The sequence below is a fragment of the Oncorhynchus tshawytscha genome, linkage group LG08, assembly GCF_018296145.1.
Source record: "Oncorhynchus tshawytscha isolate Ot180627B linkage group LG08, Otsh_v2.0, whole genome shotgun sequence".
NCBI lineage: Eukaryota > Metazoa > Chordata > Actinopteri > Salmoniformes > Salmonidae > Oncorhynchus > Oncorhynchus tshawytscha.
The window spans coordinates 8,382,017-8,654,482 of NC_056436.1; the positions used below are offsets into that span (position 1 = coordinate 8,382,017).

Genomic DNA, 272,466 nt, shown 5'->3' on the forward strand with positions numbered 1-272,466 from the left:
ATACAAAACTTAAGGAACACCTGCTCTTTCCATGACATTGACTGACCAGGTGAATCCAGGTGAAAGCTGTGATCCCTTATTGATGTCACTTGTTAAATCCACTTTGATCAGAGTAGATGAAGGAGAGGAGACTATTAAAAAATGGATTGTGTATGTGCGTCATTCAGAGGGTGAATTGGCAAGACAAAAGATTTGTGTCTTTGAATTGGGTATGGTAGTAGGTAACAGGCGCACAGGTTTGTGTCAAGAACTGCAACGCAGCTGGGTTTTTCAAGCTAAACCGTTTCCTGTGTGTATCAAGAATGGTCCACCACCCAAAGGACACCCAGCCAACTTGACACAACTGTGGGAAGCATCGGAGTCAACATGGGCCAGCATCCCTGTGGAACGCTTTCGACACCTTGTAGAGTCCATGCCCCCACGAATTGAAGCTGTTCTGAGGACAAAGGGAGGGGGGAACTAAACATTAGGAAGGTATTCATATACGCTGTGTACATTATAAAGAAAAACATGATATAAACAATGTCAACACTGCCATGTTGATCTGAGCCTTGCTGTTGGAAAACCACATTTAGTGTCCAACTTTCGGCTGTCGCAGATGCAACGCTTCAGACTTCACGTCTCTGTCGTCTACAGTCGGTTGCTTTAGCCTTACCACTCAAACGGATCCAATACCCGTGGTGTTGCTCATGGCAACATCATCTCACTAAGTCTACCTTTATGTCAATCTTAATGTGACCCGACAGATTCAGACGCTTGATAACCCCATTAGAAGAAGAAGAAGAAAACGTAAAAAAAAAAACATTTTGAAAACACTTTCAAAAGTTATTCATTAGTTTTATATTTGAATTTGTTATGGAGTTAAAGATAATAGTTTCAATGTGTTTTACGTTTTTCCAAACGAGTTTGTTAATTATTTTGTTTCCGTTTACTAAATCGTGTTTTCATGATTCATTGTAGTCTCAGTTTTAGTTTACTAAATAACCTATAATATATATATATAATAACCTTATAACCTGAAAGAATTGAACCAGGTGAGTGTGAACAGCCTGCCTCTCCTTCCTCACTTCTCACCTACAACAACAGCCTTTGACCTACTAGAGACAAACGCCTAACTAGTTGATCAATAAATTAGAATAGCACACTTCTCTATATATTACCATAGATCCCGGCAGATAATTCATATTTCAACACACATCCATAACCGCACATTCGGCGAGCTGGTGATCTGCGTGTAAGATTATAGCCTCGGGCTTTGAGTTAATCATTTTCCATAAAAAAGCATTTGATCTTTTAACCGGTTGCCTTCAAGAGCGTTTTACAGCAACAGTCGCGCTGCGCTGATCGTCAGATCTCAAATCAAATCAAATGTTATTTGTCACATACACATGGTTAGCAGATGTTAATGCGAGTGTAGAGAAATGCTTGTGCTTCTCGTTCCGGCAATGCAGTAATAACCAACGAGTAATCTAACCTAACAATTCCACTACTACTACTGTGGGAGTAAATGGCACATATAGGGACAGATATACTGCTATAGAGCAAGGACAGGTGTACATCAGACCACAGGCGGAGAAGGCGACACATAAGTACATAGGACAGCTGAACATACTCATGTTAGAGGGACACATAGTCTACTAGTCCTAATAAGGACAGACATACCAAAGAAGCACAACAAGCTAAACATAAGTACGAAGACCAAAGCCCATAGGATAGATAGATGGACATATTTTATTTTTAGGACATGAAGAGGTCCTGCCACCATTATAACTTGACTGAAAGCAGATATGGGCGTTATTTATTTAACCTTTATTTAACCTTTATTTAACCAGGCAAGTCAGTTAAGAACAAATTCTTATTTTCAATGACAGCCTGGGAACAGTGGGTTAACTGCCTGTTCAGGGGCAGAACGACAGATTTGTACCTTGTCAGCTGAGGGGTTTGAACTTGCAACCTTCCGGTTGATAGTCCAACACTCTAACCACTAGGCTACCCTGCCACCCCAAGCAGGACACTTAGACTGAAAGATAATGGTGGCAGATGGACTGAGGGAAGGAACTTCATTTGCATGTGGGATGGACTCCTATGTTGTATGTGTATAGGAGCTTAGGGTCTGTGGTGGTTCCGTGGACCAGCTCGGCTTCTGATATGTTTGTATTAAAAAGCCTTCATTGAATTCACAAGTTCTTGTAAGTGTTATATTTGTAAGACGATTTTACACCACACTGCCTTATACACACAAGTGTAAAGGGATAAAGAATATGTACATAAAGATATATGAATGAGTGATGGTACAGAACGGCATAGGCAAGATACAGTAGATGGTATAGAGTACAGTATATACATATGAGATCACAACGTCTATCTCAGGACCCACAAACACAGTAGTGTGACCGTTTCTTCCTGTCCCACAAAGTCAGTGAGTCAGCACACAAATGATTAGTGGGAGGATAGTGTGTTTATTACCAACGCTGCAATCATGGGACACAGTATGTTCAGCCCTCAATATTAGCAGCACTCCCACAACAATTCTCCATAGATTTGCTGTGGATTACCCAGAATTCCATAATTTTACCACTGAGTGCATTATACAACGTAAACACACCAATCTGACAGGAGGTGGCGTATTACCCCTTTTATGCCGGAATTTAACCCAATTTATTTACATTTTTACAGTGGCAGTTTATCATGTGCGCAGCGGCACGAGTACATTAATGACGACCTAGAACGCATCGACTCATTTAGGGGAGGAGTTGTGTAGCGATAGCCCACTATTACATAAATTGTTTTCAGTAGGTCAGAGTTTCACTTAGTCACCCACCTCCCCTGTCCTCAGTAGAGACTTCCCCGGACAGAGAGATCGATGAAATGGCGACCAAGAAGGCGGTTTTGTTCAACCTGTGGGGGGTCGTTGTTTCTCCCAGACCTGCAGAAGTTTTCCTCAAATTCGAAGAAACCCTCAAACTCCCCAGGTAGGAATCAAATCTTTTTTCAGCGGTGAGATATAGTGCAAACTGAATCTCATGCATTGTTCAGCGCGTACTGACGGACACTGAAACATCAGTTAGTTATGCGCATGTTCGGAATAATAAACATTTGGCTACACAACAACATAACGGTGATTTTGTTAATGAAGTTACAGTTTGACCATAGATTTGTTAGATATTACTTGTTAGATATTGCTGCACTTTCGGAACTAGAAGAACACGCATTAATACATTGCTACATTCGCAATACTATTTGCTAACCATGTGTATGTGACCAATACATTTGATATTTCACCTGGCAAGTCCGTTAAGAACACATTCTTATTTTCAATGACGGCCTATGAACAGTGGGTTAACTGCCTTGTTCAGGGGCAGAATTAAATCATTTAACCTTGTCAGCATAGGGATTCGATCTAGCAACCTTTCGGTTACTGGCCCAACGCCCTAACCCCCAAACATCACGTCATTGGATTTAGGCTAAATTGGGTGAAGAAAAGACAACTCTTAATATTGATTACTTTTTGGAAATCCAAACAGTTTTCCACGTTGATTCAACGGCATAACATTATTTACCGTTTTCTTATGACGTGTTGATTCAACCCCCCCAATGGGTAGAGACAAGGGGGTAACTTGCCCCCCTAACTTGCCCCCCCTAACATCAATGTGAAAGACTGGCGGAGAGCATGCCAAGACGCAGGAAAGCTGTGATTAAAAATCGGGGTTATTCGACCAAATATTGATTTTGATCTCTTCGTAAGTTAAAACATTAGCAGTGTTTAAAAATAAATATGAACTTATTTTCTCTGCATTATTCAAGGTCAGACAACACTGCATATTTTTGTTATTTCAAATCAAATCCAATTTTATTTGTCACATATACATGGTTAGCAGATGTTAATGCGAGTGTAGCGAAATGCTTGTGCTTCTAGTTCCGACAATGCAGTAATAACCAACAAGTAATCTAACTAACAATTCCAAAACTACTACCTTATAGGGGATAAAGAATATGTACATAAGGATATATGAATGAGTGATGGTACAGAGCGGCATAGGCAAGATACAGTAGATGGTATTGAGTACAGTATATACATATGAGATGAGTGTGTAAACAAAGTGGCATAGTTAAAGTGGCTAGTGATACATGTATTACATAAAGATGCAGTAGATGATATAGAGTACAGTATATACGTATACATATGAGATGAATAATGTAGGGTATGTAAACATTATATTAGGTAGCATTGTTTAAAGTGGCTAATGATATATTTTACATAATTTCCCATCAATTCCCATTATTAAAGTGGCTGGAGTTGAGTCAATGTGTTGGCAGCAGCCACTCAATGTTAGTGGTGGCTGTTTAACAGTCTGATGGCCTTGAGATAGAAGCTGTTTTTCACTCTCTCGGTCCCAGCTTTGATGCACCTGTACTGACCTCGCCTTCTGGATGATAGCGGGGTGAACAGGCAGTGGCTCGGGTGGTTGTTGTCCTTGATGATCTTTATGGCCTTCCTGTAACATCGGGTGGTGTAGGTGTCCTGGAGGGCAGGTAGTTTGCCCCCGGTGATGCGTTGTGCAGACCTCACTACCCTCTGGAGAGCCTTACGGTTGTGGGCGGAGCAGTTGCCGTACCAGGCGGTGATACAGCCCGCCAGGATGCTCTCGATTGTGCATCTGTAGAAGTTTGTGAGTGCTTTTGGTGACAAGCCGAATTTCTTCAGCCTCCTGAGGTTGAAGAGGCGCTGCTGCACCTTCTTCACGATGCTGTCTGTGTGGGTAGACCAATTCAGTTTGTCTGTGATGTGTATGCCGAGGAACTTAAAACTTGCTACCCTCTCCACTACTGTTCCATCGATGTGGATAGGGGGGTGTTCCCTCTGCTGTTTCCTGAAGTCCACAATCCTCTCCTTAGTTTTGTTGACGTTGAGTGTGAGGTTATTTTCCTGACACCTCACTCCGAGGGCCCTCACCTCCTCCCTGTAGGCCGTCTCGTCGTTGTTGACCAGTTGTCATTTTCTGCAAATAAATGCTCTAAATGACAACATTTTTATTAGGAATTTGGGAGAAATGTTGTCAGTAGTTTATAGAATAAAACAAAAATGTTCATTTTACCCAAACACATACCTATACATAGTAAAACTAGAGAAACTGATAATTTTGCAGTTGTCTCTTAATTTTTTCCAGAGCTGTATATATCTTCATTGTTAGACTATATCTACAACTTTTTTTTAAAATTGCAACAAGGAGATCAGCTTACCACAAAATCGTTGGTTGAAACGTGGTTGAAATATCTCCAAAAGTTGTGATGACACAGAGGAACTCTTTTGTTCAGCAAGAACAGTGACAGCCAGGGAAAGTGTTGGGAAAATAATTTGGTGACATCTTGTGGTCTTTAGGTGAATTGCAGGGGGAGGGGCAGTTACTCCAGGGGGCTAGTTACCCCCTACTACCCTACGCCACCAGTAGCCTCCTTTTACATGGACTGAATGGAAGAGAATGTGGAGTATTAAAAAAATAAAATAATAATCCATCTGAAATGGCTCTAAACTCCCAGACAGATTCTGTGTGAAATCCATCTGAAATGGCTCTAAACTTCCAGACAGATATGAGACGTTGTATACGTTGATACCTTCGATTGTAAAATTGAATATTCAGCTTAACCACTGATAAGTCAAAGCCGCAATACAGTAGTGTGGTGTATATAATATGTGTGGTGTGTAATTGAATGGTTAAATGGTTCTGTTCTGTTTTAGTGGTTTTCTGAAGAAGGTGGTGATTGACAAGCACAGCGCCATGGAACGCGCAGAGCGGGGCAAACTCACACTCTCTCAGGTGAGTTAACTTCTTATGGGCAGGTGGGACGGTAGCGTCCCACCTGGGCAACATCCGGTGAAATTGCAGAGCGCGAAATTCAAACTACAGAATTATAAATATTTAACTTTCATAAAAGCACAAGTGTAATACGTCAAAATAAAGCTTAACGTCTTGTTAATCCAGCCGCTTTGTCAGATTTCAAAAAGGCTTTACAGCGAAAGCACACCATGCAATTATCTGAGGACAGCACCCCACATACAAAAGCATGAAAAACAACCAGGTAGGTGTGCCACGAAAGTCAGAAATAGTGATATAATATATGCCTTACCTTTGATCTTCTTCTGTTGGCACTCCAAAAGGTCCCAGATACATCACAAATTGTCCTTTTGTTCGATAATATCCTTTTTTATATCCATAAAAACTCAGTATAGCCGGCGTGCTTCAGTCAATAATCCACCCAGTTTCTCTCCATCAAAATGCATACAAAATGAATCCAAAACGTTACTAATAAACTTTTCCAAACAAGTCAAACAACATCTATAATCAAACCTTAGATACCCTAATACGTAAATAAACAATAAAATTGAAGACGGAGAATCGTTATTGTCTTTACCGGAGAAAAATACCAAAGAGGGCACTCTCATCCACGCGCTTGGAAACACTACAGCCAAACAGGGAGCCACCTAGAAAAGCTACAATTTCTGGCTCAGTTTTCCAAAAACCAGGATGGAATTCTTTCTAAAGACTGTTGCCATCTAGTGGAAGATCTAGGAACTGCAATCTGGGAGGATTTCGCCTTATAATAAATGTGACAGCCATTGAAAACAGTGGTAGGCTGAAAATATATTTTTTGGGGGGGATGGTTTGTCCTCAGGGTTTCGCCTGTCATATCAGTTCTGTTATACCCACAGACATAATTGTAACAGTTTTAGACACTTTTGAGTGTTGTCTATCCAGATCTACTAATTATATGCATATCTTAGGTTCTGGGCCTGAGTAACAGGCAGTTTACTTTGGGCACGTTTTTCATCCGGACGTGAAAATACTGCCCCCTACCCAAGAGAGGTTAAAGGCACTGCATGGTCAATCCGAGGGGCCGTGCAGCATTTACGGTGATTGTAGAAGTCAGGGCATCCGTACTTCCTGCGCTTCCCAGAGCAGCGCAGAGCTGTTGTCAAGGACCTTGTTCAGGAAGTAAGTTTGTGTTGATACAGAACCTCCCGCCCTCACCTACCGTCAACCAATCATGTCAATGCAGAGCTATAAGGAGCCCTCCACATTGTTACAAAAGTTGAGGCGATCGGTGAGGCAGTATGGAGTTCAGTTTGGCCTCAGCATGACTCTGGAGGTTCCGTAATTGCATCACACCATCCATATGACGTATCCAACCACATTTACAGATATTATAGATATACATTTCCTTTTGCAGCCTACACAGACAAATAACATCACATTCAAACGACCAACATGGTCAGAACTCCGTTGCCAAGCTGTTAACTCTAAAAGTTAAAGATCTGGATTTTATTTAACTAGGCAAGTCAGTTAAGAACAAATTCTTATTTACAATGACAACCCACTCTTCCTAGACTAACTTCCTTGTTCAGGGGAAGAACGACAGATTTTTAATCTTGTCAGCTCTGGGATTTGACCTAGCAATCGTTCAGTTACAGACCCAACGCTCTAACCTCTAGGCTACATGCCACCTCAAACATTGGTTCCTCAATGACCCCTGGAACTGGTACAAACATGACACAGCAGAAATAGTTTAGTCTATGTATATTATAATCCATGGAAATGGGCCTTCTATTGAAATGTGTTCCCTCTATTGAAATGTGTTCCCTCTATTGAAATGTGTTCCCTCTATTGAAATGTGTTCCCTCTATTGAAATAGGCCTTCCATGGAAATTCTTGCATCACCTTACATGACATGTGACAACAAGTCATTGTGTGTGTGTGTGTGTGTGTGTGTGTGTGTCTACCACTGTGTAGATGATCCCAGAGCTTGATGCAGAGTGTGTGAGTGCAGCATCAGATCAGAAGGTCAGTCTTCCTGCTGGGTTCTCTGTTAAGAGCCTGTTGGAGGAACTCAGAGACTCAACCACCGTCAACAAACACATTCTGCAGACCGTAGCTACGCTCCGCAGACAAGGTAACAGACACACACACCTGACACAGAGTTCACATTGTACAGTCTAAGGTCACATGCCATGTCCCGCTTCCTTGTGTTGTCTGTCAGGGTTATTAACAGGCGTGTTGGCCAACCAGTGGGTGGATGACAGTGGGAGTGGAGATAGCTCTGGCCGGCTCCTCTCTCTGCTGGGCGGCCATTTTGATGTGGTGCTACAGTCCTGTCGTACAGGCCTCAGGGTCCCAGAGACTGACCTGTTCACCTCCGCTCTCACACAGCTGGGAGTGCCTCCGAAACAGGTATACACACACACTGGCATGTCCTTACACACACACACACACACTGCGTGCATACACACAGACACACCAAGGCCTAACAGCAGTTCTCCCAGAGAGGTAGAGGTGACCTGTATGTCTGTAAAGACTGTTCTGCTGATCTCAGCACGTATGATAACTTTTATTAAGAGTCAAATTAAAATGGCATCAATAACATTTGATCCTATTTGCAACGACATCCTGATATCAGCCAGCCACGCTCAAGGTCCTAAACGATATCTTAACCGCCATCGATAAGAAACAATACTGTGCAGCTGTATTCATTGACCTGGTCAAGGCTTTCCACTCTGTCAATCACCACATCCTCATCGGCAGACTCGATAGCCTTGGTTTCTCAAATGATTGCCTCGCCTGGTTCACCAACTACTTCTCTGATAGAGTTCAGTGTGTCAATTTGGAGGGCCTGTTGTCCGGGCTTCTGGCAGTCTCTATGGGGGTGCCACAGGGTTAAATTCTTGGACCGACTCTCTTCTCTGTATACATCAATGTATACATCTTGCTGCTGGTGAGTCTCTGATCCACCTCTATGCAGACGACACCATTCTGTCTACTTCTGGCCCTTCTTTGGACACTGCGTTAACAATCCTCCAAACAAGCTTCAATGCCATACAACTCTCCTTCCATGGCCTCCAATTGTTCTTAAATACAAGTAAAACTAAATGCATGCTCTTCAACCGATCACTGCCTGCACCTGCCTGCCTGTCCAGCATCACTACTCTGGACGGTTCTGACTTAGAATATGTGGACAACTACAAATACCTAGGTGTCTGGTTAGACTGTAAACTCTCCTTCTGGACTCACATCAAACATCTCCAATCCAGAATTAAATCTAGAATTGGCTTCCTATTTCACAACAAAGCATCCTTCACTCATGCTGCCAAACATACCCTTGTAAAACTGACTATCCTTGTCTTCGACGATGTCATTTACAAAATAGCCTCCAACACTCTACTCAGCAAATTGGATGCAGTCTATCACAGTGCCATCCGTTTTGTCACCAAAGCCCCATATACTACCCACCACTGCGACCTGCACACTGGCTGGCCCTCGCTTCATACTCGTCACCAAACCCACTGGGGTTTGGCCAAACCCACTGGCTCCAGGTCATCTACAAGACCCTGCTAGGTAAAGTCCCCCCTTATGTCAGCTCGCTGGTCACCATAGCATCACCCACCTGTAGCACGCGCTCCAGCAGGTATATCTCTCTAGTCACCCCCAAAACCAATTCTTCCTTTGGCCTCCTCTCCTTCCAGTTCTCTGCTGCCAATGACTGGAACGAACTACAGAAATCTTTGAAACTGGAAACACTTATCTCCCTCACTAGCTTTAAGCATCAACTGTCAGAGCAACTCACAGATTACTGCACCTGTACATAGCCCACCTATAATTTAGCCCAAACAACTACCTCTCCCCTACTGTATTTATTTATTTAATTTTGCTCCTTTGCACCCCATTATTTTTATTTCTACTTTGCACATTCTTCCACTGCAAATCTCCCATTCCAGTGTTTTACTTGCTATATTGTATTTACTTTGCCACCATGGCCTTTTTTTTGCCTTTACCTCCCTTATCTCACCTCATTTGCTCACATCGTATATAGACTTATTTTTCAACTGTATTATTGACTGTATGTTTGTTTATTCCACGTGTAACTCTGTGTCGTTGTATGTGTCGAACTGCTTTGCTTTATCTTGGCCAGGTCGCAATTGTAAATGAGAACTTGTTCTCAACTTGCCTACCTGGTTAAATAAATAAAAAAAAAATTTAAAAAATGTCTTGAGAGTTACAGCTTCTACCTCCCATGAAGAAGTTGTTACATTCCTAAAAACCTCCGCTTATACATATCCGTTTACACATGCCACGAGAAATCCTTATCTGACCTCCCTGTGTAGAGTTGCTCTCAGCTATTGTGTCATTAACAACAGGAAGTTATCTGTGTAACAGAGTTCAGAATTGTAAGCTCACTCCACAGATCACTTGAAATGGTGCTATCGAATTCAAATCCTTTTCTATAGCTCAACTGGTTTGTACGTTGTCAAGCGGGTGGTCACGTGGGTTTGTACGTTGTCAAGCGTTGTCAAACGGGTGGTCACGGGTGGTCACGTGGGTTTGTACGTTGTCAAGCGGGTGGTCACGTGGGTTTGTACGTTGTCAAGCGGGTGGTCACCTGGGTTTGTACGTTGTCAAGCGGGTGGTCACCTGGGTTTGTACGTTGTCAAGCGGGTGGTCACCTGTGTGTTTGTACGTTGTCAAGCGGGTGGTCACCTGTGTGTTTGTCACGTTGTCAAGCGGGTGGTCACCTGTGTGTTTGTACGTTGTCAAGCGGGTGGTCACCTGTGTGTTTGTACGTTGTCAAGCGGGTGGTCACCTGTGTGTTTGTACGTTGTCAAGCGGGTGGTCACCTGTGTTAATGGAGGCAGGGCCATTTACAGTGTGGTCAGACATTGGCGACAGTTCTCATACTTCCTTCTCTCATTATAACTAACACATTACCTGCGAGACCGATGCTGCGTTCTCGTGCTGTCAGAGTTATTGGCAGCTCCTAGTCTCCATTTGTTGTTACAACTCTGAATTCTGGGTGACGTTTCACCTTCCAAAAGATTGACAATTATAATTGTATCAATATGGAGAATGTGCCTTTATGGTACGCAAGCTAGCAATAGTAGCCAGCTTAGCAATAGTAGCCAGCTTAGCAATAGTAGCCAGCTTAGCAATAGTAGCCAGCTTAGCAATAGTAGCCAGCTTAGCAATAGTAGCCAGCTTAGCAATAGTAGCCAGCTTAGCAATAGTAGCCAGCTTAGCAATAGTAGCCAGCTTAGCAATAGTAGCCAGCTTTGGGATCCTGAGTGGCGCAGCGGTCTAAGGCACTGCATCTCAGTGCAAAATGCGTTACTACAGTCCCTGGTTCAAATCCAGGCTGTTTCACATCCGGCTGTGATTGGTAGTCCCATAGGGTGGTGCAGAATTGGCCCAGTGTTGTCCAGGCTTGGCCGGAGTAGGCTATCATTGTAAATAAATAAAAACCTGTAAGCTGACATGGCTAATTGAGTTACTCTCATCTGTGTTCCAGGTGTTGCGAGTGGACAGCTGACCTGTCAGTCTGTTTTTCAGGCTCTGTGGTTGGGTGATGACGAGGAGGGGGTGGGAGCAGCAGAGGCAGTAGGGATGACAGCTGTTCTGGTGAAGGACCTGCCGGAAGCTCTGAAACAAGTAGAGACCTTCACTGGCGTACAGGTAACACGATCACAATGATATGCAACTTTTCTTGTCCGTCACAATGTCTGTGAGAATGTGATGGTTATTTTTTCAGACTTAAAGTAAACGTGTCATCGCTGACTTCCCTGATACATTCGCCAGCTGCAGGATTCCAAACCCTTAAAAAAAAAATGAAGTCTTGTATATCAAATGTTAATGGTGATTTCAGGAATCTCCGTTCTGAGGGCTGATTAGCAGAGAGATAATATCTCTGTTTATGTCTATAATTTACATTTCCTCTGGGAATCAATCGAGTAGCCTATTATTCAATGTTGGTTTTGTTATGGAGGAGGTGTGTGTGTGTGTGTGTGTGTGTGTGTGTGTGTGTGTGTGTGTGTGTGTGTGTTCCAGGTCGTAACAGGGGAAAGCTACCCAGCCTCTTGCAACCCAGAGGAGGTGTCTCATGGATATATCACCATCAAGGTAACAACACAATGCTGTATGTAGCAGAAAGCGTATACGTGATTACACAAGGGTATTACTTTATTGAAGATCTCACTCACCTCTCTCTGTTTCTCTCTCTCTCTCTGTTTCTCTCTCTCTCTCTGTTTCTCTCTCTCTCTCTGTCTCTCTCTCTGTCTCTCTCTGTCTCTCTCTCTCTCTCTCTGTCTCTCTCTCTCTCTCTGTCTCTCTCTCTCTCTCTCTCTCTCTCTCTCTCTCTCTCTCTCTCTCTCTCTCTCTCTCTCTGTCTCTCTCTCTCTCTAGCCCAGGGTAAAGCTGCACTATGTGGAGATGGGAACGGGGCCTCCAGTCATGCTGTGTCATGGCTTCCCTGAGAGTTGGTACTCATGGAGATACCAGGTACACACACACACACATATATACTACTACTACTACTCACTCACACACCTCTCTCTCTGTCTCAGATTCCAGCTCTAGCTGATGCAGGGTTCAGAGTCTTATCTCTGGACATGAAGGGCTATGGAGAGTCTACAGCTCCACCAGGTTAGTGTGTGAGTGAACATTGTCTTTTTGTCTATAGTGAATTGAATTATGGCGGTTACATTTGAATCTAAACAATATATAATGAGTGCCTGGTACTGGGATTGAACACGGGACCTTCGGAGCCGGAGCTTGTGGCTTTACGCCCCCCCGCCGTCCACAACACCCTACTTGATGGTAATAGCACTCACCGTTGCCCCTAGTGGCCGGTTTTAGAGGCATCTCCTGACGTACTGGGGACCTGGATGAACAATACATATAACCTTGGATCTGGAGTGACCTGGCTGGAGTGACCTGGCTGGAGTAGGGTCTGGAGTGACCTGGCTGGAGTAGGGTCTGGAGTGACCTGGCTTGAGTAGGGTCTGGAGTGACCTGGCTGGAGTAGGGTCTGGAGTGACCTGGCTGGAGTAGGGTCTGGAGTAGGGTGGAATGACCACAACTTTCACATAACCATCTTTATGAGAAGTGCTGTGTGGCACCTTCCTTCCTTATTTATACCTTCTATCTTTGCTTTCTCACACTAGAGAAGTACAGTTATGTGAATGTAGACATGTACAAGGTTTACTGACAATGTCTCGCTACATGGTTTTACAGTTTTAAGTTTAGTCTGCTGTTAGTTGAACAGTTTAAAGCCTGGTTTCCCCGTCTCCCTGCTGTTAGTTGAACAGTTTAAAGACTGGTTTCCCCGTCTCCCTGCTGTTAGTTGAACAGTTTAAAGACTGGTTTCCCCGTCTCCCTGCTGTTAGTTGAACAGTAAAGCCTGGTTTCTCCATCTCCCTGCTGTTGGGGGACTGTAGTGTCAAACACAATAGGAACACCATCATTATTACAGATCAAGATTGATTTATCCAAGTTCAATAACACTCTCGCTTCCTCTTTCCTCTCCCACACGTTCTCTCTCTAGACATAGAGGAGTACTCACAGGAACAGATCTGCCAGGTAAAGGACATGTTTACATACGAACAAAACATCCTCTGTCTATCCTTGACATGATTGTAATGGTTTTCTGTATGTTCTTATCTCTGTTGTAGGATCTTGTGACTTTCATGGATAAAATGGTGAGTCCACTCACAATAATCAGCCCTGTATGTTAAACTATCAGGGTGAAGTATTAGTCGCCACATGGGGGGTGTGATGCTACAGGAAGAGTTCAACACTTCCTTTAATGCCCTCTCTCTCGCTCTGTCTCTCTGTCTCTCTCTCGCTCTTTCTCTCGCTCTCTCTCTCTGTCTCTCTCGCTCTCTCTCTCTCGCTCTGTCTCTCTCTCTCTCGCTCTGTCTCTCTCTCTCTCTCTGTCTGTCTCTCGCTCTGTCTCTCTCTGTCTGTCTCTCTCTCTCTCGCTCTTTCTCTCTCTCTCTCGCTCTTTCTCTCGCTCTTTCTCTCGCTCTCTCTCTCTCTCTCTCTCTCTCTCGCTCTGTCTCTCTCGCTCTCTCTCTCGCTCTCTCTCTCTCTCTCGCTCTGTCTCTGTCGCTCTGTCTCTCGCTCTGTCTCTCTCTCTCGCTCTTTCTCTCTCTCTCTCTCGCTCTTTCTCTCGCTCTGTCTCTCTCTCTCTCGCTCTGTCTCTGTCTGTCTCTCTCTCTCGCTCTGTCTCTGTCTGTCTCTCTCTCTCGCTCTGTCTCTGTCTGTCTCTCTCTCTCGCTCTGTCTCTCGCTCTGTCTCTCTCTCGCTCTGTCTCTCTCTCTCTCGTTCTGTCTCTCTCGCTCTCTCGTTCTGTCTCTCTCTCGCTTTGTCTCTCTCTCGCTCTGGCTCTCTCGCTCTCAGGGTATTCCCCAGGTGACTCTGGTTGGTCATGATTGGGGTGGAGCTGTGGTCTGGAACATGGCCCGGTGTCATCCAGAGAGAGTCAGGTAGACTAAAGGGGTCTACACACCTTACGCAAACGGAGTATGTGAATGTCGTTTTACGGCATAAAATGGGCATAGTCCTGCTCAAATATTTTTACGGACTACACAATTCCTTCCGCGGCGGTGGGGGCCGCGTTGAGTAGTATGAAGCTTTGTATTTTATCACCAAACTCACTGGTTGAAAATGGAACTTCTAAATGAAGGAATTTTTTTGTGTATTATTAACTACCTAAAAACAGCCACGTGATTTTTCTGTAAGCAAAAAAAGATGTCATTCTATTTTTTGCTGATACTGGGAGACGAATACATTCAAGCAGCATGTTAAACTGCGATAATGTTCGGCTTGGTTGGGTTGTGTATCGGAGGACGCATGACTTTCAACCTTCGTCTCTCCCGACCCCGTACGGGAGTTGTAGCGATGAGACAAGATAGTAGCTACTAAAAAACAATTGGATACCACGAAAAAGGGGGTAAAATTTAAATTAAATAAAAACTAACTGGGATAATGTTGTAGGTTACACTAGCAAGTATAAAAAATATTTACCAGGGCATATTCTTACATTTTATAAATGGGATTATTTCACATGGGGGGCGAGGTGGGAAACTAAAAGGCTAGTTTGCTTGCTGTATTTAGCCTGCTAGCTAGCAGGCTGCTATCGGAATAGCCTACAGACAACAGCCAGGCACCAAACGAGGTAATGTAAAGCAAACTTAAACTTGTAGCTATTATTCAATATGCAGTTGGGTTTCATTGAAATGAGCTAACAGTGGTGATGTTTTTTGACGTAATTCATATTTGGTTTTACCACAAGTGGGGCCGGCAAGGTAGCCTAGTGGTTAGAGCGTTGGACTAGTAACCATAAAGGTTGGTAGATCAAATCCCTGAGCTGACAAGGTACAAATCTGTCGTTCTGCCCCTGAACAAGGCAGTTAACCCACTGTACCTAGGCCGTCATTGAAAATAAGAATTTGTTCTTAACTGACTTGCCTGGTTAAATAAAGGTCAAATAAGTAAAAAGTGGGACGACATCAGGAAGATTAGCTAGCGTTAGCTAATGGGGATAATAAAAATAAGTTTAAAAATTACATCAAGAAAACCTCTGCTATCGCCCCCTTGTGTATGTTGCTATTGGGGGTTTAGGAACACATGGACCGGCAAGGCTATTATGTTACCCCCCCCCCAACATCTGACTCCACCCAAGAGCACACATGCATGTAGGTAGATCTACGCACGTTAAGTATGTGGAAACCTTAACACACACACACACTCCCTGAGACGGTAAAACATTAAACCAATACCTGGTGTGTCTGTGTGTGTTTGTAGAGCGGTAGCTTCTCTGAACACCCCTCTGTTCCCCGTGGACCCCTCTAAGGATCCTATGAACTTCCTGAAGACTGTGCCAATCTTTGACTACCAGCTCTACTTCCAGGACCCCGTAAGTGTGTGTGTAGAATGGAGGAGGGGAGAGGAACTTTACTCTATTGTCTCCCTACTGTACGGTACCATATTCATCCATTATGCCTCAGTACAACAGCTTTGGCAGCCAGGTCACTCGTGATACAAGTCAGTGTTCGACTTCCATCCATGTCTGAGGATGTCGGGAGATGACGTGGAAACCCACCACTAGAGGTCTGCTGTTACCTTTAAATAGGTTTCAGTTGTAGAAGGGGATGGTGGATGGGTGTAAGCATCTGACTGACTCAAAAGGTCCCAAACATTAACTTACCTTAACCATTTAGAGATAATGATTAACCTTACCTTAACCATTTAGAGATAATGATTAACCTTAAGGTCCCAAACCTTAACCCTTACCTTAACCATTTAGAGATAATGATTAACCTTACCTTAACCATTTAGAGGAGTTAATGTCCCAAACCTTAACCCTTACCTAACCATTTTTATTAACACTTAAAAAATTGATTGATTGTCCCAAACCTTAACCCTTACCTTAACCATTTAGAGATAATGATTAACCTTACCTTAACCATTTAGAGATAATGATTAACCTTAAGGTCCCAAACCTTAACCCTTACCTTAACCATTTAGAGATAATGATTAACCTTACCTTAACCATTTAGAGATAATGATTAACCTTAAGGTCCCAAACCTTAACCCTTACCTTAACCATTTAGAGATAACAACTAACCTTAACAATTTGGAGTTAATGTCTATCTTTAAACACTTAAAAAATTGATGATTGAACAACTTCGAAATTTGACGTTTGAGAAACATGGAAGAACGTCTCATTTTGACCTGAGACTGTGAAAGCTAGTTGGGTCTTGGTTCCAGTTTTTCGTAAGTACTCTTAAACTGTTGCTACTAAATGATCCTCTAATTACTCAAGTTGCTTTTGTTTACATTGTGAACATAGTCAATGTAGCTAGCGAGAGTTTGTGCTAGCTAGTAGCTTCTTGACTTTATACATCTTAGTACAATAACCAGTGGTGTGTCTAGTGGAGGCCATATGCAAAGAGTTTGTGCTAGCTAGTAGCTTCTTGACTTTATACATCTTAGTACAATAACCAGTGGTGTGTCTAGTGGAGGCCATATGCAACAAAAATCAACTTTTATTTCTCATTATTTCAATTCACAAGATAGAATGAACACGTGACACACAGCCACCGAGAATTGAACCTCTGTGATTCTTGAGCTTGGACGCTGCCATTGGACATGACTCAACATGAGTGCATAGGAGCTTTCATTGCCTTTAACGGAAGGATTTTCTCAATGGTTGAAGGCTAATGGCTATAGTATAGTAGGGTCGTAACTCCTCTACAGGGTGTAGCAGAGACCTGTCCTTATATAACTCCTCTACAGGGTGTAACAGAGACCTGTCCTCTACTAGCTGTAACAAAGACCTGTCCTTATATACCTCCTCTACAGGGTGTAACCGAGACCTGTCCTTATATACCTCCTCTACAGGGTGTAACAGAGACCTGTCCTCTACTGGCTGTAACAAAGACCTGTCCTTATATACCTCCTCTACAGGGTGTAACCGAGACCTGTCCTTATATACCTCCTCTACAGGGTGTAACAGAGAGCTGTCCTTATATACCTCCTCTACAGGGTATAACAGAGACCTTTCCTTATATACCTCCTCTAGTGGGTGTAACAGAGACCTGTCCTTATATAACTCCTCTACAGGGTGTAGCTGAGACTGAGATGGAGAAAGACCTGGCAAGGACCTTTAAGATCTTCTTCCATGGCAGTGGAGATAAGGTGACACACACACACACACACACTCTCTCTCTCGTGAATGATCTCTCTCTCTCTCGTGAATGATCTCTCTCTCGTGAATGATCTCTGTTGTGTTGTTCTCCAGGATAATGTTCCTGAGATCAACACTGCTGGAGTTTGTGCCAGAGGTGAGTCTAGAAGACAAACCAACATTCTGATTGGAGGCTTGGGGCTGAAGGGTTGACCTATGGTATTCAACTAACCAACTGACTGGATGGACAATACTGTGCTGTAAAACTTGTGCAACATCGTACATTGCTGTCAATCAATCTTCACACTGCAGACTACACTGTGTGTGTGTGTGTGTGTGTGTGTGTGTGTGTAGGTGGTCTGTTCGTAGGACTACCAGACGAGATACCCAGGAGTTCTATCCTCAGTGAGACTGCTCTGCAGTTCTACATCACTCAGTTCAAAGACAAGGGATTCAGGTACACATACACACACACACACACACAATGGCAGCAGCAGGAGGAGAGTGACAGTGTTCTGTTTTTCCAGAGGGCCGTTGAACTGGTACCGAAATGTTGTGAGCAACTGGAAATGGCTATGCTCCCGACCCAGGGCTAAGGTAGGGGTGTGTGTGTGTGATATCTTAACACAGTTACAGTATATGTTGAGGAATGATGGTGGTTTCCTGTGTTTGTGTAGCTCTTGATGCCAGCTCTCATGGTGACAGCTGGTAAAGATCCTGTCCTGCTGCCTGTCTTCTCCAAGGGAATGGAAAACATGGTGAGACCACACACACACACACACATATTTATACACACATGTATACATGTAGATGCCACGTGTGACTGTGACATCTCTATGTGTCAGATCCCGAACCTAACAAGAGGACACATCGAAGAATGTGGACACTGGACCCAGATGGAAAGGTCGGTCCCAGTGTGTGTGTGACTGTGTGTATGTGTGTGTGTGTGTGTGTGTGTGTGTCCTTGCACAGACCAATGGAGGGGAGGCTGACTGTGTGAACTCTGCAGTCAGTTCCTGTTAGTCCCCAGAATAACCTCTGATCTAAAGCCCTGCTGAGGGAGACGGGTCAGGTAGAGGTTAAAGGTCATAGCTTCACTTCTGCTCTGCAGTCTAAAGAAGTTGGTGTGTTGTTTTGTGTGGTATAAACTGTGTAAAGTGTACTGGTTGAAAGAGTTGTGTATATTGGCTGACATACTGTATTTGGTGTGTGTGTGTGTGTGTGTGTGTGTGTTCTTTTTAGGCCATCTGAGCTGAACACCATTCTGATCTCCTGGCTGAAAGACACTCACAACAACACCGGGGTTGCCATGACACCCAAGCTGTGATCAGTTACCAGGACAACATATTCCTTTGTAGTGAACTGTTGGAATCATCTGTCAATTCAGAATTATTTCTACAACTGTACGATGCCCTTTTTAAAAAAAAAATTTACGCGAAACATTTTTATCTTCTAAAGACGCACACGCTGCACAAGTACACTGTATCAACAGCCACGACACCTCCAGCATGATGTCTCAAAACGGCCCTTTTTGAGACAGTTCGTGAGAAAGTGCGACTGACCTATATTGTTGAGTGTACAAAATATAAAGGACACCTGCTCTTTCCATTTTCATTCTACACCTGCATTGCTTGCTGTTTTGGGGGTTTTAGGCTGGGTTTCTGTACAGCACTTTGTGACATCAGCTGATGTAAGAAGGGCTTTGTAAATACATTTGATTTGACAAGTGTTACTATAGAATGTCGATTATGTCATTATTACCCCAGCTTGTCTGTTTTTTTCCAGTGGTCGATTCAGACGGGATGAGTTTTTACCAAACTGCCCCTGTAATTATTTTTGATCCCCCCCGATTGGCCGTTACGACGGAAGCCTGGAGGGTCTTCTAGGTCATGAAGATATTTCAAATGTCTAGAGATCAACCAGCTCTGTCTCACAATAGTACAAGGTTTAACAGGTGCTGCACCCAGTTTGGGTAAGAACACCAGAACAAATTGAAGCTTAAAACAAAGTGCTATACAGGTACCCTACAGATGAATGATTTGTTTTGTTAAATAGCAACTTTTCTAGTGCCACACTTCTCTTTCAATAGATGAAGTGGACGATATTGTGCCAATGAATTGATCATTTGCCAAATCCGTCTGGTAACTAAATGTCTGCGTAGTTTACAGTTCATGGTTCTTATTAATATGCATTATTATTATTATTATTATTATTATTATTATTTAGTCTTTCTCTGAACTGAAGGCCATTAGCCCAATATTAGGCAATCCCTAGACATTTAAAATATCTTCACGACCTAGAAGACCCTCCAGGCTTCTGTCGTAACGGTCAATCGGGGGGGAAACAAAAATAATTACAGGGGCAGTTTGGTAAAAACTAATCCCGTCTGAATCGTCCACTGGAAAAAAACAGACAAGCTGGGGTAATAATGACACACCTGACTTTCTATAGTAACACTTGTCCCGTACGAATAGGGGTAAAGAAGGATTTTTAAGCCTTGAGACAATTGAGACATGGATTGTGTCTGTGTGTCATTCAGAAGGTGAATGGACAAGACATATAAGATTCAAGTGCCTTTTAAACGGGGTATGGTAGTAGGTGCCAGGCGCAACGGTTTGTGTCAAGAACTGCGAGAGTGGAGGAAGAGGAGAGGGAAGAGGAGAGAGTGGAGGAAGAGGAGAGAGTGGAGGAGGAGGAGAGAGTGGAGGGAGGAGGAGGAGAGGGAAGAGGAGAGAGTGGAGGAAGAGGAGAGAGTGGGGGAAGAGTGGAGGAGAGAGAGGAGGGGGGAAGAGGAGAGAGTGGGGGAAGAGGAGAGAGTGGGGGAAGAGGAGAGAGAGTGGAGGAGAGAGTGGGAGGAGAGGGGGGGAAGAGGAGAGAGAGTGGGGGAAGAGGAGAGCATGGAGTGGAGGAAGAGGGAAGAGTGGGGGGAAGAGAGGAGAGAGTGGAGGAAGAGAGTGTGTTATCATCAAACAGCTTCCCTCTGTAATGCTGTACACACATTCACACTATAGGAGAAAGCACTTCGGAGATTAAATTACTTTTCTAAGTAAATGCTTTCCTTCAATATACCGCGCCTTTTCATTCCCCAGAACACAAGCACAAAGAGCAGATACATATTTTCGCCATCGATTCATGTCCCACATCACCTTAACAACAATATGAGATCGAATTCAGGGCTCTACTCAATCTGCATCGTGGAAGTACAGCGTGAAGGCAATGTTCCCACGTTAGTGGAGACTGCATTCACGGTAAACGCTGCATGTGTCAGCACATTCACAAATGACCTTTCCATTTCTGTAACGCTTTGGCAGTACAGATTGAATGGTGCCCACGTCCCTTACACTGAAGTAACCCCCCCCCCCTTCTCTCTCGCTCTCTCTGAGACACACAGAATAATGGGAAAGTGTTTTACTGTATTTTATTGATGTGTATATATATATATATATATATATATATAAAAACAGTGTTCAATGTAACCCTAAATGTAAAAACTCAGAAATATAATTGACCCTATATCAGCATCCTACACTGAGTTACATTTAAAAAATGTACTGTTATGATTCTCCTTGTTGTACCTCGTTAGTAGATATCTAGAGGGAATTAAACTGTAGACTGTGTTCCAATCTAGAACACAGCCACGGTCGTCGTCATGGTTACAACTTCTTCTTCTCAAACGGTTTCTTCCAGGTGGGCAGGATCTGGGCGTAGACCTTTTCAATCTGTAACCAATGACAACAGATCTTCTCAATCTACAACCAATCACATCCGACATTGTTGCACATCATACCCCCCTTCCCCTTCAAAAGACACACACGCACTCACCATCCCTACCCTTACCTGGGTGGACTTCTTGAGTCCGTATCTGAAGAGCGTGGCCTGGTGTTCAGAGTTATGAAACAGGATGTCGAAGGTGACGTCTCTACCTATCATGTCGTCTATAGCAGGTTTCACCAGAGAGTAGAAGTCCCTGGGAGGATGGACCTTATCCAGCAAGTTCCTCACCTGCATACATTCACACAGAGGAGCTATAACCTCACCTACACACACAGTAAATATTTTATTACTATAGTTTGCATCTGAGTGAGTGTGTTACCTTGTATTTCCGTCCCACTAGCTCCACTGGGTCCAGTTTGACCTCTGACTTCAGGGCTCGACCAAATAACAGCAGCTTCGTCTCCGAGTCTACACACATAGTCGGTCAGTAGAGCATAACAAGTGTGTGTGTACACGTTTTACGATACTTGTGATTACTTTAAAAAATATATATATATTTAACCTTTATTTAATGACAATGACAGGCTAGGAACAGTGGGTTAACTGCCTTGTTCAGCGGCAGAACAACAGGTTTTTACCTTGTCAGCTTTGGGATTCGATCGGGCAACCTTTCGGTTACTGGCCCAACGCTCCAACCATTAGGCTACCTGCCGCCCAGGTAGCCTAATGGTTAGACTTGAAGTCCTCACAAAAATAGTTAACCAAATGAAATTCAGAAAAGTGAGGACATTTTGACGGTTCTCACTTGTAAAAAGGCCAATTTAGGCTTCGGGGTTATGGTATCAAATGTTGGTCCCCAAAAAGTCCTCACAAGTATAGTAAAACGAAAACAAATGCAAATTGTTGTCGACATGGAAACAGGTTGTCTGAATTCAATAAAGTTTTGCGTCTACTTTCCCCTAACCTAAACACTGCCCGCAGATTCTGAAACAGGTGTGTACGTTACCACCGTAGTTGTCTTCCAGATTAGACGATGTTTATGAATTCGTGGGCATTGTAGCATATTTAGGGTCCTCATTTATAAACCGTTACTTGACGTGAGAATGTGCTTGCCACCCCACAAACCTGCGATCCATGCGTACGCACATCTGGTAGCAGTTGAAATATTGTATTGCGTTGCTGGAAAGTATGTCGTGCAAATGGGGGATATGATGTAAAGTTTACGTTGTTATATGCTATGTCGGGAATAAGTTGAAATGTCTCAGGTGAACATAATTTCATTTATGATACATAATACATAGGCTATTTTCATAACCATTACAGAAGAAATTAAATTATTTAACACATTTTCTGGTCATGACGGTTCATATTCCAGAATAAGCTTTAGCCCAAAACAAATTCAGGCTGGTCACCCATGACACAAGTCAGTATTCCATCCATGTGTGAGGATATCGGGAGATGACGTGGAAACCGGCCACTAGGGGACGCTGTTACTTCACGTAGGTTTCAACGTTGTGGACGGCGATAAACATCTGCCTCTGAATCTAAAGGTTGCGTGTTTGAATCCTGTTATAGAAAGTTGTTTCGACCCTTACCTTAACCATTCAGAGTTAATGCCGAAACCTTAAGAATTCGGAGTAAATGTCTAAACTTAAACTTTTGGAACAACTTCTACATTTGGCATTTGAGAAACATGAATGAACGTCTAATTCTGACAAGAGTTTGAAGAACAAATTACTGGTTGCATCATTGCCTGGTATGGCAACTGCTCGGCCGCCGACCACAAGGCACTACAGAGGGTAGTGTGTATGGCCCAGGACATCACTGGAGCCAAGCTTCCTGCCATCCAGGAACTCTATACCAGGGTGTCAGAGGAAGGCCCTAAAAATTGTCAAAGACTCCAGCCACCCTAGTCATAGACTGTTCTCTCTGCTACTGCATGGCAAGCGGTACCGGAGCGCCAAGTCTAGGTCCATGAGGCTTCTAAACAGATTCTACCACCAAGCCATAAGGCTCATGAACATCTAATCAAATGGCTACCAAGACTATTTGCATTGCCCCCCCCCTTTTTACACCACTGCTACTCTCTGTTGTTATCTTCTATGCATAGTCACTTTAATAACTCTACCTACATGTAAATAACCGGTGCCCCCACACATTGACTCTGTACCGGTACCCTCCTGTATATAGCCTGGCTATTGTTATTTTACTGCTGCTTTTATTTCTTATTCTCATCCATATATAGAGATTTGTTTAACTGCATTGCTGTTTAAGGGTTTGTAAGTTTCACTGTAAGGTTCACTGTAAGTTTCACTGTAACTGTTCTATTCATGTGACTAATACATTTTGATTTGCACATGCGAGTCATTGCAACATTTGTAGAATTGCACGGAAATAGCTTTAAACCTGCACAACTTTTCCCCAACCAATGTCAAAATGTGTAGAATTGTCGGAAATAGCTTTAAACCTGCACAACTTTTCCCCAACCAATGTCAAAATGTGTAGAATTGTAGGAAATAGCTTTAAACCTGCACAACTTTTCCCCAACCAATGTCAAAATGTGTAGAATTGTAGGAAATAGCTTTAAACCTGCACAACTTTTCCCCAACCAATGTCAAAATGTGTAGAATTGTAGGAAATAGCTGTAAAACTTCAACAACAACAAAACAAGTTCTGTAAAGCAAACTGTTTTGTTTACCTTTGTTAACAAAATATATAACAGATCCCTCTGTATGTATTTAATAATTTTTCATCCCAGTGCTGAGTTGATGTGTCGTGCCTAACCTGTGTTTGTAGATCAGTGAATGAAGCTACAACAACCAAAGAGATAATGGCTGGGAGGGGGGGCTCACTAAAACTCAAACCCTGGTTAAGGCCCTGTGTGTGTGTGTGTGTGTGTGTGTGTGTGTGTGTGTGTGTGTGTGTGTGTGTGTGGGGACACAGACCTCTGCAGGTAAGATGTGCTACGTAGGGCACTCCATCCCTCTCTCCGTAATAAATTCCAAAATGGGAGAAGTATTTATTCAGAGGAAACTCCAGGATGTCTCCTGGGAACGGCTTCGGATGGGAACTCCCCTACAAGGCAGAGAGAAACTGGAACTGAGACATGGTTACACACACACACACACACACACTTCCCCAAACTCAGAACCAAAACCCCACTACAGTTCCTGTGTTGATATAAAGTGCTAGTTGCTACAGATTGGTCAATCCTAGCTCAATAACCAATAATGTAGCTGCAAGCAGCAATGAACGGGGTTCACAGGATGACAGAAAGGACACGAGAGCAGTTGGATAACAAAGCAAGGACTATCCTGTAGTAACTATCTTCCTTTATGTGCAATCAGTGAAAGCATTACCATGTTTATCTCTCAGTAACACAAGGACGAAGTTTGGTCTTGGATACAGCAGGTAATCATTCTTAGGGCTCCATTTGAACAAACCTAACACAATGGTAAATCGTACCACTGGAGCTAGGGCTATAGGTCCGGGTGTGTGTTCGAAATATTGTTTTGCTATTTTCACTGTGGGCATTATCAGCGCAATAGCTGGAGGTGGCACGAAAGGGCTGTGTTTTGATAAATATATTATAGGTGTGACGAGGGCTTGGCCACTCATTGGCCAATCAACACGCTGCATGCCGTTGTCTCAAGTTCTGTAGGTTATTAGCAGTATTTGCCCTGTCATCAACCTGGGGGCCAAGGAATATATTCTACCTAGTCCATTGTGGATTGATACAGTTTGGTTGATACAGTTGTTTAAATAAGATAGGCTACAGTAATGAGTAATAGCAACAGTAAAAAATAAGATCATCCATTGTCTGCTCTACACATTTGGAGTGTTGACAGCCAACATTGTTGCAATTGGCTTAAAATCTCTGTTTAAGACGAGACAGACTTCATGACCAAAATGATCCTATTTAGACTTTGCAGTACATTTTTACACTAGAATAAAAGTTTGTTGACTCACATCAATGCCACAACATGCCGTTTTTAAAATGAGAAGTGGATTTTTTAAAATCTAACATTCATTTTCATGAGAGTCCACTTGATTGATAGTTATATATCTAATATTTCATGGTGCCAATGACATCTATAGCGCCGCCAACTGGTCTAAGGTTGAAGTGACTTTATATTCACACAGTTTCTCAGGGCGTAAGGTTTACATACCAAATGTTATGGTCCCATGTCCATCGGTTCAATCCTTATAGCCCTGTTTGTGATATGGTGCCATCTAGTGGTGTAGCGTGGCCCACTTTGAATGCAACAACAATCATTCTCAAATCGAGTCAATCTGATTCACGGTTCATGAGAAAACGATATCTAAAAAGTGTTTTTAGCATTAGCATATTGGCAAAAGTACATATGTGGTTCATAATGAGAAAATTATTGCAGATGAGCATTAAAAGTTGCATATGCTAATAATTAGTTGCTAATAGTTTCCTTATGAATACCACATTCATTGAGGTTCTTCTAAGGGACGTCCATGATAGCGATGACGCGTTTCAAGTTCATAGGCCAGTGGTTTAAATGGACTTGTAAAATCTCATTTGTGATTTGTCAATAACTCTGCCATCTTTAGACCAATGAGTCATTTGGTCCTATGGTTCATGAGGAACATTTCCAGTATTTTTGTCTGCATAATAACGTATTTGCTAGCATCTACTGGTATAGTATAATAACGTAGTAGCATCTACTGGTATAGTGTTATAGTGGTATAGTATAATAACGTAGTAGCATCTACTGGTATAGTGTTATAGTGGTATAGTATAATAACGTAGTAGCATCTACTGGTATAGTGTTATAGTGGTATAGTATAATAACGTAGTAGCATCTACTGGTATAGTGACAAGATAATATAACAATATGATTAAGTATAATCCTACCAGGTAGTAATGACAAGATAATATAACAATGTGATTAAGTATAATCCTACCAGGTAGTAATGACAAGATAATATAACAATATGATTAAGTAGAATCCTACCAGCCCCATGGGTGTTGGTGTTTCTCTTCTGTGTGCTTTGAAACTCCAGTCACAGACACACACTTTAGAGAGACACTGAGAAATGCATAGATGATCTGAGAGTCTCTACTATCTTAATAATAATCTCAGTCATGTTTTGCATAAGGGACCGTGATATGACCCCTCTTCAGTCAGGAAACACCTGTTGACACAGCCACACACACCCTCAAATATAGAGAAAGATATCAGATGGATTACAAGCATTACACCGAAACCACTCCTATTACAAGCATAAACTCTCAAAGGGTTCACAGTTGACTGTCTTTATTTCAGGTTTGGAGAGATGTATAAGGCAAGGTGTGCAGACAGAACATTACAGTGGCCCTGTCCATTCTCTGAGTAGCCTTGCACTCAGCTGTGAAACATTGTTGAAATAATGATTAAGAAAATAACTCAAATATAAACCTTTAAATTTGTACACTTTTACAATTCGGGTTCATTGCAGTTAATAATAAAAAATATTAGTCACACAAAACCTGATTGTGAAATGGGCTGCAATCCAATCAAAACAATTTTAAACATAGAATCCACTGAATTAAAAACAGAATGTTACCATTCGAAAACAAGATCAATCTTTAATGGCACGCCCACATGCCCTTTAATGGCACGCCCACATGCCCTTTAATGGCACGCCCACATGCCCTTTAATGGCACGCCCACATGCCCTTTAATGGCACGCCCACATGCCCTTTAATGCCCAAGGTAAAGGTCAGTGCAGCATTCACATGCAGTACGATGGCTCATGTAGCTCCGCCTCTAGAGGCACCTGAGATAAGCCCCACCCCTCTGAGGCCTGAGCACAGAGGAAGGGGGTCACTAGTGTAATAAACACACACCCCCTCCCCCCCGACTACACCTCTCCCTGGCTATGGTTCCCTGTCTCTTGAACCCAGTGTTGGTCTGTGGTATGTGGTGGTGTGTGTTTCTCCGTTTTCTCCTCTGTGGTCCAGCCCCCGCTGTCTGCTGCTGTAGTGTCCTGGTGTGTGTGTTTGTCCCAGCTGTCTGCTGTAGTGTCCTGGTGTGTGTGTTTGTCCCAGCTGTCTGCTGTAGTGTCCTGGTGTGTGTGTTTGTCCCAGCTGTCTGCTGTAGTGTCCTGGTGTGTGTGTTTGTCCCAGCTGTCGGTGTTGTGTCCGTGTTTCCTCTGATGGCGTTTGTAGTTGTCCCAGTGTCCCGTAGTGTAGTCACACTCAGCACAGCCATACGGCTTCTCCCCCGTGTGTCTCAGCATGTGTCTCTTCAGGTTCATACTCTGGTTACAGCTGTAGCCACACACAGAGCAGTGGAACGGCTTGGCTCCAGAGTGAATCCTCTCATGGCGCCTCAGGTTGGCCAGGTTCCCGCAGGCGTACGAGCACTGGGGACAGCGGTAGGGCTTCTCCCCCGTGTGGACCCGGAGGTGGCGTTTCAGGTTGTCCAGGTGGGCCGAGGCGTAAGGGCACTGAGGGCAGCGGTGGGGCTTCTCCCCGCTGTGGGTGTGGGCGTGTCTGGCCAGGTGGTTGGGGTAGAGGGAGAGGAAGGGGCAGAGAGGGCAGCGATACAGCTTACTGGCCCCTGACTGGAGTGTGTCAGTGGGGCTGGGGGACCCTGGTTTCTTGGAGATGAGAGACTCAGAACATTTATTACACACCTGCCCTCCGCCCTCCTCCTCCGTCTCTCCTCCTTCTCCCTCCAGGTTGAGGCCACAGGAGCGACAGCAGAGGGGGAAGAGGAGGTCAGGGAGGGGAGCGGAGGGGGGGAGACGGGGGGAGGAGGGAGAGGCTACCCCCTCTCGGTTCTGGAGGAAATCAGAGTCCTCCCTCATACACACTGTCAGGTCTGACACCATGGCATCTGAAACAAGTTTACAAGCAGATGGCTGTAGGCACAGCTGTAGGCACACATGGCTGTACACACACACACATGGCTGTAGGCAGCACAATGGCTGTAGGCAGCACATGGCTGTAGGCAGCACGATTAACACACAACTGGGGGTGTGACAGACCGTTCAAGTAGGGGGACCTTTGTCACCTACTAAGGAAATGGCCTCTATGACAGCATTTTAGGCAGTTAAATGTAACAAAAATCATTATTTATAAAAAGCAATATATTAATATGGTTTTTGAACACTACAATTTGTTTACAAGCATGATGGCTGTAGGCAGCACGATGGCTGTACGCAGCACGATGGCTGTACACAGCATGATGGCTGTAGGCAGAACGATGGCTGTACGCAGCATGATGGCTGTACGCAGCATGATGGCTGTAGGCAGCATGATGGCTGTAGGCAGAACGATGGCTGTAGGCAGAACGATGGCTGTAGGCAGCACGATGGCTGTAGGCAGCACGATGGCTGTAGGCAGCACGATGGCTGTAGGCAGCATGAAGGCTGTAGGCAGCATGAAGGCTGTACGCAGCCTGAAGGCTGTACGCAGCATGATGGCTGTACGCAGCATGATGGCTGTAGGCAGCATGATGGCTGTAGGCAGCATGATGGCTGTACGCAGCATGATGGCTGTACGCAGCATGATGGCTGTAGGCAGCATGATGGCTGTAGGCAGCATGATGGCTGTACGCAGCACGATGGCTGTACGCAGCATGATGGCTGTACGCAGCATGATGGCTGTACGCAGCATGATGGCTGTAGGCAGCATGATGGCTGTAGGCAAAAATCACATGATTGCATCCAACCGGTATTTATAACCTCACAACTGGTAAATTCCCACCTTCCATATGGTTACAAACACAGCATCAGGGTGTGAACTTGAGGCACGACATAACAATCCTGTCACAACAGACAACGCCAAGAACATTTTTGGAATGGCGTTTCAAAACCGAACCGTAACCCCAAAACTGCAACACATACGGACCGTGGGTTTGGTGAACCGGAGAGACACCCGTCAACAGCGGAGAAATGTACGTGCGTAGCGAAGCCTATGCCAACGTCGTCATGACAATCCATAATAAACAGTTGTATTTGTTTGATATGTAGTCCCTGGGAGTTGTTGTTGTGAGTGAGTTCCCTTTGACTCACCTTAAATGTACCTGTGCTAAACTGTTGTTGCTTTGATAAACCTTAGCTTTACAGGTCACCTACATTTAGTCTACTTGGTATAGGGAAGATCATAATTTTTTAAAATTCTAAATCGAACCACACAAGTTATCCACTTATTTTTAAAGCAGGAGTCAAACTCATTCCCACGGAGGGCCGGGTGTCTGTGGGGTTTCGCTCCTCCCTTGACCTTGATTGATTACATGGAGGTCACTAATCAGTGAGTCTTCGCCTGATTGTCTTGGTCTTAATTGAAAGGGAGAACAACAAAAAAACATCTGCAAACACTCGGCCCTCCGTGGAATGAGTTTGATACCCGATTTAAAAGCAGTGCTCCCCGCGCAGACGTGTAAAATATATACTTGCTTTTGACTCCATAGACGTGTAAAATATATACTTGCTTATGACTCCATAGACGCTTACTGTTCTCTCATTTGCATTCTATTTCCAGCGTGAACATGTTCGTTCAAGTGCTTAAACAATTATTATTATTTTTTAAAATTTGAATTAGGCGTTGCAGCCCGACACACAACCCAGAGATCTTAAGTTCAATAACCAGCCAACCAAACAGAGCTTATTCCTCTTTTCTAACAGTTTCAGGAAGTTAACCAACACTTCTCCTTTCACTCTGAGCTGTGTGCTACAGGACATACTGTTCTCAGTAAAACTATCCTCTAACATATAACTCCCAGTTTGAGTGAGGATCATTGGTGCTGGTTGGGTAAATATGTTGAACAGGTGTGTGTAATGCATATATATATATATATATATAGTACAAATTAAAAGTTTGGACACCTACTCATTCAAGGGTTTTTCTTTATTTTTTACATTGTAGAATAATAGTGAAGTTATCAAAACTATGAAATAACACATATGGAATCATGTAGTAACCAAAAAAGTGTTAAACAAATCAAATCTATATTATTTGAGATTCTTCAACGAGCCACCCTTTGCCCTGAAGACTGCTTTGCACACTCTTTGAATTATCTTAACCAGCTTCATGAGGTAGTCACCTGGAATACATTTCAATTAACAAGTGTGCCTTGTTAAAAGTTAATTGGGGGAATTTCTTTCCTTCTTAATGTGTTTGAGCCAATCAGTTGTGTTGTGACAAGTTAGGGGTGGTATACAGAAGATAGCCCTATTTGGTAAAAGACCAAGTCCATATTATGGCAAAAACAGGTCAAATAAGCAAAGAGAAACTACAGTCCATCATTACTTTAAGACATGAAGGTCAGTCAATCTGGAAAATGTCAAAAACTTTTAGAGCTTCTTCAAGTGCAGTCGCAAAAACCATCAAGCGCTATGATGAGATTGGCTCCCATGAGGACCGCCACAGGAAAGGAAGCCCCAGAGTTACCTCTGCTGCAGATGATAAGTTCATTAGAGTTACCAGCCTCAGAAATTTCAGCCCAAATAAATGATTCACAGAGTAACAGACACATCTCAACATCAACTGTTCAGAGTAGACTGTGTGAATCAGGCCTCCATGGTGGAATTTCTGCAAAGAAACCACTACTAAAGGACACCAATAAGAAGAAGAGAGTTGCTTGGGCCAAGAAACACGAGCAATGGACATTAGACAGGTGAAAATCTGTTCTTTGGTCTGATGAGTCCAAATTTGAGATTTTTGGTTCCAACCGCCGTGTCTTTGTGAGATGCGGTGTGGGTGAACGGATGATCTCTGCATGTGTGGTTCCCACCATGAAGCATGGAGGAAGAGGTGTGGGGGTGCTTTGCTGGTGACACTGTTGGTAATTTATTTAGAATTTAAGGCACACTTTAACCAGCATGGCTACCCCAGCATTCTGCAGTGATACGCCATCCCATCTGGTTTGTGCTTAGTGGGACTATAATTTATTATTCCACAGGACAATGACAAAACACACTTCCAGGCTGTGTAAGGGTTATTTGACCAAGAAGGAATGGTTCATCAGATGACCTGACCTCCACAATCACCCAACTTCAACCCGATTGAGATGGTTTGGGATGAGTTGGACCTCAGAGTGAAGGGAAAGCAGCCAACAAGTGCTCAGGATATGTGGGAACTCCTTCAAGACTGTTGGAAAAGCATTCCAGGTGAAGCTGGTTCAGAGAATGCCAAGAGTGTGCAAAGCTGTCATCAAAGGGTGGCTGGCTTTGAAGAATCTAAAATATATTAGGATGTGTTTGACACTTCTTTGGTTACTACATGATTCCATATGTGTTATTTCATACTTTTGTTGTCTTCACTATTATTCTACAATGCAGAAAATAGTGAAAATAAAGAAAAACCCTTGAATGAGTAGGTGTGTCCAAATGTTTGACTTGTTGTAAAGGTGACATGTACATATATACACTACAAACTGAACAAAAATATAAACACAACATGTAAAGTGTTGGTCCCATAATCTGAAATAAAAGATCGCAGACATTTTCCATACGCACAAAAAGGCTTATTTCTCAAAAACGTAGTACAACATATGTGTTTATACCTGCGGGATCGTCTGAGACCAGCCACCCGGACAGCTGATGAAACTGAGGAGTATTTCTGTCTGTAATTAAGCCACTTTGTTGGGAGAAAATAATTGTGATTGGCTGAGCCTGGCTCCCCTGTGGCCTTCCAGGTCAACCCAAGGCTGCTCCCCTGCCCAATCAGGTGAAATCCATAGACTAGGACACCTCTTCAAATGAGTCTATTCAGCTATTTCAGCCACACTCGATACTGACAGGTGTATAAACTCAAACACACAGCCATGCAATCTCCATTGTCAGTAGAATGGCCTTACTGAAGAGCTCAGTCAATTTAAAATGTGGCACCGTCATAGGATGCCACCTTTCCAACAAGTCAGTTCCTCAAATTTCTGCCCTGCTAGTGCTGCCCCGGTCAACTGCAAGTGCTGTTACATATTAACGCTACAGTATACAATGACATTCTAGACTATTCTGTGCTTCCAACTTTGTGGCAAAAGCTTGGGGAAAGCCTCCTGTTTCAGCATGACAATGCACCTGTACACAAAGCAAGTTCCATACAGAAATGGTTTGTCGATATCAGTGTGGAAGAACTTGACTGGCCTGCACAGAGCCCTGACCTCAACCCCATCGAACACCTTTGGGATGAATTGGAACGCCGACTACGAGCCAGGCCTAATCGCCCAACATCAGTGCCCAACCTGCTCTTGTGGCTGAATGGAAGCAAGTCCCTGCAGCAATGTTCCAACATCTAGTGGAAAAGCCTTCCCAGAAGAGTGGAGGCTGTTATAGCAGCAATGTTCCAACATCTAGTGGAAAGCCTTCCCAGAAGAGTGGAGGCTGTTATAGCAGCAATGTTCCATCATCTAGTGGAAAGCCTTCCCAGAAGAGTGGAGGCTGTTATAGCAGCAATGTTCCAACATCTAGTGGAAAGCCTTCCCAGAAGAGTGGAGGCTGTTATAGCAGCAATGTTCCATCATCTAGTGGAAAGCCTTCCCAGAAGAGTGGAGGCTGTTATAGCAGCAACGTTCCAACATCTAGTGGAAAGCCTTCCCAGAAGAGTGGAGGCTGATATAGCAGCAATGTTCCAACATCTAGTGGAAAGCCTTCCCAGAAGAGTGGAGGCTGTTATAGCAGCAACGTTCCAACATCTAGTGGAAAGCCTTCCCAGAAGAGTGGAGGCTGTTATTGCAGCAAAGGGGGGGGACCAACTCCATATTAACGCCTAGGATTTTGGAAAGAGATGTTCGATGAGCAAGTGTCCACATACTTTTGGTCAAAGCAACTTACAGTCGTGCGTGTATACATTTCACATATGGGTGGACCTGGGAATCGAACCCACAACCCTGGTGCTGCAAGGGCCTTGCTCTACCAACTGAGTCATACGGGACCCGTGTGTGTTTGTACATGCCTGATTGTGTGCTCTTAACTTCAGCCTTTCCTCGGCGTGTGTGTTTTCGTCTGCTGCGTCTCTTCAGTGTGTGCGCGCGTTGCGCCCGGGGTTCCTGGCTGTGCGAGCGCTGGTGCCTCCGCAGGTTCCCCAGGGAACTACAGGCATAGCTGCAGGCGTTGCAGAGGTAGGGCTTCTCCCCGGTGTGTGTGCGTGTGTGTCTCTGCAGGTTGACCCTCTGTGTAGAGGCGTAGGGGCAGTGGGGACAGCGGTAGGGCTTCTCTCCATCATGGGTTCTCATGTGGCGTTTGAGATGGTTGGAGTAGCGAGAGGAGAAACTACACAGAGAGCATGTGTACAGCTTCATACAGACTTCTTCATCACCCGCCTTACTCCTCTTCCTCTTCCTGTCTTGCACCGCATGGGATTGGACAGCTGTGGTTGACTCCTCCCCTTGTGAGGTGTCCTCCAAGGCTGTGTGCGATTCTGATTGGACGTCCTCCTCACAGGTCGTGCAGTAGAGTCCCACCCCCAAGTGTAGTCCCGCCCCTAGGTCAAGGTCGGCCCCAATCAGTTGACCACACCCCTTACAGGAGAGGAATGCTGGGAAGGTGGAGTCATCCGGAGCTGGAAGGCTGGAGCTTTCATCACTCAGAGAGAACACCGTCATGGCTGGGAGAGGAGATACAACAGCATTTAGTCAAGGACTCAGAAATCCATGTGTGTGTGTGTGTGTGTGTCTCTAACCTGTGTCTCTGTCCAGCCCCATGATCTCCGTGTCTCCAAACTCACAGAGCTCTCCACTAAGCAGGAAGTCACTGTCCAGAACCAGGCATCCTGGATTACAATCCACACCGTCTACTATATCACACACAAACACACACAAACACACCCAAACACAGCATCATTACACTACACACCGTCTACTGCAACACACATCATCACACTACAATGTCTACTATAATACACATCATCACACTACACTGTCTACTATAATACACATCATCATCATCACACTACACTGTCTACTGTAATACATCATCATCGTTACACTTAGTGGTGCAACGGATCACAAAACTCACGATTCGGATCACAGTTTTGAGTCGCGGATCGGATCATTTTCGGATCAGCAAAATAAAAAAAAGGTGGACAAATAACTTTGCTTTCCATTTATTACCTAAAGCAAGGAACTTTCCAATGTTGAAATAAAATCTTAAAGCAAAAATATTCAATACTCAATTGTTAAATTAAAGTGCAATATGAGGCATGATACATTCTTCCTTATAACAATTAGTGAATTTAAAAAAAATGTGCCTTGTGTCCACGTCATCAAACAAAACAAGTAAAGTAAAGAAAGCAAAGCAGACCTGAGCTTGAAACTTCAAATTCTTGTAAATAAAAATTAAAAATTAAAAAAAAGATGAGGTTGTCTACATTGTCTGGGGAGAGGGTAGACCTCTTGGCAGTCCCCTGCCGTGGAGAACACCCTCTCGCTAGGAACTGAAGTGCCAGGCACAGCCAGGTAGCATCTTGTCGTCATGGTAATGTGAGGGTATTTACACTCAGTGCTTTTCCACCATGCCAGTGGAATGCTGCTCGCTGCCTTGTAGGGTGTCACCTCCTCTTTGATGGTGTTGGCAAACGTCTTGTCTGTGTCCTTGCTCGCAAAGGTCTCCCCCGAAAAACTCCTCCATGGCTGAATTATTTTGTGGAGGAGATGCCTCAGAGTCTGCTCCTGTTGCTCTGTGGCTTGACCCTGCAGAAAAAATGACTTGATCTATTAAACTAACTAATTATTTATTATACTATAAATGTGGCAATAACATTTAATAAGCCATTATGAATCCAAATCAAAAAAGTATTATTCTAATAGCAATAGACTAAGATTAGACTGCAGTATATTTATTATGTAAGACATTCACTCTTATTTTAAAAATGTTTACCTCTTCAGTGGCCACAATCTCAGTGGTGAGATCGCTGTATGCCCTCCGGGTGTAAGGCAGGGTCTAGGTGAGACAGGGACTTGAACCTTGGATCCAGTGCAGTAGATCTATGAAGGTAGTCCTGTACATTAGGGGGGGATCTGGGGTTCAGGTCCTCTCTAATGGCAGCCGTGACATCTCTAGTGATGGTGCCGTCTTCCTCACTTGGGGCCATGGATTGTAGAATCCTTGTTTTCAGAGGTAGGATCATGGACACAGACGGTGCAGTTTCAGTGCTCAGTAGGTTTGTAACCGTTTTGAGGGGTTTGACCACCTGGAGGACCTCCTCTGCCACTTCCACGTCATCATCAGACAACGTGACGACGTCTTTATGTTTTTCCAGGGTCTTGTCTGTCAGTGCAGAGTATACAGCTGCCTGCTGCTCAAGATGGCGCTCCAACATGTCATAAGTGGAGTTCCATGTTGTTGTGACGTGGTGTATGAGCTTGTGGGTCGGTAGCTGGAACATTTCCTGCTTGGTCTTAAGCACATGAGCGGCTGTTGTTCTTCGGCGGAAAAAGGAAACCACCTTCCTGATCCTCCCAAGGTGTCGGTCCATCTAGTTCACTGAGATTCCCCTTTAGGATCCTAAATTGATCAAATGTGCAAAGCAAGCTATCTGCTGCCCCAGTCCAGCCTCTACCACTGCATTTACTTGGTTCTTGGCATTATCTGTGGTGATTGGGATATTTCTATTGGGCTTCTCTAGCTTCCCCTCTGCTACTGCACCCAGCCGTACCTACGCCAGAGTTGTGCCCGTGTGACTCTCATAAAGGGGGCGTGTCTGTAGCACCGGACTTCACATCTCCCACTCCTCTGTGGTGTAGTGAACAGTCACAGTCATGTAGCTTTCTGTTACCCTGTAGGTCCACTCCTCTGTGGTGTAGTGAACAGTCACAGTCACGTAGCTTTCTGTTACCTGGAGGTCCACTCCTCTGTGGTGTAGTGAGCAGTCACAGTCACATAGCTTTCTGTTACCTGGAGGTCCACTCCTCTGTGGTGTAGTGAGCAGTCACAGTCACATAGCTTTCTGTTACCCTGGAGGTCCACTCCTCTGTGGTGTAGTGAGCAGTCAGTCACATAGCTTTCTGTTACCCTGGAGGTCCACTCCTCTGTGGTGTAGTGAGCAGTCAGTCACGTAGCTTTCTGTTACCCTGGAGGTCCACTCCTCTGTGGTGTAGTGAACAGTCACAGTCACGTAGCTTTCCGTTACCCTGGAGGTCCACTCCTCTGTGGTGTAGTGAGCAGTCAGTCACGTAGCTTTCTGTTACCCTGGAGGTCCACTCCTCTGTGGTGTAGTGAACAGTCAGTCACGTAGCTTTCCGTTACCCTGGAGGTCCACTCCTCTGTGATGTAGTGAGCAGTCAGTCACGTAGCTTTCTGTTACCCTGGAGGTCCACCCGTCTGTGGTGTAGTGAACAGTCAGTCACGTAGCTTTCCGTTACCCTGGAGGTCCACTCCTCTGTGATGTAGTGAGCAGTCAGTCACGTAGCTTTCTGTTACCCTGGAGGTCCACTCCTCTGTGATGTAGTGAGCAGTCAGTCACGTAGCTTTCTGTTACCCTGGAGGTCCACCCGTCTGTGGTGAGGGCAACAGAGGATGCCTTGGATAATTCGGCGACAATTTTGATATTTTTCCTGTTCATAAAGACCTGGCATGATCTTCATAGTGAAGTGGATGCACCAGGGGATTTCATAGCACGACTCAAGCACTTTCACCATATTTTTAAACCCTTTGTTTTCCACAACAGAGTCTGCGGAGATAAACATCCCAATAGATTTGGTGATGACTTTAGTCCGGTCTGACTCTGCAGCAAAGGGCTTAAATGTCGCGGTGAGAAGTTGTTGTCTCTTGGCTGAGTTGGCTCCCGTCACTGACACACCGGGGTGATGACGCTTTAAATGTGTGGCCATGTTCCATGTATTTCCATGATCATATGGCTTTCTTGTGGCACCTACACGCCGTAATGGTGTTGTCCACCACCCTTCTTCCGTCATCATATTTGACCGGGAAGCCAAAATGCTCCCATACATGAGACTTACATGAAGCGGGAGGCTTTTCCAGGTCGTCAGCTCCTCACTGCCCTTATTTCTTCTTTGCAACCCGAGCCTCCAGGATCGATTCGTTGGGATTAAACATGCCCCGTTCACGTGAATAGTACAAACAACTGCTTTAAAAAAATAAATCAAATCAACCTTCAGGCTTCAGAGTAAAACACAGCACACATTTGTCTTGTCTTTATCATATCACTGCAACTCTGCAATTATTACTTTCAAAAGTAACAGTGGCAGTAAATTTTACAGTGTATTTTACACTATGATGGTTAAACTTTGCAATTGATCAGCGGTTCACATGCGTGCCGAACCGTGGGGGGTGATCCATATGGATCACGGATCAACTACGGTCCATAACACCACTAGTTACACTACACTGTCCACTGCAATACACACACACACAGGAGAGGGCAGAGGGGGAGGAGAAAGAGATGGAGAGAGAGAGGTAGGGAAGGACAGCAGGAGAGTGAAGAGGGAGATAGAGGAGGGAGGAAAGGAGGTGGGGGAGGGAGGAAATGGGGAGGGATTGGGAGTGGAGGGAGAGAGAGAGAAAGAGAGAGGGAGATAGGGAAAGAGAGAGATCGGAGAGAGAGGGAGGAGGTCAGGTAGGGGTGAGCCTGTAGAGGAAGTGGAGACAAGAAGTATTTGAGAAGGAAGAGAGGAAGTCCAGGATGAGATGAAACACAGAAAAACAGGATGAGAAACACACATCCGTGAGAGGAAAGAGGATGACGACACCGGGTGACCCAACATATAAATCATGACACACACAGGAGAGCAACAACAAAAAATAAGTCTGTTCAGTTGTGTAAACTGGTGGGGGTTTAGCAACTGTGTACACCTCAACTCACTCACTAAATGACCTAATCCTGTATCAAAGTTAGATATAAATATAATGTTACTATCCAAACCCAAGACTTCAAATAGTACGAAAGACAGATGTGATTTATTAAGGTTACAGTTGATCTAGTTACCATCCATGAGCCAGGGATCAGTCCTGTAGTATGTACACATAGCAACATATCTCTGACATTGAAAGATGTAACCAAGACTCAAAGGACATCCAGCTAGTTAGCTTTGGGATAACTCCTTCACTACCCAGTCGATAGTATGACTAGTAGCTAGCTAGGCTACTACACTTGACTTACATTTCACGGGCTGTGGGTTCGACTGTTTTCTCCTCGGCATTCTTCCTCTTCTTTGTCTGCCTCGCTGTCCTGTCCGTCAGCCAGTCGCTGTTCCCGCTGTGGTCTGGTCTGGTGTCTCAGTCAGCACGTCAATCCCCTTACTCTGTCATCTTCCTCTTCCTCTTCCTCCAACGGACAAAAGCAGAAGTATCAGTGCCATCGATCAAACACACGAGTTAGCTAGCTAAATATGTGCGGGGAACTGGCTGGCTTAGTTTGCCATTCTAAATCGTTAGTCAAACCGAGAACATCACCAGCTAGGTAACTCTACTAAAACACATTGAGCAATAGGAGAGAAATTGGGCAGATGAAAGCTAATCCTCTAACGTTACCTAGCTAGCTAACGTTACATATAGCTCAACTATCTAGCGTTCAGTATTTAGGAGAAAATCAAATAGTAAATTACGTCAATACGTTTGATGAAATGCAAAGGCTACATAGATATCAACTTAAGTTGTCGTTTAGAAAAACAAATACAACCTCTTACTAACTTCCTCGAAGGTCCATTGTGTACATACAGCAATTTCCTGGAGCATGACGTCAGAGTCCGTCTAAACTACTTCCGGATCTTGGGGCTTGTAGTTTTTAAAATGTAGTCAGCTAACTTTGTACTGTTGCAATTATCACATCCACACACTACAGACAAACAAACGTTGACTTTTTTTTAAAGAAAAAAATAAAATGTTTTTTTTTTTCATTAGCCTCTCTGTTTAATACTGATTTAAAGTTTAAGCTAATTGTGCGCGCAAATACGTCCTAATACAGCACATATCCTATCCTCTGCGGGTTACAGAGATCATTCAGTGGCATCATTTGTAAAAAATATAAAAAAATCTGTATTTACCTGATACTGTGTTTGACCACAAGGGGGCATCACTGGTCGGGAGATTGTTTGTTGTTGCTCCTGATAGATGAGAGCAACTAGGACTGGAAATTCGGATATTCGTAATATAATGTTATAGGTTACTGATAGAGGAGCAGCATGGAAACAGCTTTTAAGAATCACAGGAGATGAAGTTGTTTTCCTTTGACTGCCTATGGAACATATGCGCTGCTCCTCCTAATCCATTTATGCGTTTATACAAAGCAAATCAAATTATTTTTGTCACACATGCCGAATACAACAGGTGTTAATGTGAAATGCTTACTTTACAAGCCCTTAACCAACAATGCAGTTCAAGAAATAGAGTTAAGAAAATATTTACTAAATAAACTAAAGTAAAAAATTAAATTAAAAGTAACACAATAAAATTACGTAACAATAACGAGGCTATATACATGGAGGTACCGGTACCGAGTCAATGTGTGGGGGTACAGGTTAGTCGAGGTAAATTGTACATGTAGGTAGGGATAAAGTGACTATACATAGATAATAAACAGCGAGTTGTAGCAGTGTTAAAAACAATGTAATAGTCCGGTGGCCATTTGATTAGATGGTCAGTAGTCTTTTGGCTTGGGGTTAAAAGCTGTTTTTATTTTTTTATTTTTTTATTTCACCTTTATTTAACCAGGTAGGCTAGTTGAGAACAAGTTCTCATTTGCAACTGCGACCTGGCCAAGATAAAGCATAGCAGTGTGAACAGACAACACAGAGTTACACATGGAGTAAACAATTAACAAGTCAATAACACAGTAGAAAAAAAGGGGAGTCTATATACATTGTGTGCAAAAGGCATGAGGAGGTAGGCGAATAATTACAATTTTGCAGATTAACACTGGAGTGATAAATGATCAGATGGACATGTACAGGTAGAGATATTGGTGTGCAAAAGAGCAGAAAAGTAAATAAATATAAACAGTATGGGGATGAGGTAGGTCAATTGGGTGGGCTATTTACCGATGGACTATGTACAGCTGCAGCGATCGGTTAGCTGCTCAGATAGCAGATGTTTGAAGCTGGTGAGGGAGATAAAAGTCTCCAACTTCAGCAATTTTTGCAATTCGTTCCAGTCACAGGCAGCAGAGAACTGGAACGAAAGGCGGCCAAATGAGGTGTTGGCTTTAGGGATGATCCGTGAGATACACCTGCTGGAGCGCGTGCTACGGGTCGGTGTTGCCATCATGACCAGTGAACTCAGATAAGGCGGAGCTTTACCTAGCATGGACTTGTAGATGACCTGGAGCCAGTGGGTCTGGCGACGAATATGTAGCGAGGGCCAGCCGACTAGAGCATACAGGTCGCAGTGGTGAGTGGTATAAGGTGCTTTAGTAACAAAACGGATGGCACTGTGATAAACTGCATCCAGTTTGCTGAGTAGAGTATTGGAAGCTATTTTGTAGATGACATCGCCGAAGTCGAGGATCGGTAGGATAGTCCGTTTTATTAGGGTAAGTTTGGCGGCGTGAGTGAAGGAGGCTTTGTTGCGGAATAGAAAGCCGACTCTAGATTTGATTTTAGATTGGAGATGTTTGATATGAGTCTGGAAGGAGAGTTTACAGTCTAGCCAGACACCTAGGTACTTATAAATGTCCACATATTCTAGGTAGGAACCATCCAGGGTGGTGATGCTAGTCGGGCGTGCGGGTGCAGGCAGCGAACGGTTGAAAAGCATGCATTTGGTTTTACTAGCGTTTTAAGAGCAGTTGGAGGCCACGGAAGGAGTGTTGTATGGCATTGAAGCTCATTTGGGGGTTAGATAGCACAGTGTCCAAGGAAGGGCCAGAAGCATACAGAATGGTGTCATCAATGATCACATACCTTACCTGCCCCCCATGACCCACTTCAATTTGCTTACCGCCCCAATAGATCCACAGACGATGCAAACGGATACTGCCCTGTCTCATCTGGACAAGAGGAATACCTATGTAAGAATGCTGTTCATTGACTACACCTCTGCATTCAACACCATAGTTCCCTCTAAGCTCATCATTAAGCTCAGGATGCAGGGTCTGAACCAAGCCCTGTGCAACTGGGTCCTGGTCTTCCTGACGGGCTGGGCTGGTCTTCCTGACGGGCTGGGCTGGTCTTCCTGAAGGGCCGCCCCCAGGTGAAACCTCCACTTCGCTCATCCTCAACACAGGGGCCCCACAAGGGTGAGTGCTCAGTCCCCTCCTGTACTTCCTGTTCACCCATGACTGCGTGGCCACGCATGGCTCCATCTCAGTCATCAAGTTTGCAGACGACACAACAGTAGTAGGCCTGATTAACAACAATGACGAGACAGCCTACAGTGAGGAAGTCAGGGTGAGTGCGATGCTTGTAAATAACCTCTTACTCAACGTCAACACAACAAAACAGCTGATCGTGGACTTCAGGAAACAGCAGAGGGAGTAACCCATATCCGCATCAAAGGGGCAGCAGTGGAGAAGGTGGAAAGCTTCAGCTTCGTTGGCGTGCACATTACTGACAACCTGAAATGGTCCACCCACACAGTGTGATGAAGAAGGCGCAACAGTGCCTCTTCAACCTCAGGAGGATGAAGACATTTGGCTTGGCACCTAAAACCGCAGGGCTCTCCAAAGGGTGGTGCGGTCTGCCCAACGCATCACCGGGGGCAAACTACCTGCCCTCTAGGACACCTACAGCACCCAATATCACAAGAAAGACATAAAGATCATCAAGGACAACAACCACCCGAGCCACTGCCTGTTCACCCCGTTATCATCCAGAAGGACAGGTGCATCAAAGCTGGGACCGAGAGACTGAAACACAGCTTCTATCTCAAGGCCATCAGGCTGTTACATAGCCATCACTAGCACATTAGAGGCTGCTGACCTATATACATAGACTTGAAATTACTGGCCACTTTAATAATGGAACACCAGTCACTTTAATAATGTTTGCATATTTTGCATTACTCATCTCATATGTATATACTGTATTATATTCTACTGTATTTTAGTCTATCACGCTCCAACATTGCTTGTCCAAATATTTAGATATTCTTAATTCTATTCCTTTACTTTAGATTTGTGTGTATTGTGTATATTGTTGTGAAATTGTTAGATATTACAGTTAGATATTAGTGCACTGTTGTGGCTAGAAACACAAGCATTTCGCTATACCCGCAATAACGTCTGCTAAACATGTGTATGTGACCAATAATATTTGATTTGATTTGAAATATGTAGGTCCTGGGTGGCAGGAAGCTTGGCCCCTATGATGTTTTGGGCCGTACGCACTACCCTCTGTAGCGTCTTACGGTCAAATGACGAGCTCTTGCCATACTAGGAGGTGATGCAACTGTTCAGGACGCTCATGAAAGGTGCAGCTGTCTAACTTTTTGAGAATCTGGGGACCCATGCCAAATCTTGTCAGTCTCCTGAGCCGGAAAAGTTGTTGTTTTGCCCACTTCTCGACTGTCTTGGTGTGTTTGCACCACGATTGTTTGTTGGTGATGTCGACACCAAGGAACGAGAAACTTTCGACCAGCTCCATTACAGCCCTCGTTGATGTTAAAAGGAGGCCTGTTCGGCCCTTCTTTTCCTGTAGTCCACGATCATCTCCTTTGTCTTGCTCACATTGAGGGAGAGGTTGTTGCCCTGGCACCACACGGCCAGGTCTCTGACCTCCTCCCTATAGGCTGTCTCATTGTTGTCGGTCATCAGGCCTACCACTGTTGTGTCATCAGCAAACTTAATGATGGTGTTGGAGTCGTGCTTGGCTACGCAGTCGTGGGTGAACAGGGAGTACAGGAGGGAACTAAGCACGCAACCCTGAGGGGCCTCCGTGTTAAGGATCAGCGTTGTGGATGTGTTGTTACCATCAGGAAGTCCAGCATCCAGTTGCAGAGGGAGGTGTTAGTCCCAGGGTCATTAGCTTAGTGATGAGCTTTGAGGGCACTATGGTGTTGAACGCAAACTCCAAGTAGGCTGTCATGTGCCTTTTACTAAGGAGTGGCTTCCGTCTGGCCACTCTACTATAAAGTCCTAATTGGTGGAGTGCTGCAGAGATGGTTGTCCTGGTAGGTTCTCTCATCTCCACAGAGGAACTCTAGAGCTCTGTCAGAGTGACCATTGGTTTCTTGTTCACCTCCCTGAGCAATGCCCTTCTCCCCCGATTGCTCAGTTTGGCCGGGCTGCCTGCTCTAGGAAGAGTCTTGGTGGTTCCAAACTTCTTCCATTTAAGAATGATGGAGGCCACTGTGTTCTTGGGGACCTTCAATACTGCAGAAAAGTTTTGGTACTCTTCCCAAGATCTCTGCTGCCACACAATCTTGTCTTGGAGCTCTACCGACAATTCCTTCGACCTCATAGCTTGGTTTTTCCTCTGACATGCACTGTCAACTGTAGGACCTTATATAGACAGGTGTGTGCCTTTCCAAATCGTGTCCAATCAATTGAATTTACCACAGGTGGACTCCAATCAAATTGTAGAAAACATCACGGATGAGATGCAACTGAGCTCAATTTCGAGTCTGATAGCAAAGGGTCTGAATACTTACGTAAGGTATTTCTGTTTTTTATTTTTAATACATTTGCAAACGTTTCTATTTTCTTTGTCATTCTGGGGTATTGTGTAGATTTCTGATGATTTTTTTGTACTTAATACATTTTAGAATAAGGATTTAACCATACAAAATGTGGGAAAAAGTCAAGGGATCTGAATACCTTCCGAAGGCACTGTAGGTGTTCCTTTTGTCCGGGTGGGAATGGGCAGTGTGGAGTGTGAGTGGGATTGCGTGATCTGTGGATCTGTTGGGGTGGTATGTGAATTGGAATGGGTCTAGGGTTTCTGGGATGATGGTGTTGATGTGAGCCATAAACAGCCTTTCAAAGCACTTCATGGCTACTGACGTGAGTGCTACGGGGCGGTAGTCATTTAGACAGGTTACCCTTGCATTCTTGGGCACAGGGACTATGGTGGTCTGCTTGAAACATGTATGTATTACAGACTCGGTCAGGGAGAGGTTGAAAATGTCAGTGAAGACACTTGCCAGTTGGTCTGCCCATGCTCTGAGTACACACCCTGGTAATCCATATCAGGCACAGCGGCCTTGTGAATGTTGACCTGTTTAAAGGTCTTGCTCACATTGGCTACTGAGAGCGTGATCACACAGTCGTCCGGAACAGCTGGTGCTCTCCAAGTGAGCATAATAGGCATTTAGCTAATCTGGTAGGCTCGCGACACTGGGCAGCTCGCGGCTGGGTTTCCCTTTGTATTCCGTAATAGTTTGCAAGCCCTGACACATACGACGAGCATCGAGCATACGACGAGAATTCAATCTTAGTCCTGTATTGACACTTTGCCTGTTTGATGGTTAGTCTGAGGGCATAGCAGGATTTCTTAGAGTGTCCAGATTAGTGTCCTGCTCCTTGAATGCGGCAGCTCGAACCTTTAGCCCTGTGCGAATGTTGCCTGTAATCCATGGCTTCTGGTTGGGATATGTACGTACGGTCACTGTGGAGATGACGTCATCTATGCATTTATTGATGAAGCCGGTGACTGAGATGGTTTACTCCACAGTGGCTTTGGATGGATCCTGGAACATTTGGATGGCTTTGGATGAATCCTAGAACTAGGCAAGTCAGTTAAGAACAAATTCTTATTTTCAATGACGGCCTAGGAACAGTGGGTTAACTGCCTGTTCAGGGGCAGAACGTCCTTATCAGTGGACGTCCCTCAGGTAACTTCTGCCTAACTCTCCGTCTATGCTTCTGCTATTGCATCACATTTTTAAAAAAAAATGTTTTTAACCTTTATTTAACTAGGCAAGTCAGTTAAGAACAAATTCTTATTTTCAATGACGGCCTAGGAACAGTGGGTTAACTGCCTGTTCAGGGGCAGAACGACAGATTTGTACCTTGTCAGCTCGGGGGGTTGAACTTGCAACCTTCCGGTTACTAGTCCAACACTCTAACCACTAGGCTACACTGCCACCCCATTTAATTCTAAAAGAATTGTAAACATTAAAAAAAATCTAAAGCTTTAATTAATATGTAACTTTTTGGGCTACCAACCAAATTCACATAGAATGTGCGTTATAGATCTGTCATTCTCATTGAAAACTAGTCTAAGATGTGGTAGATTTGTTCTATGTGAAAACAGTAGAAAATACAATATCGTTGGTTCTGGAACATAAAATACACAGTGGTTTACCTGGCACAATGATTCTCTACACTATGACTACTTGTTTTGTCACATAAACTGAAATTAGTCAAACTATTTGTCACGCCCTGGCCATAGAGAGGCTTTTTATTCTCTTTTTTTGGTTAGGCCAGGGTGTGACTAGGGTGGGCATTCTATGTTACTTTTTCTGTGTTTTTGGCCAGGTATGGTTCTCAATCAGGGACAGCTGTCCGTCGTTGTCTCTGATTGAGAACCATACTTAGGTAGCTCTTGCCCACATGGGTTTTGTGGGTAGCTGTTTTCTGTTTTGTGTATTTGCACCTTGCAGAACTGTTCGTTTGTTGTTTTTTTGTTCAAGTGTTTGTATTTATTAAACGTATTATGAATACTTACCCACGCTGCACCTTGGTCCTTTTCTCCTTCTCCTTCTCCTTCTACCACGCTGCACCTTGGTCCTCTTCTCCTTCTCCTTCTACCACGCTGCACCTTGGTCCTCTTCTCCTTCTCCTTCTCCATCTCCTTCTACCACGCTGCACCTTGGTCCTCTTCTCCTTCTCCTTCTCCTTCTACCACGCTGCACCTTGGTCCTCTTCTCCTTCTCCTTCTCCTTCTCCTTCTACCACGCTGCACCTTGGTCCTTTTCTCCTTCTCCTTCTCCTTCTACCACGCTGCACCTTGGTCCTCTTCTCCTTCTCCTTCTACCACGCTGCACCTTGGTCCTCTTCTCCTTCTCCTTCTACCACGCTGCACCTTGGTCCTCTTCTCCTTCTCCTTCTACCACGCTGCACATTGGTCCTCTTCTCCTTCTCCTTCTACCACGCTGCACCTTGGTCCTCTTCTCCTTCTCCTTCTACCACGCTGCACCTTGGTCCTCTTCTCCTTCTCCTTCTACCACGCTGCACCTTGGTCCTCTTCTCCTTCTCCTTCTACCACGCTGCACCTTGGTCCTCTTCTCCTTCTCCTTCTACCACGCTGCACCTTGGTCCCTTTCTCCTTCTTCCGACGACATTCGTTACACTATTAGAATTTCAGTTACCAGAAAACAGTGGACCAATTTCTATATTTTGCACCTTTAAATGAAAACAGAAATATATTGTAAAGTCCAAAAATAACTTTACACGCCTGGGAGGCAGCCTGGTTCCAAAACTAATGTAATCACTTTTCACCATTGCAAATACATTTGCAGTGAGAGTTCAAGACCATACCCACAGTCTGTCAACTCAGACCAGAGACTAGACATTTTCTCATTTGGGAAAAAGTCTGTGGTTGTCAATTCGTTAGTAGGCAAAAAGAAGACGGCCCTCCCCTCCTTGATAGCCTCCTTTGGGAGGAGCAAGCACAAGTGTATCCTACCGCAGAAGAGTTTTGTTATCTGCCTCACCCACTGGCGTGATGGACAGCATCCGCAGACGTTTCTAGTTTCACATTTGTCTCCAGTGATTATCAGGTAAAATACAGCACCAGTCAAAAGTTTGGACACACCTACTCATTACAGGGGTTTTCTTTATTTTTTTTACCATTTTATACATTGTAGAATATTAGTGAAGACAGCAACACTATGAAATAACACATATGGAATCATGTAGTAAACAAAAAAGTGTGAAACAAATCAAAATATATTTTATATTTGAGTTTCTTCAAAGTAGCAACCTTTTGCCTTGATAACAGCTTTGCACACACTTGGCATTCTCTCAACCAGCTTCATGAAGTAGTCACCTGGAATACAATTAACAGGTGAGCCTTGTTAAAAGTTAATGTCTAATTTCTTTCCTTCTTAATGCGTTTGAGCCAATCAGTTGTGTTGTAACAACGTAGTGGTGGTATACAGAAGATAGCCCTATTTGGTAAAAGACCATATTATGGCAAGAACAGCTCAAATAAGCAAAGAGAAATGACAGTCCGTCATTACTTTAAGATATGAAGGTCAGTCAAAATAGAAAATGTCAAAGTGCAGTCGCAAAAACCATCAAGCACTATGATGAAACTGACTCATGAGGACCCACACAGGAAAGGAAGACCCAGTATCAAGCCACAAGGCGAGATCCAAATATAGATACAGGAGGCAGATGGTTGAAGTCTTACAATTTTTATTAATCCAAAGGGGTAGGTAAGAGAATGTTCGTGTATAGGCAAAACATTTTTTTTTTTTTAAACACGTCAGAGTCCAGGAGGTACAGAGTGGCAGACAGGCTCGTGGTCAAGGCAGGCAGAATGGTCAGGCAGGCGGGTACAAAGTCCAGAAACAGGCAAGGGTCAAACTGTGAGGACTAGAAAGGGAGAATGCAAACAGCAGGAGAATGGGAAAATCACTGTTTGACTTGGAAACATACAAGACAAACTGGCACAGAGAGACAGGAAACACAGGGATAAATACACTGGAGAAAATAAGCGACACCTGGAGTGTGTGGAGGCAATCACAAGGACAGGTGAAACAGATCAGGGCGAGACACCCAGAGTTACCTCTGCTGCAGACGATAAGTTCATTAGAGTTAACTGCACCTCCTTCAAGGCTGTTGGAAAAACATTCCAGGTGAAGCTGGTTGAGAGAATGCCAAGAGTGTGCAAAGCTGTCTCCAAGTCTAAGGGTGGCTACTTTGAAGAATCTCAAGTATAAAATCACTTTTTTGGTTATCCTGTTTGGGATAGGGGGCAGCATTTTCACATTCGGATGAAAAACGTGCCCAGAGTAAACTGCCTGCTACTCAGGCCCAGATGCTAATATATGCATATTATTATTAGTATTGGATAGAAAACACTCTGAAGTTTCTACAACTTTTTGAATGATGTCTGTGAGTATAATAGAACTCATATGGCAGCGAAAACCTGAGAAATCCAACCAGGAAGTGGGATTTTTTCAACTCGAATACACAGTGTCTATGGGGTCATATTGCACTTCCTAAGGCTTCCACTAGATGTCAACCGTCTTTAGAACCTTGTTTGATGCTTTTACTGTGAAGGTGGGGGGAATGGGAGCTGAATGAGTCAGAGGTCTGCCAGAGTGACATGAGCTGGTCACGCGCGCTCACGTGACAGCAACCTGTGTTCCATCGCATTTCTACAGACAAAGGAATTCTCCGGTTGAAAGATTATTGAAGATTTATGATAAAAACATCCAAAAGATTGATTCTATGCTTTGTTTAACATGTTTCTACGCACTGTAATATGACTTTTCGCCCGAACTTTCGTCTGGACTTGCACGCGCGTTGTGAGTTTGGATTGTGTACTAAATGCGCAAAAAAAAGGAGGTATTTGGACATAAATTATGGACTTTGTCGAACAAATCAAACATTTATTGTGGAACTGGGATTCCTGGGACTGCATTCTGATGAAGATCATCAAAGGTAAGTGAATAGTTATAAAGCTATTTCTGACTTCTGTTGACTCCACAACATGGCGGATATCTGTTTGGCTTATCTTGTTGTCTGAGCACTGTACTCAGATTATTACATGGTGTGCTGTTTCCGTAAAGTTTTCTTGAAATCTGACACAGCGGTTGCATTAAGGAGAAGTATATCTATAATTCTGTGCATAATACTTTTATCTCTTATCAAAGTTTATGATGAGTATTTCTGTAAATTGATGTGGCTCTCTGAAAATTCGCCGGATGTTTTCGAGGCACAACATTACTGACCATAAAGCATCAATGTAAACTGAGATTTTTGGATATAAATATGAACTTTATCGAACAAAACATACATCTATTGTGTAACATGAAGTCTTATGAGTGTCATCTGACGAAGATCATCAAAGGTTAGTGATTCATTGTATCTCTATTTCTGCGTTTTTGTGACGACTCCCTTTGGCTGGAAAATGGCTGTATGGGTTTTTGTGACTAGGCTTTGACCTAACATAATCATATGGTGTGCTTTTGCTGTAAAGCCTTTTTGAAGTCAAGCTTTAATTTGGTGTATTGCACTGAATGTTTGAAAGTTAAAATTTCTAAAACATATTTTTTGAATTTGGCTCTGCCAGGAAACAGCAGATGTTGGAACAGCCTAACAAGATTTATTACATGATTCCATATGGATTTCATAGTTGTGATGTCTTAAATTTTATACTGTCACGTTCTGACCATCACAGTCAAACTTTGTTTTGTCTTTATTTAGTATGGTCAGGGCAGTTGTGAAGCAGTCTGTTTGTTTTTCTATGTTGGGGTTTGTGTCAGGGGCTGAAGTATGGTTCTCAATCAGAGGCAGGTGTCGTTAGTTGTCTCTGATTGAGAATCATCCTGTCGGGCCTTTTCCACCTGTGTTTGGTGGGTGTTTATTTCCTGTTTAGTGTTTTGTCTTCCGTGTAAGTGGCTCTGTTTCCAGAGGGTAGTGAGGTCTGCACAACGCATCACCGGGGGCATTTCACGTTTATTGTTTTGTATTTCGTAGTGTTCAGTTAATGTATTAAAATAAACCTGGACCCTACCTGCGTTTTGGTCCTCTGATCCTTCTCACTACCCTTCTCAGAGGAGGACAAGGTTTAAAGATACAATGTAGAAAATAGTAAAAATGAAGAAAAACCCTTGAATGTGTGCCAAACTTTTGACTGGTACAGTATATTATTTTTCTCAAAATTGCATTTTATTTGGAGGTACATAAAGCAGTCATGTTTTTATAAAACATGTCATATTAAAATAACTACTGCAATTGACAGAGACAAAAGCCACCAACTAATCAAATTTTATTTGTCACATACACATGGTTAGCAGATGTTAATGCCACTTTAAGAAATGCTTGTGCTTCTAGTTCCAAAATGAGTAAAATATATCAGTAATCTAACTTTAAACAATTTCAAAATACTGTCTTATACATACAAGCCTAGGGGGATTATTATGTACATAAATATATATGATATACTGGTACTCTATATCATCTACTGCATCTTTATGTAATACATGTATCACTAGCCAGTTTAACTATGCCACTTTGTTTACATACTCATCTCATATGTATATACTGTATTCATATACCAACTGTATCTTGCCTATGCTGTTCTGTACCATCACTCATTCATATATCTGTATGTGAGATGAATTCTTTATGTAAACTTATATTATAAGCATTGTTTTGGAATTGTTAGTTATATTTTACTTTTTGGTTATTTATTAAAGTGGCAGTTGAGTCAGAACTAAAAGCACAAGCCACTCAATGTTAGTGGTGGCTGTTTAACAGTCTGATGGCCTTGAGATAGAGACAAATAAAATTTGATTTGATTTGATTTGATTTACAGCTTGGAATCGAACCAGGGTCAATAATACCTGTTTATTTCCAGTAAAGCTATTACATCACCTGTCTCTCCCTCTGCCCTCCCTGGATAAATATGGTAATGAGGTCAGCAGCCTCTGCCCCTCCCTCTGCCCTCCCTTCTCTGGATAACTATTAACACATAAAGCCACTATAAAGTGCTGCTCACATGGACACAGCTACAACCCTTCAACAGGTACATGGGTGAATTAGTACCTTCTCTCTGAACTAAATGTGATAACTGTTGTTCTGCTGTTTTTAATAAAGAACATGTCTAAGTGTGTTTTCGATGTTTTCCATAACTTGAGTTGACCTTAATCTGTTTTGTCTTGGATAGAGGACATCAGTCAGCCATCTACAATCTAGAGGACATCAGCCAGCCATCTACAATCTACAGGACAATAACCAGCCATCCACAATCTCTGTAAGTGTATTCTACTTGACTTATATCTAATGTTATCTTTACTGCTTATTAACATGGTTGATTTTATATAATTAGGACCTTTGTAACCCTCCATGAGCTCCTTGAACAGAATAAGTAAACACTGAGTATACAAAACATTAAGAATACCTTAATACAGGTTACCCACGTTTCTCTCAGAACAGCCTCAGTTCGTCAGGTCATGAACTCTAATAGGTGTCGAAAGCGTTCCACAGGGATGCTGGCCCATGTTGACTCCAATGCTCCCACAGTTGTGTCAAGTTGGCTGGATGTCCTTTGGGTGGTGGACCATTCTAGATACACACAGGAAACTGTTGAGCATGAAACACCCAGCAGCGTTGCAGTTCTTGACACAAACCAGTGCGCCTGGCAGCTACTACCCTACCCTGTTCAAAGACACTTCAATAATTTGTCCTGCCCCGTTCACCCTCTGAATGGAACACATACACAATCCATGTATCAAGGCTTAAAAATCCTTCTTTAACCTGTCTCTTCCCCTTCATCTACACTGATTGAAGCAGATTTCTTATCAATAAGGGATCATAGCTTTCACCTGGGTACACCTGGTCAGTCAGTCTATGTCCTTGAAAGAGCATAACAGACTATTATGAAAGTGTTCATATTTTTTTGTCCACTCATTGTGTATTATATATATATATATAAATAGTGTATTAATGTGTGTTTCAGGTGTGTGTGTGTGTGTATATATAGTGTGTTCCTGTGTGTTTCAGCTGTGTGTGTATATAGTGTGTTCCTGTGTGTGTATATAGTGTGTTTCAACTGTGTGTGTATATAGTGTGTTTCAGATGTGTGTGTATATAGTGTGTTTCAGATGTGTGTGTATATAGTGTGTTCCTGTGTGTTTCAGCTGTGTGTGTACATAGTGTGTTTCAGATGTGTGTGTATATAGTGTGTTTCAGATGTGTGTGTATATAGTGTGTTTCAGATGTGTGTGTATATAGTGTGTTTCAGATGTGTGTGTATATAGTGTGTTTCAGATGTGTGTGTATATAGTGTGTTTCAGGTGTGTGTGTGTGTGTGTATATATAGTGTGTTCCTGTGTGTTTCAGATGTGTGTGTGTATATATAGTGTGTTCCTGTGTGTTTCAGCTGTGTGTGTACATAGTGTGTTCCTGTGTGTGTATATAGTGTGTTCCTGTGTGTGTATATAGTGTTTCAGATGTGTGTGTATATAGTGTGTTTCAGGTGTGTGTGTGTATATATAGTGTGTTCCTGTGTGTTTCAGCTGTGTGTGTACATAGTGTGTTCCTGTGTGTGTACATAGTGTGTTCCTGTGTGTGTACATAGTGTGTGTTTCATATAGTGTGTTTCAGATGTGTGTATATAGTGTGTTTCAGGTGTGTGTGTGTGTGTATATAGTGTGTTCCTGTGTGTTTCAGCTGTGTGTGTTTATATAGTGTGTTTCAGATGCGTGTGTGTGTGTGTGTGTGTATATAGTGTGTTTCAGGTGTGTGTGTGTGTGTGTATATAGTGTGTTCCTGTGTGTTTCAGCTGTGTGTGTACATAGTGTGTTTCAGATGTGTGTGTGTATATATAGTGTGTACATAGTGTGTTTCAGCTGTGTGTACATAGTGTGTTTCAGATGTGTGTGTGTATATATAGTGTGTTTCAGATGCGTGTATATATAGTGTGTTCCTGTGTGTTTCAGCTGTGTGTGTACATAGTGTGTTTCAGATGTGTGTGTGTATATACAGTGTGTTCCTGTGTGTTTCAGCTGTGTGTAACTATGAGGGGAATTGTCCTTCTCTTTCTGCTGTCTCTCTGGCCTGGAGGCAACGTGGATGCTATCAATCAAGAGGTCTTGGCTAATGTGGTACAAGAGATGAGAAGGTGGGTGTTTCTCTGTTCTTTCATAATCTATGAACTCCTAAAATACTTTTAGACATAATTATTAGCCATTATAAGAAATAAAACATTTTTGGGGGAACATTTGAAGTTTATATTCCTCTTAACATTCATTCGATATTTTTATTCTGTCCTGACTGTTTGATCGACCGATTAAAACACTGGTTCAAACCGTGAACCCCTGTTATTGTAATGGTGAGAGGTTAGCATGTCTTGGGGGTATGATATGAAATGCTAACCTCCCCTGTTATTGTAATGGTGAGAGGTTAGCATGTCTTGGGGGTATGATATGAAATGCTAACCTCCCCTGTTATTGTAATGGTGAGAGGTTAGCATGTCTTGGGGGTATGATATGAAATGCTAACCTCCCCTGTTATTGTAATGGTGAGAGGTTAGCATGTCTTGGGGGTATGATATGAAATGCTAACCTCCCCTGTTATTGTAATGGTGAGAGGTTAGCATGTCTTGGGGGTATGATATGAAATGCTAACCTCCCCTGTTATTGTAATGGTGAGAGGTTTAGCAAACAAACGCTTAGCCTAAATTAAGCCCCTGGACTGCAGACAAGATAAGATGCTGGTATAGACTGTATTGTTAGTAAAGACTGTATTGCTAATATAGACTCTATTGCTAATATAGACTGTATTGCTAATATAGACTATAGACTGTATTGCTAGTATAGACTGTATTGTTAGTAAAGACTATATTGCTAATATAGACTGTATTGCTAATATAGACTGTATTGCTAATATAGACTGTATTGCTAGTATAGACTGTATTGCTAGTATAGACTGTATTGTTAGTATAGACTATATTGCTAATATAGACTGTATTGCTAATATAGACTGTATTGCTTGTATAGACTGTATTGTTGGTAAAGACTATATTGCTAATATGGACTGTATTGCTAATATAGACTGTATTGCTAATATAGACTGTATTGCTAGTATAGACTATTACTAATATTGACTGTATTGTTAGTATAGACTGTATTGTTAGTATAGACTGTATTGTTAGTATAGACTGTATTGCTAGTATAGACTGTATTGCTAATATAGACTGTATTGTCAGTATAGACTGTATTGTTAGTATAGACTATATTGCTAATATAGACTGTATTGTCAGTATAGACTGTATTGTCAGTATAGACTGTATTGTTAGTATAGACTATATTGCTAATATAGACTCTTGCTAATATAGACTGTATTGTTAGTATAGACTGTTGTTAGTATAGACTATATTGCTAATATAGACTGTATTGCCCTCTGTAATTATTATGGAGTCACTTTTATTGTAAATAAGAATACAATAGAATATGTCTTGGGTGTATGATATGAAATGCTAACTTCCCTGTTATTGTAATGGTGAGAGGTTAGCATGTCTTGGGGGTAAGATATAAAATGCTAAACTCCCCCTGTTATTGTAATGGTGAGAGTTTAGCATGTCTTGGGGTAAGATATAAAATGCTAACGTCCCCTGTTATTGTAATGATGAGAGGTTAGCATGTCTTGGGGGTATGATATAAAATGCTAACGTCCCCTGTTATTGTAATGGTGAGAGGTTAGCATGTCTTGGGGGTATGATATGAAATGCTAACCTCCCCTGTTATTGTAATGGTGAGATGTTAGCATGTCTTGGGGGTATGATATGAAATGCTAACTTTTTAATGTATTTTTTTATTTATTGTAATGGTGAGAGGTTAGCATGGGGGGGTTATGAATAAGGATGAGTAACTTTCCCACTCATCATTATTCACGATTAATTAACATTATCCGTAATGGTAGCATCCACATGGATGTAGAAGTGTTAAGAGACATATTCTAATCTTTTATGCAATTAAAGTGACTCCAAAATGATTTCTATTGGGCACAAAATAATCTGAAACACAACCTAAATAAACAGCATATGCAGCCAACAAGTGTAATAAAAAGTCACAAGCTTGATGTAATCATTGAGTGCTAGGAACATGGGACCAAATACTAAACATTGGACTACTTTAAGAGGTCTGAGATAGTGCCTTCCGTAATTATTGGGACAGTGACACATTGTTTGTTGTTTTGGCTCTGTACTCCAGAACTTTGGATTTGAAATGATACAATGAATGACTATGAGGTTAACTTTGTCCATGAGATGGAGGTGATCATTTATGCAAAAGTAACAGTGCACATATTCACTGTCAATGTTTCTGATCCTCTGTGTTCTGTCTCTTCTGTCTCCTGTCTGTTTATAATGTTTCTGATCCTCTGTGTTCTGTCTCCTGTCTGTTTAGAATGTTTCTGATCCTCTGTGTTCTGTCTCCTGTCTGTTTATAATGTTTCTGATCCTCTGTGTTCTGTCTCCTGTCTGTTTATAATGTTTCTGATCCTCTGTGTTCTGTCTCTTCTGTCTCCTGTCTGTTTAGAATGTTTCTGATCCTCTGTGTTCTGTCTCCTGTCTGTTTATAATGTTTCTGATCCTCTGTGTTCTGTCTCCTGTCTGTTTATAATGTTTCTGATCCTCTGTGTTCTGTCTCTTCTGTCTCCTGTCTGTTTAGAATGTTTCTGATCCTCTGTGTTCTGTCTCCTGTCTGTTTATAATGTTTCTGATCCTCTGTGTTCTGTCTCCTGTCTGTTTAGAATGTTTCTGATCCTCTGTGTTCTGTCTCTTCTGTCTCCTGTCTGTTTAGAATGTTTCTGATCCTCTGTGTTCTGTCTCTTCTGTCTCCTGTCTGTTTATAATGTTTCTGATCCTCTGTGTTCTGTCTCCTGTCTGTTTAGAATGTTTCTGATCCTCTGTATTCTGTCTCCTGTCTGTTTAGAATGTTTCTGATCCTCTGTGTTCTGTCTCCTGTCTGTTTAGAATGTTTCTGATCCTCTGTGTTCTGTCTCCTGTCTGTTTAGAATGTTTCTGATCCTCTGTGTTCTGTCTCTTCTGTCTCCTGTCTGTTTATAATGTTACTGATCCTCTGTGTTCTGTCTCTTCTGTCTCCTGTCTGTTTATAATGTTTCTGATCCTGTGTTCTGTCTCTTCTGTCTCCTGTTGTTGTTCAGGTTCGGCCTGGAGAACCGCCAGTATGCCATGGCTGTCTTACTCACCCAACAGCAGTGCACCCAAAATGGAGCAATCTTTGATGTAGGCGTGCAACCTCAGGTTGTCCAGAAGAGACTACAGGATTATAGTGTCTACATAGGAGACCGGCTCATCGCAGCCATACCTGACACCTACCATGCTGAGTACCTTCTCTTGGGGCATGATAAAACCAACCCCAGCAGAATGCAGACTCTGTTAACAGCAGCAAAGCCCAATGACTGCATCGTCTTCTTCTCCAACTACTCTCCCTGCCTGGAGAGATGCAACGTCCCTAATGGAGCAACCAGCATTCTGCCCTTCATGACCGTCTTCAACGGCAGGAACGCCAACCAGATGGCCTTTGTCTTCTCCTCGGTTTGGGACCCTTCAAGGCACCATACAGGAGTGACCAAACCGACTAAGCAGCAGGTGTTTGAGTCCTTCCAGAGAATAGAAATATACCTCCCTTTATATCGTTGTGTCAGATTCAAGGAACAAAACACATGTTACCGTTGTGTCACTGCCAACACAAATCCTGAGACCAATGACTGTCTGTATGGATACTAATAGTGTACACTGTCTCAATGGTGGAAATATAGAAATGTATATTTTCTTTCTCTCTCTCTGTCCATCCCCCTCTCTCTGTCCATCTCTCTCTCTGTCCATCTCTCTCTCTGTCCATCTCTCTCTCTGTCCATCTCTCTCTCTGTCCATCCCCTCTCTCTGTCCATCTCTCTCTCTGTCCATCCCCCTCTCTCTGTCCATCTCTCTCTCTGTCCATCCCCCTCTCTCTGTCCATCCACCTCTCTGTCCATCTCTCTCTCTGTCCATCCATCTCTCTCTGTCCATCCCCCTCTCTCTGTCCATCCCTCTCTGTCCATCTCTCTCTCTACACAGTTCATTAAAGTTCACCATAGCAGCAACACTACTGTCTCCATCATTACTGTTGTTGGTATTTCTGTCTTTATTAGGTTTTATTACACTGACATAAACACTGCATGACAGAAAGACCATGTCCTTCCTGTTTCCCTGCATCTTCTGAGAACAAAAAGGTTGAACGTAGAGGACTATAAACAGTCTTGTAAATGTTGTTGAAAACACTTGAAATGTGGTGAGACTGATAGAGTTAAGACTTGGACCCACAGATACAAACACATAACATTATGACAATAACCGAAGGAGATATCAACACACATGTAGCTGTGTAATATATAGTCCTTAACATAAACAAACACACGCCCTAATGAACATGTACTAGGTTTTTCCAAGAGAGTTCTGGTCAGTCATCCTCTCAGCGGTGTCCGTTCCCCCTCAAGCAGACACCAGGACGGCTAATCTGGGACAGAGTAGGAGGCAGTTCAGTTTGGCCACGCAATTCATCCAAAAGTGAAAATGCTGCCCCCTATCCCAATCAAGTTAAGGAACTTCACTGGACTCTATGTAAACTGGAAACCATATATCCTGAAGCTGCATTTATTGTAGTTGGGGATTTTAACAAAGCAAATGTGAGAACAAGGCTACCTAAATTCTACCAGCATATTTCTGCACTATGCGCAGGGGTAATACACTCGATCACTGCTACGCTAACTTCTGTAATGCGTTATGACATTATGACAATAACCAAAGGAGATGTCAACACACTCTAACTTCCCCAATGCGTTATGACATTATGACATTAACCAAAGGAGATGTCAACACACTCTAACTTCCCCAATGCGTTATGACATTATGACATTAACCAAAGGAGATATCAACACACTCTAACTTCCCCAATGCGTTATGACATTATGACATTAACCAAAGGAGATATCAACACACTCTAACTTCCCCAATGCGTTATGACATTATGACATTAACCAAAGGAGATGTCAACACACTCTAACTTCCCCAATGCGTTATGACATTATGACATTAACCAAAGGAGATATCAACACACTCTAACTTGCGCGTTATGACATTAATGACATTAATTTCACACATTTAGACATTATGACAAAACCAAAGGAGATTAAACACTAAACAAGTAATGTTATGGATGACATGTAACAAAGGAGATATCAACACACTCTAACTTCCCCAATGCGTGGACAAAACCAAAAGACAAAACAAATGGAAAATGACAAGGTGACATTAACCAAAGGATGGTCAAACACTCTAACTTCCCCAATGCGTTATGACATTATGACAATAACCAAAGGAGATGTCAACACACTCTAACTTCCCCAATGCGATGACAATGACATTAACCAAATGGGAGATATCAACACACTCTAAGTCCCCAATGACAATGACATTATGACATTAACCAAAGGAGATATCAACACACTCATTTCCCACAATAGCTGTGTAATATATATTCCTTAAAACTATTCATATTCTCCTAACTATATTTATATGATTGATTCTGAGTCTACAGACTCTATATCGTTATATAAGAACACATTCTGTCAGTTCAGGGACTTTTAACTCTTGTCCTGGAGTGAATAGGTATTGCAAAGGAGATAGTTCAACACACTCCAAGCACCACACCTGACATTTATAATCATCTCAACACACTCTAACTTCCCCAATGCGTTATGACATTATGACAATAACCATGTCAACACACTCTAACTTCCCCAATCATATGACATTATGACATTAGAGAAACTGGTAGCAGGAGTCCAGCTTCTGGAAGACAAGTTGATGATGAGGGAGATGAGAGCTGGACAATTAATACTGAATCTGGTCAAAATGTGTGACGTCTGCTTTATTTAATATTCAGAAGATAATATTTTGTGTGTTATCTTTCTTCATGGCCAACATGCCAGGTTGATTCGTTAACTCTTTACTTGAAGGGTGTACATTAGTCATTCATAAGTCATTCATTTGGGGTAGCAGGAAGCCTAGTGGTTACAGTGTTGGACTAGTAACTGAAAGGTTGCAAATTCAAATCCCCAAGCTGACAAGGTACAAATCTGTCATTCTGCCCCTGAACAGGCAGTTAACCCACTGTTCCTAGGCTGTCATTGAAAATAAGAATTTGTTCTGAACTAACTTGCCTAGTTAAATAAAGGTTAATAACATATATATATATTTTTTTAAAGGGGGTACATAAGTCATCTGGGCTTCCAAGTGGCACAGTTGTCTAAGGCTCTGCATTTCAGTGTAAGACGGGTCACTACAGTCCCTGGTTATGACATTATGACATAACCAGGAGATATCAGTCACATCACTTCCCCAATGCGTTATGACTGTTAGCGTAACTGGCTGTAAGGGAGTCAGGCGCAGGGGAGCAGAATTTGGGTAGCAAACGGAGCCTTTTATTTAGGCGAACAAAACGCATGGCACTAAGAACACTAAACACAATACGGGTTGACATAACCCAGAGCAACCAGACTAACGTGCGCATACACGAAACAATAAACAATTTCACACACAGACATGAGGGGGAACAGAGGGTTAAATACACAACAAGTAATGAGGGAAATGTACACCGGGTGAGTGGGAAAACAAGACAAAACAAATGGAAAATGAAAGGTGGATCGGCGATGGCTAGAAGACCGGTGACGTCGACTGCTGAACGTCGCCCCGAACAAGTAGAAGGAACCGACTTCGCCTGAAGTTGGTATCAACATAACAAAGGGTTACTGAGCTATATTCCTTAAAATATTGGTATTCTCCAACTATATTTATATGGATTCTGAGTCTACAGACTCTATATCGTTGGTATAAGAACACATTCTGTCACAGGGACTTTTAACTTGTCCTGGAGTGAATAGGTAGCATGTTCCAACCAAGTACCACACCTGACTTCATTAATCATCTCACACATTGTTCTATCAGAGAAACTGGTAGCAGGAGTCCAGCTTCTGGAAGACAAGTTGATGTTAGATGAGCTGGACATGTTGGTGGTCAAACAGCTTTATTTAATATTCAGAAGATAATATTTTGTGTGTTATCTTTCTTCATGGCCAACATGCCAGGTTGATTCGTTAACTCTTTACTTGAAGGGTGTACATTAGTCATTCATAAGTCATTCATTTGGGGTAGCAGGAAGCCTAGTGGTTACAGTGTTGGACTAGTAACTGAAAGGTTGCAAATTCAAATCCCCAAGCTGACAAGGTACAAATCTGTCATTCTGCCCCTGAACAGGCAGTTAACCCACTGTTCCTAGGCTGTCATTGAAAATAAGAATTTGTTCTGAACTAACTTGGTTAATAACAATATTTTTTTAAAGGGGGTACTTAAGTCATCTGGGCTTCCAAGTGGCACAGTTGTCTAAGGCTCTGCATTTCAGTGTAAGACGGGTCACTACAGTCCCTGGTTCACATCCAGGCTGCATCACATCTGGCCGTTATTGGCAGTCCCATAGGGCGACGCACAATTGGCCTAGTGTTGTCTGGGGCAGGCTGTCGTTGTAAAAAAAGAATTTGCTCTCAGCTGACTTGCCAAAGTACATATAATAAATGACTCCTGTATGAAAACAGAACACCTTTAAAGGAGTCTTTACCCTCTTACACACTATTAACGTACCATATCAACACAGGGTTACTGACTAACATGTTGGTAGCAACACATGGTTACTGACTAGCATGTTGGTATCAACACAGGGTTACTGACTAGCATGTTGGTAGCAACACATGGTTACTGACTAGCATGTTGGTATCAACACAGGGTTACTGACTAGCATGTTGGTATCAACACAGGGTTACTGGCTAGCATGTTGGTATCAACACAGGGTTACTGACTAGCATGTTGGTATCAACACAGGGTTACTGACTAGCATGTTGGTATCAACACAGGGTTACTGACTAGCATGTTGGTATCAACACAGGGTTACTGACTAGCATGTTGGTATCAACACAGGGTTAACAGTTAGTGACTGTAACATGTTGGTAGCAACACAGGGTTAACAGTTAGTGACTGTAACATGTTGGTAGCAACACAGGGTTACTGACTAGCATGTTGGTATCAACACACGGTTAACAGTTAGTGACTGTAACATGTTGGTATCATTACAGGGTTAATGGTTAGTGACTGTAGCATGTTGGTAGCAACACAGGTTTACTGACTAGCATGTTGGTATCAACACAGGGTTAATGGTCACTGACTAGCATGTTGGTATCAACACAGGGTTAATGGTCACTGACAAGCATGTTGGTATCAACACAGGGTTAACAGTTAGTGACTGTAACATGTTGGTAGCAACACAGGGTTACTGACTAGCATGTTGGTATCATTACAGGGTTAATGGTTAGTGACTGTAGCATGTTGGTAGCAACACAGGGTTAATGGTCACTGACTAGCATGTTGGTATCAACACAGGGTTAACAGTTAGTGACTGTAACATGTTGGTAGCAACACAGGGTTACTGACTAGCATGTTGGTATCATTACAGGGTTAATGGTTAGTGACTGTAGCATGTTGGTAGCAACACAGGTTTACTGACTAGCATGTTGGTATCAACACAGGTTTACTGACTAGTATGTTGGTATCAACACAGGGTTAACAGTTACTGACTGTAATATGTTGGTAGCAACACAGGGTTAATGGTTAGTGACTGTAGCATGTTGGTATCAACAGGGTTAATGGTTACTGACTAGCATGTTGGTAGCAACACAGGTTTACTGACTAGCATGTTGGTAGCAACACAGGTTTACTGACTAGCATGTTGGTATCAACACAGGGTTAATGGTCACTGACTAGCATGTTGGTATCAACACAGGGTTAATGGTCACTGACTAGCATGTTGGTATCAACACTGGGTTAATGGTCACTGACTAGCATGTTGGTATCAACACAGGGTTAATGGTCACTGACTAGCATGTTGGTATCAACACAGGGTTTAACAGTTAGTGACTGTAACATGTTGGTATCAACACAGGGTTAATGGTCACTGACTAGCATGTTGGTATCAACACAGGGTTAATGGTCACTGACTAGCATGTTGGTATCAACACAGGGTTAACTGTTATTGACTGTGTGCATTGAGTGCTGTGTATCCTGTCTTGTGATCTTTTAATGTGGCTTGATGTTACTTGGCAAGCATTCCTTGGAACTATTGTGAATTTCTTATTGATATTATTATTCATTCTAGTTCCGTAGAAGACGGATGAAGGCGTGTCTCAAGTAAACACATCCTGTTAACTAGTGCTGTACTCCTTTTGAAACACGTCATAAACCTCTCACACTGCACTATATATTTCACTCCCATCTTTAATGTTTCTAGTATTGTTTCCTCCCTTGTTGGTGCTGTTGGAATGATGTTTTTGTATTCATGTATGTGTTCACAGAGGACCATCATGGAAAATACGTTTTAAAACAGTATTGTGTTACACTGCATTTAAATCAATGAGGATATCACTTGTCCACCAACTCCTGTGGCCTTATGGTTAGTGTCCGCCCTGAGATTGGAATGGTAGGAGGTTGATTCCCAGCCAAGTCATACAATAAACTGTACAAATGGGAGCCAATGCTTCTCTGCTTGGCACACAGCAATAAGGATATCAGTGGAGGCTGCTGATGGAAGGGTCATAATAATGGCCAGAACAGAGCAAATGGAAAGGCATCAAACACCTGGAAACCATGGAAACCATGTATTTGATTCCATAAAGTTCCAGCCAATACCACGTCCTCCCCAATTAAGGTGGCATCATCCTCCAGTGAAAAGGAGATGGATTGGGGGTAAGGCCCTGAGATGTACTAGACAGGACAGTAGTCTATCAAGCAGAAACCAGGATACTTACTTAACAACTTGTTTTTCTGAATTGTGTTTTTCAATGGTCTAATAAATCAAATCCCCCAGAAGCTGGTTGGTGGATGCCAATGGGAATGTTAAACAATCTATCAAACTACAGCCCAGCAATAGTGCCATTCAATTATTTACACACACTGTTAAGACAGAATGGTGTGAAACCCCAGAACAGGTGACAGGGGTCTTCCTTGCCTATTTTCTGATAAAAAGCTTGTAATTCAATACGTTTGCTTATCTTACTGTTTATCAAGTGGCATCCTGACAGATTTAAAGGGGAATGTGTCACGCCCTGTCCTTAGAGACACGTTTTATTTCTCTATTTGGTTAGGTCAGGGTGTGATTTGGGGTGGGCGTTCTCTGTTGTCTATTTCTTTGTTTTGGCCGAGTAGGGTTCCCAATCTGAGGCAGCTGTCTATCGTTGTCTCTGATTGGGAATCGTACTTAGGCAGCCTTTTTTCCACCTGTGTTTGTGGGTAGTTATTTTCTGTTTAGTCTCTGTTACCTGACAGAACTGTTCGCTTTCGTTTTAATATGGTAATGATGGCAGCAGCCTCTGTCTCTCCCTCTGCCCTCCCTTCCCCTGATAAATATGGTAATGATGCCAGCAGCCTCTGCCCTCCCTTCCCCTGATAAATATGGTAATGATACCAGCAGTCTCTGCCCCTCCCTCTGCCCTCCCTTCCCCTGATAAATATGGTAATGAGGTCAACTGAGTATACAAAACATTAAGAATACCTTAATACAGAGTTACACCCACGTCTCTCACAGAACAGCCTCAATTTATCAGGGCATGGACTCTACAAGGTGTCGAAAGCGTTCCACAGGGATGCTGGTCCATGTTGACTCCCACAGTTGTGTCAAGTTGGCTGGATGTCCTTTGGGTAGGTTTAAACGCCTTCTTTAACCTGACTCCTCCCCTTCATCTACACTGATTGAAGTGGATTTAACAGGTGACAACAATTATGGGATCATATCTTTCACCTGGATTCACCTGGTCAGTCTGTGTCATGGAAGGAGTAGGTGTTCATAATGTTTTGCATTGTCGGTGTATGTACAGTGTGTTCCTGTGTGTTTCAGCTGTGTGTGTGTGTATATAGTGTGTTCCTGTGTGTTTCAGCTGTGTGTGTATATAGTGTGTTCCTGTGTGTTTCAGCTGTGTGTACTGTATGTTACACGGAATATGGCATCTATATCAGCTGTGATGTGTCTCCAGACATGTTTTAACAAGGGCTCTGAGAGACCAGCAGGAGGAGACTGTTTTAACAAATAAAATCAAATTTCTTTATATAGCCCTTCGTACATCAGCTGATATCTCAAAGTGCTGTACAGAAAGCCAGCCTAAAACCCCAAACAGCAAGCAATGCAGGTGTAGATACACGGTGGCTAGGAAAAACTCCCTACAAAGGCCAAAACCTAGAGAGGAACCAGGCTATGTGGGGTGGCCAGTCCTCTTCTGGCTGTGCCGGGTGGAGATTATAACAGAACATAGCCAAGATGTTCAAATGTTCATAAATGACCAGCATGGTCGAATAATAATAAGGCAGAACAGTTGAAACTGGAGCAGCAGCACGGCCAGGTAGACTGGGGACAGCAAGGAGTCATCATGTCAGGTAGTCCTGGGGCATGGTCCTAGGGCTCAGGTCCTCCGAGAGAGAGAAAGAAAGAGAGAATTAGAGAGCACATGTGGGGTGGCCAGTCCTCTTCTGGCTGTGCCGGGTGGAGATTATAACAGAACATGGCCAAGATGTTCAAATGTTCATAAATGACCAGCATGGTCGAATAATAACAAGGCAGAACAGTTGAACAGAGCTCTGAGAGACCAGCAGGAGGAGACTGTTTTAACAGAGCTCTGAGAGACCATCAGGAGGAGACTGTTTTAACAGAGCTCTGAGAGACCATCAGGAGGAGACTGTTTTAACAGAGCTCTGAGAGACCAGCAGGAGGAGACTGTTTTAACAGAGCTCTGAGAGACCAGCAGGAGGAGACTGTTTTAACAGAGCTCTGAGAGACCAGCAGGAGGAGACATTTTTAACAGAGCCCTGAGAGACCAGCAGGAGGAGACTGTTTTAACAGAGCTCTGTGAGACCAGCAGGAGGAGACTGTTTTAACAGAGCTCTGAGAGACCAGCAGGAGACTGTTTTAACAGAGCTCTGAGAGACCAGCAGGAGGAGACTGTTTTAACAAAGCTCTGAGAGACCATCAGGAGGAGACTGTTTTAACAGAGCTCTGAGAGACCAGCAGGAGGAGACTGTTTTAACAGAGCCCTGAGAGACCATTTTTTAAATATAATTTATATTTTAGATTCTTCAAAGTAGCCACTCTTTGCCTTGATAACAGATTTGCACACTCTTGGCATTCTCTCAACCAGCTTCACCTGGAATGCTTTTCCAATATTCTTGAAGGAGTTCCTTCATATGCTGAGCACTTGTTGGCTGCTTTTCCTTCACTCTGCAGTCCAACTCATCCCAAACAATCTCAATTGGGTTGAGGTTGGGTGATTGTGGAGGCCAGCTCATCTGATGCAGTACTCCATCACTCTCCTTCTTGGTCAACAAGCCCTTACACAGCGTTGAGTTGTGTTGGGTCATTGTCCTGTTGAAAAACAAATGACACTCCCACTAAGCCCAAACCAGATGGCATGGCTTATCACTGCAGATTGCTATGGTAACCATGCTGCTTAAAAGTGTCCCTTGAATTCTAAATAAATCACAGACAGTGTCACCAGAAAAGCACCCCCACACCATCACACCTCCTCCTCAATGCTTTATGGTGGGAACCACACATGCAGAGATCATCCATTTCACCTTCTCTGCGTCTCACAAAGACACAGCGGTTGGATCCAAAAACCTCAAATTTGGACTCATCCAGATTTCCACCTAATGTCCATTGCTCGTGTTTCTTGGCCCAAGAAACCCCGCTATAATCCAGAAGGCGAGGTCAGTACATGTGCGTCAAAGCTGGGACCCGAGAGACTGAAAAACGAGTCTCTTTTAATTGGTATGTAACTGTTATGAAAGTTGTATTGTCAATTTGTTGTTGTATTTAAACACCACTTTAAATGTGTACATGACACTGCAACAAAATTTCCCAATGCGGACAATAAAGTCAGTAAAACAGCTTCTATCTGAAGGCCATCAGACTGTTAAATATAGCCATCACTAGCACATTAGAGGTTGCTGCCCTATATACATAGACTTGGAATTACTGGCCACTTTAATAAATGGAACACAAGTCACTTGAATAATGTTTACATATTTTGCATTACTCATCTCATAAGAATATACTGTATTCTATTCTACTTTATTTTGTCTATGCCACACTGGCATTGCTCGTCCATATATTTATATATTCTTATTCCATTCCTTTACTAGATCTGTGTGTATTGGGTATATGTTGTAAAATTGTTAGATATTACTTGTTAGATATTACTGTCCTGTTGAAGTTAGAAACACATGCATTTTGTTACACCCGTAATAACATCTGCTAAACACGTGTATGTATGTGTAACTTTTTTCACTGAAACAGTTTTGTAAAGATAACTGGTCCATAATTCTTCCTGACCGTTGTGCTGTGTCTGATCCACAACTACAGAAAATGTTTGAGGTTATTGCTGCCAAAGGAGGGTCAACCAGTTATTAAATCCAGGGGTTCACATACTTTTACCCACCCTGCACTGTGAATGTTTACACGATGGTTCAATAAAGACATGAAAACGTATAATTGTTTGTGTGTTATTAGTTTTAGCAGACTGCGTTTGTCTATTGTTGTGACCTAGATGAAGATCAGATACAACGTTTACATATTTATGCAGAAATCCAGGTATTTCCAAAGGGTTCACATCATTTTTCTTGTCACTGTAGTATAGTTTGTTTTTCTAATTTTAGCTCAGGTTATTATCCTTATTTTATGTAAAGAAGTCTACGTTACAAAACTACTTCTAAACATATAATCAACACACTTCATGGATTGGTGATAATCCCTGTTGAATCCATGGATTGGTGATAATCCCTGGTGAATCCATTGATTGGTGATAATCCCTGGTGAATCCATGGATTGGTGATAATCCCTGGTGAATCCATGGATTGGTGATAATCCCTGGTGAATCCATGGATTGGTGATAATCCCTGGTGAATCCATGGATTGGTGATAATCCCTGGTGAATCCATGGATTGGTGATAATCCCTGGTGAATCCATGGATTGGTGATAATCCCTGGTGAATTCATGGATTGGTGATAATCCCTGTTGAATCCATGGATTGGTGATAATCCCTGGTGAATTCATGGATTGGTGATAATCCCTGGTGAATTCATGGATTGGTGATAATCCCTGGTGAATTCATGGATTGGTGATACTCCCTGGTGAATCCATGGATTGGTGATAATCCCTGTTGAATTCATGGATAGGTGATAATCCCTGGTGAATTCATGGATTGGTGATAATCCCTGGCGAATTCATGGATTGGTGATAATCCCTGGCGAATCCATGGATTGGTGATAATCCCTGGCGAATCCATGGATTGGTGATAATCCCTGTTGAATCCATGGATTAGTGATAATCCCTGTTGAATCCATGGATTGGTGATAATCCCTGTTGAATCCATGGATTGGTGATAATCCCTGGTGAATTCATGGATTGGTGATAATCCCTGGTGAATCCATGGATTGGTGATAATCCCTGTTGAATTCATGGATTGGTGACAATCCCTGTTGAATCCATGGATTGGTGATAATCCCCGTTGAATTCATGGATTGGTGACAATCCCTGTTGAATCCATGGATTGGTGATAATCCCTGTTGAATCCATGGATTGGTGATAATCCCTGTTGAATCCATGGATTGGTGATAATCCCTGGTGAATCCATGGATTGGTGATAATCCCTGTTGAATCCATGGATTGGTGATAATCCCTGGTGAATCCATGGATTGGTGATAATCCCTGTTGAATCCATTGATTGGTGATAATCCCTGGTGAATCCATGGATTGGTGATAATCCCTGGTGAATCCATGGATTGGTGATAAACCCTGTTGAATCCATTGATTGGTGATAATCCCTGGTGAATCCATGGATTGGTGATAATCCATGTTGAATCCATGGATTGGTGATAATCCCTGTTGAATTTATGGATTGGTGATAATCCCTGGTGAATCCATGGATTGGTGATAATCCCTGTTGAATCCATGGATTGGTGATAATCCCTGGTGAATCCATGGATTGGTGATAATCCCTGTTGAATTCATGGATTGGTGACAATCCCTGTTGAATCCATGGATTGGTGATAATCCCTGTTGAATTCATGGATTGGTGACAATCCCTGTTGAATCCATGGATTGGTGATAATCCCTGTTGAATCCATGGATTGGTGATAATCCCTGTTGAATCCATGGATTGGTGATAATCCCTGGTGAATCCATGGATTGGTGATAATCCCTGTTGAATCCATGGATTGGTGATAATCCCTGGTGAATCCATGGATTGGTGATAATCCCTGTTGAATCCATTGATTGGTGATAATCCCTGGTGAATCCATGGATTGGTGATAATCCCTGGTGAATCCATGGATTGGTGATAAACCCTGTTGAATCCATTGATTGGTGATAATCCCTGGTGAATCCATGGATTGGTGATAATCCATGTTGAATCCATGGATTGGTGATAATCCCTGTTGAATTCATGGATTGGTGATAATCCCTGGTGAATCCATGGATTGGTGATAATCCCTGTTGAATTCATGGATTGGTGATAATCCCTGTTGAATCCATGGATTGGTGATAATCCCTGTTGAATTCATGGATTGGTGATAATCCCTGGTGAATCCATGGATTGGTGATAATCCCTGGTGAATCCATGGATTGGTGATAATCCCTGTAATCCCTGATGAATCCATGGATTGGTGATAATCCCTGGTGAATTCATGGATTGGTGATAATCCCTGGTGAATTCACGGATTGGTGATAATCCCTGGTGAATTCGTGGATTGGTGATAATCCCTGGTGAATCCATGGATTGGTGATAATCCCTGGTGAATCCATGGATTGGTGATAATCCCTGGTGAATCCATGGATTGGTGATAATCCCTGGTGAATTCATGGATTGGTGATAATCCCTGGTGAATCCATGGATTGGTGATAATCCCTGGTGAATTCATGGATTGGTGATAATCCCTGTTGAATCCATGGATTGGTGATAATCCCTATTGAATCCATGGATTGGTGATAATCCCTGTTGAATCCATGGATTGGTGATAATCCCTGTTGAATCCATGGATTGGTGATAATCCCTGTTGAATCCATGGATTGGTGATAATCCCTGTTGAATTCATGGATTGGTGATAATCCCTGGTGAATCCATGGATTGGTGATAATCCCTGTTGAATCCATTGATTGGTGATAATCCCTGGTGAATCCATGGATTGGTGATAATCCCTGGTGAATCCATGGATTGGTGATAATCCCTGTTGAATCCATGGATTGGTGATAATCCCTGGTGAATTCATGGATTGGTGATAATCCCTGGTGAATCCATGGATTGGTGATAATCCCTGGTGAATCCATGGATTGGTGATAATCCCTGTTGAATTCATGGATTGGTGATAATCCCTGGTGAATCAATGGATTGGTGATAATCCCTGTTGAATCCATGGATTGGTGATAATCCCTGTTGAATCCATGGATTGTGATAATCCCTGTTGAATCCATGGATTGGTGATAATCCCTGTTGAATTCATGGATTGGTGATAATCCCTGGTGAATCCATGGATTGGTGATAATCCCTGTTGAATCCATGGATTGGTGATAATCCCTGGTGAATCCATGGATTGGTGATAATCCCTGGTGAATCCATGGATTGGTGATAATCCCTGTTGAATTCATGGATTGGTGATAATCCCTGGTGAATCCATGGATTGGTGATAATCCCTGTTGAATCCATGGATTGGTGATAATCCCTGTTGAATCCATGGATTGGTGATAATCCCTGGTGAATCCATGGATTGGTGATAATCCCTGGTGAATTCATGGATTGGTGATAATCCCTGGTGAATCCATGGATTGGTGATAATCCCTGTTGAATCCATGGATTGGTGATAATCCCTATTGAATCCATGGATTGGTGATAATCCCTGTTGAATTCATGGATTGGTGATAATCCCTGTTGAATCCATGGATTGGTAATAATCCCTGTTGAATCCATGGATTGGTGATAATCCCTGTTGAATCCATGGATTGGTGATAATCCCTGTTGAATCCATGGATAGGCGACAATCCCTGGTGAATTCATGGATTGGTGATAATCCCTGTTGAATCCATGGATTGGTGATAATCCCTGTTGAATCCATGGATTGGTGATAATCCCTGTTGAATCCATGGATTGGTGATAATCCCTGTTGAATCAATTGATTGGTGATAATCCCTGTTGAATCCATGGATTGGTGATAATCCCTGTTGAATCCATGGATTGGTGATAATCCCTGGTGAATTCATGGATTGGTGATAATCCCTGGTGAATTAATGGATTGGTGATAATCCCTGTTGAATCCATGGATTGGTGATAATCCCTGTTGAATTCATGGATTGGTGATAATCCCTGGTGAATCCATGGATTGGTGATAATCCCTGTTGAATTCATGGATTGGTGATAATCCCTGGTGAATTCATGGATTGGTGATAATCCCTGTTGAATCCATGGATTGGTGATAATCCCTGTTGAATTCATGGATTGGTGATAATCCCTGGTGACTTCATAGATTGGTGATAATCCCTGTTGAATTCATGGATTGGTGATAATTCCTGTTGAATTCATGGATTTATGATAATCCCTGTTTTTTAAATTTTTTATTTCACCTTTATTTAACCAGGTAGGCTAGTTGAGAACAAGTTCTCATTTGCAACTGCGACCTGGCCAAGATAAAGCATAGCAGTGTGAACAGACAACACAGAGTTACACATGGAGTAAACAATTAACAAGTCAATAACACAGTAGAAAAAAAGGGGAGTCTGTATACATTGTGTGCAAAAGGCATGAGGAGGTAGGCGAATAATTACAATTTTGCAGATTAACACTGGAGTGATAAATGATCAGATGGTCATGTACAGGTAGAGATATTGGTGTGCAAAAGAGCAGAAAAGTAAATAAATAAAAACAGTGTTGAATTCATGGATTTATTGATAATCCCTATTGAATTCATGGTGCGTTTTGGTCAAATCAGATCACAATGTGTCCTCAATCTCACTCTAATATTTAAATGTTGTTGATTATTAGTCGAGTATAGTTTTCAAACGGGATATTACCTAAATTAAACTGTCTGTCTTGAGTCGGTTTATTAAGGTTAATCTCATTTATTGCTGCAGGGACTTGCTTCCATTCAGCCACAAGAACATTAGTGAGGTCGGGCACTGATGTTGGCAATTAGGCCTCGCTCCTAGTCGGCATTAAGGTTAATCTCATTTATCAACTTCTCAACCAAATATTACTCACATTTCCACATGGAATGAAAACTGATTCTCATCCTGCCTACCTGGTTAAATAAAGGTGAAAATAAATGAATAAATATATTGAATTGACGTGGTGGTTATCTACTAACATTGGAGTAAACTGGGATGGGCTCAGTGAATTGTTCTTTGCTTCCTACGGTATGTAGATAAATGTGGCTGCAGAGACCACTTCCTGTGTCTGTTTAAAAGATAGGAAGCGCCAAAAGACAGGAAATTGTGCAAGAGGCCCCTCTAGCCTCTGGCCCTCTCCGGCTCTGCAGTCCAATGAATCTGTCTAATCAATTTTTTGATTGTCACTTCCTGGAAACAGTCCACATCCATTACAAATGTTCTGTAAAAGACTCCTATTATCAAAAGCCTAACAATCACCCAACATTTAAAGACGCAAATGGAGGTTTAGATGCTAATATGTCAAGGTTTGAGTTGAATGTTGGCTGTGTGGTTCAGACATTAAATTATATATTTATCTTTTCTCATACTATCTTACTATAAAATGAAACTACACAATGTTTTTGCTAGTGGATTTGGAGAGGTGTGCACATTTTGTGGTACCAGAATTTCTCCCTCCTTTGCCCAGCCCTGATAGAGAGCTCCTGGCCAAGGTAACAGTTTGTGTTAATATGGTGTGGCACCGCCCTCTGCTGGCACAACAGGAGTCTGCAGAGACACTAATCCAATCCCAAATCATTCCTCATGCATAAACTGGTATACAGTAAACAACATGGTGAAACTTCAACCTAGCCTATCAGAGGGCAAGGTGGCGCTATTACCAGATTGTTTACACCAATCAAATCTTCTCAGATCGTCACAAGTGCATAGGGCACAGCCCCACCCAATCTCTTTATTAGGGGTGAACACTTAAGTTAATAAGATATTTAATTTTTACCCCTTTTTCTCCCCAATTTCGTGGTATCCAATTGTTTTTAGTCTTGTCTCATCGCTACAACTCCCGTACGGGAGGTTGAAAGTCATGCGTCCTCCGATACACAACCCAACCAAGCTGCACTGCTTCTTAACACAGCGCCATCCAACTCGGAAGCCAGCCGCACCAATGTGTCGGAGGAAACACTGTGCACCTGGCAAACCTGGTTAGCATGTACTGCGCCCGGCCCGCAACAGGAGTCGCTGGTGTGCGATGAGACAAGGATATCCCTGACAATATCAGCACCTGACTGACAATATCAGCACCCGGCTGACAATATCAGCACCCGGTTGACAATATCAGCACCCGGCTGACAATATCAGCACCCGGCTGACAATATCAGCACCCGGCTGACAATATCAGCACCCGGCTGACAATATCAGCACCCGGCTGACAATATTAGCACCCGGCTGACAATATCAGCACCCGGCTGACAATATCAGCACCCGGCTGACAATATCAGCACCCGGCTGACAATATCAGCACCCGGCTGACAATATCAGCACCCGGCTGACAATATCAGCACCCGGCTGACAATATCAGCACCCGGTTGACAATATCAGCACCCGGCTGACAATATCAGCACCCGGCTGACAATATCAGCACCCGGCTGACAATATCAGCACCCGGCTGACAATATCAGCACCCGGTTGACAATATCAGCACCCGGCTGACAATATCAGCACCCGGCTGACAATATCAGCACCCGGCTGACAATATCAGCACCCGGCTGACAATATCAGCACCCGGCTGACAATATCAGCACCCGGCTGACAATATCAGCACCCGGCTGACAATATCAGCACCTGGCTGACAATATCAGCACCTATGGCCGGTGATCCACGACATGTCCAAGCTGTGATCCAAAGCCAATGTTCTGACACAGTCCTGAGGTGTTATGGGTGCAGTTCTGGTAATAGAATGGCTGTTTTACCCCGTTGTCTACACAAAGCGAGTTTACCTTTTTTATGTTACCTTTATTTAACCAGGCAAGTCAGTTAAGAACAAATTCTTATTTTCAATGACGGCCTAGGAACAGTGGGTTAACTGCCTGTTCAGGGGCAGAATGATAGATTTGTACCTTGTCAGCTCAGGGGTTTGAACTCACAACCTCCCGGTCAAGGGGCATACAACACACTTCATAACATTGTCATACAACTTCCGTCTACCCGGCGATATAATATTTATCACAAATTGTCCAAACGTGTCCCACAGCAAATATGTCATTATCCTGATGTAACCGGTAGTGTATGTTATATTGACAGTCTGTTTCTGCCTTCTGTCTGCGAGGTTACGGCTCAGATTGGGCTGTGATGTAAAGTAAACTCAATCCCTCTGTGGCTAATTACAGACAGACACACACACACACACACACACACACACACACACACACACACACACACACACACACACACACACACACACACACACACACACACACACACACACACACACACACACACACACACACACACACACACACACACACAGGTAGATGGTTAGAATGACGTGGTGCTGCTCTCAACAGTGACTGAGCTGTTTTAGATCCGGTGGCCTGGAGACTGTGAGGTACGCCTGGTGCTCTGTAACCACACTATACACTACACACTATATACACTATATACTATATGCACTATATACTATATACACTATATACTATATACACTATATACACTATATACTATATACACTATACACTATATACACTATACACTATATACACTATATACTATACACTATATACTACACACTATATACTATACACACTATACACTATACACTATACACTACACAAAATATACTATATACACTATATACACTATACACTATACACTATATATACTGTACACTACACACTATATACACTAGACACTAGGCACTATACACTACACACTATATACACTATACACTAGGCACGATACACTATATGCACTATACACTACACACTATATACTACACACTATACACTACACACTACACACTACACAGTGCACACTATTCACTACACACTATATACTACACACACACTATACACAATACACACTATACACAATACACACTAAACACACTATACACACTACACACACTAGACACTACACACTATACATACTATACACTACACACTATACACACTACACACTATACACACCACACACACTACACACACTATACACACCACACACACTACACACACCACACACACTACACACACGATACACACTAAACACACTATACACACTACACACACTAGACACTACACACTATACATACTATACACTACACACTATACACACTACACACATGATACACACCACACACACTACACACACTATACACACTATACACACCACACACACTACACACACTATACACACTACACACACGATACATACTCTTTATGGAGCACAGAATCTAAATGGATCACAATGGAAATAAGTATGACTTTATTGTGATATCACTGTCACATGCTTTAAATATATGTACTGTGTGTACTGTGTGTACTGTGTGTACTGTATGTACTGTGTGTACTGTGTGTACTGTGTGTACTGTGTGTACTGTATGTACTGTGTGTACTGTGTGTAAATGTATTTTTTAAACTGGCAAATAAAATGAATCAATCACTCATCTAACACCTCCCAAACGCTGCATCTTGATAGGTCCCCGAGGACAACCTATCAAGGTTATTTGTCAGTCCCACTTTAAACAAAGAACTACTCATAAATAGTTGTTGTATAGGGCATTATCTGAACTAGTCTTTCCAAAAGAGTTCAAGTATTTATCTGAACTAGTCTTTACTAAAGAGTTGAAATGGTGTAGTGGAAATGAGATGCATGGCACTTTTAAGCAGCAACATATTTCAACTAAACAGAATTGAGTTTAAAAGCATTTAATTTCATAAATAATTATACAATAAAATACATTCAAATTGTTGTTTGAGACTTTACATGGTGTTCTCTAGGTTATGTCACAGAAGAAGATCGACAGCCGAACGGACCAATAGCAGCATAGACATATCCCACAGCACCTACCAATAGGACTTTATGATTGACTATAAACTATAAAACCATAGGACCCCTTGTAGTCAGAGCCTGAGAGAATCATGGGGCACATCTCTGTTTCAACCCTGTACAGTAATATGTTACAACATACATATGCTTTTCTTCAGTAACGGACTAATATATTGGCACCCTTGCACTTTTCTTAAATAGTTCCCTATTTCTTCTGAAATTAGTTAAAATTGAAAAAAAAAAAAAAAAAGTAGTTCTCCACTCCTTGTTATTGGATGATCAACATTGTTGAACCAATTTTATTTTTCGAACCTTAAGTTGACACAGAAAATAAAGCGAGAGGAGGTAGTACTTGGTTTTCTGCCGCTGGTCCTGGGGGCCGTGAACGTGCGCAAGGCATCGTGGAATCATCCGATTATCAGGTGTTTTGTAGTCCAACGTTCAACTCAGTGTCTACAAACTGGGTCTCCATTGAAGGTTGTGTGTCTTCCAGCAGGACAATGACCCCCAATATGACGAGGAATGGTTCAACTCAGTGTCTACAAACTGGGTCTCCATTGAAGGTTGTGTGTCTTCCAGCAGGACAACGACCCCCAATATGATGAGGAATGGTTCAACTCAGTGTCTACAAACTGGGTCTCCATTGAAGGTTGTGTGTCTTCCAGCAGGACAACGACCCCAATATGATGAGGAATGGTTCAAGAAGAGTTATTGGACTGTTTCAACTTATTCTAGAAGAAATATGGAATTAAAAAGTGCCAATATATTTTTCTACAACTGCATATACAGATGCTTTGTTCTAAACAATATGTCCTTCCTGTTTGAATATATCCATACTTATTTATTTAACTAGGCAAGTCAGTTAAGAACAAATTCTTATTTTCAATGACGGCCTAGGAACAGTGGGTTAACTGCCTGTTCAGGGGCAGAACGACAGATTTGTACCTTGTCAGCTGTGGGGTTTGAACTTGCAACCTTTCGGTTACTAGTCCAATGCTCTAACCACTAGGCTACCCTGCCGCCCTTATGTCCACTATATCTATACAAAACATGAATACATTCAATATATTCAAGATAAGCAATATATCTAGACGCCTTATAAAACAAACTCTTCGTCAGGTACTCCAACAACAACAACAACTTCTGCACTATTGATCATGATATTAAAGGTGAAAAAAAAACTATCTTTGGGTATTTGTTTCATTAGTCCATTGTTGATAAGGTCTGAAAAAGTTTTCAAAATGCATATCCTTCAAAATACAGAAATATAGCCGATATGATGTATTACTGTATTTTAAAAGTTATTTACTGTATCTTGAAAACATATTATCTCTCTCGTCTCACTCTCCTGTCACCACGGTGCCAGTAAAGCATTGGTTAAAGTCCTGAGTAGATTCTGTTATTATACCGTCCCACATGGTTAAATACCTGGGAACCTCTGGTCACATCTCCTGACACAACAACCCAAACTATACACCCCTCCATACAGTAGAGTATATACACCCCTCCATACAGTAGAGTATATACACCCCTCCATACAGTAGATAATATACACCCCTCTATACAGTAGAGAATATACACCCCTCCATACAGTAGATAATATACAGCCCTCTATACAGTAGATAATATACACCCCTCTATACAGTAGAGAATATACACCCCTCTATACAGTAGAGAATATACAGCCCTCTATACAGTAGAGTATATACACCCCTCTATACAGTAGAGAATATACACCCCTCTATACAGTAGAGAATATACACCCCTCCATACAGTAGAGAATATACACCCCTCTACAGAGTAGATAATATACACCCCTCTATACAGTAGAGTATATACACCCCTCTATACAGTAGAGAATATACACCCCTGTATACAGTAGAGTATATACACCCCTCCATACAGTAGAGTATATACAACCCTCTATACAGTAGAGTATATACACCCCTCCATACAGTAGAGAATATACACCCCTCTATACAGTAGAGAATATACACCCCTCTATAGAGTAGAGAATATACACCCCTCTATAGAGTAGAGTATATACACCCCTCCATACAGTAGAGTATATACACCCCTCCATACAGTAGAGTATATACACCCCTCCATACAGTAGAGTATATACACCCCTCCATACAGTAGAGAATATACACCCCTCTATACAGTAGATAATATACACCCCTCCATACAGTAGAGAATATACACCCCTCTATACAGTAGAGAATATACAGCCCTCTATACAGTAGAGAATATACACCCCTCTATAGAGTAGAGTATATACACCCTTCCATACAGTAGAGAATATACACCCCTCTATACAGTAGAGTATATACACCCCTCCATACAGTAGAGAATATACACCCCTCTATAGAGTAGAGTATATACACCCCTCTATACAGTAGAGAATATACACCCCTGTATACAGTAGAGTATATACACCCTTCCATACAGTAGAGAATATACACCCCTCTATACAGTAGAGTATATACACTCCTCTATACAGTAGAGAATATACACCCCTCTATACAGTAGAGAATATACACCCCTCTATACAGTAGAGAATATACAGCCCTCTATACAGTAGATAATATACACCCCTCTATACAGTAGAGAATATACACCCCTCTATACAGTAGAGAATATACACCCCTCTATAGAGTAGATAATATACACCCCTCTATACAGTAGAGAATATACACCCCTCTATACAGTAGATAATATACACCCCTCTATACAGTAGAGAATATACACCCCTCTATGCAGTAGAGAATATACAGCCCTCTATACAGTAGATAATATACACCCCTCTATACAGTAGAGAATATACACCCCTCTATACAGTAGATAATATACAGCCCTCCATACAGTAGAGAATATACACCCCTCTATACAGTAGATAATATACACCCCTCTATAGAGTAGATACTATACACCCCTCTATACAGTAGAGAATATACACCCCTCTATACAGTAGAGAATATACACCCCTCTATACAGTAGAGAATATACACCCCTCTATACAGTAGAGAATATACACCCCTCTATACAGTAGATAATATACACCCCTCTATACAGTAGAGAATATACACCCCTCTATACAGTAGAGAATATACACCCCTCTATACAGTAGAGAATATACACCCCTCTATACAGTAGAGAATATACAGCCCTCTATACAGTAGAGAATATACACCCTCCATACAGTAGAGTATATACACCCCTCTATACAGTAGAGAATATACAGCCCTCTATAGAGTAGAGTATATACACCCCTCCATACAGTAGAGTATATACACCCCTCTATACAGTAGAGAATATACACCCCTCCATACAGTAGAGAATATACACCCCTCCATACAGTAGAGAATATACACCCCTCTATACAGTAGAGAATATACACCCCTCTATACAGTAGAGAATATACACCCCTCTATACAGTAGAGAATATACACCCTCTATACAGTAGAGAATATACCCTATACCCCTCTATACAGTAGAGAATATACACCCCTCTATACAGTAGAGAATATACACCCTCTATACAGTAGAGAATATACAGCCCTCTATACAGTAGATAATATACACCCCTCTATACAGTAGAGAATATACACCCCTCTATACAGTAGAGAATATACACCCCTCTATACAGTAGAGAATATACACCCCTCCATACAGTAGAGAATATACACCCCTCTATACAGTAGATAATATACACCCCTCTATACAGTAGAGAATATACACCCCTCTATACAGTAGAGAATATACACCCTCTATACAGTAGAGAATATACACCCCTCCATACAGTAGAGTATATACACCCCTCTATACAGTAGAGAATATACACCCCCTATACAGTAGAGAATATACACCCCTCCATACAGTAGAGTATATACACCCCTCTATACAGTAGAGAATATACAGCCCTCTATACAGTAGAGTATATACACCCCTCTATACAGTAGAGAATATACACCCCTCTATACAGTAGAGAATATACACCCCTCTATAGAGTAGATAATATACACCCCTCTATACAGTAGAGAATATACACCCCTCCATACAGTAGAGAATATACACCCCTCCATACAGTAGAGAATATACACCCCTCTATACAGTAGAGAATATACAGCCCTCTATAGAGTAGAGAATATACACCCCTCTATACAGTAGATAATATACACCCTCTATACAGTAGATAATATACACCCTCTATACAGTAGAGAATATACACCCCTCCATACAGTAGAGAATATACACCCCTCCATACAGTAGAGAATATACACCCCTCTATACAGTAGATAATATACACCCCTCTATACAGTAGAGAATATACACCCCTCTATACAGTAGAGAATATACACCCCTCTATACAGTAGATAATAAACACCCCTCCATACAGTAGATAATATACACCCCTCTATACAGTAGAGAATATACACCCCTCTATACAGTAGATAATATACACCCCTCCATACAGTAGATAATATACACCCCTCTATACAGTAGAGAATATACACCCCTCTATACAGTAGAGAATATACACCCCTCTATACAGTAGAGAATATACAGCCCTCTATACAGTAGAGAATATACACCCCTCCATACAGTAGAGTATATACACCCCTCTATACAGTAGAGAATATACACCCCTCTATACAGTAGAGAATATACACCCCTCTATACAGTAGAGAATACACACCCCTCTATACAGTAGAGAATATACACCCCTCTATACAGTAGAGAATATACACCCTCTATAGAGTAGAGAATATACACCCCTCCATACAGTAGATAATATACACCCCTCTATACAGTAGAGAATATACACCCCTCCATACAGTAGAGAATATACACCCCTCTATACAGTAGAGAATATACACCCTCTATACAGTAGAGAATATACACCCCTCTATACAGTAGAGAATATACACCCTCTATACAGTAGAGTATATACACCCCTCTATACAGTAGAGAATATACACCCCTCTATACAGTAGAGAATATACACCCCTCTATACAGTAGAGTATATACACCCCTCTATACAGTAGAGAATATACACCCCTCTATACAGTAGAGTATATACACCCCTCTATACAGTAGAGTATATATATATATAAATCATACATACATATAATATGTTTTTTGAAATATACAAATGTACATTTCACATGATATCTTCAGGTTCGTATAATACTATGATATAATACTATGATATAACACTATGATATAATACTATGATATAATACTATGATATAATACTATGATATAATACTATGATATAATACTATGATATAATACTATGATATAATACTATGATATAATACTATGATATAATACTATGATATATATGATATGATATAATACTATGATTGTTCCAAGTTTCAGTTAAACCCTTCTATTAAAATAACGAGTATATGCCACTCTGACCTGGCAGAAACCTGTGCATTACCTCCCATATAGATATTCCTAACTCAGAGAGGAGATTATAAAGTGCTTTCTGTGACTCAGTCTGTCCTGTGAGGGTTACAGATCTAGGACGTCCAGTTCTATGTCCTGTGAGGGTTACAGATCTAGGACGTCCAGGTCTATGTCCTGTGAGGGTTACAGATCTAGGACGCCCAGTTCTATGTCCTGTGAGGGTTACAGATCTAGGACGCCCAGTTCTATGTCCTGTGAGGGTTACAGATCTAGGACATCCAGTTCTATGCCGCTCTCTTTTGGTTTCCTGCGTTTGATTCTGGCTGGAGATCGGCTCCTCCTCTGGCCTTTCCCCCCTGACCCTTCCCCCGCAGATGCCATCTGGTGTCCATCAGAGACAGTTTCATTGGGCTCTATCAGGGTTAAGGAGCACATTTGTGAAACTGGGTCTGATGCCCTGGGCTCCGGGTTTGTGTTCTCCATTGATCCTGGCTGGGACTCCACAGAGGTTCTGGTCATCTGGTGGATCAGAGGGATTTCTCTATTTCCCTCCATCTCCTCACCCTCCTCGTCTTCAGGATTAAACTCCACCACAGCATTCAACTGCACCTCCTCCTCTCCTCCCTCTTCCTCATCCTCTGCTGACACCCCCACATTACCCTCTGTTTCTTCCTCAGGAGTCTCCTCCTCTCCTCCTGTTCCTCCCTCTCCCCCTGTCTCTCCCGCTACTCCGGTCTCTTCATCTCCTGCAGCTTCCTCCTGATCTCCTGCTTCATCTCCTCCATCTTTTTCCTGATCTCCTGCTTCAGCTTCCCCTGCTTCTTCCTCCTCCCCTTCTACTAACTCCTCCCCTTCTCCAGTCTCCGCCCCCTCCACACCATCTTCTCCTGCACTTTCACACCCCGTCTCTCCTTCCCCTGCCTCTTCCTCCTCATCCTCAGTTCCCTCTACCACTCCATCCTCCTCCTGTTCTTCAGCCCCTATCTCCTCAGCTATTTCCTCCCCTACTTCACCCATCAGAGACTCAGCTCTGTGACTCTCCTGTCCCTCCTCCTCTCCCCCAGTCACTCCTTCCTCTTCCTTCTCAGAGATATCTTCCTCTATAACAGTTGGTATAATATCCTCCTTTGTCTCCTCCTCTTCCTCGTCTTCGTGTACCACCTCTAGATTCCCAACCTGTTCCTCCTCCTCCTCTTCCAGTTTGTCATTGTTCTTCCCCTGTGTGGGTCTAGGGGGCACCGGAGACTCTGGGTCTTTCTTCATCTGCAGGATCTTACGCAGATCAAACGCCATCATCACCGGCGCCTTGGCAACCACAGCCTCCATTTTGATTGCCTTGTCCTCCGCCTTTTTCCGTATGCAGGCGTCGCAGGGACAGTACTCGTCCTCGCTGCGCTGGTCGCTAACATCGCCTGAACCCTGCTCTCCATCACTCTCGTTTACCGACTGGACCTTCATGACCTTTAAAGCAAAGTCAAACTTTATTAGGAGTGTATTTAAAATAAAGCAATAGAGTCTACAGTTGACAATAAAGTAGGAATTAAACACTATGTTTTAAATGGATAGTGCAAGATTTTTCTACTTACCCAGAATAAGATGTAGGAAGTTGCTAACTAGCATTAATGAAATTGCTAACTAGCGTTAGCGAAATTGCTAACTGACGTTAGCGAAATTGTTAACTAGCGTTAGGGAAATTGCTAACAAGCATTAGCGCAATGAATGGAATTCTTGTGGATCAGCATGCCAGCATTCATTGTGCATTCACTGCCAAAATATCTATACATTTACTAAAAGTTTGTTTTAAAGCTGTTCAAATAAAATATCACTAACTGGCCCCTCTCACCTTCAACCTCCGCCTCCTCTGGTCTGTTATGGTTGACTCCCGGGACATGTTAGGGGGTCGCGGCCCCCGGCCCGCCCGTCCCCGAATCTTCCTCAGTTCACGATCAATGCTCATCTGGATCCTCTTCTTCACCTCATCTCTCAGCTCAGTGATCATAGTGTCCAACATCACATTGTTGTCTAGGTCCCAACGCACCTTCACAAACACAACAGATTATTTATAAAAAATATATATATTTATGATTTTCATGATGATGCTAATTATTAATGCTGTTGTGTTTGTTGTTGTGGTTTTTATTATTGTTGTATCAGTACCTTTAACTCGGCCATGGCATCCACGTAGTGGGTCATGAACTGTTTCTCCAGCTTCTTCAGCAGGTTGAGAACCCAGACCGGGTCAGGGTCCTGGGAGATACGCTTGGTGAGCAGCGGTCGTTGGACTGACGGGGGTGTCCCTGAGCTGGGGGTGTCCTCCGGGGTGTCTGTCTCTGTGTCAGTGGGGGATTTGTAGGCTGTGCTGTCTGAAGAGGATGGGCTCCCTGGGGTTTTGAGTCTCTCAAGGGTCTGCAGCATCTCACCTGTCCGTGGGGGCGACTCTGGGGGCGACTCATCCTCCCCTGGGCTGCTCCGCACTTGGCTGGCGATGTCTGGGGTAGCCGCGTCTGAAAGCAGCTCTGCTGATGTTGCTTCCTCTCCTCTTCCATATGTCTCTCCCTCTCCTCCTCCATCTGTCTCTCCCTCTCCTCCTCCATCTGTCTCTCCTTCTCCTCCTCCATCTATCTCTCCCTCTCCTCCTCCATCTATCTCTCCCTCTCCTCCTCCATCTGTCTCTCCCTCTCCTACCTCCCCCTCTCCTCCTCCATCTATCTCTCCCTCTCCTCCTCCATCTGTCTCTCCTTCTCCATCTATCTCTCCCTCTCCTCCTCCATCTATCTCTCCCTCTCCTCCTCCATCTGTCTCTCCCTCTCCTCCTCCATCTGTCTCCCCCTCTCCTCCTCCTTCCCCTCCTTCTCCCTTCGCTATGAGAGTGATGTCACCTGCTGTTTCATCTGGTCTGGTCTTCCCAGAACCCCCAGACCCTGCTGAGCCGCTGCTCAGGTCCACACCAGAATCTTTTAGCCTCTCCTTCTCCTCTGTCTCTCCCTCCTTCCTCTTCTCGAGGTCAGGCTTAGACAGCCACAGTGACTCTAGTATATCCATGACCTCTTGGTACCGCTGATCCCGGTCAGGGCCTGGGGCTGCAGCTGGAGAAGGGGGTGGGTCGATGAGCTGCAGCTGGGCCAGACAGTCCAGCAGACCTTTAGCAGAGGAGCTCAGTCTGCGTCCGTACACTGGACTTATCTGGAGTAAAGAGACAGGTGGGAGAAATAAGGATTAGGAATACTGTAAATCATATCAAAAAATTGTTTTATTCTCCCCCTGAAAGTCATACAAACCATGTGAATATGACAATAAAAGTTTGCAAATAATAACAGTTATTAGTATACAATATATAAGTAAAACTATACTGTAACGTATATTACCCTATGAGTAAAATACATGTAAGTTAAAAGACATTGAAAATATCTGTTTTTAACATCTTATGCTCACTGGGAAGTAAAAGTATGTAAGTAAAAGTCTAGAAACAGGAAATACCTCGGGTAGGGAGCTGCATCGGCCCAGTGTAGGGTTCAGTAAAACCTTCATTACTGCCACAGATGAGTGGCAGCTCCAAGGCAGCTCTGACTCTCTACTGAGGAACAGGTGGTGATGACAAGGAGAACTGATGTCATTGTTGGGCGGGGCTGGGTCAGGGCAGCAGTCAGCACACTCAGAGCACTCTCCCTCCTCCTCTGCTCCCACCTCCCCCTCTTCTTCTTTTTTCACCTCCTCTTCTTCTTTATCTTTCTTCTCCTTCTCCCCCGCTGCTGCTTCCTCCTCCTCCTCTCCCCTCTCTTCCTCTTCCTCTTTCACCTCTCCCTCTTCCTCTGGTTGCCGGGCAGCCTTCTTTACTTCCTCATCCTGTTGTCCTGTTTCAGCCGTGTTCTCCTGCTCCTCTTCCTCTTGTCCTGTTTCAGCCATGTTCTCCTGCTCCTCTTCCTCTTCCTGTTGTCCTGTTTCAGCTGTGTTCTCCTGCTCCTCTTCCTGTTGTCCTGTTTCAGCCGTGTTCTCCTGCTCCTCTTCCTCTTCTTGTTGTCCTGTTTCAGCCGTGTTCTCCTGCTCCTCTTCCTCTTCCTCTTCCTCTTCCTCTTGTCCTGTTTCAGCCGTGTTCTCCTGCTCCTCTTCCTCTTCCCGTTGTCCTGTTTTAGCCATGTTCTCCTGCTCCTCTTCCTCTTCCTGTTGTCCTGTTTCAGCCGTGTTCTCCTGCTCCTCTTCCTCTTCCTCTTCCTCTTCCTCTTGTCCTGTTTCAGCCGTGTTCTCCTGCTCCTCTTCCTCTTCCCGTTGTCCTGTTTTAGCCATGTTCTCCTGCTCCTCTTCCTCTTCCTGTTGTCCTGTTTCAGCCGTGTTCTCCTGCTCCTCTTCCTCTTCTTGTTGTCCTGTTTCAGCCGTGTTCTCCTGCTCCTCTTCCTCTTCCCGTTGTCCTGTTTTAGCCATGTTCTCCTGCTCCTCTTCCTCTTCCTGTTGTCCTGTTTCAGCCGTGTTCTCCTGCTCCTCTTCCTCTTCCTGTTGTCCTGTTTCAGCCGTGTTCTCCTGCTCCTCTTCCTCTTCCTCTTGTCCTGTTTCAGCCGTGTTCTCCTGCTCCTCTTCCTCTTCCCGTTGTCCTGTTTCAGCCGTGTTCTCCTGCTCCTCTTCCTCTTCCTCTTCCTGTTGTCCTGTTTCAGCCGTGTTCTCCTGCTCCATCTCTGTAGTTTCAATCGGTTCTTGTTTCTCCTCAGTCTCCTCTCCTCCTTGTCCCTCTGTTTCCCCTCCTTTCTCATCTCCTTCCTCTCTTTTTACTTCTGTCTCTTCAATTCCCTCGTTCATTTCATCTTCAGGGTTATCCATGCCGCTGTCAGCAGGGATGCCTCTCAGCCAATCACTGACAATGTCATTGGGTGAGGTTTTGGGCAGACAGAGGGGACCCAGCTCCTCTAGCTCTGCCTCTTCCTGCTTGAGCTTCCTCCTCCTCTGGCTACTCCCACTCTTCCCACTCTTCCCACTATCAGGGATGCTAACCTTTGACCCTGCAGGGCTGGAGAGGCGCGAGGTGGCCATGTTCCCCCTGAGCAGGTCAGCTGCAGACAGGGACTGGGAGAGGAGACTATCGCTGACGCTGGCCGTACCCAGCTGGATGGCGGGTCTGGAGCCCTCAGGGGGATTGAAGGACTGGGAGGTAGGGTTTCCCGCTTGGGCCGACTTTGGCTTGGAATTCCCTTTTATCACAATCTTATCCGTTTTGGAGGTTTTCACGGAGTGAACGCTGCCTGTGTCACTCTGAGCTTTGACCCTGTGACCTTTCACTTGCAGGAAGGAAGCCCTTGTCTCTGGCATCTCATCGTCCTGGGCCTCGCTGGCCTTCTGGACTTTCACCTTCGACCTGGTGGAGCGGGCGAAGGAAGCCGCTCTTGAGTCTCCTTCTGCTTTAGCAGGGCTCTTAGAATGTACGCTGGGAGCTTTCTTCTCTGTGACATGATCTCTGACATCATCGTCTCTGTGTGCAGCCGTGCTGGCAGGTCGGCTCGTGGCATGACTTTGAGACTCCTCTTTGGTCTCGGTGGTGGTAGGCGGTGTATGATTGGTGGATTTAGCATTGGCCTGTGATGCTGTGGAGAGGGGTCTGGTGGAGGAATCTGCGTTTCTTTTGGGTTTTGTACTCATTGCAGATTTCACACTGCCTGTCTCAAGGTCATTTCCTGTAGTGCTGGAGGCAGGTCTAACACCTCTCTCACCTCTCTCTTTTTTCAGGTGCAGAAACATACTTCTGTTACTACCATTAGACGTATGAGATGTACTGGACTTAGCTGAGATGTAAGATTTAGCCAACATGGCGCTAGCTGGTCTCTCCTCTGTTTTCTCTCCCTCCCTGTCAACCCCTGTTGTTTCAATGGCAGGGACATCTGCTGTTTTAGGTGCTGGAGAGATCGCTCTAGCACTTCCACTATTACAGGTGGACTTGTGAGATCTGCTGGACTTTGCTGAAGCACTATATTTAGTCGACATGGCACTCGCTGGTCTCTCTGTCCCCTCTCCCTTCTCGTCCCTTCCGGTGGTCTCATTAACATCAGCTTGTTCTGCAGTTGGAGTTTCAGCCCTCCTACCACTGGACGACTTATGAGACCTGTTGGTCTTGACAGAGGCGGTGGATTTGTCTCTCTGTTCTTTTCCACCTGTCGTCTCGATAGCAGGAACATCTTGAGCCACTGGAGAGACTGCTCTACTACTTCCATTACAGGTGGGCCTGTTAGACTTGCGGGACATTGCTGAAGCGTTAGATTTAGCTGACATGACACTGTCTGCTCTCTCTTTCTCCTCTCCGACCTCTTCTCTTCCTGTTGTTTCAATAACAGGGAGATCGGCTGGTTGAGATCTGCGACTCTCAGCCCTCCTGCTGCAGGTAGATTTATGAGACCTGCTGGACTTGACTGAAGCACTGGTTTTAGCTGAGATGGCGCTCGGCGGTCTCTCCTCTGTGTCTCCAGCAGCAGTTGTATCGTCAACCATCTCCTCTCCCCCTGTCGTCGTAATAACAGGGATGTCTTTAGTCCCCGGAGTCTCAGCCCAGACATTCCTACTGCAGGTAGACTGGAGGGACCTGCTGGACTTTGACGTGGCACTTGCTGCTCTCTTCTCTCCCTCATCATCTCCAGTAGGTTCAGGCTCAGTCGCTGGCACCTCTGGTGAGTTGGAGGAAGGGGCCCGTTCTGCTTTGCTGCAGGTAGACTTGTGAGATATGCTAGATTTCACTGAGGCATTATTGTTATCCAAAATGGCGCTCGCTGGTCTCTCCTCTGTTTCTCCGGCAGCAGCAGATCCATTCTCATCTCCCTCTGTTGTTTCAATAGCAGGGATGTCTTTAGCAACAGGTGTCTCAGCCCTAACACTCCTACTACAGGTAGACTTGTGAGACCTGCTAGATCTGACAGAAGCACTGGTTTTAGCTGACAATGCACTCGCTGTCTTCTCTTCCTCTGTTTTCTCCTCTGGATCGTTGACAGGAGTTTCACATGCGGCTGGCTTTGTAGAGGCAGCTTTACAGGCAGACTTGTGGGTCCTGCTGAACTTGATAGAAGCCCTCGTTTTAGCTGACGTGGCTCTTGCTTCTCTCTCCTCTCTCTCATCATCTCCTGTAGACTTACAAGACCTACGGGACTTTGCTGAAGCATTGGTTTTAGCTGACAATGCACCCGCTGCATCCGCGTCTGCTGGATCGTTGACTAGAGTTTCACTCGCTGCTGGTTTTGGAGAATGAGACCTGCTGGACTTGGCTGAGAGGTTAGATTTAACAGACGTGGAGATCGTTGCTCTCTCCTCTCCCTCATCCTCTCCAGTAGGTTCAGGTTCAGTAGCTGGTACCTCTGGTGAGTTGGCGGAAAGGACCTGTTCTGCTTTGCTACAGGTAGACTTACAGGACCTACGAGACTTTGCTGAGAGGTTAGATCTAACAGACATGGAGCTCTCTAACCTCTCCTCTGTTTTCTCTCCCACTTCTTCCTCTTCACCTTCACCTGTTGTCTCAATAGCAGTGACGTCAGGTGTTTCAGAGCTGGCAGAAGCAGCCCCAGCATTAGGACTTTTGGTAGATTTATGGGATCTGCTGGAATTTGCTGAAGTGTTAGTTTTAGCTGACATGACACTGGCTCCTCTGTCCTCTGTCTCTGCTGCTCCTGTATCCTCAGCGACGTCTGGTTCTGATCTGGGAGACGCCCTCTCTGAAGCTTTGGTGGACCCATCTGCTTTGCTACAGGTAGATGTATGAGATCTGCTGGACTTGGCTGAGAGATTAGATTTAACTGACATAATGCTTGCTGCTCTCTGCTCTCCTCCATCTTCTACCTCTCCCTCTTTCTCTTCTCCCTCCATCGGTTCTTCCATCTGTTCCTCCATGTCTGCAAGGGATTCTGAGGCCTTAGACTTCTGGGAGTTTCTGGAGGTCCTGCCCTTGACTGAAGAGAAGGATTTGGCTGAGAGGACACTGGCTGCTCTCTCGTCTTTCTCCCCTTCCTCTATTTTCTCTCCAACCTCTACCTCTCCCTCCTTCCCTGTATCCTCTCCCTCCATCCCTGTATCTTCTCCCTCCTCGGGCAGAGACATGTGTGACATCATGCTGGCTGCTCGGCCCTCTTGGTAGAAATGGGTACAGTTGGACTTGTTGGTCCTCTGAGAAAATCCACACTCATCTGAGCCACCTGAGAGTCCTCTCCCTGACCTCTCCTCCTCCTCTTCTTCTTGAGATCGCTTTGACCTATGTGACTTCTGTGAGTGGCAGGACACAGGGTCGTAACCTTGGTCACACCCCCCACAGTGAGAACATACACTGGAGCCTATAGACCCCACTGACCCAATGGACTCCCCTGAGCCACCGGAGATGCTGACTGCCCTCTTCCCACCCTGCTCAGCTTCATCATCTCCCTCCTCTGGAGCCACAGGGATACTGATTCTATTGGAGGGAGATCTGGATCTGTGGGAAGCGTGGCTGGCCTTCGACAACGAGCTGTCCACTCTCTCCTCGTCGGCCTTAGGGGTGACTTCTCCTCTGCAGCAGGAGCACGAATTACTAGAACGCCGGGAGGAGGTTTTGCTCCCCCTCTCCTCTCCCTGTAGGGCAGGGGTGTGTTTTCTGCTCCTGGGGGAGGTAGACATAGGGTTGGGAGGCTGTGGGGTCAAGGGGAGGGCTTGTGGGGGTTCGTTGCTATGGCAGCAGCGTGAGACGCTGGGAGGGAGGTCATCCACATCGTCCTGAAGTGCTTGGAGCACATGGGAGGAGCTAGACAGAGGACGCTCCTCCCCCTGGTTGTCTGTGGCACCCAGGTTAAGCTCGCTGTGGCTACAGCTGCTGCTGACTGTACACACCTCCACCATTCCATGGACAACCCTTCCGAGCTCTGAGCACTCCCTGTGGGTCGCACGCCTCCTCACCAACTTGCTGGAGCGGCAGGAGGAGGAGGAGCTTGAGGAGTGGGTGTGTCTAACCCTGGAGTGTGAGTGCTTAGAAGTCTGGATGTGGGCGGGGTTCTCCCAAAGGTCATACTCCTGTCTTTGGAAGCAGCAGGCATAATGTGACTGTGGCTCCTCCAGGGAGCGCTGTGGAGGCTTGGGGGTGTAGTCAGCAGCTTCAACAACACAGGAGGCGGAGTCAGGGTCTGAGCAGCTTTCTGATTGGCCTTGCTGCAGGAAACAACGATAGCAATAGATTTTATTTGTAAAGCGCATTTCATACACACAGCAGTTTACTGAACAAATACAAATATATATTACAAAACTAGAGTAATATAAAACAACAAAAGCAAAAAGGCATATCAAAGTGAACCTGTAGGAAGCAGGGCGGGGCTTCCCTGAGGGGACAGCAGTCATTGGTCAGAGAGTCAGAGGGAGACTTCTTAATCTCCGTGGACCACTGGAGCCTCTCGTCGTTATGGAGACGAAACCGCACCCTCATCTCTACAGACAGGCTGCCGTCTTTGTTCACCAGTACCCGCTTCTCTATGTCATCGTTAAGCACCGCCTCCTTGCCACCTTGGCTGCTGAGGCCATTAGGGTAGGACTTGTCAGAGGACAGAGAGAAGCGGGTGGAGCGGTTGGAAGAGTCTGAGAGAGGATGGATGATGGTCTTCTTAGTCTCCAGACCAAAGTTCACTAGAGAGAGAGAGACAGAGAGTGAGAGTGAGAGCGAGAGAGAGAGAGAGAGAGAGAGAGAGAGAGAGAGAGAGAGAGAGAGAGAGAGAGAGAGAGAGAGAGAGAGCAAAACAGATTGGAAAGATTAGTCACAATGTTCACTGAATATTCAATAGTAACACACACTACCACTCACAGACACACACTACCACTCACAGACACACTACCACTCACAGATACACACTACCACTCACAGATACACACTACCACTCACAGACATACACTACCACACACAGACACATACTCACTCACAGACATACACTATCACTCACAGACATACACTACCACTCACAGACATACACTACCACTCACAGACACACACTACCACTCACAGACACACACTACCACTCACAGACACACACTACCACTCACAGACACACACTACCACTCACAGACACACACACTACCACTCACAGACACACACTACCACTCACAGACACACACTACCACTCACAGACACACACTACCACTCACAGACATACACTACCACTCACAGACACACACTACCACTCACAGACACACACTACCACTCACAGACACACACTACCACTCACAGACACACACTACCACTCACAGACACACACTACCACTCACAGACACACACTACCACTCACAGACACACACTACCACTCACAGACACACACTACCACTCACAGACACACACTACCACTCACAGACACACTACCACTCATAGACACACACTACCACTCACAGACACACACTACCACTCACAGACACACACTACCACTCACAGACACACACTATCACTCACAGACACACACTACCACTCACAGACACACACTACCACTCACAGACACACACTACCACTCACAGACACCCACTACCACTCACAGACACACACTACCACTCACAGACACACACTACCACTCACAGACACACTACCACTCACAGACACACTACCACTCACAGACACACACTACCACTCAGAGACACACTACCACTCACAGACATACACTACCACTCACAGACACACACTACCACTCACAGACACACACTACCACTCACAGACACACACTACCACTCACAGACATACAGTACCACTCACAGACACACACTACCACTCACAGACACACACTACCACTCACAGACACACACTACCACTCACAGACACACACTACCACTCACAGACATACACTACCACTCACAGACACACACTACCACTCACAGACACACACTACCACTCACAGACACACTACCACTCACAGACACACTACCACTCACAGACACACACTACCACTCACAGACACACACTACCACTCAAAGACACACACTACCACTCACAGACACACACATCATGACCTACCATTCTTCTTGCTGCCATGTCCTTCGCTGCAGACACTAGACCGTGACCGAGCTCCCTGACCATTACGAGGTGACCGGGCCCCAGTACCGGGAGACCGGGCCCCACTGACAGGTGACCTGTGTCAATCAATCAATAGACCAATCAAAATACCACAATAGAATACAGTGTAATAGCATAGATCCGTATACTAACCGCGTCCCCAGTCCAGGTAGTTTCTCCTCAGAGTGCTTGGCTACATAGTTCAGGAGTAGAGGTCTGAAGGGCTCTCGACCTACACACACCAACACACCTGGACACGTCATCAGGCTCTGTGCACTGTCAATCTACACGCACACATACACAGGCAAACACACACACACATTAGTGCACATACACTTACCTGGACACTGTCAATCTACACAACTCTAAACTTCCCCCTCCCTCCCCCCTCCACGAAACCACACACTCCCAGTCCTACCTCCCCCTCCCCAACACACCACACTCCAAGTCCTACCTCCCCCTCCCCAACACACCACACACTCCATCCTACCTCCCCCTCCCCCTCCCCAACACACCACACACTCCAAGTCCTACCTCCCCCTCCCCAACACACCACACACTCCAAGTCCTACCTCCCCCCTCCCCAACACACCACACACTCCAAGTCCTACCTCCCCCTCCCCAACACACCACACACTCCAAGTCCTACCTCCCCCTCCCCAACACACCACACACTCCCAGTCCTACCTCCCCCAACACACCACACACTCCCAGTCCTACCTCCCCCAACACACCACACATTCCATCCTACCTCCCCCTCCACCTCCCCAACACATCACACTCCCGGTCCTACCTCCCCTCCCCAATACACCACACACTCCCAGTCCTACCTCCCCCTCCCCAACACACTCCATCCTACCTCCCCCTCCCCTCCCCAACACATCACACACCCAGTCCTACCTCCCCCTCCCCAACACACTCCATCCTACCTCCCCCTCCCCAAGACACCACAAACTCCCAGCCCTACCACCACCTCCCCCTCCCCAACACACCACACACCACCACCTCCCCCTCCCCAACACACCACACACCACCACCTCCCCCTCCCCAACACACCACACACCGCCACCTCCCCCTCCCCAACACACCACACACCACCACCTCCCCCTCCCCAACACACCACACACCACCACCTCCCCCTCCCCAACACACCACACACCACACACCTCCCCCTCCCCAACACACCACACACCACACACCTCCCCCTCCCCAACACACCACACACCTCCCCCTCCCTCCTCCCTCCTCCCAGATGTACCTTGCGTCCCTCTAGCGTGTATAATTTCCTGACGTGACACTGCATAATTTCCGAGATGCCCTCCAGAAACACTCGGAGGCTCCGGGCCGAGCGGCGACTCAGAATCACACTCCTCCTCACTGCAGGGTCGCTGTTCCTGACCAATAGGATGCGTCGCTGCCGTGTAGGGGTGTGGCTTGGAGCACTGGGAGGAGGAGGGTCTTCTGCTGGTCGCTGTGGCACTCTTCGACTGTACACACACCATGAACACACACACTATACATATACTGTACTATACACATGTTAAGCATCATACACAGATGCCATAGACATACACACATCATATTTACAGTGTTATGTACACATAGACATTCATTCAAACACTCACCTGTTGTGGTGCCAGAGGGCGGGACGTTTGCCAGCCAGCTCCATGTTGATTGGTTTAGCCTGCCGTCTGTCAGAGCAGAGGTAGCACCCACCGTCCTCCAGCTGCTCTAGATGTTTAATACTGTGGATTCCTCTGGGGGTGGTGACTGTACGTACTCCAAACGGCAGGGGCACCTACACACACACACACACACACGCACACACACACACACAAGTTTAAATATCAGATACACCAATACAGAGATATAGGTTCATTTATATGACCACATGAAGGGTTGAATATGTGTGTGTCAAATCAAATCAAATCAAATTGTATTTGTCACATGCTTGGTAAACAACAGGTGTAGACTCACAGCGAAATGCTTTCTTACGTGACCTTCCCAACAATACTGATACAAATACTAACAGGAAGAGTAAATACATCATGAGTAATGATAACATGGCTCTATACAATAACATGGCTCTATACAATAACATGGCTATATACAATAACATGGCTATATACGATAACATGACTATATACAATAACATGGCTATATACAATAACATGGCTATATACAATAACATGACTATATACAATAACATGGCTATATACAATAACATGGCTATATACAATAACATGGCTATATACAATAACATGGCTATATACAATAACCTGGCTCTATACAATAACATGGCTCTATACAATAACATGGCATATACAATAACATGGCTATATACAATAACATGGCTATATACAATAACATGGCTATATACAATAACATGGCTATATACAATAACATGACTATATACAATAACATGACTACATACAATAACATGGCTATATACAATAACATGGCTATATACAATAACATGGCTATATACAATAACATGACTATATACAATAACATGGCTATATATAATAACATGCCTATATACAATAACATGACTATATACAATAACATGACTATATACAATAACATGGCTATATACAATAACATGGCTATATACAATAACATGGCTATATACAATAACATGGCTATGTACAATAACATGGCTATATACAATAACATGACTATATACAATAACATGGCTATATACAATAACATGACTATATACAATAACATGGCTATATATAATAACATGCCTATATACAATAACATGACTATATACAATAACATGACTATATACAATAACATGGCTATATACAATAACATGGCTATATACAATAACATGGCTATATACAATAACATGGCTATATACAATAACATTACTCTATCCAATAACATGACTATATACAATAACATGGCTATATACAATAACATGGCTATATACAATAACATGGCTATATACAATGACATGGCTCTATACAATAACATGGCTATATACAATAACATGGCTATATACAATAACATGACTATATACAATAACATGGCTATATACAATGACATGACTATATAGACGTGGTACCAGTACTGAGTGGATGTACGGGGTAGTGTGTGTACTGTGTGTGGTGTGTGTACTGTGTGTGTGTGTGTGTACTGTGTCTATGTGTGTACTGTGTGTGTGTGTGTGTACTGTGTCTGTGTGTGTACTGTGTGTGTGTGTACTGTGTGTGTGTGTGTGTGTACTGTGTGTGTGTGTACTGTGTGTGTGTGTGTACTGTGTGTGTGTGTACTGTGTGTACTGTGTGTTCTGTGTGTGTGTACTGTGTGTGTGTGTACTGTGTGTGTGTTCTGACCTTCTGCGACAGGTCGTCCAGTAGTGCGTCGAAGCATTTGAAGCTGCGTTTGTGGACGGCCATCCTCACTCCCGCAAACTTAGCGTCGCCGCTCTTGTAGAAGGTGATTCTCTTAGTCGGTAGTGCAGCGATCACATGGGAGAGGCGAGAGGCGGAGGGTGTGTGTACGGGGAGAGAGGAGACATCTTTAGACTGGGGTCCATGGGGGTCCCACAAACCTGCTGGAGCCGACTGCATGCTGCTCTCTCACATACACCTAGAGAAAACACACATACACTGTTAACACATAACACACACACACACTGTTAACACACACACATACACTGTTAACACACACACTTAACACACACACACACACACACACACACACAGGTAACACATAACACACACTGTTAACACACACACACACACACACGTTGTTAACACATAACACACACACATACACTGTTAACACGTAACACACACACACACACAACACACACACACACACACACACACACACACACACACACACACACACACACAACCCATAACACACACTGTTAACACACACACACACTCTGTTAACACATAACACACACACATAACACACACAGACCACCATTGTCCCCTGTGCCCAAGAACACTAAGGTAACCTGTCGAAATGACTCTCATCTGTAGCCATGAAATGCTTTGACTGGCCATGGCTCACATCAACACCATCAGAAACACTGGACCAACTACAATGTGCATTACCGCCCCAATAGATCCACGGATGACACAATCTCTTTTGCACTTTCAACACTTTCCCACCTGGACATGAGGACCATGTGAGAATGATGTTCATTGATGACTACAGCTCAGGGTTCAACACCATAGTGCCCTCCAAGCTCATCACTGAGCTAAGGACCCTGGGACTGAACCTCTCCCTTTGATACTGGATCCTGGCCTTCCAGACGGGCCGCCCCCAGGTGGTGAGGGTAGGTAACAACACGTCCACCACGCTGACCCTCAAATCGGGGGGGGCCCTCAGACGTGTGTGCTCAGTCCCCTCCTGTTCTCCCCATCCACTTCCTGTCCCACGACTGAGTGCCGCGCACGACTCAGAACAACATCATTAAGTTTGCTGACGAGACGGCGGTTGTAGGCCTGATCACCGACGACGATGTTCAGCGGTCTTGCTGACGTTGAGGGAGAGGTTGTTGTCCTGGCAACATACTGCCATGTCTCTGACCTCCTCCCTATAGGCCGTCTCATCGTCATCAGAAATTAAAAACCGGAATAACCATATCCTCCAATTAGATAAACTGGACCCAGCTGGCACAGAGCATGACCCAGCAGGACCCAGCTGGCACAGAGCATGACCCAGCAGGACCCAGCTGGCACAGAGCATGACCCAGAAGGACCGAGCTGGCAGAGCAGGACCCAGCTGGACCCAGCTGGTACAGATAATGACCCAGAAGGACCTAGCTGGCACAAAGCAGGACCCAGCAGGACCCAGCTGGCACAGAGCATGACCGAGAAGGACCCAGCTGTCAGAGCAGGACCCAGCTGGACCCAGCTGGCACAGAGCATGACCCAGAAGGACCCAGCTGGCACAAAGCATGACCCAGCTGTACCCAGCTGGCAGAGCAGGACCCAGAAGGACCCAGCTGGCACAAAGCAGGACCCAGCAGGACCCAGCTGGCACAGAGCAGGACCCAGCTGGACCCAGCTGGCACAGAGCAGGACCCAGCAGGACCCAGCTGGCACAGAGCAGGACCCAGCAGGACCCGGCTGGCACAGAGCAGGACCCAGCAGGACCCGGCTGGCACAGAGCAGGACCCAGCAGGACCCGGCTGGCACAGAGCAGGACCCAGCAGGACCCAGCTGGCACAGAGCAGGACCCAGCAAGACCCAGCTGGCACAGAACAGGACCCAGCAGGACCCAGATGGCACAGAGCAGGACCCAGCTGGCACAGAGCAGGACCCAGCAGGACCCAGCTGGCACAGAGCAGGACCCAGCAGGACCCAGCTGGCACAGAACAGGACCCAGCAGGACCCAGATGGCACAGAGCAGGACCCAGCTGGCACAGAGCAGGACCCAGCAGGACCCAGCTGGCACAGAGCATGACCCAGCTGGCACAGAGCAGGACCCAGCAGGACCCAGCTGGCACAGAGCATGACCCAGCAGGACCCGGCTGGCACAGAGCATGACCCAGAAGGACCCAGCTGGCACAAAGCATGACCCAGCTGTACCCAGCTGGCAGAGCAGGACCCAGAAGGACCCAGCTGGCACAAAGCAGGACCAAGCAGGACCCAGCTGGCACAGAGCAGGACCCAGCTGGACCCAGCTGGCACAGAGCATGACCCAGCTGGCACAGAGCAGGACCCAGCAGGACCCAGCTGGCACAGAGCATGACACAGCTGGACCCAGCTGGCACAGAGCATGACCCAGAAGGACCCAGCTGGCACAAAGCATGACCCAGCTGTACCCAGCTGGCAGAGCAGGACCCAGAAGGACCCAGCTGGCACAAAGCAGGACCAAGCAGGACCCAGCTGGCACAGAGCAGGACCCAGCTGGACCCAGCTGGCACAGAGCAGGTCCCAGCTGGCACAGAGCAGGACCCAGCAGGACCCAGCTGCCACAGAGCAGGACCCAGCAGGACCCGGCTGGCACAGAGCAGGACCCAGCAGGACCCGGCTGGCACAGAGCAGGACCCAGCAGGACCCAGCTGGCACAGAGCAGGACCCAGCTGGCACAGAACAGGACCCAGCAGGACCCAGATGGCACAGAGCAGGACCCAGCTGGCACAGAGCAGGACCCAGCAGGACCCAGCTGGCACAGAGCAGATCTCTTTTGCACTTTCAACACTTTCCCACCTGGACATGAGGACCATGTGAGAATGATGTTCATTGATGACTACAGCTCAGGGTTCAACACCATAGTGCCCTCCAAGCTCATCACTGAGCTAAGGACCCTGGGACTGAACCTCTCCCTTTGATACTGGATCCTGGCCTTCCAGACGGGCCGCCCCAGGTGGTGAGGGTAGGTAACAACACGTCCACCACGCTGACCCTCAAATCGGGGGGGGCCCTCAGACGTGTGTGCTCAGTCCCCTCCTGTTCTCCCCATCCACTTCCTGTCCCACGACTGAGTGCCGCGCACGACTCCGAACAACATCATTAAGTTTGCTGACGAGACGGCGGTTGTAGGCCTGATCACCGACGACGATGTTCAGCGGTCTTGCTGACGTTGAGGGAGAGGTTGTTGTCCTGGCAACATACTGCCATGTCTCTGACCTCCTCCCTATAGGCCGTCTCATCGTCATCAGAAATTAAAAACCGGAATAACCATATCCTCCAATTAGATAAACTGGACCCAGCTGGCACAGAGCATGACCCAGCAGGACCCAGCTGGCACAGAGCATGACCCAGAAGGACCGAGCTGGCAGAGCAGGACCCAGCTGGACCCAGCTGGTACAGATAATGACCCAGAAGGACCTAGCTGGCACAAAGCAGGACCCAGCAGGACCCAGCTGGCACAGAGCATGACCGAGAAGGACCCAGCTGTCAGAGCAGGACCCAGCTGGACCCAGCTGGCACAGAGCATGACCCAGAAGGACCCAGCTGGCACAAAGCATGACCCAGCTGTACCCAGCTGGCAGAGCAGGACCCAGAAGGACCCAGCTGGCACAAAGCAGGACCCAGCAGGACCCAGCTGGCACAGAGCAGGACCCAGCTGGACCCAGCTGGCACAGAGCAGGACCCAGCAGGACCCAGCTGGCACAGAGCAGGACCCAGCAGGACCCGGTTGGCACAGAGCAGGACCCAGCAGGACCCGGCTGGCACAGAGCAGGACCCAGCAGGACCCGGCTGGCACAGAGCAGGACCCAGCAGGACCCAGCTGGCACAGAGCAGGACCCAGCAAGACCCAGCTGGCACAGAACAGGACCCAGCAGGACCCAGATGGCACAGAGCAGGACCCAGCTGGCACAGAGCAGGACCCAGCAGGACCCAGCTGGCACAGAGCAGGACCCAGCAGGACCCAGCTGGCACAGAACAGGACCCAGCAGGACCCAGATGGCACAGAGCAGGACCCAGCTGGCACAGAGCAGGACCCAGCAGGACCCAGCTGGCACAGAGCATGACCCAGCTGGCACAGAGCAGGACCCAGCAGGACCCAGCTGGCACAGAGCATGACCCAGCAGGACCCGGCTGGCACAGAGCATGACCCAGAAGGACCCAGCTGGCACAAAGCATGACCCAGCTGTACCCAGCTGGCAGAGCAGGACCCAGAAGGACCCAGCTGGCACAAAGCAGGACCAAGCAGGACCCAGCTGGCACAGAGCAGGACCCAGCTGGACCCAGCTGGCACAGAGCATGACCCAGCTGGCACAGAGCAGGACCCAGCAGGACCCAGCTGGCACAGAGCATGACACAGCTGGACCCAGCTGGCACAGAGCATGACCCAGAAGGACCCAGCTGGCACAAAGCATGACCCAGCTGTACCCAGCTGGCAGAGCAGGACCCAGAAGGACCCAGCTGGCACAAAGCAGGACCAAGCAGGACCCAGCTGGCACAGAGCAGGACCCAGCTGGACCCAGCTGGCACAGAGCAGGTCCCAGCTGGCACAGAGCAGGACCCAGCAGGACCCAGCTGCCACAGAGCAGGACCCAGCAGGACCCGGCTGGCACAGAGCAGGACCCAGCAGGACCCGGCTGGCACAGAGCAGGACCCAGCAGGACCCAGCTGGCACAGAGCAGGACCCAGCTGGCACAGAACAGGACCCAGCAGGACCCAGATGGCACAGAGCAGGACCCAGCTGGCACAGAGCAGGACCCAGCAGGACCCAGCTGGCACAGAGCAGGTCCCAGCTGGCACAGAGCATGACCCAGCTGGCACAGAGCAGGACCCAGCAGGACCCAGCTGGCACAGAGCAGGACCCAGCAGGACCTGGCTGGCACAGAGCAGGACCCAGCAGGACCCGGCTGGCACAGAGCAGGACCCAGCAGGACCCGGCTGTCACAGAGCAGGACCCAGCAGGACCCAGCTGGCACAGAGCAGGACCCGGCTGGCAGAGAGCAGGACCCAGCAGGACCCAGCAGGACCCAGCTGGCACAGAGCAGGACCCAGCTGGCACAGAGCAGGACCCAGCTGGCACAGAGCAGGACCCATCAGGACCCAGCAGGACTCAGCAGGACCCGGCTGGCACAGAGCAGGACCCAGCTGGCACAGAGCAGGACCCAGCTGGCACAGAGCAGGACCCATCAGGACCCAGCAGGACTCAGCAGGACCCGGCTGGCACAGAGCAGGACCCAGCTGGCACAGAGCAGGACCCAGCAGGACCCAGCAGGACTCAGCAGGACCCGGCTGGCACAGAGCAGGACCCAGCTGGCACAGAGCAGGACCCATCAGGACCCAGCAGGACTCAGCAGGACCCGGCTGGCACAGAGCAGGACCCAGCTGGCACAGAGCAGGACCCAGCTGGCACAGAGCAGGACCCAGCAGGACCCAGCAGGACTCAGCAGGACCCGGCTGGCACAGAGCAGGACCCAGCTGGCACAGAGCAGGACCCAGCAGGACTCAGCAGGACCCGGCTGGCACAGAGCAGGACCCAGCTGGCACAGAGCAGGACCCAGCTGGCACAGAGCAGGACCCATCAGGACCCAGCAGGACTCAGTAGGACCCGGCTGGCACAGAGCAGGACCCGGCTGGCACAGAGCAGGACCCAGCTGGCACAGAGCAGGACCCAGCTGGCACAGAGCAGGACCCATCAGGACCCAGCAGGACTCAGCAGGACCCGGCTGGCACAGAGCAGGACCCAGCTGGCACAGAACAGGACCCAGCAGGACCCAGCAGGACTCAGCAGGACCCGGCTGGCACAGAGCAGGACCCAGCTGGCACAGAGCAGGACCCAGCAGGACCCAGCAGGACTCAGCAGGACCCGGCTGGCACAGAGCAGGACCCAGCTGGCACAGAGCAGGACCCAGCAGGACCCAGCAGGACCCAGCAGGACCCGGCTGGCACAGAGCAGGACCCAGCAGGACTCAGCAGGACCCGGCTGGCACAGAGCAGGACCTTGTCAGCTGCTTGGCTTTTCTTTTTGGCAGATATGCAGCCTACAGTCATATTCTAATCTATCTTATACCCGTGACTGTGACTGGGTTATTCAGGCACCAGATGATTGTTAATGTGTTGATGTATTATGCGATGATATTATGAGCCTATGTACAGTATTGTGGAACATCAGAACTACAGAGACTGGCCAATAGTTTAACTTTTTATAACTTATTGATCCTTCATACAGTATTGTGGAACATCAGAACTACAGAGACTGGCCAATAGTTTAACTTTTTCTAACTTATTGATCCTTCATACAGTATTGTGGAACATCAGAACTACAGAGACTGGCCAATAGTTTAACTCTTTCTAGCTTATTGATGCATCATGATAGTACCAAACTGTCTTTTTGATGGTCACAGAATCCTAGAATCAGATAACACATGAAAGGACCACAGAAACGTACACTAAGTATATAAACATTATGAACACCAGCTGTTTCCATGACATAGACTGACCAGGTGAATCCAGGTGAAAGATCCCTTATTATCACCTATTAAATCCACTTCAAATCAGTGTAGATGAAGGGGAGGAGACAGGTGGTTAAATAATTATTTTTAAGCCTTGAGACAATTGAGACATGGATTGTGTTCGTGTGCCATTCAGAGGGTGAATGGGGAAGACAACATATTGAAGTGCCTTTGAACGGGGTTTGGTAGGTGCCAGGCGCACCGGTTTGTGTCAAGAACGACAACGCTTCTGGGTTTTTCACGCGCAACAATTTCCTGTGTGTATAAACAATGGTCCACCACCCAAAGGACATCCAGCCAACTTGACACAACTGTGGTAAGCATTGGAGTCAACATGGACCAGCATCCCTGTGGAAGGCTTTCAAATCCTTGTAGAGTCCACGCCCTGACGAATTGAGGCTGTTCTGAGGGCAAAAGGGAGTGCAACTCCAATATTAGGAAGGTGTTCCTAATGTTTTGTACACTATTGTATAACACACAGACCAACACACACACACACACACACACACACACACAGACGTGTCCTAACTGAAGGTAACAAGGTAAAGAGGTAGGACAGTGCAGACTATGTTTAGAGTCTCTGTTGGTCTGACAATCCTATTCGGGACTTTAAACGGGTCGCACATGTTGAGATCATCCCTGCAGATGTACACGCTGACCAAAGGACATTACATAAGCCTGTGTCAAACACGTACACATACATTTCTACCAATTCATTCTAGTAGCCATATAACATTATAACGTATCCATAGATTTCCTGAAATTACTAAACTCAGCAACAACAACAACAACAACAATAACAATAACAACAACAACAACAACAAAAGTCCCTTTTTCAGGATCCGGTCTTTCAACGATAATTTGTAATAATCCAAATAACGTCACAGATCTTCATTGTAAAGGGTTTAAACACTGTTTCCCATGCTTGTTCAATGAACAACAAACAATTAATGAACATGCACCTGTGGAACGGTCGTTACGACACTAACAGCTTACAGACGGAAGGCAATTAAAGGTCACAGTTAGGAAAACTTAGGACACTAAAGAGGCCTTTCTACTGACTCTGAAAAACACCAAAAGAAAGATGCCCAGGGTCCCTGCTCATCTGCATGAACGTGCCTTAGGCATGCTGCAAGGAGGCATGAGGACTGCAAATGTGGCCAGTGCAATAAATTGCAATGTCCGTACTGTGAGACGCCTAAGACAGCGCTACAGGGAGACAGGACGGACAGCTGATCGACCTCGCAGTGGCAGACCACATGAAACAACCTGCGGGACAGGTACAGAATGGCAATAACAACTGCCAGAGTTACACCAGGAACGCACAATCCCTCCATCAGTGCTCAGACTGTCCGCAATAGGTTGAGAGAGGCTGGACTGAGGTCTTGAAGGCCTGTTGTAAGGCAGGTCCTCACCAGACATCACCGGCAACAACGTTGCCTATGGGCACAAACCCACCGTCACTGGACCAAAAAATGCTCTTCACTGACGAGTCGCGGTTTTGTCTCACCAGGGGTGATGGTCGGATTCGCATTTATGGTTGAAGGAATGAGCGTTAAACTGAGGCCTGTACTTAGGAGCGGGATCGATTTGGAGGTGGAGGGTCTGTCAAGGTCTGGGGCGGTGTGTCATAGCATCATCGGACTGAACTTGTTGTCATTGCAGGCAATCTCAACGCTGTGCGTTACAGGGAAGACATCCTCCTCCCTCATGTGGTACCCTTCCTGCAGGCTCATCCTGACATGACCCTCCAGCATGACAATGCCACCAGCCAAACTGCTCGTTCTGTGCATGATTTCCTGCAAGACAGAAATGTCAGTGTTCTGCCATGGCCAGTGAAGAGCCCGGATCTCAATCCCATTGAGCACGTCTGGGACCTGTTGGATCGGAGGTTGAGGGCTAGGGCCATTCCCCCCAGAAATGTCCTGGAACTTGCAGGTGCCTTGGTAGAAGAGTGGGGTAACATCTCATAGCAAGAACTGCCAAATCTGGAGCAGTCCACGAGGAGGAGATGCACTGCAGAACGTAATGCAGCTGGTGGCCACACCAGATACTGTCTGCAATAGGTTGAGGGCTGACTGTCTCTTTGGATTTTGACCTCCCCTTTGTTCAGGGACACATTATTCCATTTATGTTAGTCATATGTCAGTTTATGTCTCAGTTGTTGAATCTTGTTATGTTCATGCAAATATTTATGTTAAGTTTGCTGAAAATAAACGCAGTTGACAGTGAGAAGACGTTTCTTTTTTTGTTGAGTTTAGTTGTAATTAACTATTACAATTGCCTATTGTAATTACCAATCATTGGAAAAGGGGCAAATATATTCAATTAATTCTTAACAAAAGGAAAAATATAAGCAATATTTTTTCAAACGTTTTTCCATTGATTGATTTTTTCATCCTGAATTGACTCTTTAATTCAAATTGACCCCAACCCTGGTAATTCCATGGCCTTTTGCAATCCTACCCCTGATTGAGACTAATGCATTGAGATTAAACGAGCTACAGGCTGGGCAGAAACAAAGCCAGACAGTTGGTAGAGCAGATGGTTGAGTGGGTTGGAGCACGGTGCTGGGACCACCAGATGGTTGAGTGGGTTGGAGCACGGTGCTGGGACCACCAGATGGTTGAGTGGGTTGGAGCACGGTGCTGGGACCACCAGATGGTTGAGTGGGTTGGAGCACGGTGCTGGGACCACCAGATGGTTGAGTGGGTTGGAGCACAGTGCTGGGACCACCAGATGGTTGAGTGGGTTGGAGCACGGTGCTGGGACCACCAGATGGTTGAGTGGGTTGGAGCACGGTGTGGGCTGGGACCACCAGATGGTTGAGTGGGTTGGAGCACGGTGCTGGGACCACCAGATGGTTGAGTGGGGAGCACGGTGCTGGGACCACCAGATGGTTGAGTGGGTTGGAGCACGGTGCTGGGACCACCAGATGGTTGAGTGGGTTGGAGCACGGTGCTGGGACCACCAGATGGTTGAGTGGGTTGGAGCACGGTGATGGCACCACCAGATGGTTGAGTGGGTTGGAGCACGGTGATGGCACCACCAGATGGTTGAGTGGGTTGGAGCACGGTGCTGGGACCACCAGATGGTTGAGTGGGTTGGAGCACGGTGCGGGCACCACCAGATGGTTGAGTGGGTTGGAGCACGGTGATGGCACCACCAGATGGTTGAGTGGGTTGGAGCACGGTGCTGGGACCACCAGGCGGTTGAGTGGGTTGGAACACGGTGCTGGAACCACCAGATGGTTGAGTGGGATGGAACACGGTGCTAGAACCACCAGACGGTTGAGTGGGATGGAACATGGTGCTGGAACCACCAGACGGTTGAGTGGGTTGGAGCACGGTGCTAGAACCACCAGACGGTTGAGTGGGTTGGAGCACGGTGCTGGAACCACCAGACGGTTGAGTGGGTTGGAGCACGGTGCTGGATCCACCAGACGGTTGAGTGGGATGGAACACGGTGCTGGAACCACCAGACGGTTGAGTGGGTTGGAGCACGGTGCTGGAACCACCAGACGGTTGAGTGGGTTGGAGCACGGTGCTGGAACCACCAGACGGTTGAGTGGGTTGGAGCACGGTGCTGGAACCACCAGACGGTTGAGTGGGATGGAACACGGTGCTGGAACCACCAGACGGTTGAGTGGGTTGGAGCACGGTGCTGGAACCACCAGACGGTTGAGTGGGTTGGAGCACGGTGCTGGAACCACCAGACGGTTGAGTGGGTTGGAGCACGGTGCTGGAACCACCAGACGGTTGAGTGGGTTGGAGCACGGTGCTGGAACCACCAGGGTTGTAGGTCAGCATGTACTTAACATATCTGTTAACTGTAGCCACTTTGGAAAAGAAAGACCATTCTACTGAAATACGCCTAAAGTGAAATAATCTGCTGTTTTAAACTAACCCTAACCCTAACCCTTAACTTAAACCTAACCCTAACCTTAACCCTAACCCTAACCTTAAACCTAACCCTTACCTCAACCCTAACCCTTACCCTAACCCTAACCTTTAACCCTAACCCTAACCTTAAACCTAACCCTTACCTCAACCCTAACCCTTACCCTAAACCTAACCCTTACCCTAACCCTAACCCTTAAACCTAACCCTTAAACCTAACCCTAACCCTTAAACCTAACCCTTAACCCTAACCTTAACCCTAACTATAACACTAACCCCTAATCCTTAACTTAAACCTAACCCTAACCCTAACCTTAACCCTAACCCTAACCCTTAACTTAAACCTAACCCTAACCCTTAACTTAAACCTAACCCTAACCCTTACCCTAACCCTTACCTTAACCCTAACCCTAAACCTAACCCTTACCTCAACCCTTAACCCTTACCTCAACCCTAATCCTTACCCTAACCCTTACCTCAACCCTAATCCTTACCCTTACCCTTACCTCAACCCTAATCCTTACCCTAACTCTAACGTTAATTATAACACAAACCCCTAATCCTAATTGTAACCCTAATCCTTTAGCCTAAAATAGCCTTAATCCTCTGGGGACCTGGCACACACACGCGCACACACACACACACACACACACACACACACACACACACACACACACACACACACACACACACACACACACACACACACACACACACACACACACACACACACATATACACACACACACACACACACACACACATACACACACACACACACATACACACACACACACACACACATACACACTCTCCACCGTCACAGACTCCACATTAAATGCAAATACGATATTCTAGACAGTTGTTCCCTTGTGCCTATATTGAGTTGCATTGACACCCTTCTCTTCCTAAATAAGTACAGCATTTAAGCCAGAGGAATTCAGACAGGACCTGTGACTCTATGAAGAAATGTGTTCTAACAGGTGTCCTGTTGCTCCATGTTCAGTGACCTGACAGAACGTGACAACTACACTACATGGCCAGCATTTTGAATGCTTAGCAGGACAGGAAAAATGGACCAAGTCACACACTTATCAAGACAACACATGGTTATCCCTTGCGCCTCTGATCTGGTGGACTCACTAAACACAATGTCAACTTTTGTCTGAGTGTTGTAGAGTGCCCCTGGCTATCTGTAAATAATGTCTGAGTGTTGTAGAGTGCCCCTGACTATCTGTAAATAATGTCTGAGTGTTGTAGGGTGCCCCTGGCTATCTGTAAATAATGTCTGAGTGTTGTAGAGTGCCCCTGACTATCTGCAAATAATGTCTGAGTGTTGTAGGGTGCCCCTGGCTATCTGTAAATAATGTCTGAGTGTTGTAGGGTGCCCCTGGCTATCTGTAAATAATGTCTGAGTGTTCTAGTGTGCCCCTGGCTATCTGTAAATAATGTCTGAGTGTTGTCGTGTGCCCCTGGCTATCTGTAAATAATAAATGAGTGTTGTAGGGTGCCCCTGGCTATCTGTAAATAATGTCTGAGTGTTGTAGTGTGTCAATGGCTATCTGTAAATAATATCTGGGTGTTGTAGAGTGCCCCTGACTATCTGTAAATAATGTCTGTGCGTTGTAGGGTGCCCCTGGCTATCTGTAAATAATGTCTGAGTGTTGTAGAGTGCCCCTGACTATCTGTAAATGATGTCTGAGTGTTGTAGGGTGCCCCTGGCTATCTGTAAATAATGTCTGAGTGTTGTAGAGTGCCCCTGACTATCTGTAAATAATGTCTGAGTGTTGTAGGGTGCCCCTGGCTATCTGTAAATAATGTCTGAGTGTTGTAGTGTTCCCCTGGCTATCTGTAAATAATGTCTGAGTGTTGTAGAGTGCCCCTGGCTATCTGTAAATAATGTCTGAGTGTTGTAGTGTTCCCCTGGCTATCTGTAAATAATGTCTGAGTGTTGTAGAGTGCCCCTGGCTATCTGTAAATAATGTATGAGTGTTGTAGGGTGCCCCTGGCTATCTGTAAATAATGTCTGAGTGTTGTAGAGTGCCCCTGACTATCTGTAAATAATGTCTGAGTGTTGTAGAGTGCCCCTGGCTATCTGTAAATAATGTCTGAGTGTTGTAGAGTGCCCCTGGCTATCTGTAAATAATGTCTGAGTGTTGTAGGGTGCCCCTGGCTATCTGTAAATAATGTCTGAGTGTTGTAGTGTGCCCCTGACTATCTGTAAATAATGTCTGAGTGTTGTAGTGTGTCCATGGCTATCTGTAAATAATGTCTCAGTGTTGGAGGATGCCCCTGGCTATCTGTAAATATTGTCTGAGTGTTGTAGAGTGCCCCTGGATATCTGTAAATAATGTCTGAGTGTTGTAGAGTGCCTCTGGCTATCTGTAAATAATGTCTGAGTGTTGTAGTGTTCCCCTGGCTATCTGTAAATAATGTCTGAGTGTTGTAGTGTTCCCCTGGCTATCTGTAAATAATGTTGAGTGTTGTAGTGTTCCCCTGGCTATCTGTAAATGATGCCTGAGTGTTGTAGTGTGCCCCTTGCTATCTGTAAATAATGTCTGAGTGTTGGAGGGTGCCCCTGGCTATCTGTAAATAATGTCTGAGTGTTGTAGAGTGCCCCTGGCTATCTGTAAATAATAAATGAGTGTTGTAGTGTGCCCCTGGCTATCTGTAAATAATGTATGAGTGTTGTAGGGTGCCCCTGGCTATCTGTAAATAATGTCTGAGTGTTGTAGTGTGTCAATGGCTATCTGTAAATAATATCTGGGTGTTGTAGAGTGCCCCTGACTATCTGTAAATAATGTCTGTGTGTTGTAGGGTGCCCCTGGCTATCTGTAAATAATAAATGAGTGTTGTAGAGTGCCCCTGGCTATCTGTAAATAATGTATGAGTGTTGTAGGGTGCCCCTGGCTATCTGTAAATAATGTCTGAGTGTTGTAGTGTGTCCATGGCTATCTGTAAATAATGTCTCAGTGTTGGAGGATGCCCCTGGCTATCTGTAAATAATGTCTGAGTGTTGTAGAGTGCCCCTGGCTATCTGTAAATAATGTCTGAGTGTTGTACTGTTCCCCTGGCTATCTGTAAATAATGTCTGAGTGTTGTAGTGTTCCCCTGGCTATCTGTAAATAATGTTGAGTGTTGTAGTGTTCCCCTGGCTATCTGTAAATGATGCCTGAGTGTTGTAGTGTGCCCCTTGCTATCTGTAAATAATGTCTGAGTGTTGGAGGGTGCCCCTGGCTATCTGTAAATAATGTCTGAGTGTTGTAGAGTGCCTCTGGCTATCTGTAAATAATGTCTGAGTGTTGTAGAGTGCCCCTGGCTATCTGTAAATAATGTCTGAGTGTTGTAGAGTGCCCCTGGCTATCTGTAAATAATGTCTGAGTGTTGTAGGGTGCCCCTGGCTATCTGTAAATAATGTCTGAGTGTTGTAGGGTGCCCCTGGCTATCTGTAAATAATGTCTGAGTGTTGTAGAGTTCCCCTGGCTATCTGTAAATAATGTCTGAGTGTTGTAGAGTTCCCCTGGCTATCTGTAAATAATGTCTGAGTGTTGTAGAGTGCCCCTGGCTATCTGTAAATAATGTCTGAGTGTTGTAGAGTGCCCCTGGCTATCTGTAAATAATGTCTGAGTGTTGTAGAGTGCCTCTGGCTATCTGCAAATAATGTCTGAGTGTTGTAGAGTTCCCCTGGCTATCTGTAAATAATGTCTGAGTGTTGTAGAGTGCCCCTGGCTATCTGTAAATAATGTCTGAGTGTTGTAGGGTGCCCCTGGCTATCTGTAAATAATGTCTGAGTGTTGTAGAGTGCCCCTGGCTATCTGTAAATAATGTCTGAGTGTTGTAGAGTGCCCCTGGCTATCCATACATTTTGAAAACAATAAAATGGTGCCGTCTGCTTTGCTAAAAATAAGGAATTTGAAATTATTTACACAAATACATTTACTTTTGATCCTTAAGTTTATTGAGAAACAAATACTTTTGGACTTTTAATCAAGTAGTATTTTACTGGGTGACTTTCACTTTTACTTGAGTCATTTTCTATTAGGGTATCTTTACTTTTACTGAAGTATGACAATTGGATACTTTCTCCACCCCTAACCACCACACACCCTGACCACCACACATTCTGACCACCACACACCCTGACCACCACACACCCTGACCACCACACACTCTGACCACCACACACCCTGACCACCACACACCCTGACCACCACACACCCTGACCACCACACACACCCCAACCACCACACACCCTGACCACCACACACTCTGACCACCACACACCCTGACCACCACACACCCTGACCACCACACACCCTGACCACCACACACCCTGACCCCTACACACCCTAACCACCACACACCCTGACCACTACACACCCTGACCACCACACACCCTGACCACTACACACACCCTGACCACCACACACCCTGACCACCACACACACCCTGACCACCACACACTCTGACCACCACACACCCTGACCACCACACACCCTGACCACCACACACCCTGACCACCACACACACCCCAACCACCACACACCCTGACCACCACACACCCTGACCACCACACACCCTGACCACCACACACACCCCAACCACCACACACCCTGACCACCACACACTCTGACACACCACACACCCTGACACACCACACACCCTGACCACTACACACCCTGACCACTACACACCTTGACCACCACACACCCTGACCACTACACACCTTGACCACCACACACCCTGACCACCACACACCCTGACCACCACACACACCCTGACCATCACACACACCCTGACCACTACACACCCTGACCACCACAAACCCTGACCACTACACAAATCAAATCAAATCAAATTTATTTATATAGCCCTTCGTACATCAGCTGATATCTCAAAGTGCTGTACAGAAACCCAGCCTAAAACCCCAAACAGCAAGCAATGCAGGTGTAGAAGCACGGTGTAGAACACACACCCTGACCACTACACACCCTGACCCCTACACACCCTGACCACCACACACCCTGACCACCAACCACCACACACCCTAACCACCACACACCCTGACCACCACACACTCTGACCACCACACACCCTGACCACCACACACTCTGACCACCACACACCCTGACCACTACACACTCTGACCACCACATACACCCTGACCACTACACACACCCTGACCACCACACACCCTGACCACCACACACTCTGACCACCACACACCCTGACCACCACACACCCTGACCCCTACACACACCCTGACCACCACACACCCTGACCCCTACACACACCCTGACCACCACACACCCTGACCCCTACACACACCCTGACCACCACACACACCCTGACCACCACACACCCTGACCACCACACACCCTGACCACCACACACCCTGACCATCACACACCCTGACCCCTTCACACACCCTGACCACCACACACACCCTGACCACCACACACCCTGACCACTACACACCCTGACCACCACACACCCTGACCCCTACACACACCCTGACCACCACACACCCTGAACACTACACACCCTAACCACTACACACCCTGACCACCACACACCCTGACCCCTACACACACCCTAACCACTACACACCCTAACCACCACACACCCTGACCACCACACACCCTGACCACCACACACACCTTAACACACCAGAGCCCTTAACTTCCAGACATTCTACTCACATAGTCTGGAAACATGATCCAATCAGATAGAAGCAGTCTGAGGGGAATTCCTTCAATTTGTTCTGTGTCTGGCTCACACACTGTACCAGTGTCTGTCTGCCTGTACCAGTGTCTGTGTGTGAGAGTGTTTGAGCTAGCCGTGCCTACCATTAGCCACTAGTCCACACACTGACACTGTGGTTAGCGTTAGCGTTAGCCTGAAACAGGTTCAAACCCACTCCTGTAAGATGGCTGCTAGCCAATCAGACGTGGAGGGGAGGAGGGGAGAGGGGGAGGAGAGGAGGAATGAACGGGAGGAGGGGGAGAGGGGGAGGAGAGTAGGAGGGGGACAGGGTGAAGAGGAGAGGAGGGGAGAGGTGAAAGAGGAATAGGGAGGAGAGAGGGAGAGGAGGAATGAGGAGGAGAGGAGGAGAGAGGGGGAGGAGAGAAGGAGAGGAGAGGGGGAGGAGGAATAGGGAGGCTAAGGATAGAAAGCAAAGCCTCCTTAATCAGCTGAGATCTGACGGGTGGTGGGGGGGTGGGTCGACCACACAGACAGACATGCACACACAGTTCCATACAGAACACGTTAGTTAGAGAGGGGAGTTGACTGACTAGCTCAGGGAGGCATCAGACAGAGGGAACAGACCACAGAGCCAGAGCATATGGTCATCCACCTGAAACCTTATCCACTTCCCCTGTATTCAGACTGTTGGGGCTTTTAAAGCAGGCCTTAGATCTCTATTGGCTGTCCTACCCTTCCTTCTAGACATTGATTGGTGCTTAAATTATATTGTTATATACAGTATATACAGCTGTTATATACAGTATATACAGTATATACAACAGACGTTTTACAAACACCTTCAGCCAAATACATTTAAACTCAGTTTTTCACAATTCTTGACATTTAATCCTAGTAAAAATTCCCTGTTTTAAGTCAGTTAGGATCACCACTTTATTTTAAGAATGTGAAATGTCAGAATAATAGTAGAGAGAATGATTTATTTTAGCTTTAATTTCTTTCATCACATTCCCAGTGGGTTAGAAGTTTACATACACTCATTTAGTATTTGGTAGCATTGCTTTTAAATTGTTTAACTTGGGTCAAAAGTTTTGGGTAGACTTCCAAAAGCTTTCCGCAATAAGTTGGGTGAATTTTGTCCCATTCCTCCCGACAGAGCTGGTGTTACTAGGTCAGGTTTCAATAGGATTGAGGTCAGGGCTTTGTGATGGCCACTCCAATACCTTGACTTTGTTGTCCTTAAGCCATTTTGCCACAACTTTTGAAGTATGCTTGGGGTCATTGTCCATTTGGAAGACCCATTTGCGACCAAGCTTTAACTTCCTGACTGATGTCATGAGATGATGCTTTAATATATCCACATAATTTTCCTCCCTCATGATGCCATCTATTTTGGGAAGTGCATCAGTCCCTCCTGCAGCAATGCACCCCCACAACATGATGCTGCCACCCTTGTGCTTCACGGTTGGGATGGTGTTCTTCAGCTTGCAGTGGCATCTTCCTTGCTGAGCGGCCTTTCAGATTATGTCGATATACGACTCATATTACTGTTGATATAGATACTTTTGTACCTGTTTCCTCCAGCATCTTCACAAGGTCCTTTGCTGTTGTTCTGGGATTGATTTACACTTTTCGCACCAAAGTACGTTAATCTCTAAGAGACAGAACACATCTCCTTCCTGACTGGTATGACAGTTGTGTGGTCCCATGGTGTTTATTCTTGCGTACTATTGCTTGTACAGATGAACGTGGTACATTTAGGCATTTGGAAATTGCTCCCAAGGATGAACCAGACTTGTGGTCTACAATTTTTTTCTGAGGTCTTGGCTGATTTCTTTTGATTTTTCCATGATGTCAAGCAAAGAGGCACTGAGTTTGAAGGTAGGCCTTGAAATACATCCACAGGTACATGTCCAATGGACTCAAATGATGTCAATTAGCCTATCAGAACCTTCTATATCCATGACATCATTTTTCGGAATTTTCCAAGCTGTTTAAAGGCACAGTCAACTTAGTGTATGTAAACTTCTGACCCACTGGAATTGTGATACAGTGAATTATAAGTGAAATAATCTGTCTGTAAACAATTTTTGGAAAAATTACCTGTGTCGTGCACAAAGTAGATGTCCTAACCGACTTGCCAAAAACTATAGTTTGTTCACAAGAAATTTGTGGAGTCGCTGAAAAACGAGTTTTAATGACTCCAACCTACGTGTATGTAAACTTCCTACTTCAACAGTATACAGTCATAGATATATATATTTTTTAATTGTTTATCTTTTATTTATGCACTTCGAGATTAACCTTGTACAAGGAAAAGCACTTTACAAATGTAATAAATTATTATTACTAAATTAGATTGCGCCAAAATTGGATGAATGTGTCACCTGTTTGATTTTATGAAGTCCAGCCACAGTTGAAATCCACACACTGTGATCTAGGACACCACTATAGTCAGTAATGAGTGAGAATCTACATGTACAGCTCATCAGTGAAGCAGCAAAATTCAACTCACTTTTCTGAAACACTTTTTTTTTACACGAGTGTTGTGGTATGGGTTCAGAGGTTAGGGGTCAGGGGTTAGGGGTCAGGGGTCAGGGATCAGGATAGGGATGTTCAACCATCCTCGTGAGTAGAATCTCAATTAAATACTACTCACCTCCTTCTCAAAAACCCATTGGAAGAGAAAGACAGAGGTCCTTCCCCTCTGACCTTCTCCTCCAATGGGTTTTGAGAAGGCAGCAAGGAGAGAGGAGAGAGGACACGAGGAACATGCAACTAAGATTCTCCCATGGAGAGCTACCATTCTGTTCCCGTCCTAATCTAACGCACCTGAATCAGGAACTTGATTAGTTGAATCGGGTATGTTAGAGCAAGGCTGGAACAAAAACATGCACACCCAGAAGTGCTTCAAGAGCAGGCTTGGCCACCCCTGTGTCAGAGCAGAGGGTAGGACTCACAGTTCACAGTGGCTGCCAGCTGAAAGGCTCCCTGGTTAGGGATTAGCTAATCCCCCCCTCGTCCTCCCCTTCACACACAAAGAGCACCGTTAGAGAATTACATCTTACTTACATTTTACCAAACAGAGCATTTGAGTCAGAACATAAGGTACTTTATGAGCTTAGATATAAAAGTGTCAGACATCAGAAGCCTAGGAGGTGAGACTGTCTGTTGGATACCAGAGGAAGTCTCTCTCTCTCTCCTTCTCTCATTCACTCCTCCTCTCTCTCTTTCTCTCTCTCTCTCTCTGTCTCCTGTCTGTATACTCTCTCCTGTCTGTCTGTCTGTCTGTCTGTCTGTCTGTCTGTCTGTCTGTCTGTCTGTCTGTCTGTCTGTCTGTCTGTCTGTCTGTCTGTCTGTCTGTCTGTCTGTCTGTCTGTCTGTCTGTCTGTCTGTCTGTCTGTCTGTCTGTCTGTCTGTCTGTCTGTCTGTCTGTCTGTCTGTCTCTCCTTTATGCCTCTCTCTCTCTATCATGCCCCTCTGGTTATTACTGAAGGAGAGGCAACCAGAGAGCCCTCTGCTGGTAAGAGAGGTTGATGCTCTCTCTCAGAGCTAGAGAGCCCTCTGCTGGTAAGAGAGGTCCATGCTTTCTCTCAGAGCCAGAGAGCCCTCTACTGGTAAGAGAGGTTGATGCTTTCTCTCAGAGCCAGAGAGAAAGCGCCTCCTGTGTGGGTTTTATTCAGATCCGCCTTGGCAATTTTGAGACACCAGCTCCACTATCTGTGAAACTGGAGTGTGTTGTGTGTGTGTGTGTGTGTGTGTGTGTGTGTGTGTGTGTGTGTGTGTGTGTGTGTGTGTGTGTGTGTGTGTGTGTGTGTGTGTGTGTGCGTGCATGGTGTGTGTGTGTGTGTGTGTGTGTGTGTGTGTGTGTGTGTGTGTGTGTGTGTGTGTGTGTGTGCGTGCATGTGTGTGTTTGCGTGTGCGTGCGTGTGTGTGTGGGCGGGGCCCCTTGAGTATGACAGCCTGTCAACTTCCTGTGACGACAAGACCTAGACAGGAAGTGTTTCTCCTGGGAGTTCAAATGCATAACTCTGGCTGCACCTCAACCATAATTCACCCCCTTCCTGTCTCCTCCTCTCCCTCCTCTCCTCCTCTCCCTCCTCTCCTCTCCTCCCTCTCCCTCCTCTCCTCTCCTCTCCTCTCCCTCCTCTCCTCTCCTCTCCTCTCTGACCCTCATCCCTTCCTAAGCAGCTGTGACTCATCTGAACAAACATCCTAATCCACCTCACCACTGGAGCTATAGGCCTAATACACACACACACACACACAACTCCTCAGGTCAATTACCAGAAACAGATGATTCAGCCAGTCAACTCCCCAGGTCAGTTACCAGAAACAGATGATTTAGCCAGTCAACTCCCCAGGTCAGTTACCAGAAACAGATGATTCAGCCAGTCAACTCCCCAGGTCAGTTACCAGAAACAGATGATTTAGCCAGTCAACTCCTCAGGTCAGTTACCAGAAACAGATGATTCAGCCAGTCAACTCCCCAGGTCAGTTACCAGAAACAGATGATTTAGCCAGTCAACTCCCCAGGTCAGTTACCAGAAACAGATGATTCAGCCAGTCAACTCCCCAGGTCAGTTACCAGAAACAGATGATTTAGCCAGTCAACTCCTCAGGTCAGTTACCAGAAACAGATGATTCAGCCAGTCAACTCCCCAGGTCAGTTACCAGAAACAGATGATTTAGCCAGTCAACTCCCCAGGTCAGTTACCAGAAACAGATGATTCAGCCAGTCAAATCCTCACTGCAGGATGTAGGGCTTTTATCAACAAAGTGTCTTCTACAGGTATATGTGTCTTACATTCTCCCCTAGTCGGTTGATTCCCACCACACCCCTCTGCCTCACAGGAAGAAACTGTGTCTCAGACGTAATCCATAGATACGGAACGATAAACTCCAGTTCAGATAGGGAACGGTAAACTCCAGTTCAGATATGGAATGATAAACTCCAGTTCAGATACGGAACGATAAACTCCAGTTCAGATATGGAATGATAAACTCCAGTTCAGATACGGAACGATAAACTCCAGTTCAGATAGGGAACGGTAAACTCCAGTTCAGATACGTAACGATAAACTCCAGTTCAGATACGGAACGATAAACTCCAGTTCAGACACGGAACACTAAACTCCAGGTTTGCCTCCTCTATCTGTGCACGAGGGAGTATTAGTCCCATGTCCCAGTCTGAACAACATGCATCCGTTCTCTTCCTCCGTTACTGACCCCCGAAAATAACGGCAGGTGCATTGTTGTCCTCCTCGCGCTGTTGCTCACTCTATTAACTAATTATGATCCCCAGGACACGACAGTGCAGGAGAGAAGGAGGGGTGGGATTCATAAGAGGATTAGAACGCCTGAGCCATCTGTGTTCAGGGGGAATTAACCACTACTGTACCGTACACACAATCAGGCAGACAGACAGAGACAGGCACGCAGACACACACACAAACAAAGACAGAAAGATGGAAGTACAGACATAGAAAACAACAAAAAGTGTAATGACATTGGGCGATTGTCATTGGGTCTACACTCTTCTAGCCTGAATTAATGTACAGTGGGGCAAAAAAGTATTTAGTCAGCCACCAATTGTGCAAGTTCTCCCACTTAAATAGATGAGAGAGGCCTGTAATTTTCATCATAGGTACACTTCAACTATGACAGACAAAATTAGAAAAAAAAATCCAGAAAATCACATTGTAGGATTTTTAATGAATTTATTTGCAAATTATGGTGGGAAAAAAGTATTTGGTCAATAACAAAAGTTTATCTCAATACTTTGTTATATACCCTTTGTTGGCAATGACAGAGGTCAAACGTTTTCTGTAAGTCTTCACAAGGTTTTCACACACTGTCGCTGGTATTTTGGCCCATTCCTTCATGCAGATCTCCTCTAGAGCAGTGATGTTTTGGGGCTGTTGCTGGGCAACACAGACTTTCAACTCCCTCCAAAGATTTTCTATGGGGTTGAGATCTGGAGACTGGCTAGGCCACTCCAGGACCTTGAAATGCTTCTTACGAAGCCACTCCTTCGTTGCCCGGGCGGTGTGTTTGGGATCATTGTCATGCTGAAAGACCCAGCCACGTTTCTTCTTCAATGCCCTTGCTGATGGAAGGAGGTTTTCACTCGAAATCTCACGATACATGGCCCCATTCATTCTTTCCTTTAATGAATTTATTTGCACATTTTGGTGGAAAATAAGTATTTTGTCACCTACAAACAAGCAAGATTTCTGGCTCTCACAGTCGTCCTGGTCCCTTTGCAGAAAAACAGCCTCAAAGCATGATGTTTCCACCCCCATGCTTCACAGTAGGTATGGTGTTCTTTGGATGCAACTCAGCATTCTTTGTCCTCCAAACACGACGAGTTGAGTTTTTACCAAAAAGTTCTATTTTGGTTTCATCTGACTATATGGCATTCTCCCAATCTTCTTCTGGATCATCCAAATGCTCTCTAGCAAACTTCAGACAGGCCTGGACATGTACTGGACACGTCTGGCACTGCAGGATTTGAGTCCCTGGCGGCGTAGTGTGTTACTGATGGTAGACTTTGTTACTTTGGTCCCGGCTCTCTGCAGGTCATTCACTAGGTCCCCCCGTGTGGTTCTGGGATTTTTGCTCACTGTTCTTGTGATCATTTTGACCCCACGGGGTGAGATCTTGCGTGCAGCCCCAGATCGAGGGAGATTATCAGTGGTCTTGTATGTCTTCCATTTCCTAATAATTGCTCCCACAGTTGATTTCTTCAAACCAAGCTGCTTACCTATTGCAGATTCAGTCTTCCCAGCCTGGTACAGGTCTACAATTTTGTTCCTGGTGTCCTTTGACAGCTCTTTGGTCTTGGCCATAGTGGAGTTTGGAGTGTGACTGTTTGAGGTTGTGGACAGGTGTCTTTTATACTGATAACAAGTTCAAACAGGTGCCATTAATACAGGTAACGAGTGGAGGACAGAGGAGCCTCTTAAAGAAGAATTTACAGGTCTGTGAGAGCCAGAAATCTTGCTTGTTTGTAGGTGACCAAATACTTTTTTTCCACCAAAATGTGCAAATAAATTCATTAAAAATCCTACTGTCCTGAGATGACAGCTGAAAAGATATGGGACTGTCCTGAGATGACAGCTGAAAAGATATGGGACTGTCCTGAGATGACAGCTGAAAAGATATGGGACTGTTCTGAGATGACAGCTGAAAAGACATGGGACTGTTCTGAGATGACAGCTGAAAAGATATGGGACTGTTCTGAGATGACAGCTGAAAAGATATGGGACTGTCCTGAGATGACAGCTGAAAAGATATGGGACTGTTCTGAGATGACAGCTGAAAAGATATGGGACTGTTCTGAGATGACAGCTGAAAAGATATGGGACTGTTCTGAGATGACAGCTGAAAAGATATGGGACTGTCCTGAGATGACAGCTGAAAAGATATGGGACTGTCCTGAGATGACAGCTGAAAAGATATGGGACTGTCCTGAGATGAAAGCTGAAAAGATACAGGACTGTCCTGTGATGACACCTGAAAAGGGACTGAGATACAGGACTGTCCTGTGATGACACCTGAAAAGGGACTGAGATACAGGACTGTCCTGTGATGACACCTGAAAAGGGACTGAGATACAGGACTGTCCTGTGATGACACCTGAAAAGGGATTGAGATACAGGACTGTCCTGTGATGACACCTGCAAAGGGACTGAGATACAGGGCTGTCCTGTGATGACACCTGAAAAGGGACTGAGATACAGGACTGTCCTGTGATGACACCTGCAAAGGGATTGAGATACATCTGTATCTGTCTATAGAACCAATTTAAGCCGTACACTCCAGAGATGGGCTTTACGGAAGAGTGTCCAGAAAAAATCCATAGCTTAAAGAAAAAAATAAGCAAATACGTTTGGTGTTCACCAAAAGGCATGTGGGAGACTCCTCAAACATATGGAAGAAGGTACTCTGGTCAGATGAGACTAAAGTGTAGCTTTTTGGCCATCAAGAAAAATGCTATGTCTGGCGCAAACCCAACATTTCTCACCACCCTGAGAACTCCATCCCCACAGGGAGCTAGGGTATAACAAATGCTGCACTGCCAGACCCACTGATGTCCCTGCCCTGGGCCCCCCGTAATATACACTCTATACACACCGGACACACGGACACACAGACAGACAATACAGACAGACAATACAGACAGACAAGACAGACCAGACAGGGTGTCAACTCCAAATGGAACATCAGAATAGACAAACTGTGGTGTTGAAGGTTAGGTAGCCTCAGATACCGGAGGAAACTGCTGGAAATAAACATCAGCAGAGACTGAGAAATAGACATTAGAATGTAAAATCGGGGGAGATTCCAGTCAGCTGACGTCACCAGCCCAGGTCAACACCTGCACAATGATTCCCGTAGCAACCAAAACGCCCCCTTGACAACGCTGAAACCACCCCAGAAGCCCCCTGTTGAATCAACAAGTTCTCTACGGAGACGATATATTTTATGGTGGCTGGTGGGGTGGTTCTGAAAACAACACACACACACACACACACACACACACACACACACACACACACACACACACACACACACACACACACACACACACACACACACATCGTAGTTAAGAAATTCTGCCACAAAGTAGGCTACCAGGATAAATATATTTTGTCCATGTAATGTATCTGTCTATCTTACCTTCAGTAGATGCACACGCCTGGCCCACAAAACAACGAATGACAGATGTGCGTGAACAGCAGGAGATTCTGCGCGCAGCCTATGGAGACTTTAACCATGACATCATAAACATAATGCTTTATTTGTCCAGTGCCTTATGAGTTTTAATTTTCTTGGAAAGGCTTCCACCTTTAAAGAGGGTATATACTGTAGAACCAAAAAAAAGGTCCCTGATTGGACATAAATTCTGTCCAGAAATAACTTAATTGGCCAATTGGGGCACAACTTCCCACACCCATGAGCAAAAGCATATAGTTTGCCTAAAAATATTATTTGTGTGGTTTCCTGAGATAATATTCTATTACAATACATTCGGGAAAGTATTCTGTCCCCTTCACTTTTTCCACGTTTTGTTACGTTGTAAAAAGTATTACATTTATTTTATTTATTCATGAATCTGCACACAATACCCCATAATGACATCACAATACCCCATAATGACATCACAATACCCCATAATGACATCACAATACCCCATAATGACATCACAATACCCCATAATGACATCACAATACCCCATAATGACATCACAATAACCCATAATGACATCACAATACCCCATAATGACATCACAATACCCCATAATGACATCACAATACCCCATAATGACATCACAATACCCCATAATGACATCACAATAACCCATAATGACATCACAATAACCCATAATGACATCACAATAACCCATAATGACATCACAATACCCCATAATGACATCACAATACCCCATAATGACAAGGCACAAACTGGTTTTTAGAAATGTTTGCAAATGTATTACTATAAAAAACTGAAATATTACATTTACAGTAGTATATTCAGACCCTTTACTTAGTACTTTGTTAAAGCACCTTTGGCAGTGATTACAGCATTGAGTCTTCTTGGGTATGATGCTACAAGCTTGGCACACCTATATTTGGGGAGTTTCTCTCATTCTTCTCTGCAGAGCCTTTCAAGCTCTGTCAGGTTGGATGGGTAGCATCGATGCACAAGAGATGTTCGATTGGGTTCAAGTCCGGGCTTTGGCTGGGCCACTCTTGGAAGGTGAACTTTCACCCCCAGTATGAGGTCCTGAGTGCTCTGGAGAAGGTTTTCATCAAGTTTCTCTCTGTACTTTTATCTGTTCATCTTTCCCTCGATCCTGACTAGTCTCCCAGTCCCTGCCACTGAAAAACATCCCCACAGCATGATGCTGCCACTATCATGCTTCACAGTGAAGACGGTGCCAGGTTTCCTCCAGATGTGACAGTTGGCATTCAGGCCAAAGAGTTCAATCTTGGTTTCATCAGACCAGATAATCTTGTTTCTCATGGTCTGAGAGTCCTTTAGGTGCCTTTTGGCAAACTCCAAGTGTGCTGTCATGTGCCTTTTACTGAGGAGTGGCTTCCGTCTGGCTCTTCTACCATAAAGGCCTGATTGGTAGAGTGCAGCAGAGATGGTTGTCCTTCTGGAAGTTTCTCCCATCTCCACAGAAGAACTCTGGAGATCTGGGATTGGGTTCTTGGTCACCTCCCTGACCAAGGCCCTTCTCCCCCGACTGCTCAGTTTGGCTGGGTGGCCAGCTCTAGGAAGTCTTGGTGGTTTCCAACTTCTTCCACTTAAGAATGATGGAGGCCACTGTTTTCTTGGGGACCTTCAATGCCAAGACACAATCTTGTCTCAGAGCTTTACGGACAATTAATTTGACCTCATGGCTTGGTTTTTGCTCTGACATGCACTATCAACGGTGAGATCTTACGTAGACAAGTGTGTGTCATTCCAAATCATGTCAAATCAATTCAATTTACCACAGGTGGACTCCAATCAAGTTGTGAAAACATCTCAAGGACAATCAATGGAAATAGGATGCACCTGAGCTCAATTTCAAGTCTCATAGCAAAGGGTCTGAAAACTTACAGTTGAAGTCGGAAGTTTACGTACACCTTAGCCAAATACATTTAAACTCAGTTTTTCACAATTCCTGACATTTAATCCTAGTAAAAATTCCCTGTCTTAGGTCAGTTAGGATCACCACTTTCTTTTAAGAATGTGAAATGTCAGAATAATAATAGAGAGAATGATTTATTTCAGCTTTTATTTATTTTATCACATCCCCAGTGGGTCAGAAGTTTACATACACTCAATTAGTATTTGGTAGCATTGCCTTTAAATTGTTTAACTTTGGTAAAATGTTTCGGGTACCGTTCCACAAGCTTCCCACAATAAATTGGGTGAATTTTGGCCCATTCCTCCTGACAGAGCTGGTGTAACTGAGTCAGGTTTGTAGGCCTCCTTGCTCGCACACACTTTTTCAGTTCTGCCCACAAATTTTCTATAGGATTGAGGTCAGGGCTTTGTGATGGCCACTCCAATACCTTGACTTTGTTGTCCTTAAGCCAATTTGCCACAAATTTGGAAGTATGCTTGGCGTCATTGTCAATTTGGAAGACCAAGCTTTAGCTTCCAGACTGATGTCTTGAGATTTCTTTTCAATATATTCACATAATTTCCCTGCCTCATGACGCCATCTATTTTGTGAAGTGTACCAGTCCACCTGTAATGTGGATATAGATACTTTCGTACCTGTTTCCTCCAGCATCTTCACAAGGGCCTTTGCTGTTGTTCTGGGATTGATTTGCACTTTTCACACCAAAGTACGTTCATCTCTAGGAGACAGAATGCGTCTCCTTCCTGAGCGGTATGACGGCTGCGTGGTCTCATGGTGTTTATTCTTACGTACTATTGTTTGTACAGATGAACGTGGTACCTTTAGGCGTTTGGAAATTGCTCCCAAGGATGAACCAGACTTGTGGAGGTCTACACATTTTGGCTGATATCTTTTGATTTCCCCATGATGTCAAGCAATGAGGAATTGAGTTTGAAGGAAGGCCGTGAAATACATCCACATGAACACGTCCAAGTGACTCAAATTATGTAAATTAGCCTACCAGAAGCTTCTAAATCCATGACATCATTTTCTGGAATTTTACAGTACGGTATTTCTGTTGTTTATTTGCAATAAATCTGCAAACATTTCCAAAAACCTGTTTTCGCTTTGTCATTATGCGGTATTGAGTGTAGATTGATAAGAAAAAAACAAGTTTTTAATCAATTTTAGAATAAGGCTGTAAAAAGTGGAGGGATCTGTATTCTCTCTGACTGCACTGTACATGTTTATGAATCATACAGCCAAATTGTGACGTAAACAATAATCATCTAGTCCAGCGCCTTCAGTAAGTCTTCACATCTCTTGACTTTTTCCACATTTTGTTGTGTTACAACCTGAATTTAAAATTGCTTAAATGGATATTTTGTGTCACTGGCTTACTCACAACACCCCGTAATGTCAAAGTAGAATCATGTTTTTCAAAAGTTTATCAAATGAATTGAACATGAAAAGCTGAAATGTCTTGAGTCAAAAAGTATTCAACCCCTTTGTTATGGCAAGCCTAAATAAGTTCAGGAGTAAAAATGTGCCTAACAAGTCACATAATAAGTTGCATGTGTGCAATAAAAGTGTTTAACATCATTTTTGAATGACTACCTCATCTATGTACCCCACACATACAACTGTTTGTAATGTTCCTCAGTTAAGCAGTGAATTTCAAACACAGATTCAACCACGATGTCCAGGGAGGTTTTCCAATGCCTCACAAGGAAGGGCACCTATTGGTAGACAGGTAAAAATAAGAAACGGACATTGAATATCTCTTTGAGCTGAGGTGAAGTTAATAATTGCACATTGGATGGTGTATCAATACACCCAGACACTACAAAGATACAGACATCCTTCCTAACTCAGTTACAAGGAAGGAAGGAAGGAAGGAAGGAAGGGAGGAAGGAAGGAAACTGCTCAGGGATTTCACCATGAGGCCAATGGCGACTATAAAACAGTAACAGAGTTTAATGACTGTGATAGGAGAAAACTGAGGATGGATCAACAACATTGTAGTTACTCCACAATACTAACCTGATTGACAGAGTGAAAAGAAGGAAGCCTGTACAGAATAAAAAATATTAGAAAAACAGCCTGTTTACTGCAATGTATTAAGTAATACTGCAAAAGATGTGGCAAAGCAATAAACATTTTGTCCTGAATACAAAGTGTTATGTTTTGGAAAAATACAATACAACACATTACCTCATATCACTCTCCAAATTTTCAAGCTTGGTGGTGGCTGCACCATGTTATGGGTCTGCTTGTAATCGTTAACTGGGGAGTTTTTCAGGATAGAAAATAAATGGAATGGAGCTAAGCACAGGCAAAATTCTAGAGGAAAACCTGGTTCAATCTGCTTTCCAATAGTCCACCAATACTTTCTGAAGGCACTATATACAATGTATATTTTTGTGAAATGCAGACTTCATATGGATAAATTGGTTTCCAGAGCTCTGTTAACTCTACTGTGTTTTGTCAAAGAGTGGATGGTGTGCCAATGCTGAGTGGTCACTTCTTGTGGCTGGAGTTCTTGGGGGAGATTTATATGGCAGAGCCATCAGCAGTTTGTTTACAACTGTGCCAAGTTTGTGTCGGATCGCGGCCTGCCCCGGAGCACTGTCAGATCAATAGCCTCGAGAAGTTGACCATCCTCCAGTGACCCAAATCGTCCACCAACAACCAAAATTAAGAAGAAACTGTTTGTGATTCTAGATACATTCTCATAACTTCTGACCCACCTCTGACATGCCCAGGGCCCACTTTGGGTCCCGAACCATAGTTGAAGAAACCCTGCCTTTCTTATATTGATATATTGCATGTTTATTTCCCCTAGATTGGACTTGCCCAAAATGCTTTCCTTAATCTCTGATTGGCTGACAGTGTTTGCCCCGCCTCCCTCCTGTTCACCAGAGCACACTCTTCCACTTCCTAACTGACACCTGTGTCACTGGGCGTGTGTCTGTGTTGAAGTGATGGTATATATACACAAAGTTCTGTTGCCATCATCTAGGCAAATGCTGCTACAAGCTGTGGTGGGCGGAACCAGTCACCTGTCAATAAGACAGAAACACCTGGAGGTGGAAGTACCCCCTACACCCTTCCCCCAGGCACAGGTGATATAGAACGTGTGTGTGTGGTTCCACTCTCTCTCTCTGGACGATGATGAGTGTGTTCTGTCTCTCTGGACAATGATGAGGGTGTACTGTCTCTCAGGGTGATGATGATTGTGTACTGTCTCTCAGGGTGATGATGAGGGTGTACTGTCTCTCAGGGTGACGATGATTGTGTACTGTCTCTCAGGGTGATGATGAGGGTGTACTGTCTCTCAGGGTGACGATGAGGATGTTCTGTCTCTCAGGGTGATGATGAGGGTGTACTGTCTCTCAGGGTGATGATGAGGATGTTCTGTCTCTCAGGGTGATGATGAGTGTACTGTCTCTCAGGGTGATGATGAGGATGTTCTGTCTCTCAGGGTGATGATGAGTGTATACTGTCTCTCAGGGTGATGATGAGGATGTTCTGTCTCTCAGGGTGATGATGAGGGTGTACTGTCTCTCAGGGTGATGACGAGTGTACTGTCTCTCAGGGTGATGATGAGGATGTTCTGTCTCTCAGGGTGATGATGAGTGTACTGTCTCTCAGGGTGATGATGTGGGTGTTCTGTCTCTCAGAGTGATGACGAGTGTACTGTCTCTCAGGGTGATGAGGATGTTCTGTCTCTCAGGGTGATGATGAGGATGTTCTGTCTCTCAGGGTGATGATGAGGGTGTACTGTCTCTCAGGGTGATGATGAGGGTGTACTGTCTCTCAGGGTGACGATGATTGTGTACTGTCTCTCAGGGTGATGATGAGGGTGTACTGTCTCTCAGGGTGATGATGAGGATGTTCTGTCTCTCAGGGTGATGATGAGTGTACTGTCTCTCAGGGTGATGATGAGGATGTTCTGTCTCTCAGGGTGATGATGAGTGTATACTGTCTCTCAGGGTGATGATGAGGATGTTCTGTCTCTCAGGGTGATGATGAGGGTGTACTGTCTCTCAGGGTGATGACGAGTGTACTGTCTCTCAGGGTGATGATGAGGATGTTCTGTCTCTCAGGGTGATGATGAGTGTACTGTCTCTCAGGGTGATGATGTGGGTGTTCTGTCTCTCAGAGTGATGACGAGTGTACTGTCTCTCAGGGTGATGAGGATGTTCTGTCTCTCAGGGTGATGATGAGGATGTTCTGTCTCTCAGGGTGATGATGAGGGTGTACTGTCTCTCAGGGTGATGATGAGGATGTTCTGTCTCTCAGGGTGATGATGAGTGTACTGTCTCTCAGGGTGATGATGTGGGTGTTCTGTCTCTCAGAGTGATGACGAGTGTACTGTCTCTCAGGGTGATGATGAGGATGTTCTGTCTCTCAGGGTGATGATGAGTGTACTGTCTCTCAGGGTGATGAGGATGTTCTGTCTCTCAGGGTGATGATGAGGATGTTCTGTCTCTCAGAGTGATGATGAGAGTGTTCTGTCTCTCAGGGTGATGATGAGGATGTTCTGTCTCTCAGAGTGATGATGAGGGTGTTCTGTCTCTCAGGGTGATGATGAGGATGTTCTGTCTCTCAGGGTGATGATGAGTGTACTGTCTCTCAGGGTGATGATGAGGATGTTCTGTCTCTCAGGGTGATGATGAGGGTGTTCTGTCTCTCAGGGTGATGATGTGGGTGTTCTGTCTCTCAGGGTGATGATGAGTGTGTAATGTCTCTCAGGGTGATGATGTGGGTGTTCTGTCTCTCAGGGTGATGATGAGTGTACTGGTTCTCAGGGTGATGATGTGGGTGTTCTGTCTATCAGGGTGATGATGAGTGTACTGTCTCTCAGGGTGATGATGTGGGTGTTCTGTCTCTCAGGGTGATGATGAGTGTACTGGCTCTCAGGGTGATGATGTGGGTGTTCTGTCTCTCAGGGTGATGATGTGGGTGTACTGTCTCTCAGGGTGATGATGTGGGTGTTCTGTCTATCAGGGTGATGATGAGTGTACTGTCTCTCAGGGTGATGATGTGGGTGTTCTGTCTCTCAGGGTGATGATGAGTGTGTAATGTCTCTCAGGGTGATGATGTGGGTGTTCTGTCTCTCAGCGCGATGATGAGTGTGTAATGTCTCTCAGGGTGATGATGTGGGTGTTCTGTCTCTCAGAGTGATGTTGTGACACATATACACACACTGCTAGCTTGCCTGCCCCGGTCTGCTAATTGCTAGCTTGCCTGCCCCGGTCTGCTAACTGCTAACTTGCCTGCCCCGGTCTGCTAACTGCTAGCCCCTGTTAACTGATTGCTTGCTAACCCGGTCTGCTAACTGCTAGCTTGCCAGCCCCGGTCTGCTAACTGCTAGCCTCGGCCTACTAACTGTTAGCGTGTTAGCATCGGCCTGCTAACTGTCTGAATCGCCGCGTCCCCAGTCAGCCCAACCACTCACTGGACTCATATGTTCACTTGGCTATGCATGCCTCTCTCTAATATCAATATGCCTCGTCCATTACTGTCCTGGTTAGTGATTACTGTCTTATTTCATTATAGAGCCTTTAGCCCTGCTCAATATGCCTTAACCAACCATGTTGTCCCACCTCCTATATATGCGATAACATCACCTGGTTTAAACGTCTCTAGAAACTATATCTCTCTCATCATTACTCAATGCCTAGGTTTACCTCCAATGTACTCACATTGTACCTTACCTTTGTCTGTACACTATGCCTTGAATCTATGCTATCGTGCCCAGAAACGTACTCCTTTTACTCTCTGTTCCGAACGTGCTAGACGGCCAGTTCGTATAGCATTTAGCCGTACCCTTATCCTACTTCTCCTCTGTTCCTCTGGTGATGTAGAGGGTAATCCAGGTCCTGCTGTGCCTAGCTCCACCCCCACTCCTTAGGTGCTCTCATTGGTTGACTTCTGTAACCGCAAAGCCTTGGTTTTATGCATGTTAACATTAGAAGCCTACTCCCTAAGTTTGTTTTACTCACTGCTTTTGCACACTCTGCCAACCTGGATGTCTTAGCCGTGTCTGAATCCTGGCTTAGGAAAACCACCAAAAACCCTGAAATCTCCATCGCTAACTATATATATATTATCCGCCAAGTAGAACTGCCAAAGGGGGCGGTTTTGCAATCTGCTGCAAAAATAGCCTGCAGAGTTCTGTATTACTATCCAAGTCTGTACCCAAACAATTTGAGCTTCTACTTCTAAAAATTCACCTTTCCAGAAACAAGACTCTCACTGTTGCCACTTGCTATAGACCTCCCTCAGCCCCCAGCTGTGCCCTCGATACCATATGTGAATTGATTGCCCCCCATCTATCTTCTGAGCTCGTGCTACTAGGTGACCTAAACTGGGACCTGCTTAATAACACCCCTGCCATCCTACAATCCAAGCTTGATGCCCTCAATCTCACACAAATGATCAATGAACCTACCAGGTACAACTCCAAATCCGTAAACACGGGCACCCTCATAGATGTCATCCTAACTAACTCGCCCTCCAAATACAACTCCAAGACCACCCCTCAATGCTGTCAAACGCTCCCTAAAACACTTCAGCAAGCAGGCCTTTCTAATCGACCTGGCCGGGGTATCCTGGAATGACATTGACCTCATCCCGTCAGTAGATGATGCCTGGCTATTCTTTAAAAATGCCTTCCTCACCATCTTAAAGCGTGCCCCATTCAAAAAATGTAGAACTAGGAATAGATATAGTCCTTGGTTCACTCCAGACCTGTCTGCTCTTGACCAGCACAAAAACATCCTGTGGCGTCCTGCATTAGCATCAAACAGCCCCCGTGATATGCAACTTTTCAGGGAAGTTAGGAACAAATATACACAGGCAGTTAGGAAAGCTAAGGCTAGCTTTTTCAAACAGAAATTTGCATCCTGTAGTACTAACTCAAAAACGTTCTAGGACACTGTAAAGTCCATGGAGAATAAGAGCACCTCCTCCCAGCTGCCCACTGCTCTGAGGCTTGGAAACACTGTCACCACCGATAAATCAGCTATAATTGAGAATTGCAATAAGCATTTCTCTACGGCTGGCCATGTTTTCCACCTGGCTAACCCTAACCTGGTCAACTGCCCGGCACCCTCCACAACAACCCACCAAAGCCCCCACCATTTCTCCTTTACCCAAATCCAGATAACTGATGTTCTGAAAGAGCTACAAAATCTGGACCCCTAAAAATCAGCCGGGCTAGACAATCTGGACCCTCTCTTTCTAAAATGATCTGCCGAAATTGTTGCAACCCCTATTACTAGCCTGTTCAACCTCTCTTTCGTATCGTCCGAGATTCCCAAAGATTGGAAAGCTGCCACGATCATCCCCCTCTTCAAAGGGGGTGGCACTCTAGACCCAAATGGCTACAGACCTATATCCATCCTACCCTGTCTTTCTAAGGTCTTCGAAAGCCAAGTTAACAAACAGATTACCGACCATTTCGAATCCCACCGTACCTTCTCCGCTATGCAATCTGGTTTCCGAGCTGGTCATGGGTGCACCTCAGCCACGCTCAAGGTCCTAAACGACATAATAACCGCCATCGATAAGAGACATTACTGTGCAGCCGTATTCATTGACCCGGTCAAGTCTTCTGACTCGGTCAATCACCACATTCTTATTGGCAGACTGGACAGGTTTCACAAATGATTGCCTCGCCTGGTGTACCAACTACTTCTCTGATAGAGTTCAGTGTGTCAAATCGGAGGGCCTGTTGTCCTGACCTCTGGCAGTCTCTATGGGGGTGCCACAGGGTTCAATTCTCGGGCCGAATCTCTTCTCTGTATACATCAATGATATTGCTCTTGCTGCTGGTGATTCTCTGATACACCTCTACGCAGACGACACCATTCTGTATACTTCTGGACCCTCTTTCTCTCACATTAAACATCTCCAATCCAAAATTAAATCTAGAATTGGCTTCCTATATCCCCTATATCTTCCTATATCGCTTCCTACAAAGCATCCTTCACTCATGCTGCCAAACATACTGACCATCCTACTGATCCTCGACTTCGGTGATGTCATCTATAAAATAGCCTCCAACACTCTACTCAACAAACTGGATGCAGTCTATCACAGTGCCATCCGTTTGTCACCAAATCCCCATACACTACCCACCATTGCGACCTGTACGCTCTCGTTGGTTCGCCCTCGCTTCATACTCGTCGCCAAACCCACTGGCTACAGGTTATCTACAAGTCTCTGCTAGGTAAAGCCTCGCCTTATCTCAGCTCACTGGTCCCCATAGCAGCATCCACCCGTAGCACGCGCTCCAGCATATATATCTCGCTGGTCACCCCCAAAGCCAATTCCTCCTTTGGTCGTCTTTCCTTCCAGTTCTCTGCTGCCAATGACTGGAACAAACTGCAAAAATCTCTGAAGCTGGAGACTCATATCTCCATCACTAATTTTAAGCACCAGCTGTCAGAAAAGCTCACAGATCACTGCACCTGTTCATAGCCCATCTATCTACCTCATCCCCATACTGTATTTATTTATTTATCTTGCTGCTTTGCACCCCAGTATCTCTACTTGCACATTCATCTTCTGCACATCTACCATTCCAGTGTTTTATTGCTATATTGTAATTATTTCGCCACCATGGCCTATTTATTTCCTTATCTTACCTCATTTACACTCACTGTATATAGACTTTTTGTTTTCTTTTGTTCTACTGTATTATTGACTGTATGTTTTGTTTATTCCATGTGTAACTCTGTGTTGTTGTAAGTGTCAAACTGCTTTTCTTTATCTTGGCCAGGTTGCAGTTGTAAATGAGAACTTGTTCTCAACTAGCCTACCTGGTTAAATAAAAATAAAAACACACACCACTGTGGAGTGGAGTACTGTGACTATGTAGTTGTACTGTTTCTCCAGGAGGGGGCAGACCTTGTCCAGTCTACTGTGAAAGCCAGAGGATAGCTGCTGCTGGGGAGACTGTTGAAGAAGAGCTGCTGCTAGGGAGACTGCTGAAAGAGGCTGGGGTTACAGACACAGCCAAACCCAAGAGGAGGTGAGAGGGTCTGGGCAAGAGGCTGGGATTACAGACACATGTTTTGTTTAAAAAAAAACACAGTAATAAACAATATTTCAACTACAGTCCTTTAAAAGTTGCGAGCTTAGAGGTACCCAGCGTCGTCACGGCGTCATTGCTCCAGACCACCACAAGGGGAACTTAGAGGTACCCAGAGTCGTCACAGCGTCATTGCTCCAGACCACCACAATCGAGTTAGAGGTACCCAGCGTCGTCACGGCGTCATTGCTCCAGACCACCACAAGGTGGGCGATAGTGCACTCATTATGCATTTGGGTCCCAAGGTTTTTATATGACCAATCATATTGAGTGGTTCCAATGACGAATTTGACGCAAGCCACCCGTCCCTGGTGACTTTCTTCAGCAAAGATGTCTGACAAAACATTATAGTGGAAACAAATGTAAGTAGTTATAACGTCATAATGAGTCAAGCAAAAAATGTACAATTGACAGGAATATGTTAGTCAAATGATTGTGCATATTTTTGTCATAAAGTAAATTTATGAAAATCGCTATTTAGCTAGTTGTTTTCCAGTCATATCCAAGACCAGGTGTATCAAACTCATTCTCTGAATGATGCTGTGTCTGCATGTATATATTACAGATATACACTTCAACAGTGTTTACCACTCCTGCTCCTGGGACATCAATGATTACACATTGTAACTATGCAGTAGACTAGAAACATGATTTAAGTAAAGGCTGATTTGTAATTTATATATACAGAATAAAAAACAGTACTTCGTGCCAGCACGCCCACAAGCGAGCCACTCAGGCGGAGAATGACATGTGGAAGAGGGGGAGGAACGGGAAGGGAGTAACAATCCAGGCTATTTCCTCTGAGACCTGCATAAGAATGCAATGAAAGAAGCAAGGAGCAGGTTTCGCACCCTCAACATTCTAGCCCGAAGTCCAGCACGCCATCGACTGTGCCCAAATGTATTATTTGGGGTAGGGGCGTATTGTGGCTAAAAACACTTTATCTTTTGGAATATTTAACATGTGGAAAGGGGAAAAGGTATTATTATTAGTTTATCACGAGCGTAGCAGGATGGGCTATTAGCTGAACAATAGACTATTCAACCTTTACTAAAGAATTGTCTAATAGCCGAGCTAGGTGTGAACCCCCACCCCTCCCCAACTTGAGCTAGGTGTGAACCCCCCCCACCCCTCCCAACTTGAGCTAGGTGTGAACCCCCCACCCCTCCCCAACTTGAGCTAGGTGTGAAACCCCCCACCCCCTCCTCAACTTGAGCTAGGTGTGAAACCCCCCCCACCCCCCCCAACTTGAGCTAGGTGGCTAGGTGTGAAACCCCCACCCCCTCCTCAACTTGAGCTAGGTGTGAAACCCCCCCCACCCCTCCCCAACTTGAGCTAGGTGTGAAACCCCCCCCAACTTGAGCTAGGTGTGAACCCCCTCCCCAACTTGCAACAAATCAATTTGTATATACCTTTCCACATCTACCTACACACTACACACCTACACACGGTTAATGTTCTGATAAATATATATATATATATATTGGTCCAAAGGCACTGCATCTTGGAGCAAGATTCTTTACTTCAGTCCCTGGTTCTAATCCAGGCTGTATCACATCCGACCGTGATTGGGAGTGCCATGGGGCGGCATACAATTGGCCCAACATCATCTGGGTTTGGCCGGGGTAGGCCGACGTTGTAAATAAGAATTTGTTCTTACCTGACTTGCCTAGTTAAATGGGTACATTTTAAAAAAGGGTACATTTACAAATAAAGGGTCAATTTAAAAAACAACTGGTGGCAACCGCAGCGCCATCAATAGGAGGTGAACAGCGGCTGGTGCTGAAAATGTAGATAACTTGTTATACAAGTGTTGCACACCAACAGATGGAGGAAACCTACACCAGTCGAGCAATTCATTTCAACAATAATCTTCATTTTAATGTGACTTCACAAACAACAAGAGGGTTAATTGGAGTATTTCTTCGGAGCCTAGACCTATTTAAAATAACTTACCTGGCTGAGGTCGGCTCTGAGGCTTAACAGCCTGATAGAAGTAGCATTTTTTTTAAATTAGGCCTACTTACAATTGCAACTGGTCAAAAATGTAGCATCCGACATAAAACAATCATTTAAATAGAAAAAGTCTGCACGTTCAAACTAAAACAGTGTAATTAAAAAGAAAGCACATATTTGTAATCCCCAAACTTTAAAAGTAATTGGAAAGGTAGATACCAATAATGTGTGTCATTGTGTTTACAATAAAGAATGAACAAGATGTAAACAAGACGCCATGTTTTTATTTACAGTAGTGATGGACAACTGGAGGCATTTTGAAAACAGGTTTTCAAACACTTGTTTTCCACAACTGTAGCAGGTGAAGCCCATCATGCAAATGGTTCCTATTAGCAGGACAGTAGACTTTTTATAGCCCAACTACTGTTGTGAAAATCCCTCAAGTTGCAATGTAATTCGATGCTTAAGTACTCTAAAGTCCTAACTCAAAACAGCAGTCCAGTATTTATTCATCAACATCTTTATGTTAATAAAATAACAAGAAAAAAGAAATGCAAATGCAGATGTTTTCTATAAACTCCCTTTTAGTCACACTTCCACCCAGCTCCACGACCACAGGTAAAACCTTGCTGAGATGATCAATGTTTTCAGTTTTTCTCGGCATAGAAACACCATAATATGAATAAAATTAATGAAGCAGGCTCTCTGTGGCAAGAACAAATGCTTCATGACCAATAAGTGGTGCGATAGGAGGGGGGTGGGGCATATAGAAACTTGCAAGCTTCTGCTCTCCCAACTTGGAATACTTGGACATCAAATGTCGTCCTTTTAACCTTCCCAGAGAGTTCTCAGGGATTATCGCCATGGCTGTGTACATCCCGACCCCTTAAGCTGGCACCAAAAAGGCTCTCAAAGATGTTCATTGGACCCTGAACAAACTGGAGACAGCGTAGCTTGAGCCAGCATTCATTGTCGGAGGGGGACATTAACAAAAGTATTTTAAGGACTGTGCTCCCGTATTACTATCAACACATTGACTTTCCAACTCACGAACATTCAACTCGTGACTACTGCTATATGCCTTTTCGACAATTTTATAAGGCCATCTCCCGTCCTCCTTTTGGCAAATTTGACCACGACTCCATTTTGCTCCTCCCTACCTGCAAACAAAGATTCCAGAGGGAAGTTCTGGTGGTCAGGTCTGTACAACGCTGGTCTGACCAATCAGAATCCATGCTCCAAGACAGTTTTAATCACGTGCCCTGGAATAGGTTTCGGGTCGATAGTATGGTTAAACTACAACTACGAACCTACGTAGATCGATCAAGATGCCGAGACACAGGTATAGGGACAAAGTAGAGGAGAAATTCAGTGGGTCGGACACGAGGCATATGTGGCAGGAACTTCTAATGATTACTGATTACTAAAAGAAAGCCAGTCACGTCGCGGAAACCAACGCCGCCCTACCAGACGAGCTAAACACCTTTTTCTCACGCTTTGAGCATAACGACTCTGAGTTGCAGAGGAGAGCCCCCTTGGGGTGTCCATGGAGGACATATGTAAGTCATTCAAGTGCGTTAACCCTTTCAAGGCAGCCGGACCAGACATTGTGTTTTCGGACATTTTCTCTCTCTAGCTCAAGACATTATCCCCACCTGCTTCAAGATGTCCACTATCATCCTAAGTGTCCAAGAAGGGGAAAGTAACTGACCTGATTGACTACCGACCCGTAGCACTCACTTGCTTCGAGAGGCTAGTCAAAGATCACATCACCGCCTCTCTCCCCGACACACTTGACCCTAACACTCGACCCTAATGCCCCGACAGATCCACGGAAGATGCCATTGCCATTGCACTGCACACTGCCCTTACCCACCTGGACAAAAGGAATGCATATGTCAGGATGCTGTTAATTGACTGCCCTCTGCCTTCAATTCGTTAGTGCCCTCTAAGCTCAATATAAAGCCCACAGCCCTGCGTTTGAACTCCTCCTTATGCAACTGGGTCCTGGACTTCCTGACAGGCCGGCCCTCAGGTGGTGAAGGTAGAAAACATTACCTCCTCCACACTGATCCTCAACATGGGGGCCCCACAAGGGTGCGTCCTCAGTCCCCTCCTGTACTCCCTGTATACCCACGACTGCGTGGCCTCACACAGTTCCAACTCCATCATCAAGTTAGCTGATGACACGACAGTAGTAGGGGCCTGATTACCAACAACGACAGCGTGGTGCCAGGCAAACAACCTCTCCCTCAATGTCAGCAAAACAAAGGGAGCTGATTGTGGACTTCAAGAGGAACCAGGCCGGGCACGCCCAAATCCTCATCAATGTGGCCAGCATGGAGATGGTCAAAAACGAATAGTTCCTCTGCGTAGTCATCTCCGAAGAGCTGAAATGGTCAAACCACATTGACACCATGGTGAATAAGGCATGACAGCGACACTTCAACCTTCAACAAGAGGGCTCTCAAAATGTTCTACAGATCCACCATCGGGAGCATACTGTCGGGTTGTATCACAGCCTGGTACGTCAACTCCACCGCCACTGACCACAAGGCTCTACAGAGAGTTGTTCGCTCAGCCGAACGCACCATCGGGAGCATACTGTCGGGTTGCATCACAGCCTGGTATGTCAACTCCACCGCCACTGACCACAAAGCTCTACAGAGGGTTGTTCGCTCAGCCGAACACACCATTGGGTGCACAATGCCTGCCCTCCAGGGACCTCAGCCAGCCCAACCATGGCCTGTCCTCCCTGATTCCATCACTCAGACGCAGACAGTATGAGAGGTATCATGGCAAAAACTGCACCTTGCCAAGCAGTTGCCATACCATGCAGTGATGCAGCCAGTCAAGATGCTCTCAATATTGTGCAGCTATAAAACGTTGAGGATCTGAGGGCCCATGCCAAATCTTTTAAGCCTCCTGGGGGAGAAGAGGCATCAGAGCCAGCGTAGTAGGATTCTTCTTCCATAGAAAGATCTTATGCTTTGCAATAATGGAAAGATTTTCAGAGTTGACATGTTAGACTGCAGTGTTTCATTTTCGCTTCAATAATTGAAATAACACCTCAAGTACTTCCTCTCATCAGGTGCATCGATTTATTTTTGTCAAAACTGCAACATTTCGCTTGCACCATTTAAACAGGCTTCCAACGGGAAGTGCAAATGAATCCTTCCAATTTCCGAATCCAGGGCTGAATCAAACATATGGAATCTGAGACGACATAACTGTCTTGAGTATGAGGAGAGACATGCTAAAAACAGTACCACATTGGTTGCAGTGAGAGTGATCCATACCATGGGCAGTTAGGCTGGAGAAGAGCGATCTTTTTCCATTTGAGGGTGACGGAAATGTGTAAGAAGTGAAAAGCCCCTTTACAGAGTCACACATATTCTAACCTCCAGGCTATTCCCGAAAACTGTAGACGGCAAAGCATATATTGTAAACTATATCCTCCTGTATTGTATTTACTCTAAAATGTTTATTCTATTCTACTTTCGTTTACTTCTGGTTCATTCTTATCGTTTCTTATTTCTTATTGTTGTTGCATTGTCCAGAAGGAACCTGCCACCAGTAAGCATTTCGCTGGATGTGTATCCTGTACATATGACTAATAAAACGTGGAACTATATTTCCCTTACATCTGTTATTGTTAGCGTTCAGGAGCATTCGCAGCGTTGTGCTCCCTTTCCAAATACATTCTTAACAATGTTTTTCAAAACAACAATACATTTGAATCATGGATTGAATGTGTAAGATACATTTCGAGGTCTGTTGCAGAGAGTCTTGGACGTTTGAAGTCTAGTACTGCTCCCTTTGAAATATGACAAAATCAACGTTAATTTATTCAAAATGTAGATGTTAATCATGCCCTTTATTATTGAGAGGAATAACTCATAGCCGTATGGCTGAAGGTTCTGTTGATTAGACACATAAAGGCCTAACTAACCATTTTAATCATGGAAATCCATGCTTAATAAAACATTAGTATACATTGTTTTTTTAATAATATAAAATGAATTTAATTTCTTACAATGACAACAGGTGGAGACAACATACAGGCGGTGTGTTGTGCGCCTCACCAATCACGACACAGAACGCAGCGAAGAGCAGCGGTAGCTGTTTTAACCTCACTTATGGATTCATCTATCTAACATTTTGAGCTGTGCATCTATTTTCAGATAGTTACCATTAATTGCGTGACTATCTACCAGATCTAGAAACACCGTCGGGAAATGTCACATAGCGACTAGACAGTGCACTGTTGAGCGAAGTCTGCCTGCCTACCTTTGAAGTCTACCCCGTTGCGCACTGGCTATATGTTTGGTCAGTCTGTTCTTCCGTGTGCCTCTTGGTGAATGGGACGTTGTAAAACGGCATTAACTGACTATTGTTGGATAAATGACTCACTCATGAAAGTCTCTTCGAGGTCTGCGGACAGAGCCAGCGGCTGAATGGGAAATGAATGTGACCGGGAAACAGCTACCAGAACAGATAGAGCGTCCAGCCAGCCTCTTGGTTCCAACTTGGGCAAGTACAGGCTCTCTCTCTCTCTGCCTTTTTAAAATACCCTACTAAATATCTATTTTGTTTAGTTTGTTTAATCAGATATGCCCCAGTTCTGCTGGAAAGAAAATGTCAGGATTTAAAACAAAAAATATCACATCAGTAGATCATTTCCCCCATGGATGCTTGAGAAGCAGGAAGTAGGTAGGAGCATTTTAATAAATATTCCATCATGTAGCTTGCTATGCAGCTTGCACTCAAAGAAAGTTGTTTTTATTCTACCTAACACAATCTATTCTGCATTCACGCGTTCATTGCGTTCCTATATGGATGAGTTCTTCTGTTCCTACATGGCTTGTGGTTATCAATAATCGCAGATTTGTCCTCATGCAACGCTATAGGTAAATAAGATGATCAAAGTAGATTGAAGTTGTGATTTAAAAAGTACATAATGAACCCTTTTACCTTATTCTCAACCTGCTGGTAGAGCATGTTTTGACAGTGGATTTAAAAGTTGATGTGAAAACAATCTTAACTTGAACATGATTGGTCAACTCAGCCCCCTGCATCAATTTAAATCATTTATATTATTTTGGGTTTCTGCAGTTCAGTCATGGCTGTGGTACTCTAATTTAGCCCAGTCAGAGGGCTGTAAGAAAACTCGGGAGTTGGTCCCCAGAGATATGGGATAAAAGGCAGGAATTCGGTTGGTGAGGGATTAATGTTCCACTATTCCTGCTAGTACTGTAGAGACCTTGAAGAGGAGGAATATGAAATTAATAGTAAAAATGTAAAAAGACTAAAAAGCAAAAATTGGCCAACCAGGTGGTTCATATCTCAGTACTGTGGACTAAGAAAAGGGTACTATATTATAACAAATACTTAATTTAGTCAAACATATGATTGAATTGTTGACAACACATTAGATTATGCATCATAACATAGCATCCATTGTCCACTGAGATCAAGGTTCAATCCACCAATCTGATATTTCAGTCCCCCCTTCCCCCCCAATGTGACCTTAATGACCAATGCAATACATGTTTTTTTTAACTTGTTAATAATTCCCCCTTATATTCTTCCATTAATGAAAGTGAATATCCCTAATTTATTTGTTTTTATAAAACAACCCTCCAATTTATTTATATTTATTTCACCTTTTTTAAACCAGGTAGGCTAGTTGAGAACAAGTTCTCATTTGCAACTGCGACCTGGCCAAGATAAAGCATAGCAGTGTGAACAGACAACACAGAGTTACACATGGAGTAAACAATTAACAATATCAGACAGACCTGCAGTGATGAAAGTTGATTCTTTGATATAAGAGAATCCACAGTTCCTACATCCATTTTTTTTAAACGTATAAATTAAATGTCATTTTGATATCATAGATGGTCAGTCCTTGCACCCATAGCTCTGCCTATACATGTGAGAGTGGTTCCATTTCTCCAGGCCCATCCGTCAGTTTTTTTTTCACTACCAAAACAAAGGCAGGGTTGGCAGTTTGTTATGGTTTCTAGCTTTAAAAGGTTGATATGACATAGTAGAGCGGTAACTTCAGACACACACACACACAAAGATAGTAGCGTATGAAACATTAAACAATAAAACATTCATAAGAACACAAGGGAATAACAGAAGCATTGTCTTCTGCTATGAATCTCAGTAATGATTCAAGGTTTTTAACCATTCCTCTTCTTCCCACGGGATCAACAGCCCCTATTTGTGGTGATGTGATTTGATGTTCTATTGCTTTTCAATGTGAGCCTCTAAACTGCCCTGGTCTGCCCTTTAAAACTCTTTAGAATTATGTTTACACTCTTCTTTTCTGTTTAGATGACTCCACGTCCTATAGCTGTAGATTCAGCCATAAGGCTCAAGCCCAATGAATGGGAAAGATACTACCTGATCTAGTCATGTCAATTAGTTTTAGTCTTAAGTATCATGGGATGGGCCAACCTGGCGCTCATTAAGTCCCATCACTTCAGTTACATTCTCCAAGGAATGATCATCCATTGTGAGGTATATTCAATGTTCAACATACCTGTCTGTAGTGCCAGAGGCCAAGCAGTATGTGTACTATCAAACCATGTTCTAGTCTGCCTTCAGGATCTGATCTTTTTGGTTATTATTCTTTAATGAAACACCTCCTTTGATTTGAGCTGTAATGAAAACTGTGATGTACATGGGGGGGTTCCTCTTAGGCCTGGAGGTTCCTCTTAGCATGGAACATAATTACACCCCAGTGGAGTGTGAAAGTCGATGGAGTTGTAGCCAGGAAATCAATCAGGCTTAATATTAAACCATGTGAGTGCTTACTGACGTTTCTGTTTGGAAAATGTCATATCCACAGCCACCTTGGTGGCTTTTAACTTGACTCTCTATTATACTGGCTGTAAGCGATGCAATCTCAACCAGATAATGATTCTCCTATATATGATTCCTATAAGTTCAGCTAGGCTGATACCGATTTTAAATCCTTTCCTGAGATGTTTACTTATCAAAAAAAAAAAAAATGCAACTCCTCCACTGCATTGTTATTAGTGACCCACAACATTTTCATTTTGATCTAAGGCAGAGAGAGACCTCATGAATTTGAATGATGTCCAATGCATTTCAAAATGATTTTTTGTTGCCTTCTCTAAAAATGGGATATTTCCGAAAGTGTTTGCTCATACCAGGTTCTACTGATTTGCATAATGCCTGTTTAACCTCGCTGTCATACTGCTGATGATGTGTAATTATTATTAATATTATATTTACTGTGTATCATTATGCTGGATTGTATTCCCCTTGAATTCCTGAATGATCACAGATCACAATAGGTGTACTTTTGGTGTAAGTTTGTATTACAATTTAGGATATTCCCTTAAAAGTGTAAACAGATTAGGCTTGGCCCTCAACTGAGCATCGCTTTGCTGACATTATCCCTCGAGGGAAGGTTTGAATGACCTCCAACCAGACGGAAGGTTTGAATGACCTCCAACCAGACGGAAGGTTTGAATGACCTCCAACCAGACGGAAGGATTGAATGACCTCCAACCAGACGGAAGGTTTAAATGACCTCCAACCAGACGGAAGGTTTAAATGACCTCCAACCAGACGGAAGGTCCAACCAGACGGAAAATGACCTCCAACCAGACGGAAGGTTTGAATGACCTCCAACCAGACGGAAGGTTTAAATGACCTCCAACCAGACGGAAGGTTTAAATGACCTCCAACCAGACGGAAGGTTTAAATGACCTCCAACCAGACGGAAGGTTTAAATGACCTCCAACCAGACGGAAGGTTTAAATGACCTCCAACCAGACGGAAGGTTTAAATGACCTCCAACCAGACGGAAGGTTTAAATGACCTCCAACCAGACGACCTCCAACCAGACGGAAGGTTTAAATGACCTCCAACCAGACGGAAGGTTTAAATGACCTCCAACCAGACGGAAGGTTTAAATGACCTCCAACCAGACGGAAGGTTTGAATGACCTCCAACCAGACGGAAGGTTTGAATGACCTCCAACCAGACGGAAGGTTTAAATGACCTCCAACCAGACGGAAGGTTTAAATGACCTCCAACCAGACGGAAGGTTTGAATGACCTCCAACCAGACGGAAGGTTTAAATGACCTCCAACCAGACGGAAGGTTTAAATGACCTCCAACCAGACGGAAGGTTTAAATGACCTCCAACCAGAGGGAAGGTTTGAATACCTTCACCTGAATTCTACTGAGTTCAACCCGGAATTTAATGAGTCCAACCACCTGAATTTAAATGAGTTCACCTTTATTCTACTGAGTTTAAATGTCCAACCAGACTGAAGTTCACATGACCTCAACTGAAGTTCACCTGTATTCAACCAGACGGAAGGTTTAAATGTATTCAACCAGACGGAAGGTTTCAAATGATTCAACCAGAGAAGGTTTAAATCACCTTTATTCAACCGGAAGGTTTGAATGACCTCCAACCAGACGGAAGTTCACCTGTTTGAATTCAACCAGACCGACGGAAGGTTTTCACCTGTATTCTACTGAGTTCATTTAAATGATTCCAACCACGGAAGGTTTGTATTCTACTGGGTTCACCTGTATTCTTCTTAGTTCATCTGTATTCTACTAAATTCACCTGTATTCTACTAGGTTCATCTGTATTCTACTTAGTTCACCTGTATTCATCTGAGTTCACCTGTGTTCATCTGAGTTCACCTGTATTCTACTGGGTTAATCTGTATTCTTCTTAGTTCATCTGTAGTCTACTGAGTTCACCTGTATTCTACTGAGTTCACCTGTATTCTACCGAGTTCACCTGTATTCTACCGAGTTCACCTGTATTCTACCGAATTCATCTGTGTTCTACCGAGTTCACCTATGTCCTACTGAGTTCACCTGTATTCTACTGAGTTCATTTGTATTCTACCACACCTGTATTCTACTGGGTTCACCTGTATTCTTCTTAGTTCATCTGTATTCTACTAAATTCCAACCAGACGGAAGGTTTAAATGACCTCCAACCTGTACTGACCTCCAACCAGACGGAAGGTTTAAATCTACTAAGTTCATCTGTATTCTACTTAGTTCACCTGTATTCTACTTAGTTCACCTGTATTCATCTGAGTTCACCTGTGTTCATCTGAGTTCACCTGTATTCTACTGGGTTAATCTGTATTCTTCTTAGTTCATCTGTATTCTTCTTAGTTCATCTGTATTCTACTGGGTTCACCTGGATTCTACTGTGTTCACCTGCATTCTACTGAGTTCAGCTGTGTTCAACTGAGTTCACCTGTATCCTACTGAGTTCACCTGTATTCTACTGAGTTCACCTGTATTCTACTGAGTTCACCTGTATTCTACTGAGTTCAAATGTATTCTACTGAGTTCACCTGTATTCTACCGAGTTCACCTGTATTCTACCGAGTTCACCTGTATTCTACCGAGTTCATCTGTATTCTACCGAATTCATCTGTGTTCTACTGAGTTCACCTATGTCCTACTGAGTTCACCTGTATTCTACTGAGTTCATTTGTATTCTACCACACCTGTATTCTACTGGGTTCACCTGTATTCTTCTTAGTTCATCTGTATTCTACTAAGTTCATCTGTATTCTACTAAGTTCATCTGTATTCTACTTAGTTCACCTGTATTCTACTTAGTTCACCTGTATTCATCTGAGTTCACCTGTGTTCATCTGAGTTCACCTGTATTCTACTGGGTTAATCTGTATTCTTCTTAGTTCATCTGTATTCTACTGGGTTCACCTGGATTCTACTGTGTTCACCTGCATTCTGTGTTCACCTGCATTCTACTGAGTTCAGCTGTGTTCAACTGAGTTCACCTGTATTCTACTGAGTTCACCTGTATTCTACTGAGTTCACCTGTATTCTACTGAGTTCACCTGTATTCTACTAAGTTCACCTGTATTCTACTGAGTTCATTTGCATTCTACCACACCTGTATTCTACTGGGTTCACCTGTATTCTTCTTAGTTCATCTGTATTCTACTGACACCATCTTTATTCTACTAAATTCACCTGTATTCTACTGAGTTCACCTGTATTCTACTTAGTTCACCTGTATTCTACTTAGTTCACCTATATTCTACTTAGTTCACCTGTATTCTTCTGAGTTCACCTGTGTTCTACTGAGTTCACTTGTATTCTGAGTTCACCTGTATTCTGAGTTCACCTGTATTCTACTGAGTTCACCTGTATTCTGAGTTCACCTGTATTATACTGTGTTCACCTGCATTCTACTGAGTTCACCTGCATTCCACTGAGTTCACCTGTATTCCACTGAGTTCACCTGTATTCCACTGAGTTCACCTGTATTCCACTGAGTTCACCTGTATTCCACTGAGTTCACCTGTAGTTCCACTGAGTTCACCTGTATTCCACTGAGTTCACCTGTATTCCACTGAGTTCACCTGTATTCCACTGAGTTCACCTGTATTCCACTGAGTTCACCTGTATTCCACTGAGTTCACCTGTATTCTGAGTTCACCTGTATTCTACTGACTTCACCTGTATTCTACTGAGTTCATTTTGATTCCAGACTGAGATCATTAAGGGAAACAGATAGAAGACCAAGCTTGACAATAGCACTGATTACGACACCTACTAAGAACACCCAGTACCTGTCATGTATCCATATTCTTTTGTGAATATATCTATCCATTGCTGCATGTGAAATAGTTTGTATGCTTTAATAATTAATTATGACAAATGTTAAGAAAATGTTGAAAAATGTAATAATTTCAAATAAGGTACATTACGTGTTATGTTGCCTGACATTGCTGGGTGGCAGATAGCCTAGTGGTTAGAGCATTGGACTTGTAACCAAAACGTTGCAAGATCAAATCCTCAAACTGACAAGGTAAAAATCTGTCATTCTGCCCCTGAACAAGGCAGATAACCCACTGTTCCTAGGCCATCATTGAAAATAAGAATGTGTTCTTAACTGTTAAATATACATATTTTTTAACTGTTAGCTACGCTATTCTTACGATCCACGTACCTTTACAGCAGTTACCTAGTTGGCTACTAATACATTGAACTTGCCAGGCATTATATTAACTGTCTGCTATCTAACTAACTACCCAAAGTTTAATGACTTGATTATTTACATTCTAAGTGTTATTAGTCATGCGATTCAACAACGATCTACTCCGATTTCAGAGCACTCTCGCGCAGAATAACTCATGAATTTACGAATGCTCGTTGAATATGTAAACATAGGCAAACATAAAATGCAATTGTTGCCAGCAGCACAGATACAGTCACCAACGCGTTGGATAACATGAAAACAGCCTAATCAGCTCTGCTAGGGCGAGTAAAATAGTCAGAGTGAGGTGTTCTCTCACTTGTGTGTGGAAGTAGCTAGCCATCGTTAGCCAGTTAGCTTTCGTGCTTGACTGCCGTTGAAAGCTCTGATCAAATCTACTCCTCGGCCAGAGAGTCCTGTGTGCGCTCTAAACGCTCTGAGAGCGAAACACTCTGCATTTATGAACGGACAATCTGACAACGCACTGGATCTACATCTGACAACACTCTGGATTTATGAACGGGCAATCTGACAACGCACTGGATCTACATCTGACAACACTCTGCATTTATGAACGGGCAATCTGACAACGCACTGGATCTACATCTGACAACACTCTGCATTTATGAACGGGCAATCTGACAACGCACTGGATCTACATCTGACAACACTCTGGATTTACGAAGGGTTTGGCTAGTGATTTGTTATGCTAACAAGCTAGCAAGAGGTTGCATAACAATAGCATCAACTTCCAGTAGACAGGCGAAGCGCTAGTACACTCAACTGCAAGGATACCGTTTGTTTACAGTATCCTAAAATGAACTAATAGTATGTAGTTAGTATGGGTATTCGAACCAAGCTTATGTGTTCACTGTGTTCACTGCTATGAACTGTACCCCAGTTCTGTTTTAAGTGGCTTTCCCACTAAACGTGAACCACATTGTCATTCTGTAATCTGTGATGATGGAATTCATTAAAATGATTCAAAACAATTCGTCAGCTACCTACCTGGAACCAGATGGAACATGGTGAGGTTTTTGTAAAAGGAAGTGTAGTTACTATGCTGTTCTCAGGTAATTATAATTTGAATAATTAATTTCTAAGTAACATTCTAAGCAGTGGGCTGTAAAATAAAGTGTTACTATATTTACCCTAATGAGCTGCCCCATAATGCATCAGCATTTAAGACATCTTACATAAACACTTCATAGAAATAATACATGATTTGAAATCTTTATTCAACACTGTAATCATTTGTGACACTGGTGTGGGTCTGTTTACCAGATTAAATTTGTTCTATGTCAAGATAAGACCAGTGTTACCATGAATCCTGAAATTCATGAATATTTAATGTACAGTATATTTTGTTTCACTGCCCAGCTCTGTTTCCTCCCAGTTCATAATTTTGTTATTGTAGCCTTTGGTAAGAGCGTTGAGACGGTAACCTAAAGGTTGCTAGTTCGAATCCCCATGCCGAAAATGTGAACAACCTGCCGATGTGCCCTTGAGCAAGTCACTGAATTATAATTGCTCCAGGGACGCTGGACAACGGTGACCCTGGGCTTGACTCCACTCTCCGAGGGTGTCTCAGAGGGAGTTGGGATATGCAGAACACACATTGCAATTTACACATGCGTATTAGTACGCACTTCTACACATGTGAAATAGAACAAATACACCCACCAAATTCTTATTATAAAATTTGTTTCTATTGGGGTGAGAACTTTATTCATGAATAAATTAATTTATACTTATTTATTTGTACAGATGGTGGCAGTGCTCTTATTGTCCATTCAGTAACCCTCACCCATTCACCCACAATGTTGTCATTACGACTCTGAACCACTTCCCTGTGGTTTTTAACGTGTGGCTGTGTTCGGGCTTGTTAAACATCATGTTTGGTGGTACGTTACTACGGAAAAAAACTCCAAAGACAAACGTAGTGAAAACCTCCATTTAGGTAGATATTATTTGCAGTCATTGGCTTATTGCACTAATAAGATGCCAAGATTCAATTTACGCTTTCTTTTCACCCCATCTGCATCCCCTAGAGAGAGAATGCCAGATATAATTATTGTCTTGTGTCCCCTCATGTATATTGTCCAGATGCGTTTTCCCTTAGTCGCTACATGACGCTTTGAATAATAGTTATCTCCTTCTGGAAGTCAAGGGAAAATGCATGACCTAAATTACAAACTGTCTTTGAAAAGGAATGGGACCCTCCTCTACAACTTTAAAAGAGGCATGGATCAAACATTTGTGCTATCAAGAGATTACATCCCATCTACTTCCTAACGCGGTATAGGAATCAAACATAGTACCTTTTATAGAGTCAAGTATTTTTTTTTTTTTTAATTATTTAACTAAGGCAAGTCAGTTAAGAACAAATTCTTATTTACAATGACAGCCTAGGAACAGTGGGTTAACTGTCTTGTTCAAGGGCAGAATGACCGATTTCTACCTTGTCAGCTCAGGGATTCGATCTAGCAACCTTTCGGTTACTGGCCCACAACGCTCTAACCACTAGGCTACCTGCTGCAAAAACCTGTTTTCTCTTTGTCATTATGGGCTATTGTGTGTAGATTGATGAGGGGAAACAATTCATTTAATAACATTTTAGAATAAGGCTGTAACCGTAACAAGTTAAAAAGTTAAACAAAATGTGGAAAAAGTCAAGTGGTCTGAATACTTTCCCGAATGCACTGTATCTGTATTGCCTCTGATAAAATCAGATAATACCTGAGTGGAGCTTTGTTAAGAAAGACAGAGTTCTAGAATTTTCAAATTTTTTAAATAATTTGCCAAATGTGCTTCCTGTTCATTTTTGATCATCTTTGCGGGGGTTTTTTTCTTTCTTCTTCTAGCCCATTAGGGCAAAAAGCAAGAGATGGAATGACAAACAAGGCGTAGAAAGAATCCATGGAGGATATCATGTGAACAGAAGTAAAAGCACAACACTTTAGAGGGGGGAAAAAGTTTGTAATTTTTTTTTTTACAAAACCCTTTTTTTGTGAAGCAGCTCTTTGAGCTCCTGTTGTTAGTGAGAGAACTAGGTCACTATAGCAACACAGTAACTCAGGCAGGTAAAATGTATTTTTTTCTATCTATCTCAACAGACAAAATCTGGAATTGCCCTGCTGTATAACAAGGAGACCAGTAATACTTATGATGTCCATCTAAAGCTGACAAAAGAGGTGTTGACCATACAGAAGCTGGATGTGGTTTGCACGAGAGGGGGTGACCCACAATTAAATGTAAGTACTGAGGCTTTACCTTGACATTAGGGGGTGGGTTTGCCCATACATGGGTTAACCAGGCACACATAACTAACACTTTAAACTCAAACTGGTATTTGTGCTCCTGTTACTCATTGTTCATTGACAAGAAATGATTTCAGTTCCGTTCACATTAATACCCATATTAATAATAATAATAATTTATATCCCTGATGATGACGAGACCACAGCTGACTCAAGCTTTTCACATCCTGACACTGATGTGTATAGCTTACGATAGCTTTAGTTGGATGTAATGGGGACATGAAAGATGTGATTCACATTTAGCCTTAGTATAGTAGCTTTAGTTGATATGCTTTTTGCATCAACCCTTTCTAAAGAAGCCACACCCTCTTGTGTACATTTGTTTTAATATACTGTATTGAAATGATCTAAAATGGCAGGGGCGGACTGGCCATCTGGCAAGTCTGGAAAATGCCAAGATGGGCTGCACCCATCTTGTGTTTCATCAAATAGAAGAGAATATGGATAGTTAAACATGTAAAGGGTGCCTTTAAATGTTTGGTCAAACAGTAAAATGCATTATCCTCATGATTCCGGTAAATGTAAAATGCATTATCCTCATGATTCCGGTAAATGTAAAATGCATTGTCCTCATGATTCCGGTAATGAAAGTGTCTGCCCTGCCGCTGTGCCAGTTCCCTCGCTTGGGCCTGCTGCTGTGATGAGCGAGCCACTCTCCTCTCCCTTGATGCGCTCAATCATTTTTTGTTGTTGTTCTGATTAACATTTCAAAATGCAATTGCGGGAAAAACACAGCTTAGGAAGATTCCTCACCTTGTCCACTTCGAAGAAAGGATGGTCTCAACTTGCTGTTTGTACAGTGCCTTCAAAACACAGGAAGTTGGTGGCACCTTAATTGGGGACGACTGGCTCGTGGCCGGAGTGGAATGGTATCAAATACATCAAACATGAGGCCATTACATCCTCTCCATTATCCATTATTTATTAAGTCAGTTAAGAATAAATTCTTATTTACAATGACTGCCTACACCAGCCAAACCCAAACGACCCACCAGCCAAACCCAGACGACGCACCAGCCAAACCCAGACGACGCACCAGCCAAACCCAGACGACGCACCAGCCAAACCCAGACGACGCACCAGCCAAACCCAAACAACCCACCAGCCAAACCCAGACGACGCACCAGCCAAACCCAGACGACGCACCAGCCAAACCCAGACGACGCACCAGCCAAACCCAGACGATCCACCAGCCAAACCCAGACGACGCACCAGCCAAACCCAGATGATGCACCAGCCAAACCCAGACGACGCACCAGCCAAACCCAGACGACGCTGGGCCAATTGTGCGCCACCCTATGAGACTCACAATCACAGCTGGTTGTGATATAGCTTGGATTTGAACCAGGGTGTCTTTAGTGATGCCTGCGCCACTCAGGAGCCCCATAAGATTGTAAGCCCTGTCTAAGCCAGGGAAGGGGCAGAGGGGGGGGTTCTTACTAAGCTATATGGAATTGTTTTAGGAAAGTCACACCAAGGATTCAGCTGTTTGATTTTGAATATTAAGACCTCTTGAATTATCAAAAAATATATAAAAAAGTATTTGATGAAACATTATTCACCTCAAATATAAATTATATTTTGATTTGTTTAACACGTTTTTGGTTACTACTTGATTCCATATGCGTTATTTAATAGTTTGATGTCTTAACTATTATTTTACAATGTAGAAAATAGTAAAAATAATAGTAAAAATAATGAAAAACCCTGGAATGAGTAGATGTTCTACAGTTTTGCTACAGGTCAAAAATTATATATATATATATTTATATATTTATATATATATATATATATATATACAGTAGAAGTCGGGAGTTTACATACACTTAGGTTGGAGTCATTAAAACTTGTTTTTCAACCACTCCACAAATTTCTTGATAACAAACTATAGTTTTGGCAAGTCGGTTAGGACATCTACTTTGTGCATGACACAAGTAATTTTTCCAACAATTGTTTACAGACAGATTATTTCACTTATAATTCACTGTATCACATTTCCAGTGGGTCAGAAGTTTCCATAAAACTAAGTTGACTGAGCCTTTAAACAGCTAGGAAAATTCCAGAAAATTATGTCATGGCTTTAGAAGCTTCTGATAGGCTAATTGATATAATTTGAGTCAATTGGAGTTGTACTTGTGGCTGTGTTTCAAGGCCTACCTTCAAACTCAGTGCCTCTTTGCTTGACATCATGAGAAAATCAAAAGAAATCAGCCAAGAACCCAGAAAAAAATTGTAGACCTCCACAAGTCTGGTTTATCCTTGGGAGCATTGATCAAACGCCGGAAGGTACCACGTTCATCTGTACAAGCAATAGTACGCAAGTATAAACACAATGGGACCACGCAGCCGTCATACAGCTCAGGAAGGAGACGTATTTTGTCTCCTAGAGATGAACGTACTTTGGTGCGAAAAGTGCAAATCAATCCCAGAACAACAGCAAAGGACCTTGTGAAGATACTGGAGGAAACAGGTACAAAAGTATCTCTATCCACAGTAAAACAAGTTCTATTTCGACATAACCTGATAGGCCGCTCAGCAAGTGAGAAGCCACTGCTCCAAAACCATCAGAAAAAATCCAGACTACGGTTTGCAACTGCACATAGGGACAAAGATCATACTTTTTTGAGAAATGTTCTCAGGTCTGATGAAACAAAAGTAGAACTGTTTGGTCATAATGACCATCGTTATGCTGAACTGTTTGGAGGAAAAAGGGGGAGGCTTGCAAGCTGATGAATACCATCCCAACCGTGACGCATGGGGCAGGCAGCATTATGTTGTGGGGGTGCTTTGCTGCAGGAGGGACTGGTGCATTTCACAAAATAGATGGCTTCATGAGGAAGGAAAATTATGTGGATATATTGAAGCAACATCTCAAGACATCAGTCAGAAAGTTAAAGCTTGGTCGAAAATGGGTCTTCCAAAATGACATAGACCCCAAGCATACTTCCAAACTTATGGCAAGATGGCTTAAGGACAACAAAGTCAAGGTATTGGAGTGGCCATCACAAAGCCCTGACCTCAAAGCGTGTGCGAGCAAGGAGGCCTACAAACCTGACTCAGTTACACCAGCTCTGTCAGGAGGAATGGGCCAAAATTCACCCAACGTTTTGTGGGAAGCTTGTGGAACGCTACCCGAAACGTTTGACCCAAATTAAACAATTTAAAGGCAATGCTCCCGAATTCTGATTGAGTGTGTATAAACTTCTGACCCATTGGGAATGTGATGAAAGTTTTAAATAAATCATTATTTTTACTATCATTCTGATATTTCACATTCTTAACATAAAGTCGTGATCCTAACTGACTTAAGACAGGGAATTTTTAGTAGGATAAAATTTCAGATAATTGTTCAAAACTGAGTTTAAATGTATCTTGCTAAGGTGTATGTAAATTTCTGACTTCAACTGTATATACACTCTGGTCTCCTACATTGCTTATCCTAATATTATATATTTCTTAATTCCATTTTTCTACTCCAGATTTGTGTGAATTGTTAAATATTACTGCATCTGCTATTTATGCGACCAATACATTTTTGATTTGATTTAAAATGTCAAAGTGGAATTATGTTGTTTTAAATGTAGTCTACCTCTTCATTATGACAAGCCTAAATACGTTCAGGAGTAAACATTTGCATAACTAGTCCCCAAGGGAGGCAGGAACCTAGGAGGAAACCTAGAGAGGAACCAGGCTCTGAGGCGTGGCCAGTCCTCTTCTGGCTCTGCCAGGTGTATATGATTAGAGTACATGGCCATTAAGGCCAGATCGTTCTTCGAGATGTTCAAACATTCATAGGAAAGGTCAAATAATAATCACAGTGGCAACTGGTCAGCACCTCAGGAGTAAATGTCAGTTGACTTGTCATAGCTGAGCATTCAGAGGTCGTGACATGTTAGAGAGAGAAAGAGAGAGATAGGCAGAGAGAGAGAGGGAAAGAGAGAGGCAGAGAGAGAGAGAGGCAGAGAGAGAGAGAGAGGCAGAGAAAGGGAGAGAGAGAGAGAAGAGGGGAGAGAGAGTCAGAGAGAGAGAGAGAGGCAGAGAGAGAGAGGCAGAGAGAGGCAGAGAGAGGGAGAGAGAGAGGCAGAGAGAGAGCGAGGGAGAGAGAGAGAGGCAGAGAGAGGGAGAGGCAGAGAGAGAGGGAGAGGGAAAGAGAGAGAGAGTCAGAGAGAGAGAGCGGCAGAGAGGGAGAGAGAGAGGCAGAGAGAGAGAGAGGCAGAGAGAGAGGGAGAGGGAAAGAGAGGGTCGAAACAGCTGGTCTGGGACAAAGTAGCACAACCAGTGAACAGGTCAGGATTCCATAGCTGCAGGCAGAACATCAGAAACTGGAACAGCAACACGACAATGTAGCACGTCTGGTGAACAGGTCAGGGTTCCATAGCTGCAGGCAGAACAGTAAACACTGGATTAGCAGCATGATCAGGTGGACTGGGGACAGCCAGGAGTCGTCAGGCCAGGTATTCCTGAGCCATGATCCTAGGCTCAGGTCCTCCGGGAGTGGAGATAGAGAGAGAGATAGGAGAATTAGAGAGATTATACCTAAAATCACACCAGACACCAGATAATACAGGGAAATTTCACCAGATATAACTGGCAGACCGTAGCCCCCCGGCACATAGACTATTGCAGCACAGGTACTGGAGACTGAGACGGGGGGTCGGGGACACTGTGGCCCCGTCCAAAGTGCTTTGCCATAGCACAGCCCCCACACCACCAAAAGGATATCAGCAGACCACCAACTTGCTACCCTAAGACAAGTGTGAGCATAGCCCATGAAGATACCCCACCCACTGCCCGAGGACATGAAAAAAGATCACGTCAGTGACTCAACCAACTCATGTTGAGTATAGTGAAGGAAGCCTGGCACAACATGATGCACCCCTCCCAAGGATGGCATGGGAGAGCACAAGCAAGCCAGTGACTCAACCCCCGTAATAGGGTCAGAGGCAGAGAATCCCAGTGGAGAGAGGGGAGCCAGCCAGGCAGAGACAGCCAGGATGGTTCGTCATTCCAGTGCCTTGCCATTCACCTTCACACGCTGGGCCAGACAACACTCAATCATAGGACCTACTGAAGAGATGAGTCTTCAGTAAGGACTTAAAGGTTGAGACCGAGTCTGCCTCTCTCACATAGATCGGCAGACCATTCCATAAAAATGGAGCTTTATGGAAGAAAGCCCTGCCTCCAGCTCTTTGCTTAGAAATTCTAAGAACATTAAGTAGGCCTGCATCTTATGACTGTAGCATACGTGTACGTATGTACGGCAGGACCAAATCAACGAGATAGGTCCATGTAAGGAGCAAGTCCATGTAATACTTGGTAGGTTAGCAGTAAAACCTTGAAATCAGCCCTCGGCTTAACAGAAAGCCAGTGTAGAGAGGCTAGCACTGGAGTAATATGATCATTTTTGGGGGTTCTAGTCAAGATTCTAACAGCGATATTTAGCACTAGCTGAAGTTTATTTAGCGCTATCCAGGTAGACAAGGAGTGTAGCATTGCAGTAGTTTAATGTTGATGTGACATTAGCATGGCTTAGATTTTCTGCATTATTTTTGGTAAAGAGTGTCTGATTGTTTTGCAATGTTACGAACATGTAAAAAGGCTGCTCCTGAAATATTTTGAATATGTTCGTCAAAAGAAATATCAGGATCCAGAGTAACGCCAATGTCCTTCAAAGTTTTTTTTTTTTTTTTTTTTTTTTTTTTTTGAGACGACTGTACAACCATCAAGATTCATTGTCAGATCCGACAGAAGATTTATTTGTTTCTTGGGACCTAGAACTAGCATCTCTGTTTTGTCCCGAGTTTAAAAGTAGAACATAAGCCGCCATCCACTTCCTTATGTCTGAAACACAGGCTTCCAGGGTAGGTGATTTTGGAGCTTCACCATGTTTCATCAAAATATACAGCTGTGTGTCATCTGCATAGCAGTGAAAGTTGACATTGTGTTTCCAAATACACCCAATCACTACATAGATACATGGCGTCCTTACTAACTCAGTTGCCGGAGAGGAAGGAAACAGCTGAGGGATTTCACCATGAGACCAATGGTGACTTTAAAACAATTACAGAGTTTAATGGCTGTGATAGAAGAAAACTGAGGATGGATCAACAACATTTTAGTTCCTCCACAATACTAACCTAATTGACAGAGTGACAAGAAGGAAGCCTGTACACACAAAACATATTCCAAAACATGCATCCAGTTTGCAACAAGGCACCAATGTAATATTGCTAAATATTTATACTTTGATTTACTGAGTACCATTCTCCATATTTTCAAACATAGTGGTGGCTGCATCGTGTTAAGAATATGCTTGTAATCATTAAGGAGTTTTTCAGAATAAAAAAAAGAAGCAGAATGGAGCTAAGCACAGGAAAAATCCTAGAGGAAAACCTGCTTTCCACCAGACACTAGGAGATTAATTCACCTTTGTTCAATTTTTTTCCCCGAATTTTTCTTTTACTTTGAAATTACAGAGTATTCTGTGTAGGTCGTTGACAAAAAAAAAAGTAAAATTAAAACCAATTTTAATCCCACTTTGTAATACAACAAAATGTGAAAAAATCAAGGGGTGTGAACACTTTCTGAAGGAACCGTATACTTCATATTTCTCAACTCTCAATATTTAGCTCAATGGCAACTATTTTAAAACGAAGGAATTTGAAATGGCTTTGAGATATGGAGCGGTAACACACTCTAAATCCTCACCGGCCATTACGAGCCCATAGGCCAATAGGCCTACAATTGCAAAGTTTTTTAAACATTTACTGTTGGATGAATACATGGCTAGTAGCAGTGGGTATTGTATTTAGAGTTAGAGATCTAGATTAAGGATGAAACGTTTACCGGTTTCACGGTAACATTCCAGACGGTTTGTATTACCGTTTCAAATGTTAATTATCATTAAAGCTGTGTTTGACACACCAATTTGAAAAACTCATGGTAAATACTGTGCAGCATCAACCGAAGATATCAACAGTCTGACGCAGACACAGCATGCAACGTGGGTTTTGTTTTGTGTGAAGACATGGAGGAAGGCAGTGACAGCGATCAGATTCTTCAGCCTTCAAAGAGGACCAAATCTGAAGTGTGGTCGTATTTTGGGTTTTACAAGAGTGCTGAGGGAAAACTTAATAGAAGATGATCAACCCGTCTGCAGAATATGCAAAAAAAAAGAAAACGCACTTCAAATCTCTTGAGTCATCTTCGTGACCACCACCCGCTACTTTATAGCGAATACAAGGTAAATGAACTTTTACCTCCATGCATGATGTGAGGACTTCGGAATGGGGGGAAAATGTCATAGTTTGTCTAACTTGCTAATAGCTTGTCAATAATGTAAACTGAAGCTTTCAGTGTTACTTACTGTTGTAAAACACTACGCGTTGTTCTGCTGCTGTATGTGTCCTGTGTCTGCAGACTCTATTCGCCCATTACACACGATAACACGTTATGTAGTTTAGTCACCCAACCAACACATTTTGTTCATTTAAAATCCGTCAGTCGTCGACTTGGTTGTAAAAGTGTTCCAACAGGAGACTCCTATACAAGACTCCTGTAATTATGTCAATTGTTGGGCTCATTGCAATTACTATCACTGTCTACTTAAGACTCATTCGTATTTATGTAAATTTGTGCATGGGGTCATTGCATATAGTAAAATGCAACATTGAAGATTGTGTGTGTGTGAGTGAGTGAGTGAGTGTGTGTGTGAGTGAGTGTGTGAGTGTGTGAGTGAGTGAGTGAGTGAGTGAGTGAGTGAATAATAATAACAATAATTCTAATGTAACAACACTAATAATAATAATAATAATACATTTGCCATTCACTTGTTTACAGAGTAGGTGTGCAGCAGGCAAACCCAGTGATGCTACTGGTCCCTCCTCATCTACAGTTGTGACACAGACACTCCAGCAAAGGCAGGCTACTTATGCATCCACATCAAAAAATGCTCAAGACCTCACTGCAGCTCTTTCATATTACATTACAAAGGACATGATGCCATTTCAAACTATTGAGAGGCCTGGCTTTCTGAGGCTGATGAAGGCTGCCGTGCCTCGAGGCCTGGTTTTCTGAGGCTGATGAAGGCTGCCGTGCCTCACTAAAAAGTGCCATCACGAACATTCTTTTCCAAGCCTGAAATCCCAAACTTGTACTACCAGGTTAAAGTTGATGTTGGAAAAAGTTTGACTCAAGACACATGGTTTTCTGCAACTACTGACCTCTGGACCAGTGAAAGCTGGGGGTGGTCAACCTTACAACTGTGGAACCCTACAACTGTGGAACCCTACAACTGTGGAAACACAGTTGTTCCTAGAAGATCACTCGGCTCACAACATCAGAGAGTTTTTTGAGAATATTTTGGAAGAGTGGGGGAGGGGGCAACAAAAATTCCCAGATCTGTGGCTTGGGTGCTTTGGCCATCATTTGAACCTGACCATCTCAAAGGCTCTGAAAATTAAGAGAGTTGACACAGCAGTCAAGGCCTGCCGTCATCTGGTCCAAGGCTTCTCACGGAGCTGGAAGAGAAGGAGAGAACTTGAGAGAAAAGCAAGCTGCCCACAACATGCCACAGAAAGATCTGATCCATGATGTGGTGACTCGATGGGGGATCTACACACAAGATGCTTGAGCGTTTCCTCAGACAACAGCAGCCAGTCTGTGCGACACTGGCTGGAGAAAGAGTAAGATGGCATCTGATGCCCAAGGATGCCGACATAAGTGTCATGGAGCAACTGTGCCAGCTCCTTGAACCTCTGAGCAAGTTTATAGATGCACTTGCCTCAGAGACACGAGTGACACTGTCAGCCATCAAGCCACTTCTGGACTACGTCACACGTGATCTTCTGGTGGAAAAGGATAAGGAGCCATCCCTGACCAGGGAGATAATATGGAGCCATCCCTGACCAGGGAGATGATATGGAGCCATCCCTGACCAGGGAGATGATACGGAGCCATCCCTGACCAGGGAGATGATATGGAGCCATCCCTGACCAGGGAGATGATATGGAGCCATCCCTGACCAGGAGATGATATGGAGCCATCCCTGACCAGGGAGATGATATGGAGCCATCCCTGACCAGGGAGAGGATACGGAGCCATCCCTGACCAGGGAGATGATATGGAGCCATCCCTGACCAGGGAGAGGATACGGAGCCATCCCTGACCAGGGAGATGATATGGAGCCATCCCTGACCAGGGAGATGATATGGAGCCATCCCTGACCAGGGAGATGATATGGAGCCATCCCTGACCAGGGAGAGGATACGGAGCCATCCCTGACCAGGGAGATAATATGGAGCCATCCCTGACCAGGGAGATGATATGGAGCCATCCCTGACCAGGGAGATGATATGGAGCCATCCCTGACCAGGGAGATGATATGGAGCCATCCCTGACCAGGAGATGATATGGAGCCATCCCTGACCAGGGAGATGATATGGAGCCATCCCTGACCAGGAGAGATGAGCCATCCCTGACCAGGGAGATGCCATGCCATCCCTGACCAGGGAGATGATACAGAGCCATCCCTGACCAGGGAGATGATACGGAGCCATCCCTGACCAGGGAGATGATACGGAGCCATCCTTGACCAGGGAGATGATATGGAGCCATCACTGACCAGGGAGATGATACGGAGCCATCCCTGACCAGGGAGATGATATGGAGCCATCACTGACCAGGGAGATGATACGGAGCCATCCCTGACCAGGGAGATGAAAAGGATGAAAAGGATACGGAGCCATCCCTGACCAGATGATGATACGGAGCCATCCCTGACCAAGGAGATGATAAGGAGCCATCCCTGACCAAGGAGATGAAAAGGATACGGAGCCATCCCTGACCAAGGAGATGAAAAGGATAAGGAGCCATCCCTGACCAGGAGATGATGAGCCAACCAGGGAGATGAAAAGGGAGCCATCCCTGACCAGGGAGATGATACGGAGCCATCCCTGACCAGGGAGATGATATGGAGCTATCCCTGACCAGGGAGATGATACGGAGCCATCCCTGACCAGGGAGATGATATGGAGCCATCCCTGACCAGGGAGATGATACGGAGCCATCCCTGACCAGGGAGATGATATGGAGCCATCCCTGACCAGGGAGATGATATGGAGCTATCCCTGACCAGGGAGATGATACGGAGCCATCCCTGACCAGGGAGATGATACGGAGCCATCCCTGACCAGGGAGATGATACGGAGCCATCCCTGACCAGGGAGATGAAAAGGATACAGAGCCATCCCTGATGATGATGATAGGGAGATGAAAAGGATAATGAGAGAAGACCTTAACAACAGCTACAAAGAGAGTCTTGCACGTGGCTTGTTTCATTGACCGCCGCTTCAAAAGGAGCTTTTCAGATGAGCTTGAGGCTGCAAAAGTTGACACTGACAGCTGTGTCCAGGAGGCCTTGAAGCTGGCAGCTGCACAAGTCAGGGAAGAACCACAAAGTACCAGCAGCACCTCCACCACCAACACCCTCACAGCGGCATCAGAGGGGAAAGGCCTGGCTGGGTTGCTGAGAAAGACTACCTCAACAAGGCAGTAGAGGGGAAAGGCCTGGCTGGGTTACTGAGAAAGATCACCTCAACAAGGCAGTAGAGGGGAAAGGCCTGGCTGGGTTACTGAGAAAGATCACCTCAACAAGGCAGTAGAAGGGAAAGGCCTGGCTGGGTTACTGAGAAAGATCACCTCAACAAGGCAGTAGAGGGAAAGGCCTGGCTGGGTTACTGAGAAAGACTACCTCAACAAGGCAGTAGAGGGGAAAGGCCTGGCTGGGTTGCTGAGAAAGACTACCTCAACAAGGCAGTAGAGGGGAAAGGCCTGGCTGGGTTACTGAGAAAGACTACCTCAACAAGGCAGTAGAGGGGAAAGGCCTGGCTGGGTTACTGAGAAAGACTACCTCAACAAGGCAGCAGAGGGGAAAGGCCTGGCTGGGTTACTGAGAAAGACTACCTCAACAAGGCAGTAGAGAGGAAAGGCCTGGCTGGGTTAGTGAGAAAGACTACCTCAACAAGGCAGTAGAGGGGAAAAGGCCTGGCTGGGTTACTGAGAAAGATCACCTCAACAAGGCAGCAGAGGGGAAAGGCCTGGCTGGGTTACTGAGAAAGATTACTTCAACAAGGCAGTAGAGGGGAAAGGCCTGGCTGGGTTACTGAGAAAGATCACCTCAACAAGGCAGTAGAGGGGAAAGGCCTGGCTGGGTTACTGAGAAAGATTACCTCAACAAGGTAGCAGAGAGGCGAAGAGGGTCAGATTCTGACCTCTCCAGAAGACAAAATGAAAGAAGAGATAAAGGTCTACCTGTCTCTACCAACAATTCCAGCAGAAGAGGATCCACTGGTGTTGTGGAGGGGCCATGCATCAGAGCTGCCTCACCTTGCCAGGGTTGCCAGGAAGCTTTTGTGCAGCCCAGCAACCAGCGTGCCATCAGAGAGTGTGTTCAGTGCCAGCGGGCAAATTGTCTCCCCTCGCTGATCAGTACTTAAACCGGACAAAGTCAATATGCTGACATTTTTACATTTCAATCTCAAGTGAACAAAGACGCATCCATACAGGATGTTAGACCAGCAGCACCTTATGTCTTTATGAAGGAGAGAAAAGACATACAGGATGTTAGACCAGCAGCACCTTATGTCTTTATGAAGGAGAGAACAGACATACAGGATGTTAGACCAGCAGCACCTTATGTCTTTATGAAGGAGAGAACAGACATACAGGACGTTAGGCCAGCAGCACCTTATGTCTTTATGAAGGAGAGAACAGACATACAGGATGTTAGACCAGCAGCACCTTATGTCTTTATGAAGGAGAGAACATACATACAGGATGTTAGGCCAGCAGCACCTTATGTCTTTATGAAGGAGAGAACAGACATACAGGATGTTAGACCAGCAGCACCTTATGTCTTTATGAAGGAGAGAACATACATACAGGATGTTAGGCCAGCAGCACCTTATGTCTTTATGAAGGAGAGAACAGACATACAGGATGTTAGACCAGCAGCACCTTATGTCTTTATGAAGGAGAGAACAGACATACAGGATGTTAGGCCAGCAGCACCTTATGTCTTTATGAAGGAGAGAACAGACATACAGGATGTTAGGCCAGCAGCACCTTATGTCTTTATGAAGGAGAGAACAGACATACAGGATGTTAGACCAGCAGCACCTTATGTCTTTATGAAGGAGAGAACATACATACAGGATGTTAGACCAGCAGCACCTTATGTCTTTATGAAGGAGAGAACATACATACAGGATGTTAGACCAGCAGCACCTTGTTCTTTATGAAGGAGAGGACATACATACAAGATGTTTGACCAGCAGCACCTTGTTCTTTATGAAGGAGAGAACGGACATACAGGATGTTAGACCAGCAGCACCTTGTTCTTTATGAAGGAGAGAACGGACATACAATCAGTACTGCACTGGATTTGTTTACATATTTTGTGTTGTTATTTTAATGTCAACACATGCACATTGGATGTGTTTACATATGGTTGTATTGGATGTGTTTACATATGGTTGTGTTGTTCTTACATCCACATTGGATGTGTTTACATATGGTTCTATTGTTCTTACATGCACATTGCTTTACTTGCTTTTATATGCACATTTGATTTGCTTACTTAAGGTTGTGTTCTGCACTAGGGAAACATTTATGGCTCATGGACACATGGTGCCATCTTTAATGTTATTGATATTATTTTAATGTTTATGCACACAAAACGTTTATTGGTTGGTTTTCAATATAAAACTTGGTGAAATGATTTCAGTGTATCAGTACTTTTTGAACATTTCCAGCACGTTTTAACAATAAACACTGATAATACTGATTACCGTGATCATTTTGGTCACCATAATCGTGATATGACATTCTCATATCCTTTCATCTCTAATCTAGATAGTGTGTTTTGAGTTTCCACTTTCTGAGGTGTTGAGGCCTTGTTTTTGAAAGAGAAAATATGTTTTTGTCCATTAAAATAACATAAAATTGATCAGAAATAGGGTGTAGACATTGTTTATATTGTAAATGACTATTGTAGCTGAAAACGGCAGATTTTTCATGGAATATCGACATTGGTCACGATAACAACACCCACCCGTAGCACACGCTCCAGCAGGTATATGTCACTGGTCATCCCCGAAGCCAACACCTCCTTTGGCCGCCTTTCCTTCCAGTTCTCTGCTGCTAATGACTGGAACGAATTGCAAAAATTGCTGAAGCTGGAGACTTATATTTCCCTCACCAACTTTAAACATCAACTGTCTGAGCAGCTAACCGATCGCTGCAGCTGTTCATAGCCCATCTGTAAATAGCCGATCCAATCTACCTACCTCATCCCCATATTGTTTTTATTTACTTTTCTGCTCTTTTGCACATCAGTATTTGTACTTGCACATCACCATCTGCTCATCTGTCATTCCAGTGTTAATTTGCTAAATTGTAATTACTTCGCTATTATGGCCTATTTATTGCCTTACCTCCTCACTCCATTTGCACTCACTGTACATAGACTATTTTTTGTGTTATTGACTGTACGCTTGTTTATTCCATGTGTAACTTTGTGTTGTTGTTTGTGTCGCATTGCTTTGCATTATCTTGGCCAGGTCGCAGTTGTAAATGAGAACTTGTTCTCAACTAGCCTTCCTGGTTAAATAAAGGTGAAATAAAAATAAAATAAATAAAAATAGGTGTAAAGAGGCCCATTATCAGCAACCATCATTCCTGTGTTCCAATGGCACGTTGTATTAGCCAATCCAAGTTTATCATTTTAAAAGGCTAATTGATCATTAGACAACCCTTTTCCAATTATGTTAGCACAGCTGAAAACTGTTGTTCTGATTTAAAGACGCAATAAAACTGTCCCTCTTTAGACTTGTTGAGTATCTGGAGCATCAGCATGTGTGGGTTCGATTGCTGGCTCAAAATGACCAGAAACAAAGTACTTTGTTCTGAAACTCAGTCTATTCTTGTTCTGAGAAATGAAGGCTATTCCATGCGAGAAATTGCCAAGAAACTGAAGCTATCGTACAATGCTGGGTACTACTCCCTTCACAGAACGGCGCAAAACGGGCTCTAACCAAAATAGAAAGAGGGGTGGGAGGCCCTGGTGCACAACTGAACAAGAGGACAAGTACATGAGAGTGTCTCGTTTGAGAAACAGACGCCTCACAAGTCCTCAACTGGCAGCTTAATGAAATATTACCCGCAAAACACCAATCTCAATGTCAACAGGGAAGAGGTGACCCCGGGATGCTGGCCTTCTAGTCAGAGTTCCTCTGTCCAGTGTCTGTGTTCTTTTGCCCATCTTAATATTTTCTTTTTATTGGCCAGTCTGAGATATGGCTTTTTCTTTGCAACTCTGCCTAGAAGGCCAGCATCCCAGATTCGCCTCTTCACTGTTAACGATGAGACTGGTGTAAACTTATACAATCGTATAAGTTTACACATCAAAATATCTTGATTCACGCATTCCTGCTTGGATGTTAAATGAAGCAACTTGATTCTTGAATACCTCAGTTGTCTATTCTTTACACTTCTTAAAGTTGGATTCTTTATGAATTGGATTCGTAACATATCAGACCATTTTGTTTATTTTTTGCAGGATGTAACATATCATATGAAATTGATGACATACTGTAGTACACAATTGGATGGAAAAGTTATGACACCAGTGGAAAATGTTAGTCAGGATCCCTGTAATAGTAATTAAAGGGATACTTCAGGATTTTGGCAATGAGGCCCTTTATCTACTTGCCCAGATTCAGATGAACTCATGGATACCATTTTGATGTCTCTGTGTACAGTATGAACGTTAGAGGTAGTTTCGCCAGCCAATGCTAACTAGCGTTAGCGCAACGACTGGAAGTCTATGGGTATCTACTAGCATTCTAACCTACCTCGAACTTCCTTCATACTGGACACAAAGACATCAAAATGGTATCCGGTGGGAGTTGGCAGCAGGCACTGTGATATGGGCTGGTGTGGATAAAGTGCCAGGGACGGATTCTTGTCCCAGTCCACCCCTGATAAGAAGCTGTTACTGCGTTCTTTATGTTTTTCTATGGAGGCATGCTGTATCTTTTAATGTTTTGCTTTTGATCGTAAAGACTATCAACTGGAAATTTAGCACCACAGTGTTACACTCCAAACTTGTTTCAATATTTCAATATTATTTTACCAAGGTCAATTCCCATTTTTTAAAGCACAGAACTGTCGTACTCCGAAGACAGGCAGCTGGAGGTCTGGGTATAAGCATCAAAGTAAGTGGTTCATTTTCATCAATAAAAATATTGGGCCTTTATTAGGAGATTTGAATGCATACATGGTATAGATGAGGAAGTTCCTGGTACTGTGTCTGCTAGAACAACGTACAGTTCACACATGGTACAGATAAGGAAGTTACTGTGTCTGCTAGAACAACGTACAGTTCACACATGGTACAGATAAGGAAGTTACTGTGTCTGCTAGAACAACGTACAGTTCACACATGGTACAGATAAGGAAGTTACTGTGTCTGCTACAGTTGAAAGTCGGAAGTTTACATACACCTTAGCCAAATACATTTAAACTCAGATTTTCAAAATTCTTATAATTTAATACAAGTAACAATTCCCTGTTTTAGGTCAGTTATGATCACCACTTTAATTTAAGAATGTGAAATGTCAGAATAATAGTAGAGAGAATAATTTCAGCTTTTATTTATTTTATCACATTCCCAGTGGGTCAGAAGTTTACATAAACTCAATTAGTACTTGGTAGCATTGCCTTTAAATTGTTTAACTTGGATCAAACTTTTCGGGTAGCCTTCCACAAGCTTCCCACAGTAAGTTGGGTGAATTTTGGCCCATTCCTCCTGACAGAGCTGGTATAACTGAGTCAGGTTTATAGGCCTCCTTGCTCGCACACGCTTTTTCAGTTCTGCCCACGAATATTCTATAGGATTGAGGTCAGGGCTTTGTGATGGCCACTCCAATACCTTGACTTTGTTGTCTTTAAGCCATTTTGCCACAACTTTGGAAGTATGCTTGGGGTCATTGTCCATTTGGAAGACCCAACTGATGTCTTGAGATGTTTTTTTTTTTCTCAATATATACACATAATTTTCCTGCCTCATGATGCCATCTATTTTGTGAAAAGCACCAGTCCCTCCTGCAGCAAAGCACCTCCACAACATAATGCTGCCACCCCCATGCTTCACGGTTGGGATGGTGTTCTTCGGCTTGCAAGCCTCCCCCTTTTTCATCCAAACAGTTCTATTTTTGTTTCATCAGACCAGAGGACATTTCTCCAAAAAGTACAATCTTTGTCCCCATGTGGAGTTGCAAACCGCAGTCTGGCTTTTTATGGCGGTTTTGGAGCAGTGGCTTCTTCCTTGCTGAGCAGCCTTTCAGGCTATGTCGATATAGGACTCATTTTACTGTGGATATAGATACTTTTTTTTACAAGGTCCTTTGCTGTTGTTCTGGGATTCACACCAAAGTACGTTCATCTCTAGGAGACAGAACACTTCTTCTTCCTGAGCGGTATGATGGCTGCGTGGTCCCATGGTGTTTATACTTGCATACTATTATTTGTACAGATGAACGTGGTACCTTCAGGTGTTTGGAAATTGTTCCCAAGGACAAACCAGACTTGTGGAGGTCTACAATTTTTTTCTGAGCTCTTGGCTGATTTCTTTTGATTTTCCCATGATGTCAAGCAAAGAGGCACTAAGTTTGAAGGTAGGCCTTGAAATACATCCACAGGTACACCTCCAATTGACTCAAATTATGTAAATTATGTCAATTAGCCTATCAGAAGCTTCTAAGCCACATAATTTTCTGGAATTTTCGAAGCTGTTTAAAGGCACAGTCAACTTAGTGTATGTAAACTTCTGACCCACTGAAATTGTGATACAGTGAATTATAAGTGAAATAATCTGTCTGTAAACAATTGTTGGAAAAATTACTTGTGTCATGCACAAAGTCGATGTCCTTAACCGACTTGCCAAAACTATAGTTTGTTAACAAAACATTTGTGGAGAGGTTGAAAAACGAGTTTTAATGACTCCAACTTAAGGGTATGTAAACTTCCGACTTCAACTGTATATCAACGTACAGTTCTTTGTGGATTGAAACTTTGATCTGCTTGCTTGTTCAGTGCATATTTTCCGTAGATTTATATAAATGTTACACTTTGTGATTAATAATGACCTTTCTCTTGTGACTCTCAGGGCGGTGCTGAGCATAACGTGCCTGTGGTCATTTCAAAGATGTTTAAAGATCAAGCAGGTAAGTATTGAAAGTTTCTCCCAGTGATGTGGACTGAATCAACCGTCAATGATGTGGACTGAAACATCTGACATTTACACTGCTGTTAAGAAGGATATCAATTTACAACATTTTAGGTTAAGTTGCTTTTATGTCATGCAGTTACTGTATGACTACTAAACCAGAATGCAGTTGCTAAGGTATAGATGGAAATCTGCTGATGAGGTATAAATCAGTGGTTTAATTGTAATGGATAGAAACTAGACACGTTCTGTTTCAACTTAGCTATTAGAACCCCCCTTCTGTAAGTGAAAGCATGAATTCATGCCTCTAATAACCCAGAGAGGAACATGCCTTTAATTAACCAGAGAGGAACATGTCTTTAATTAACCAGAGAGGAACATGCCTTTAATTAACCAGAGAGGAACATGTCTTTAATTAACCAGAGAGGAACATGTCTTTAATTAACCAGAGAGAAACATGTCTTTAATTAACCAGAGAGGAACATGTCTTTAATTAACCAGAGAGGAACATGTCTTTAATTAACCAGAGAGGAACATGCCTTTAATTAACCAGAGAGGAACATGTCTTTAATTAACCAGAGAGGAACATGCCTTTAATTAACCAGAGAGGAACATGCCTTTAATTAACCAGAGAGGAACATGCCTTTAATTAACCAGAGAGGAACATGTCTTTAATTAACCAGAGAGGAACATGCCTTTAATTAACCAGAGAGGAACATGTCTTTAATTAACCAGAGAGGAACATGTCTTTAATTAACCAGAGAGGAACATGTCTTTAATTAACCAGAGAGGAACATGTCTTTAATTAACCAGAGAGGAACATGTCTTTAATTAACCAGAGAGGAACATGTCTTTAATTAACCAGAGAGGAACATGTCTTTAATTAACCAGAGAGGAACATGTCTTTAATTAACCATAGGAACATGTCTTTAATTAACCAGAGAGGAACATGTCTTTAATTAACCAGAGAGGAACATGTCTTTAATTAACCAGATAGGAACATGTCTTTAATTAACCAGAGAGGAAAGTTAACGTCCTGCCTCTAATAAACCAGAGACGAACATGTCTTTAATTAACTAGAGGAAAGTTAACATCCTTCTTCAGAGAGGAACATGTATTTAATTAACCAGAGAGGAAAGTTAACGTCCTGCCTCTAATAAACCAGAGAGGAACATGTCTTTAATTAACCAGAGGAAAGTTAACATCCTTCTTCAGAGAGGAACATGTCTTTAATTAACCAGAGGAAAGTTAACATCCTTCTTCAGAGAGGAAAGTTAATGTCCTGCCTCTAATAAACCAGAGAGGAACATGTCTTTAATTAACTAGAGGAAAGTTAACATCCTTCTTCAGAGAGGAACATGTCTTTAATTAACCAGAGAGGAACATGTCTTTAATTAACCAGAGGAAAGTTAACATCCTTCTTCAGAGACGAACATGTCTTTAATTAACCAGAGGAAAGTTAACATCCTTCTTCAGAGAGGAACATGTCTTTAATTAACTAGAGGAAAGTTAACATCCTTCTTCAGAGAGGAACATGTCTTTAATTAACTAGAGGAAAGTTAACATCCTTCTTCAGAGAGGAACATGTCTTTAATTAACTAGAGGAAAGTTAACATCCTTCTTCAGAGAGGAACATGTCTTTAATTAACCAGAGGAAAGTTAACATCCTGCCTCTAATAAACCAGAGAGGAACATGTCTTTAATTAACTAGAGGAAAGTTAACGTCCTGCCTCTAATAAACCAGAGAGGAACATGTCTTTAATTAACTAGAGGAAAGTTAACATCCTTCTTCAGAGAGGAACATGTCTTTAATTAACCAGAGGAAAGTTAACATCCTTCTTCAGAGAGGAACATGTCTTTAATTAACCAGAGGAAAGTTAACATCCTTCTTCAGAGAGGAACATGTCTTTAATTAACTAGAGGAAAGTTAACATCCTTCTTCAGAGAGGAACATGTCTTTAATTAACCAGAGGAAAGTTAACATCCTTCTTCAGAGAGGAACATGTCTTTAATTAACCAGAGGAAAGTTAACATCCTTCTTCAGAGAGGAACGTGTCTTTAATTAACTAGAGGAAAGTTAACATCCTTCTTCAGAGAGCCATGGAAATCTTTTCACCAGTTAAGAAGTGTCATTGTTTTGTAAATCGCTGCTGCAAATGACTTATTAGTTCCATATTTCATGGTTTCCTGTGTTCCTGAGAGCTCTATGGTGTCAGAGGAGATTAAGCAGACAGGAACATTGATTGCTATTTCCATCGTGAATGGGAATTAGTAATTATTTTCTAATGTTTTCATTAACCTTTGACACTCAACGATTGCCTCCTGCAGCAGATCAAACTGGGAAGCTATTCGTCGGGGACGCTATGTTACAGGTTAGTGCACTGGCTCTTAGCTTTTATCTGTCAAAGCTGCCTGAGGTCAGAGGTCAGAGACAGAGAGATATGCTCTTTTGAATTTGAATTGAGCTGCCCTCTTCCATTGGAGTGTGAGTTGTAATTTCAAAAGATGCTATTTGACCCGGCTACAAAATACATAAAATTAGAATTTGATCATAGATCCAACCGATAAACAAAAATGTATATTTATTTGCTTACCTTTTCTGCTCTGTGTGTCTCTCATCAGATTCAACGCGTGGCTGTAAAATAACCAAACAATATTTACAATGACACTTTTAAATCAGTTAGTTTGCCACACTGTGCTTCATACTTTCTCCTTTACTCTGTTTAGATCAATGGCATTAATGTCGAACATTGTAGTCATGAAGAAGTTGTGAGTATAATTTAATTAGCTGCTGCACAGACATTGTCACGTACTCTTTTCCCAGATTGGAAAGCAAAATCATTCCATGTGATTGCCAAAAGCTGAGACATGCTTCGTCAAGCGAACAGCTCTGTCATGTCATACTGGAGGCTAATTTAGTTTGTCTTGTTTTCTCGTCCTGACTGTGACAAATCGATATGGAGTATATTCATTAGACAAAAGCTGCACAGAACTTGAGTCTCCGAGTTTAGGGGAACTATCAGCAATTCTTGCTCTCATGCTCTCTCTCTATCTATCTCTCTCTCTCTCTCTCTCTCTGTCTCTCTCTCTCTCTCTCTCTCTCTCTCTCTCTCTCTCTCTCTCTCTCTCTCTCTCTCTCTCTCTCTCCCCTCTCTCTCTCTCTCTCTCTCTCTCTCTCTCTCTCTCTCTCTCTCTCTCTCTGTCTCTCTCTCTCTCTCTCTCTCTCTCTCTCTCTCTCTGTCTCTCCCCCTCTCTCTCTCTCTATCTCTCTCTCTCTCTCTCTATCTCTCTCTCTCTCTCTCTCTCTCTCTCTCTCTCTCTCTCTCTCTCTCTCTCTCTCTCTCTCTCTCTGTCTCTCCCCCTCTCTCTCTCTCTCTGTCTCTCTCTACTTAGCGCCAAACAGCTGTTCTCTTCTATTCACCTCCAGAACGTCAGAGACATCATGAGCAATTCATTTCGGGAAAATGTAAAGCGTATATAGTCAAGCTGCCTCAATAGTCACCAGCTATAGCAACAAGGGCAAACGACTGATGTTGTTGGGAAGAAGTAGAATATATTAATTGTTGACAATAAAGCTGAGGGTAGTTGGAAAGGAAAGGCTTTCATTCGGATACAAATCTGAAAAATAAGCATGAACATTTGTATAATTGTAGGCCTACTGCTAAAAAACAACCTTATTTCTTGACTTGGCTCTGTCTGTGCCATATCAAGTGCAGATACCTTCTAGAAATCAGATAATGGGTTTGTGTGATCTCAGACATTGAGAGAGTAATTACTTTATATTATTGGCTTGTATTTTGCTAGCTTCTCACCAGGCAAATGAATGGCTATATTTGAAGTTATAGTATTGTATGTGATTACTGAAGTGACATCAATTCAGACAGGGCTTAACTGCTGATTGCATATTCTGTATTTTGCTCAAGTGGTGCGTTGCGTGTGCTTAAGTGCTGTACAGCTACATGTACTTGTGGCTTGTTATTTTATTCATCTGAGATGACAAGCTCTCATTCTCTCTCTCATCCCCCCTCTCTCTCTCTCTCTCTCTCTCTCATCCTCTCTCTCTCATCCTCTCTCTCACTCTCTCTCTCATCCCCTCTCTCTCTCTCTCTCTCTCTCTCTCTCTCTCTCTCTCTCATCCTCTCTCATCCTCTCTCTCTCTCTCTCTCTCTCTCATCCTCTCTCTCTCTCTCTCTCTCAACCTCTCTCATCCTCTCTCTCTCTCATCTCTCTCTCTCTCTCTCTCTCATCCTCTCTCTCTCTCTCCCCTCTCTCACTCTCATCATCTCTCTCTCTCTCTCTCTCATCCTCTCTCTCTCCCTCTCTATCTCTCTCATCATCCTCTCATCTCTCTCTCTCTCTCTCTCTCTCTCATCCTCCCTTTCTCTCACTCTCTCTCTCTCTCTCTCTCTCTCTCTCTCTCTCTCTCTCTCTCTCTCTCTCTCTCATCCTCCCTTTCTCTCCCTCTCTCTCTCTCTCTCTCTCTCCTCTGGCAGGTTCATCTCCTGCGGACTGCCGGGGAGGAAGTCACCATCACTGTGCGGTACCTCAGGGAAGTTCCATCTTTTCTAAAGCTCCCATTGGGTAAGAGTTCTGAGTGGATTCACCATTACATGTTTCATGTCGTATTCTGTACTGTAACTACGCATTCAAAAAATGGAGAGGAGTTGTTGTGCTAGTGGCATCACTACAGATACCCTGGTTCAAATCCAGGTTGTATCACAACCGCCCGTGATTGGCAGTCCCATAGGGTGGCGCACAATTGGCCCAGGTTTGGCCGGTGTAGGTCGTTATTGTAAATACGAATTTGTTCTTAACTGACATGCCTAGTTATTTTTATTAACCTCTGAGGTTTGCTGTATTCTTCAGAAGATTGGCTAGAACAGTAGCTGGGGCTTCAGTACCTAAGCTAATGCCACATCAAACACCTGCATTTGTTTTTGTTGGCCTCCCTGCTTGACCTACAGCATGCAAGAATACACAGTGAAGGGGAAAGTCATGCAACAGACTGCTGTCATCTGCTCTTACATTGAAGGTTGTTTTCTTTGGTCTGTTTTAGCACCCAATAGCACCCAATAGCACCCAATAGCTTTGATGTCCAGAATCCTAGCAACCTTATTGAGTCTAGAAATGGACCTTTGAAGTTGTCGGGCTTGATGACTCAACAATGAAGAAGTAGAGCTTTATGCTGATTGGTTGGATGAGAGAGTGTAAAAAGAGCTCCATTAGACCTAGTTGTATTCTTAGCTATGCTAATGAACCACATGGTCCGGGTCCCAGGTTAGACACATACTAGCACAAGAATCTTAAGATTCTCTACTGACTGGCCACGGTGTTATGATACCTGTGGTGCCCAGAGAGGCAGTCATGGTGTTATGATACCTGAGGTGCCCAGAGAGGCAGTCATGGTGTTATGATACCTGAGGTGCCCAGAGAAGCAGTCATGGTGTTATGATAACTGAAGTGCCCAAAGAGGCAGTCATGGTGTTTGGTCGCTGCTCGTCTGTTTTTTTTGTAAACTTTTGGATTGAGGGAACAATGCTGTCTCTATACTGTATACAATGTTTATCATCTGTACATTATATATATATATATATATATATATATATATATATATATATTCTGTCTATATATATATTCAATATTCTGTCTGTTTATTCTGTTTACTGTGGCAGCATGATATCACTAAAACACATTCTGTTCATGTACTGTACATGAACCTGGCCTATAAAGGTGATTGAGGTAGAGCCTAAGGCTGATTTTGAGGCTGATTTTGAGGCTGATTCTCAGGCTGATTCTCAGGCTGATTCTGATGCTGATTCTGAGACTGAGGCTGATTCTCAGGCTGATTCTGATGCTGATTCTGAGACTGAGGCTGATTCTCAGGCTGATTCTGAGACTGAGGCTGATTCTCAGGCTGATTCTGAGACTGAGGCTGATTCTCAGGCTGATTCTGAGACTGAGGCTGATTCTCAGGCTGATTCTGAGACTGAGGCTGATTCTCAGGCTGATTCTGAGACTGAGGCTGATTCTCAGGCTGATTCTGAGACTGAGGCTGATTCTCAGGCTGATTCTGCGGCTGAGGCTGAACACATGAAGTATTTCATGTTTCAACAATATAACATTTGCTCTCATGGTTTTCAGGCTCTCCTGTACCACCCGCTGATCAAAGTAGCAGAGTATCTTCACCACTATTTGACAGTGGTTTACATTTAAATGGGAATTCTAGCAACACAGTAAGTAAACCTTTATACAATTGCATTGTTTTTCTTCCATTAAATGTGCTTGTGATTCCAGTAGCATGCATTAAAGTCACACTAATACAAACTGACAATTTGAGAAAGCTCCCAATACCCGGTTTGAGGATTTGATATCTGGTTTAGACTGAGGGAGGCGGTGAGGATGGAAGTTGACAGGTATTCCTACAGTCTCCCCGTAGCCAGATTTAAAGCACAATTCTTGAAATAAACAAAGCATTGCTACAACCATACTCACTTGGCAGTGAACCAATGATGTAGATGGAAGCCAATCAGAGTGATCTTAGCATGTGGCAAAGTGACGTTGCCTTCCTCAGCCCTGAAGTAATGTAACCCATGTTTATAACAACTCCCAGATTCTGTAGTAGATATCTTAGTGGATATGTCATATCTTAGTGGATATGTCATATCTTAGTGGATATGTCATATCTTAGTGGATATGTCATATCTTAGTGGATATGTCATATCTTAGTGGATATGACATATCTTAGTGGATATGTCATATCTTAGTGGATATGACATATCTTAGTGGATATGACATATCTTAGTGGATATGTCATATCTTAGTGGATATGTCATATCTTAGTGGATATGTCATATCTTAGTGGATATGTCATATCTTAGTGGATATGTCATATCTTAGTGGATATGTCATATCTTAGTGGATATGTCATATCTTAGTGGATATGTCATATCTTAGTGGATATGTCATATCTTAGTGGATATGACATATCTTAGTGGATATGACATATCTTAGTGGATATGTCATATCTTAGTGGATATGACATATCTTAGTGGATATGACATATCTTAGTGGATATGTCATATCTTAGTGGATATGTCATATCTTAGTGGATATGTCATATCTTAGTGGATATGTCATATCTTAGTGGATATGTCATATCTTAGTGGATATGTAATATCTTAGTGGATATGTCATATCTTAGTGGATATGACAGGGACTAGTTTAGGAGGGCAGGATGCTGTTGTGGCTCCTCACATGGTATCCCAGAGAGGAAACGTAGCCTACGTGCTGTAGCGATGCCATTTCATAGTAACATCACTCTCATGAGACCTGTCTCCCTGAAAAACATCTTGAACCTCTGCGATCTAATGGCAATAGGGGAAACTGAGTGTACTATTGAAACCCGAGACCGTTAGTACATGCTACAAAAATATTTTAACTGGCCAATTGTTCCTTGTCTTGCAGCTAGATTGTGAGTGGTTTCCCATTCTACATTCTTCACGGTGATTTGAATGTTCCTGGTCTAAAAACACTGCAGAATATTTTCCCAGCATGCACATTTCCTGCCATGCAAATGGTCCTTCTTGCAACAGCTATCTATAGATTCACACCTGATGGAAACCAAAAGCACACTCCAATTGTGTTTTGTAATCTCTAGTATTCGTACCTGACTGACCGTAAGCTTTATTATGAATGAGTGTAGCATATTCAATTCTCAAAAGACTTCATTCCCTGATAGTCTTTGAACATGAAATATTTAGGATGGCGCAGGAAGGACGTCGGAAGGCCCCATTTTCAGAGGAAATCTAGCCCTGTGTCTGTACAGTCTATTGTTATCTTCCCGAACAGCTAGAGAATGTCAATCCTGGAGCACTGAGCTCTGTGGACTGCATTATCACTGTATTCAATTGCAGTATCGCTGCATCATCTCTGCATTATCACTGTATTCAATTGCAGTATCGCTGCATCATCTCTGCATTATCACTATATTAACGGTGTTGTCACTGTATTCACTGCCGTATCACTGTATACTCACTGCATAATCACCACATAATCACTGCATTATCACTGCATTAACAGCGTGGCCACTGTATTCGCTGCAGTATCACTGTATACTCACGGCATAATCACTACATAATCACTGCATTAGCACTGTATTAACAACATGGCCACTGTATTCACTGCAGTATCACTGTATACGCACTGCATAATCACTGCATTATCACTGTATTAACAACATGGCCACTGTATTCACTGCAGTATCACTGTATACGCACTGCATAATCACTGCACTATCACTGTATTAACAACATGGTCACTGTATTCGCTGCAGTATCACTGCATAATCACTGCATTAACTATATTATCATTGTATTCACTGCACTATTACTGCATTAATGTGTTCTTTTCAACTGTGGGAGAATATACTCTGACACATGCTTACCTATGCGTAAACAGGTCAGGTTTTGACTTAATGCGACATCGTGGATCAGCTCTAAGGGGTTCTCATAATAGATCAGCTGTCTGGGTTCTCATAATAGATCAGCTGTCTGGGTTCTCATAATAGATCAGCTGTCTGGGTTCTCATAATAGATCAGCTGTCTGGGTTCTCATAATAGATCAGCTGTCTGGGTTCTCATAATAGATTAGCTGTCTGGGTTCTCATAATAGATCAGCTGTCTGGGTTCTCATAATAGATTAGCTGGCTGGGTTCTCATAATAGATCAGCTGTCTGGGTTCTCATAATAGATCAGCTGGCTGGGTTCTCATAATAGATTAGCTGGCTGGGTTCTCATAATAGATCAGCTGTCTGGGTTCTCATAATAGATTAGCTGGCTGGGTTCTCATAATAGATCAGCTGGCTGGGTTCTCATAATAGATCAGCTGGCTGGGTTCTCATAATAGATCAGCTGGCTGGGTTCTCTACATTAAATTCTGAGGTTGAGAGGGCAGGTGGCTGACAAACATGATTAGCTGGCCCGTTTTCTAACCATAAAAGACCCTCATGAGGTCAACAACATACAATAGCAAAAGCTTCACGCTACGACAAACTGCTCCAGTCAAGAGTAGTAGGCGAACACAAGTCTCATTTGTTTTATTATTTCCTTAAAGCATTTGTTTTTATTCATGCTTTTTTTCAATGCAGTATCAATTATGCCTCCTAGTGTTTTTCATAGTGAAAAAGTAGGACTGAAATGACAGCCATGTTTTAATTTGGTTTCTTCTACAGGATGGTATAATATATCAGTGAACAAACTTTCAACCATGTAGACTAAATACTAGAAACCATGTAGACTAAATACTAGACACCATGTAGACTAAATACTAGAAACCATGTAGACTAAATACTAGACACCATGTAGACTAAATACTAGACACCATGTAGACTAAATACTAGAAACCATGTAGACTAAATACTAGACACCATGTAGACTAAATAACATAAACCATGTAGACTAAATACTAGACACCATGTAGACTAAATACTGGAAACCATGTAGACTAAATAATAGAAACCATGTAGACTAAATACTAGACACCATGTAGACTAAATACTGGACACCATGTAGACTAAATACTGGACACCATGTAGACTAAATACTAGACACCATGTAGACTAAATACTGGACACCATGTAGACTAAATACTGGACACCATGTAGACTAAATACTAGACACCATGTAGACTAAATACTGGACACCATGTAGACTAAATACTAGACACCATGTAGACTAAATACTAGACACCATGTAGACTAAATACTGGACACCATGTAGACTAAATACTAGACACCATGTAGACTAAATACTGGACACCATGTAGACTAAATACTAGACACCATGTAGACTAAATACTGGACACCATGTAGACTAAATACTGGACACCATGTAGACTAAATACTGGACACCATGTAGACTAAATACTGGACACCATGTAGACTAAATACTAGAAACCATGTAGACTAAATACTAGACACCATGTAGACTAAATACTGGACACCATGTAGACTAAATACTAGAAACCATGTAGACTAAATACTAGACACCATGTAGACTAAATACTAGACACCATGTAGACTAAATACTGGAAACCATGTAGACTAAATACTAGACACCATGTAGACTAAATACTGGACACCATGTAGACTAAATACTGGACACCATGTAGACTAAATACTAGAAACCATGTAGACTAAATACTAGACACCATGTAGACTAAATAACATAAACCATGTAGACTAAATACTAGACACCATGTAGACTAAATACTGGAAACCATGTAGACTAAATAATAGAAACCATGTAGACTAAATACTAGACACCATGTAGACTAAATACTGGACACCATGTAGACTAAATACTGGAAACCATGTAGACTGAATACTGGAAACCATGTAGTGTGTGTGTGTGTATACTGAATATTGCCCCCCTCTCCCAGACTCTTTCTATCCCCCTGACTCTACTGTCCCTTTTGTACTCATTGCATCTTGTATCCCTGTTCATTCCTTGTTGCCATATATTCTCCCAATCCCCTGTGGATAAATCTATTTGCATTCAATTACTTTTTGTACTGGAAACCATGTAAACTAAATACTAGAAACCATGTAGACTAAATCCTGGAAACCATGTAGACTAAATCCTGGAAACCATGTAGACTAAATACTGGAAACCATGTAGACTAAATCCTGGAAACCATGTAGACTAAATACTGGAAACCATGTAGACTAAATACTAAAAACCATGTAGACTAAATACTAAAAACCATGTAGACTAAATCCTGGAAACCATGTAGACTAAATACTGGAAACCATGTAGACTAAATACTAAAAACCATGTAGACTAAATACTAAAAACCATGTAGACTAAATACTAAAAACCATGTAGACTAAATACTAAAAACCATGTAGACTAAATACTAAAAACCATGTAGACTAAATACTAGAAACCATGTAGACTAAATAATAAAAACCATGTAGACTAAATACTAAAAACCATGTAGACTAAATACTAGAAACCATGTAGACTAAATAATAGAAACCATGTAGACTAAATACTGGAAACCATGTAGACTAAATACTGGAAACCATGTAGACTAAATACTGGAAACCATGTAGACTAAATACTGGAAACCATGTAGACTAAATACTGGAAACCATGTAGACTAAATACTGGAAACCATGTAGACTAAATACTGGAAAACATGGTTGACTGGCCTTTTTCACCCGATTCTCTCTGCAACTAAAGGAGGTACGATCTTAGAAAGAAAGGTGCTATCTTTAACCTAAAAGGGTTATTTGGCTGGCCTGACAGGAGAACCCTTTGAAGATCCCTTTTTGGTTCTAGGTAGAACCATTTTGCTTCCAGGTAGTACTCTTTTGGGTTCCATGTAGAACCCTTTCCACAGAGAGTTCTACCTGGATCCCAAAAGGGTTCTACCTGGATCCCAAAAGGGTTCTACCTGGATCCCAAAAGGTTTCTACCTGGATCCCAAAAGGGTTCTCATATGGGGACAGCCAAAGAACCCTTGTGGAACCCCTTTTTTTCTAAGCGTGTAGATGACACTGCTGGTGAGAAAACATAGTGGCCTGTAATTGCATAGTTAACACATAATGCTTAACCCAGACAATATTTCCCCACTATTTTGCCTTCCTTTAGCATTCTTGTGTGTGCTTGCCTGCAGGTGATTATAATTCTCTAAGCTTGTCATCTCCTGTATGTGGCGTTGACATTGAAATGATTGACAGTGTTTTCCTTTCATTGCCCCCCGGATAACTTCCTATGGATTCATTTACATGCCTCCAAAATAATTACACTTCGGTCTATTTTGTCGTCTCAGAAATATCATAAGCTATGGAAGAGTGAATGATATGAAGGACAAGAGTGGCAGCTTAGCATCTTGTTTCCCAGGTCCTTGGTGAAAACTGACAACTCGTCACTCTAATCCGTGTTGACGTGCCGATAGTATTCCATTTCTTGTAATCTTTACCACTCCCTTGCGCAGCACAACTTGAAAGTCAAGTGTAATTATTAAGCATTGGTCTCTAATTGCTCTCTACATGAACTGACAAAGGGAGAATCATTTGCTCTGAAAAGTAGACATAATTGGTTATAGCCTTTGATTTGCTCAGAGGGGGGGAAAAGCAAATAATTTGTGCAAGAATATGTGCCAGGTGCTGCGATTGACTTGTAGAGAAATGCCATTGTGAAATCCCAGGACACAGTAAGTAAAAGGTGTGCTCGCTAGGTGACCATAATGATCATCAATAATTAATAGCATACAGTAGCTAGGAAGTAACAAGGATATCATCCTTTCAAGTGCAATAGGAACTGAAAGTAGGACATTGTTGTTTTCGAATGCACTTTGAATGCACAATGATTAAAGTGACCTAGCCTGTGATTGAGACGAGACCATCACTGTCTTCTTCACTTGTACCATGTAGGCTCCATCCTCGCCTTCCTCACCCTCGGCTAATGAACCAAAGTATGAGAAGCGCTGGCTGGATGCAGTGTCCCTACCCTTGCTGATGGCCCGAGTCTCCAAATACAAAGCCGGAACGGATAAATTAAGGTAAGGTAATCCTGTGTGATGAAATTCACCTCTGAGGCGCACAGTTCACCAAGCGCTGCTGTTGGTTTTGCAAGCACTTTTCATTTAGGTGAAAGGTTGCAACTCCAATATCTATGCACAGGCATGCAATGTGTTAAAAGGTCAGATGGTGAAGCCATGATAGGATGGGAAGGTTTAACTGTAAAACACTGAATTTGTTCTTTTTTACAGATTTAAACAATATCAAATGAAGGCAGGAAGTCCCAGGAAATGTTATTTTCATTCCTTCCTCTGCTAGTAGATAACATGATGTAAGAGATATGGCCGTCCTCTAGATCCCTAGTGGAGCTGTTATTTAGAAAGAAAACAAGTGGTATCTTTCTTACGTAGAACTCAAATAAGTTATCGTTGTTAGTCACAACCTGATACAATATGATGCATTATGGTGCTTGTTTCTGTCAATTCCAAAGAAAAGTGAATACCATGTATGAAAAGAGTGGAAGTATAATAAAATAAAATAAATTGTATTGATACCCATTATCACACTTTTCACGCTGAATCCGTGAAGACGAGACTAAGTGGACATATTTTATGAGAAGTAAAGCATTTCTTCGGCCATATTAATGGGAAGATTTAAGATCCTTCAAATAAACATCAGACAGAGATTGAGTGGACGTATGTCTGATGCAAACAACTTCTTGATTGCAGATATTCCATTTTATGAGTTCAATCCTAATGAAGGATGATACCGTATTAGTGTTATTATCGTTAACAACGTGGCATAACTTCATTTGAATAACAGAGTGGTTATGATGAACTTTTTACCAGAATGTGTATGTAAACATGAGACATGAATCATCTGTGAACAAGATTCTTTCTCTCTCTTGTCATCATTACCCCCCACCATCTACATCATTTCCCCCACCAGCTACATAATGATCCCTACCATCCACATGATTATCCCACCAGCTGCATCATTATCCCACCAGCTAAATCATTATCCCACCAGTTAAATCATTATCTCCATGGTCTACATCATTATCCCCACCAGCCACATCATTATCCCACCAGCTATATCATTATCCCACCAGTTAAATCATTATCTCCATGGTCTACATCATTATCCCACCAGCCACATCATTATCCCACCAGCTAAATCATTATCCCACCAGTTAAATCATTATCTCCATGGTCTACATCATTATCCTCACCTTCTAAATCATTATTCCCACCGGCTATATCATTATCCCACCAGTTAAATCATTATCCCACCAGTTAAATCATTATCTCCATGGTCTACATCATTATCCCCACCAGCCACATCATTATCCCACCAGCTATATCATTATCCCACCAGTTAAATCATTATCTCCATGGTCTACATCATTATCCCACCAGCCACATCATTATCCCACCAGCTAAATCATTATCCCACCAGTTAAATCATTATCTCCATGGTCTACATCATTATCCTCACCTTCTAAATCATTATTCCCACCGGCTATATCATTATCCCACCAGCTAAATCATTATCCCACCAGTTAAATCATTATCTCCATGGTCTACATCATTATCCCACCAGCTACATCATTATCCCCACCAGCCACATCATTATCCCACCAGCTGCATCATTATCCCACCAGCTAAATCATTATCCCACCAGTTAAATCATTATCTCCATGGTCTACATCATTATCCCACCAGCTAAATCATTATCCCACCAGTTAAATCATTATCTCCATGGTCTATATCATTATCCTCACCTTCTAAATCATTATTCCCACCGGCTACATCATTATCCCCACCAGCTACATCATTATCCCCACCAGCTACATCATTATCCCCACCAGCTACATCATTATCCCCACCAGCTACATCATTATCCCCACCAGCCACATCATTATCCTCACCTTCTAAATCATTATCCCACAAGCTCCCTGTCTCTATTGCTCTTATTAAAGTCTCGATTGCTCTTGACACCCCCTGAAAAAGCGTGTACAGGCAAGGAGGCCTACAAACCTAACTCAGTTACATCAGCTTTGCCAGGAATGGGCCAAAATTCACCCATCTTATTGTGGGAAGCTTTTGGAAGGCTACCCAAAATGTTTGGCCCAAGTTAAACAATTTAAAGGCAATGCTACCAAATACTAATTGAGTGTATGTAAACTTCTGACCCACTGGGAATGTGATGAAAGATATAAAAGCTGAAATAAATCATTCTCTCTACTATTATTCTAACATTTCACATCCTTAAAATAAAGTGGTGAGCCTAGCTGACTTAAAACAGGGAATTTTTACTAGGATTAAATGTCAGGGATTGTGAAAAACTGACTTTAAATGTATTAGGCTGAGGTGTATGTAAACTTCCCACTTCATCTGTACTTGCATACATGCATACATACAGTGCCTTGCGAAAGTATTCGGCCCCCTTGAACTTTGCGACCTTTTGCCACATTTCAGGCTTCAAACATAAAGATATAAAACTGTATTTTTTTGTGAAGAATCAACAACAAGTGGGACACAATCATGAAGTGGAACGACATTTATTGGATATTTCAAACTTTTTTAACAAATCAAAAACTGAAAAATTGGGCGTGCAAAATTATTCAGCCCCTTTACTTTCAGTGCAGCAAACTCTCTCCAGAAGTTCAGTGAGGATCTCTGAATGATCCAATGTTGACCTAAATGACTAATGATGATAAATACAATCCACCTGTGTGTAATCAAGTCTCTGTATAAATGCACCTGCACTGTGATAGTCTCAGAGGTCCGTTAAAAGCGCAGAGAGCATCATGAAGAACAAGGAACACCTGTTTTGAGTTCGTGTTTTTCAATCAAGGCCTACCTTCAAACCCAGTGCCTCTTTGCTTGACATCATGGGAAAATCAAAAGAAATCAGCCAAGACCTCAGAAAACAATTGTAGACCTCCACAAGTCTGGTTCATCCTTGGGAGCAATTTCCAAATGCCTGAAGGTACCACGTTCATCTGTACAAACAATAGTACGCAAGTATAAACACCATGGGACCATGCAGTCGTCATACCGCTCTGGAAGGAGACGCTTTCTGTCTCCTAGAGATGAACGTACTTTGGTGCGAAAGGTGCAAATCAATCCCAGAACAACAGCAAAGGACCTTGTGAAGATGCTGGAGGAAACAGGTACAAAAGTATCTATCTACATTTAAAACGAGTTCTATATCGACATAACCTGAAAGGCCGCTCAGCAAGGAAGAAGCCACTGCTCTAAAACTGCCATAAAAAAGCCAGACTATGGTTTGCAACTGCACATGGGGACAAAGATTGTACCTTTTGGAGAATTGTCCTCTGGTCTGATGAAAAAATATATAAATGTTTGGCCATAATGACCATCGTTATGTTTGGAGGAAAAAGAGGGAGGCTTGCAAGCCGAAGAACACCATCCCAACCATGAAGCATGGGGGTGGCAGCATCATGTTGTGGGGGTGCTTTGCTGCAGGAGGGACTGGTGCACTTCACAAAATAGATGGCATCATGAGACAGGAAAATTATGTGGATATATTGAAGCAACCTCTCACGACATCAGTTAGGAAGTTGAAGTTTTGTCGCAGGGTCTTCCAAATGGACAATGACTCCAAGCACACTTCCAAAGTTGTGGCGAAATGGCTTAAGGACAACAAAGTCAAGGTATTAGAGTGACCATCACAAAACCCAGACCTCAATCCTATAGAAAATTTGTGGGCAGAACTGAAAAAGCGTTTGTGAGCAAGGAGGCCTACAAACTTGACTCAGTTACACCAGCTCTGTCAGGAGGAATGGGTCAAAATTCACCCAGCTTTTTGTGGGAAGCTTGTGGAAGGCTACCCGAAACGTTTGACCCAAGTTAAACAATTTAAAGGCAATGCTACCAAATACTAATTGAGTGTATGTATACTTCTGACCCACTATGAATGTGATTAAAGAAATGAAAGCTGGAATAAATAATTCTCTATACTATTATTCTGACATTTCACATTGTTAAAAGAAAGTGGTGATCCTAACTGACCTAGACAGGGATTTTTTTATTTTAAATGTCAGGTATTGTGAGATACTGAGATTAAATGTATTTGGCTGAAGGTGTATGTAAACTCCCGACTTCCGATACTATACGTTGTCAGACTCAAAACATTGTCAAAGACTCGGGGTCACTGTTCTCTAAAGTCTAGACTGTTCTCTCAAGTCTAGGACCAAAAGGCTCCTTAACAGCTTCTTCCCCCAAGCCATAAGACTGCTGAACAATTTTACACTGCAGCTACTCGCTGTTTATTATACATTTTTATTTATTTATTTATGTAGGCAAGTCCATTTAGAACAAATTCTTATTTACAGTGACGGCCTACCCCGGCCAATCCCGGACGACGCAGGGCCAATTGTGCGCCACCCCATGGGACTCCCAATTACGGCCGGATATGATACAGGTCTATCCACCTCTTGGATTAGTCTCACATCTATCCGTCTTCTCCTCTCGGATCAGTATCACAGCTATCCATCTTCTTCCTCTTGCATTAGTCTCACAGCTATCCATCTTCTTCCTCTTGGATCAGTATCACAGCTATCCATCTTCCTCCTCTTGCATTAGTCTCACAGCTATCCATCTTCTTCCTCTTGCATTAGTCTCACAGCTATCCGTCTTCTCCTCTTGCATTAGTCTCACAGCTATCCATCTTCTCCTCTTGCATTAGTCTCACATCTATCCATCTTCTTCCTCTTGCATTAGTCTCACAGCTATCCGTCTTCTCCTCTTGCATTAGTCTCACATCTATCCATCTTCTTCCTCTTGCATTAGTCTCACAGCTATCCATCTTCCTCCTCTTGCATTAGTCTCACAGCTATCCGTCTTCCTCCTCTTGCATTAGTCTCACAGCTATCCATCTTCCTCCTCTTGCATTAGTCTCACAGCTATCCATCTTCCTCCTCTTGCATTAGTCTCACAGCTATCCATCTTCTTCCTCTTGCATTAGTCTCACAGCTATCCATCTTCTTCCTCTTGCATTAGTCTCACAGCTATCCGTCTTCTCCTCTTGCATTAGTCTCACAGCTATCCATCTTCTTCCTCTTGCATTAGTCTCACAGCTATCCATCTTCCTCCTCTTGCATTAGTCTCACAGCTATCCATCTTCCTCCTCTTGCATTAGTCTCACAGCTATCCATCTTCCTCCTCTTGCATTAGTCTCACAGCTATCCATCTTCTTCCTCTTGCATTAGTCTCACAGCTATCCATCTTCTTCCTCTTGCATTAGTCTCACAGCTATCCATCTTCCTCCTCTTGCATTAGTCTCACAGCTATCCATCTTCCTCCTCTTGCATTAGTCTCACAGCTATCCATCTTCCTCCTCTTGCATTAGTCTCACAGCTATCCATCTTCCTCCTCTTGCATTAGTCTCACAGCTATCCATCTTCTCCTCTTGCATTAGTCTCACATCTATCCATCTTCTTCCTCTCGGATCAGTATCACAGCTATCCATCTTCTTTCTCTTGCATTAGTCTCACAACTATCCATCTTCTTCCTCTCGGATCAGTCTCACAGCTATCCATCTTCTTCCTCTCGGATCAGTATCACAGCTATCCATCTTCTTCCTCTCGGATCAGTATCACAGCTATCCATCTTCTTCCTCTCGGATCAGTATCACAGCTATCCATCTTCTTCCTCTCGGATCAGTATCACAGCTATCCATCTTCTTCCTCTCGGATCAGTATCACAGCTATCCATCTTCTTCCTCTCGGATCAGTATCACAGCTATCCATCTTCTTCCTCTTGGATCAGTATCACAGCTATCCATCTTCTTCCTCTCGGATCAGTATCACAGCTATCCATCTTCCTCCTCTTGGATTTCACAGTATTTTCCTGGCTACTGTTATCTTGGATTTCACAGTATTTTCCTGGCTGATATCTTGGATGTCCTCTAGGTTTTCTGTTTCTATTCATCTCAACATACTCTCTATGACTAGTCAGCAGAAAAGCCATATGTATTCAACTTCAGGACATGTGGCTATCACTAATCCTACCCCTTCGTCCGCCTAGCTTTTCCTCAATTTACTAATGGAATTTCTATTGTCCTCTGTCACTCACACAGACAGTCTGGGTTTTAGAAGACCATGACAGAGACAGTCTGGGTTTTAGAGGAATGTGACAGAGACAGTCTGGGTTTCTGAGGACCAAGACAGAGACAGTCTGGGTTTCTGAGGACCATGACAGAGACAGTCTGGGTTTTAGAGGACCATGACAGAGACAGTCTGGGTTTTAGAGGACCATGACAGAGACAGTCTGGGTTTTAGAGGACCATGACAGAGACAGTCTGGGTTTTAGAGGACCATGACAGAGACAGTCTGGGTTTTAGAGGACCAAGACAGAGACAGTCTGGGTTTTAGAGGACCATGGCAGATACAGTCTGAGTTTTAGAGGACCACGCTGCAGTGTGCTGATAGTTGAAGCAGAACATTCCACTATCCAGGCAATCTCAGAAACAAGTCAAGCAGACAGAGTAAAGCTGTATCTATCACTGTGGCTTGCATTCATTCAGATAATGTTATCTCCAAACGGTTGTTTTATATGTTTTGATCTCTCTCTTCATATATATTCTCACTGCATTTTATATAGGGCAATTTACATGTGCACCCTACCCTACACATCAAGAGGATTTGTACTTAACTTTACAATTGAGCATCCCTTAGAGTCTGCACTCAGTGGAACAAAGATTTATAACAAGCCAATTGTACACATGCATTGCATATTATTAAGGGCATTTTCAACAGAAGAACCAAGGTTCCCTAAAGGATCTTTGTAACATTGTGACACGACGTCTGAGTTTCAGGGAGAGTGTGTGCAAGCTCTGGTTATTTTAAACATTGATTGCAGTGCTTTCATAATTCTCTACGTTGTCCTCATGTTTCTCAACATCCCTCTATAGAAGATTCACCTCAAATCAAAATCAAATCAAATGTATTCATAAAGCCCTTCTTACATCAGCTGATGTCTCAAAGTGCTGTACAGAAACCCAGCCTAAAACCCCAACCAGCAAGCAATGCAGGTGTAGAAGCACGTTATATCCTCAAATTTCTCTTCTCAACATCCCCTACAGAACATTCTCCTCATGTTTCTCAACATCCCCTTCAGAACATTCTCCTCATGTTAACTTTTTACGCTTTTCAAGATCTGTGTGATAAATGTGATTGCCTAACCATCAGAGAAAAGCTGTTTTGATGGCATCGTCATGTTCAATGCTATTTTTGTTTAAAACTATTGACAGTTGTTTCTAAGTCTAATAGATCTGGAGTGTTTTTCAAATGCACAAAAATGAAATGGCAAAAAAGCATCACCTTAAATACAAGTGATGAAAGGGATTCAATACATATGTACGCCATTTTACAGTGACAGTGTCATTATCGGTGACATGCAACAAATGATGATGTACTTTGAAACCGAGCTGTAATTTGCAACCCTCTGATATTCTGTTTTTGCGCTTGCTCCTGAAGTCATTTGGGTGTGCTGTGGCCATTACATATGCAATCAAATATCTCAGAATTAAGTCCTTTTAAAAAAAAAAAAAATTCTCTATACTTTTCTTTCTCTAGAAAAGTGTGGAGTGCATTGTAAATATCAGTCAAAATAAAGGCTATAACGCTACAAAATGTGGAATCTGTTTAAGAGTGTATATATACTTGTTCAGGGCACTGTATTTCCTTAATTCTCTATATTAGTTGCTATGGTTATCGAATGCAGGTGAACTGCAATGTTAATTTGCATCGTAACACTGCCTGTCCTCACTTCAGTGAAAGAAACAGCTTGGTTTAAAGGTTTTCCACTCTGACCATTCTAGTTAAAAAAAAGTGCTTTTAACTGTACACTACTGTACATCTCTAACCTGAACGTTCATACCCCCTCCAGGTCGAACAGCTTTGAAGTCTGCGCCTTAGATGGAACGAGCATCAATATTCTACAATTTTGCACTGCAGCAGAAAGCACTGACTGGCTTCAAGCAATATCAACCAATATCAGTGATTTGACACTGGAGAATGTAAGTCTACAGTATGACCAGGTAAAAATGTATTTTTTTTATTTTTTTTATCCAGATACAGATTGAATGGAAAGGATCCAGATTGTGATTTGCCAAGGGCCAAAGCACAAGTAACTCAACAGAAGATGTGTGATAAAATCCCAGGGGTATTCGAATTTTTGAATTCTATTCTCATTAGAATGTGATACCTATTATTAATGTCCTGTCCTTCTCTTCTAGAAAATAGGTATTCATGGGTACAATGAATTACTGCCTTGTAGTAATCCATCATTAATACTCTCACGTGATCGCTAGTGTTTAGCTATCTCCTTTCCATTATTCCCTGTTGATTAGTACACTGAGGATCTATCACTATGTGTCGCTAAGGATCCAGAAAGGCTGCTCTGAGCTACACAACTACACAGCTGCTCTTTTTTTAAAGTAGGATTCATTCAGTCGTGTGTCACCTGATTATGGATGAGTAGTTGGATAGCAAAACGTTCATTCAGCATGTAATTGTGAGAGGAGCTGGTGAAGCAGAACTCTTGACTTTTATTGTGGTGACCAACAACCTAGAAATAGACTGTGACATCCTAATGGGTCCTGGCATGTTCATCAACAGAGAATGACTTGATATGATACTGCAGCTGACTTGCAGCTTGCTTATTAGAACGTTAGTTGTTGTTGATTAGACCATGCCACAGTAGCAGTAAAGTTTAAGAGCTGGTCTGACCATGCCACGGTATCAGTAAAGTATAAGAGCTGGTCTGACCATGCCACGGTATCAGTAAAGTATAAGAGCTGGTCTGACCATGCCACGGTATCAGTAAAGTATAAGAGCTGGTCTGACCACGCCACGGTATCAGTAAAGTATAAGAGCTGGTCTGACCATGCCACAGTATCAGTAAAGTATAAGAGCTGGTCTGACCATGCCACAGTATCAGTAAAGTATAAGAGCTAGTCTGACCATGCCACGGTATCAGTAAAGTATAAGAGCTGGTCTGACCATGCCACGGTATCAGTAAAGTATAAGAGCTGGTCTGACCATGCCACGGTATCAGTAAAGTATAAGAGCTGGTCTGACCATGCCACGGTATCAGTAAAGTATAAGAGCTGGTCTGACCATGCCACGGTATCAGTAAAGTATAAGAGCTGGTCTGACCATGCCACGGTATCAGTAAAGTATAAGAGCTGGTCTGACCACGCCACGGTATCAGTAAAGTATAAGAGCTGGTCTGACCACGCCACGGTAGCAGTAAAGTATAAGAGCTAGTCTGACCATGCCACGGTATCAGTAAAGTATAAGAGCTAGTCTGACCATGCCACGGTATCAGTAAAGTATAAGAGCTGGTCTGACCATGCCACAGTAGCAGTAAAGTATAAGAGCTAGTCTGACCATGCCACGGTAGCAGTAAAGTATAAGAGCTGGTCTGACCATGCCACAGTATCAGTAAAGTTTGAGAGGGGTGGCAGCGTAGCCTTAGTGGTTAGAGCGTTGGACTAGTAACCGGAAGGTTGCGAGTTCAAACCCCTGAGCTGACAAGGTACAAATCTGTCGTTCTGCCCCTGAACAGGCAGTTAACCCACTGTTCCCAGGCTGTCATTGAAAATAAGAATGTGTTCTTAACTGACTTGCCTGGTTAAAAAAAAAAAAATTAAAACATTTAAAAAAAGAGCTGGTCTGACCATGCCACGGTATCAGTAAAGTATAAGAGCTGGTCTGACCATGCCACGGTAGCAGTAAAGTATTAGAGCTGGTCTGACCATGCCACGGTATCAGTAAAGTATAAGAGCTGGTCTGACCATGCCACGGTATCAGTACAGTATAAGAGCTGGTCTGACCATGCCACGGTATCAGTATAAGAGCTGGTCTGACCATGCCACGGTATCAGTAAAGTATAAGAGCTAGTCTGACCACGCCACCGTAGCAGTAAAGTATAAGAGCTGGTCTGACCACGCCACGGTATCAGTAAAGTATAAGAGCTGGTCTGACCACGCCACGGTAGCAGCATGGGATTTGTTATAAAGTTATAAAGTTCTGTGTGGTTTCATTGCATCCAATGTCAGTGTCCACAGTAATGTAACACAAGGAGTGTGCCTGTGGATTTGCCAGCTCTAACGCAGTTCCACTTAAAATTGCAATCCCTTGTCTTCTCCTCTAACAGATGAAAATGATTAACAGATATTGCTCTCCGGATGATCAGGTATGTCCTCACCCCATGAGCTATAAGTTTCTTCATCTATAGCTGTCTACATCTATAGCTATCTTCATCTATAGCTATTTATAGCTATCTTCATCTACAGCTATCTATAGCTATCTTCATCTATAGCTATCTTCATTTATAGCTATCTTCATCTATAGCTATCTTCATCTATAGCTATCTTTAACTATAACTATTGTCATCTGTAACTATGTTCATCAAACTCAGCAAAAAAGAAAAGTCCTCTCTGTCAACTGCGTTTATTTTCAGCAAACTTAAAATGTGTAAATATTTGAATGAACAAAACAAGATTCAACAACTGAGACATAAACTGAACAAGTTACACAGACATGTGACTAACAGAAATGGAATAATGTGTCCCTGAACAAAGGGGGGGTCAAAATCAAAAGTAACAGTCAGTTTCTGGTGTGGCCACTAGCTGAGTTAAATACTGCAGTGCATCTCCTCCTCATGGACTGCACCATCTTTGACAGTTCTTGCTGTGAGATGTTACGCCACTCTTCCACCAAGGCACCTGCAAGTGCCCGGACATTTCTGGGGGGGAATGGCCCTAGCCGTCACCCTCCGATCCAACAGGTCCCAGACGTGCTCAATCAAATCAAATCAAATGTATTTATATAGCCCTTCTTACATCATCTGATATCTTAAAGTGCTGTACAGAAACCCAGCCTAAAACCCCAAACAGCAAGCAATGCAGGTGTAGAAGCATGGTGGCAAGGAAAAACTCCCTAGAAAGGCCAAAACCTAGGAAGAAACCTAGAGAGGAACCAGGCTATGAGGGGTGGCCAGTCCTCTTCTGGCTGTGCCGGGTGGAGATTATAACAGAACATGGCCAAGATGTCTAAATGTTCATAAATGACCAGCATGGTTGTTGAGGGTGCAGCAAGTCAGCACATCAGGAGTAAATGTCAGTTGGCTTTTCATAGCCGATCATTAAGAGTATCTCTACCACTCCTGCTGTCTCTAGAGAGTTGAAAACAGCAGGTCTGGGACAGGTAGCACGTCCGGTGAACAGGTCAGGGTTCCATAGCCGCAGGCAGAACAGTTGAAACTGGAGCAGCAACACGGCCAGGTGGACTGGGGACAGCAAGGAGTCATCATGCCAGGTAGTCCTGAGGCAAGGTCCTAGGGCTCAGGTCCTCCGAGAGAGAGAAAGAAAGAAAGAAAGAAAGAAAGAGAGAGAGAGAGAGAGAAAGAAAGAAAGAATTAGAGAGAGCATACTTAAATTCCCACAGGACACCGGATAAGACAGGAGAAGTACTCCAGATATAACAGACTGACCCTAGCCCCCGACACACAAACTACTACAGCATAAATTCTGGAGGCTGAGACAGGAGGGGATTGAGATCCGGGCTCTTCGCTGGCCAAGGCAGAACACTGACATTCCTGTCTTGCAGGAAATCACGCACAGAACGAGCAGTATGGCTGGTGGCATTGTCATGCTGTAGGGTCATGTCAGGATGAGCCTGCAGGAAGGATAACACATGAGGCAGGAGGATGTCTTCCCTGTAATGCACAGTGTTGCCTGCAATGACAACAAGCTTAGTCCAATGATGCTGTGACACACCGCCCCAGACCATGACTGACCCTCCACCTCCAAATCGATCCCGCTCCAGAGTACAGGCCTCGGTGTAACGCTCATTCCTTCGATGATAAATGCGAATCCGACCATCACCCCTGGTGAGACAAAACCGCGACTCGTCAGTGAAGAGCACTTTTTGCCAGTCCTGTCTGGTCCAGCGATGGTGGGTTTGTGCCATAGTCGACGTTGTTGCCGGAGATGTCTGGTGAGGACCTGCCTTACAACAGGCCTACAAGCCCTCAATCCAGCCTCTCTCAGCCTATTGCGGACAGTCTGAGCACTGATGGAGGGATTGTGCGTTCCTGTTGTAACTGGGGAAGATGATGTTGCCATCCTGTACCTGTCCCGCGGTGTTATTTTGGGATGTACCGATCCTATGCAGGTGTTGTTACATGTGGTCTGCCACTGCAAGGATGATCAGCTGACCGTCATGTCTCCCTGTAGCTCTGTCTTAGCCGTCTCACAGTACAGACATTGCAATTTATTGCCCTGGCCACGTCTGCAGTCCTCATGCCTCCTTGCAGCATGCCTGAGGCACGTTCACGCAGATGAGCAGGGAACCTTGGCATTTTCTTTTGTTTTTTTTCAGAGTCAGTAGAAAGGCCTCTTTAGTGTCCTAAGTTTTAATAACTGTGACCTTAATTGCCTACCATCTGTAAGCTGTTAGTGTCTTAACGACGGTTCCACAGGTGCATGTTCATTAATTGCTTATGGGTCTTTGAACAAGCATGGGAAACAATGTTTATTAAACCCTTTACAATGAAGATCTGTGAAGTTATTTGGATTTTAACAAATGATCTTTGAAATACAGGATCCTGAAAAAGGGATGTTTCTTTTTTTGCTGAGTTTCTAACTCTGTAACTATAGCTACAGTTGAAGTTGGACGTTTACAGACATCTTAGCCAAATACATTTAAACTCTGTTTTTCACAATTCCTGACATTTAATCCTAGTAAAAATTCCATGTCTTAGGTCAGTTATGATCACCACTTTATTTTAAGAATGTGAAATGTCAGAATAATAGTATAGAGAATGATTTATTTCAGCTTTTATTTCTTTCATCACATTCCCAGTGGGTCAGAAGTTTACATGCACTCACTTAGTATTTGGTAGCAATTGCCTTTAAATTGTTTAACTTGGGTCAAATGTTACGGGTAGCCTTCCACAAGCTTCCCACAAGAAGCTGGGTAAATTTTGGCCCATTCCTCCTGACAGAGCTGGTGTAACTGAGTCAGGTTTATAGGCCTTCTTGCTCGCACACGTTTTTCAGTTCTGCCCACAAATGTTCTATTGGATTGAGGTCAGGGCTTTGTGATGGCCACTCCAATACCTTGACTTTGTTGTCCTTAAGCTATTTTGCCACAACTTTGGAAGTGTGCTTGGGGTCATTGTCCATTTGGAAGACCCCGCGACCAAGCTTTAACTTCCTGACTGATGCCTTGAGATGTTGCTTCAATATATCCACATAATTTTCCCGCCTCATGATGCCATCTATTTTGTGAAGTGCACCAGTCCCTCCTGCAGCAAAGCACCCCCACAACATGATACTGCCACCCCTGTGCTTCACAGTTGGGATGGTGTTCTTTGGCTTGCAAGCCTCCCCCTTTTTCCTCCAAACATAAGGATGGTCATTATGCCCAAACAGTTCTATTTTTGTCTCATCAGACCAGAGGACATTTCTCCAAAAAGTTTGATCTTTGTCCCCATGTGAAGTTGCAAACCGTAGTCTGGCTTTTTTATGGCGGTTAAGGAGCAGTGGCTTCTTCCTAGCTGAGCGGCCTTTCAGGTTATGTCGATGTAACACTCGTTTTACTGTGGATATAGATACGTTTGTACCAGTTTCCTCCAGCATCATCACAAGGTCCTTTGTTGTTCTGGGATTGATTTGCACTTTTCGCACCAAAGTACGTTCATCTCTAGGAGAGAGAACGCGTCTCCTTCCTGAGCAGTATGATGGCTATGTGGTCCCATGGTGTTTATACTTGGGTACTATTATTTTTAATGATGTCAATTAGCCTATCAGAAGCTTCTAAAGCCATGACATCACTTTCTGGAATTTTCTGAGCTGTTTAAAGGCACACTCAACTTAGTGAATGTAAACTTCTGAACCACTGGAATTGTGATACAGTGAATTATAAGTGAAATAATCTTTCTGTAAACAATTGTTGGGAAAATGACTTGTGTCATGCACAAAGTAGATGTCCTAACCGACTTGCCAAAAACTATAGTTTGTTAACAAGACATTTGTGGAGTGGTTGAAAAACGTGTTTTAATGTCTCCAACCTGGGTGTATGTAAACTTCCGACTTCAACTGTATCTTTAATAAAGACAGATCCACTCATAGCATATTGGTTAATTAAAAATAACAACAAAAAAATGCAACCGAATGGATTTTCATCCCTTGAACCTTGCCTCTGCAGATTGTCCACATGGGTTGGGTGTGTGGAAACCCGCATCCTGATGATGCTGCTCCATCCAGTACCTTCAAGTTCCTGGCATTGAGAGGCCCTTGGCTCTACATCTTCAGGAGTCCTCCTGTATGAACCTCTCATTGATATCCTCTTCATCCATTAACTGTTCAGGAGTCCTCCTGTATGAACCTCTCATTGATGTCCTCTTCATCCATTAACTGTTCAGGAGTCCTCCTGTATGAACCTCTCATTGATATCCTCTTCATCCATTAACTGTTCAGGAGTCCTCCTGTATGAACCTCTCATTGATGTCCTCTTCATCCATTAACTGTTCAGGAGTCCTCCTGTATGAACCTCTCATTGATGTCCTCTTCATCCATTAACTGTTCAGGAGTCCTCCTGTATGAACCTCTCATTGATGTCCTCTTCATCCATTAACTGTTCAGGAGTCCTCCTGTATGAACCTCTCATTGATGTCCTCTTCATCCATTAACTGTTCAGGAGTCCTCCTGTATGAACCTCTCATTGATATCCTCTTCATCCATTAACTGTTCAGGAGTCCTCCTGTATGAACCTCTCATTGATGTCCTCTTCATCCATTAACTGTTCAGGAGTCCTCCTGTATGAACCTCTCATTGATATCCTCTTCATCCATTAACTGTTCAGGAGTCCTCCTGTATGAACCTCTCATTGATGTCCTCTTCATCCATTAACTGTTCAGGAGTCCTCCTGTATGAACCTCTCATTGATGTCCTCTTCATTCATTAACTGTTCAGGAGTCCAAGGATTTACACGTTTAGATTTTATTCCACCATGATATTCCATTAAATGTTCCTTTAGCCAGGAGCATGTTGGTGGGCTACGCTCAGTGTGTAGCTACAGTTCAGGTTATTCTGGATCTTTTCATTCCTGCTTTTTACAATTACATCGTCTATTTCTGAAATGAGTTTTGACCCCGAACCACCGACAAAACAAATCATGGGTATTGAAACCATGTAATTGTCTTCCCATGGTTAGGTTATTTGATTGGGTAAGATGGGTTAATGTAGAGCTACCAAATGATGTTTGTCAAGTACACTATGTGTTGGTTCATTTACTGTGGTTCAAAGTGTCTTAAATCCTGTCTGTAAGACATTACATTGATGAGAAGATGAAGGCTTATAATATACTCTCACTTTTGTCCCCCCACCCCCCCATCTCAGGTTAGTGCAACTGACTGGGGACAAGCTGAAACCTTGTATATCCTTTATGAGGTTCTGTTCAAGGTTCACAAGGTACTTTCAAAATTCACATGCAGAATAAGATACTAGGATCGACTGTCACCGGAATTTGAATTATGTGCATGTTACTCTAAATTTTGCGTGGATCATGTATTGATGTAGATCTGCATCAACATAACAGTTACTCATATAGAAGCCTGTTCGTATCAAGTTGAAATATGGTTCCCAGTGAATAGAACTGATGATTATGACTATGTTGGATGTGGTGTTGTAGCTGTGGATGGCAGAGGACTGTTGGATCCAGGCCAAGTTCTACCTTGGCCTCCAGCAGGATGAGGAGCTGCAGGACGGAGAGCCTTTCTGTTTCAGTATCCTGGTCGGCCACGGCCAGAGTCACACCTTCAGTGTGGAGATGACTTCTGACCTCGCCGTGTGGGAGAAGTCCTTCCAAAGAGCCGTCTTCATGGAGGTGCAGAGAGTCGGGGTAAGTGGAGAACAGCAAAGTGGTTTGTTTGGAAATTATGTGATGCTTGGGGGTTCTTAGAAGTAGTGCTGAGATATGACTGACATTTTGCTAATTTTGAACTGGGCCACATTCCCCAGAGAGCCTTCAAAGTGTTATCACACATTGAAAAATGTTAACTGCAGCCGAAATACAGTGCCAACCCAGTGGGAACACCACATCATTCCAGAGTGGATTACTGGGGAATAATAGGTTGAGTTGTTGATCAATGAGAAATAATTCAAGTTAAAGAACAGGACTAAATCAACTCAAACTTTAAATGAACTTTCACAGAAAGTTTGAGTTGATTTGGTCCTGTTCTTTATCTTCAATTGTTGGTTGAGGTGGAGATGTGAATCCAGCATATCAATTATTAATTTAAATGATATGTGAGTGATATGGTATGTGAGTGATATGGTGTTGTGAGTGATATGGTGTTGTGAGTGATATGGTATGTGAGTGATATGGTATGTGAGTGATATGCTATGTGAGTGATATGCTATGTGAGTGATATGTTATGGTATTGGTATGTGGTATGGTCACATTTCTTTTGCTCTCTGTTAAACCTACCTTGTGGAATGACTTTGACAGGAAGAGTGAATCTATTTTTCCGGTGTAGATTGCTCAACAATCATTCTCACGATAGCACATTGGTAAGAGCCAGGGACAAGTATCATAGCTGAGCAGGGCTTGATTAAGATCCTGAATGGAAGACCAAAGGGCATCTGTAGAAACATAAATTGTCCAGTAGGAGGTGCTTCCCAGTCTATTGTTTTATTCTTCTGATCGTGGAAATACTGTAATGTTGAAGACAAGACATTGTTTTAAAGGCTTTAATTAAAGGTTTTAATTCAACAGATTTTATACAAAGTTTTTATACAAAGTTTGTCTATGTTGAAATTTGGTTACCAATGATGACATTATCCCGTGGTTGAAATTTCACCCTAAAAAAAACAGTTTACTTTTTTTTTTTTTTTTAAATCCAATGTATTTTCCATGTAGATTCCATGTCATAATATGTTGACAAATTACGTTGAAACAACGTTGATTCAACCAGTTTGTGCCTTGTGGGAAAACATTAAATTCAGCAATGCATTCATTTTTATAATCTCTTCATTTTAGTGGATATTCAAGAGAAGTACTCAGAGTTCACGTGACAAAGCTTTGCAAAATACAAAAATGTATGTCATTATGAGGAAGAACATACTTAATGCATTTTTTTTTTTTGGGGGGGGATACAACTGTTAGGCTATGTGATTGTTTTTTATGGAAACTTTCATTTGTCCAAGTAGGTGACATTTCCAAGATACAAAGTGGATTTTAATTACTGATCCAGGGCTGCTTTTAATTTCTCCGACGAGGAAATCAATTGCACAGAGAATTAGAAGACGGCAGTTTCTTTTCACGGTTTGTTCTTTTTTAAAACATTAGTGTTAGTTTAATAAAATGTAGCTTAAAGGGATCTAAAGAATTAGTCCTCACCTCATTGAACCATTAAATTGCCTGTTACAGTAAGGTCTGCAACAATATGGTGATGAGCTCTGGTACGGTGAGGTCTGCAACAATATGGTGATGAGCTCTGGTACCGTAAGGTCTGCAACAATATGGTGATGAGCTCTGGTACGGTAAGGTCTGCAACAATATGGTGATGAGCTCTGGTACCGTAAGGTCTGCAACAATATGGTGATGAGCTCTGGTACCGTAAGGTCTGCAACAATATGGTGATGAGCTCTGGTACGGTAAGGTCTGCAACAATATGGTGATGAGCTCTGTTACAGTAAGGTCTGCAACAATATGGTGATGAGCTCTGTTACAGTAAGGTCTGCAACAATATGGTGATGAGCTCTGGTACGGTAAGGTCTGCAACAATATGGTGATGAGCTCTGGTACCGTAAGGTCTGCAACAATATGGTGATGAGCTCTGGTACCGTAAAGTCTGCAACAATATGGTGATGAGCTCTGGTACGGTAAGGTCTGCAACAATATGGTGATGAGCTCTGGTACCGTAAGGTCTGCAACAATATGGTGATGAGCTCTGGTACGGTAAGGTCTGCAACAATATGGTGATGAGCTCTGTTACAGTAAGGTCTGCAACAATATGGTGATGAGCTCTGTTACCGTAAGGTCTGCAACAATATGGTGATGAGCTCTGGTACCGTAAGGTCTGCAACAATATGGTGATGAGCTCTGGTACCGTAAGGTCTGCAACAATATGGTGATGAGCTCTGTTACAGTAAGGTCTGCAACAATATGGTGATGAGCTCTGGTACGGTAAAGTCTGCAACAATATGGTGATGAGCTCTGTTACGGTAAGGTCTGCAACAATATGGTGATGAGCTCTGTTACGGTAAGGTCTGCAACAATATGGTGATGAGCTCTGGTACGGTAAGGTCTGCAACAATATGGTGATGAGCTCTGTTACGGTAAGGTCTGCAACAATATGGTGATGAGCTCTGGTACGGTAAGGTCTGCAACAATATGGTGATGAGCTCTGTTACAGTAAGGTCTGCAACAATATGGTGATGAGCTCTGGTACCGTAAGGTCTGCAACAATATGGTGATGAGCTCTGTTACAGTAAGGTCTGCAACATGATGGTGATGAGCTCTGGTACGGTAAGGTCTGCAACAATATGGTGATGAGCTCTGTTACCGTAAGGTCTGCAACAATATGGTGATGAGCTCTGTTACGGTAAGGTCTGCAACAATATGGTGATGAGCTCTGTTACAGTAAGGTCTGCAACAATATGGTGATGAGCTCTGTTACAGTAAGGTCTGCAACAATATGGTCTTCCTTTCAGAGTTTAATGTATTGTTATTTAATCTTTCATATAATCTTTACCTGTATATGTAAAAGATGTGCGAAAGGTTAGACTGCATTAAATTAAAGTGTTATCACACATTGAAAAATGTTAACTGCAGCCGAAATACAGTGCCAACCCAGTGGGAACACCACATCATTCCAGAGTGGATTACTGGGGAATAATAGGTTGAGTTGTTGATCAATGAGAAATAATTCAAGTTAAAGAACAGGACTAAATCAACTCAAACTTTAAATGAACTTTCACAGAAAGTTTGAGTTGATTTGGTCCTGTTCTTTATCTTCAATTGTTGGTTGAGGTGGAGATGTGAATCCAGCATATCAATTATTAATTTAAATGATATGTGAGTGATATGGTATGTGAGTGATATGGTGTTGTGAGTGATATGGTGTTGTGAGTGATATGGTATGTGAGTGATATGCTATGTGAGTGATATGCTATGTGAGTGATATGTTATGGTATTGGTATGTGGTATGGTCACATTTCTTTTGCTCTCTGTTAAACCTACCTTGTGGAATGACTTTGACAGGAAGAGTGAATCTATTTTTCCGGTGTAGATTGCTCAACAATCATTCTCACGATAGCACATTGGTAAGAGCCAGGGACAAGTATCATAGCTGAGCAGGGCTTGATTAAGATCCTGAATGGAAGACCAAAGGGCATCTGTAGAAACATAAATTGTCCAGTAGGAGGTGCTTCCCAGTCTATTGTTTTATTCTTCTGATCGTGGAAATACTGTAATGTTGAAGACAAGACATTGTTTTAAAGGCTTTAATTAAAGGTTTTAATTCAACAGATTTTATACAAAGTTTTTATACAAAGTTTGTCTATGTTGAAATTTGGTTACCAATGATGACATTATCCCGTGGTTGAAATTTCACCCTAAAAAAAAAGTTTACTTTTTTTTTTTTTTTTTTTTAAATCCAATGTATTTTCCATGTAGATTCCATGTCATAATATGTTGACAAAGCACGTTGAAACAACGTTGATTCAACCAGTTTGTGCCTTGTGGGAAAACATTAAATTCAGCAATGCATTCATTTTTATAATCTCTTCATTTTAGTGGACTATTCAAGAGAAGTACTCAGAGTTCACGTGACAAAGCTTTGCAAAATACAAAAATGTATGTCATTATGAGGAAGAACATACTTAATGCATTTTTTTTTTTTTTGGGGGGGATACAACTGTTAGGCTATGTGATTGTTTTTATGGAAACTTTCATTTGTCCAAGTAGGTGACATTTCCAAGATACAAAGTGGATTTTAATTACTGATCCAGGGCTGCTTTTAATTTCTCCGACGAGGAAATCAATTGCACAGAGAATTAGAAGACGGCAGTTTCTTTTCACGGTTTGTTCTTTTTTAAAACATTAGTGTTAGTTTAATAAAATGTAGCTTAAAGGGATCTAAAGAATTAGTCCTCACCTCATTGAACCATTAAATTGCCTGTTACAGTAAGGTCTGCAACAATATGGTGATGAGCTCTGGTACGGTGAGGTCTGCAACAATATGGTGATGAGCTCTGGTACGGTAAGGTCTGCAACAATATGGTGATGAGCTCTGGTACAGTAAGGTCTGCAACAATATGGTGATGAGCTCTGGTACCGTAAGGTCTGCAACAATATGGTGATGAGCTCTGGTACCGTAAGGTCTGCAACAATATGGTGATGAGCTCTGGTACGGTAAGGTCTGCAACAATATGGTGATGAGCTCTGTTACAGTAAGGTCTGCAACAATATGGTGATGAGCTCTGTTACAGTAAGGTCTGCAACAATATGGTGATGAGCTCTGGTACGGTAAGGTCTGCAACAATATGGTGATGAGCTCTGGTACCGTAAGGTCTGCAACAATATGGTGATGAGCTCTGGTACCGTAAAGTCTGCAACAATATGGTGATGAGCTCTTCGGTAAGGTCTGCAACAATATGGTGATGAGCTCTGGTACCGTAAGGTCTGCAACAATATGGTGATGAGCTCTGGTACGGTAAGGTCTGCAACAATATGGTGATGAGCTCTGTTACAGTAAGGTCTGCAACAATATGGTGATGAGCTCTGTTACCGTAAGGTCTGCAACAATATGGTGATGAGCTCTGGTACCGTAAGGTCTGCAACAATATGGTGATGAGCTCTGGTACCGTAAGGTCTGCAACAATATGGTGATGAGCTCTGTTACAGTAAGGTCTGCAACAATATGGTGATGAGCTCTGGTACGGTAAAGTCTGCAACAATATGGTGATGAGCTCTGTTACGGTAAGGTCTGCAACAATATGGTGATGAGCTCTGTTACGGTAAGGTCTGCAACAATATGGTGATGAGCTCTGGTACGGTAAGGTCTGCAACAATATGGTGATGAGCTCTGTTACGGTAAGGTCTGCAACATCAACTGGAATATGGTGATGAGCTCTGGTACGGTAAGGTCTGCAACAATATGGTGATGAGCTCTGTTACAGTAAGGTCTGCAACAATATGGTGATGAGCTCTGGTACCGTAAGGTCTGCAACAATATGGTGATGAGCTCTGTTACAGTAAGGTCTGCAACATGATGGTGATGAGCTCTGAATACGGTAAGGTCTGCAACAATATGGTGATGAGCTCTGTTACCGTAAGGTCTGCAACAATATGGTGATGAGCTCTGTTACGGTAAGGTCTGCAACAATATGGTGATGAGCTCTGTTACAGTAAGGTCTGCAACAATATGGTGATGAGCTCTGTTACAGTAAGGTCTGCAACAATATGGTCTTCCTTTCAGAGTTTAATGTATTGTTATTTAATCTTTCATATAATCTTTACCTGTATATGTAAAAGATGTGCGAAAGGTTAGACTGCATTAAATTACTTAGATACTCATCATTACAGCCAACAGGTACAGTCTCTTACACCTAGACTGACTCACCTCAGCTAATGATAGGAATAACCTACTCAATCTACACAGTGGGCCTGCTACTGTCAACCGTGTGTATAGAGGTGTTATTGATTGTTTCAAGACAAAAGTACCAATAGGGTCATTTCTGATACTCACGTAGAGCATTTTAAAGGAATGTACAGGGCTTCAAAACACCTGAAGTGTCTTTATGAGTGTTCCAGGACACTTCATAACACCTGACTTAGCACTGTCTGTTCAACTGGACACTCGTCGAAACCTTTACAGATACTTTTTCACAATTAGATTAGATGTTTTTCCCCACAATAACTATGCTCCCTTTTTTAAACTCATTTATTTTCATGGTCATTGATTTGAACCAAGAGTTTAAAAAAAAATACAAATAAAAAGTATGCTAGATGTCAAGTCGGGACCTCATGGAATGGCCGGCAGGGTTCTGTATAATCCTCCTCTTCAAAAGCAGCCAACCAAAGGCAAAAGGCTAAGTAAAAAGCACAGTTAAGCCTGAGGGCTATGATGCTCAGGAACCCCTTTAACTACAGACATGTATAAATAACACAAAGAAAAGAACCTGTCAGAAGAGATGTAAATCACTGCAGTGCTGAAATACATTTCAAGGGCAAAGTGTGAACCGACAAAATTCCACAATTTGGTACTGCATCAACTGTCCTCACCAACCCATGTCAGTTATACTGTTAAGGCCATCCGACTGTTAAATACTGTTAAATAGCCATCACTAGCACATCAGAGGCTGCTGCCCTATATATATATATATATATATATATATAGACTTGAAATCACAGACCACATTAATAATGGAACACTAGTCACTTTAATAATGTTTACAGTATATACTGTATTCTATACTATTTAGTATCTTAGTCTAACCCGCTCTGACATTGTTAGATATTACTGTTAGATATTACTGTTAGATATTACTGTTAGATATTGCTGTTAGATATTACTGTTAGATATTACTGTTAGATATTACTGTTAGATATTACTGCTAGATATTACTGTTAGATATTACTGTTAGATATTACTGTTAGATATTACTGTTAGATATTACTGTTAGATATTGCTGTTAGATATTACTGTTAGATATTACTGTTAGATATTACTGTTAGATATTGCTGTTAGATATTGCTGTTAGATATTGCTGTTAGATATTACTGTTAGATATTACTGTTAGATATTACTGTTAGATATTACTGTTAGATATTACTGTTAGATATTGCTGTTAGATATTGCTGTTAGATATTGCTGTTAGATATTACTGTTAGATATTACTGTTAGATATTACTGTTAGATATTACTGTTAGATATTACTGTTAGATATTGCTGTTAGATATTGCTGTTAGATATTACTGTTAGATATTGCTGTTAGATATTACTGTTAGATATTACTGCTAGATATTACTGTTAGATATTACTGTTAGATATTACTGTTAGATATTACTGTTAGATATTACTGTTAGATATTACTGTTAGATATTACTGTTAGATATTGCTGTTAGATATTACTGTTAGATATTGCTGTTAGATATTACTGTTAGATATTACTGTTAGATATTACTGTTAGATATTACTGTTAGATATTACTGTTAGATATTACTGTTAGATATTACTGTTAGATATTACTGTTAGATATTACTGTTAGATATTACTGTTAGATATTACTGTTAGATATTACTGTTAGATATTACTGTTAGATATTACTGTTAGATATTACTGTTAGATATTACTGTTAGATATTACTGCACTGTTGGCGCTAGAAACACAAGCATTTCGCTACACCCGCAATAACATCTGCTAAACACATGTATGTGACAAATACCATTTCATTTGATTTTGATATTAAACTAGCAAATGTAATTACACAGCTTTAAATGGTTTACCAGACGCAGGTTCCTAAAACTCATTGGCTGTTGAGAAAATAAGTCATCAATCTGAGAATCTTTGAAGGCAAATATTTCCCTTTTATGTTCCATAGAGTGCGTGTGCGGTCATGGATAGTTTAGGATCATGAGTCCAAGGGGCTCAATTAAGTTTCCTCTTAATTCTGAGGACATTCATTCCTTAGGCACGTTCTCAACTGTACCAGAAGAAAATGTCAACATATGAACTGCAGACTCAAACAAAATTAAGCCCAATGAAATAACAGCCTCTCTTAATCTTTCATAGACTGAACCCTTGAAAGCAGGAACAGATGGGAATGTCCTGTGTGCTCTGATGTATCCTGTACTTCAGTGGACTGGGACTTGCTGTTTATTGAAAAACGTTGTTTTTTTTAAATATAACATTAATACGACGTACAGTAGTTGGCCTTGTACACTATGAAGGACATAGTTGGCCTTGTTCACTATGAAGGACATAGTTGGCCTTGTTCACTATGAAGGACATAGTTGGCCTTGTACACTATGAAGGACATAGTTGGCATTGTAAATTACAAAGGACATGGTTGGCTTTGTACACTATGAAGGACATAGTTGGCCTTGTACACTATGAAGGACATAGTTGGCATTGTAAATTACAAAGGACATGGTTGGCTTTGTACACTATGAAGGACATAGTTGGCCTTGTACACTATGAAGGACATAGTTGGCCTTGTACACTATGAAGCACATAGTTGGCATTGTAAATTACAAAGGACATAGTTGACATTGTACACTATGAAGGACATAGGTAGCCTTGTTCACTATGAAGGACATAGTTGGCATTGTAAATTACAAAGGACATGGTTGGCTTTGTACACTATGAAGGACATAGTTGCCCTTGTTCACTATGAAGGACATAGTTGGCATTGTAAATTACAAAGGACATAGTTGGCATTGTAAATTACAAAGCACATGGTTGGCATTGTAAATTACAAAGGACATAGTTGGCCTTGTTTACTACTAAGGACATACAGTGCATTCGGAAAGTATTCAGACCCCTTGACGTTTTCCACATTTTGTTACGTTACAGCCTTGTTCTAAAATGGATTAAAGGCATTTTTCCCCTCATCAATCTACACACAATACCCCATAATGACAAAGCATTTTTTTTTGCATATTTATACAAAATGTAAAAACAGAAATATCTTATTTACCCACGTATTCAGACCCTTTGCTATGAGAATCAAATTGAGCTCAGGTGCATTCTGTTTCCATTGATTATCCTTGAGATGTTTTCACAACTTGATTGGAGTCCACCTGTGGTAAATTCAATTGATTGGACATGATTTGGAAAGGCACACACCTGTCTATAAAAGGTCTCACAGTTGACAGTGCATGTCAGAGCAAAAACCAAGCCATGAGATGGAAGGAATTGTCCTTAGAGCTCCGAGACAGGTTTGTGTCGAGGCACAGATCTGGGGAAGGGTACCAAAACATTTCTGCAGCATTGAAGGTCCCCAAGGACACAGTGGCCTCCATAATTTTTAAATGGAATAGGTTTGGAACCAACAAGACTCTTCCTAGAGCTGGCAGCCCGGCCAAACTGAGCAATCAAGGGAGAAGGGCCTTGGTCAGGGAGGTGACTAAGAACGCGATGGTCACTCTGACAGAGCTCCAGAGTTCCTCTGTGGAGATGGGAGAACCTTCCAGAAGGACAACCATCTTTGCAGCACTCCACCAATCAGGCCTTTATGGTAGAGAGGCCAGACGGAAGCCACTTCTCAATAAAAGGCTCATGACAGCCTGCTTGGAGTTTTGCCAGAAGGCACCCAATGGACGCTCAGACCATGAGAAACAAGATTCTCTGGTCTGATGAAACCAAGATTGAACTCTTTGGCCCGAATGCCAAGCATCATGTCTGGAGGAAACTAGCACCATCCCTACGGTGTAACATGGTGTTGGCAGCATCATGCTGTGGGGATGTTTTTCAGCGTCAGAGACTGTGAGACTAGTCAGGATCGAGGGAAAGATGAACATAGCAAAGTACAAAAAGATCCCTGATGAAAACCTGCACCAGAGCGCTCAGGACCTCAGTCTAGGGTGAAGGTTCAACCTTCCAACAGGACAAAGACCCGAAGCACACAGCCATGACAACACAGGAGTGGATCGTGACAACTCTCTGAATGTCCTTGAGTGGCCCAGCTAGAGCCCAGACTTGAACCCGATCTAACATCTCTGGAGAGACCTGAATATAGCTGTGCTGCAACACTCCACATTCAACCTGACAGAGCTGGAGAGGATCTGCAGAGAAGAATGGGAGAAATTCCCCAAATACAGGAATGCCAAGCTGGTAGTGTCATACCAAGGAAGACTCAAGGCTGTAATCGCTGCCAAAGGTGCTTCAACAAAGTACTTAATAAAGGGTCTGAATACTTATCTAAATGTGATTTTTTTTTTAAATGTATGTATACATTTTCAAACATTTCTAAAAACTCGATTTTGGCCTTATACACTCGGACATAGTTACCCTTGTACACTACCAAGGACAGGAGACTCAGGGACAGGAGACTATATCCTTCATAGTGTACAATGCCAACTACATCCTACATAGTTACCCTTGTACACAACGAAAAACAGTTGGCCTTGTACACTACCAAGGACATAGTTACCCTTGTACACTATGAAGGATATAGTTGGCCTTGTACACTATGACGACTCTGGGAGGAAGGGTAAACTATGTCCTTGGTAGTGTACAAGGGTAACTATGTAGGACGTAGTTGGCATTGTACACTATGAAGGATATAGTTGGCCTTGTACACTATGACGACTCTGGGAGGAATCCCTGTCCTGCCGAAGACAGATTAAATCCACTTCATGTTCAAAATGGTCAAGCATTATGGTCCATGTCTCAGCAGAACCACAAATACAAATAGAATAGAAGAAATTGTCTATGTGTATTCTCTGAGTGAGCCTAGTCTGAACATTATCCTGAGGTGTTAACAGCTGATACAGTGAGCCTAGTCTGAACATTATCCTGAGGTGTTAACAGCTGATACAGTGAGCCTAGTCTGAACATTATCCTGAGGTGTTAACAGCTGATACAGTGAGCCTAGTCTGAACATTATCCTGAGGTGTTAACAGATGATACAGTGAGCCTAGTCTGAACATTATCCTAAGGTGTTAACAGATGATACAGTGAGCCTAGTCTGAACATTATCCTGAGGTGTTAACAGCTGATACAGTGAGCTTAGTCTGAACATTATCCTGAGGTGTTAACAGATGATACAGTGAGCCTAGTCTGAACATTATCCTGAGGTGTTAACAGATGATACAGTGAGCCTAGTCTAAACATTATCCTGAGGTGTTAACAGCCGATACAGTGAGCCTAGTCTGAACATTATCCTGAGGTGTTAACAGATGATACAGTGAGCCTAGTCTGAACATTATCCTGAGGTGTTAACAGATGATACAGTGAGCCTAGTCTGAACATTATCCTGAGGTGTTAACAGCTGATACAGTGAGCTTAGTCTGAACATTATCCTGAGGTGTTAACAGATGATACAGTGAGCCTAGTCTGAACATTATCCTGAGGTGTTAACAGATGATACAGTGAGCCTAGTCTGAACATTATCCTGAGGTGTTAACAGATGATACAGTGAGCCTAGTCTGAACATTATCCTGAGGTGTTAACAGATGATACAGTGAGCCTAGTCTGAACATTATCCTGAGGTGTTAACAGATGATACAGTGAGCCTAGTCTGAACATTATCCTGAGGTGCACAGTGTGGGCAGCACAAACGGCATAATTAAAATGTGGTCTTACTCCTCTGTCACTCTGTGAAACAGCTATAATAATTAGCATTTTCCACCATTCATTATGTAAACTTGGGACAAGCCTCCTGTAGGTTCAGACCAGAGTTGAACTAAGCCTCCTGTAGTTTCAGACCAGAGTTGAACTAAGCCTCCTGTAGGTTCAGACCAGAGTTGAACTAAGCCTCCTGTAGTTTCAGACCAGAGTTGAACTAAGCCTCCTGAGGTTCAGACCAGAGTTGAACTAAGCCTCCTGTAGGTTCAGACCAGAGTTGAACTAAGCCTCCTGTAGGTTCAGACCAGAGTTGAACTAAGCCTCCTGTAGGTTCAGAAGAGTTGAACTAAGCCTCCTGTCACTTCAGACCAGAAACAGCTCCTAATAGTTTCAGACCAGATTTAAGCCTCCTGTAGTTTCAGACCAGAGTTGAACTAAGCCTCCTGTAGGTTCAGACCAGAGTTGAACTAAGCCTCCTTAGGTTCAGACCAGAGTTGAACTAAGCCTCCTGTAGGTTCAGACCAGAGTTGAACTAAGCCTCCTGTAGGTTCAGACCAGAGTTGAACAAAGCCTCCTGTAGGTTCAGACCAGAGTTGAACTAAGCCTCCTGTAGTTTCAGACCAGAGTTGAACTAAGCCTCCTGTAGTTTCAGACCAGAGTTGAACTAAGCCTCCTGTAGGTTCAGACCAGAGTTGAACTAAGCCTCCTGTAGTTTCAGACCAGAGTTGAACTAAGCCTCCTGTAGTTTCAGACCAGAGTTGAACTAAGCCTCCTGTAGGTTCAGACCAGAGTTGAACTAAGCCTCCTGTAGTTTCAGACCAGAGTTGAACTAAGCCTCCTGTAGTTTCAGACCAGAGTTGAACTAAGCCTCCTGTAGGTTCAGACCAGAGTTGAACTAAGCCTCCTGTAGTTTCAGACCAGAGTTGAACTAAGCCTCCTGTAGGTTCAGACCAGAGTTGAACTAAGCCTCCTGTAGTTTCAGACCAGAGTTGAACTAAGTCTCCTGTGGTTTCAGACCAGAGTTGAACTAAGCCTCCTGTAGTTTCAGACCAGAGTTGAACTAAGCCTCCTGTAGTTTCAGACCAGAGTTGAACTAAGTCTCCTGTAGTTTCAGACCAGAGTTGAACTAAGTCTCCTGTAGTTTCAGACCAGAGTTGAACTAAGCCTCCTGTAGTTTCAGACCAGAGTTGAACTAAGCCTCCTGTAGGTTCAGACCAGAGTTGAACTAAGTCTCCTGTGGTTTCAGACCAGAGTTGAACTAAGCCTCCTGTAGTTTCAGACCAGAGTTGAACTAAGCCTCCTGTAGTTTCAGACCAGAGTTGAACTAAGTCTCCTGTCGTTTCAGACCAGAGTTGAACTAAGTCTCCTGTCGTTTCAGACCAGAGTTGAACTAAGTCTCCTGTCGTTTCAGAAAAGCTCTCAACAGAGTTGAACTTGGGCTAAGCCTCCTGTGGTTTCATATCGGAGTTGAACTTGGGCTAAGCCCGGAACTGAAAACTGATTGGATGGGCGTCAGCTTTAAAAAAAAAAAAAAAAACATTATTTAGGACAAACCTACACTGTCTGTCCCTTACATTTTTACATGGAGTTAAGTTTTTATTTGACCCTTATTTTCCCAGGTAAGTTGACTGAGAACACATTCTCATTTACAGCAACAACCTGGGAAACAGTTACAGGAATGAGCCAATTGTAAGCTGGGGATGATTAGGTGACTGTGTGAGGGCTCGATTGGGAATTTAGCCCGGACACCCGTTTAACATCTGATCTGAAAGACAGCAACCTACACAGGGCAATGTCCCAAATCACTGCCCTAGGGCATTGGGATATGTTTTTAGACCAGAGGAAAGGGTGCCTCCTATTGGCCCTCCAAACACCACATCCAGCAGCATCTGGTCTCCCATCCAGGGACCGACTCTGCTTAGGTTCAAATGCAAGCAATGGGATGCAGGGTGCTATGCTGCTGGTGTTGGTGCATTCACATTAAACTTAGACAGGGTCATACTCATGAGCCAATTTAATATATGTTTTTTGTTGTATTATGTTGAGTAGAACGACAGCACTAACCCTATCTCTGGAATAGACGTTTCTTAAAACCACTGCATGTTGAATTCTCCCAATCCCTGTTGAGGAAGCTGTCCAATTAGCAACGTGTAGTCTGTGTTTAGCGTGACACAACAAATTATCACACAGGGATTGTTTTTTCTTTTCATGGCAACTCAATTTCATCCAGGCACCTCTGTGGAGAAGAGGTTATTTTTAAACAGCAAGACACTCAATAAGAGTCCAACTGCATTCACTGTTCACTGTAGTCAATCATTAAAAACAGCAGGTTTCCCCACCAGCCTTGTGTGAGAGGAGAGTGTGAAAAGAGCAACACCTGAAATTCACAGCAAAATGTGCCAAACAAAGTGACCGAAGCGGTAAGGAACAGTAGTTGTATCCTTTTTGAGTTCAGCTTCGTTTGCTGAAGAACGGAAACATGGGGAAGATAGGGTTTCTACACAGCACCTTATTCATTTCCACAAAGATCTACACTTCACTACAGAGACACTCCTCACACATCACTGCTTTCAATAAGACTCGTGAAAAGCATTATGTCACACGTTTTGGTTGTTCTTGTCAGGGCAGTAAAATGGAAGGCTACAGACTGGAGGCACCCCTGTAGATATTTCACTTTGTTCTGGAAATGTTATATTGTCAGGTTCTGAACAAACAGAGTAAAAACTCAAACTGACAACTAGGAAAAGCTCAAAGCAAGTTTATTCACCCACTGGGTCAAACAGCTGCAAAGACAAGTTATGATTACACAAGCATAGCTATTTATAACCTCTTACTAAGCTTGGGTCAACTCCTTACACATCTAGACAGCCAATACACATCAAATCAAATTGATTTAGTCACATGTGCCCGAATACAACAGTTAGAGTGACTATATACAGGTGGGGGGAGGGGGGTATCGGTACAGAGTCAATGTGTGGGGGCACCGGATCGTTGAGGTAATATGTATATGTAGGTACAGGTGTTAAAGTGACTATGCATAGATGATAACAGAGAGTAGCAGCGGTGTGTGTGTGTGTGTGGGGGGGGCAATGCAAATAATCTGGGTGGCCATTTGTTTAGTTACATCTCTGTTGCTAGGCAGGATCTTAATTGGTTGCTCCCACTGGTGTAGTCATGGCCCTGCCTTATGCTAAAACCTTGATGGGCGTGGAAATAATTATGCTTGACACGAGACTGCAGTAGGAGGGTCGTTGTGGTGGGCCAGTAGGAGGGTCGTTGTGGTGGGCCCCTCTGTGTGACATAGGACTGCAGTAGGAGGGTCGTTGTGGTGGGCATAGGACCCTCTGTGTGACACAGGACTGCAGTAGAAGGGTCATTGTGGTGGGCCCTCTGTGTGACACGAGACTGCAGTAGGAGGGTCGTTGCGGTGGGCCCCTCTGTGTGACATAGGACTGCAGTAGGAGGGTCGTTGTGGTGGGCCCCTCTGTGTGACACAGGACTGCAGTAGGAGGGTCGTGTGTGGGCCCTCTGGTGACACCTGCAGTAGGAGGCTCTGTGGTGGGCCCCTCTGTGTGAACAGGACTGCAGTAGGAGGCTCGTTGTGGTGGGCCCCTCTGTGTGACACAAGACTGCAGTAGGAGGCTCGTTGTGGTGGGCCCCTCTGTGTGAACATAGGACTGCAGTAGGAGGCTCGTTGTGGTGGGCCCCTCTGTGTGACATAGGACATCAGAAGGAGGGTCGTTGTGGTGGGCCCCTCTGTGTGACATAGGACTGCAGTACGAGGGTCGTTGTAGTGGGCCCCTCTGGCCCCACCTCTAGAGGTTTTTCTCACTTCATCTGTTGACTTGACCTGGAGCCGAATTCCTCGCTCCTTCCTAGTTACGCAGCTGGCCTGCCTATCAGTGACGACCTGTTGCCCTTCAGCTGGCCTTCTTATCAGTGACGACCTGTTGCCCTTCAGCTGGCCTGCTTATCAGTGACGACCTGTTGCCCTTCAGCTGGCCTGCTTATCAGAGACGACCTGTTGCCCTTCAGCTGGCCTGCTTTGCTGTTGCCCTTCAGCTGGCCTGCTTATCAGAGACGACCTGTTGCCCTCAGCTTGCTTATCAGAGACGACCTGTTGCCCTTCAGCTGGCCTGCTTATCAGAGACGACCTGTTGCCCTTCAGCTGGCCTGCTTATCAGAGACGACCAGCTGGCCTGCTTATCAATGACGACCTGTTGCCCTTCAGCTGGCCTGCTTATCAGTGACGACCTGTTGCCCGACCTGTTGCCCTTCAGCTGGCCTGCTTATCAGTGACGACCTGTTGCCCTTCAGCTGGCCTGGCTGTTGCCCTCAGCTGGCCTGCTTATCAGACACGACCTGTTGCCCTTCAGCTGGCCTGCTTATCAGAGACGACCTGTTGCCCTTCAGCTGGCCTGCTTATCAGACACGACCTGTTGCCCTTCAGCTGGCCTGCTTATCAGAGACGACCTGTTGCCCTTCAGCTGGCCTGCTTATCAGTGACGACCTGTTGCCCTTCAGCTGGCCTGCTTATCAGAGACGACCTGTTGCCCTTCAGCTGGCCTGCTTATCAGTGAGACGACCTGTTGCCCTTCAGCTGGCCTGCTTATCAGACACGACCTGTTGCCCTTCAGCTGGCCTGCTTATCAGAGACGACCTGTTGCCCTTCAGCTGGCCTGCTTATCAGTGATGACCTGTTGCCCTTCAGCTGGCCTGCTTATCAGAGACGACCTGTTGCACTTCGCCTCCCTCCTTAGAAACATTGATATTAAACAATAACATGTTTGAACAGAATATTAAGTTTATTCACTCCCCCTTGTCTCACTCAGTAACTTTCCATACACCCCAGATCCTATCCACCCTCCATTGACCACAACCTATACATTCCTAATACATGTAAAGTAATCAATACGTTCTAGTATGGTAACATGAATAAGTTTATTTTAACTAGTTTAGAAGAATTCTCATTTGACACGATCTAAATTCCTCTCAAGCATATTGGATTGAACACACCTGCAGCAATAGCAGAGCTATATAAACGGAGAGCCTATTTCTGCATTGCACGTTCACAATTATGTTTGTTGGTCCTTTAAGAGGGTTGGGTGTATTCAAAGCTCAGAGGAAGTTCAAGCATTGGAAGAAATTCATTTCACAATAATCCATATGTAGACTGTACTCTGACCCCGACAGCAGATCCTAAGCTTTCACACAAAAAAAAAGCTTAAACAGGATCCCCTAACTACTCATTTTGTAAACCATCCACCTAAGATACACCCTCAATGAAAACACAATGAACATTATTTCAAAATGTCTTCAGTAGCTGCTTTGTTCTGATAACCCCCCCCCCCCCCCCACAGATTTTTTTGTTGCAGAGAATCCTTTTACTTTGAGATGCTCCAATAGACTGACATATTGAATCTTTCCGTTACACATGTGTGATTTGTTCTCTAAATACCGATCTGTCTCTCAACAGTCAAAGACCTACATGTGCAGCAGCCAGAGTAAAGTACTGTGTTTGACCATAGACTTTGGATCTGGCTTCACTTGTTCTGAGAGCTCCTCGAAGGTGAGTCATCGTTCATTCACTGTTCTAACTGACTGTTCAACAGGCTATACAGTAGGGGAGGGGGGGTGTATTATCCATGCTAGACTGGTTAATACCTACTGTTTATTGATTAGTTAGTAATAATAAACCCTTGCTCTATTGTCAACTTTTATCCTCTGTAGAAGATATTATGGAGATACAAATTCTCTCAACTGAAAGGCTCCTCTGATGATGGGAAAACAAGGGTGAAACTCCTCTTCAAGAACGCTGAAAACAAACAGATAGAGATGAAGGTACACTCTATACTCCTCTGTAAACCGGTCATCTCTGTGTACCCGTCGCAAGACCCACTGGTCGATGCTCATTTGTAAAACCCTCTTAGGCCTCACTCCCCCATATCTGAGATATCTACTGCAGCCCTCATCCTCCACTTACAACACCCGTTCTGCCTGTCACATTCTGTTAAAGGTCCCCAAAGCACACATATCCCTGGGTTGCCCCTCCTTTCAGTTCGCTGCAGCTAGTGACTGGAATGAGCTGTATAAAAACACTCAAACTGGACAGTTTTATCTCTTCATTCAAAGACTCAATCATGGACACTTACTGACAGTTGTATCTGCTTCGCGAGATGTATTGTTGTCTCTACTTTCTTGCCATTTGTGCTGTTGTCTGTGCCCAATAATGTTTGTACCATGTTTTGTGCTGCTACCATGTTGTGCTGCTGTTGCCATGTTGTGTTGCTACCATGTTATTTTCATGCTGTGTTGCTACCATGCTGTGTTGCCATGTGTTTCTGCCATGCTATGTTGTTGTCTTAGGTCTCTCTTTGTGTAGTGTTGTGTTGTCTCTTGTCGTAATGTGTATTTATATCCTATATATATATATTTTTTTATTATTATTTTTAATCCCAGCCCCCGTCCCTGCAGGAGGCTTCTTTCTTGCCTTTTGGTGGGCCGTCATTGTAAATAAGACTGACTTGCCTAGTTAAATAATTAAGGTTAAATTAAATACATATCTACTCAAGTTCCATTGCATTGTAGTGACCTCTCTGAGGAGTGTATTGTTAGAATATTGTGTTCCACAGAAGGCTGGTGGCACCTTTAAATCGGGGTGGTTTTCATGTGTTTGTTGACATTCCCTTCACGCCGTTCCAGCCTTTACTATGAGCAGTCCTCCCCTCAGCCACCTCCACTCCTGTGGACAATTAATAAAATCAGCTTTTACTACCTCATCAATATATAGAATCAAACTATCTCTGGTAAATGCCATGTTGGGAACCACTAGAGTAATATTATTAACTAATATTATTGTTTTTTTGTTGTTGTTAGTAGTAGTAATAAATACAAGTGCCTATTTGTTACAAAAGTAATTGGGACATTTATTATGTATGCATAACATTTTGTAAAATGTAATTGCAAAGAGTAATTGTTATTGTAATTGTTATAATTTGTATTCAGGGTTTTTCTTTCCATTACAGGAGCTGGAGTTCTCCAATCTGACGGCAGTCCTCCATTGTATTCATTCTTTTATCGCTTCCAAAGTGGCCTCTGTGGACCCTGTCTTTGTCAACAGTCAAAGCATCTCTGGAATGTACATGAGTTAGACACTTCTTTGTGTTGTCATGTACAGTTTAGTCACATGACCTAATTGACTATTTTATGCACATTCAACTTAAATTGATGTATATCTTGTTCCTGTTATTTTTGTAAGGCTCTTGTTAAATAATAATAAGGAAAATATTTTAAAAAACCATATTTGACTTTGGAAGTAGAGGATATTTATACTTGCATTAATTGGTTGTTATTGACATTACAGTATGAATATGCTCAAAATTATAGATTTTTTTTTCCATGTAGAAAAACATATTCATGGGTTGCATGTTTCGTCACAATATTGTTTTGAACTGAGCATTCAAAGCATTGTCAATGAGCGCTGATGAAGATTTCATCATAAGTTACATTACAGTAGCTTGGAAATTCAAAAGGAGGCAAATAATTAGTAGGAAAACCTTTTGTCATCATTTTGACGTCACCAGATTGGCTTTAGATGCAGTGTAACGTTAGCTAGCTAGCTAAGATTGAGGGAAGGCCACCAGATTTTAGATAGCTAACATTACCATTGCTATTTTATTTTTACAAACTGATAGCTAAATGACAACATTGACATTTGTCTACAGTAAATTTGACTACATGATAATTCTGGAAAAGTTGTTTCCTACTAAATATTTGATTACTTTATCAGTCATCATATTTCCAGGCACTATCGTGTAATTTAGACGAAACAGTAGTTGGCCTGGGCGTATCACCACTGTGGCGGCGCCGATAGAGGACGGCTTGAGAACGTTTATGACGGCATGACGTGACCCAGTGACGGAGGTACAACCTATGAATAGGCCTACTGTCACAAAGAGGGTTTCTATGTTCTAGGTTCACTGCACAGTTTTGAATTCATGTGTAGGTAATTTTTTTCTCCATATTTGCAAAGTAAAAGCAGAACAGATTATACTGTACAAATCAATACACGTGAAAACATTTTGGAATTAGTATTCTACTGGGCTATACTCTCTGGTTGATTTAACTTATTCCACGACTTCAGCATGACTTCAGAGCGTGGCTGCTGCGTGATTTTGGAAAAAGAGTGTCTAGAGAGTTTTGTGTTGAGGCGCACAAATGCAGGGCTTGGTGGAGGCGTTCATGACACCAGAGGGTGTTTTAGTTTATGTAGACAGTCACTGCTAGTCACTCCCATAACAAAGGGTTGTGTGGAAGGACACCGGGGAAGAAGATGCAGGCTTATTGTAGCAAAGCTTAGGATACCTTATCTGTCAGATGACTAAAATGATAGTTTATGAAATGAAATCAACATGTATGTTTTAATTTTTGTAATCTTTTACTTTATGAAGCCATGCAGTCTGACAGTCATTACAAACGCTTACCATCATACACATCTGTATGTATTTTCACTCAGCCTCTTTTGTTTTATTTTCTATTACTAAATAAATCCCAAATCATTCCTCCTTGTTGTCAAAGGGTCTTTTAATGAATTCTGCGCCCTACCTTAAAATGTTCACAGCTATTGATGGTGGAAATAAACGCAGACTAGCAAATCAATATTCTTGATTTGCTGCGGAACAAAGGCCATCTGCTGCTTGAGAGTCTTGAATCGGGTAAGAAGGAAATTGAGACCAGTGACAGAAAAAACTCTTTCTTAAATTATACAGCAATAACATTTAGCTGAGAACTTTGTTGTCCCGTTCTTAGATCCAAAATGTTGTTTACTGGGGCTCTGCTTGGCATTATGTTTTCCTAATTGGAGGATGGAAGGTATTCTGCCACCTACCCGCTAGCTTGACTTTGATCAGATTGCTAAGTTTTGTTTTGTTGCGCTCTGTATGGAATGTCTAAAGAGCCGAAACAAATGGTGAAGAAACAACAAAATGATGCACGACTGAATTGTCTGCTGTATGTTCCAATGCTCTCCAATTGTCTTTCAAATCCATCTCATTAGATGGCCAGTCCCTCAGGTTCTGCACTGCAGGGGCAACCTCCGGGCACTTCTTCCCAGGGGTTCAGAATGTCACACCACATGCAACTGTCGGGGCACAATCTTTCACTTTTTCTATACACTGTACCTGCTAGGCCAGGGCTTCCCAGCCGGTGCTAAAACAGGGACTGGTAACAGAAGGCGCTGTACAACAGGCTCCTAAATAGTACCTCTCACACCTGTAGACTGAGCCATTTGCACCGTTCAGGTTTCTTCCGTAGCACCATCATTTTTTGGTGAAGACAAGTGCAGAAACAAAAACCTGAACCCGATATACAGAATGTCTCTGTGAGAGAAATCAAGACACCATGAAGAACAACAACAAGATGGAGAGTTTCAACGAACATCCTGAAGACATGGACCATGTCCTTCCGCTGAACTGAAGTCACGCCTGCTTGGTAATGCTATGCAGTTTCATCAGCAATTTGTCAAGTACAGAGCTCAAGTGCCTCACTCAATCTCCCGGGGGGCCATGACACCCACTCTTGACGACAGAGGCAACAGTAAGCTCTGAATGCTAACTGAAGCATTTGTGATTAGGGGCGTCTGAGGACATCTCCAGGAGAACTAGTACCTACTCTCTTATTACAAGAAATCCTGAAGGCTGTTAAAGAGAATTAGAAAAAATAGGTTACTGTACTGTTATATGAAGGCAATTACAAATGACAGCGTGAGGACAGAAGGATATGAGAGCAGCAGCGTGAACGTAAAAATAAAAAAATGACTATCTGAAAGAAACGCATAACATCTGTGGACACACAGTTAGCCACTGTAGTGGAACGAAAACTGCCTGACAAAAAATATCCAACCTTGCAAGGAGATAAATCACTATCAATGCAGCAGGACTACAGGGAACAAACCGTGTCAGTCACTTTGACACGAACAATACATTGGGAGGCATTCTGATGTTAGCAAAAGCCTTCTATTAAAATGACATGTCATACGATTGTACATTTATGCAAAATCTTCCATTGTAACGGTTACCACATTACAATAACATCTCAGAATTTTTTACAAATATATATAATATATAACATGGCCAGTATCTAAATGTCATTACTCTATAAAATACAGGATGGTACCTTTCTTATTTGTAGAATGGCAGTGATGTTTCCTGCTCAGACATAATAAAGACAAGCTAATCTCACGCTGAGTCAGAAAGGGAAATGTCCCTTTCTTTTTCCTAGCTCAAATAAGCAAGACTTTGATGCACAATTCAATGGTAAGACATGCATGGTGAGATACACAGAATAATAAGTTGTATCCCTTCTTGACATGTCTCTCGGTCCTCTAAATGCGTAGGCAGCACAGGCAAAGTGTGCAGCTCAAAGAAAACAAGGTTTGAGGTGTTTCTGCAACGTAGTCAACCAAGTATAACTGAACCTCTTATAAAGGCCAGACACTATGAAACCAGACCAACAAGACCGTTTTCTCCTTGCCCAACAGACGACAAGAGTCTTCTCTGAGCAAAACGTCAAAAAGGTGGGCAAACATGTTGTTCGATCGGTGTAACTTCTTGAAATACTCATCATAGCAGTTACTAGGAGTTGCTTTAAACATGTCACGCATTAAATCATCTTTATTTTATCACATTTAGCTCATGGTGGATTATCTAGTGCTTTTAAATTAACATAGTTACTCATGAAAAAGTTTTTTTTTTTAAATATATATATATATATGTATATATTTCTGCGATTGACTTACTGTACATGCAGGTATCACCAAACCATGGCTGGACATTTCAACCTGATTAAATATGCCATTGTATACTGCGCAATTCTCATGAGGTTTTTAAGTGACGAGGCCAGAAACTCCAAACGTGAGTACTATCTCTGTTGTTTGGTTATTGTTCCTATCGATTATTTTATTATCTGTGCATGATTCAATTAAACACAGATGTATTTTGTATTTTGCACATATTCTATATTCTATTCGTGTCAACTTTACCACCCAAGGACATAAAAAACTTATATAATACTATGGATTATATAATTGAGAAGTTGGTCATTAGAGAACAGTCTAATTCCTTCATCCAGGGAGGATGGGGGAATTAGACTGTTCTCTAATGACCAACTTTTACCTGGCAGTCTCCCTCCCAATAGGGATTTGCTAGTGCGATGTATCTCGGGGAGATTGTCAGGGAGGAAATGCAGCTATTAAATAGGGCATATTAAACATTCATCTTTTTTAAATGTATTTTTTTGAAGAAAATGAAAACCCACATGATAGTTGATATGAGAAGGGTATCAGATGTGTGCAATTGAAAGCCTTGTGAAAGTGACATGTGACTGCTCATTCTAACGCCCTATTGTCTGAGGGGTTATTTCCTGGATCACATCAGTCTGTATTGGGTTCAGTATCTACTTCCTCCTCCAGGGAATGTCATAATGTCGATACAAGTCACTTCGGGTAACCGAGAGAGGTTACTCATTATCTCCTGCTCAGCCACATTAGGTGCCATTCAAAAGATATATACAACTTTCCTTTACTGCTTTACAGGAGATATAGTAACAGAGCAGAGTGTCACTGTCACTTTATTTTATGTTTTATTATTATATTTTACTAGGAAAGTCAGTTAAGAACAGATTCTTATTTTCAATGACGGCCTGGGAACAGTGGGTTAACTGTCTTGTTCAGGGGCAGAACGACAGATTTGTACCTTGTCAGCTCGGGGGTTTGAACATTCCGGTTACTAGGCCAACGCTCTAACCACTAGGCTACCTGCCGCCCATTTCTTCCTTGCCAAATTACTACTTTATTATTTTCATAATAATATTTTTTATATTTTTTTGATACATTCTCTAACAATTTGTAAATAAATAGAAACGCTCTCTATATGATGGTTTCATATTATATAGCATGGTTGGTTTCCTTACAAGTCTTATGTTTGTCTCTTCCAGGAGCATCATTTGACAATGAGGGATTGCTATTGTCCTCTTTTCAAGAAAGCCTTCAGATGGTGGAAACAGCATTATGTCACACCAGGACAGAGTAATGAACCTAATGACAGTGTGTGCATGGTTCATGTGAGAGTGTTCCTAGATACATTACTTTGACTTTTTTTTAAGAGCGGAGGGGGGGGTCGACTTTTTCACTACTTATCTGCCAATTCCACTGAATCACAGGCGAGGCACACTCCGGTCCCCAATGCAGCTGTTTACATTTCTCCGGCAAGCAGAGCCTGAGACCCAAGAGATTTCCAGAGCTGCAGAGGTGTTTGACACGACTTTATATATTCTGAAGGACAGAGCCAGCCGGAGACATAAAAGGGCTCTTGTTGCATCAGGTAGGTCTATGGTCATATTTCACGCCAACCGTTATCACACACTATGCTATATGCTTGCAATGGACAGCTAAAAAAGGTCATGTCTATTCTGTGGTTTATTCAAATAACTTCCTGTGTGGTTCTAACTGGAGCCAGTTACTGGTACGAAATAGAAGAGATGCATGCTGGATGCTCACTTCACTTAGAGTTAAACGTCAAAGATGAGCCTCTCGCATAGACAGTGTCAGCAATATTATTGAATTGCAAAATGGCTGCCCTGACCAGCCTAATTAGACGATCTGTCGCAGACTATTTGCATTAGTTAACTCAGTGCTGTCACTTCTCAAGAGCTCCTTTCATTGGAGGACTTGGCGCTGATTGCAGACCTGTCAGGTTGTCCTCCACCCGTTCTCCCAGCCTTCTGTCACAACGATTGCCTCGCCAACAAGTACCGTTCCATATCTGGAGTCTGCAATAATAGGTGTCTGGTATATTTCCTATATCTTTGTCATTAAATCTGAACATCCACAATAAGTTTTGTTTATACTTACATTTTACATTTCTCAAAATAGGTTAGAAAGTAGATTTGTTTTCTTTATAGATTCAAAAAATGACTGTATTATTTTATGTTTTTTTAAGTAACTAGAAATTGAATCCCCCCCCACACACACACACACACACACGAGCTAAACACACACACACACACACAGCTATTTTCTGTTGATTTCCACACAATTCCTCTAGAAACTCCCACCATGCACTATAATTAATTTATTCTCTGTGTTGTGCTGCAATCGGAGATGGCATCCACACCTGTTTTGTATTGTGGGGTATTCTGACAGATTTAAACATATTTTTCAGGCAGAAGCCTTTCTGGGGCACAGCCAACAGCGCCTTGGCCAGATGGCTTCCGGCAGAATATGAAGACGGAGAAAGACAACCAAAGGGCTGGAACCATGGGCAACTATATAATGGCTTCCAACTTCCCCCGGTAATCTCTAAATTGTGAGACTGCAGGTGCACCGTGTTTTCATAAAAAAAAGCTACTTGAAAGGAGTCTACTTTAGTTTTCCAGTGTTATCTGCTTGCTATTAAAACGTGTGTAGAATATCCATTGCATTTAAATAACTACAAAATTAGGTTCGTAAATGATATGGACAGCACACATGCTGCATGCAATTCATTAGTCAGGTACCAGAGATATGAACTATTTCTGGTTATAGAAAATATATATATATTTTTTATCATACTGAGAACATGTTAATGTTTTTTTTTGTTGCCAAGAGGAATATTATCCGATTTGCATTTATATTTGCATTTCAGATATTTTCAGCTGTTGTATTTCATGTTATCACCACACACTGACTGGATTTTTAAAATGGAGAAAAACCTCATTAAATATACATTACATTACGTAGCTACACAGCCTGCAGTTTGCACAGTGTTTAACCCACTAAATGGAACCTGTAATGTATTTGCCTGTATTACAACATATTTTTTACTGTGATTCTGAAGCTACTGTAAATCCCAATTTTTCCTCCGAGGTTGTGAAGTTGGTAAAACACTCCTTGAAACTAATTGAAAATGTAACTAAATGTAATCTAAAAATGTAACATATGTAATCCCCAAAAGTAACTATAAATCATGAGAGGGCCATAAACAATAGCTGGTAATGCTGAAAATATTAAAATCTCACCTTTCTGATAAAAAAAATGTTGTAAATTGTTGAGGTATAGTCACTTTTGAGGACACAAGCTCAAGTAAATACAACTATGATAAAATATGACAAAAAATATTTTGATATGATGTATTTCTTACTCAACAAAACTATATGAATAAGGTTTGAAATTACTGATATGCTTTCTAAATACAGCATAATTAAATGACTAACTACATTATTTCACCTTCCTTATACCTGTAAAATACATATTTGTGCATATTTTCTAAGTGTCTTTCCTGATCAAAACATCTGCCCCACTGCTGGGAACATCACAGAGCTCCGGCTTAGCTTCCTGAACTCAATAGGAACTGGCCTATCTCCCTTATATTAATCGTCCGTCTGTGACAAACAGAAAGTGTATTTTTGTTTAAAATCTACAATTTTTTTTAGATTACTGGCTAAAAAGTGAACTCTAAATGTTCTAGAGAGATGAAACCACTTCCTCCTGCTGTGCTATGATGTAAGGAAACCACTCCTCTTTCGATTCTGGTTAGAGCCAGTTTGCGCTGTTCTGTGAAGGGAGTAGTACACAGTGTTGTACGAGATCTTCATTTGCTTGGAAGTTTCTCACATGGAATAGCCTTCATTTCTTAGAACAAGAATAGACTGACGAGTTTCAGAAGAAAGTGCTTTGTTTATGGCCATTTTGAGCCTGTAATCGAACCCACAAATGCTGATGCTCCAGATACTCAATTAGTCTAAAGAAGGCCAGTTTTATTGCTTCTTTAATTAGCACTACAGTTTTCAGCTGTGCTAACATAATTGCAAAAGGGTTTTCTAATAATCAATTAGCCTTTTAAAATTATAAACCTGGATTGGCTAATACAACGTGCCATTGGAACACAGGAGTGATGGTTGCTGATAATGGGCTTCTGTACGCCTATCTTGATATTCCATTAAATCTGCCGTTTCCAGCTACAATAGTCATTTACAACATTAACAATGTCTACACTGTATTTCTGATCAATTTGATGTTATTTTAATGGACCAAAAAAGGACATTTGTAAGTGACCCCAAACTTTTGAATGGTAGTGTACACGGCGAGAAGTTGCTTAACATGACCACACTCCCGGCGTACAGGGTACAGGGTAGGGTACAGCCGTAGAGAACTCCCATGTAATAAGCCTAAATTTTGGCGGCATCCTAAGCAAACTACTGACACTTTTTTTTATGTTTTAATGAAGGTTTTCAGCAGTGTCATTACTAACATACGTGGTTGTCACAACACCTCTTTTTTTTCAAACTTTATTTAACTAGGCAAGTCAGTTTCAAACAAATGTTTATTTACGATGATGGCCTACCCCGGGCAAACCCTAACCCGGACAATGCTGGGCCAATTGTGCGCCACCCTATAGTATAGGACTCCCAATCACGGCTGGTTGTGATTACAGTCAGGAATCGAGATGCAGTGCCTTAGACTGCTGCGTCACTCGGTAGCGCAAATTATTTGCATGATACGTCTTCTTCCACTCTATTGTTTTACCCTGCTAACACCAACAGTAAAGCTAATACAGCTGTCAATGTTTGTTTACCCCTAGCTTTTATGCCTGTTAGCTGGCTGGCTAGCGAGAGAAGTTAATCTCGATTGAATTAGCTAGTCTTAGATATGTCGCGTAACTACTTCCAGTGTTTGCCTGCCCTTGAAGGGTCTAGGTATTTAGAAAGTTGCTTCTTGTTGGCTTGCCTATACAGTACCAGTCAAAAGTTTGGACACACCTACTCATTCAGGGATTTTTATATATTTGTACTATTTTCTACATTGTAGAATAATAGTGAAGACATGAAAACTATTAAATAACACATATGTAATGACCAAAAAAGTGTTAAACAAACCAAAAATATATTTTAGATTTGATAGATTCTTCAAAGTAGCCTCCCTTTACCTTGATGGCAACTTTTGCACACTTTTGGCATTCTCTCAACCAGCTTCATGAGGAATTATTTTCCAACAGCCTTGAAGGAGTTCACACATATGCTGAGCTGCTTTTGGCTGCTTTTCCTACACTCTGCGGTCCAACTCATCCCAAAACATCCCAATTAGGTTGAGGTCGGGTGATTGTGGAGGCCTGGTCATCTGGTACAGCACTCCATCTCTCTCCTTTTTGGTAAAATAACCCTTACACAGCCTGGAGGTGTGTTGGGTCATTGTCCTGTTGAAAAACAAATAATAGTCCCACTAAGCGCAAACCAGATGGGATGGCGTTCTTGCCATAATATGGACTTCGTATTTTACCAAATAGGGCTATCTTCTGTATACCACCCCTACCTTGAAAAACATTAAGGAAAGAAATTCCACAAATGTACTTTTTGGAAGGCACACCTGTTAATTGAAATGCATTCCAGGTGACTACCTCATGAAGCTGGTTGAGAGAATGCAAAGAGTGTGCAAAGCTGTCATCAAGGCAAAGGGTGGCTACTTTGAAGAATCTCGAATATACAATATATTTTGATTTCTTTAACACTTTCTGGGTTACTGCATGATTCCGTATGTGTTATTTCATAGTTTTGATGTCTTCACTATTATTCTACAGTGTAGAAAATAGTAAAAAATTAAGAAACATCCTGTAATGAGGAGGTGTGTCTAAACTTTTGACTGGTACTGTATGTCCTTTCATCTTTCCTGGAGACCAGCTGGGGAGACCATCCTACCAAATGGCCCAAAGTAGCCTACGGTAATACAGCACCTAGTTGGTGGAATCTCCAGTTTGCATTAATATCCAAATGCTGAAGAATATTATAGCTGTCATTTGGTTGGATACAGTTCACTAATCCTTACTATGAGCTAACTAGCAAGCTTTATGCAATACACATAGCTATTTAGATAGAAACAGGTGTTACAAGCGATGAAGTGCTTTGAACACTCCTAGATTTATCAAATAACCAGAGCCCAAAACTTGTAGAGGCAGCCTGCTAGTAGAGGCAGCCTGCTGGTAGAGGCAGCCCGCTGGTAGAGGCAGCCTGCAGGTAGAGGCAGCCTGCAGGTAGAGGCAGCCTGCTGGTAGAGGCAGCCTGCAGGTAGAGGCAGCCTGCTAGTAGAGGCAGCCTGCTGGTAGAGGCAGCCCGCTGGTAGAGGCAGCCCGCTGGTAGAGGCAGCCCGCTGGTAGAGGCAGCCTGCAGGTAGAGGCAGCCTGCTGGTAGAGGCAGCCTGCTGGTAGAGGCAGCCTGCAGGTAGAGGCAGCCTGCTGGTAGAGGCAGCCTGCTGGTAGAGACAGCCTGCAGGTAGAGGCAGCCTGCTGGTAGAGGCAGCCTGCTGGTAGAGGCAGCCTGCTGATAGAGGCAGCCTGCAGGTAGAGGCAGCCTGCAGGTAGAGGCAGCCTGCTGGTAGAGGCAGCCTGCTGGTAGAGGCAGCCCGCTGGTAGAGGCAGCCCGCTGGTAGAGGCAGCCTTCAGGTAGAGGCAGCCTGCTGGTAGAGGCAGCCTGCTGGTAGAGGCAGCCCGCTGGTAGAGGCAGCCTTCAGGTAGAGGCAGCCTGCTGGTAGAGGCAGCCTGCTGGTAGAGGCAGCCTGCTGGTAGAGACAGCCTGCTGGTAGAGGCAGCCTGCTGGTAGAGGCAGCCTGCTGGTAGAGACAGCCTGCTGGTAGAGGCAGCCCGCTGGTAGAGGCAGCCCGCTGGTAGAGGCAGCCCGCTGGTAAAGACAGCCCGCTGGTAGAGGCATCCTGCAGGTAGAGGCAGCCTGCTGGTAGAGGCAGCCTGCTGGTAGAAAGCCCAAAGCTTTCCGTCATCATAGCGGCCTAACAGCCTGAAACCATGATGTTCTTTTCACCTGGTTCTTGGGCAGTGCTGGTCTTTTCTCCTACTGTTGTTCAAACAAACAGCGGGTTTTTAGATAGTCTGTTTAAGAAAGTCCGTTAGAATCGTCACTTTAGACTGATGATCGTGATCGTCACATTCCATTCGACAGTCTATGTTCATGCTAAACATTTTTACGTTCAGAATGAAAGTGTTTTTTAGTTATGATGTAGTTGATTAAGACAACATGGAAGTCTCAAGCATATCCCAAATGTTTCTAGAATGATGAAAAAATATATAAAAAAATCTGCCTTTATCTGGTAATGAGTAAAGTTGGCAATTTAACAGAGGAGAAACGGGAGTACTGAGTCTGTACTGTACTCAGGGGGCCTGGGCATGTTAAGCCCTGCTTCGCCATGTGTATCTATTCCAGGCATGTTGCCACGTTCATGTGCTAGTCAGAACTAGGAAGCTGTGACATTTTCCACGTGCTAACTGGATGTAAGGTGCCGCGTTTCCACGTGCTAACTGGATGTAAGGTGCCGCGTTTCCACGTGCTAACTGGATGTAAGGTGCCGCGTTTCCACGTGCTAACTGGATGTAAGGTGCCGCGTTTCCACGTGCTAACTGGATGTAAGGTGCCGCGTTTCCACGTGCTAACTGGATGTAAGGTGCCGCGTTTCCACGTGCTAACTGGATGTTTCCACGTGTGCCGTTCAACAAGTTAGCAAGTCAAACATTTCTGAGAGTCCTAGTTCCAACATGGCATGTGCTTTGTCAGTGTCGTAGGGTTCAGCTAGGAGTTGTTGGATAGTCGGAAGAGAGAATGAAATGGTAGGAGGGACATCCCAACTTCAAGTGGTGTCAGATTTCACATACTACGAACCACAGGAGGAAAATATTCACTGCTGTGTCTGTGAGAACCAAGGCTATCGCTCAATGCAAGCCATTTCAATCTATGGTTTCCACAGATCGATTTATAAGCAAATATGCCAGGTTGAAACCTATACCAGAACCATGCAGGTCCCCTAAACAGGGGATTTTGACATCTAAGAGGTTATTTAAAGGCCATCTTTGTTGAGAGACAAGGACATGGGCTATGGTCATGCTTGCAGTGTACTTGTGTTTGTGAACAGTGAAGCTGTCGATTTCTTCATTATCCTGTGTGAGGACTAGTTTAGAACCACCAAACATAGACGCTCCAAAATATCAACATTTCTCACCTAACCTCATCATGTTCCCCCCACTGTATTACCAGGTACATGAAGTCATCATGTCCCCACTGTATTACCAGGTACATGAAGTCATCATGTCCCCACTGTATTACCAGGTACATGAAGTCATCATGTTCCCCCACTGTATTACCAGGTACATGAAGTCATCATGTTCCCCCACTGTATTACCAGGTACATGAAGTCATCATGTTCCCCCACTGTATTACCAGGTACATGAAGTCATCATGTTCTCACTGTATTACCAGGTACATGACGTCATCATGTCCCCACTGTATTACCAGGTACATGAAGTCATCATGTTCCCCCACTGTATTACCAGGTACATGAAGTCATCATGTTCCCCCACTGTATTACCAGATACATGAAGTCATCATGTTCCCCCACTGTATTACCAGGTACATGAAGTCATCCTGTTCCCCCACTGTATTACCAGGTACATGAAGTCATCATGTTCCCCCCACTGTATTACCAGGTACATGAAGTCATCATGTCCCCACTGTATTACCAGGTACATGAAGTCATCATGTTCCCCACTGTATTACCAGGTACATGAAGTCATCATGTCCCCACTGTATTACCAGGTACATGAAGTCATCATGTTCCCACTGTATTACCAGGTACATGAAGTCATCATGTCCCCACTGTATTACCAGGTACATGAAGTCATCATGTTCCCACTGTATTACCAGGTACATGAAGTCATCATGTCCCCACTGTATTACCAGGTACATGAAGTCATCATGTTCCCCCACTGTATTACCAGGTACATGAAGTCATCATGTTCCCCCACTGTATTACCAGGTACATGAAGTCATCCTGTTCCCCCACTGTATTACCAGGTACATGAAGTCATCATGTTCCCCCACTGTATTACCAGGTACATGAAGTCATCATGTCCCCCCACTGTATTACCAGGTACATGAAGTCATCATGTCCCCACTGTATTACCAGGTACATGAAGTCATCATGTTCCCCCACTGTATTACCAGGTACATGAAGTCATCATGTCCCCACTGTATTACCAGGTACATGAAGTCATCCTGTTCCCCCCACTGTATTACCAGGTACATGAAGTCATCATGTTCCCACTGTATATTACCAGGTACATGAAGTCATCATGTTCCCACTGTATTACCAGGTACATGAAGTCATCATGTCCCCACTGTATTACCAGGTACATGAAGTCATCATGTCCCCACTGTATTACCAGGTACATGAAGTCATCATGTCCCCACTGTATTACCAGGTACATGAAGTCATCCTGTTCCCCCACTGTATTACCAGGTACATGAAGTCATCATGTCCCCCCACTGTATTACCAGGTACATGAAGTCATCATGTCCCCCACTGTATTACCAGGTACATGAAGTCATCATGTCCCCCCCTCACTGTATTACCAGGTACATGAAGTCAGCAAGAAGATACTGCAGAGCTCCAGCAGACCGATGTTGCTAGATGCTGCTTATTGTCAGATGCTAGTGGACTGGGGCCAGTACATCGACCATGACATATCCTTCACTCCTCAAAGCACAAGCAGAGCTGCTTTCTTGGGAGGACTGGACTGCTTAAAGACGTGTGAAAACATAAACCCCTGTTTCCCTATTGAGGTAACCACTCGTAATCAACCTCTAATGAATACGCTTTCACATCAGTTGTCTGTCTGCTTCCCAAATCCTACCAATCCCTTTTAATTAAGGAGACAAAAGTGTTGTAAAGTATAGCTTTTGGAAAACACTGATATAATATAATAAACCGAGCATTTTTGGCTCAGACTAAGTTGTGTTCTTTCTTTCACAGACATTCCCTGATGACAAACTGTCTGGGAACAGAAGCTGTGTGCCATTCTTTCGTTCATCGCCAGCCTGCTTCTCCGGTAATGCACAGGCTGCGACGACGGACATCAAACAAGTGCTACAGCGTCAACAAATGAACTCAATCACGTCTTTCCTGGATGCATCCACTGTATATGGCCACACCCCATATTTACAGAGTGCGCTTCGAGACCTCTCAAACTCTGAGGGTCGGCTGGCTGTCAACAGCAGATTCACTGACCGTAGTGGCAGACCCTACCTGCCTTTTGTCCCCAACACCCCATCTCCATGCTTCCAAGATCCAGGGGATCCCCAGGGGGAAAGGGTGGATTGTTTCCTGGCTGGGGACAGCAGGGTGAATGAGGTTCTGACCCTGGCGGCTCTACACACTTTGTGGATGAGGGAACACAATAGAATCGCAGAGGCCTTGAATAGCCTCAACCCACACTGGAGCTCAGAGATTATTTACCAAGAGGCCCGCAAGATCATCGGAGCTCTGCACAGGCAGGTACATGATGGAACATCATGATAATATTGTATGAATTGTATTAAAATACATAGTTGTGTAGTATTTTACTGTACATGATGGAACGTCTTTGTTGTGGGATGACCCAGCACCAGGCAAGTCCTACTGTACATGATGGAACGTCTTTGTTGTGGGATGACCCAGCACCCCTAGTTCCTGGTTCCTGATGTATGGTGTTAGTTATTGTAGTGAGATTATCAGAGTGTTATTAGCATTATCCAAGTAAAAAAAAATATTCATTTTAGGTCAGAGGTCAATCTCTTAATTCAGAGTTCTTATCTGTATCAGAATGGGGTTTGATTTTAAAGTGCACAAATAACTTCTTAAAAATTGGCCATTGGTCTTACATTAGTCAATACAAAAAAAAGATGTAATCAATTATACTGAACAAAAATATAAACTCATCATGTAAAGTGTTGGTCCCATGTTTCATGAGCTGAAATAGAAGATCCCCACATTTTTCCATATGCACAAAAAGCTTATCTCTGTTAATGAACATCCCTGTTAGTGAACAGTTCTCCTTTGCCAAGATAATCCATCCACCTGACAGGTGTGGCATTTCAAGAAGCTGATTAAACAGTGTGATCATTACACAGGTGCACCTACAATAAAAGGCCACTCTAAAAGGTGCAGTTTTGTCACACAACACAATGTCACAGATGTCTCATGTTTTGAGGGAGCGTGCAATTTGCATGCTGACTACAGGATTGTCCAACAGAGCTGTTGATTTCTCTACCATAAGCCACCTCCAACATTGTTTAAGAGGATTTGGCAGAACGGCCAACTGGCCTCACAACCACAGACCACGTGTAACTACGCCAACCCAGGACCTCCACAACCACAGACCACGTGTAACTACGCCAACCCAGGACCTCCACAACCACAGACCACGTGTAACTACGCCAACCCAGGACCTCCAACCACAGACCAGGACCTACGCCAACCCAGGACCTCCACAACCACAGACCACGTGTAACTACGCCAACCCAGGACCTCCACAACCACAGACCACGTGTAACTACGCCAACCCAGGACCTCCACAACCACAGACCACGTGTAACTACGCCAACCCAGGACCTCCACAACCACAGACCACGTGTAACTATGCCAACCCAGGACCTCCACAACCAGCTTCTTCACCTGCGGGATCGTCTGAGGAGCATATCTGTCTGTAATAAAGCCCTTTTGTGGGGAAAAACTCCTTTTTGATTGGTTGGGCCTGGCTCCCCAGTGGTTGGCCTATTCCCTCCAAGGCCCAATCATGGCTGTGCCCCTGCCCAGTCATGTTAAATCCATAGATCAGGGCGTACTGAAGTTATTTAAATGGATAGATTTCCTTAAATTAACTGTAACTGTAAAATCGTTGATATTGTTTCGTTCACTTCTTATCTTTTCAGGTCGAAAGTCAGTTTAGAAAGTCAAGAGGGGATGAACATGCTTGCTTAGTCCATCTGGCATAGAATGAGGCGAACCGAATCGCCTGCATGCACTTCTGCCATTTCAAAATGTGATAGAAAATGGCCCCATGGCAATCCCAGAGTGGATATAAGGATAACACTATAACCCTTGTGGTGTTCGTTTTAACTGCTTAGGAATCCCCCGTGACCACAGAGACAGGGAATTATCTAGATTAAAGGCCAGGTAGACTACTAAATACTGTCGCCTGTCTCAGCGGGATAAAAACGGCATTATATTGGTCAAAGAAGGCTAAGGCTAAGCGCAACCCAGCCCTCCTTACATTGAAATGACAGGGAGAGAACATATGATGTCTTGTTGGAGAGAAGTTAAATGAGTGCACCAACCACCAGAATACAGTTGTTTCAACAAAGTCTCCGAAGGGTTGATTTTCTATAAGATGATCAAATTGTCTGTCTTGTCAAATGTGAAGGGAGCAAGGCTTCACATACTTACTGTACATACTGCAGTCTCTGTGTGATACAGTGTCCTGTACATACTGCAGTCTCTGTGTGATACAGTGTCCTGTACATACTGCAGTCTCTGTGTGATACAGTGTCCTGTACATACTGCAGTCTCTGTGTGATACAGTGCCCTGTACATACTGCAGTCTCTGTGTGTGATACAGTGTCCTGTACATACTGCAGTCTCTGTGTGTGATACAGTGTCCTGTACATACTGCAGTCTCTGTGTGATACAGTGTCCTGTACATACTGCAGTCTCTGTGTGATACAGTGCCCTGTACATACTGCAGTCTCTGTGTGATACAGTGCCCTGTACATACTGCAGTCTCTGTGTGTGATACAGTGTCCTGTACATACTGCAGTCTCTGTGTGTGATACAGTGTCCTGTACATACTGCAGTCTCTGTGTGATACAGTGTCCTGTACATACTGCAGTCTCTGTGTGATACAGTGCCCTGTACATACTGCAGTCTCTGTGTGATACAGTGTCCTGTACATACTGCAGTCTCTGTGTGATACAGTGCCATGTACATACTGCAGTCTCTGTGTGTGATACAGTGTCCTGTACATACTGCAGTCTCTGTGTGATACAGTGCCCTGTACATACTGCAGTCTCTGTGTGTGATACAGTGCCCTGTACATACTGCAGTCTCTGTGTGTGATACAGTGTCCTGTACATACTGCAGTCTCTGTGTGATACAGTGTCCTGTACATACTGCAGTCTCTGTGTGATACAGTGCCCTGTACATACTGCAGTCTCTGTGTGTGATACAGTGTCCTGTACATACTGCAGTCTCTGTGTGTGATACAGTGTCCTGTACATACTGCAGTCTCTGTGTGTGATACAGTGTCCTGTACATACTGCAGTCTCTGTGTGTGATACAGTGCCCTGTACATACTGCAGTTTCTCTGTGTGTGACACAGTGTCCTGTACATACTGCAGTCTCTGTGTGTGATACAGTGCCCTGTACATACTGCAGTTTCTCTGTGTGTGATACAGTGTCCTGTACATACTGCAGTCTCTGTGTGATACAGTGCACTGTACATAGTGCAGTCTCTGTGTGATACAGTGCCCTGTACATACTGCAGTCTCTGTGTGTGATACAGTGTCCTGTACATACTGCAGTCTCTGTGTGTGATACAGTGTCCTGTACATACTGCAGTCTCTGTGTGTGATACAGTGCCCTGTACATACTCTGTGTGTGATACAGTTTCTCTGTGTGTGACACAGTGTCCTGTACATACTGCAGTCTCTGTGTGTGATACAGTGCCCTGTACATACTGCAGTTTCTCTGTGTGTGATACAGTGTCCTGTACATACTGCAGTCTCTGTGTGATACAGTGCCCTGTACATACTGCAGTCTCTGTGTGATACAGTGCCCTGTACATACTGCAGTCTCTGTGTGTGATACAGTGTCCTGTACATACTGCAGTCTCTGTGTGTGATACAGTGCCCTGTACATACTGCAGTCTCTGTGTGTGATACAGTGTCCTGTACATACTGCAGTCTCTGTGTGTGATACAGTGCCCTGTACATACTGCAGTGTCTCTGTGTGTGATACAGTGTCCTGTACATACTGCAGTCTCTGTGTGTGATACAGTGCCCTGTACATACGGCAGTGTCTCTGTGTGTGATACTGTGCCCTGTACATACTGCAGTGTCTCTGTGTGTGACACAGTGCCCTGTACATACTGCAGTGTCTCTGTGTGTGACACAGTGCCCTGTACATACTGCAGTGTCTCTGTGTGTGACACAGTGTCCTGTACATACTGCAGTCTCTGTGTGTGATACAGTGCCCTCTGTAATTATTAGGACGGTGAAACATGTTTTTCTTCTCATGGCGCTATACTTCAAAAATGTGGATTTGAAATAAACCCATGACTGTGATTTTAAAGTGTAGATTGAGGGTATTTTCATTCATATCGGGTGAACTGTTGTGAAATTATAGCACTTTTTGTACACAGTCCCCCCCCATTTTAGGGGAGAAAACGTATTAGGACAAATTCACTTATGTGTATTAAAGCAGTGAAAGTGAAGTGTTTTGGTCCAATATCCACAGCACTCATAGACTACATCAAGCTTGTGACTCTACACATGTGTTGGATGCATTTGCTCTTTGTTTTGGTTTGTGTTTCAGATTATTTTCTGCCCAATAGAAATGAATGATAAATATTGTATTTTCTTTTCCATTTTAAATCACTTTCAATGTAAATGAACACTTCTACATTAATGTGGATGCTACCAGGATTACATATAATGCTGAATGAATCGTGAATAGTGACGAGGGAGAACGTTACAGACACAGAAATGTCATACCCCCACATAAATGCTAACCTCCCGTTATTGTAATGGTGAGAGGTTAGCATGTCATGGCGGTATGCTAACCTCCCCTGTTATTGTAATGATGAGAGGTTAGCATGTCGTGGGGGTATGATATGAAATGCTAACCTCCCCTGTTATTGTAATGGTGAGAGGTTAGCATGTCGTGGTGGTATGATATGAAATGCTAATCTCCCCTGTTATTGTAATGGTGAGAGGTTAGCATGTCTTGGTGGTATGCTAACCTCCCCTGTTATTGTAATGGTGAGAGGTTAGCATGTCTTGGTGGTATGCTAACCTCCCCTGTTATTGTAATGGTGAGAGGTTAGCATGTCTTGGTGGTATGCTAACCTCCCCTGTTATTGTAATGGTGAGAGGTTAGCATGTCTTGGGGGTATGCTAACCTCCCTGTTATTGTAATGGTGAGAGGTTAGCATGTCTTGGTGGTATGCTAACCTCCCATGTTATTGTAATGGTGAGAGGTTAGCATGTCTTGGTGGTATGCTACCCTCCCCTGTTATTGTAATGGTGAGAGGTTAGCATGTCTTGGGGGTATGATATGAAATGCTAACCTCCCCTGTTATTGTAATGGTGAGAGGTTAGCATGTCGTGGGGGTATGATATGAAATGCTAACCTCCCCTGTTATTGTAATGGTGAGAGGTTAGCATGTCTTGGTGGTATGCTAACCTCCCATGTTATTGTAATGGTGAGAGGTTAGCATGTCGTGGGGGTATGATATGAAATGCTAACCTCCCCTGTTATTGTAAAGGTGAGAGGTTAGCATGTCTTGGTGGTATGCTAACCTCCCCTGTTATTGTAATGGTGAGAGTTTAGCATGTCGTGGTGGTATGCTAACCTCCCATGTTATTGTAATGGTGAGAGGTTAGCATGTCTTGGTGGTATGCTAACCTCCCCTGTTATTGTAATGGTGAGAGTTTAGCATGTCTTGGTGGTATGCTAACCTCCCCTGTTATTGTAATGGTGAGAGGTTAGCATGTCTTGGGGGTATGATATGAAATGCTAACCTCCCCTGTTATTGTAATGGTGAGAGGTTAGCATGTCTTGGTGGTATGCTAACCTCCCATGTTATTGTAATGGTGAGAGGTTAGCATGTCTTGGTGGTATGCTAACCTCCCCTGTTATTGTAATGGTGAGAGGTTAGCATGTCTTGGGGGTATGATATGAAATGCTAACCTCCCCTGTTATTGTAATGGTGAGAGGTTAGCATGTCTTGGTGGTATGCTAACCTCCCATGTTATTGTAATGGTGAGAGGTGAGCATGTCTTGGTGGTATGCTAACCTCCCCTGTTATTGTAATGGTGAGAGTTTAGCATGTCTTGGGGGTATGATATTTGTGCATGTGTAACTTTCTCACTCATTATTATTCAGGATTCATTCATGATGATCCTAAATCTTGGTAGCATCCACATTAATGTAGGCGTGTTAAGAAACATTTTCTATTCTTATTTACAATAAAAGTTACTCCAAAATGACACAATAGATGATTTACATTGAGGCCAAATGACATTTTCTGAGGTTAACCACAGGGGAACAAATAAACAATATCTCCAAGCTCGCATAAGATATCCCAAAATACCATCTCAGTAGAATATATTCAGATGAATGTATACAGCCTGTCCTAGATAATCTTGCTAATTTTCTGCAAGGATATCTGGTGGCAGTGCATTAATCTGAACCCTGAGGGTAACTTGTCCTGTTCCAACTTGGACTACAGTAAATATATATTTTTAATGGACTGGACATAGAAACTTGTAGATTGCAAAACGTATTCTTTAAAAAAAAATAACTTAAAGTCTCCTTTTTGCTTTGTTCTGTATTTGCCCCCAGATTATAACCACCAGGGATTATGTTCCCAAAATTATTGGAAGAGAGGCTTTTGATCTTTACATTGGTCCCTATGGGGGCTATGATGCAACTACAGAGCCCTCAGCCTCCAATGTATTCTCGACTGCTGCATTCCGATTCGGCCATGCCACTATTCCCTCAGTTCTCCGGAGACTCAACCAGAGCTTCCAGGAACATGAACACTTCTCCTCTTTGAGTCTGCATAAGACTTTCTTCAGTCCCTGGCGACTCATCAAAGAGGGTTGGTATTCTCATATGCTGCATACATACTTCGGGGTGGCAGGTAGCCTAGTGGTTAGAGTGTAGAGGTGGCAGGTAGCCTAGTGGTTAGAGTGTAGAGGTGGCAGGTAGCCTAGTGGTTAGAGTGTAGAGGTGGCAGGTAGCCTAGTGGTTAGAGTGTAGAGGTGGCAGGTAGCCTAGTGGTTAGAGCTGTAGGGACCAATAACCGAAAGGTTGCTGGATTGAATCCCCGAGTTGACAAGGTAAAAATCTGTCGTTCTGCCCCTGCACGAGGCAGTTAACCCACTGTTCCTAGGCCGTCATTGTAAATAAGAATTTTTTCTAAACTGACTTGCCTAGTTAAACAAAGGTTAAATAAATAAATTACTATTGGAACTAATAGGGTGGACTGTTGCATACTAAACACTTAAAAGGGCCAATCTTTAGATGAAACAATGACAAAGGGTGTCCTCCATCTCTGTTTTGGTAAAGGCTATCACAGGAGTCTCATTTCAGGCTATACAGCATGATGTTTTTGTGCAGTACATACCCAGACTGGCCACCTCTACTTAATGTAACCTCTGAAGTCTATAACTACATGTACCTTACTACAGTTGACATGGCGACTCCCTTTTTAAAGTACTCTTAGTGCTCTTAGTACTGTTCATAGGATATTGTTAATCTGACAGAGACTTGACACTGTTATTTGGAATTTTAAATAGGAATAATCATGTGAGCTGCTCCAGAATACATTACTGAACATCCAAAGTGATGCATAACTATACCAGCCAAAGCCAGTTCTCAGTGGTTACTAGCCGACTGAATGATTTAGCCCCACAGATATGCATTTTATTGCAATGAAAGGAATCATATTCACATAACTAGCTCTGCTGGAGGCATGTGAAACTTACATAACTACCCTAGAACTAATTTGACTGTAAGTATTTGCGGAGAATAATGTGTTTATAGTGCAAAGTGTATTGTGAAATGTTGTCATCTTTTTTTTTCACGAAAGGTGGACTAGAGCCAGTCCTCCGAGGCCTGTTGGGGACGCCGGCGACTGTAGTGAGCCCAGAAAACCTACTGACAGAGGAGCTGACAGAGAGACTGGTTGTGCTTACTGTCCCAGGCGGCTTGGACTTGGCTGCACTCAACCTGCAGAGGGGACGTGATCATGGACTTCCAGGTCAGTGTTACCCATAAACAGGAGTCAATAATTGGGACAATTTAAACAAAATCTATTTGAAATCCAACCAAATTTTAAAAAAATAGGTATTAATCGCTCTGCACAACTCCACTGTGAAGATCTGTTTTGAATCCTTTAGTAAGCAGGCATAATGCAATTGCGCCATAATTACGTCCCAGGTTACAATGACTGGAGGACGTTCTGTGGACTGGACAGAATAGAGACTCGAGACGACTTCAGAGAAGTTGTAAAAGATGCAAGTGTTGTTGGCAAGATCATGGACCTGTTTCGACATCCTGACAACATTGACGTGTGGCTAGGAGGACTGGTAGAGGAACCTCTGCCTGGCTCCAGGACTGGTCCACTCTTTTCATGTCTCATTGGAAAGCAGATAAAGATGATTCGAGATGGGGACAGGTGAGTTTATTGAAGCACGCATGCTACGTAGAAAACATAGACTATATCCATGGAGGGGTTTGGAAGGTAACTGGTAGTACGTGGGGCGGCAGGGTAGCCTAGTGGTTAGAGCATTGGACTAGTAACCGGAAGGTTGCAAGTTCAAACCCCCGAGCTGACAAGGTGGCAGGTTCTGTCGTTCTGCCCCTGAACAGGCAGTTAACCCACTGTTCCTAGGCCGTCATTGAAAATAAGAATTTGTTCTTAACTGACTTGCCTAGTTAAATAAAGGTAACATTTTAAAAAATACGTACACTGTTGAAGTATTGTTGTAGTATTTGCTGCTTGGACCCCTAAGTATGCTATACTCTGAAGCCTTCTTTTGACTCTATTGGACTGATTATTATCAATTACTGTGTGTTTTTTTTTCAGGTTCTGGTGGGAGAGTGAGGGTGTGTTTACGCTGGGTCAGAGGGTGGAACTACTAAGGCATTCTCTATCTCGCGTGATCTGTGACAACAGTGAAGTGAAAGAGGCCCCTCTTGACCCCTTCAGGTTTGGGAAATACCCTGACGGTTTTCTCTTGTGTGACAATATACCATCAATGAACTTGGAGGCCTGGAGAGAGGAGCCTAGCCCAGGTATGATGGCATTTACAAACGCAGTATTTGTGGTTTAGTGAGTCTGCCAGATCAGAGGCAGATGAACACTTGTCATGTTGATAGGTGTGTTTTATTGATAGGTGTGTTATATTGATAGGTGTGTTATGTTGATAGGTGTGTTATATTGATAGGTGTGTTTTATTGATAGGTGTGTCATATTGATAGGTGTGTCATATTGATAGGTGTGTCATGTTGATAGGTGTGTTATATTGATAGGTGTGTCATATTGATAGGTGTGTCATGTTGATAGGTGTGTTATATTGATAGGTGTGTTATGTTGATAGGTGTGTTATATTGATAGGTGTGTCATATTGATAGGTGTGTCATATTGATAGGTGTGTCATATTGATAGGTGTGTTATATTGATAGGTGTGTCATATTGATAGGTGTGTCATATTGATAGGTGTGTGAATTGGACCATTTTGCTGTCCTGCCCGAGCATTCGAAATGTAACGAGTACTTTTGGGTGTCAGGGGAAAATGTATGGTGTAAAAAAATATATTATTTTCTTTAGGAATGTAGTGAAGTAAAAGTTGTCAAAAATATAAATAGTAAAGTACAGATATCCCCAAAAACTACTTAAGTAGTACTTCAAAAATGTTTTATTTAAAGGACAAATCCACCCAGAACCCCTCATTAACGTACAGTGTTAAATAACACTAATATGTGAGACTAATATTTTTTTTAAATTAAACAAATGTTTAATTTTGGCGTTATAATATGATTGGTAGCAACATGGGAAATCATTGTGGAAATCTACAATGCAATGATGACTTTACCACAGTACTACGTCATACTGAGAGAGAGACTTTACCACAGTACTACTGAGAGCGACTTTACCACAGTACTACTGAGAGCGACTTTACCACAGTACTACGTCATACTGATAGAGACTTTACCACAGTACTACGTCATACTGAGAGAGACTTTACCACAGTACTACGTCATACTGAGAGAGACTTTACCACAGTACTACGTCATACTGAGAGAGACTTTACCACAGTACTACGTCATACTGAGAGAGACTTTACCACAGTACTACGTCATACTGAGAGAGACTTTACCACAATACTACTGAGAGAGACTTTACCACAATACTACTGAGAGAGACTTTACCACAATACTACTGAGAGAGACTTTACCACAGTACTACGTCATACTGAGAGAGACTTTACCAGACTTTTACTCTTTCGGTTACTCGTCCAACGCTCTAACCACTAGGCTACCCTGCAATGAAATGACCCAGGGAATCAATAGAACATCATTCAGAGATGTACAAAAAAAACAATATAACTTTCAAAATGGGTGACCCTTTCCTTTAATTAAGTACTTTACACCACTACGCTGCACCAGAATCACAGAATTTCAATCAGAAGCCAAGTTGAAGAGAAACGTAATACCAGTAGTTAGTGAGAGGAAATCAGTCTTCCATCCAATCAAATATATTGAATTCTGTGATGTAACCAAGGATACTACCAGTGAAAATCTAATCCACCCAGTACTATCTGTCTCACCCTGTATTCACTTCTGTGTCATCTTGCCTTGGTTCTTAACCCCCCCCCCACTGGCACTGGTACTCTTAGCAACACCATTGTGGGGGAAAAGTGTGAAAGCACGATGTCGCCTGCAGTCACTTTGTGAATTTTAAATAGGAATTATGTCTATGAGTGATTGCATAGCCTGAGGAAATACACATTGAATACACATTGTATTTCCCAATTTATTTTCAGACAACTACAGCTAAGACGAGAAACAAGAGATCCTCCATGAAAACATTGGCCTGTGTTTTATTTCGCTCTATGTTTTCATGCTTTTTATCCTGTATATTTTAACTACTGTTTCCCTGCAACGCCTTTTTATCTTTGTGAATATCATTGTACTTCAGTTCAATGTATTTGGGATGAATAAAGTTATAAGAGGTAAACAAACTCAGTGTATACTTATTAAAAAAGACACAGCCGTAATCACTGTCAATCATGTTTCCGCTCTCTATGTCATTTCTGTTCTTGGTAGGGGAGAGTGGGGTAAATGAGGCCATCCTTGTTTCTAGGAAACCGTACACCAAATGAATCATTTGACCTACTATTTAGGAAGACGTAATAATTGAATGGAGTCTGTGAAGGAAGAAAGCACATGGAAAAGCGGTAAGCAAGTTAGGTCCAGGTCAAAGAAATGTACTGCATTGAAGGTTTCATGACGCTTGTATCTAAACCAATGTAGATAGTTTTAAGATTGTTCTATACATCAGTTGGGGTCTCGATCGACTTCAATATGAGGTCCTAAACCTATTATGAAAGTGCATCGTTCTAGTTTCATGGGCTAATATAGTCAAAATGTTTGCCTTGGGGTAAGTTGAGCCAATCGTTGAGCCGTGGCAAGTTGAGCAAATTTGAGTGTTTTTTTCTCCAGGCGTAATGCAAGCATTATGACTGTGGATACGAGGTAACAGCAGGGCCTAGCCGATGTTAAACGTGTTTTAAAAAAGTACAAAGTGTTTGTTAGGTGTTAAGCCTGCGTTTAAAAATGCTTAAAATGCTTAAAAGACAAATAAGCGATTGTAATTGTGTTTGGGAAATAAAGAGATGTGATTTTTTTTTAAAGTAGTGGTAATATTTAATTCAGGACAGACGTTTGTAAGCGGCTTAACTTACCCTGTCCCGCGGCTCAACTTAACCCATACCCCGGGTAAGTTGGGCCAAGAGACTAGAGAGAGAGAGAGACAAAAGACACCAGAGAGAGAGAGAGAGACCAGAGAGAGAGAGAGAGAGAGACCAGTGAGAGAGAGAGACCAGAGAGAGACCAGAAAGACACCATAGAGAGAGAAAGAGACCAGAGAGAGAGAGAGATGAGAGAGACCAGAGAGAGACCAAAGAGAGATGAGAGAGAGAGACCAGAGAGAGACCAGAGAGCGAGAGACCAGAGAGAGACCAGAGAGCGAGAGACCAGAGAGAGCGAGAGACCAGAGAGAGAGAGAGATGAGAGAGACCAGAGAGAGACCAAAGAGAGATGAGAGAGAGAGACCAGAGAGACCAGAGAGCGAGAGACCAGAGAGAGACCAGAGAGCGAGAGACCAGAGAGAGCGAGAGACCAGAGAGAGAGAGAGACCAGAGAGAGAGACCAGAGAGAGAGAGAGACCAGAGAGAGAGAGACCAGAGAGAGAGACTCATACCACTGGATCATGTTCAGGGGCGTCATGCACACCAAAAATGAGGGGAATGGGGAGTCTTATTCAGTAATTGTTTGCTTTTCTAAAGTTAACCAACATTGCCAGCAGGCAAAATAGTTAGACAAGCTAGCTACTCTAACTTGATTGATAGCCTGAAATTGCCTCTTGGTAGCATATCTGGGCTAGCTAAAATTGCTAGGTGGCTAGTATAATTACAGAGAAACAACAACAACAACAACAAAATATATACTTGTTTTTTTAACAGGACAAATGTGAGGGGACATATGACTCTGTGGACCCTATGGGCCTGGTGCATCTGATCACATTCACACTAGTGTTCATAACTCACCTCTGAAACACTTGTATGCAACGATATGCAATTAGTGGGTGACTAACATTGCTGCAAAATCAGCTTGGTGATGAGTTTAAGGAAGGAGATTTCCAACTGATACTTTATCTGGGGTAACCAGGGCAGTTTGTAGAGTTACGATGAGTCTGATACTTTATCTGGGGTAACCAGGGCAGTTTGTAGAGTTACGATGAGCCTGATACTTTATCTGGGGTAACCAGGGCAGTTTGTAGAGTTACGATGAGTCTGATACTTTATCTGGGGTAGCCAGTTTGTAGAGTTATGATGAGCCCGCTTGCTATATTCAGTTCTTGGTTCGACGTTCCAATCCCGGGCAAGCATTTGCTGCTGGCCTACATTACTGGCGTAAATTGTTCTTCTGACACAACAAGGGATTGAATCACTTGTATGAGCTATTCTGATGGAATACATATCTAGCTAAAATAAACACTTTTTTTTGTGTGAAAATGTGGTATTTTATAGAAGGATTTGGAAGGACTTCCAGCTGGCCGCAAGTTGACCATTGATGTGCAGTTGTTTGATGATCATGCCAGCGTCTGGTCTATCCCTTTAGCCCAATCACTGAAAAACATGTGATTACAGAGCCCATATACATTATATCATTATGATCAAATGCAAAGCAGTTATTGACAGGAGGAGAAAGGCCCAGCCTGTCTTCTTTTTATGAATAGACAGAAACTGTGTAACCTGACACCATAGATATGTTGTTTAGTTTCTTTATCTTCATATTCTGTGGTTTGTAATCATTATGTTCCATCAGCATTTTCAGAGAAACAGGCTTCCTTCTTCACGACATGCCAAAACTCAAGACGGCTAAATCACGTCAAACTCATTCCACCGAGGGCCAAGTGTCTGTGGATTTTTGGCTCCTCCCTTGTACTTGCTTGGTGAAATAAGGTCATTAATTAGTAAATAACTCCCTTCACCTTGTTGTCTAGGTCTTAATTGAATGGGAAAACCATAACCCACAGGCATTAGGCCCTCCATGGAATGAGTTTGACACGCCTGGGCTATATGCTAGGATGAAGTTTTCTATTGTATGCATACGTATATACTGTACTCTATATCATCGACTGCATCCTTATGTAATACATGTATCACTAGCCACTTTAACTATGCCACTTTGTTTACATACTCATCTCATATCTATATACTGTACTCGATACCATCTACTGTATCTTGCCTATGCTGCTCTGTACCATCACTCATTCATATATCCTTATGTACATATTCTTTATCCCCTTACACTGTGTATAAGACAGTAGTTTTGGAATTGTTAGTTAGATTACTTGTTGGTTATTACTGCATTGTCGGAACTAGAAGCACAAGCATTTCGCTACACTCGCATTAACATCTGCTAACCATGTGTATGTGACCAATTTGATGTGATGTGATTTGAACAGTGTGATGCTAGCCTGTGGAAATGTTCATTCATAAAACACATGGCGCTGTATGACAAGGTGAGACGACATGTCGTACCCGAGGCTACGTGTGAAAACATCCGGGTGTAACTTTGCTAAACTGCAACACAGTAAGTATATCTTTTGTACTAGACACATTTAGTTCTCGCTTATATGAGTGTTAAATCACAAATGTTTTCAAAACTGTAGGCCTATTGCAAGTGAGACGTATTTGCATTTAGTCAGCGGGATGGGATTAAACAGAGTGTCAGGATTCTATTCACGAGGGAGCCAGCTGTGATTAGTAGGCCTACCAGCTGAGAACCCCGCTGGCTGTGAACTGGGTATAGCCCACTTGGGTTCTTGAGAGCTACATTAAGCCTGAAACTGATATTTCTGGTGAAAGGTTGACAATATATGGCAATTATGGCATCAGGCAAGTTGAGCTTGCTCTGCGGTTGCTCCATTAGGGAGCTGATTTTTAAAAACTGAACACAACCAACTGCTAATAATTCCAGTAACCTAACGATGGAGCTACACTGGGGTGTCACTAAAACAGTCAGTCTTTTTGTTTTAAATGTGGTTTTCTCATAAGTCTTCCTGTTAATTGAATGTCCTTATTTCAACTATCGTTCTCAAAAGGTTGCTCAAGGCCACCACCTTTTGTTGTGGTAAGTACTCCCTGAATGGGATCTTATTCAAATTAGACACTTGTTTACATGGAAGGGCCATCTGCATTGTTCAGATATCTGTACAAAGATGCTACCTGGGACATTTAGATTATCTTCCTTCAGATTGGAAATTTGTTTTGTGTCTAAAGAACTATTGTTTTTTTTGTAGTTCTTTTTTTTCTTTTTTTTAGAGGAATAACTTTGTGCTGAAAACAGCAGGTGGGTTCAGTACTTCCTTGATTAATGTGCGTGGTGTGAGAAATTGCGACTCACTGAGTTATCATTTGTAAACATGTATTTTTCATGACCATTTCCTACAGCTCACAACTGGGAGCAACACCTGTTGTCTGGCGATTCCTCTGAATCCCTTTACAATTTTAACATCTCTGAATATGCCCGTTCCTTGGTAATAAGCTTTTTATTAAATTCATCAGGGAGTGTTGTCGGTAGCAACGGCCATTTCTCTCCTCTTATTTGTTGTTTCTCGTGTTGATGTCACAGTTGTCTCATTTTGTTCACTAACCCTGCGTTATTTTCTTTGAGACAACACGTCTCTCAGCGGACAACTTAGCGATGCTGCTGAAATGCCAATTGGCAAGCAAAAAAGAATATCTCAACAGAGACGTGGAAGCTTCTGTTCTGTATCAGGCTCTTCTGGAGTACTCCAGCATGGTATGTTTAATCCCAGAGTTAGAACAAAATGTTGGCAATGTGTAGACTTTGTCAATGGGAACTGTTTCTACCTTTCCAGAAGCCCAACATCAGCAGTCCAGCTAGAACACATGTCCTTGATGCCATCGGACAGCTCAAAATCAACAACTTCATTAAGGCACAGCGGAACGACGCTGGTTTTGTTGACAAGTGGATCCAGAAGAAGCTCCAACCATTCTTGGAATCTCCATTCGGGAATCTCCATTCGGGAATATCCATTCTGTCTCAGATCCAAGAAGTTCAGTTGTCAGACCTACCCAATTGTGCATGTAATGCCATGATACCCAGTGCCATCTTCAATGCAATGGGTGATATGCCTACAATTGAATAAGAAGTTAAGGTAACATAGGCTCTGTTCTCTGTTTCTGTGTTGATGCTCTAAGCAGCCAATCAGCCTCCATGGACAGAACAACGGAGTGATATTCACTCATTTCATCCATTCCTTTAGAGAAATGACTCATTAGGTAATAAATGATTCTGGAAAGCACAAACATCCACACTTCTCTGGGCCAATCCACTCAAGTCATCTGCTTACGGGGATTTAAATGATTTAGTTTCAGATCCCATCTGTCTCGAACACCAGTGGAAGCACTGACTGGCTCCTGAGGAACTTTGGCATCTTTTCTGTTTTTGCAGAACTGCATGAGTTACAAGTCCTCAATCCCGGCTTCTCCAGCGTAAGTGGCCTAAGTGTTTTGTCTGGATGGTTATCCCCTCAATAACATTGCTGTGCAACTCACTGACATGCGCCACTTTATTTTTTCTTTCCAGTTTTATTTGTAGAAGGAATCATTGTCGCTGCTAACCTCAACCAAAATGGCACAGTTGACATTGAACTCTGGAACATTGAATGACACAGTTGACATTGAAATCTGGAACATTGAATGACACAGTTGACATTGAACTCTGGAACATTGAATGACACAGATGACATTGAACTCTGGAACATTGAATGACACAGTTGACATTGAACTCTGGAACATTGAATGACACAGATGACATTGAACTCTGGAACATTGAATGACACAGATGACATTGAACTCTGGAACATTGAATGACACAGATGACATTGAACTCTGGAACATTGAATGACACAGATGACATTGAACTCTGGAACATTGAATGACACAGATGACATTGAACTCTGGAACATTGAATGACACAGATGACATTGAACTCTGGAACATTGAATGACACAGATGACATTGAACTCTGGAACATTGAATGACACAGATGACATTGAACTCTGGAACATTGAGTGACACAGATGACATTGAACTCTGGAACATTGAATGACACAGATGACATTGAACTCTGGAACATTGAATGACACAGATGACATTGAACTCTGGAACATTGAATGACACAGATGACATTGAACTCTGGAACATTGAATGACACAGATGACATTGAACTCTGGAACATTGAATGACACAGATGACATTGAACTCTGGAACATTGAATGACACAGTTGACATTGAACTCTGGAACATTGAATGACACAGATGACATTGAACTCTGGAACATTGAATGACACAGATGACATTGAACTCTGGAACATTGAATGACACAGATGACATTGAACTCTGGAACATTGAATGACACAGATGACATTGAACTCTGGAACATTGAATGACACAGATGACATTGAACTCTGGAACATTGAATGACACAGATGACATTGAACTCTGGAACATTGAATGACACAGATGACATTGAACTCTGGAACATTGAATGACACAGATGACATTGAACTCTGGAACATTGAATGACACAGATGACATTGAACTCTGGAACATTGAATGACACAGATGACATTGAAGCTGAACATTGAATGACAAAGATGACAGAACTCTGGAACATTGAGTGACAAAACATTGAACTCTGAGAACATTCTGACACAGATGACATTGAACTCTGGAACATTGAAGACACAAGATGACATTTCTGGAACATTGGGGACACAGATGACATTGAACTCTGGAACATTGAATGACACAAGATGACCTGAACATTCTGTTTTGAGCTGCTGGAGAAAGGAGTCTTTCAAAAATATTGGTGAGTTTCTGACGCAACTGAACGCAAAGGAAGAGCTAATGCATTTTGGAGGAAGGGGGAGAGGGGGGAGGGGGGGGAGGGGGGGTGACTGCATGCTTTCAACTTGACAAATAGCAATCACCTAGTGTCTCCCCTGTGTCTTCCTTGGTGGAAAGTGAAAGACACCAAATGAGCAACCTATCAATCTTGTACTTTAATTTATCAGTGGCAAAGCTTGATGGAATTCCATGATGAGTTGTGCTGATGACCTCTGGTGTTTAAACAGATTCCTGACATCCATTCAGTCATTAAAAATGTGAAGAATTGGACGTTTACCATCAGCCTTCAATTCCCACAGTTGGAAATCCTGGATTGGTTTGAAGATATGTTACTTTTCGTATGGTATGTAATTCACTTGTAGATGTCCCATCATCCATTTCGTATGACATGTTACGAATTGCAAAGAGTAGAGAAACAAAGTGGAGTCACATTTCAACGGCTCAGACACGAGACGTATGTGTCAGGTTCTACAGATGATTTTTTACTTAACTAGGCAAGTCAGTTAAAGACAATTTCTCATTTACAATGACAGCCTACCCCAGCCAAACCCTAACCCGGACGACGCTGGGCTAATTGTGCGCCGCCCTATGGGACTCCCAATCATGGCCAGTTGTGATACAGCCTGGAATCGAATCAGGGTCTGTAGTGACGCTACTAGCACTGAAATGCAGTGCCTTATACCACTGCGCCACTCAAGAGCCCAATCTCAGATTGCAAAGGGAAAACCAGGCGCGTCTCGGACACCATCTTGCTCCAGGACAAGCTAAACCGCTTCGCTCGCTTTGAGGATAACACAGTCCCACCAACGCAGTCCGCTCCCAAGGACTGTGTGCTCTCATTCAAAGTGGCCGACGTGAGTAAGACATTTTAGCGTTCATCCACCCGCACCAACCACCATACTTTTGTTTTTTGCCTTTTAAGTAACTTTCTGTTTTATGTAACCACACCAAATGTAACATACTACTTTGAGTGTCCCGGATTTACATTCACTATTTTACATCTAGTCCAGGTTGTGTGAGTAGGGGCAACTTCCGATTAAAATTAGCCATGGATTATTGCAAATGTCAAGTGTATATATATATATATATATATATATATATATATATATATATATATATATATATATATATATATATATATATATATATATATATATATATATATATATATATATATATATTTACCCATTTACAGTGTAAGAGGAATGCACAGAGCCTTCCCATAAAACTTCTGTGTAGAAGACAAGGAATCACAGGAGCCCTGCTGAAATACCTGGTGATATCTGTTCACGTTGTCTGTCTTCTGTTGTAGCGGACAGTTGACATGTTGCTTCCTTGTCTAAAGAAATCCATGTATGCTACTCCATATTTGAAAAATCTAAATCACCATTCATGTCTTTTAGTTTGCCAGCAGTGTCACGTTCTGACCTTTATTTCCTTTGTTTTGTCTTTATTTAGTGTGGTCAGGGCGTGAGTTGGGGTGGGCCGCCAGAGCCGTCAGCCAGCCAGGAGCCCGCCTGTCCGGCACTGCCGGAATCTCCCGTCCATTCGGGACCTATTTCTAGAGTCCCCAGTCCGAGGTCGGCGGCGAGGGTCGCCACTCGTAAGAGGCCACGGAGGTGGACAATGAGGCGGAGAAAAACTGTGGTGAAGTGGGTTCCACGTCCCGCGCCAGAGCCACCACCCTATAGGTTCAGGTTTTGTGGCCGGAGTCCGCACCTTTGGGGGTACTGTCACGTTCTGACCTTTATTTCCTTTGTTTTGTCTTTATTTAGTATGGTCAGGGCGTGAGTTGAGGTGGGCAGTCTATGTGTGTTTTTCTATGTTGGTGTTTTGAGTTCAGCCTAGTATGGTTCTCAATCAGAGGCAGGTGTCGTTAGTTGTCTCTGATTGAGAATCATACTCAGGTAGCCTGGGTTTCACGTTTGAGTTGTAGGTGTTTGTTTTCCGTGTGTGTGTTGGTTGCCACACGGTACTGTTTCGGTTTCGTTCGTTTCACGTTTATTGTTTTGTAGTGTTCAGTTTATGTCTTTAAATAAACGTTATGGACACTTACCACGCTGCGCATTGGTCCTCCGATCCTCCTCAGAAGAGGAGGAATGCCGTTACAAGCAGGAAATGTGCAATGTGGCTGACTAGCTTGTAATCAACCTGGGTCCATAATCCAAATACACAACCTATACTGATCTCAGACTTAAACATCTCAGAGGTAAAACAATTGGTTTGCTAGTCTTTTTTTTGAAAGTGCACCATTGGATTCTTGTAATTTGATGCTGCTTACGTGGAGATTTGGCTGGATAAGGCAGAATGCATTCGTGTTCTGTCTTCTCCTCCCCAGGTGGCAGTTCTAGACTCCCTCTCACCAACCCAGAATGCTGAGCTGATACTGGACCCCACGAACCTGTCAAATGCAACTCTTGCAATTGTATTTCCTATGGGTTCTTGGGTCTTCAGATCTATGGGAGATTGGTCCATTTTTCCAATCATTTGCGGAGGTTTCTGCAAAGGTTTGGATTTTGATTATTGATATTGAAATTGGTTTATTGTCATCTTGGCAAACCAGGAGTGGTCCTAAGCTATTGCCATCTATGTAATAGATTGTGAACTACTTAGAATAGCTAAGGCACGTCTCCAGCCTCTCGTTTTACCTGTTAATTATTTATTTTTTTATAGCAATGCATTTTCTCTAATACTGCTTAAATAGAATCGTTTATCTAATTTTACAGAGAAGCCGGACGGCTATTGAGCCAGGACTGAGACACCCTCTAAAACCTGACACTGACGACACTAGTCCCCAAATTTCAGACACTAGAGAGTAGTGTTCCAGGTGTCTCTCCCGTCATTCCTCCCAAGCATTTCATCTCAGTCATCCCAAGGAATATCAGCTGTGACTCCACTGATTTTCATTGCAATTTTTACAACCCCAGAGATTTGAATCTTGCATGGGGAATGTAGGATGTTGACTGGATTTTTTGGGACGAATCTAAATTTGACCCAGCTGATTGCAAAGCCTACTCATCCAAACTTAAAGGACCCTACAACATCAACGTTGATTGCCCTCATATTTACAAATACTCTCGAGTAATATGCTGGGAGTGGAGTGTTTGCTTTGGATATTAGTGATCAGTGACCATTGTCCCAAATCAGATTATTATCTGAATGTACAGGGTGCTACATTTTGGAAAGCTGTTACATCAAAGAGTTGTCTCCTCTTCTCTTCCCCCAATAGATTAATTTAGATTCTGGCCCTATTACTGACAATTGATATCATTCATGCATTAAATCACAATTTTATCTCTGCGGGCTACATATTTGAATGCATTTCAAAGACAGCTCTTAAAAAGAGTAGTTTGGATGTTGATGTTGAAAATCTATTGAATGATACTGAAAATGCTGGTCAGGAGTTTTATTTTTTGGAAATTCACTGACAAAGTAGTCCTGGATGTTTTGCTAACATTACACCAAAACAAATCCACAGGGGCTGATCATTTGGATCCTGGCCTAAGTGTGTAGCTCAGTAGCTCACATTTTTAATTTAACATTGTTTTCAAGAAGTATTCCAAAAACATGGAAATCCGGATATGTGCCGCCCTCTATAAGGGTGGGCATACAAATGATCTTGACAACTATCGCCCCATTTTAATACTACCTTGTTCACAGTAGCTAAGATTCTTGAATCCTTGGTTAAGGTACAACTTTGTTTCTTTTTACCTGATAATTGTATTTTCAATATAAACCAATCAGGGTTTAGGCCTGGGCGTAGTACTACCACAGCAATCACGCTAGTTGTTAATGATCTTGTCAATGCCTTGGATGCTAAAAAGAACTGTGCTGCCATGTTCATTGACCTGTCAAAGGGTTGATCATTCTGTTAACAAGAATAGGCCTGGGATATACAGCCTGTTTTTGATTTCAGAATTATCTTAGCAACATAACTCAGGCCATCTTGACAGATGGGGTTGAATCTGAATTTCTTGATATTCAAAAAGGTGTTCTTCAGGGTTCTATTTTGGGTCCATTATTGTTCACCTTGTATATTAATGACATAGGAAACACTGTTGTAACATTAATATATATGCAGATGACAGTTTAGTATTCCTGTGCCAACCCAGTGCAGCAGATCTTAATTTTTTACTAGGCAAGTCAGTTAAGAACAAATTCTTATTTTCAATGACAGCCTAGGAACAGTGGGTTAACTGCCTGTTCAGGGGCAGAACGACAGATTTGTACCTTGTCAGCTCGGGGATTTGAACTTGCAACCTTTCGGTTACTAGTCCAACGCTCTAACCACTAGGCTACCCTGCCGCCCTAAATTAGTGTTATGCTGTTCTCTAGGTCACAAAATGTTGACCCTGAGGACCTGTATATGTGCGCTATAAATGGAGCCCAAATTGAGCTTGTTTCTCAATTAAAGTACCTGGGTGTCTGGATTGATGCATATAGAGAATCTGACTAATAAACTAAGTTTTTTTTTTATATCGAAATAAATTATGCCTCAGTATTGAAAATAGGAGAATGATTGTTCAAACAACGCTTCTCCCTGTATTGGATTTTGGTGACATTGTTTACATACATGTGGCACAACCTCTGTTTTAAAACCCTTGGACACAGTCTACCATTCTGCAATACGTTTTATCACAGGGGGCCATTTTAGGACGAATCTTTGTCTGTGTAAAAATAATTCAGGATGGACCTCTGTAAGAAGAGCTGCACTCTCATTTATTTACAAAGCAATCTTCCAGAAACTCCCTTCATATGTAACTTCCTTAATTAAGTTAAGAATCATAAGTTACCAAACCAGTTCTCAGGAATGGGCAACACTAGAGATCCCTTCAGTCTCCACAGATTTGGGGAAATCTGAGTTTTTTTGTCCCTAATTTGTGGAACAATCTGCAGAGTTCACTGCAGCTAGTTGTGCTGGTGCCAGTTTACATTATTGATTTGAGAACCTCTATGTAGTTGAATATGATTTGATAGGTTTTATTAAATATGTTTATTTTGTTTGCTGAATTCTATTGTTTTATACAAATACATGTGTGTATTTATTATTCTGTTTTTATTGTAATGTATACAGGGCTCTCTTGTAAAATTGATTTTTAATCTCAATGTGACTCCCTGCTAAAATAAAATAAAAATAAATAAAAATTGACATAATTTGAGTCAATTGGAGATGTATCTGTGGAGGTGTATCAAGGCCTACCTTCAAACTCAGTGCCTCTTTGCTTGACATTATGTGACAATCAAAAGAAATCAGCCAAGACCTCAGAAAAAAAAAGTTGGGTTCATCCTTGGGAGCAATTTCCAAATGCCTGAAAGTACCACATTCATCTGTACAAACAATAGTACGCAAGTATAAACACCATGGGACCACACAGCTGTCATACCGCTCAGAAAGGAGACACGTTTTGTCTCTTAGAGATGAATGTACTTTGATGTGAAAAGTGGAAATCAATCCCAGAACAACAGCAAAGGACCTTGTGAACATGCTGGAGGAAACAGGTACAAAAGTATCTATATCCACAGTAAAACAAGTCCTATAACATAACCTGAAAGGCCGCTCAGCAAGGAAGAAGCCACTGCTCCAAATCCGCCATAAAAAAAAGCCAGACTACGGTTTGCAACTGCACATGGGGACAAAGATCACACTTTTTGGAGAAATGTCCTCTGGTCTGATGAGACAAAAATAGAACTATTTGGCCTTAATGACCATTTGTTATGTTTGGAGGAAATAGGGAGGCTTGCAAGCCGAAGAACAGCATCCCAACCGTGAAGCACAGGGGTGGCAGCATCATGTTGTGAGGGTGCTTTGCTGCATGGAGGGGCTGGTGCACTTCAAAAAATAGATGGCATCATGAGGCAGGAAAATTGTGGATATAGTGAAGCAACATCTCAAGACATCTGTCAGGAAGTTAAAGCTTGGTCGCAAATGGGTTTTCCAAATAGACCACGACCCCAAGCATACTTCCAAAGTTGTGGCAAAATGGCTTAAGGACAACAAAGTCAAGGTATTGGAGTGGCCATCACAAAGCCTTGACCTCAATCCTATAGAAGATTTGTGAACAGAACTGAAGAACGCATGTGCGAGCAAGGAGGCCTACAAACCTGACTCAGTTACGTCAGGAGGAATGGACCAAAATTCACCCAACTTATTGTGGGAAGCTTGTGGAAGGATACCTGAAACGTTTGACCCAAGGTAAAAAAAAAAAATTCACATTCTTAAAATAAAGTGGTGATCCTAACTGACCTAAAACAGGGATTTTTTACGATGATTAAATGTCAGGAATTCTGAAAAACTGAGTTTAAATGTATTTTTCTAAGGTGTATGTAAACTTCCGCCTTCAACTGTAACTGCCAAATGCTGTATATTCTAGATGTCTATTCTACACAATTGCTGATAGTATGTGGTCTTGTCTTTTAATAAAACTGTTTTGTCACACAGCATCAAGGGTAATGTGGTCCATCAACTGTCACTGAAGTAGTCCAAGCAAACCTTCATGTTCACCTTGGATTTTTGACAGGCCAATCCATTGAAGTTAGGTAACACAATAACTCCTCAAACTCAAAATACTATGTCTGTGGGTGCTATCTGTTTGTTTCAGTGTGTGTTTCCTGGCCTAATTGTTACACATATTTTAAAAAATGCAATTAGCTTTCGGCTGCACTAAAGTCAATTTGAAGCAGACACAGAGGTGGCAGCAATTTTAACAACTCCTGAGCACAGTTTTAACTAACACAGAAATACAAAATAACTCTGTGCTTTATACCTTTATTTAACTAGACAAGTCAGTTAAGAAAAAAAATCTTATTTTCAATGATGGCCTAGGAACAGTGGGTTAACTGCTTGTTCAGGGGAGTCAGCTTGTCAGCTCGAGGGTTTGAACTTCCAACCTTCTCGTTGCTAGTCCAACACTCTAAACACTAGACTACCCTGCCACCCCATCAAAATACATATAGATTTACTCAAAACACCAAAGTCTATTTTATTCTATTTTTTTGATAAAACATTTTTTGACAGACGCTAACTAGCTAGCATAACATTTTGTGACAGACGCTAACTAGCTAGCATAACATTTTTTGACAGACACTAACTAGCTAGCATAACATTTTTGACAGATGCTAACTAGCTAGCATTAAAAAAATTGACAGACGCTAACTAGCTAGCATAACATTTTTGAAAGGTTCAGTGCAGTCAAAAACGTGGTTTCCTGTGTTTTATATGCATTTCCACACCGGGGTTGGAATAATACTGTGAAAATGTATAAGAGCTGTTTGAAAAGACTGCTAGAAATGTCAGCCTGTTTTGGTGGGATCGAGTTTTGGCCTTCCTGGTGACATCAGCGGGGGCGGTAAATTGGATAATAGACCAATAAGAAAGAGTTCCAGACCTCCCTGCCCCAATGACAGCTAGTTAGTCCAGATAGTCCAAGCAAAATTCTTCCTTGATAATTGCTTTTGCGAAGAAGCTATTTTTGTTTGTTTTCAATTAAAATGGTAAAGAAACTGTCAGGTATTTAGCTAGTTGTTACCCATAAATGATATTGAGATAAAAAAAATGGCTGCATTGGGCCTTTTAAGTTTTTACCCTAAAGCCACAAGACTCCTGAACGGGTAATCAAATGGCTACCCTGAATATTTGCGTTGTGTGCCACCCCCCAACCCCTCTTTTTACGCTGCTGCTACTCTCTGTTTATCATATATGCATAGTCACTTTAACTATACATTCACGTACATACTACCTCAATTAGGCCGACCAAGCAGTGCTCCCGCACAGTGGCTAACCGGGCTATTTGCATTGTGTTCTGCCACCCACCACCCGCTAACCCCTCTTTTACGCTACTGCTACTCTCTGTTCATCATATATGCGTAGTCACTTTAAACCGTATCTACATGTACATACTACCTCAATCAGGATGGCTAACCGGTGTCTGTATGTAGCTTCGCTACTGTATATAGCCTGTCTTTTTACTGTTGTTTTATTTGTTCACCTAATACCTTTTTTGCACTATTGGTTAGAGCCTGTAAGTAAGCGTTTCACTGTAAGGTCTACTACACCTGTTGTATTCGGCGCACGTGACAAATAAACTTTGATTTGATATACATTTTTCCCCCGTTTTACCTCAGACAAAAATAACCCCAAGCACTGCTGCACACTATTAAACCCTCACGAGTTAGTATTATACATGTGACGACATTTCCTATTAATATTGGAAGGTTTACTTACCTGTGCCGTGGCAGAGTTCCCATAGTGTACAGTATATCAGGAGAATCTGAGTGTATCAGCTAGGTTGCTAGCTAGGCAGCTCTGGTACATTCTTGACCTTGGTTGATGTCATAGAACTGATGTCATAAGAGGCCCAACTCCAGAATGGATTTGTGGAATGGGAACACTCATCTGGGACCAGTTCTATTGGTGCTTCCAAGACAACTGGGAACTCATTAAAAAAAAAAAGTAAAATGCCACATTGGAATTATGAGTTGGATGACAGTTCAAAACAATTTAGCAATTATGACACACCTTTCATATTCCCTTTGCATGCAGATTGGAGGGGGGCATTCAGCAACACACAATTTTTTGGAACGTTCAGATATAAATATGTGTAGAACACGCTCATCTCTGACATGTAGAATAAGGAATCACATTGGTTATTTTCATGGCATTTCCATCTGCAACGTTTGGCTACTGAAAGTGACCCAGATGTTGCATGTAATATTTAACTTGTTGCTTCCCTATTACCACCATAACAGAGTGTCATCGCCATCTATTGGACTGATGGAATAACTAAAGCTATAAATAACAAATAGGTAGATTGTCACCAGATTTGGTCCCGTTCCCCCAAGTATTCTCCTGTGTGTAGACTATGATGACAGGGATTGGCTTGGAAGCAACTTTGAACAATTCCAGACCTAAAGCTTCATATTTGGACTTTGTGACCCTGAAGAGTGATTTGAATGGAGTAAGTCACAAGGTGTTGTCAGTATTACTATTTTATTTATTAGAGTTCTGAGTCTGAAGCTATTTTTTGATTTTACATTAAATGAGCTAAGCATCAGCTGTTTAATTGAAGTGGTAAAATAACCTAAAATCTGCTGTGAGGTCCTTTAAGAAGGGTGTAACATCAGACACCTCTTTTTAAATAGTTCATTTCATTTCATTTCCAGGTTTTGAAGCAGCAATTCTCCTCATTCCTATCTTAGCTGGCTCAGCTCGCAAAAATTCCCTCCCAACCTAATGAAAGGGGCACATGGCAGCCATCGGCTAATTTTGGACTGTCCTTTGACATGCACTGACCTGCTATTCAGGTACAAATCTCTCTACTAGCCTTTCAGCATTGACGTTTCTGATTTGAATTGTAATCCTACAATCCTGAAATTGTTTTGACAGATATCAGTAAAGTAATGTTTACTATATTTTATTTAGTATTGCAAATTTTTATTTCCAAATGTGCTCACAATTCAAGGTGTTGCTGCCAATTGTAAAATGGTCTGGCTCTGTCTCTCTCTCTCTCAAGCAAGTCTTTGCCTTTTGAAACTAGGCCACTAAGCTCGTTATTTCTGCATTAGGGTCTCCTGTTTATTTTTCTCTGGAAACTCTCAGAATGTCATTACAGTGACTAGAGTAACACTCAGAATGTCATTACACTGACTAGAGTAACACTCAGAATGTCATTACACTGACTAGAGTAACACTCAGAATGTCATTACACTGACTAGAGTAACACTCAGAATGTCTTTACACTGACTAGAGTAACACTCAGAATGTCTTTACACTGACTAGAGTAACTCTCAGAATGTCATTACACTGACTGGAGTAACACTCAGAATGTCATTACACTGACTAGAGTAACACTCAGAATGTCATTACACTGACTAGAGTAACACTCAGAATGTCATTACACTGACTAGAGTAACACTCAGAATGTCATTACACTGACTAGAGTAACACTCAGAATCTCATTACACTGCTCTCTACACTGACTAGAGTAACACTCAGAATCTCATTACACTGACTGGAGTAACACTCAGAATCTCATTACACTGACTAGAGTAACACTCAGAATGTCATTACACTGACTGGAGTAACACTCAGAATGACATTACACTGACTAGAGTAACACTCAGAATGTCTTTACACTGACTAGAGTAACACTCAGAATGTCATTACACTGACTGGAGTAACACTCAGAATGTCATTACACTGACTGGAGTAACACTCAGAATCTCATTACACTGACTAGAGTAACACTCAGAATGTCATTACACTGACTGGAGTAACACTCAGAATGACATTACACTGACTAGAGTAACACTCAGAATGTCTTTACACTGACTAGAGTAACACTCAGAATGTCATTGCACTGACTGGAGTAACACTCAGAATCTCATTACACTGACTAGAGTAACACTCAGAATGTCATTACACTGACTAGAGTAACACTCAGAATGTCATTACACTGACTAGAGTAACACTCAGAATGTCATTACACTGACTGGAGTAACATTCAGAATCTCATTACACTGCTCTCTACACTGACTAGAGAAATACTCAGAATGTCATTACACTGACTAGAGAAATACTCAGAATGTCATTACACTGACTAGAGAAATACTCAGAATGTCATTACACTGACTAGAGAAACACTCAGAATGTCATTACACTGACTAGAGTAACACTCAGAATGTCATTACACTGACTAGAGTAACACTCAGAATGTCATTACACTGCTCTCTACACTGACTGGAGAAATCACCCCCAGGGCACAGACATTAGTTCAATGTCTAGTTTTGATTTTACATTTGGTTGAGTTGTCAACTAACATGAATTCATCTTGAAAATAACATAAAATGCACCATGTTATTTTAGGTTATAATTCCCTTATGCTGATGACATTTTGCAAATTGAATCAATTTTCAATGTTAATTCAATGTCTTCGCAATGCATTTTTTGGGGTTGAAGTAACATGGAATCAACATTTATTCAACCCGTTTTTGCGCAGTGGGACCGAGGGAAATATACAGCAATCCTCTACTCTTCCTGGATGGTATGGATTGGAGTCTGAAACTGTACCTCTATCTGCTTCTAGGGACCTACAGTAATTCAGGTGTTAAACACTGGGCCATAGTGATAAAAAATAAAATGCATTTGAACAGTCCTTTTGTCTTAGAGCCAACACCACTGCAACGCTATGGAAACGGAAGCTTCCACTCATTTTTGAGAACCACGTTCCTTGGCTTCGGATTCCCCCGACCTGTCAATGCTTTTCACTCGAAAGGTCAGACGCACGCCAAACCTGAAGTAATGAGGACTTTTTAATCTTCTTCTTTGTATCCAATAGTAGAACACAGCCAATCAGCATTCAGGGCTTGAACCACCCAGTTTAGAACATTGGATTTAGTACAACTTCAAGTGTCTTTAGTGATCGACCGGTAATCAGTAATTCTCCCGGCGTTGCAGCTCCTGAATTCCATAACCTCCTCGGCGCAGAGTCACATCCTCAGTCAACCTGACGTGGTTGGCAACGGTTCCAACACATGTACTAGGAAGCAGCTATTCTACTTCCTGAATTGTATTCTTGTTTTGAAGGTACTTGGTATGAGTATTTGAAACATTTTCTTCTTCGGCCCAATTTTGGAATGAACAGAAAAGTGTTGAGAACATGGGGCATTTTCAGCCCAACCCATCCCGTTTCTCTCCTCAGGAGGATGTCCCTGATGTTGTGAAGCAGCTGACCTTTCCCCGTGTCTGGTCTTTAGCTCTGAACAGCGGCGATAGGTCAGAGGTGATCGCCTGGTTTAACCTCACCAGGAGCCTTGTCAGAGATCATCTGAAGTACAAAACACCTTTCACCCCCCTCCCCCTTTTTGTCTGAGAGAATCCTGAATCTTTTCTTTGCACGTTAGATTATATAAAACGTAATACTCTTGACACCATGCACAGCCTTTGTTCCTATCACAAAGGTTTGACACTGGCTAAAACACTCCACTAAGCACACAGCCATATTCCTGTGGATATGATTATCTCCTGTAAATCCTCCACTGAGATGATTCATCTGTCATAGGATGTGTTTATCCATTGCAGGTTGTTGACTAACATTTATTTGCGAATGTTGCCAGCATGTGATGGTACTGTATGACGTAAGTGCATTGACAGATGCTCGTTCTTCTGTTTCTCTGTAAGGCTTTGGACCTAAGTGCCAAAGACCCAGAGCTGACCTTCACCGACATGTTTCTGAACTACATCAGTGTGTTTGACTGTACCTATCTCTCTCTCTCTGGAGGACCTCGACTCCCCTTGAAACAACCTTTTTTAGATGTTCAGTCCCCAATATGGTGGACTTTTAAGCGGTTCTGGACTGGTTCAAACTGACATTTTGGTGTACAAAGCGCCCTGTGAACGCTTTAATGTCTTATAGTCTCACAAAGCCTATCTGTCTGCTCTCTTCTCCAACTCTCTCAGCAACGCTGACTTCAAATGAGTACACCTCAGTAATTTATAACTATTTTATTTACCAGAAAGTTGAGCCTCAGACCTTTCCAAAATTATGCAACGTCATTGTTCATGGCCATCTCATGAAAAATAATTATGTTTGGTAATGTCTATTTAGGTGTAAATATAAATGTTGACCTATTATGAATGATACAGGAATTGTACACTAGAAGTGTAAATAAGAATAACTGTGTCATTGTGTTAGAAGATTATCTACTTGGAGAACCAGTTCTTTATCAACACAGCTATACTAACGTCACCTCCTAACATCACACAGCCACACACTGTCACACCCTGATCTGTTTCACCTGTCCTTGTGATTGTCTCCACGCCCCTCCAGGTGTCACTCATCTTCCCCATTATCCCCTGTGTATTTATACCTGTGTTCTCTGTTTGTCCGTTGCCAGTTCGGCTTTTTTGTTAAGTCAACCAGCGTTTCTGTTCTCAGCTCCTGCTTGTACCAGTCTCGCCTTTTTTCTCGCCCTCCTGGTTTTGACCCTTGCCTGTCCTGATTCTGAGCCCGCCTGCCTGACCCCTCTGCCTGACCCTGAGCCTGCCTGCCGACCTGTAACTTTGCCCCAACTCTGGTTTACTGACCTCTGCCTACCCTGACCCTGTTGCCTGCCTGCCGTCCAGTACCATTGCCCCAACTCTGGTTTACTGACCCCTGCCGGCCTTGATCTGTCTATTGCCTGCCCCTGTTGGAATATTTAAACCATTGTCAAATTGACATGTCTGCATCTGGGTCTTACCTTGATTTCTGATACACACACACACACACACACACTGAACGCCCACTTTCAACCCTCTGCGGTATCCTTTTATAGTGGTAGCAACAGTAGCTGTAGTAGTGCTAAGATAAGGATGTTAGTAGTACAGTTTATAGTTCCTTGAAAAAGTATTCACACCCCTTATGACTTTTTAAACATGTCTTTACACATGGGGATTAAAATGGATTGAACTGAGATTTTGTTTTTGTTACTGGCCTATAATGTCAGTGGAATTAGGCTTTTTGAGATATTTACAAATAAATTAAAAGCTGAAATGTCTTGAGTGAAGTACTCAACTCCTTCGTTATGGCAAGCCTAAATACGTTCAGGAGTAAAAATGTGTTTAAGTTGCATGGACTAATTTTGTGTGTGATAATAGTGTTTAACATGATTTTTGAATGACTACCTCATCTATGTACCCCACACACACCTGTAAGGTCCCTCAGTCGAGCAGTGTATTTCCAACACAGATTCAACCACAAAGACCAGGGAGCTTTTCCAATGTCTCACAAAGAAGGTCAACTATTGGTAGATGGGTAAAAAAAGCAGACATTGAATATCCCTTTGAGCATGGTGAAGTTATTAATTACACTTTGGATGGTGTAACAATACACTCAGTCACTACAAAGATACAGACGACCTTCCTAACTGAGTTACCGGAGAGGAAAGAAACCGCTCAGGGATTTCACCATTATGCCAATGGTGAATTTAAAACAGTTACAGAGTTGAATGGCAACATTGTAGTTGCTCCACAATACGAACCTAATTGACAGTGAAAAGAAAGACTGTACAGATGAGAAAATATTCCAAAAACATGCATCCTATTTGCAACAAGGCACTAAATTAATACTACAAAAAAAATGTGGCAAAGCAATTAACTTTTTATCCTGAATACAAAGTGTTACGTTTGTTTCAAATCCAACACATCACTGAGTACCACTCTTCATATTTTCAGGCATAGTGGTGGCTGAATCATGTTATATGCGTATGCTTGCAATCACTAAAGACCGGGTAGTTGGCAGAAACAACAGCAGTTATTGTTGTAGTAGAATCTCTCTAGTAATAGCATTGTGTCGATAATGGTTAGAACCAAACTGAAAAGACACTAACAATAGTTGGTCTTGATATTTGGTTTTCCTTCAGACTTCCTGTCTTGTGTGAGGTTCCAAGCACGGCCTGTGACTCTCTGGGCAAGACAGCCAGTATGGATATCCTGGACCATCTGAAGATATTCTGCAATGAAACGGAGGACCCTCAGGTTCATGTTTAGAAATGGAACAAGGAGAGCGTCATTGTTCTGAGTTTCTCATGATCAGTGACATTTTATAATGTGCATCTTGGTGGGGCAACCAAGCAAAAGAGGGGGGATGCATGCCAGCAAAGCCACGACACAACACTAAACAATACATGAGTTGCACTATAATGGTGACAAACAGTGCCCACAAACTGTTAGGGCCTACATAAAGCTGTCCCAACAGTAGTCTCAACACCTTACCACTGCTACACCTGGCTATCAGCGGAGCCTTGTCTGGCAGCGAAACAGTTCAATCAGCCTCATTTACTGCCTTTAAAAAAACAAACAAAGCTGATACGGCTGACATGCATAAACAAATGTGGCTTCTACTGACAATTGAGGTGTACAAACTATGGAAGACAAGAGGATAAGAGACAATCCGTAATTTCAATTAATGAGAGAGCTAGGAAGGATGTAGGTAATGTAACTTTGTTTAGTACTTTTGAAATGTACAACAACAGAATTCAGAACATGGGCCATTCTTACAGTGTTCTCCCTGTACCCCAAGTCAGAACCGTAGGATAAATAAAGGGAGCATTAAAGCAGACAATGAAAGCTCTCACAATATTCAATTATTACATTTCTCTAAAAACAGGTTATAGGCTACATGTGCACCACCAAGTCAAAACAGTAGGTGAAATTAAGAGGTGAAAATAGACCAAATTATTAGGATGAGGCACATGGGCTAATAACGGCTTACTACACAACATACACTTGGTATTGCTTTCTTAGCTACAGTATACGTATCTCCCTGGCATATTACGTCATGTATGCAGCAGAGTACAGGCCATTTTTGGACTCACCTTATTGTGCTGTGCTCACTTGAACAGGAAGGTGGCACGGCATTCTTTCAAGGGAAATTTTGTCATCAAACTTTTTCATCAAAGTCTGGAATTCTCTGGATTTATGGTTCTTTCAAGACAACTGGAAACTCTAAAAAAGAAAAACAAGGTCAAATCATGGTTGAATCAGTGATCTTCAAGTCCCGATTTACAATTCCAAGTTGGATGACCGTTCAAAATGGGTTTCCATTTGTCTTGAACTCACTGAAGTCAGATTTATCATTTCTGAGTTAACTGTTGTTTTGAGCGCGGCAAAAATGATGCAGGATTAACAGCATAGACAATGTTGAATGTTTATAATTTTAAACTTGGAAAAAATAACCTTAAACCTAGAATTGGGACCACACACCCTCTCCCCTGAATAGCAAACTAATGAATGCTTGTAAAGCCTGCAGTTAGCCACTGATTCCTTCCAAACCACTCATTGTTAAATTTGCAATTTCCAACTTGTTGTGTAATGTTTATGTGAAATGGTCGATGAGCACCAATACGTTTTATCTGCAATATCTCTTCATTATTTATCTTCATATGACAAGGATTTAAAAGGATTTGCCAGTAGATTGTTGATTTGATTTATGATGATGACTGCTAGCTAAGATTTTGAAAGTATGATGTTGACATGATCAGTCCAATCAAAGCTACTGTAGATTTGACGTCATTTTATCTGTGGCTTACCTTGAGACTTCTTGGACCAGCACTTCTAATATAACTCTATGGCAGCACCCAAGGGGCTTGAATTTTCGAGCTCACCCTTAGATTTGATAGTGACGTGGTGTCTCAATGAGTGATAGAACACTGAGCCAATCACGGCGCAACTAGAGAACATTACCAAATCCTACGCTCCATATTTCCCGCTGGCTGCCCCACCACCACAGAAAGCACTTAGCTAGGCTGAACCACCTCCATTCTGGAGCTGCCTTACTCAAGAAAGCAAAAAGGCTTTATTAACTCAGTTATTTGTATTTATGTTTTTTTTTACATTGTTTTCAAATTGATAAGTGACATGTATTAATGCCAAAATAACAAACAGAACAGGCATCCCCTCAAAACAAAAACAAAGTACATTTCTTTGCTAAAAATATGGGGATTCAAACAGCCCTGAATGACTGGTCGACACTGCTCATGATATGTCCTCAACCCTACTTTGCTTCAAGACATAACACTGTTTTCCCGGCATGTATTTACTGCACTGTTGTCTAATAGTAACTATGGGGAACAGCAGCACTGGCCGGACAGCACTGTCGTCCCTGTCAACGCTCAGCTCTGTGAGTGCCTGGAACCTGGGCCAGGCCAGTGCTGTCATCACTACCAGAGGCTTCCAGGTGAGGGCGCCATCTCCTTTATACTCATAGAATCATAGTCTCAGCCTTCTATTTTGACTCCGATGTTCTACTGCATTGTTTGGATGGATCAAAGTCTGTTTGATAAGAAAATATAAAATGTCTCCCTGTGTCGCAATGGGTTAATAAAATAACAAATATGTTTAATTGATAATCACACTTAAATGAGCCTATAATCACACTTAAATGAGCCTATAATCACACTTAAATGAGCCTATAATCACACTTGAATGAGCCTATAATCACACTTAAATGAGCCTATAATCACACTTGAATGAGCCTATAATCACACTTAAATGAGCCTATAATCACACTTAAATGAGCCTATAATCACACTTAAATGAGCCTATAATCACACTTAAATGAGCCTATAATCACACTTAAATGAGCCTATAATCACACTTGAATGAGCCTATAATCACACTTAAATGAGCCTATAATCACACTTAAATGAGCCTGATCTGATTACTATTTCATTGACAGATAAAACACTGCCTCCTCCCTGATCTCACTGGGCACTGTCCTTGGGGGCATTTTGTCAGCAAAGATAATGAACATCTCAGCCACTGAGCTGTTGACAGCATCCCAGAGCTCTGTTTGTCACCAACATGCTGGCTGCCCAACAGATTGTTCAGGAAGCCTACATCAGCAAGGTACCAGGTGGATCTGAGGATGTTGTATTGGCTACAGTAACAGTTTTGTGGGTCACACTGATATAAGATACTGTATTTGCACCTAAATTCCTCAACATGACGAAGGGACACATTCTTTGTTATAACAAAATAGTTGTCTTTCCACTGTCATTCCCTATTAGATAATCATCATCAATCAAAACCCCAACGCGTTGGTTGTAAACATACCTGATGCCGTGGCCATACTGATCCCCAGAGCTCTCCTGACCTTTTCTCAGGAGACTGTTATGGTCTCGACATCACTTATGAACATCACTTAGCAAATACATTTTGGACATGATTGACTCATTTCTCCACAGTTGACCTGCATGTACAATTTACTGAAAGACAACCTCCAACTGAACATTGCAGATTATCTCTTAAACATGCTACTCTATTACAAGTAAATATCATCCTGTTTGTCTTCTCTTCCTGTTTGTCATCTCTTCTTGTTCTTCATCTCTTCCTGTTTGTCATCTCTTCCTGTTTGTCATCTCCTCCTGTTTGTCATCTCTTCCTGTTTGTCATCTCCTCCTGTTTGTCATCTCTTCCTGTTTGTCATCTCCTCCTGTTTGTCATCTCTTCCTGTTTGTCATCTCTTCCTGTTTGTCATCTCCTCCTGTTTGTCATCTCTTCCTCTGTCATCTCCTCCTGTTTGTCATCTCTTCCTGTTTGTCATCTCCTCCTGTTTGTCATCTCTTCCTGTTTGTCATCTCTTCCTGTTTGTCATCTCTTCCTGTTTGTCATCTCTTCCTGTTTGTCATCTCTTCCTGTTTGTCATCTCTTCCTGTTTGTCATCTCTTCCTGTTTGTCATCTCCTCCTGTTTGTCATCTCTTCCTCTGTCATCTCCTCCTGTTTGTCATCTCTTCCTGTTTGTCATCTCTTCCTGTTTGTCATCTCCTCCTGTTTGTCATCTCTTCCTCTGTCATCTCCTCCTGTTTGTCATCTCTTCCTGTTTGTCATCTTCTCCTGTTTGTCATCTCTTCCTGTTTGTCATCTCTTCCTGTTTGTCATCTCCTCCTGTTTGTCATCTCTTCCCCATCTCTTCCTCTTTGTCATCTCTTCCTCTGTCATCTCTTCCTGTTTGTCATCTCTTCCTGGTTGTCATCTTTACATTCAAATAATGTATAATAATCCAGACTACTGTAACTGAACTACCTGGAAATACAGTATGAGTGATGTGTAGATCACTGAGTTTAGGGAATGTTTTATTAACTCATTTGTATTAGACCATGTTCATAGTTAATTTCATTCCAGCGACTCAAAGGCTGAGCAAAGCAGTTACAGGTCCTACTTCAGCGCTATAGATTCTGCAGACTTCTCCATCCTCTTCAGCGTGCTGAAAGAACGCACTGCTACTGGTCAATGCAAAAAGTTGCTTGGAGAGTGGCTGCAGAGTTGTGTCCTTCATCTATAGATGAATATCTCCTCTTGATCTCTTTTTAAGGTGTACAGTGGCATGTGAAGCGATCCCTAGTGGCACATGCCCATACCCTGCAGCCAAGTCATATACCAGTAACAGTCTTCATTCCACAGCTTTTATTGTGTTGAAACACAATAGCCAGTTTCGTAGTGTCAGTGTTTCCACATACAGTTCCATCGTAGAATTACTCAGACATGTCTGGTTCTTTAAAACTGATAACACTATCATACAAACCAAGACCAACACTATCACACCTTCAGCACACTTTTTTCATTTGCAATGGATTTCTGGAAAGGTTGTGGTTTTGATAGCTCCTGAGTGGCGCAGTGGTCTAAGGCACTGCATCTCAGTGCCAGAGGTGCCACTACAGTCCCTGGTTTGAATCCAGGCGGCATCACATCCGGCTGTGATTGGGAGTCCCATAGGGCGGCGCGCAGGTTTGACTGGGGGAGGCCGTCATTGTAAATAAGAACTTGTTCTTAACTGATTTGCCTAATTAAAACAAAATATATCCCCTAGGCTATAGCCAATCACAAGTACAGAATGTTGGGAGGTCAATGCAGTTATCTAGAAACATATGATTATGAATGACCTTTCATTAATTAATGCATCGCTTTGCTGTGTAATATTCAGGGAATTCTGGGAGTGAGTGTTACAAAGACAATGTTGAGGTACTGGGTAACATGGTGTACACTATGGACAGCTCCTACATCCCAAACTCCCATGGAAACACTCCTGCTTTCATGAACAACACAGTATGAGTATGAAAACTTTTTTTATAAAAATAAAATCACAAGTTGTACATGCAATAAGAATACAATTCACAATCTTGAACTTTTCAGAAACACCATGTTATCAACAAACATTGGAAGACCTTGGAACCCTACCATTGTATCTGACCCCAACAACTTCTGGAGCCTGTTCACAAGAACAAGTTTACACTTGTGATCTTTGTAAAAAAGGTGAGTATTCATATTGATAAAAAATGTATTTAAAAAAAATGTTTGGTTTGGTATTCACAGGAGGTGGAAAGAACATTCCTCAAGTTCTTTATGCGCCAGCTGAGGAAGAGGAAGCTGAAGAGCAGCTCAACTCACTCCAGAGATCCTAACGAGGAGCAGGTAAACCCACTAAGTTCTTTATGCGCCAGCTGAGGAAGAAGGGAACCCTGAAGAGGAAGCTGAAGAGCAGCTCAACTCACTCCAGAGATCCTAACGAGGAGCAGGTAAACCCACTAAGTTCTTTATGCGCCAGCTGAGGAAGAGGAAGCTGAAGAGGAAGCTGAAGAGCAGAACTCCTCCAGAGAAGAGGAAGCTGAAGAGGAAGCAGCTCAACTCACTCCAGAGATCCTAACGAGGAGCAGGTAAACCCACTAAGTTCTTTATGCGCCAGCTGAGGAAGAGGAAGCTGAAGAGGAAGCTGAAGAGCAGCTCAATTCACTCCAGAGATCCTAACGAGGAGCAGGTAAACCCACTAAGTTCTTTATGCGCCAGCTGAGGAAGAAGGGAACCCTGAAGAGGAAGCTGAAGAGCAGCTCAACTCACTCCAGAGATCCTAACGAGGAACAGGTAAACCCACTAAGTTCTTTATGCGCCAGCTGAGGAAGAGGAAGCTGAAGAGGAAGCTGAAGAGCAGCTCAACTCACTCCAGAGATCCTAACGAGGAGCAGGTAAACCCACTATGCCCTAATCATCTTGGAGAAACAGCTTTTAAAAAAAGACTAATTGATCATTAGCTATGAGATTTTGATGGGTAGCATGCTTGTGTGCTGGTGGGTGTCTACGTTCGTGTGTTCATATCTCTTTCTCACCATTGGTTGCGTTTCAACAGGATGCACCACTGGCAACATCATCCAGTCGACCATCGCAGACGCCTAGTTCCCCTTCGGCTTTGACGTGACCCAGTTTGATCTCAGACACCAATGTTTTGAGACAATCTTGATGCGGTCACTGAAAAATTGGACGATGATGATTTTAGCTAAACTATATCCAGCTAATAATGTTACCAATATGGCCGTTTGACATTTGCCTCTTAGAAACAGAATGGAAACTATGACTATGGCCGTGCATGTCTCTACTCTAGGAAGACCAGTCCAGTTTTTAAACTGATTCCTTGATTCATTAGATAAAATTACTTGAGGATGAATTAATCTGTGAAAAATCGTGTTCTACAGGCTTCTTCATCAGGCATTGTTGACTATCAGCTCCAGGTGCTGGGGCCCGTGTCTCGTGTGGCCACTCTTGATGACATCACAAAGTGAAGAGCCACCAAAATCACTACACTGTCAGCGCTGATTGACTCCAACGATGGTTCATGGGAAGCAGCGAAGGTACATTTGGGGAAGAGATGTTTTGTACTTTCTACTTTTCTTTCTATGTTGCTTCACTCGAATACTGGTCTCTCTCTATGGATGCATTCAGAGTAAGGCAATCATCACAACATACTTGAACACGTTAGTTAAAACTCCTTGGAGAGCTCTGAGTTAAAGACCATAAGCTCTAGTCTGTGTTCTGTGGACGTGAGCTTCCTGAAGACATGACATCAGACTGCCTGAAGTGAGTGTATCTGACCTGCTTAGGAAAAAAACCACTAATGATTTATTTCACATTTCTGTTTATCAAGTCATGGACAACAATGAGATAATACGCCAGCTAAACTGTAGTCATAGCTAACAATGAGAAAATAAACAGTAGTCCTGGATAACAATGAGACAATATTGTAGCTAAAGAGTAAACCTACATACACTGTATGATCATAGATCATTGACAAATTGACAAACATATATCCCTGTCAACTAAATTATGTACATTTTTGTGTTTCTCACATTTATCTTCTAAGAAATGCCAATTCCCTGGATGTGACCTCCTGCTCCACTGAGTGCTCTATATGATATGACCAAGACTTCCTTTAGCTCACAGCGTAGCGCTAATACAGCACATTACCAACTGATCAGTCCCTACCTAACACAAACACTACGGAAGAGTATTAGGGACAAGTGAAGAGGAAATAAACAGTGATGGGTGGTGGTAGTTGGATTTTTATTTTGCATGAATAGTACCTTAAAAATGTGAAATTCTTTGTGAATAAAGTAGATATTTCCAGAATAAAGTTTTAAAACATTTTTGGGACTAAAGTCAATGTTTTGAGTGGCAATATTTTGAGAATAAACTAACATTTTATTTTGCGAATAGTCACATTTTGGGAATAAAGTCGCAGTTATATTTCAATATGAAAGTAGAGGATTTGTCTCCCTGGCTCCCTGTTGCTATGCGTTAGATGACTGGTGAAACTATAGAATTTAGAATTGGCTTTAGTAAGAAGGTAATCATTTCTCTTTAAGCAAACAATAACCATGTAAGTATTAGGACCTGAAAGAGGTTGTGCCACAGATTGGTTCTTTTCAGAAGAAGGAAACACACTGTGGTTTCATACAGTACATACAGTAGACAGAGACGGGTTGATTGTGTGTGTGTGTGTGTATGCAGGTCTGTTTGTGTATGCAGGTGTGTGTATGTGTGTATGCAGGTCTGTTTGTGTATGCAGGTGTGTGTATGTGTGTATGCAGGTGTGTGTGTGCGTATGCAGTTGTGTGTGTGCGTATTTGTGCGTGCGTATGCAGTTGTGTGTGTGTGTATGTGTGTGTGCGTATGCAGTTGTGTGTGTGTGTGTGTGTGTGCGTATGCAGTTGTGTGTGTGTATGTATGTGTGCGTATGCAGGTGTGTGTGTGTGTGTGTGTGTGTGTGTGTGTGTGTGTGTGTGTGTGTGTGTGTGTGTGTGTGTGTGTGTGTGTGTGTGTGTGTGTGTATGCGTATGCAGTTGTGTGTGTGTGTGTGTGCGTGGGCGGTAAAAAGTAAGGTCAAAACAATGCAATTCAAACAGGCGTCACTGTGCACTCAAGCTTATCGATCTAATGACTTGCACACACACACCAGTATTTCCCTGGCAGTTTCAGACTAGTCCTACACTCCTCTATTTTCCATGAAGCGTTAAGCATAAACAACTGTTGGCACTGTCACTGACTGTGAAGAGACCTGGGATCCCTGTCAGTCCGCCCTCTAAATTCACTACAACTTTCTGCTGTGTAGCCCAGGCGAACACCTAATCTGTGTATAATGGCAACTATTAATGACGTTATCCATGGTTCCTGGCTAACAGTAGTAATTCCCCTTTAAGGCAACTATTCTCCTAGTGAACTACATGGGCACAGCAAATATAAGCAAATTAAATAGGGATCCTGGAGACCGGGGGCTGTGTGTGTGTGTGACTGTGTCCCATGTCAAGCTGCTCTCTAAATTCGCAACTACACCACTAGTTTGCAGCCCATTATAAACATACAGGCCCACTAGATTGCAGACCGTTATAATCCTACAGCGGTCCACTAGATTGCAGCCCATTATAATCCTACAGCGGTCCATTAGATTGCAGCCCATTATAAACCTACAGCGGTCCATTAGATTGCAGCCCATTATAAACCTACAGCGGTCCACCAGATTGCAGCCCATTATAACCCTACAGCGGTCCATTAGATTGCAGCCCATTATAAACCTACAGCGGTCCACCAGATTGCAGCCCATTATAATCCTACAGCGGCCTACTAGATTGCAGCCCATTATAAACCTACAGCGGCCCACTAGATTGCAGCCCATTATAATCCTACAGCGGCCTACTAGATTGCAGCCCATTATAATCCTACAGCGCCCCCTAGATTGCAGCCCATTATAACCCACAGCGGCCCACTAGATTGCAGCCCATTATAATCCTACAGCGGCCCCCTAGATTGCAGCACATTATAATCCTACAGCGGCCCACTAGATTGCAGCCCATTATAATCCTACAGCGGCCCACTAGATTGCAGCCCATTATAATCCTACAGCGCCCACTAGATTGCAGCCCATTATAATCCTACAGCCTACTAGATTGCAGCCCATTATAATCCTACAGCCTACTAGATTGCAGCCCATTATAATCCTACAGCGGCCTACTAGATTGCAGCCCATTATAATCCTACAGCGGCCCACTAGATTGCAGCCCATTATAATCCTACAGCGCCCCCCCTAGATTGCAGCCCATTATAAACATACAGGCTACCAGATTGCAGCCCATTATAAACCTACTGGCCCACTAGATTGAGTACCCTAACCGGTAGGCTAATTGTGCATTACAGTGGGCAAGTGAAAGTAAATTATAGGCCTATCCAACGGCTGCAGGAGGAATGAACAATGAAGAAGGGATTTTACACAAACGTGTCTGTGGGAGCAGAGGCAACTCAAGGACCAGTCCTGCTTCCGCAAAGCAGCTAATCTGAGGCACTGTTTGAATATATTCATGGATGGATTCTCACTTTATTGTACTAATGGGCTGCAATATAGCAGTGTTGTAGCGAATTTGTAGAACAGGAGGATAGTAGCCATAAGGGGCGAATGCTACTGTTGGTAAGGAACCAAAGGTAACTGAACTAAATGACCATCGCCCTGTACCACTCACTTCTGGCATCATAAAGTGCTTTGAGAGGCTAGTCAAGGATCAAATCACTTGACACCTTACCTGACAGCCTAGACTCCCTTCGATTTTGTATACCGCCCCAATAGATCCAGACGATGCGATCACACTGCCCACTGCCCTATCCCATCTGGACAAGAGGAATACCTACATCAGAATGCTGTTTAATTGACTACAGCTCAGCCTTCAACACCATAGTGCTCTCCAGGCTCATCATTAATCTCTGGGACCCGGGTCTGACTCCCTGACGGGCCTCCCCCAGGTGGTGAAGGTAGGAAACAACACCTCCACTACGCTGATCCTCAACACAGGGGGCCCACAAGGGTGCATGCTCAGCCCCCTCCTGTACTCCCTGTTAACCCATGACTGTGTAGCCACTCACCCCTCTAACTCAATCATCAAGTTTGCAGACGACACAACGGTGGTAGGTCTGATTACCAACAATGACGAGACTGCCTACAGGGGGGAGGTGAGTTACCTGGCAGATTGGTGCCAGGAAAATAGCCTCTCCCTCAACGTAAACAAAATAAAGAAACTGATTGTGGACATCAGGATACTGCAGAGGGAACACACCTCGACAGGGCCACAGTGGAGAAGGTGAAAAGCTTCAAGTTCCTCGCGGTACACATCACTGACAATCTGAAATGGGCCACCCACACAGACAGTGTGGTGAAAGAGCTCACAACAGCTCCTCTTCAACCTCAGGAGGCTGAAGAATTTCGGCTTGTCCTCTAAGACCCTCACAAACTTTTACAGTTGAACCATTGAGAGCATCCTGTCGGGCTGTGTCACCGCCTGGTACGGCATCTGCACCGCCCGCAACCGCAGGGCTCTCCAGAGGGTGGTGCGGTCTTCACAACACGTCACCGGGGGGCACATTGCCTGACCTCCAGGGCACCTACAGAACTCTATGTCACAGGAAGGCCAAAAAGATCATCAAGGACATCAACCACCCAAGCCACTGCCTGTTCACCCCGTTATCATTCAGAAGGCGAGGTCAGTACAAGTGCAACAAAGCTGGGACTCAGAGACTGAAAAACAGCTCACTCATAAGACTGTTAAATAGCCATCACTAGCCGACCTCCACCCAGTACCCTGCCATGAATTTAGTCACTATCACTAGTCGGCTACCACCCGGTTACTCAACCCTGCACCTATGTACATAGACATTGAATCACTGGTCATTTTAATCATGCTTAAATACTGTTTTACTCATTTCAAAGGTATATACTGTATTCTAGTCAATGCCATCCTATTAAACTATTGCTGGATATATCCTATACTACGTATTTTACAGATACTAAATATTCTATCCACATACTAACCATAATGTCTATATATCCCATCATATATATTTTTATATATATATATTGCTTAATATGGAATTTGGAAAATATTTTTTACTTAAGTCCATTAAGTATATTTCAAACCAAATACTTTTAGACTTTTACTCAAGTAGTATTTTACTTGGTGAATGACTTTTACTTGAGTCATTTCCAATCAAGTTTTTTTTAACTTTTACTCAAGTTTGACAGTTGGGTATTTTTTCCACCACTGTTGATAAGTGAGTGAATTGGACCATTTTCCTGTCGAAATGTAACGAGTACTTTTGTGTGTCAAGAAAAAGGTATGGTGTAAAAAGTACATTATATTCTTTAGGAATATAGTGAAGTTAAAGTCAAAGTTGGCAATAATATAAATAGGAAAGTGAAGTACAGATTCCCCCCAAAAACCACCTAAGTAGTATGTTAAAGTATTTTTACTTAGGTACTTCAAGCCACTGCTTAAAGTGTATTAACATGTTACAGGGTAATTACATAGAGTACCCACTACCCAGCAGTGGGATTATCCTGTGTTAAAGTGTGTCTCAAAATGATTTTCCTTCACAGATAGTGTATAGGTCTGAAAAAGACCTGTGAGCTCTCTTAGTCTTGTACTGGTGACCTTGTGACGAGATGATGAGACCACAGTGAGATGTGAGACGAGATGATGAGACCACAGTGAGATATGAGACGAGATGATGAGACCACAGTGAGATATGAGACGAGATGATGAGACCACAGTGAGATATGAGACGAGATGATGAGACCACAGTGAGATGTGAGACGAGATGATGAGACCACAGTGAGATATGAGACGAGATGATGAGACCACAGTGAGACCACAGTGAGATGTGAGACGAGATGATGAGACCACAGTGAGATGTGAGACGAGATGATGAGACCACAGTGAGATGTGAGACGAGATGATGAGACCACAGTGGGATGTGAGATACCATATTGTTGGCCATAGACCATAGTGTTGGCCGGAGACCATAGTGTTGGCCATAGATGGCCATAGACCATAGTGTTGGCCATAGACCATAGTGAGACCACAGTGTTGAGATGTTGGCCATAGACCATAGTGAGATAGACCATAGTGTTGGCCATAGACCACAGTGTTGGTGGGACCATAGTGTTGGCCATAGATGACCATAGTGAGATAGTGTTGGCCAGACCATATTGTTGGCCATAGACCATAGTGTTGGCCAGACCATAGTGTTGGCCATAGACCATAGTTGGAGTGTTGGCCATAGCCATAGTTGGCCAGACCATAGTGTTGGCCATAGACCATAGTGTTGGCCAGACCATAGTGTTGGCCATAGACCATGTTGCCAGACCATAGTGTTGGCCATAGACCATAGTTGGCCAGATAGTGTTGGCCATAGACCATAGTGTTGGCCAGTAGTGTTGGCCATAGACCATAGACCATAGTGTTGGCCATAGACCATAGTGTTGGCCATAGACCATAGTGTTGGCCATAGACCATAGTGTTGGCCATAGACCATAGTGTTGGCCATAGACCATAGTGTTGGCCATAGTGTTGGCCATAGACCATAGTGTTGGCCATAGACCATAGTGTTGGCCATAGACCATAGTGTTGGCCATAGACCATAGTGTTGGCCATAGACCATAGTGTTGGCCATAGACCATAGTGTTGGCCATAGACCATAGTGATGGCCATAGACCATAGTGTTGGCCATAGACCATAGTGTTGGCCATAGACCATAGTGATGGCCATAGACCATAGTGTTGGCCATAGACCATAGTGTTGCCATAGACCATAGTGTTGGCCATAGACCATAGTGTTGGCCATAGACCATAGTGTTGGCCATAGACCATAGTGTTGGCCATAGACCATAGTGTTGGCCATAGACCATAGTGATGGCCATAGACCATAGTGTTGGCCATAGACCATAGTGTTGGCCATAGACCATAGTGTTGGCCTAACGTTACCATCTGATGCTAACAGCAACATGTCTGTCTTTTAGAATTTGTCACACCCTGACCATAGTTTGCTTTGTATGTTTCTATGTTTTGTTTGGTCAGGGTGTGATCTGAGTGGGCATTCTATGTTGTGTGTCTAGTTTGTCTGTTTCTGTGTTTGGCCTGATATGGTTCTCAATCAGAGGCAGGTGTTAGTCATTGTCTCTGATTGGAAACCATATTTAGGTAGCCTGTTTGGTGTTGGGGTGTGTGGGTGATTGTTCCTGTCTTTTTTGTGTTTGTTACACCAGATAGGGCTGTTTTTGGTTTTTCACAGTTTCTTGTTTTTTGTATATTGTTCTATTTTCATCTTTATTAAAGACGTATCACAATAACCACGCTGCGTTTTGGTCCGCCTCTCCTTCAACAGAAGAATCCCGTTACAGAATTGTTGAATCGTCTTGTACTCACGTTACTTATAGACAATTGTACATGTATTTCATCCAACCAATCATGTTTAAATAATGTATTTAATCATTCTTGTTTAGCATCAGATATTGTATCACTCTTATATGTAATTATCACAAGTATGTATCTGTGTGTGTTATTATAGGTGCATTCCATAAGATGGCACAAAACACTTTACATATTTAAATGATCTGTTTTGGTTTAATGTACAATTTATTAAATATGTAAATATGTCCTTGTACTTAACCCACAAATATGAACTATGTCAAGTAAAATCATATTTTTCTTTTAATTAATAATATGCAAATGTTTCATTGGTGCTCATAGCGCTGTACTGGATTATAAAGTGTTTAAACAATGTAATTAATTTATGTATAGTGCACATCACTGTTACTAGTATGTTCTGCTTGCAGTGCTTCAGGTTAACAATATGGTGACAGTGTAGTATGTTCTGCTTGCAGTGCTTCAGGTTAACAATATGGTGACAGTGTAGTATGTTCTGCTTGCAGTACTTCAGGTTAACAATATGGTGACAGTGTAGTATGTTCTGCTTGCAGTGCTTCAGGTTAACAATATGGTGACAGTGTAGTATGTTCTGCTTGCAGTACTTCAGGTTATTTGGGCCAGTTGGCCAAAAATCTACTAGCGTGAACAGAATTACTACTGGCCCGGACATGGTGTAGTTTCTAAATGCAGGGCTGCAGGACCTATACTATAGGTTGGCATGCTTTCTCTCAGTATGCAGCTATGGTATTAATAGGCTGTATTTGGTTCAATGTATTTAAAAGCTGTTTAATACAGCAATATAAGTCATTAATCTATTCTTTAGAATTGTGTTATATTAATTACATTCATTTGTTTCTAAAGTATGTAATATATAAATATAAAAATGTAAAGTATGTAATATATATATATATATAAAAATGTAAAGTATGTAATATATATATATATATAAAAATGTAAAGTATGTAATATATAAATATAAAAATGTAAAGTATGTAATATATATATATATATAAAAATGTAAAGTATGTAATATATAAATATAAAAATATAAAGTATGTAATATATATATATATATAAAAATGTAAAGTATGTAATATATATATATATATAAAAATGTAAAGTATGTAATATATATATATAAAAATGTAAAGTATGTAATATATAAATATAAAAATGTAAAGTATGTAATATATAAATATAAAAATGTAAAGTATGTAATATATAAATATAAAAATGTAAAGTATGTAATATATATATATATATAAAAATGTAAAGTATGTAATATATATATATAAAAATGTAAAGTATGTTTTATATATATATATATATATATAAAAATGTAAAGTATGTTTTATATATATATATGTATATATATAAAAATGTAAAGTATGTTATATATATATATAAAAATGTAAAGTATGTAATATATATATATATATATATATATAAAAATGTAGTATGTAATATATATATATATATAAAAATGTAAAGTATGTTATATATATATATATATATAAAAATGTAAAGTATGTAATATATATATATATACATAAAAATGTAAAGTATGTTATATATATATATATATATATATATATATATATATATATATATAAATATATATAGATATAGATATATAAATGCAGTACCAGTTAAAAGTTTCAGTACACATATTCATTGAAGGGTTTTTCTTTATTTTTTACTATTTTCTATGAAATAACACATATGGGATCGTGTGGTAACCCCCCCCAAAAAAAGTGTTAAACAAATCAAAATATATTTTCTATTTGAGATTCTTCAAAGTAGCTATCCTTTGCCTTCATGACGGCTTTTAGTCCTTTATCAGACTTA

The 272,466-nt window shown here is 43.1% G+C and overlaps 7 protein-coding genes across 11 annotated transcripts; 4 read left to right on the forward strand and 3 right to left on the reverse strand.

The window, feature by feature from the left end:
- Positions 1–2,662: 2,662 nt before the first annotated feature.
- LOC112256950 (bifunctional epoxide hydrolase 2) lies at positions 2,663–19,130 on the forward strand. Its single transcript, XM_024430549.2, has 19 exons — positions 2,663–2,972; positions 5,738–5,816; positions 7,788–7,947; positions 8,035–8,225; positions 11,373–11,495; positions 11,868–11,939; positions 12,222–12,317; positions 12,383–12,461; positions 13,363–13,397; positions 13,490–13,516; positions 14,220–14,305; positions 15,627–15,738; positions 17,448–17,522; positions 17,626–17,668; positions 17,866–17,968; positions 18,039–18,108; positions 18,189–18,269; positions 18,357–18,415; positions 18,754–19,130. Exons 1-19 carry the CDS (start codon positions 2,869–2,871, stop codon positions 18,836–18,838), a joined length of 1,680 nt encoding a protein of 559 aa, XP_024286317.2. The 5' UTR covers positions 2,663–2,868; the 3' UTR covers positions 18,839–19,130.
- A 1,782-nt stretch (positions 19,131–20,912) lies between these two features.
- LOC121846883 (phospholipase A and acyltransferase 1-like) lies at positions 20,913–26,320 on the reverse strand. Its single transcript, XM_042325178.1, has 5 exons — positions 26,211–26,320; positions 24,171–24,300; positions 21,605–21,693; positions 21,349–21,513; positions 20,913–21,230 (listed from the first exon to the last, which is right to left on the reverse strand). Exons 1-5 carry the CDS (start codon positions 26,217–26,219, stop codon positions 21,165–21,167), a joined length of 459 nt encoding a protein of 152 aa, XP_042181112.1. The 5' UTR covers positions 26,220–26,320; the 3' UTR covers positions 20,913–21,164.
- A 176-nt stretch (positions 26,321–26,496) lies between these two features.
- LOC112256948 (zinc finger protein 513) lies at positions 26,497–38,925 on the reverse strand. 5 transcript variants are annotated; one of them, XM_024430546.2, is made up of 5 exons: positions 38,822–38,925; positions 38,303–38,467; positions 33,866–33,976; positions 33,140–33,790; positions 26,497–28,079 (listed from the first exon to the last, which is right to left on the reverse strand). In XM_024430546.2, the coding sequence occupies exons 2-5, from the start codon at positions 38,340–38,342 to the stop codon at positions 27,100–27,102; spliced, it is 1,782 nt and encodes a 593-aa protein (XP_024286314.2). In that variant the 5' UTR covers positions 38,343–38,467; positions 38,822–38,925; the 3' UTR covers positions 26,497–27,099. The 5 variants fall into 5 exon arrangements, with proteins under 5 accessions (XP_024286314.2, XP_024286310.2, XP_024286312.2 ...); XM_024430542.2 differs by having other exon boundaries at positions 33,866–33,979; XM_024430544.2 differs by having other exon boundaries at positions 33,866–33,979; positions 38,833–38,853.
- Positions 38,926–50,680: 11,755 nt separating this feature from the next.
- LOC112257189 lies at positions 50,681–56,641 on the forward strand. The gene is made up of 4 exons (XM_024430737.2): positions 50,681–50,780; positions 50,922–51,008; positions 52,762–52,877; positions 55,922–56,641. The coding sequence occupies exons 1-4, from the start codon at positions 50,754–50,756 to the stop codon at positions 56,505–56,507; spliced, it is 816 nt and encodes a 271-aa protein (XP_024286505.1). The 5' UTR covers positions 50,681–50,753; the 3' UTR covers positions 56,508–56,641.
- A 23,780-nt stretch (positions 56,642–80,421) lies between these two features.
- rp1l1a (rp1 like 1a) lies at positions 80,422–95,106 on the reverse strand. Its single transcript, XM_042326237.1, has 16 exons — positions 94,857–95,106; positions 93,138–93,310; positions 92,771–92,999; positions 91,666–91,796; positions 91,474–91,589; positions 89,785–90,110; positions 88,816–89,642; positions 88,651–88,730; positions 88,105–88,215; positions 86,576–87,982; positions 85,275–86,080; positions 84,312–85,142; positions 83,400–83,699; positions 82,674–83,105; positions 82,360–82,554; positions 80,422–81,977 (listed from the first exon to the last, which is right to left on the reverse strand). Exons 1-16 carry the CDS (start codon positions 95,091–95,093, stop codon positions 80,778–80,780), a joined length of 7,401 nt encoding a protein of 2,466 aa, XP_042182171.1. The 5' UTR covers positions 95,094–95,106; the 3' UTR covers positions 80,422–80,777.
- Positions 95,107–124,665: 29,559 nt separating this feature from the next.
- On the forward strand, positions 124,666–212,780 carry LOC112255811 (gamma-2-syntrophin-like). Its single transcript, XM_042326238.1, has 28 exons — positions 124,666–124,764; positions 124,894–124,923; positions 125,068–125,124; positions 125,323–125,376; positions 125,550–125,606; positions 125,805–125,858; positions 126,001–126,069; positions 126,255–126,311; positions 126,427–126,495; positions 126,653–126,719; positions 130,550–130,685; positions 135,185–135,482; positions 146,856–146,993; positions 162,278–162,334; positions 164,287–164,344; positions 166,675–166,718; positions 167,074–167,115; positions 168,840–168,927; positions 170,488–170,579; positions 176,786–176,913; positions 184,792–184,921; positions 187,066–187,104; positions 191,124–191,240; positions 192,317–192,388; positions 192,609–192,818; positions 209,693–209,785; positions 209,947–210,057; positions 211,242–212,780. The coding sequence occupies exons 1-28, from the start codon at positions 124,666–124,668 to the stop codon at positions 211,365–211,367; spliced, it is 2,592 nt and encodes an 863-aa protein (XP_042182172.1). The 3' UTR covers positions 211,368–212,780.
- Positions 212,781–214,716: 1,936 nt separating this feature from the next.
- Positions 214,717–234,321, forward strand: tpo (thyroid peroxidase). Its single transcript, XM_042325179.1, has 12 exons — positions 214,717–214,789; positions 215,023–215,126; positions 216,208–216,298; positions 216,433–216,593; positions 216,921–217,053; positions 217,434–217,563; positions 224,656–224,862; positions 225,053–225,574; positions 231,680–231,938; positions 232,932–233,102; positions 233,282–233,519; positions 233,931–234,321. The coding sequence occupies exons 2-12, from the start codon at positions 215,036–215,038 to the stop codon at positions 234,175–234,177; spliced, it is 2,250 nt and encodes a 749-aa protein (XP_042181113.1). The 5' UTR covers positions 214,717–214,789; positions 215,023–215,035; the 3' UTR covers positions 234,178–234,321.
- Positions 234,322–272,466: the final 38,145 nt, after the last annotated feature.

What these genes read in the sequence shown, in the direction of transcription:
- LOC112256950 (XM_024430549.2), top strand. Translation starts at nt 2,869, where the DNA reads ATGGCGACCAAGAAGGCGGTTTTGTTCAACCTGTGGGGGGTCGTTGTT. An exon ending in TGTCATCCAGAGAGAGTCAG is followed by an intron (nt 14,306 to 15,626) that starts GTAGACTAAAGG and finishes GTGTGTTTGTAG; the next exon opens with AGCGGTAGCTTCTCTGAACA. An exon ending in CACTGGACCCAGATGGAAAG is followed by an intron (nt 18,416 to 18,753) that starts GTCGGTCCCAGT and finishes TGTTCTTTTTAG; the next exon opens with GCCATCTGAGCTGAACACCA.
- LOC121846883 (XM_042325178.1), bottom strand. An exon ending in AGCACATCTTACCTGCAGAG is followed by an intron (nt 21,694 to 24,170) that starts GTCTGTGTCCCC and finishes CTATGTGTGTAG; the next exon opens with ACTCGGAGACGAAGCTGCTG. An exon ending in GACTCAAGAAGTCCACCCAG is followed by an intron (nt 21,231 to 21,348) that starts GTAAGGGTAGGG and finishes CATTGGTTACAG; the next exon opens with ATTGAAAAGGTCTACGCCCA.
- LOC112256948 (XM_024430542.2), bottom strand. Translation starts at nt 38,342, where the DNA reads ATGCCGAGGAGAAAACAGTCGAACCCACAGCCCGTGAAAT. An exon ending in GAACCCACAGCCCGTGAAAT is followed by an intron (nt 33,980 to 38,302) that starts GTAAGTCAAGTG and finishes TGTGTGATATAG; the next exon opens with TAGACGGTGTGGATTGTAAT. An exon ending in AGTTAAGAGCACACAATCAG is followed by an intron (nt 28,080 to 33,139) that starts GCATGTACAAAC and finishes AACTTGTTTCAG; the next exon opens with ATGCCATGGTGTCAGACCTG.
- LOC112257189 (XM_024430737.2), top strand. Translation starts at nt 50,754, where the DNA reads ATGGACACAGCTACAACCCTTCAACAG. An exon ending in CAGCTACAACCCTTCAACAG is followed by an intron (nt 50,781 to 50,921) that starts GTACATGGGTGA and finishes TGTCTTGGATAG; the next exon opens with AGGACATCAGTCAGCCATCT. An exon ending in GTGGTACAAGAGATGAGAAG is followed by an intron (nt 52,878 to 55,921) that starts GTGGGTGTTTCT and finishes GTTGTTGTTCAG; the next exon opens with GTTCGGCCTGGAGAACCGCC.
- rp1l1a (XM_042326237.1), bottom strand. Translation starts at nt 95,093, where the DNA reads ATGCAGTCGGCTCCAGCAGGTTTGTGGGACCCCCATGGACCCCAGTCT. An exon ending in ACACGCTAGAGGGACGCAAG is followed by an intron (nt 91,797 to 92,770) that starts GTACATCTGGGA and finishes GTGTGCGTGTAG; the next exon opens with ATTGACAGTGCACAGAGCCT. An exon ending in CTACCTGGACTGGGGACGCG is followed by an intron (nt 91,590 to 91,665) that starts GTTAGTATACGG and finishes TGATTGACACAG; the next exon opens with GTCACCTGTCAGTGGGGCCC.
- LOC112255811 (XM_042326238.1), top strand. Translation starts at nt 124,666, where the DNA reads ATGCTGCTACAAGCTGTGGTGGGCGGAACCAGTCACCTGTCAATAAGA. An exon ending in AGGATGTTCTGTCTCTCAGG is followed by an intron (nt 125,125 to 125,322) that starts GTGATGATGAGT and finishes TCTGTCTCTCAG; the next exon opens with AGTGATGACGAGTGTACTGT. An exon ending in TCGGGGACGCTATGTTACAG is followed by an intron (nt 166,719 to 167,073) that starts GTTAGTGCACTG and finishes TACTCTGTTTAG; the next exon opens with ATCAATGGCATTAATGTCGA.
- tpo (XM_042325179.1), top strand. Translation starts at nt 215,036, where the DNA reads ATGGCTGGACATTTCAACCTGATTAAATATGCCATTGTATACTGCGCA. An exon ending in ACCCCTGTTTCCCTATTGAG is followed by an intron (nt 224,863 to 225,052) that starts GTAACCACTCGT and finishes TTTCTTTCACAG; the next exon opens with ACATTCCCTGATGACAAACT. An exon ending in CTGGCGACTCATCAAAGAGG is followed by an intron (nt 231,939 to 232,931) that starts GTTGGTATTCTC and finishes TTTTCACGAAAG; the next exon opens with GTGGACTAGAGCCAGTCCTC.